Source organism: Amphibalanus amphitrite, unplaced genomic scaffold, assembly GCF_019059575.1.
Source record: "Amphibalanus amphitrite isolate SeventyFive unplaced genomic scaffold, NRLGWU_Aamphi_draft 000010F_arrow, whole genome shotgun sequence".
Classification (NCBI taxonomy): domain Eukaryota; kingdom Metazoa; phylum Arthropoda; class Thecostraca; order Balanomorpha; family Balanidae; genus Amphibalanus; species Amphibalanus amphitrite.
Window position 1 is genome coordinate 840,560 of NW_024881506.1, and position 288,358 is coordinate 1,128,917.

At 54.9% G+C, this 288,358-nt stretch overlaps 1 protein-coding gene across 6 annotated transcripts; it reads right to left on the reverse strand.

The window, feature by feature from the left end:
* Window positions 1–27,746: 27,746 nt before the first annotated feature.
* On the reverse strand, window positions 27,747–154,710 carry LOC122381200 (homeobox protein homothorax-like). 6 transcript variants are annotated; one of them, XR_006256488.1, is made up of 14 exons: window positions 154,389–154,681; window positions 154,004–154,251; window positions 151,299–151,440; window positions 143,444–143,494; window positions 141,999–142,049; window positions 134,251–134,457; window positions 114,384–114,519; window positions 91,733–91,780; window positions 75,022–75,167; window positions 67,792–67,868; window positions 36,868–36,926; window positions 31,756–31,925; window positions 28,787–29,292; window positions 27,747–28,754 (listed from the first exon to the last, which is right to left on the reverse strand). XR_006256488.1 is itself a non-coding variant. In XM_043365100.1 (13 exons), exons 1-12 carry the CDS (start codon window positions 154,404–154,406, stop codon window positions 31,765–31,767), a joined length of 1,344 nt encoding a protein of 447 aa, XP_043221035.1. In that variant the 5' UTR covers window positions 154,407–154,681; the 3' UTR covers window positions 27,747–29,292; window positions 31,756–31,764. The 6 variants fall into 6 exon arrangements, 2 of the variants coding, with proteins under 2 accessions (XP_043221035.1, XP_043221062.1); XR_006256489.1 differs by having other exon boundaries at window positions 27,747–28,411; window positions 28,447–29,292; XR_006256490.1 differs by lacking the exon at window positions 91,733–91,780 and having other exon boundaries at window positions 154,389–154,684.
* Between the last annotated feature and the right edge of the window lie 133,648 nt (window positions 154,711–288,358).

Genomic DNA, 288,358 nt, shown 5'->3' on the forward strand with positions numbered 1-288,358 from the left:
CGACACAAGCCAAGGCGACAGCCATTACGTGCCTGTCAGTACATTAAAATGTGACTCTACGGCCTACGCCACTTGTACCGGGAGCCCAATTGCAAATGCGACACAGTAAGGGGAAACTGTGGAAAGGAAGGCTCGCTTGCAGCGCGCGATACATGGCCGCCTCTTCTCTGGTGTCAGGTGAGTGCAAACAGCCATTGCTAGATTTTCTCCCAATGTTACCTGTAACGACTTGATTGTCTGATAATACCAGTCAAGCAAGAAGCTATCCCTGCTATTCTAATGTCCATTTTTAGGCAGACTGAACAGCGATACGCATCACGAGTACAAAAGACGTTTCTAATGTAATCTACAATCCCCTCTACCTCCCCCTCGAGAATCAAAAGCATGGTGGCACTAACTGTCTACAGTCTAAGACTACTGAAAAAAACAATGTTTAATAGAATTTAAAACTATAGCACTTCGTCACACAGCTTTACTCTGAAATATGATTGCCTGGTGCCTACAGCACATCACAAATTTTATTTTCCCTTTTCTATTTCGTAATGAAATACTCTAACACATTACAATGCATTGGAATAGAGGGTTCGACGGAATAACATCGTTTCGATATGTTCTATTCTATCGCAGTAAATTATTAACCAGATACACATCATTGACACCCCTTTATCCCGATTCCTTTCACACCCACTAGTTGCGGCGGATGAGACCACACTCTCGGAAACGGATGTCGGTAATGTCGCCGGCGGCGGCACCCATTCGGCGCCGTCTCCAGCCTCGACTTCGATGGGGGGGGGGGACGGAGGACCGGGCCGGCTCAGGACCACCAATTGATACGCGCGATGAACTAGATTCTAGCTTCGGCAGTATTCCTTTGATGTCGATTTCCAACGCCAGCCTAAGCATTCTCGAGGAAATCGACCCCAATTATCTGACGTTTCCTGTCGAGGGGGACTGGTCATCGGACATCAGACCGAGTACAGGAATACCGGCCTTGCAAACACCACTACCGCAACAGTCATGCTCTCCACCGGTTGTATCTCCCGGCAGACATCACAGCTACGGCCATGCACCGAGACTTGGTGGAAAAGAACGGGCCAATCAGCTTTGAAAGGTACCGAAAAGAAATTAAACGGATGAACATGAGCTTTACAAAACTTGGAAATGAAGAGTGCGAGACTTGCGAGCGACAGTTACAGCATGGAAGAGCAGCACACGGAGCGGCAGAACGAGCGCACCCCCCAGGGCGCGGTGACATCCCCGGCGCTGTTCAACATCTTTATCAACGACATCACCGACGACTTCCCACCGGGCGTGTCGGCGTCGCTGTACGCCGACGACCTAGCCATCTGGTGCAGCGACCGTGACGTCTCTGCCGCCGAGACCAAGGTGCAGCGCGCCCTGGACAGCCTGGAGCAGGGGGATGTCGTCCCGGTTCTCCCCATGTATTATTCGCCAATCAGCTTAACACTACCAGTGACGTCACTGGTGGACTGCCAATCGGGGCCGGCCGGCCGGCCGGCCGGGCCCGTGGAAGGCCAAACGCAGACGTTTTCAGAAAAGCGTAAGCCGTATAGATACAGTCGTGGATGGAGTTTTGCTGTAATTCGGCTATCCAAGAGTGCGTCAGGGTACCAGGACCCGGATAAAGGTCATAGTGAACCGGCATCTGATAAAACCCGCTCACGGCTTAGCAGCCGACTTCGACCCTTCGCCCTCGTAAAGCACAAAGGCTTGCCGGTCATCAATCCACCTGCATCTCCTCATCTGCTTACTGCCTATGTAACGCTGGCGCGCTACATTTTTAACGCGAAATTTCCAACATTCTCTCATGGTGACGACGGCGTGTGCACCGGGGTTTGGGCGCCGGCGCTGGCGTCACCGCACCGCCGCGCTGGCAAACAGCCCCCGGGCCACGCCGGACCAAAAGGGTACGGCCGGGGCGAGAGGGGACCCGGCCGTCAAAACAACCCGGGCGCAGAGGCGGAGAAAGGAGGAGAAGGAGGAGACCACGCGAAGACCAGGACGAACACCGGTACCTGAGGACGCCTCTGTCAGCCATGAGGCAGCTGCACTGGGGAGGCCAGGGGGAGAGAAGAGGACAGTCGGGAGTTGGAGTCTGGCTGGAGAGTTGACCATCGACGGCAGGAGGCCGGCCGGGCCGGACGGCCCGTGTGGCCGGACGGCCCTGCAATACAGGAGGAGAGAGAAGAGAACAGTCAGGGTTGAGGATTCAGCAGAGACGGGCCAAGGCGTCGGCTGGGCCCGGGCGGCCCTAACCGGCCGCACGGCCCGTCGGCCGGGCGGCGCTACAGCACAGTTCTTCCCGGGGACGAGTCAGAACAGCGGCTAGAGGAGGACCGAGCGGCGACAGCAGGACCCGATGGCCGGCAACCTTGAGTCACCAACAGCTTCAGCAGCCAACATCAGCCGGCTAGCTGCAACCTCACCATCAGATCAAGGTTTGGACAGGATCTGGTCGGGCGCTGGGCTGCTAACCTTTCTGTCCTTTTGCCCAGTTCCGACCCACTGATGTTTCTAAAAAAAAAGGTTCCTTCTAATAATTGGTCTGGGCACAGTTAGGGGATTTATTTAGGATGTTTAAAATGTTAAACAAAAAGGGGGGGTGTATTCAACGGAAGCTGCACTATCTGCTGTCTGATTCTGTAAATTGTCGACCACAATAATTTTCATAAATGCTTATAATTGGGTAGCCACTAGCCATGTTTGGATATTGTGAATCATGAAGGAAAGGTTGGTAATTTAATCGGCGAAACTGTCTGGCTTTTCGCGCTGAACATATCTTTTAACGACAAGCTGTCCTAGTTATCGCGTAGGGATCACATTTTCTTAACGTTGAATCTGTCTGGTTCCTTTAATTGTAAATACATAGCGTAGTAAAATGTAAACACATTTTGATGAGGATGTGTTGATGACGGATCGATATGACGGGAAACCCAGGAATGTCACGGGGAAGCCGCGAGTACGACAGCGAAACACGAATCTGACACTGCTTATTTAGGTGGTCTCTCTTTGCACTGTTTATTAAATGTTTTTTTTTTTATCCAGAATCATTTGTTAGGAAATAAGGTTTCCGCTATCTTTGGTATACATTGACGACGATATTCATTAGGAACTTTTAGCAGTTGATCGAGTTATTCTCGGCAAACATTTGAGAGCGAGACCAATTCATTACCTCTTTGTAGGCCTGAGCTATTTGTTCATTTCTTATCCTTAGCAACCGACTATAGAATTTGGCACGCAGGCTGATAAATTCATGATTTGGTCCTTGTTAATGAAGGAAAGCTGGTTAATTTAACGCATCCATTGTGATTATTATTCGCTTCCGAAAGCATAAATATGTTTTGTTGTTGTTGTTCTTCTTTGGCTTAACGTCAACTGCTATTGTCCATTTATGTAGAAATAACTAGAATTAAATGGAATGGAAACGACTCTTGTCTGTTACAATGATCATCGGTACTTTTCTCTCACAGGAGTATAAATGTTAAATTATTTACTTCGGCTAGCGTGCATCTAATATTCATTGTGTTGCTGTTCTTGCATACGATTTTAATTATCTTTTCATGCCACGAACGATTATGACGTATGACTTAATTAGGTAACTGATAGCAATTGCGATCACCAACAGCCGACAAAGGATAGTGCTCCTCACTGACAAGTAATGAGCTCCAGCGCCCCAGTGACCGTCTCTCGCTCGGCGGCCGCGCTGCCGGTCCCATGTTTTCACGGCCAGCCGCCGCGCCGATTCACCCCTCGGAATGCGTAGTGGGGGAAGGACACGCAGGGGGGAGGGGACGCTCCGGCCAGACGGCGGCGCACAGTCGCCGGCCGGCCCGCTCGGCGCGGGGGCGCCCGCAAATGGCGGCCGGCGCGGTGTGAAAGGAGTGCGGGCCGCTGGACACCGAGCCGGATTGATGACGTCACCACCCTGACTACGGGTGGATTCATGTGGGATACAGAGTAGCGAAACAGGTTCCGATGTAGCATTTAATGTACGATGAACATGTTGAAACAATATTATATTTGTGGTTAATTAGCTCCTCCTAGTATCGCAATAAACCAATTTTTGGCAATGTCATGGATAATTAGTAGGAACATGTTCGATCAAATTTAAAGTGAAATTATAAACTCGGTTGGAAATGTTAATAAATATCTAATCTCTTAAATTTGTTAGCAGTTAATCAGTGACATTTGGTCATGTTGCAAATAAACACGGCGATTTATAAACCGGTCCGTCGCGTCGGTCAATCGGTATGAAGCCCTATTGGTTTATGATCTGTTGAGTGCTGGTCTACTAGCTATAGTTTCTCTCTCTCTCTCTCTCTCTCTCTCTCTCTCTCTCTCTCTCTCTCTCTCTCTCTCTCTCTCTCTCTCTCTCTCTCTTTCTCTCTCTCTCTCTCTCTTCTCTCTCTCTCTCTTTCTCTCTCTCTCCCTCTCTTTCTCTCTCTCTCTCTCTCTCTCTCTCTCTCTCTCTCTCTCTCTCTCTCTCTCTCTCTCTCTCTCTCTTTCTCTCTCTCGCTCTTGGCTTCTCAGCACCGATAACAACGAGCGATCGGAGGAAGATATTTATAGCAACCAGGCGGAGGTGCGCCCATGAACTGGGGTCGGCGGACAGTCTCGCTGGCCGGTGAACAGTCTCGCGGACGGCCGGCAGCGGCCGAACCTGGCCCACTAATGATCCGCTGGTATCCCTCGCGCCGTCAACAAAAGGGGAGAGACGGGGTCGGGCTGATTCCGGCTCCGAGTGAGCGGCGGTAGGTTGGAATTGGATGATTATGAATACTGCGCATGATACACCGAACCCTACCGTGCGGTACCTTATGGTGGAAAGTGGGTGACGTCACGCGAGAAGGTGTTATCTAGATGGGAGAGAGCGACAGAGTAAATTGAAAGGCTAGTTTAAAATTAATAATTTAGCGTTAATATGTACAACGATACGTGTTCGATGGTGAATATTAAATGAAAATTAAAATTTTAACTATTAACCAATTCGCACCTATGCATTTTAAATCTTCATTATATTTCGTACTCGTGGTCAAATGCTAGCTTGATTTCAGTCTGTAAGCCGTAAGGATAATGGGACCTTACATTTTCCCAATGAGACTAGAATACCCGACTTTGACTCAGACAGCGAGGCCGTAAGTCTATGCATGTCGCTCCCCTGTGAGTGATATGCCTGCCAACGCGACTCTCGCACTTACTTTAGGTATTGGGAACAGGGCATGGGTTGCAGTTGCCTACTGATAATTTTTTTTTTATGGGAATGAAACATTGTTAACTAAAATATTTGCCTTATTTTGTTGGGTTACCTTATTTGAAGTCGGTCGTGCTAATTGTGGGTTTCTGATTGAATGACGGGCTGGTGAGATAATTGCCCTTATTATCAGTTTGTTCCTTGAAGGCGTACACGGTTCTAGCGAATGTCCAAGCAATAGGATTAAGGAAGGGATGAGAAGCCAATGAAAGGGGAGGGAAAATATGCAATAGAAAAATGGATTTCCTAAATGATGATCAATAGGGATCGACCCCACTAAATGTTAGGCCTCGATTGAGTTAGCCCTGGGTGGTGATAAGGTCACGCGAGCCGTCGCTTGGAATGTGTATCGGCGAGTTGGTCGCCGCGAGATGATGGTGTTTCGTCTCGGATTGACAGCCTCGGAGGCTGGGCAGATTTTAGGCCGCCGGGTTGGCCCGGAACCCCTGAGCTATGGCTGGAGCGAGATGCGGTCATTAGTATCACGGACGGACCTTAGTTACCCAGCCCGGTTTCAAAACGTTAGGTAGGTCCGCTATCGGTCCCTCAAGTGAGCGGCGCAGGACGTCATTTGAAGAGCGACGTAGATAGTTTCGGAGGTGGTTAGGACCCCAGGCGTTCTAGCGAGGGATCGTATGCCGCCGGATGAGTAATGCCCCGCGAAGAAACGTGTAATGCCGCAGGACGGGGGTAAACATTAGATACCGAGTATTCGAGTCGGGTGATCGCAGTCAGACGGTGCTGGCCACCCGCAGTCAGTCGAGTAGCTCCGGCCATGCTCTGGTCCTTTCGAATAGGTCTGTGACGACAGTTTAACTACCAGCCACGGATAGATAGGGCTCTGGGCACCTATGTGCTGGTAGTCGATGATGGATGCCGAGTGCAGGATGTCCCCGAGAGGACCTGCGTGCGTGGAAGACGAGTGTCGTCTTGATAGATAGCCGACGTAGGCTAACCCGTTTAGATCGCCGGTTTGGCCCGGAAACCCTGAACTATGGCTGGTGCGAGATGCGGTCATTAGTATCACGGACGGACCTTAGTAACCCAACCCGGTTTCAAAATTTAATGAGTCCCCCGTGGAAAGCCGGACTAAGGAGTCTCCTGCGAGCCCTGGTCTCGGGGCTGCGGGCCGGAGACGTTTTCCCTTTCTTTGTGTAGGCATTGGGCATGGTCAACTCAACTCGAGTGCCGAAGCATGAGGTGGTTCGTAATATTCTATTCGTGTGTTACGAGTATAACGAAGCGTTCGGCTGATTTACGGAGCAGAGTAAAGGAACAAACCTTACGAAATTAAAACAATGACCCATTTTGAAATCCATTGTATGCACTGATACGTAAACGGAAGTTCCTGTCTTCAAACTGTTTTTTTTTTGGGGGGGGATAGTTACGCGTATAGTGATTAGTCTGAACCTGGGTACCACTGGGGGATTGTAGGAAAACGGGGGAGGGACAGGTTTGCCACCTGAAATATTTTTACGATGCATGGAAGAATGAATGAGTGGCCGTGTGAATGGAGAATTAATGGTGAGAGCGTGAATGAGTTATATCCAGTGGGAGGAGGCACCCTCAACTCAGGGGATAACTTAAGAACAATAGACGCACAATTGTGAGATTTCGCTGGAACATTGATTGATAGACATTTTTGAGATTTCGTTAGAATATAACAGAAGGGAGCGTAGGCAGAGAGAAACATCAGGCAACCTTTTAATATCCCACCGTGAATACCCACCAACCCTGTGACCCATGCCGCTGTACTGTGTGTAGCAGTCTATGTGCCCGCCAGTGAATGACCAGCCTCGCACAAACACTGATCAGTAGCCCGAAACCCCGCTACACCTATATCGACCAGTTACTGCAGCCGTTTTGGAGCGGCTCACGACCGATAACACGCCGGGCGTGCGCTAGCCGCCGGTGCTACGCGCTAACCATTGAGTGCGCGTGGCCGACTGCCGCCCCGATGGTGCTGGCCCCCGGCACCGACACCGGCGCGGCGCCGCTGACCCATGGGGGGGGGGGGCTACTAATTACATAGTTGAGCCGGAATTGGGATAGAAGCCGGTATGGGATTGGGATAGCAACTCAGCGAGACTAAGGGATTGTGTTGTGCCTTCGGTAGGCTCCCAAAATCACCGGTGTAGTGCCCTCAGGGCCGCCGGTTATGAAGCCTTTGGAGGCACTGGTGTGGGCACTCACAGGTTGAGGTACCGGTGTGAGGCCCTCACAGGCATTGGTGCGGGGCCCCCGAGGTGCCGCTGTAGGCCCTCTGAGGTACTAGTGTGTGGCCCTCAGAGGCGCCGGTGAGGGTCCTCACAGTTGCCATTGTGGGCCCTCAGAGACACGGCAGTGTGGGGGCCCTCAAAAGTCACCGGTGAGTGGCCGTCCGATGCGAAGGTCCCGTCTGGGGCCGTCAGAGGCTCCGGCGTTGAGCCCTCAGCTTGCTCAGAGCCGCCGATATATGGCCTTAAGAAGCACTGGTTTGGGCCTTTGGGACTTCATTCAGGGGTGCCGGTTGAACTCAGAGGTGGCAGTGTGGGGCCCTCAGCTGGGCACCGGTTTGGGGCTTTCACAGCCGCCGGTGAGGGCCCTGGCAGGCGCCGTTGTGGGGCCTTCAACCATTGGTTTATGGGGTCATCACAGGCGTGTGTGGAACCCTTAGAGCAGCTGGTCCCTGATAGGCCGGTAAGGGCCCTCAGAGGTCGCCAATGGGCCCTGAGAGGCCGGCAAGGGGCCCTCAAATGCCGACAAGGGACAATAAAAAGCCGGTGTGTGATTCTTATGGAGAGAAGTGTGGCTATTCGGAGCACATAAGGTGTTCTTTCGAGCCCTGTGGGGCCCTTCTGAGTCGAAAATGCCAGCGTGGACCCTCAGCCGCCAATTGGCGTCGCAGGGCCTCTCGGGCCCGAGAGGCCCCCTGATCCGATGGGGGGGCACGTGCCCCCTGATCCCCCCTCCGGGTGCAGATAGAGAATGCAATCGGCGGTGCGGGACACAACAACTGCAATCGTTCCTTCTCCCGTCGCGCGGTCGCCCATCCGACCCATATCCCCAGATTGTCAACCCTGGGGCTCGGGTCGGCAATGTATCGGCAAGGAAATCAGCTTTAGGTGGGTTAAAAAGTTATTAAGAGTCATTAGTTGTCGTTACGTTCAAAAATAACAACGATAAAGTGCCAAATGTACCCGACATACGGCTTGGAGCCGGGCGCCGCGCGGTCTCCACCAGTGACGTCACGCTAATGCTTAGCGACCGGTCCATTGGAAATTGCGGGATGATTCTACCTCTCTTATACGGCCTTGGCCTGGAGGAGTGGGCCCGACGCTGGAAAATGGTGGTCAGCCTGGAGAAGACTACCTCCACTATCTTCACGCTCGACCCAGCTGAGGCTCGGCGAGAAGCGGCGCTCCACTTCCAGGGCCAACCAGTGAAGTTCTCCCCCACCACGACGTTCCTGGGCATCACCCTCGATAGGAGCCTCACCTTCACGGGACATGTGAAGTAGAGTTGCAAAGTTTTCCCCAGCTGCCGGGCATTGGTCACGTGGCCACATTTTCCGTTTGACCTTGAGTTGGCACCAGATTTTGTCGACAGATGTGGCGCAGCTTATTTTACTGCAATATTTTAGATACTAAACATTTAGACGTGTGGTAGCAAATGATAACGCGCAAATAATATTGAATCATCGGTGACATAGTTACCATTGAAACTCGAATAGCATCAATAAAATACAATTAAACTATTATTACTCTTCCATTGAGTTTATTGTGTTTGCAGGTATAGGTAGAAACTGAAGAGTTGAGCCTGCAGCTTACAGTTGTTCTAATTTCTATAACTCTTAATGCATAAATCAAGGCTACTGAGGGCTGCAAATTTGTTTCACTTATCTCTAATAGCTTTTACCCTACCTTCATCAACCAATATCTGTAAGAATCTTGCATCAATCATCCCCAGACTTATGAGTTTTTTTTACATGCCTACGCCCCGGCCGCGAGAGTGGGCGGGTACGACTCCCTCGCCCTAATTGAGCTAGCCTCGCGGGAAAAACAAACATGTGTGCCGTTACGGGACCGGGGACGCAGCGATTGATGCACGATTTAAAAGTCTCAGGTCAACTGGTGGCCTCTGAGGGTCAGGTCAAGTGCCCCGAGGGCCAAAATACGATTTCGGGTTTTTAGAAATAACTTTGCCAAAAAACGGCGCAGAGTTGCGATTTTAGTACCATCATGTTTGTCATGCTCCGGTGCGTCAAATGGTGCACTTTTGTTTGGGTGGGGTCAACATAAGGTGTTCACATCGGATCAAAGTCAGGTCAGAGGCACTCAGGTCACGAAGTTGGTCGGAGGAGGTTATATCGTATATCATTCGATTCGATAGGCTTCCCGAGTCCATTGGCGACTTTTCCGACTTACCAGTTCAAATTTATCAGGAGTTATTGACGAAAAAACTTGTGACCTATGACGTCACGCTAGGTTAAAGATGCAATAGTGAAGCATTGGGTATTGCAAGAAGTGCATGACATTGCGATTCCATGTGCTTGAGCTAGGTTTAGATCATTCTCGGCGTCAAAATTACAGTTTCCATATTTTCCCCATTGACTTGTAATGGTGACGTCACGCGATCGGCCTGACCTCATGTGAACTCTAGGAGAAATCCGAGATATACAAGTTTTGAGACTTCTAGAGGATACTAGGTCCTGTAAGTATCATCTCGCTGTGACAGCTCCTCTGGCACCGAAGGCATTGCGAAGTTTCGGTATTTTGGGACTATTGCAGAGGTTCACGTGTGACGTCATAAGTCAGTAATCTGACCTGAGGCGGAAATGCAATTGGTTTCCAAAGATGCGTATGGAAGCAAAGATAAGGTGTGCCAAATAGCAGCCCTCTAGCTGTAAGGTGTTTTGAGCTATCGCCAAAAGTCGTGAGTGGAGCGCTACTGACTCCTCCGGTCGGCCGCCGGGGGTTAGGAGGCGTGCAGCGTATCGGAAAACCACCTGGTATTTAGCGAATTTTGCCGATAAAAATACGTTTCTTATGCCGACTTATAGCCAAAAGACGACTGATTCTCAAACCAGTCGTATCCTTGCACTAAATGGCTTGGTTTAGACACGATAGGTCTGAAAAGAAAAGGCCCCATGTATTCTCTATGGGCGCCGCGAGGCCTTTGGCACCAGAGTTTCGGGAAGTGCCCTCGCCACAACCGCACGTGCAGATTTGGTCACGTGACCAAGCGCATTTGCCGCCACTGTATTTATATACACTGTGGTTTTCCCCAAAGGCTGCTACCGGCACCGCCCCGCCCCACAAAAATTTTCTGGGATACCGGCATGCTACCACGCCCCAAGCAAAAAAACCGCCAAATTACCGGCATCCTAAAAAACCTGCATTCTTGATTCTAGCTTACCCCTGCAAGAGATGCCACATTTTGGCAGTTTCAGTACCTGTCCCACCCAGCAGCCATCCATTGTCCAACCACAAATACCGCCAGGCTTACGAGGTGTGTCATTAAAGTTCCAGGACTGGTGTCCTAAAAGATGAATTTCAAACCCAAGCCAAAAACCACCATATTTCCCCTTCAAAGTAATCCTTCTGGAGTATACAACTGCGCTCCCAACCCTCTACAGTCACTAATCTTTTTCTTACGTGCTTTTAAAATCATGTCCTCTGGTGCAGGTCGTTTAACAATGAGCGCTGAACAGCGAACAAACTTGAAGTTTTTGGTGCAGTTGGGAAAAACGCCGTCAGAAGCACTGGGTATGCTGCAAAAAGTGTACGGGGATGAGACAATGTCACGCTCACGTGTTTTTGAGTGGTGCAAGAGGTTCAAAGAGGGCCGGGAGGACGTGGAAGATGACCCCAGGAGTGGAAGACCCTCAACGAACAGGAATGAGGCCAATGTTGAGCGCGTCAAGCCAGAGCCTATTTTAAGGGAATTTGACTGGGGGGGCAACCTGGAAAATTGTCTTTAATAATCCATTAACCCTCGCCCGTATTGGTGTTTCCAGTAGCGAGCGTATAGGGGGGGGGGGGGGTCCGTTGGACCCTCCCCCTTGCCGTTTCGCCCCTGATCGAGCTAGAGCTTCACGGAAAAAACGACCGTGTTGCCCGTGATAAAAGGAAGCCGATTATACCCAATTTTAAGGTCCTAGGTCATCGGTTGACCTTCCAGGTCAGGTCATTGACCCAAAAGTCGGGAAAATCGGGACCTGTTAGAGCGTCGTAAAGAGTGGCTGCTATGGTTTTTCGGGGTGCTGATCACGAATATCATGTTGTTATGATCATAGATGATGTCTTCATGCATTTAGGCCAGGTCAGGTCAGGTCAGGTCAACCAGTAAGGGTTTTGCCGGGTATTCGTAGTAGGTGGCAACCGCCTCTGACAGCTTCGTAACATGTTACGAAGGCACCAAAACTACTTCGTAAATGGTCAAATGGTTGCTTAATTCGAATTCAGCTCCAAAAACTAGCCTAGAAAGTAGAAACATATAAAACTCGAAAATGTGAACCGAGGTCATCAAAGGTAAATGATCTGACCTGACCTTCCGGTGATCTTGACACCCACCCTAATGCATGGGAGCTACATCATATCCCATGTTTGAACGTTTGAAACCACGAAAAGACTGCAAACGCGCGGCTAATGCGAGGCGACATACGCCCAATCGCGACCTCGGCCAAACATGGTGCCATGGTGCTAGGCCGCCGGTGCATCTGAAAGAACTGTGGTGCCCCTGACAAGCCTGAAGTTCCAACGACAGGCCCGTGGTGCCCCTGACAGGCCCATGATGCCTTTGCGAGGCCGGTGGTGTCCACGTGAGGCCGGTGGTGCCCCTGGGCCCTGACAGGACTGTGGTGCTCCTGACAAGCCTGGAGTGTCCCCGACAGGCACGTGGTGCCACTAACAGGCCCAAGGTGTCCCAGTCCCTGCGAGGCCGGTGGTGTCCCTGCCAGGCATGTGGTGTCCATACTAGGCCTCTGGTGCCCCTGACAGGTCCGTGGCGCCCTTGCTAGGCCTATGGTGCCTCTGGCAGGCCTATGGTGCCCCTGGCGGGCCTGTGGTGGTACCCCTGACAGGCCCAAGGTGGTGCCCCTGCGAGGCCGGTGGGGCCCCTGGCAGGTCTGTGGTGCCCCTGGCAGACCTATGGTGCTCTTGCTAGGTTGATGGTGCTCCCAACAAGCCTGTGGTGCCCCTGACAGGCCGGTGGTGCCCCTGGCAGGCCTGTGGTGTCCCCGGGCCCCAAGAGGGTGGGGGGTCATGACCCATATGACCCACCCTTAGATACACCACTGGTCATTACTTACAGACTGACTCATTTGACATCCATTGCAAAACAAGTCACAGTAGTTACGTAGTATGTTTGTCACCCTGTTCCTTTATGCCCATTTTTATAGTGGGCAAATCTCGACGACTAGGGGGGCAATTCTGTTGAGTGCGGGGGCATTTGCCCCCCCAGTTAACATGTTAAAATAGGCCCTGCGTCAAGCAGATGGTGCGTGACGATCGTCGGTTGACTGTTCGACAGATCGCAGATGAGCTTGGCATGAACCACAACAGCGTGTGGAAGATTATCACTGAAGATCTGAAGATGAAGATAGCGAGAAGAGGCGGGAGTTGTGGGAGGGCAACTCGTGGCTGCTTCACCACGACAATGCGCCTGCTCACAATGCCCTGAGCATCAGAGAGTTCTTGGCCAAGAAGAACATCGCCGTGCTGGAGCAACCGCCCTACTCACCTGACCTCGCTCCGTGCGACTTCTTCCTCTTCCCCAAGCTCAAGGAAGTCATGAAGGGGACCCGTTTGGCTGATGCGGACGACATCAAAAAGGCCGTGACGACGGAGCTGAGGAGCATCCCGCAAGAATCCTTCCAGCAGTGCATGCAAGCCTGGCAGAGAAGGATGGACAAGTGCATGCGGTGCCAGGGGGATTACTTCGAAGGGGCCAACCTATAGTTTGTAGCGTAGATGTGAAATAAAACTTGTGTGGCACCAGTCCTGGAACTTTAATGACACGCCTCGTATTTTGGCTGAGTTGGCCCCACAAATACCCAAAATTTTGAAACTCAATTCCAGTCTATACTGTTAAAATATCACCTGTAATCAAAGAGGTATTGCCTACAAAAAACTAACACATTCATCAAAAAGGCGAGGACAAAAAGAACTTGAATTACTGAAATGTGAACTTTCTAAAGCCTGGACAGTGAGCATTGAGCAGTAATCACATTTACATTTCACAGGTGTTCTACTTTTCCACATTCTCCTAAAATGTTGCAGGCACCAGTCAAATGTTTAAAATCTAGATGGTCAAAACATAAAAAGTACAGATTCGGCCATCTTCCTAACTGAGGAAGCGAGATCAACATCTACTGTTTCCTATCCACCATGGCTTGCTGGTTCGTGAATAAGATACGAATCATGTAAAAAAATGAGTTAATAACTCACTGGTCCTGAAAACAGTCACCAAATAATATGTACAAAAACGATATCTTCCATCCTCTCCAACCTCAAACGGGAAGAAACACAAGGTCTCAAGAGGGCCTGATTTCGAAACAAATGCGCCATAACAGAGGCTTTTAACCAGCTGAATAAAACGCTGCAAAAAAAGTTTTACGATTGCAAGACACTGCCTCGTGAATGATTATATTAATAAAAATTATCCAACACAATATTAAATTATAATGAAATCAACAATGTGAGTGTAATTCACTACAAGAAAATTCATTTCTCTTCAGTTTTTCAACCAAAAAAGGGTATATGAATGAACCTATTACGTCATCAGATTACCTACATCCATTCATTAGGGGAGAGAGCATCTTAAAAGTAAATCCTTGGTTGTATTATTTTGCGCCACTGTGTCAATTTTGCCTGCATGATGTGTTTCTTGTAAAGATACGACAAAATGTCAGTTCAAATCCATTTTCATTTAATTATGGGACCAAAGTCAGGCTCAGGGCTACCTAACGCCTGCCTTTTCAGCTGGATTTTCAGTGTCAACAAATTCTTTGTAGAGTTTCTCAGACCACATCTCATTATCTCAGGACTCAAGGCCAGTTTCCAAACAATGTGTTTTTTGGTGTTTTGATTCTGCCTTTTCCCCTAGGGAATGTTGTCATGAACATTTATTTATTTTTTTGTGTGTTATACCTATTACCTACCATTTGACTTACTAATTGATCGTGCTTTTGCAACATGAATGAGTACCATTACAATTACTCGTTTTATAGACCACAGTAGATTCTTAACAATTCTAATTATAACCAAGCCTGTGAAATGCTGAGGTCCATGTGTTACCCCTACCCTTAGCAATGGAACTTCTACCACAAAATGTATCTTGCAGTGGTTAATATTGCTGTTTTATTACAATTTGAGAGCCTCTTAGTGTCCAAAGTTTGAATCTTTTGCTGATATATTTTTTTTGCACAAAATCAAAAATACCGGCATGCTACCGGCAAGACATGCCATATACCACGAAAAAACCTGCGGTAGTGAAAAATTACCGGCATGCCGGTAGTGCGGTAGGGAAATTTTGCAACTCTAAATTGTGAAGACGATTAAGGCCAAGATGCTCCAAAGGAACAACGTCCTCCGGGCCATCAGCGGCACGACGTGGGGCTGCTCACCGTCTGATCTGCGCAGCACCTATCTCGCCTTCTCTCGCGCCTGCGCCGACTACGCCGCCGGTGCTTGGATGCCCGGCCTCAGCGAGTCTGGCCTGAGGGAGCTGGAAACGGTGCAAAGACAGGCGTGCAGGACAATCACCGGCTGTGTCAGATCCACACCAGTGGACGCCCTGGCCAGAGAGGCGGATCTCCTGCCTTTCTCGGCGCGGCGGAGGCAGTTGGCGGCTGTGGCGATGGAGCGCCACTCCCGGGACCTACCAGACGACCCTGTGCAGCGGATCCTCCTCCCTGAGAACCGCCCCCGGCAACGTCTGCGCTATGACAGAGGATGGGCACGGACGGGCCAAGAGATATCCAAAGACGCCGGTCTAGACGACTTCCCACGCGAACCGTTCCTGGTGGTTGCCAGCACCCCTCCCTGGGAGTCACCGCCACCTCCAACGGTTTTCTTCCACACTGGACTCGTGAGGCCGCTACCGCAAAACGCCCCCGCCGAAGAGCGACGGACTGCCGCCGAGGAGACGCTAGCCGGACTGCCGAACCCGGACGTCCAGGCTTTCACGGACGGCTTGGCCACAGCCGGCACAGAACGAGGCGGAGCAGGGGCAGTCGTCTATAGGAGCGGCAGGGAAGTGAAGAGGATCCGAGCGCCAGCGGGGCGCTTCACGTCGAGCTACACAGCGGAGCTCCTCGCTCTACGTGGGACACTCAAATACATCGAGTCCATCCTCACCGACCAAGACCCTGCACTCAATATCCAGCTGTGCACCGACTCCCTATCATCCCTCATGCGTCTGAGGGAGGGCCCGGCCAACCAGACTGAACGGGTCGCTGACCAAGTCTGGCTATCCCTCCGGCGACTAGGACGACGCCACTGCGTGGACCTTCAGTGGGTTCCCGGCCACGCGGGAGTCGCCGGCAACGAGATCGCCGATGCCGTGGCCAGGGAGGCCGCTGAGCTGCCGCAGGACGGGATACCCATCACCTTCGCGGCGGCCAACAGCCTGCTGAAGCGCCACGTAAGCAGAGTGGGTGGAGAGCACGCGCCACTCCCGACCGGCGCCCGCGACCCGCCCGCACCTAAGCCACGACTACCACGATGTCGTCGGCCCGGGCAGGGTCAGGCTGGCAGACAGGCTCGGCCTGTCTAGGGGAGAGGGCACCGCTCTGTCGCGCCTCCGGACCGGCCACTCTCCTGCCCTGCAAGCGTACCGTCATTTCATCGGGGTGGAGGAGGACGATGGGTGCCCGACCTGCGACGGCGGAGTCAGGGAGGACGCGGAACACTTCCTGACGTCGTGCCCCGCGACGGCCCGCGTCCGTCACGACGTTTTCGGGAGAGAGGACCCGACGCTGCGGGAGGTCTTCGCTGACCCATGCCGGGTTATCGAGTTCCTGCGGCGCCTGGGCCGACTATAGAGCGCCCACGGCGCTAGACACTCTGGCGGGGTGCTGGTTTCTCCGGCCCTACCCGGCGTCTTAGTTCGCCGGAACCCGCCCGGGGGCCTGCTGCCCTCCCTGCGCGGACGTCGCAAGTGTCGCCCCCGAGGGGGCTGGGGCCCTCCCGGGCCCCCCATGTGGGCCCACCGGGCCCGACGGCCGGAACGACGACAACAACAACAAGACGGTTTTGTCAACGTCGACGGATGTGACGAGTGTCATGAGCACAGCGAGCACCTGCTGAGAGCAGGCCAGGCCAGATCTGAGTACAGAAGAGAGGCCGACAGAAACTGGCCAGAAGATGAGATCGTCTGCAGTGCATATATGATGAAGGTGACCTTGATTCCGATCCTTCCACACAAGACCGTTTTCTTCACACCCCGCCTCGTAGTGTTTAATGAGACATTTGCGACACTGAAAGACAAGGGGACAAAGCGATCGATGAAGTCACTTGCGGTGCTCTGGCACGCCTTGCTCTGGCACGAGGCGATGACAGGGAGAGATGGCGACGAAGTGGCGGCAGCACTCTGGCGTTTCCTATCTGAACATCGAGACAAAAAAAAAAAAGAGATCACCATTTTCACCGACAACTGCCTGGCCCAAAACAAGTCATGGATTCTGGCGTCGGTGCTGATGAATTTCGTGCACCAGCCTACCAACACCGTCCAGAAGGTGACCCTGAAATATCCTGGAGAAAGGGCACACCTCGATGAGTGCGGACGCCTCGCACCAGCTGGTGCAAAGAAGGCTGGGAAAGTGTAAAGTGTCCGGCTTCCACGACTTTCGACAGGTGGTGGAGGAGACGGGAATAAAGACGCACACGATGTCCCACGAGGATTTCTTCGAGTTCCAGTCTCGAGTCTCGCAAAAGAAACTGGCCCTGCTAGGGAAGGAGGGCCTCCGTCCGTACCTAAAGGACGTGAGGTGCCTGCAAGTCCGCAGGCACAGTGGGGACATCTTGAAGAAGTCACACCTTGAGCGGCAGTGAAAGGCTTTCAGCCTCATGAGAGCCACGTTCGACCCCACGTGTGAGCCAGCGCGTCGCATCAGACCGCGTGGCATCAACAAGACGAAGATCGACACCATCGTAAACAACCTGCTTCCACTGATGCCGGGGCACAAGCACGGCTTCTGGCTAGAGCTGCAGAGCCGTGGCAGCGCTGGCGTACGGGACCTTACTGGCTGAGAGACCCTCTCATACCCAAGGTTCGCGACGAGGGTCTTCGGAAGAGATGGCATATATGCCATCTTAGCATATATGCTAAGGAGCACGTTGGCTCCCTAGCAAACTCCCTAGCAAAATTGTAAACCAATTTTTTAAACATTATTCATATCAATCGCTGAACGTTTCAAGGCGATCGTTCAGTCGGTGTAGCTATAGCCGAATATTTAAAGCTATTTTTTTCGAGGTGAGGTCAGTTGGACTGACCTGCAGGTGGCCTGACAATTTCAACTTCTAACCTCAACTGAGCCGGTCCCGAAGCTCAGTCGGTAGAGCGTTAGACTCAGCGAGGTGGGAGCTCGCGTCCCGTTCATAACATAACAGCCCGGGTTCGAAACGCGAGGGGCACTCGATGTTTATAAACCTCCTGACTGGTATGGTTGCGGTTGGTGGCAGGCCGTAGCCATTTTAAGCTGAGGGGACCGGCCGTGCGCGGCTATGTGCGTACGTTAAACTTCGGACTCTAAATTCTGTCATATATCAGGAATTGCGCGATCGGAGGATGGAGGACAGGGCCAATGCAACAAGCTCTGCTTAGCGGGGGCTCTGTCCTTATGAATCCTCCCATTGAAAAGGCCAGTTCGAACCAAATTCATTAAACAAACTTACACCTTTTCCGCACATGTTAAATTTCAGACCCAAGAAAGTTAAAAAGTAGCGGCGCGGAACGGTGCCGTATGATCGTATCTACTAACATCATGTTACGACCTTTCAGACACCTTGTAGAAAGACTCAGCGGGGAGAAGGTGTTGGGACACTCCCATATGCGGTTTTTCGCGGTTATCTTAAAAACGGCAGCGCCCCGCGCCGGTGTTCCACCCACCCCGCTCAGCAACCGGACTGCCGGGGATCGGGCCGGCCATGAGTTCCCCCACCCTCAAACCGAAAGTCTGGACCCACCCTGGTGCCCTAGCTAATCGCTAACTAGAATCAGCGCACACAGATGTCGCCAGGGTATATTGAGTGAAGGGTAGGACGAACTTTGGTAGGAATTTCTAGTATAACTACTAGAAAACCTACTATATGTGGTCGGGACTAGCAAAAAGTTAGTTGAAACTAGAATATGGTAGCGCTTATGGTTGGCAGTCGTGACGCGCACGTGACATTCATTTCTTAAATTTCTTAAATAGCAGGGTTTAGGGACCGATTAGTGCGCAGATACATTCAATTAGCTATTAATAATTGATTACGCAAACACTCAAGATTCTACATCATTCATTTCTAGCCGAAATCACACGGCGCTCCCAGGATTCGAACTCACGACCCTCGGATCCGTAGCCCGATACGCTACCGACTGCGCTACCGAGGACCGCGCGCCGAAGATCGGAGAGGCGGATCGCGGGTGCTGGCGTGCAGAGAAATCTTTACCCTGTACGCCGTAGAAGATCGGCTGGGTTTCGTGAAAAATGGTAGAGGAATTGTCGAAAGAAAATTCATCGATCTATCATTTGAGACTAAGAACCATTGATTCCTTCAAAGGTTGACCGAGATATCGGTCGCCGAAAACGGGTGCAGTTATTTTTTTACATCTTAGTTTTTGTTTACGCGTTGTTAGACGTTTTTCGGCGCACTGTTGTTGAAGTTATACAGGCCTATTTTACAGCTATTTTTTATTCACAAAACTGCTGCAATTTTTAGAACTTTTTCTGCATATTGACATTTTGATGGAATTGAAATGCATAAAAGATGTTTATTCTTAAATCTTGAATGCCAATATAATAACAATCTGAATCGAGCCACGCTGGTAGCGAAATATTACGAATCAATGATAATAACTTACAACAGTAACCGGCAGAAAATATGTAGTTACCGCGATCTCGTGAAATTGACAGGAGATACCGCAAGAATAATAGCCTAACTAAACAAATATTGAAATAACTGAAAACTCATAATACCCGCTTAGCACTACTAACGCTGACCATTTTCTTCGAACAGTAAATGCTTACCATACCATAACATCTGAAGATAATGAACTTGAACCTCGAAAAGCGAGTTGTCCAGTTTCAGTCTCAGTTTGTGCGGTACTAGGATACATTCATTATCAGTGAATCAAATAAAAATTGTCCGGGGCATCATGCTGTGATTATATGAACCAGTTAATATGTATAAAATCTAGTTATTGGCCAAACGCAACGGCCACGGACCGTAGGTTGACGACCCCGAAATTTAGCGAAATGAGGTATAGGTTCAAGCAGTTTAAATAATGCTGGTGCGTGGAGTTGAAGAGTGATGTAAATGTGGCCACAGTCTACAAACACGATAACAAATATCGATTGCGCTTCGCTCAACCAGAGCCATGCTCGTTCTTGCTCATGAAACAGTGCACCCCCATAAAATGAAAAGTCTGAACGAATGCATTCAGGTTCCTACCTCTGAATCACCTTATATTGAGATCCGTTTCTTAACAGGAACACAAACGCGGCCCATCAATTTGTCAGTACCTACTAAGGCAACATCGTCTGACAGTTCTTGTGACAACGCATCAAATGGCCAACTTTGACACTATCTACCAACACGGTAACGGCAATAAAATTGCATTGCAAAATGCAAATAAAATTGCACCATTTCCAAGCCCAGCTTGACACCAAGTGCGACCAGCTAGTGTCATTTTCACAACCAAGTGCGACCAGTTAGTGTCTCGGGACACATTCCATTTGCATAGGTACCGCAGTAACCCATTAGGGGCAAAAGGAAACACATGACTTGTGTACGACCAGCGTTCTGTCAGCGTACGACGCATAAAGCAAACTGCTCAAACAACTGCGATCCCGAACAACACAACACAGAGCTCCGAAACGAATGGTTTACAAAAGTCTACGACTGACGACATCGAAACAGTACGTTCATCGGGACTAGTCACATGACACGCTCAACCCAGCTGGGTTATGGGTACTAATTGCGCTTCAAATTGACCTCTGACAGCCATTTACTTACGCTAGTTTGATGCATAAAACTGTACATTGAAACTCAAGCGGCAGCACATAGGTCTCCATCAAGGTGGTTATATACAACAGAGCACCTCGCTAAAACGAGCGCGAGCCGCACTGTCACACTGACCGTTAACACTGAGCCGCGAGTCGTGACAGTCGCACTGCGTCATATGCACACAGATGTCGCACCCACAGCACCGTTGCTGGCACTGCGCTGCGGGTGGACACGCGCGGTGCAGTAGCTCTACGGTGTGCGGCTCACCGGAGGGATTACCAGTCTCCGACCGGACAGTCCAGGCGGGAAATGCGGTGTCTTCAATCATGACCGCCGTCCCCGTCTCCGCGGAGTACCGCACGGCGGCGACGCGGCGGCGTCGGATCTTGAGCTGGTGGACACTGGACTCCTGCCAGAGCTACCAGCTTCAGCCCTTCAGCATCCTGTCATCAGCAAACTCCAGCAGAGCTCCAATGCAACTGGGAAAATAAAATTTATGCTGTTAAGCTAAATCATGCAAAACATTTCCTTGCACAGGATTCTCTTGCGCAGTTCAGCAAAATCTTCTGTGATATCCATGGCCGTGACCGCCGTGACAAGAGGACTTGATGCCATTGTAAAAAATATAGGTTCATTGGTTCTCATTTACCCACATCGAGCCTCTATAGGTACCATTCATTTGTATATCATGAAGTATGTTGACTACACAATATTTATGCAATAGACTGACATGAAATATGAAGGAATGGCAGAGAGATGGGTAAATAAGCCAAATAGGTTGCAGGATTTATTGGCACCAAACAGGCCAGAAAGTAGAAGTTCAAACAATCTTACAAACTACACCAGAGAAAGCCTTTGAGTTAGGTACAAAAGCATGCCACAGAAATAAAAACAATGCAGTTTTGTAGAGCATTTCCCAAAAGATAATTGCGATTCAGCCTTGCTCCCATTCTGAGATTGAATAAATACAAATTATGAGGTGAAAGTTACTAAAAAGCAGTTTTTTACCCATTCAACTTAATTTTACTACATCACTAATTTGAATTATCAGTCATCACCAGACTTGCAAAAAAACTTTCTAGTTATTATGCCACAAAAAATAAACAAAATATCTGAAATTTCACAATATAAGCACCAGCCACTGGAGCGGTATGACAATGATGGGGTCTCGTAACTTGAACGTTCAGTGTGTAGGAGCATGCCTGGCTTGACTTAACGGCTTTGAGGCATCACCTTTGCAGCAGCTCCTCCTATTCTTTTTTAACATAAACTATCATTACCATGCTATGATGATGAGGTGGCTGGTTTCGGGCGCATGAAAAGTAGCAGCCCTTCTTTCATTCTATTTCCTTGTTTTCACATGCTGCACAAAATGTTTTTTCTTCCACGTTCCTTCTGTCATTGTAAAAGATAATAGGTATCATAATTGCTTCACTTCTTCTTTATATTCCAAGTATTGCTTCGGCAATTCATTACATCTCCCGTCAGTAAACCATTGCCCTATGGCCGCTAAAGTAAATAAGTTGGAATGCGCCAGAAATTGCCAAAATCGCGCCAAAATAGCAAACTAAGATGAGAAAAAATAACCGCACCCCCGAAAACAGGCCATTTAACATGTAAACCCTATGGGCTGGTAGGAAATGTACGCCGTGGAGCAGCAGTGCTACCAACTAACTTCGGCGGGGGCCGGATGTCGCGGTTTATATGCATATGCAAAATGTCGCAACTATAGCGGCACATGCAGTGCAAATGGTAGCAGACAGCAATAGTTTCCCCTACCAAAGTGGTGGTTTTCTACCACAGACGCTCGTCGAGGTCGGAATTTTCAAATACGCGTAGCGCCCGGTGGGGCAGGGTAACCTTTGACCGGTCGCGCGGCTGAACAGCTGTCGTTAGTACAGTCTCTGACAGTGAAACCTCGCTAACGTTCCCTGCGCGGGCATCACCCCACAACACAGTGACCCTGGCCTTTTGCATAGGAACATAACGGGACGAAAGGGAGGCCTCATCAGTCATCCTTCGCCCTTATGGGGCGTTTTCGGTTTGGACGAGTGTTTCATCTCGAATGTGGACTGGTTAGTCCACTTCAGATGACCTGATTGATGTTCTCAGCCCCCTAGTTTTTGAGCCTCAGGCATAACGAAACTCATGTTTGGCCATTTTAAGACATTTTCGACTGTTGTTTTGAGCCCTCCGTTAAGTAAAGCGCCTTAAGTCACCTTGAGTTATGTACCCCGAAAGGGTGCTCTAAAGGCCTGGGTACACTATGCGTTTTCTGCGTGCGTTTTTTGCGGGTTTGCGTTTTTTCGTAATATCGTTCTAGAAAGAAAGTTAAAAATAATTCAACTTTTACATTTGTAATTTACAAAAGTTAATATTACTCTGATATTAACTAAAATTTAAGATAAAAAACATCACAAAAACGTAATATTGTTTTTTTCTAGAGCGATATTAGGTACGCAAAACACGCAAACCCGCAAAAAAACGCACGCAAAAAACGCATAGTGTAGCCAGGCCTTTAGACAGCTAGTAATCCATCCTGTAGAGCCTGGTTTACAGCTTCCTAAAGCTTTGACCTTTTTTGGCGGCCGCTTTGGCGCCACATTCAGACTGGCTGGCTACAGACACCTTCTGAATCGTCCCGAATATCCTATCGTGCTGACTAAATACCAAGACTCGGAGTCCTCCATGTTGCGACGTCAGATCTACCTATCTACAGGAACTGGACTCTATAGCAAAAAACGTTTCGTGTGGAGAAAATGATCATTGTGGAGCATATTAGGTACCAGTTGATATCACAACCACATAAGCTGATTTAGGAATTAAAATCAGCGTGTTTTGAAACCAGAGAACGCATAAAAATAAAATTCAGGTGAGAACGAACTTATGGGACACCCTGTACATTGCCACTCGTTCATCTGATGCAATGCTGTTCATTCCTCGGCTCCTTCATTCCCCATGAGTACTTTTGGTTTTTCGAGTCGTTTGGTCGACCATTTTTTAGCTCGATCCTCCGTTGTGACAGTGGAATAGCGATTTATGATTCACTGTGGCTTATCCCTCGCCCTGGCAGGGCATTTTTCATAACACGGCCTGGCAGGTGGGGGGGGGGGGGGGTCGATGCGACCCCCCCTCGCGATTGGCTCCTATGGCACCTAGAAACACCAAATTTGGTAGGTAGGTGGGCCCTCTGGAGTTCTCGCCCCTGTGCAAATTTAGTTGCTCTAGGTCAATATTTAGGGGGGTTTTGGGGGGTATAAATTAAAAGATTCCGCTAAAAACAGGCCAAAAGTTTTTCGCTTATTACTTTTGATCTAATTAAGATAGAGGAAAAAGAAAAGCAGCAGTAACTCAGCACGTCAAGGCGCGTCGAATGATATACTTTTTAGCTTGTTTAAGTGTACTTAAAGTTTTTCTTAAATTTTAAGTAAACTTAAATTAATAAACTAAGTTCAAGTTAACCAAATTGCATCATATCACATATCATTCGATTCGGCTGATCACCAGGAACACAATGATACCATTTTTAAGCTCTAGCGTCATTATGTGCCAAGTTATTGGCAAAAACGTAATTTGACCTCAGTTGACCTCATTTGACCTGACACATGGATAAGTACACCAAACAAAGAAACACCAAGTGACCTGCTGTTAAGTACTGTGGTTTCAAAGCTCAAAAGTGATAGAACGAAGCGGATATCTCCAGTATTTTCCGAATTTAGCATTTTCCCATAGACTTAACATTACGACGTAATGACCTCTAACTGACCTCAGGTCAGTGACCTCAAAAAACCCGAACTATATGTTATACAACTCGGTGAACTCAGCACATCCTGAAAGTTTGAAGGAAATCAGTCCAAAACTGTGAGCTGGACAGGTGCAAAAAGAAAATTGAAATTTGACCATGACCTTGTACCGGTTTTTCTGACCTGGTGACCTGACCCAAGGTCACCCGGACCTGAAATTTTCAGGTCATATGTAAAAAGGTTGCCCCATAAGCTGTGCCAAATTTGGCGGCGCTGCGCGCCGCCGTTTTTACGCTATCTTCGAAAAACCTTAGGGGGGGGGTCGCATCGACCCCCCTGCCAGGGCGAGGGTTATGCAAGCATTAATTTATCCACCAATACCAATGGTAATTGGCAGTCAAGCCCGCACTTCCCAATTTCCTCAATCATGTTGCAATCATGTGGCAATCATGCTGACTTTATTGTGTCTAGGGCAAACAAAATGAACGGCATTCTTATGAGGGCGATGCAGTCTGAATCAAAAATTGGCATAGTAAACTGGAAGTCAATTTTGACCGCCTTCTATGGAAATGTTCGTGCGATATTAAAATACCTATTGTTGCGTCCTATGAGGTGGTGCGGCAAAATCGCACTTAGATAGAGTAGAAAAGATACAGTATCACTTTCTCGTCCCAGCCCGTCAGTCCCCCGTCCCGACCAGCCGGTCCCTCATCCCAGCCCGTCAGTCCCCCGTCCTAGCTAGCCGGTCCCTCGCCCCAGCCCGCCAGTCCCCCGTCCCGACCAGCAGCTGGTCTCCTGGTCCAGCTCGACGTGCGCCGAGGCGTATTCTGAGTTCTGACAGCTCACTTGAGAGCCAGATAAAGCCACCGCGCCAGGCTGTCCCCGTGGCGGTCTGCCGTCTCCATGGGCTTAGTTATCGGATCGCTGTCTTGGTGGGTTTAGTAAGCAAGTCGCTCTCCTGCTTGAATTATTACGAGCGAGCGAGCGCAGCGAGCGAAGTGAGTCTTTTCAATATAACGGAAAAATCTCAGTATGAGCGGCCCGGCCCGGCCCGGCCTGTAACGCTTTTGAGAGGCTTATATCTTAGCAACCGCTGGACCGATTGGCCTGCGGTCTTTTTTGTTGGGTAGCCCCATCCCTTCTACCCCGTAATTGACTACTTTTGATACATCTCCGTGACCGTCGTGGCACGTGCCACCGTCCACGTGAAAAGTCAAGGGTGTTCAAGCTGTTTTGCAAAAGTAGTGATTTTGAGAGGCTCATATATCAGCAGCCGCTTGGGCGATTGACTTGCGGTAATTTTTGTAGGGTAGCTGCATCCCTTCTACCAAAGGTCGGATACTCTTCATCTATGTGAGTGACCCCCACTGCACGTGCAAAATACAACAATAAGAGGTGCCAAATTTGTTCCCATTTCAGTAACTCGGTAATTACTGGGGCGATTTCGCCGAAACTTGGCATACAGGTAGGCACCCACCAGGCAATGCATTCCCATGTGTTGCGGTTAGGGTGCTACTGCACGTGCGCACGTGCAGGGGGCGTTTCCAGATCTCGAGAACGGCTGGGCCGATTACGCTCAAATTTGGTACACGGTTGGGGACCGGTTAGTAGGGTGCCGTGCAAAAGTCATTTTGGACCCCGTTTGCACGTGGGCACGTGCAGAATGCCGCTTCCAGATCTCAGGAACGGCTGGGCCGATTGCGTTCAAATTTGGTACACCGCTAGCGACCGGTTAGAAGGGTGCTTTGCACAAGCCCGTTGGAAGTACCCTCTCGCCCTTCTGCACGTGCAGGGCTCACTCTCGATCGCTCGTCCTTCGCCCAAAAGGCGTTTTACTGGTTACGAGCGAGCGAGCGCAGCGAGCGAACTGATTCTTTTCAATATAGCGGAAAAATCTCAGTATGAGCGGCCCGGCCCGGCCTGTAACGCTTTTGAGAGGCTTATTTCTCAGCAACCGCTGGACCGATTGGCCTGCGGTCTTTTTTGCTGGGTAGCCCCATCCCTTCTACCCCGTACCTAATTGACTACTTTTGATACATCTCAGTGACCGTCGTGGCACGTGCCACGTGAAAAGTCAAGGGTGTTCAAGCTGTTTTCCAAAAGTAGTAATTTTAAGAGGCCCATATCTCAGCAGCCGCTTGGGCGATTGTCTTGCGGTAATTTTTGTAGGGTAGCTGCATCCCTTCTACCAATAGTCGGACACTCTTGATCTATGTGAGTGACTCCCACTGCACGTGCAAAATGCAAAAAGAAGAGGTGCCAAATTTGTTCCCATTTTAATAACTCGGTAATTACTGGGGCGATTTCGCTGAAACTTAGCATACAGGTAGGCACCCACCAGGCAATGTATTCCCATGTGTTGCGGTTAGGGTGCTACTGCACGTGCGCACTTGCAGGGAGCGCTCCCAGATCTCGAGAACGGCTGGGCCGATTGCGCTCAAATTTGGTACACGGCTGGGGACCAGTTAGTAGGGTGTTGTGCAAAAGTCAGTTTAGACCCCGTTTGCACGTGCGCACGTGCAGAATGCCGCTTCCAGATCTCAGGAATGGCTGGGCCGATTGCGTTCAAATTTGGCACACCGCTAGCGACCGGTTAGAAGGGTGCTTTGCACAACCCCCGTTGGAAAGACCTTCTCGCCCTTTCGCACGTGCAGGGCTCACTATCTCGCTCGCTCGTTCTTCGCCCAAAAGGCGTTTTACTGGTGTAGCTATAAAGGGTACTGAACTGGCATTTATGTCGCTTGAAGTGTGGCAGCTTAGGTATGTACGAGGCTTGACAGTTGAAGCTGAGAGAACTAGTGGATAGTAAGAAGGTATTGATTTGGGTGTAACGCTACCCGTTTTAAATAATAAATTTCGTGTAACATTTCAGTAGGTCGCTTCAACTCAAATTTGTGGAAAATGTTCACTCTACCTGTAATGTTTGTGCTCATTGGGCTCGCCTCCCCAATCCGTTTTTATCTCTCAGTTGTTACTGTTACTCTGTTACTCTTCTGTTATATCTGTTACTCTTCCATCAATTGTTTAGGTTTGAAAAGCTTAAAGGAAATAGTTCACTGTTAACATGGGGTTTTGAACTGGAATGGAAGTTTTGTAGCTTGAGCTGAGGCCTGAGACTAGCACAAATCAGAAGCTTTTACGGCCCAACAATCACCCTATAGACCAAGATATTCCATTTCTCGTCCCGAAAAGAGTGTGCAGAGGAATGCGTGCCTTAACATTTTGAGCATAAAAATCATAAATCCATTGCAAAAAAACTTATTTCGGGAAGGTGAACTATTCCCCCCCCCCCCAAAAAAAAACGCTCTCAATGATCTTTCAGCCAACGAAAAGTGGACGGATGTCACTCCAAGCCAATGTGGTTGAGGACTTTGGTGTGCCACATGCTGTGTGTTGTCCTATGCTAAGTATGTGTCCGTGATACTAGTTTCTAAGCTGATAGCCCTACATCCCCAGCTTGACATCGCAAAATAGGTATGTATTGTACGCACAATACCACTTCGCCCGACCATTCCTCCGCAACTAAAAACACCAGTGTACATTTACACAATTCAGTAGCTGTAATGTTCTCATTCAAAAACCATATACAATGCATTCTAATCCAGACAACAGGTCGGTACAGACGCTAGTTTTGTACATGAAATACCACTGTCAATGAAGCTGTACATGAATCGTAAGATCAGGTCGCGCCGGGGGCGATATTTCCGTCACTGAATTCGTCAGGCTCTTGGGCGACGGAGAAAGTCACACAGCGCCTTCCATCAGTCGCAACCCAAACGTAAGCCCACATGTTAGCTAGCAAATAAATCACATTTCAGAAACGGTATAAACGCAGGAACTATTGAAACCGAAGCCTAGCTTGACGCACATCACGCGAGGACGCCGCCGAATACGTTAACAATGTACTCAAGTGCACCGTGAATTATGACATTGCCACAATGCGGCTCGTCCGATTCGGAGAGTCACCGAGAGGTCACAGCGCCACGGCGCTTCTGTACGGCTTCCTATAGTCGAAATAATATCTGAGAGTCGCCGCCGAACCGGTGCAGACGTGCTCGGGTCGCGGTCGCAGTAAAATGCCGGCCGTAGGTGGCACAGTCAGAGTCACAGGCGTAGAATTTCTGCGCGCGCGCACGTGCGCTGTTGTTCCAATTTGGGGGGTTGTTAGAAGTCGGCGGAGAGGAGCGCTCTGCTGGGGTAGCTCCGGCAACGGAGAGGAGCGCTCTGCTGGGGTAGCCGGCGGCGGAGAGGAGCGCTGGAGAGGCGGTGACGGGGAGATTTTGATCATATGCTACGAGACGCGCCCACCCAGCCAGTGGAGTCGGGCTGCGGGCCGGCGGCGGCGCCCGGCCGCCACCACGGCACGATATGAGGGCACACACTACGCACTAGAACCGACACACTGCACCGGGCGCTCCCTCTCTCACACCCGCTCCCTCTCTTTCCGCGTGTATGTGTGTGTGTGTGGGGTGCCCGCATGAACAGAAATGCCCGAACGCACAATGATATACCCTGTTGTTTCCATTATACAGTACGCGGCGGACGGAGGCACCTGCGGCGCTGGCGCCCCGGCCACGCGCCGCAGGGCGCGTCCGGCGTGACGTCAAACGGACCCCCTGCCCAGAGGCGTGCGCCCGGAACCCAACTGCCGCGCGGGGCACACACGCCAAACAAACGCTCCCGGCCACTGGCGACGGCACGCGGCGCCGCCGCCGCCGGCAGCAACAAATAAGGGTATCAGCACTACACGGGCCACACGGCCGGGCGGAGGCCGCTGGCAGCGAGCCGCGCGCTACCGTCCGCAGTAACAAATTATGTACAGTCGTCATCACATTGAACATACAGGAGCGGCGGCGCGGCGCACCGAGGGCGCCGCGAACGCCGCCTATTGCTGCCGCCCCACACTCCACCACACACAATCAGCACGGTGCACACCATTGCCGGCCCACCGAGCCACGCGGCCGATGAACACACAGTGAAGCAGTTGGTCGCCACGGCGGCGCGCCGCGCTCAGCACCATCTAGCGATGAGGCGGCGAAACACAGCTGTCCGGCGACACCGCTGCAGAGATCCGGGCGGCCACCTGGCGGCAAAGGTACACAACTGTTAGTACCAGGGTTTCGGCACCAGGGCGAGAGCGCCCTCTCTCGGGAGACCGGACGATCAGAGGGCGAAGAGGGTGCCTGGTCCGTGATTAAGGAATGGTGCGGCGGGGGTTACTGACGCCACGGTAAGGTACCGGCGCTACGGGGCTGGACGCCGTACTATCCCTGGCGCTTGTGCAGCAGCGCCGCGCCCTTTGGTACGGCGGCGCACCCTGCAGCCGGACCGCGCAGAGCGCGCCGCTGATTACCAATGCAAAAGGCCGGCTGTTTTGGCCGGGCACTCGGCGCTAATCTGGCGGCCCTAAAACTGCACGGCGCCGGGCCTCGAGCACGCCTGGACCGCCGCGCCAGCGCCAGCGTAATTACCGAATGCAAATCACAGTTGTATAATGGCTCGCCGAAATGCCGGTAGCGGGGCCGGTTACAGTCCAGGTCGGTCTGGGAAGGTCCGGGTCCAGGTCTGGATCTGGAGCTGAATCAGGGCTTGGGTCCATGTCGGGGTTTAGTCAGGTCTGAGATCTGAAGTCCGAATCAGATCCAGATTCGAGCCGAGACGGAGTGAGGTTAGGCCCCGGGTCCGATTTGAGGCCGGTCAGAGTCCGGTTTCAGGTGCGATCGGAAACGACTGAAGGGTGCCGATAAAGTCATGGATTCGGGAACGGATGCTCAGATTCAGGCTCCGCCGACTCAGACCTTGGTGCGTTCTGTGGTGTGTTGCCTTGCATTGACACAGAATAGAACAATTATCCTATTGTCCCTCTCCCTAGCGAACAAAACCTGAGAGTATCCTATCCAGGATGCCTGATCAACACGCACAATGTAACCACACAGGCGTAAGTTAAACACGCATTTATCAGCCTTGGACCACATTCAGATGTCGGCCAGATAATAGCGCGTGTCCCTGTCCAATATCCATGGTGCTACACCAGAGTGCGTTTTGTCGAGACTGCCGGGACTGGGCCCACCACCCGCCCCGGCTGACCCGGCCGCCGCCGCAGTAGGCACCAGGCACCTGCGGCTGCTACGGGTGGTGGTGGCCGCAGTACTGTCGCTGCCTGTATATACCTGCGGCTGCTACAGGTGGTGGCCGCAGTACTACCGCTGTGTATACCTGCGGCTGCTACGGGCGGTGGCCGCAGTACTGTCGCTGTACATATATACCTGCGGCTGCTACAGGACTACAGGTGGTGGCCGTAGTACTGTCGCTGTATATACCTGCGGCTGCTACGGGTGGTGGCCGCAGTACTGCTGCTGTATATACCTGCGGCTGCTACAGGTGGTGGCCGCAGTACTGCCGCGGTGTATATACCTGCGGCTGCTACAGGTGGTGGCCGCAGTACTGCCGCTGTATATACCTGCGGCTGCTACGGGTGGTGGCCGCAGTACTGTCGCTGTATATACCTGCGGCTGCTACAGGACTACAGGTAGTGGCCGCAGTACTGCCGCTGTATATACCTGCGGCTGCTACAGGTGGTGGCCGTAGTACTGCTGCTGTATATACCTGCGGCTGCTACAGTTGGTGGCCGCAGTACTGCTGCTGTATATACCTGCGGCTGCTACGGGTGGTGGCCGCAGTACTGTCGCTGTATATACCTGCGGCTGCTACAGGTGGTGGCCGCAGTACTGTCGCTGTATATACCTGCGGCTGCTACAGGTGGTGGCCGTAGTACTGCCGCTGTATATACCTGCGGCTGCTACAGGTGGTGGCCGCAGTACTGCCGCTGTATATACCTGCGGCTGCTACAGGTGGTGGCCGCAGTACTGTCGCTGTATATACCTGCGGCTGCTACGGGTGGTGGGCGCAGTAGTGTCGCTGTATATACCTGCGGCGGCTACGGGTGGTGGCCGCAGTACTGTCGCTGTATATAGGTACCTGCGGCTGCTACAGGTGGTGGCCGCAGTACTGTCGCTGTATATACCTGCGGCTGCTACGGGTGGTGGCCGCAGTACTGTCGCTGTATATAGGTACCTGCGGCTGCTACAGGTGGTGGCCGCAGTACTGCCGCTGTATATACCTGCGGCTGCTACGGGTGGTGGCCGCAGTACTGTCACTGTAGGTATATACCTGCGGCTGCTACAGGTGGTGGCCGCAGTACTGTCGCTGTATATACCTGCGGCTGCTACAGGACTACAGGTGGTGGCCGCAGTACTGCCGCTGTATATACCTGCGGCTGCTACAGGTGGTGGCCGCAGTACTGTCGCTGTATATACCTGCGGCTGCTACAGGTGGTGGCCGCAGTACTGTCGCTGTATATACCTGCGGCTGCTACAGGTGGTGGCCGCAGTACTGTCGCTGTATATACCTGCGGCTGCTACAGGTGGTGGCCGCAGTACTGTCGCTGTATATACCTGCGGCTGCTACAGGTGGTGGCCGTAGTACTGTCGCTGTATATACCTGCGGCTGCTACAGGTGGTGGCCGTAGTACTGTCGCTGTATATACCTGCGGCTGCTACAGGTGGTGGCCGTAGTACTGCTGCTGGTAGGCGGCCGCCGCCGCGTAGTCCTGGTACGGGTCGCCGGTCCGGTGCAGCATCTGCTGGTGCGTGTCCATCACGTAGCCCATGCTGGCCGCCTCTGGCGAGTAGGCCGCTGCCGGGCCCGGGAAGCCCACTGCCGACACACGGGCACGGGTGGGGGTCAGGCAGGGGCTCCGAGGGACACCAACACTGCGGTCACACGGGCAGCGTGCAGAGGTCAGACAGGGGCTCCTCCGAGGGACACCAACACTGCGGTGACACGGGCAGCGTGCAGAGGTCAAACAGGGGCGGGGGAGGTCAGGCAGGGGGCTCTGTTGGCGCTGGGCGGTAACACGAGGGTGCAGCTATAAACGGGGGACCCGTGACACACTCTTTGCCCGAGATAAGCACTCAAGACATGACAGTGACCGCAGGGCATCTGTTACACATGAAAGACTCGCCAAATGAAACAGCTTGGAAAGGAGTTCTCGAAATGTCGGGCCTGTACATAGAGTAAGCAATTTCTTTGACCGTTCGCTAGGCCCTCCAGCACACAGAAACACAATTCGACAGGCCCTTCAACGGCATGCAGAATCGACATCATAGATCTATATGGCACTCCCATACAAGTGCTTCCAGATCAGCATGGACGGACGCCCTTCCATGAATAACAGCTGAAGCTACCCTGCGCCCGTTTGAACACAGCCGACCCGCTCCAAGAACCGACAGAGACAGTCCGATCAAATGGCCAGGACTGGCGGCCACCGAACCCCTTTGAGTGCCGCATGGCGAGGGTCCCGTACCGGGTAACGCACCGCGGGGGGGGGGCTGGAACTGCACCGCAGGGGGGGGGGGAGGGTGGAACTGCAGCCGTGCGCGGGCGAAACGCCCCTCTGCACCGGGATCAGACGCGCCCTCTCCGCAGCCCGGGTTCGCGGAAGCGGCGGCGGCCCAGGGGTGCGGTGTTGGGCAGGAGACAGGGAGCCGTACCCTAGCGAAGGAGCGCGGAGCGTACCCATCAGGGCGGGCTGGAGGCAGACACCGGCCCTCCCCGGACCTACTACCCCCCAGTCCTGAATCAGGGCCTGGGCACTGGACAGAGGACAGTGTGCAGGTCCTTTACCACCGTCTGCTCAGCGTGTGCGTCCACGATTCAAGCCAATATCTATCCAATACTGGGTCCCCACTTTGTATCCCCTTCCACCGGTCACATCTCGAGCTACCCTATCCCTCCATTGAACAGTTCGAACCAGACTCTTCTTTTCCTCCCATTTCCAATACTTACTTATCATATTTTCTAGCTCTGAGGCCAGTTTTACCAACAGAAAAATAGCCGCCTGCCGGAATTTTTTGCCTAAAGACCGCTTCAACTATGTGCCGTAAAGGGTAAAGCCCTATCCGCTTACGTGCCCAGCACGTTTACGCTCCGTATGTGAAGCGGTCTTTAGGCGAAAAATTCCGGCAGGCGGCTATTTTCTGTTGGTAAAACTGGCCTCAGATCCCATTGCACCTGAGTGACGGCCTGTCTGATCCCGCGCCGGCATGGTCCTAGCTCCAGTCCTTCGCACCTCGGCGCCTGGCCCGCGGCGGCTCGCTCCCTCCCGGCGCCGCCGCGCCACCCCAGGCAGCGGCCCGCCGGCGCCGCTCTGTGACACGCCGCGCCTCCTCGGCCGTCATTGTGGCCGGCCGCGCCACGCTCGTCATGGCCGCGCCGCGATTGTCGCGTCTTTGTGCGCGTCTGCGCGCCGCCCACGACGCGACACCGAGCCCCGTCACGCGCGGCCGGACGCCGTCACGATCCAAACGACGCACGGAAATGGAGCTGGGGACGCGCACCGCGCCCGTGACGCGTCACGGATTGGTCGGCGTGACGGTAGGGTAGGCGGCTGGCGCTGGGCTCGGGACTGTCTCGGGAGGGAGGCGGTGGGACCGCCGCGCGGTGCCGAGTGACCCGCTGTGTGCGCGGTGCCGGGCAGAGCGGAGAGCACGGGTCACGCCGGGCCACCAGGGACCGCCGCCGGCTGAGAGCGGGCGCTCCGTGTCAGTCACGCCGCTGTGACGCCGCTGCTCGCTGTGACTGCGGCCCGGCCATCGATGACTTATTCATATGCCGGCCGCCGCCGCCGAGTCCGCCCGGCTCCCCGGCGGCGCGTCAAATTCCGCCCCGGCGACGGTCGCCAAATCCGAAATCGGCCATTATTGTAATTGGCTTCATTCTGGGCCGATCGGCCGGCGGCGGCGGCGGCGCACCGTTTAGCTAAGCCAATCGGGGCCGGCCGGCCGTGCCCCGCCGTGTTTTAACTCTGGCCAAAAACTGGCCAGGACGCGAAATATCGACTATTTTTAAACGTTTTCATTTGGCCACTATCGTGTTCAAAAATGATCAGAGCATCTTTAACGACGGAAGCTTTTATTCTCTTAACTTTTAAAAAGGTTGAAAATGTACAACAAAGTCAGACAACTCTCAAAAGCTAAACTTCGGCGAACAAACGCAGAAACAGTCGCCTTGCTTCACGTCAACATCTTCGAGCGTTGGATTAACAAAACTATATAATTTGGGTACCAAACGATAGCGCGAACTTTTGGCTTTGTAATGAGTCATAATTTATATAATTATAATGCATATAGGTGTTACATTTAATGATTTTCGTCAGCCCTTACATTGGCACACTTTTTTGAAAAATGTCAATGTTCTTTTAGAGCTACAAAAAATTGTACGCTAGTGTACGGTCTCAGACTACCACCACACTGTAGGTCAAGGAGTTGTCTACGTGTCCTCAAAATTTCAGCTGCGCCTGAGTGCGCCGGTGTTGGGGGTGAACACTTTTTTGAATGAGTCATGTCTGTTCCTGCTGAGCCATGGGACGGGCTCTAGCGTGCGTTAAGGGAAATGCTAGTACTCCTCGTTCATTCTCTCGTCTATTGTGACGAGTTGGTGGCCAATGGAAGGTCGCCGACCTGTGTGCGACTTGCCGTACCCTGGGGCGTAATCAGCTGACGGCACGACCCCCCACGACACGTGCCAGTTGCATTTTTATGTGTCGCGAGAAGAAAGCAAAGGGTCTCCGGAACACAATGTCGGTGAATGACAGTTGTTCATTCAAAAACTGCTAGCATTCCTATGAAATATACATTTCTTAAATATCAACAGCATTATCGGTATAATCTATTATGTATAGTACCTATAGGTCTATAACAGGAACTTTCCACTCCATGGCTATTGCAGGAAATTCATAGATGGGCTCTGGAGCTGTATGGTCGCTACACATGCTTGCTTCATGCTTGATAGTTTATAAACATATCTTAGTACCTGATGGAGCGCAATAAAATATTCATTGTGCCCAGTTTGCGATGGGACTGCGAACTGAAAAGTGACTGTATGAGACCGGCCACAGCACGCATCGCTGATCACGATGATCGGCAGGGTTACCATCAGCCAGTATTAATACGTTCGACGTAGGTGGAATGGTATCATTAGTGCTGTCCACCTTTATGAAAAAGTATCCATTTGCTGCAGTAAGCGTCAGTTAGTATGGTGCCATACTAATCATTCCACATTCATCGGAATGTGGAATACACATTCCGGATCTAGATCCCAATGAAGTGCTTTTACGTGCACGTTGCATGTTACATAACGCACCATACAATAGGAATTGGTAAGAAGTTTTGGGATACATTCTACCATTTCACGTCATGCAATGGCGGATCCAGTGAAGGGCATAGTGGGTATTTGCCCTCCCCATAGCTGAGTCGTGTGGGCAAGACTATCCTTTTCCGCTCCCAAAGCTTTTGATGATGATAAACATAATACGGCGTCGATGCCTATCTGGACGAAAAGCAGGTCTTTCCGTCACAACCATTCTGAGGGATGGAGCTGACCGCTCGCTGCTCATTACCTATTTAGGTCGGTATGCTGATAACAGATGGGACTCCCTGAACTGCACACATGCAGCTTGCAGGCGTAGCGAAGCGTTGTTAAGTCACCGGCGCGGCGGTGGGTCGGGGTCGCCGGATGGGTCGGAAACATTTGCCCTCTCCAAACGGATAAGCTGGATCCGCCCCTGACGTCATGTGACGTAAAACATACAAGACTCTGGACTTACTAAAGTGGAGACCGGGTTAACATCAAGTTGATATCAAAACATACGTTTAAAATGTTTTTGAAATAAATATAAAGATTGTAGGTCCTATATGAATAAGTCTTATAACTATAAGAGCATTCAAGGTCACCTGAGGTCATCAACGCTAATTAACAAGGTCATGTCCTCAAACTTGACTTGCCTCGTCGATGAGCCTTGCTAAGACTCGCGGTTATTCTAAATTTATACATACCTAAATGTTCGTGCATTCATAGCTAGAACATGACAATATTTGTATATGTTTCGTGACACGTGTGACGTCATTAACAAGTACATAAGCATCTGGTCCGACATATTTTGCACTTAAAATGATCGTAGTCTCCAACGTTTCGTTTGAGCCCAAAAACACGTATGTATCTCATATAGTTTCTTAGTTATGAGCCCTGGCCAGTTTTGGTCCCGAGTTAAAACATAGTGCGCCGCCCGACTCGGCTCTGGCAGCTGACTGACACCGGCCGCCGGCGACAAATCGAAATTAATCGCGCCTCTTGGAGCGGCGTCTGCAGCGCGGCCCGCAGACAAACACAGGGCTAACGGGCCCGGCCGCCGCCATTGCGCTGGCCGCCGTGACGTCACGCTTTTTGGGGCCGCCGGCCGGTGCCAAACAAAGCGGCTTGTCGCCGTCAGACAGCCGATAGCAATAAAATAAACACGGGCCGGCCGGCGCATCCCGTTTGGCGACAGAGACGGCGCCGCCGAACAGGGCCGTCCATCGGCCGGCCGGAGGATCGCTCACCGTTCGGCGGCCCGTGCAGTCCGTGTCGGCACCGAGACGGAGTCGGCACTCGGCTGCAGAGGTGCGCGGCCGGGCCGGCCGGCCGGGGCCCGCCGCACCGGGCACAGCGCCATTAGCATAAATTTCCATAGTTTGGAGTTGCATGCAGACCACTCATTACGCCACACTCATTACATGCACTTGCAATTAGACGCTAGGCGACGGCGGGCCACGTGACTTACCGGCGCGATTTGATTGGTCAATCATGGGCTGGACGATGCGCCGCCGAGCGTTGATGAACCTGCGGAGAGGGACAGTGGGTGAGCACCGTGCAACGGCCGCCGAACACGAACACACAGCGCGAATGGCCACACCGCGCCGACATTTTGGGCCGGCGACACGAAATGGCCGCACGGCCGGCACCCACAGCACATATGGACGTAATTCGCAATGAAATACCAACTACGTTACTGTATTTCAAGTGTTGAGAATACACATACTTAAAATCCGAATGCAAATATGAATGCTACCATCAGTTCTTTTAGCAATGAAACGCATTTTAAACTTCCAATCACAAACATTAAATAAAACCACCACACTCCCCTGGCTTTTTCCATCCACAGCGCACAGCGTAAATGGGACAATCTTTTTCGACGCATATTTTGCATAAAATTAATATCTCCCTGGAGGAAGATGCTGCGAAATGGAATTTTTCCGCGGCGGCTGGCTCGAGTGCGGCGGCGGCGGCGCGGGCTGTTGTTGTCGGGCGCGGCCCGGTCCCCGCCGTTCCGACACCGTCTCCCTGGTGAGCCCACGCCCGATCGCGCCGCGCCGTCACTTGCTCGGTAAATTACGATAAAAAACCACAGCGCATTATTAATTTGATCTCATCCGCTGGGACGGCGCAGACAAAAAACGTCCGCCGAAAGAAATGGCTAGCGCCGCGCGCGAGGGAGGAAAAAGAAATATTCATGCCGGATAAACAACAATAATGGCCCGGCGGAATTGGCTGAAAATGAGCTTCGCGGTGCCTCTCGCGGCGAGACCACCAGAACGAATGGCACAGAATTGCTGGCTGATCTGTGGCGGCCACATTGGAGGGCGCCGTGCATCTCTGTCTGGCGATATCGCCGTGCCGGCTGCCGGGCACCCTATTTCACATGGTTCACGATAGGACAGCGGGCGCGGCGCTCCAGAGAACACTGGTCTCGGGCCGCTATCTCGGCCGAGACACATACATCTCTCGGGCCGTCGGCTGTGGGGCGCGCTGATAAGGGCGCAGCGGCCGGCCCGTCCATCTCTGCTCCGGACCGGGCCGGACCCGTCTGCAGACCACCGCCGCCGGCGCGCCGACTCTCGCCGCCTCGTGATCTATGGACGCGCCATGAACGTCTGGCCGCCTCACGGCCGCCATCTTGTATCGGAGAGGACCGCGCGATCTGCGCGCCGGCGACGGACGACAGCGACCCGGAGCGGGCGTCGAGATCATTACCATCGCGCCCTCTGCCCACCGCCGCCGGCGCAAAAACGCTTAATCACGTCTGCCAACGGCTGCGACGCGCGACAAAAAGTCGAACGAGCGGCGCTTATTTAATTTGGCCGGCCACTCGTTGGGACGCTATCGCCGTCCGATCCCGTCCGTGGGGCGCGGACACTTTTTGGTCGGCGGTGGGCGTCGGAGCGTCGCGGACGGACGGGTGGCGCCGGACCGTCTAAGGCCGGCCTGTCTCCGCCGGCCGCCGCTCACCTCCGCTATCACCGCCGCTCATCGCCACTCGTTCGAGGCGATAATTTATCCGGCGCTTCCGTAATTTATTCGGCCATTGTGGCGGCGGATAATAATTGTTATCACTGTGCGGGGCGGCCGAGACGCGCGTCATCCAGCGATCCGGTCATTACTCAATCAAGCGGCGATCGGCGGACGGCGGACGGTGAGGAATGCCACCGCAGCATACCTGGAGAGCGGCCCACAATGCAGCATCCCCGAGTCACCGCGCACCCTGTGATTACTGCCGGCCGGGCAGCTGGCCGCCGCGCCGGCCACCATCTAATGGAATCCGGCGCGCGCTATGGCCGCTCTGCGCCGGCCGCCGGCTCCTCCGGCTGCTCTCGGCCCGTTGTCCGCGCACCGGCCGTAATTACAGGTCCGCGCCGGCCGCTTTACGAGCCTCGATACACGGCGCGCCCGGCCGGCATGACGCGGCGCTCGCCAGGAATGCCGCACTGCGCCGCGCTCGTCTCCGGAGGCGTGCCGGCCGCGACGCGCCACTCATCGTCGCGCCGGGCGGCGACACGGCTCCGATATCAGTGGCGCCGCGGCCGCGGCCATAATCCGTCCGGCCGAATTCAGCGCGCACAATGCGCACCCCGCTCACTTGTCATCAATAACACGGCCCTGCCCGGCGACGGGCCGGTGGCCGCCCAAAGGGGCCAAATTACCAACTGTTAAAACGGGGCGGGGCGCCGGCACCGGCCATACACTTATGTCACTTCTGAACCAAGGAACGCCGGCGGAACCGGCTATTTTCTTGTTTAACCCTATCCGGATATGATTGGATTTATATGGGAGCCGCGGGGTGCGGGCCTGTAATTGTGGGCGCTGCCGAATTCTAAGGCCGGCCAGGTGGTGTTCGGTGTTCGGTGCTCGGACCGGCTGGCTCTCCCGGCTCGGAGAGCGGCGCCCCTCTCGGTGCCGGTGTCCGGCCCTCCCGCGCCGGCGGCGTTCATGTCCAACACGGTAGGCACGTGCGGCCGCTCACCGCCATCCTTCACGCAGCCTCCACATGATAAGATAGCACGCAACGGCGGCGTCCAGACGGCCGGGCGCCGGCGCGGGCGCCGCAGCTCCGGCAGCCGAGCTGCGCAGCCCGCCTATTGACATATCGGCCGGCGAGGAGGGGCTTACTGAGAGCCGGCCGGCCGCTCGGCAAATGGCAGCTCGGCCAGAGCTGCGCTATCGATCGGCGCAGCTCGGCCGTCTCCGTCCGCCGACCGTCTCAGGCCGACGGACCGACCGTCCCTCTATCTCAGCGCCAAGACGGCCCGGAAACCCTCGACCCGACCCGTTCCAGCCGTAGCGCTACTCGTACATCCGCCTCGCTGCTTGTCCCGTGTCCCATCGAGGACCCCTTGGACGGTGATTCACAGGCAGTCGCTGCTCAGCCGGCCGGTCGTACCGGGCTCAGTTGTGATGATTTAGCACCTCTCACGACGGACGAGGCCAGGCTGTGTCGCTTCGAGAGCGGGCCTGCACGCGCGTCCACGAGCCATCAGAATATAAGCCCGGCCACAGAGCCGCAGCTGCAATACTGACACCGGGCTCACGCTAACGGATGACGTCATAAAATGGCGCGGACGTCACGGCAAGGCGTGGAGTGACGTCAAACTCAGGTGCTTCGCGTAAATCCTCGCGGATTTTGCATGAGCATTGAGCACGTGTCCGGAGTATAAAAGATCACAGCCTACAGACGAGCATGGAATGGCAGTTGAAAATGAAAACCATCGGGCTCAAGGTTCCTTGGCTGTCACTCACAGTGGTGCAAAATCCATGGATACGCCCCTGTGGTCACAGCCAGAAAGCTCACAGTGTGAGAGCCCACACGCCCCCTACCACAGTCTCCTGTGAGCCTGCACGGAGAGACGCATGGTTAGGACTGGGTCTCTCGGCAAACAAGAGCCCCTCACCAACGTATCCCTGACCAATCTCTCATGTTCCCAAACGTGATCAGTGCGGCGTGAGACTCTCGCGTTTCCAAACGTGAAGCTCGCGATCCGGGTATTATTTTTCACACGCAGCCGCAGCGGCCTGTCCCCCGAGCCGCAGACGGCACGGTCGTAAACCGGCCACCAGGAACGCCCGCCCGCCGCCAGATTTGCAGATCGTAACATCGTGATACCTCCCACTCGAGTGGCGCCCTATTGGCGACCGGGTGTTACCGCTTCAGCAGAATCGCCGCTTTATGCGCTTTCTATGGGCGTCGGCGGGGAGATGCGGGCTCGGCGTTCAGGTTAGTGCTGTGAGCTGTGTCGTAAAGGCGACGACGGGCGGCGAGGGACACCTATGCTGAGCGGTTGACTGGCGAACTCCCCCCACTGCGGCCGCCGCCCCGATCATAGCCGATAGCGGGCCCATCAGCGGGAGGGCAAACGACGAAACGACTGCAACTGACGCGCGGACGGCATCTCGGCCGCCGCCTCCGGCACTGCGGCGCTGCGGACGGGCGGGGAGCCGGAGCCAGACCGCCGCTCGGTCCGCCGACCCGCCGACCCGTGCCGACGACCCGGCGACTTTAATCGCGCCGCCGCAGCGGGCGGTCCCAGATCGAAAATGGCGAGCGCCCGCTCAGCCAGCCGTCAATCGTCTGCTGCCGCCGTAACTCGCGGCGGCGGAGCGGCGCCGCCGCGGCCGGCGCTCTGTTGCAGCGTGCGCCGCGCCACCCGCTGCCGCTCTCATAAATTTGTCAATAGGGGCAGGTAGCGGCGGCGGCGCCCCGTGGCGCGCGCTATTACTGCACCGGTAACGACGCAGGCCGCGTCGCTGCCGACGGGGGGCCGCTGTGCAGCGCTCCGCCGGCGGCATCGACCGCGGGTCGCGCCGGAAAGTCCCGAGCCGACCGGATACTGAGCGGGCGGCGGCACGGCGCGTGACCCGAGGTTGGTCGTCACGGGTCGGCCGGCGGTTCAGCGGGTCAGCACAGACGGCTGTCCACATATGGTGCGGACGGGGGTCGGCCGCCAGCGGATAGGGGTGTCTCCCGGTTCTAGGAGACGCGTCTGAGAGACAGCGGGAGACGAGACGACGAGATGGTGCAGGGGGCGGGACAGAGAATCTGGCCAGGTGTCGGCGCTGATTCTCGTGTTCTTACGACTGCCAGTGGTGGCTAGCCAAAGCCTCTATGATTGAGCAGGTGTGAGGTGGAACGAACACGACTTTTTGTTTTATTTAAAGATAAAGCCACAATATTCCGGTACGGTAACCACTCGCCCGCGAAATCGAAGCACGCTCCGAACATCACGAAGGAGGTGGTGGCAAACATCGGGAAAACCAGAATGAAATATCAGCAGCCCGCAGGATTTCAAACATCAGCAGCCCACAGGATTGCGGTGTGGTGGATTCGGGCCGACCGCGGCGCCGGCTCGTGATGAAGCTACCCGGCCGGCCGGCGGAGCTCTGTGGCATTTAGCGATGGCCAGACATTGACACAAGTAATCCTGATGAAGTGACGTCGGGCCGCGGGCCGCCGGTCGTCCGTCCACCGTGTGACAAACAGGATTACCGCGGGGCCACGTGGCCACTGCCAGAGACTGGCGGCAGATCAGGGCCGGAGCCGAGCTGCCGGCGCTGTCGGGCAGGTCAGGTCATCCGCGCAGGGCAGGTCACCACCGGGTCAGCACCGCCCACGGCCCGTCAATCACCAGCGAGCACTGGTGAATGGGCACAGGTCACCGGTATCTCAAAGCTTTGGCTGCGCAGCACTGCCGACCAAACGCAGCAGTCACCACTCACCACAGGCATCTCCGGTGCAGTATGGCACCAGCAGCTAACCAAGCAGCTCTTTAGAAGCGTCTACGAAAAACGTCAGTGGAAGTAACTTTGATTTTTTCACTCTGTTTTATTTTTACACCACCGGATAACAGGATTAGTAGTGTTGCCGCCCACCCTAATCCCCAATCCTGCGTCGGCCGGCGGTAGGGCGATCACAGCTCGGGCAGAGCCGGCCGCCGCTCGGGCGGAGCTCCGGGCCGGCCGCTGACCGGTCACCGTCGCGTGGTGACCGCGTCACGCGAGGTGTCACCGTACGGTGACGGTGTCACCACGGCCTGACACACCGCCGCCACCACCGCCGCACGCTAATGCTATTTGCATGCTAAAACGGGCAGCCACGCCGCCCCTCTATTGAATGCCATAAATATGCCTAATTAAAAATTGATCTGCGCGAGACAGCCATTAAGGAAATTACAGTATCGCTTTAATCCACCAGCCAGATAGAGTTGGAAGGCCGTTGTCACATTAATATGCCGTGCGCGGGATAGTCGGGTCGAACTTTGTTTAAAGTTTCGCGAGACGCTGCCTGCTGGGGTTGAAGTTTCGCCATTCTGGTCGCATTTAACGCATGGACGACCGCGCCTGGGCGGCTGATGATTTTACAGGGTATCACAGGACATTAAAACTAGAATGGACGCTGAAATAATTACTTTATGCTCGGTCGACTGTGCTGGCATGACATCTCGACATTTCGGAGAAAAATTCGCGCTGATGCTGCGGCAGCCTGGCCGGGCAATCAACTTAGGGCGTCTGTCGGACGGTCGATCGGACGGACACGATCCGGGAGGGCAGGGGAGGGCAGGCTCGGGACCAGAGTCGAACCGGAGAGTCGGTGGCGTGACGGTCAGCAGGCAGCAGTCGATGTAGTAGGGGAGAGTGGGGAAAGATGCCCAGGGTTTTACTATGTCATATATTATTCGAAAATGACGATAGGAAAGCAAAAACTTGGAGTTTCAACGGAAGCCGACATCATTTTTCTCCAAAAATATCACACTTTCGTGCCTGAAATATTATTACTTTTTTTGCTATTAAGGATTTTCCTGAAGAAGTGAAAGGGGGCATCTTACCCCACAGGGTGGGAAAGACGCCCCCTGACGTTGGGAAAGATGCCCCCTGCACTATAAGTGACATAAATGGGCATGTGAATCGTCTGAACGAATCAGTAGTCCCTTGGAGCCTGCAGTAGACACCAAACGTCATCATACGGGCCCTCAAAAGTAGTCGTAAGGGGCTTCAGAGGTCATCGTTAGGGCCATCATAGTCCAGCGCGGCCAAACAAGCCTCCGTGGTGGCGTTCGGAGACCAATGTGGGGCTCTTATAGGTCTTCATGATGCTTGAGGGCCCTCGAGCCCATCGTGGGGACCTCCGATGCCAGTGCGGCCCGTGGGGCCAACGTGGGAGCCCTCAAAGGATGTCGTGATGGGCCCTGGAGCCAATAATTGGGCCCACAGAGGCCGTCGTGAGGGCTCTCAGAGTCAGATGCCGCCCAAAAAGTCGCTATGTGGGCCGAGAGACCGGCATGGGGAGCTCCCGACCGTACTGGACTCTCAATAGTCCCAGATCGGCTTTTGTCTACATCACAAGTATGTAATAAATGATTTGACGGGCTGTTTGAAGGACAGCCTACGGATTTAGGGGGGCGTCTTTCCCCATCAGGACAGGGGGCATCTTACCCCAAGGTACCGAAGTAATATGAAATCAGTACAATTTGTTAGCCATAAAACTACACCATGAAACAAACTGTTTGGGACACAGTACACGCATGCTAATGTATCACGACTATAGCAAGGGACGCAAAAATTATTTACCTTCTTTGATATTTACAATGTTCTGACACCAAAATATTTTTTGAAAGCAGCAAATAAAAAACATGCAGTCATCAGCCAGCCGTTGCCCAACTGAGCTTCGCAATTTTTTGTGCCGTTAACAAGGCAGGCTTCCGCTTTACGCTAAGAACATTAATTTCCAGGTCCGATTCTTTGTTTCGTCGCTAGAGGGGGTGGGGCGTCTTTCCCACCCTGGGCATCTTACCCCACTCTCCCCTACAAAGCTCGACATCATACCCGGTTTCAAACATGGGCACTGACTACTGACTAGGAACAAAATAATTCACATAAAAAGTTACATCGTGTGCGCAGAATCATATAAAAAGTCACATCATTCACTTCATTTTTGGAGGTCAACCCCAAGGCCCTAAATACAGTCAACCCTTTCACAATATTTTTGCATATTGGGCGGTCGGGAGACAGATAGTTTGTTGCCTGCTCTGTCTCTTCTTCTGTTAACTCCTCTCTCGCCGCCTTTGTCTCGATTTCTTTAATCATAGATAACATGAATCATTTTATCTATGCCTTAATCAAACTGTCTGCCTTTTGCCAAACCTTAGTTTCATTTTCTGTTCATCTGTTTTTATCCCCGTGTCTGATGTCTTTGCTCCTGTATCTGGCCCCGTCTCTGATCTGCCTTTCTGCCTGTGTCTGCCACTGTCTCTGCCAATGTCTCTGTCTGTCCTCAGCCCTCTCTGTGTCTGAGCCGCGGCGCGGCGCTGGCCGCCGCTCCACCAGGTTCCGCCTGGGGCGCTCTCCATGGCGGCGCGCAGGGGAGGCCGGGTCATTAATCATTGTCCCCCGGGCCGGGTGACGGAAAGAGGAGTGCACGTCGATCGGCCGCCGTCGGCCCCGACGCCCAGCAGGCAGAACGACGACGAGATGAGACGAGACGGGACGGGACGGGACGGGACGGGGTGGGATGGGAAGGGATTCTTCGGGATGGGAAGGGATTCAGAGGTAGGATGGTGAGAAATGGGGAAAATTGCGCAATGACCTCAATGTTTAAACTGGGCGAATAGAATGGATCAGCTAGGATGAGATGAGAAAGAAAGGAAAAATGTAACGAAGACCTTCATGAGGACAAAGGACAGTGTTGGAAAATGAGCAGGTGCGGCAGCATTGGCGTTAGGAAGGAAAAGCGAAGAAATGAAAAAAAAAACGCACGAAAGAGAATAAAGCGAAGGCATAAATTTATCATTGGATACATTTATAATTGAATGTTGGCAAACTGTACGCATTATGTAAACAGCTGAATGCAGAATGCATGGTCCGCTGAATGCAGTTACATCTCGGAGTGAGCCGTTCGCCGTTACGTGCCGTACCGCGGGTGACCGTGAGCTGGTCACGGCAGCGGGCGGAGCTGGCTCCCGGCCCGGCTCCCCGGTTACACAGACGGGCTCAAACAGCGGCGAGCACACGCTGCCGGCGGCGCGGTCCGTGTCTGCGCCGACAGCCGGCAAACAGCCGCGGCTATCTGCCGGCCACGAGCGGCCCGCGACCACAGCGCGGCGCGCACCGCCGCCCGTTTGCGCTGCCAACAGGCGCGCCGTTTGCTGAGCGGCCGAGTCCGAGAGGCCGTCGGCGCCGCGCCCCGAGAGCGAGGGTCAGCCGCCAGCCGGCGCCCGGAGCGATCACGCGGCGGGGCCGGGGCCGGCCGGACCCCTGCCCCGGCGCTCGACCTCCGGCCGGAGACCAGCCAAATTACGGCCGGCCGCCGCGCCGGCTGGCGATAAGAGCTTCATAAGCGCGCTGCGCGTGAGCGCGCCGGCGCCGATCCATCAGAGCCGGCCGGGGTCAGGCCGGCTCCGTGTAAATCACCGCGCCGCCAATGAAGACACGGCCGCGAGGACCCACCAGCCGCCCCCCCCCCGCCCGCCGCCGCCGCCGGCCGGCCGGCAGCCCAAAGATAATCGAGCCAAATAAATTAGAGCCTTCGGTAACAATGAAATCGACGGACACTCGGCATCGGCCAAATTGGATAAGTAAATCACATCTGGGACGGCGGTACGCTATCGACCGAGGGCGGGGGCGGGGGCGGGGGCGGGGGCGGCAGCGGCGGGCGGCCAATGCGGCCGGGCCCCGGTGCCGTGCCGGGACGCCGTTTGAGAGCCGTCTCCAATCAGAGCCGGCCGGCCGGGCGGCGGCGACCGAGTGCCGCCTGACACGGCAGCCGGGCCAGCATGGCAGCCGCCGCCGCTCCCCGCGGCTGGTGCAGCTCCCCCGGCAGCCGCCGCAGCTCCCCGGCAGCCGCCGCAGCTCCCTGGCGGCTGCGGGAGAGCCCAGCGGCTGCCGCAGCTCCCCCGGCAGCCGCCGCAGCTCCCCGGCCCCCGGATCGGCCGTCCAGCGCGGCGCACTGCGGCCCGGCCCAGGAGCCCTCCTCTCCCCCGGCGTCCCAGTTAGCGGGACAGCGGCCGAGTTCGTGAAACAATCACATGTGGAATCCGACCAGGTGTGCGGCTAAGCATAGCGTGCCCGATGATCTTTAAAACTTAAGGAAAACAACCCTGAGCCAGAGCTAAAAATCAACTTATTATAACAGCGGCATAACACCGTCACGGCGCAAACTAGTTTCAAATAACGGACTTGTGTCGAAATTCGCTGCGAAATGCCGAGGCTGAACTTTCGGATATATGAGGCGAAGGTAAATGCCGAGAACCATCAAAAGACAGCTGCTAGCTCCAGGTAAATCTCGGCATTCAGTGACCGAGTTCGCCGCGCCGCAATCTTTCCTCTCAGCCAGCACATCACATAGCAGATCAATGCTGAAAGTCCTTGCGCGCACCGCTTTTTATTTGTCTTTTCCGCAACACATTTTAGTCTTCAGAAACAGGGTAAAGCCATCGCCAGCAGCGCAGCGTCAACTGGGAGGAGTTGCATTGTCCGATCGTCGGGGCGATCCGCGCCTCCAGATATCTGTCTCAACCATCTCTGATATGCTCCGTGTTCTGGTCCCCGGTCTTTTGTCTGATCCACACCAAATGGGTCTGGCGCGGCCGTGTCTCTCGCGAGCTGCTCTATCCAGCAGCTCTCGGCGGCGGCCCGTCCGATCCCGCGTCTCGGCGCCTCCCCGCTCCCTCGGCAGCCTCCCCGGGCCATTAGTTCCCCGCTCTCCCCCTGCCCTCGGGTGTCCACAGAGCGCCGAAGGGTTGCACATATTACTGTAATGATGTGTAATACTATCTCAAGATTAGGGCCGCAGGCAAACAATGGCCTTAGCAAATTTCGCCGTAATTGTTTTGGCAGAGTGCGCGCCGGCCCTAATGGGAGGCGCACGCGGAAGTCGCCGCAGAGGGTCCGGAAGACGGCGTTTGTAGCCGCCGGCATCGACGCGCGCTCCCCTTCCGGCGTCCAGCGGCGAACGTCGCAATCGACGCGGATGCCGTCGGAATATTCTCGCCGCTCGGCCGGCTCCGCTGCAGGGGCGCCCCGGCTGACCAGGGCGCTGATCAAAGCCGACGGCCACCGCCAGAAAATGGCAAATTTCACACGCTGCGATCAAGCGTCGGCCGGGGGGCGTGACGGCGCCGACGGTCTGAGAGGGCGGCCGACGGCGGCGACACCGAAACTGCATTAGCAATCTTCATCAATATACCATCAGCAGTGGACAGGAAACTTGATGAAATCTCCACGTCGTCACGCCGTCCACTGCCGCCGACGAAATGAGAAAACCCGAGTGGTCAGCGGCGAGGGACGTCTCAGCCGAGCGGGAACGAGTGCCGCGCTCATCTCTCGGCGCCGCGAGACGCCTGTCGGGAGGAGCTCTCGGGGACTCAGGGGTGACTGCAGCGGGCTGCTATCGGCTCCCGCAGGCGACCACCGAACTCCCGCCGATACACCGGGGCCCAGCTCGGGCTATTTTCCGCGGCGCGCGGCCAAATGAAAAACTGCGGTAACGGTCGCCTGGGGCGCCGTCCGTTGTGCCGACGGCAGCGGCGGCGGAAGGGTTGTGTGGCGCCGTAATCTCAGCGGACGAGCGCCGCGGCCACCGCGGGCCGCAGCGAAATACTGGCCGGCTACCGCGGGCAATACTGGACGGCCCAACGGTGACCGGGTAACGAACAGGCCAGGATGCCGATACGGTGCGGAACGTGCCCAGAAAGCCGAGCTCGGAGCTGAATTGAGGGGCACAGCGTCGAAAATAATGCGGGTTCAACATAAAAAGTACGTGAGCCGCCAACCGACTTAAATTATGTCCATGGTTCTTCCATATCAAATTATGAAGCAATTTCCGCTGCCCTATCAGTACATGAATTTATTATTTTGTACGATATAGAAGTATTAACAAAAAAGTCTAAAAGATATACCTAAAAGTTTGTAAAATAAATCCTATGCAACCCACCTCGAGCTCAGATCGCTCTGTGACGGATTCTCGATGGAAACGTCTTTTGCTGTGCCTTGCTGGCAACTTCTGTCGTATTCGGTTGTATTTTCTAAAAAAATTAGTTTCATTATGAACCGCTGAATTACGCAGTAGCGAGTGCCGAGTAGTAACATAGTGATTGATAAGTAAATTTGAAAAAAAACTTGTGTACTGGACTGGGCTGATTCTATCCCAGAAGATGCTGGGAGGGTGCGGGAGACGTTCTCCGTGGGTCAGCAGACCCCTGCAGAGTCCGTGCAGGCTCCGCTGCCCACACAGGCCCCGCCGCCCGGCCCGGGCCAGCCGCTGCAGACCTAGCCGGCCGCTGCTAGCCGGGGGCGCGGCCGCCACTCGGGCGCCAGTCGCTGCGCACACAGGCCACAATAGAGCACGAGAGGGGCGCATTGTTGACCCCGTCAGCCGGTGATCTATCGGGCCCGGGCGGCGGCCCTATTTTGACTCGGCCGCCGCTTCCCATTGTCGGCCAGATCTAAATATCCCGTGCACACACAGTACACACGGGAACACGGCACGGGATGAGGGGGAGGGGGGGGGGGGGGAGCGGGCGGGCCGCGCGCACTATGTCAAATGTCCAACGGGCCAGTGGTCACCGACAAGCTGTCCAATTTGCCGACTGTCACGCCGAGGGCGGGACGGACGACCATTAGTTTCAATCGCTGATTGGTTTTGGAATGAGCCAGCGCGCGGCGGCCCGCTCGCCAGACCGCGGCCCCTACACGGTCTGTGCTGTGATGGCCGCCGACCGGACCGCACCGGACGACCCGGTTCGTCACGGTGCGGCCCTGGCCGCCGAGAGCCCCCCCCCCCTCCCGGTCTGACCGGAACAGAGCCCTCGGCCCGACCCAGGGGCTGCTGTATCCCCCAGCCGGGCCCAGCGTCCAGCTCCCGTCCCCCAGTCGGGCCTGGGGCCAGCCGACCGGCCACCGTCCCCCGCCGGCCACTAAATGGGCCCACAAATCTCCGCCTGCATCAGTCGGCCGGAGATTCGACGGCCGCCGGCGGACATAGAGCCCGAGATTTGTGTCCGGAAGGCAGCCCCTATCCACGACATCAAATCATCCGAGCCGCGGCGGCGGACCGGCGCGGGGCGCGGCGGCCAGTCCAAGGGAGGCGTGCGACGGATCTGAGGGGCAGCGCAGCGCCGCAGCATTCGCCAAAACACCATCGCACCCTTCTCAACATCGTGATTCTTAATCAAAACTGAGTATTTTCCTGGCACGAATACACGCAAGCAAAAGAGATACACCAACTAACGGTGTCCCAGTCCATGTCCCACACTCCCCGCGACTGAGCTGGTGGGGGTGGGACGGGACGGACCCGCGGGCCGCGACCCGTTCCGTGGAGCGGGTCCATCGCACCCGCGGCGGCAGCGGAACGCCCTCTCTGCGCCGCCGCTCGCCGGCGACCATCAGCGCTTATTACTTCCTCCCAGGCCGGCGCATTATTTCATTTGTAGCCAATTAGGCGTCGCTGAGCCGTCGGCCGCTCCCAGCGCCTCCGAGTGCCTCCGAGCCGTCCAGGACGGGACTGGGGAGGTGGGGGGCCACGGGCGCACAGCCGCGACAACAGCGGCGGCGGGAGGCGCGTCTCAGCCGACCGCCGCGGAGGGCCCGAGAGCACCTCGTAAAAGCGTCATGCCGTGAACGTTTTATGACGTCCTGATTGAAACAGTTGGAGAAATGCTCGGCTCCCCGCCCGCGGCGCTCGTAAACAGCCGGCGGCGCCCGTGCTCGCCGTTTACGACGCGTAAGCGTGTGCCATACGCGCCGCCAAGTGCGTGTTTAACACCTCGGTGCGGCCGCCCGATGGCCGATTCTCAGGCAACTTTCTGCCGCGACGCTCGGGCGGGTTTGCGACATCCCGCCGGAGTCGGCAGTCGCCCTCAGAGACGGCGGCGCGATGAACAGCTCGGACCATTTCCAGGCGGGCGGCAATCTTGGCGGCGGAAAATAAGGCACGTCCCGCGGCGGGCGCGCGCCGTTTCGCCGTCGTCTCGGCAGCCGCCCCGGCCAGCGACGCGCGTAATTCTGGCCCAACGATGCTCTGGGGGCGGCGTGTGTTTCAATTTGATCAAGTGCGTCGGCCGGCCGGCGCTCCGTCCGCCGGCCACGACGCGCCGTCGCCCAGCAGACGGATGGGTCGGCAGCACGACGGCGACGTGCGGGCGACGCAGACGACGCCGGCCCGATGGACGGCATCCAGCCGCTCTCGGGAGATCAACGGCTGCAGCACGACAGATGACGGCAACAGAGGCACTGTGGTCGGGCGTGCTCGTCGTACATTTTAAAAGCTGAAGGAATTTTAAAATGAAATTTCAAGCAATAGATACACAAAAACATCAAATATATTTTGAAACAGCTGCAGTCTGTTGTTTGTAATTATCGGTCCGCTTTAATTACATCCAGCCGGTTCCAGCCGGCGCTGGAGAAGAGGGTCGTGTCGGCGGTGCTCCGTGCCTCTGCCCCCAGTCTCGCTCTCTCTCCATAGGGGAGAGTGGGGTGGGTTGTATCAGTTTTTACTCCGAGACCCATAACCTCGTAACTATCCGTGATAAACTCATTATTTCCATACTATCTCCTTCCTTGATTCTTCTGCTTTTTTGTGCAAGGTAACTTTTTCGTTACCTCTACTAGTTTTTCTTCTACGGTCTGCCGAAGAGAGCAATGTTTTTGATACAACTTGCCCCATGGCTTGGGTGAGTTGTATCACATGGTGGGGTAATTTGTATCACTATTTCACGTTTCAGGGAGTGTGTTTGCTACTGGTTTTGAACATAACAACAACATTAAATGGGGTTAATACAATGTATTTGCTCAAAGGCTTCACTTTTATTAGACCAAACTTGGTCAATCCGAACGAAACATCGAAACGAACGAAACATCAACAGACTAGACGCAAAAGTGACCCGTTAAGAGCAAAGCAGCCAACACATTGTGCCGAAAAGGAACGAGTATTGACTAGCTACCTACAAACGCGAGCCAGGGCTTAGCTTTCGCGATCAAAAGCAACATACCCATACATACATACATACATACATGTTACAACATACCCCACCCAGCTCTGATACAACATGTACCTCGCCGCCATCTTGGAAAAAAACATCTTCGTGCTCAAAAACAGCGGACAGCTGGAGAAATCCATTTTCACTCACGCAGCCTTAGAACCTACCCTCACCACCACTACGGAGATCTTTCAAATTCGTGCACATCTAAATGCCCAAAACACACATTTTCCTGCAACCTATTTTTTTAGAATGCCATTAAAAAAACATAAAATCGGCTCTCACCTCGAGACGCGTCCACCCAGCCACACGACAGAACAGGGAAAGATGGCGCCCGGAAAACCTCGTCGACTGGTCGTGTCACGAGCGCTATCTATTGGATAAGTTTGGCACAATTCACCCTGATACAACTTGGACATGATACAACTCACCCCGCTCTCCCCTACGGCCCGTCGCCGGCGGCAGCCGTACGGAGCGGCGGGCGCGGTGATGCCGGCGGCGCGCCGTTTACACGGGCCGTCCGCGGCCGACACGGCGCCGCTATGCAGGCCGCTCATCACCGGCCGCCGGCGCGCACAATATGCATTCGTTAATAATGGCCGCCGGCCGCGCGCCGATTGGATTTTTGGAACAAACAAGCGGCGCGCGCAGCGCTCGGCCGCCTAATTTGCATCGGGTGTCAATCACCGGCCGGCCCACCAACAACTGGTAATCAGAGCCGGCCGGTACCGGCTGACCACAACAGGGCTGCGCCGGCCGCCGCCGCGCCTCCGTCTGCCGCAGAGAGCGCCGTAATCGCCGCATCGGGCCGCGCCGCTAATGGCGCAGTGGCGCCGAAAACAGGCGCACTCGGGTCGGCCGCCACCGCCGCCACCGCCGCCAGCTCACAGTCCGTTAGCGCTATGAAGCCATTATTTTTGACATCATTTAAAATTCCAATTAGTCGAAGCCGGTCAGAATGCTGTTTACTAGTGGTTCGAGTTTTTCCTGCCTGGGACAAAAACTGCGCGCCATTACATTGTAACCGAGCTCGTCGAGCCGTACAGACATATACGTTGACCGGATCGGACCAGGAGCGGACCGGACCGGACCAGACCGGACCGGACCGGACCGGACCGGACCGGACCAGGAGCGGACCGGACCGGACCGGGGTGAGACCACGGACCGGACGGGACCTGGCGCCGGCCGCGGTCCGTCCCGGCCCGCTGACGGTGCGAGGACAGTCTGCAGTCTGTGGAGGGGTGGGGTCGGACAGACTGCAGTCTGTGGAGGGGTGGGGTCGGACAGACGGACAGTCTGCAGTCTGTGGAGGGTTGAGGTTGGACAGTCGGACAGCCAGCAGTCTGTGGAGGGGTGGGGTCGGACAGACGAACAGGACAGGCTGTCCCCGACCCGATCCGCGCCGGCCGTGGCGCCGCTCCAGCCCGGGCGGAGCGCTCCACACGCCAGCAATATCTCCTCGCTGCCTGAGATACGGTGACAGGGCTAGTTGGGCGAGCCGCCGCGCAACACTGGCAGACTTTTCGGAGAACGCCGGCCGGCCCCGCGCCGCGCGGCTGGAGCAGCGAGATTAGGGGGCAAATTTGATGGATCCAGTATGGAAATGACCCCGTATTTATCATCCGGTTGACAATGCAATTTCTTATCGCGCGGCGACGGCTTATGAGTTGAAAAGATCGAGTGACTTCCCGTTCGGACGAGACGCGCCCGGAGCCGGGGAGATCACCATCTAAATGTGCTCCGGGACCGGCAAAAAATCAACCCAAACGGCGTCGAACAATTCTGGGCAGAATGGAGGTTTTCTTCCATTTCGTCCGAAACAGCTATTCGCTTCAAAGCTAGGAGCCGGCTGGATGTTACACCCACTGAATAACGTGAGGAGTGCATTGTTGTTCGGTTACGTGTTGTGAGGCTGTAGGCCGGTGACATGCCACCGCCAGTAGTTCCGGCGGCTGCCGCTAGATGTCATGAGCGCGGCGTTCTGTCCGAGCTGCCATCTTCCCGTGGCGGGCTCGGAGGCACACCGCTCGTAAAAAGCCGCGCCGGCTGCAGCGGGCGGAGCGCGGGCTGCAGCCAATGGGGGCGCCGTGCCGCGTCCGGCCGTCCTGCCGGCTGCGGCGGCGTCACCGTCCCAGACGAGCCGCCGCCGCCGCCGCCGCCGCCACCGCCGCCACCGCCTCCTCCGACTAATAACCGGCCAATATCCGCGACCGACCTCAGACCCCACCCGATCATTACGAGTCATTATGGCGCGCTGCCGTGCGGCCAATTTACCTATCTGGCCGCCGCACAACAAACGGCCCCCGCCGCCGCCCCCGCCGCTCCGCCGCTCCTTTCTGCACCAGTGGCCGCCCAAAGGTTCACAGCGCGCGCGGCGCGGGGGTGCCGGTGTCGGTAGCGGCGGGGCGGTGAGCAGCCCCGCCGGCGGCGGCCCGGTACGGCACGCCCGGAAGGATTAGTAGCCGGCCGGGAGGGATTACCAGCGAGCTGCGCCGCCGCGCCGCCACAAGTGGTGCATTAGCGGCGCACCGGCGACTAATGCACCCGCCGGAGCCCGCGTCACCGGGTAAATGCTAATCGGAGCCGGCCGAGCCGAGCTGCGGCCGCGGCTGTTCGCCGTGCCTTCCTACAGGAGTGGCTGATGTTCGATCCTCCCCGTCCCTCCCTGCCTGCTCACTCGCTCCCTCCCCTCCCTCCCTCCCTCCCTCCACTATCCCACACACGGCTGTCGCCCCGCGGCAGGACCGCGCCACCCAGCCGCTCCCATGGACGACAAGCCAACTTAATAGGTTGTCGATAATCTATCATGTAGCATATCCCGTTTTCGCATGACCGCACATGCGTGACTGCGATACAAATAGCGTAAAAATAATGAGTGAAGCGCGCGGCCGGGCGGGTGGCGCGGTGCACCCGTACACGGCCCGTGTGACGTCATATCACGGAGCATCGCTGTCGCCGTGATGTCGGACACGAGGGCGGCACGCGAGCGGCCGTCACCGTAACGGAGAGTGACGTGACGCGCTGTGATGACGGCAGGCACGGCCGCGGCTCGGCGTCGGTCAGTGTGGACGCCACTGTAAGCTGGTGGTGGAAATATCTAACAGAGCCATGAGTACGAACTTCGAACCTACTGATGGGAGTCGCTTCAATAGAAGGCCAATGCCTCTGCACGATTGTGAGGCGTGCACAGCCGCTCTCATATCTCTCATGAACGCACATAGCTCTCCGGGTGCCCACAGCCCCTCCGCGGGCGCCCACAGCCCCTCCCGGGCGCCCACAGCCCCTCTCCGGTCGCGGGGCCGGCGGCGGCGGGGTCGTGGGACCAGCCGGTGCGGCGCGCTGGCACGCCGTAAACACGGCGCGCGGCGGCGTGAGCGGCGCGAGCGCGCGACACATGGCAGAGCGGCCGGCCACCGTCATTGGCAGTTTGCTCATGAGACCCCGAGTATCGCGATCGCCCCACAGATACACGCCAACAAAAAGAGCCATCCTTGAAAAAGTGGCCCGGACAAAAGAATGCGGCGATGAGGAGCGAGATAGCCGCTACGAGGGAACGGGCGAGATTGAAAGGCGCAGCGGGGGTCCGACGGCCCGGCCCGGCCGCCGGCCCAGGCCAGGTGCCGAGCAAAGTATCTGGCCCTCGCGGCCAGGCCGGGCCGGTCCCGCCGTGTGGCCGGGCGGACCAGAGGAGCACAGGGACGGTTTGGGACGGTTTGGGCCACGGCTGCGGAGGACAGTGGCGGGCCGGCCACAGTCGGGGGCACGGCTAGCTGAGCCGCCTCCCGGACCGTAAATTCGGGTCGGCCGGTGGCCCAGCGGGGGGCGCGCCGTTTGCCCCCTCGCAGCGGGCAGTCCCCGTAAAAAAGAGCATCGCTGTAAAAGGCAAATGATGTAATCGTGGGGCGATTCGGTTCGGGCGGCGGGCGGCGGGCGTATTCAGCGCGGATGACCGCCTCCGTCGGGTGTGGCCGCTCGTCTTTCTGCGGGGTTCACTGGCCAGCGCGAATACCTAATCCGGCCCGGTGTCTATACAGGCCGGCCGACGCCTCCCGGCCGCCGCCGGTAAAGCCCCACAAATAGAGAATAAATCCCCGGCCCGGGCAAATGGTGCGGCCATTGGGCGCCCATCTCGCCGCGCGGCGCCGGCCCCGGCGCGGCGGGGAGCGCGCCGGCCGTCACGGTTCGGCCGGTCGTGACGCCGCGCCGTCACGTTCGGCGTGTTGTGACCGACGTGATCCACTGGCAGCCAACAATGGAGCCATCGCGCCGGCCGCCGCGCGCGTGAGCCATTAACATTCGGCTCGACAGGCGAGCAAAGCCGTTTCTCTAGTCGACGCACTGTTTGCAAGGGTCTTCAACGTAATAGCATACAACTTTTTGTCCAACCAACAGGCTTTCGATTCATCCTTTTTGTCGTTACCTGTAAATGACCATTGACCACACTGTTCAACAAGGATCTGTTTTACATCAATGGACAGTTGTGGGCCGTTTCGTGAACAGATTTCCCGTAGTGTGAACCATTTCCAAGTGGATACTGTGGCCCGTTTCCAGGTAGTGCGGGGCCGTCGTGTGTCCGTATCACACGCTGGAGGCCATTAGCGCGCGCCGCGGAGCGTCCGTGGTCGGTGGGCGCTGTTCCGGACAGCCGCGCGCTCCAGTAGCCGCGCCGCCCGGTGGCATTACAGATTTCACGACCATTACGGCCGGCGCCCGTGGCCGGGACGTCGCTGGTCACGGAGTCGAGCTGTCCTCCGCGGCACACAGCTTTCTACTGGCGCCGCCACCCAGAGTCCCGTGTCCGACGGACAGCCCTCCGGCCAGCTCCGTGCGCCCAACCGCCCTCCAAACGAGACTCCCATTGACACCGACCTGACACGGCTGGCACAGCCGACACGACTGACACGGCCGCTCGGCCGCGGCGTGACAGCGTGCGGCCGTGTCGCGTTTATTGAGTGCTAAAGGCCGGCCAGACGGTGTTTGTTCGATGGTATCTGACTGACGACCGTCCCCCGATCAGACCATTTCATCTGGGAGGGCCGGATGCCGCGCATACCGGGCCGTCGGGCGTGCCTGCGCCACCGCCGAACCTCTATCTACCATCTCCTCCTCCTCCGTCCCTCTCTCTTCCCCTCTTTCCGACTCTCTCCCGCTCTCTCTCCACTCAGAGTTGGCAAAGTCCGTCGGATGTGCGCGACTCGTTAGGAGAGTGGATGCTCAAAGCGATCCTGTGAGCGCACGCGGCCTCTGTTGCATCCATTACGCTGGCGATGGTCGGCCAGTTGGGAGAGCAGTTTGTGCTCAGACGCCACGGGCGCCTGGCTGGCTGTGGCTCGGCTCGGGCAGGCCGTGTCCCGGGGACAGGTCAGCTGGTGACCCGGTCCGCCCGCGGCCCGCCGCTCGGAGCGCCGTCCTCTGCCGTCCTCTGGTGCGACGCGGCGGTGACACGGCCGAGCAGCTGCCTCCACCACAGACTCTAATGGAGCCAGAGGCACCTCAGTCGGTTTTTGTGCGTGTGTGGCGGCGGCCGATTGCGGTGGCGGCCCGTCCGCCGCCCCCCCCCCCCCGCCGCGCGCGCTGCAACTCACCGGCGCGGCGGCCGACGGAGACGTTTTTGCCCCACCGAAATACGCCAAGAAATGGGAAGGCAAGTACGGCCTCCATAAAAATCAATGAGTGTCGGTATAAAGCCATTACGGGCGGCATCATTCGCCGTGAACGGGCGCCCAGGGACGACGGCCGCCGGTCACGTCCAAAACCAATACCGATAAGGTACACCGGCGAGAGACCGGGAGTAGCGAGGAAGGAGAGTGGGGGAGAAGGGGAGACGAGGAAGGAGAGGTGGGGAGAAGGGGAGACGAGATGTGGCAGGCGAACAGAGGAGGGACACGACGGGAAGGTAAAGGCGGAAGTAGGAGACACGAAAGATGGAGATATTTGGGGAGATCGGAACAACTTGTGAAAGTGCTTGACACGAAAAGTCGTAGAGAATAAGCCACTGCTTGAGAATACATCAGACCGTTTGAATGGTGAAACATTGGCCGTTCCCTTACATTGAAACTAAGCAGTAGGTAGTTATTTCCTTTGATGTCGGGATTCCCTACTAGTGAATTTTGATAAGCTAAATAAAACTGTCTGAAGTTAGATAAGAGCAGTTCTTTCACCGTGCAACAAAAATGGAAGGCACAGTGCCAGCTGCTGGGATAATGGACGTGCGCTGCAGTGAATTAATGTGCAGATGCCGAGAGAGATGCCGTGTAATGATTTATGCTAAGTAGCCCACAAAGCCGTGTTATCTGAGGACGCGGCGCCGTGTGTCTGGCGGTCGTCTCGGTGTCGGGGGGCTCGTTAATAGTGCGCCCCACCTGGCGTGTCGCCGCCGCCGCCGCCGCCGCCGGTGGCTGGTGTGGCCGCCGAGACCGCCACCCGCCGCCCGATACTATCGCACCGGCCCCCGACACGAAACGGCAGCGCGGCCCGGCCCCGTGTCACCTCCCGACCTGCACACCCGGAGCCGCCGGACAGCCGCTCCGTCAGCGTCACGGCGCAGTAACGAAACGTGACGCTGCCCTGCACCGCGGCGCACTCGGCGCTAACGAGCCGCGCGGCCGCGGCGACCGCTGGGCCCGCGCGGAGTCCGCTCACTCCGCCCGGCAATGCGGACAAAAACAGTCGGCCGGCGGCACTCCCACTCGGCTCCATTCCGCTAATTAAGCTGTTGTACATTTTCATCACGGCCCGGCAAACATGTGCGCTGAAAAGTTCCTCCAAAGGAAATGCCTCCATTAGGCGCATTGCGAAATTGAATACCTCGCCTAATAGCGTCATAAGCCCAGATGACGCTGAAATAATCGGCAAGAGTTAAATAATTTGCGTCCTGTAATTTTTCAGTGAAATCATCATTCAATTTGCTGCAGGCCGGCATTATGTGCGTTAATTCGCGGCCTGTCACGCTGGGATCGCGCACGGCCCGCCGTGAAAAACGAGCTCAACACAGTGTTGTACATTCAGAGCCGCCGCGGGACGCGCCGCGCGTGGGACGCGCTCGGCACAGCGGCGACAGACCCGGCGCGGTACGCGGCCCCGTCCACCCCTGACCGGCCCGCTCCAACATAACGGCAACAGCGCGCGCGTCGGCGGTCCCCGATCAACGAGGCACGCGCACCATCCTCCGTCCAGCAATTAACTGTTATTTAGAGCCCATCGAAAGTGGGTCGAAAATTACCCGCAAAAACCGCACGTGCGCCGGCGAGCCAGCCAACGCAGTGGGCCTTCCAGCAGTGGCGGAGCGGCTGATGAACATATTACGGCACGATTACTCATAGTAAGGCAGCCGGGCCGGCGCGCCGCCGCGCCGGAGGACGCTGCGCGTGGCATCGGTTATCCGGCCTCAGCTCGGGCCATCGTCCCGCGCTCAGACAGCAGTGGGTCCCCATTTGTCACAGACACGGCCGGCGACAGCGAGAGGAGCTCGGGGCGCGCCGGTGGGTCTCCGCGAGAGGAGCTCGGGGCGCGCCGGTGGGTCTCCTCGGAGCTCCAGGGGTCCGTCCACCGCTGCCGTGTACGGGCACTGGTCACTGCTGGGCACTGGGCAGGGACGGTCACTGCTGGGCAGGGACGGTCACTGCTGGGCAGGGACGGTCACTGCTTAGTGCTCAGACAGGACCACGGCCGGTGGGCGGCGGGCTGCCGCGGACCCCACACGGCGCGGCCCGGGCGCTGATCGGGCAGATCGGCGGCGGCCCGCTCAGGTGCCGAGCAAACAGTCAATGAAACGCTGGGAGATGATCAAACTACCAGGCGAAAACAGAATTTTTGATTTATCTCCGCTCCCAACCTGCTGCGAGAACGCCGCATTTGCATACAGCGAATGGAAACGGTGATGAATTACGGCGGCGGCCGCGCGCGCCGGCCGTACCGCGGCGCGGCGCACCGGCGGCGGTCCTGGCGCGGCGCGACAGTTCAGCGCAGAGGAGACGCCCGTTCGGACAATCCGCGGGCGGCGGCGCGACCGGGGCCGGGGCGGCCAGGCCAGCTCGTTTTAAGCCCGTGATTAATGGTGACTCTTTATTCGTTTTCATCTGTCACGGCGCGGGCGGGGCCCGGATTATCGAAGGTGACAGAGAAACAATGGTTACTATGGTTACATGTGTCACGCCGCTGAGCGGCCGTCGCGGGGACAAATGGCTGCGCGGCGCCGACGTCTCTGGCGCGGCGATGTCTCAGATAGGATGCCGCCGTCGGGCCGGCGCGAGCGTATCGCACATAAGAATGAAGACCTCACGGGACATCGGTTTTTCTCCTACCGACAGGCCTGCGCCTCCAAACGCCAACTCAGACGGTTAAAAACGCGTGAAAATTTGTAATTTATAAACCGGCTCAGACAATGGGCGCGATGACAGGGCAAGATTAGCCGTCAGACAGGCATAGCACACTTTTGGCCATTTTTGCATCTGTTCGCCGGCGCCGCGGCGCGCCCACGTTACGCCGTCCAAGCCGTGAAATTGCGCCGTCCACGCCGCAGCGGGGTATCTGGCGCACGAAGCGCCCTGCGCCACCGCGCCTGTGCGCCATCGCGGGCACGACACATGCATTATAAATATCACCCCAGAAAAAAATCCCATTTCCGTCGGCAGTGGGCGATGGCGGCCGGCGGATTACTTCTTAGCGAGCGGCGATTACCGCAAACATGAAAACGGCCCTAATGGCCGGCCCATTGTCGGCCAATCGTTAGCTGCCGGTGGATGTGGCCTCCGCCAGTCCCGTTTTTGTGTGCCAGAGCCGCTGCTTTATTAGGTTAGGACGAGCGACAGGGAGCGACGGCCACTTACAGGCCGCGCTCGGCCACAGGGCGCCGCGGGTGTCGCAGCTCCGGCTGCCATATCCCACTGTCGGCTGCCATATCCCCTTCATTTGGCACCCGTCAGCCGCACCGGCAGTCGAATCAACAGCTGCTGCATTAATAAAAACCCGCTTCGGCCGCTGTCAGTTTTTATCCGCTTACGGAGCGCGGCTGGCCGGGCGGCGCCAGTGCGCGCGCGCGCGCAGTTCATTACGATTATTTGGAGCGAGTCGGTCGGGGCGGCATTGGTCGGTGATTAGGCGGGCCGACTCGCAGCCGCCATATGCTACCTGTAACTTATGTGTTGTTCCACCCCGTGCTGCCGGGCGGCCGCCGCCGGCCCACGTCTAATTACCACAGAAAATGATGAGAAATAATCAGAAAGGAAAGGGGACGGCGCACCCGCCGGTCGCTGCTTGCTTCCGGCAACAGGACGACTGAGTTCCCCCGCGGGTAAGAGGACCAAGCGGTCCGCAGAGCGGCGGTCCGGCGCCGACACGGCAGCGACACCGCCGACCGGGCGGTCGTTTGTCAGCGCGACACTCCAGCTGTCACCTGGCCCCGCCCCCGGTGTCAGGTGTGACGTCACCCGGCCGTGACGTCACCGGGACGGTCATTTGTAATGTGCGGTCCGGCCCGGTGTCGGTCGGTGGTGGCGATCCATCACGACCGGCCGACCAATAGTGCACGTGCCACGCGGCGCTCCGACCAGGCCAGCGGATACCGCGGGTCCGGCGGATACCGCGCGGGTCCGGTGGATATCGAGGTCGACGCTGTCCATACAGGATCCAGCGGACGCGCAGACACGAGCTCGGCGTTCCTGACGTGTGTTGTTGACGTGTGTTGCTCGGTGTGAACAGGCTCCGACACACCGGCACTCGGTGTCGGCTGCCGGGCCCGCGCGGCCCTACAGCGCGTCCATCGAGTGGTCCGCTGGGGGCGGCGGCCGGCCCTGTCACCGGACGTCACCGGACGCTGTCAGCCGGCCGGTGACGGGCCGTGTCAGCCGCGTTTACCGGCGCCCTGCCTACAGGCGGCCGCGGCTGACGGCGGTCATTACATACGGCGGTGACGGCGGCTGGCGGGGTCGCTGAGGGCGGCACCGACAGGCCCCAATCGGCGGCCCGGCCGGTGGACATGTCCGCCAGCGCCGCCGCCGCCGCCGCCGCCCACCCCGGTCATACCGCGCAGGTGGTCCTCGCAGGGTCGGAGGAAGCTGTGATAACTGGGGCGACCTGAGCGGACCAGCTGGACCACCGGACCAACGGACCATCACAGGACCGCAGCTGGACCAGCACCAGCGACTGGTGGGACAGCACCGGGGGCAGAACAGGTCACCTGGCCGGGTAACGCCCTCTGACAGAGGTCGGATAGAGCCATCGCCATCGAGAAGCCGATCTAAACCTGTCCCGTCCGGAGCGGCTCACACCGAGCCGGCATGACTTGCGTTAAGCCGTGTCGGATGAGTCAGCCGAGGTATGACGGGTGGTTGTGACAGCGGCCCTCGACACCGCGCCGAATGCTCGGTGACGGCTCAGCGCAGCACAGAGCGGCCCTTCAGGACCGCCCTCGGACCGCCGAACGGTATCACAGCGGGGTCACTGTGAGCGGGTCAGGGTGGACGGCACAACGTCAATCTCCCTGAGCCGCCGCCGGCTGCCGCGGTCCACTCTTATTTAGCTTCAAATTGTCCCTGAGCTGCTCCCTCGGTTCCTACTCCCTCGGTCTTTCCCGACTATCCCTGCCTTCCCGTCTCCCCAGTGTCTCCTATGGCCGTCCGCCGCGCCGCGACCCGCCCCTCTCTCTGCCCCAGAGGCGCCCCTCTCTCTGTTCCAGAGCCGCCGGCGCCGGTGACGGGCCGCCCGCGCCGGAACCGCCGCGCCCCCCGCGCCGCGCCGCGTCTGTCTCCGCCGTGATGACGGCTATCGACGCGGCGCGACGATGCCGCCGCGGCCCGGACCGCCCCGATGACAGTACTCGACGACAAATGCCCGTCATCCGACCGGCAATATGCTTATTTCAATTGTAATTTGGCCAAATCAGCGGCGACCCGGGCCGGCCGCGGGGACACCCGTCATTTCTGCGCGCCGCTAACAAGTGTGTGGGTGAGCGGCGGGGCGGTCGGCCGGCGGGGCCGCGCGTCAGCCCCCCCCCCCTACCATCCCTCCCCCACAGACCGCAGAGACCGGCCACGTCACTCAGCGCGTCATTGAGTGCCGCCGAAATTGTAGACAGCGCTGTTTGCGTGCGCTTCTGTCATCATTTCAGTTCAGTCAAAAGCGTGTAATTTAGACGTTGTTATATTAACGCGGACAAAAAGTGGCACTGGCCGGCCGCCGCGGCGGACCGGCGCCAGCAGACAGACAGACGCCGCCGATCGGCCCCTGACGCGACCCCGGCCCGCCTCAGGTGTGACACAGGATTAGCGCCACAATGGCACCGCAATGATTAACGTCCGCCGGCGGCGGGCCGAGAAGCGCCCCGGGCGACTGTCAATGCAGCCGGCCGCGTCAATTGGAGCTGCACGTGACAGCGCAGCGGCGGCGGCGGCGGCGGTGCCACGTCACGAGCCGCTCGGCGACAATTACCGCAAGTGCACCGGCTGAATACCGGATAAAAATGGCTTTGTCTCGGCGCCCGACGGCGTCATTTGCAGCTGGAGACTCGCAGACGCACCGCGTGTCGTCGCACGCGAGCGGCGCTGCCAAACGGCGACACCACAAAAACGTCGCGTCTCCGGCCGCGTCGCCGCCGTTGCGTCGCTGTCGCCGCGGCGGCCCGGAGGCCATTAGCGGCGCTCGGCGTCGTCCGGCGTTTAGAGCGTGTTCGGGGGCCTATTTGGCCGGCCATTAGAGTTCGGAAATGAGTCCGCCGGGTATCGGCCGCGGCGCAGCGCCGTCGGCCGGTAAATCAGACGGTCGCAACCGCCAGCCGCCATCGCTGCCATCGCAGACACCGCAAAAACACACGCACTGGCCGTGCGCGACCGCACAAAAAGTCAGACCGATAATGGAAGTAACAGACGAATTAAAAGCGGCGCGGCGGCGATGACTGCGCGGCCGGTGCGGCGGCGGGCAGCCGATTCGCCGCGCTCGGTCCCACTGATTGGGTAGTTCATTTCAGCCGCCTGTTTGTCGGCCACCTCATTTCGAGTCCAACAATGAGCTCACTTTCGGGCGTTTTTAATTGCAGTGACGGACGGAATCGAAAGCGCAATACTTCCACGTGAATTACCCAAATTACGGCCAATTGCCAGTGCATGTTATGGACTCTGTTGAAAACAATCGCCGGCGCCAGTGTGCATTCAGCTGGGCCGCGGCAGGGCGCCGCCGCGGGCCCGTGTCGATCGCACCACCTGCCGCGGGCAGGACACGCCCGGGACCGCCCGGCGCTGCGGAGGCGGCGAGGGCGAGTTCCCCGCACATGACGCATTAAAGTCGCCCGCCAAGGAGCTCTCCGGCACAGTCTACCCGGCATTATGCAGGCGGTGGTCGGATCACAGACTTCCTGCTGCAATAAATCGCATTTAAAATGCACTACTCGGTCCAAGAGGCTGATTTGAATAGCAAACACGGACGCGATATGGCCGGCAGCTGTGGACGATGGGACGATCGGGCTCGATACGATGCGCAATGCCTTACGCCCGATCGATTAAGAATACGATAAATATTTAAATAGCACTCTGCATGACATGCGTAGTTGAGGCAACGGAGGCACATTTGCAAATGCACTCGTGTATCCCGATCAAAAGCCATCAGAATCGCGGGCCGAATTCGGTATCTGACAGAGCCGAATTACCATGCGGTAGCCGCGTTGAACCGGCTACCGCTCTGACGAGCAAGTGTTCGCCGTCAAAACATATAATATAACACGGCGGCGCATCTCTGTCTGACATGTCACCTGTCACTCATCGGGGCAGCACTCGGACACGTACAAAAACAATCAGAGTCAAACCGGGCCCGCTCTGCATCATATTATCCATAACAAAATATCCGACGCGTTGCACTGCCAACCGTTTAATGATTAACCACCCGCTGGGGATGATAAATCGATAGTCGATATTCGCAGATGTTTGTAGCCGTTCGCTGCCAAACTGCAGCGGCCGCCGGTGCTCGATCAGCTCTGTCCGCGGCGTGTCCAGCCAGCCCCTGACGGCCGGCCGCTCCCCGCCCCGCCGCGGTCGATGGTGTTTGGGTGATCTGGCCTCGGTGGCCACAACAGCGGCGTCCATTTAACCCCTTATCTGGCCGCCTAATTTCCTCGGCGCCACTCATCGCGGTCCAATCTGGCACGCTAGCGTTCCATCGCGGTGCGCGTGCCGGCCCGAGTGGCCAGCGCGCCCCCGCCGCCGCCGACGATATCCTAATTTGCTGCCGAGATTACGCTGGGAGGCAATCGACGGGCCAGTGGCCGGGGTCTGCCGGCCCTCGGCGGGGCAGCAGTCCGACCGCTGGTGATGAGAAGAGGAGCACTCGGGACCCCAACCCGTCCCCGCCAGAGTCCCCACTCCCGGGAGCTGCAGTGGACAGGACCGACAGACGACACAGCGCGCTGGTCTGTACCGACCGCACAGAGCAGGGCACGCGGTCCTCGACATCCTTCAGTCCCGGACGGGCGCGCCGCGCAGATAAGCAGACCACAGTTCTTGGCGCGGGCTGGCGGCGGTGGCGGCGGTGACCGACGGTAGCGGAGGTGGCGGGTCGCGCGGCGCGTCAGCAATGCCACTGGGACGCCGGCCGAGGGATATTTGGCGATTTGTGCCGGCCGTCCGGCCGACTTTGGCGGATTCTGTGCATTCCGCCGTACGCGCCTGTCAGCCGGCGGCGCCAGCGACTGCCAGCGACTGCCGGCGTGGCGGTGGCCCGTGCCTTCAGAGGTCAGGGAGGGGTAGAGGGTGTCACGGAGGTGGCTGACAGATGACTAACAAGAGTGAAAAATTTCCCGAGGAGTGAAAAAGTGTCACAGAGAGTGAGCATATAAAGAGTGAAGCAAACAGAGCGTCAGATGGCGTGTATCAGAGTGCCTCTGCCGCGTGGTCTCCCAGGCAATGACGGGAGCTCGCGCCAGAGCGGGGAGCGGGCTGCAGAGAGCAGCGGCCGGCCGGCCGGGTTCCGTCCCCCGGTGGACCGGCAGGGTACAGTTTCAGTCCGGGTGGCCGGGGGTGCCAGGGGGACACGGCGAGGACCGGGTCCCCAGAGACCGTCTCCTGGCCGGCCGCTCCGAACACCCCTGCGGTGCAGCCAGCGCCCCAATCGACCCCCATCTGTCCACTGCAGCCGGCCGACGCCGCGGCGTCCACTCCATTAACTCTAAACAACGGCGGCAGCGCCGGCCGGCCGGCCGGACCGGCCAGACGTGACCGGCCACTGGCCGGCCGGCCGCGCGCGCTGCCGCTCCGCCGGCACCATTAAACCCATTGTCTCATTAGCCATTTCATCAGCGGTCGGTGCCCATTTTTGGAGCGCCACCCGGGGCGCGGCTTTATGCGAGAAGCGGTTTTGCCGCGGCGCGCGGCGGGCGGTCGCCTGTCGCGCGGCACATCATTACGGCCGCTTATCAAAGGCCGGCACCGGTAATGAGCCTTGCGCGCCCACTCGCCGCTCCGACGGCCGACTGAATAAAACGCCAAAATCAATACGTGAATCGGCATCTTTGGCTACGATGACAGGGCTGGCGGCGGCGACGGCGTATCATTAGCATCATCGACGAGAGGCGGCATCGCACCGCGCCGCGACCGCCTCCCCGCGCCGCTAGAGCGCCGCGACCGCCTTCCAGCGCCGCTAGAGCGCCGCGACCGCCTCCCAGCGCCAGGGGCGGATCCAGAAAATCTCCAAGGGAGGGGCCATCAGAAACCAGGAGGCCCCCCCCCCCATAATCCCACCTGTTGGAGGCCCCATCTTCCCACTTGTTGGGCCCCCCCCCAAAAAAAAAAACTGCGTCTATTGAGCTTATCTAGCTGTTCAGGCAACATCTCAACATCTGTGCAGGCTTGGAGGCCCTCTGTGCAGGTTAGGAGGCCCTGTAAAAGTGGTCATCTCTGTGAGTATAAGAGACCTCCAAGTTATGAAAAGCTTTACCAATCTTCTAACAAAGAAGTGTTCTCAGCTAGTCTTCTAAGAAATAACTAAGTGGGTAGGTTAAAAAAAAAACTCATCGGATTTCGGCCACTTTATTTTCAGGAGGCCCCCTTTTCAGCTTTTTAACTTTTTAACTTTTTATTTTATTTTTGAAAAAAATCGGCCAAGGGGGGGGGCATGGCCCCCATGGCCCCCCCTTGTATCCGCGCCTGCCCAGCGCCGCTGCAGCGCGCCACGACCGTCGCCGAGCGCCCGTCCGACAAACACGACTAGCCGCACGCTGAATGCTTCAACGAGCAATTGCAATAAATTATGTTTGTTTTCGGAGGATCTCGGCTCGCGGAGGAGGGGACAAAAAGCGAGCCGCCGCCGGCTGGGTGGCCGGACCGGGCCGGGCCGGGCCGGGCCGGCGGTGTGCGCTGCTGCCCAGGGACGGCCGCCGGGCGACCCTCGCCCGCCGGACATCTCAGCGAGGTGGCCAGCCGGCCGGACATAGTCCCGATCCCCGGCCATCAGCGCCGCATTAAAATGCATAGAGTCTATCACCGCCCGTTATCCCATAAGCGTCCAGTTCTGGCCGGCTTCACTGCTGATGGGGTGGCCGCCGCTCAAATTTGACGGACTCGCCGCGGCGCCGGCGGCTCTGACGCGGCTGGAACGATTGCGGCGCAGCGCGGCGAATCGAGAGCGCCGCGGGCGCCGCACGCTCGCCGCTAACGAAGCAAACCGATCCGAAAAACACAGCCGGCTAGGCGGGCGCTGCGGCCATTACTGCGCGCGGCGCGGCACGGCGCGGCGCACTGGCCGCGGCGCGCCGGTTCGGCCGCCATCCGATAGGATCGTGCGCCGCCGGCCGGCGGTCGTGGCGGCCGGCGGCGCCGTTTTAATGACCGCCGATATGCCGTGTAAGCTTATTAGCCGCGTGGCGGCAACCAATGCGGCGCCGGGCCGGCTGATTTGTGGCCGCGCGCCGCGCCGAATGCGCCGTGACCCGTGACCCGCGCGTGACCCGGCGGCGCGCGCAGCCAATCAGCGGCCGGCGCGGCGACCCGGCGCGACCCGCCGGCCGGCCGCGCGACACCATGAATAATGCATCGGCGCGGCCGGCGCAGCTCAGGGGGATGAGGGGCGGGCGGGATGGCATTCCCGGCGCCGCCCCCAGCATAGCTCCGGCCCTCCTCCTCCCGCTCTCTCTCCGCTCTGCCTGACCCCGGCTCCGTGACCGCGCGGCCGTCTCCGCGCGAGGTGCTCACCCGGCGCTAATAACCGCCGACCCGCCGGCAGTCGGCGCGGATCAGCCAGCAGGGGGCATATTGGATGTGGTTTTAACGCGCCCTTTGTTCTACTCCGACTCAACCCGTCCCGGTTTAATTGCGTGTGAAGCGCAGATTGGCGCGCTCATCGGTAAGATGCAAAAAGGCGCGGAGCTGAGCGTCGAACGGCCCGGCGCGGGGCACTGTGTGGGGGGGGGGGGGGCAGGGTTCAACACTCACCAATTGTTGACCTGCAGTATTGTCAGGCCCGTGTCCTGCGCCAGCTGCTTCTTTTGGTCTTCTGACGGGTACGGATGCTGAAACAGACAGACACATACGTCACACACAGTAGACACACAATGAGCCCGCCGGCGCTGGTGAACGGTGGACACAGGTGCGGCTCGGTGACATGTTTGGATCGCACTTCATTCGTGCCAGCCCCGCCCCGACTCCGGCGGCCCCGCCAACCGTCCCAAGGCCGAGCCATTTCCATGCCATAAAGTTCGGACACTAATCGTCGTCGGCATTCGCGGCGCACGTGACAGCTGGCGCACCCTGTCGACGTTTCCAGCGCGCCGTCTTCGCCGCACTCGCGCCGCCACTAATGCTTCTCTGCCACGCAACGTAGCGCCATTTTGAATTAAACCACCTGACACTTTTCCCATTTAGAAGTTTGCCGGGCAATCTGGCACTTTCGGCTCACTTACGAGCTCCTAAAGGAACTCGCAGATGAGTGCGGATCGCGCGCATTAAGGAAACGGACCGAGCAGAACACGACCTCTTAAATATGCATAACGCCCGGCGGTATGGGAGCAGAGATGACTTCCGTGGGCGTTAAAACAAACGCAGATGGCACCGAGACTTCAACGCCGCGCCGCTGCCCTTTTACGACGCAGTATCCAACTCAACGGCCCTCAGAGCTTCGCCTAACCGGGCAAATATCCAATAAAATTATTCTCCGTCGTGATCACATAGTTTCGGAGCGCGTTTCGGCGAATGCACACGCCGGCCTACCGTAGTGGTCCGCCCACATGCGAGGGCGGGTCGCCGAGCAATTAGACCGCGGGAGCAGCGACGGCACGCCAGCGACAAACGCGACAGCACGCCAGCGACAAACAGACGGCGTCCGGGGACGACGCGTCTCACTGTGACGAGCTGTCGCAGCTCCCCGGACCACTGCTCTCTCTCGCTCTCTCTCTGCTGCAGCTCCCCGGTTGTCGCAGCACCCCCGAGAGGCGCTGTCGCAGCTCCCAGACCGTCGCAGCTCCCCGGGAAGCACTGTCGCAGCTCCCCGGCTGTCGCAGCTCCCGGGAGGGTTGCAGCTCCCCGGCTGTCGCAGCTCCCCGGGAAGCACTGTTGCAGCTCCCCGGCTGTCGCAGCTCCCAGGAGGGCTGCAGCTTTCAGGACGGGTCGCAGCTCCCCGGCTGTTGCAGCTCCCCGGCTGTCGCAGCCCGGCCGTCGCCAGTCTATTTCAGCCACCTCTCCGGAATATAAAATAACATCGCCGCACCGCTTCTGAATAGCAATTGTTCCGCCAATGTCTCCCGCGGGGACTGAAATATTCAGCTGCGAACCGCCACACTATCGATGGCTTATTTATTGTTTGGTGATATAGAATATTTTCCGCCTCCCCGGGGCCCGTTTATGCCGACGGGCCGGCTCGCCATATAGGCGCCGCGCGGAAGTGTGTCCCGCCGCATATCAAGCACGGATCGTCTCCCGAAATGGGGAGGCCGGTGATGTCAGCAGCGGTCTGACCCGGCCGGGCGACACCCGGCCCGGGGGGGGGGGGACAGCCGGACAGGGGGCGCCGGACAGCCGGACAGCCGGACAGGTGGCGGCGTGCCAGACAGGTGACCCACGGGGTCGCACAGACGGGAGGGGTGATTACAAAACGACAGAACAGACAACTCTGTGTTGTGATTAAAAGATACAGGAATATGTAAATAACAACAATAAATCAAAAGTGAAACACGCCCCAGGCCAATAAGGCCGGATGCCTTTTGTAGAAACAGACGGCAAACGGAAAGTCGGACAACTACCCAGACGTGCAGCTGCCATTCGGCCAGCCCCTTCAGTTGCTGACTTCAAATATTAACGTGAAATGCTCGTATCCAATTACTGCAGGGATTCAGTAATTGGATTTCGTCTCTGGGACTCGGGAGTGCGCCGGCACGAGCGGGCGGGAATAATTTCTGAGCTGGAAATCCGGTTAGTGCCGAACGGTCCGGCCGGTGGGCGGTGCCGGACCGCGCCGCCCGGAGAGGCGGTACGGTCAGATACACTGTACCAGAGGGGCGCCGGAGAGGCGCCACGGTCAGATACACTGTACCGGAGTGGCGCCGGAGAGGCGGGACGGTCAGATACACTGTATACAGAAGGGGCGCCCACTGCGGCAGGCGGTGACCCAGCACAGTTCCGACCGAACTGCACTCGCTGGGACCAATACTCGGCCGCTGATCTATGGATAACGCTGGTCCTGTGACCGCACATGTAATGTGCTGAACAATTTATTTCGATTCCTGACACATGCGTGTCACATGAAATCCTTAACGCTCGTGGACATACACTTCAAGTGATAATTCAATGAGGTCCAATATATTTTCGCAGCCCTTGCATTGATGACAGGGTGATTTGAGTGTCACATTAAACCAAATCACACGACATGGTTGGCGATTGCCCCACGGAGTCCGCTCTAAACGGCACGTTTACAGCGCGTCTGGCAGCGCATGTCACTTCCATCGACCGATTCACTTTAAATCGCATTATTCAGCGCGGTTGTCCGCGGCTATAAAATCAGCCTCCATCAGTTGATCGGTGGCAATGCGTCACCAGCCTGACCCTATACCACCAGCATGGCCTGACGTGGCGCGGGGCGTCCGGCCGCCGCTCTCACACACACACACACACGCCGACCCCCGCCGACAATGGTAACTGACTGGACGGGCGTCGTCAGCGAGTACACAGTAGCCGGCGCGGCTGGTTGGCGGCTGGTCACCGACGACAGGTCATGTCTATCGGAGATCTCCGACACGCCGCGTCCTCCAGATACCCGGCCGATGGCGGTCGCCGCCTGCTAACCGCAGCACCCAGCACCATGCACGGGCGGTGCGCCGCACCATTGGTATTCCAGGCGAGCCGTCCCAGAATCGAGCTGTAGTGCACTTGATATGCCGAATCAATTGACTGGGGAGGACAAAACTTGTCCATGCAGATAGCCCGGCGATAGGAGGCTCATTATTTTCGCTGACATCACGGATGCTGGGCTGCCGATCTGGGAAGCGGCCCGCTCTCTGGCCAGGACTGAGTCCAGCAGCCCACTCTCTGAGTCCAGCGGCCCGCTCTCTGAGTCCAGCGGCCTGTTCTCTGGCCTGGACCGAGTCCACTGACTGGCAGTCCGGCCCGGGACTGAGTCCACTGGCCCGCCCATCGGTCCCGCCGCCGCGCCGTTTACACAGATGTCCGCCGCCCGCATCGCGTTTGCCGGCGACGAGACGAGCAAATAGTCCGCGGTAGTTCGCAGTGTCAGCTGTCCCAGCTGTCCCAGCTGTCCCAGTGCACCACTATCCGGCCTGTCCTGGCTGTCCCAGTGTCCGGCAGGTCGGTCCTGCCGGTCCTGCGGGACGGGCGCTGATTCTCCTCTGTCGGCCGTAATGGGCGGTGTGCTATGTCACGGCAGCACCGCGCCACGGCCCACCGGCGCCGGTCAGCCACGCACGCGACGCACTCGCTTGCATTAGGCTAATTTACATGTTAAAACAGCGCGCGGCGGCGGCCGGCCGGCCAGCGGCGACCGCGCGCTCGTGCGTGCGTGTGACGCCGCACGCACGTCGCGCGCCGGCCGAGCCGCGCGCACACAGCGCCGCGCGCGCCGCCGCCACCGGAGCCGCCGCCCGCCACCGCGGACCGGCTCAGCTGCCATGATCGCCGACTGGTGAACGGGCGTCCAGTGCGCGCCGGCCGTGTTGATATAGTGCGCAAAGTTTACCGCCGCGGCCGTGGTCAGACGGGACACTAACAAACAGACCGGGACAGCGCGCAAACATGTCACCGCCGCCGACCAGTGACGTCACCCGCCGCCGACTGGTGACGTCACCGACCGCGAGTGCCGCGGTGCAGAGGCGCCCAGTCGGTGCCACAATCAGCATAATTCCGTCATTTTTGCAGCTGGTGTCCACGTGTGTCTCGTGTCGCGTTGGCGGCGCGCCGCGCCGGCTCAGCTCCCTGCGGTCGGCGGCGGGTCGGCGGCGGGTCACCCGGCCGGCCGGGCCGACCCTGCTCAGCGGCCGATGGCGCCGTCACGACCGCCGAGCCTCAGTCGCCACCGCCGCGCCAAATTCGCCTATCGAGCGCCGCGTCGCCGGCCGGCCTGCGCAAAAGAACGGCTCGGCTTTTGACGGCGCGTCGGCTGCCGCGGCGGCGCGGTAAAACGAGCCCGCTCGCGATTCGATCTCGCGCGACATTTTTCGGCGCGCGTGAACCGGTTACGGCGAATGCGGCGCGTCTAATTGCCGGTCGCCGTCTTGTCGTCAGCGGCCGAATTGAATAATCACAGCGATGCCGATCGGCGCGCGATACGCCGCGTAATGGTCACGTCCGCGCCCCGCGATCGGCCCGGCCGCGCCGCTGCACGCCGCGTGGAATGCCGTACTGCGGCAATCGCGGCAGATCACTGCGCCGCAGACGCCGCAAAAAACGCCGCCCGTCGCTGGTGACGGCCGCTGAGGCCGGCGCGGCGCCACGGCCGGCCGCCGCTTCCCGGATCCGCATTCCTCATCCCGCCGCTGTGCGTAGGAACGGAGAGTGACGTGGTGGCACTGCCGGCGGGCGGTCACACGCCACGAGAGGAGCACGGCCCGTCCACCGACCGCCGTCCGACGCCCGGCCCGTCCTGATCACCGGCCGCCGGACACTGCAGACCGGCTGAGTCACCAGTCAGTCAGTCCTCTACCCCCGGCCGTACGGGCGGCCGTGCGTGGCAGATTAGGTGGGTGGTCGCCGCACCGTGCTGTCTCCGGAGCCAGCGCAGAAAGTCCGCAATGAGTCAGCGCAGTCGTGTGCTCTACTCGAGTATGAATCATCATACCTATCTGCACCAGGAAAGTAGCTTCGGAAATATCTCAGAGCCACAGAGCATCGAGGATTCAGTCCATTGAATGTCGACGCTACTGAAGCCAGCTCGTAAGCCACTGAGGTTCGCAGTGCGGCAAAGCCACCCATGTGACTTTGGTCTGTGCCAGACAAAGCCCCGTCTGGCTGCTGCTCTGTGAGCGCGGCTGTCTGGCCCTGTGAGCGGGTCTCTGCTCGCCCCTGCGGGCCAGCCGCCGCCGCCGCCGGGGCGCCCGCTCCCCACCACGGGCGTTAGTTCCAACCCATTAGGTGTCGACAGAGAGCCCGGAAGATTTCGGCCGGGGCAGGAAGTCGCCAAGAGAGTCGGCCGGACCGTCGACATGGCTGCCGTCATCCGGCCAGCCACGGGAGGGTGCCGTCAAGGGATGAGGAAATGGCCGGAGGGTAGTGGGACACGGGTATGGGGATTTCAGGGATGTGCTCGAGGAAGAAAAAAGGAATGGCGGTGTCAGATCTACCGAGTATCGCGTATAAATTAGTAGATATCGACTGTCTCGGAATCAGTAATTTTCTCCTCAGAGAGCATGCGAGAAGTGCTCTTTGTTCGCCATACCCACCCACCACGTCGTCGTTCGCTGCCTGCAGACCATACAATTCACGAAGCACACAGATCTGCAGGAGTCCCCAGTGGACCGGCACTCAGGACTAGGCAGCACCGGCCGCCTGGTCCGTCGGAGTGCCCACTGGACAGAACGGCAGACCACCGCGCCGGCCGGCGCCCGGGGCGCCGATTAGGTCGCGCCGTCGGCCGCTGCCGCCGCCGGCGTAATCGCGTTTCTGGGGGACCAATTAGATTGCAGTCGGCCCCCCGGGGAGACGCCGCCGTCCGGCTGATGCGAAATTAATGGGATAAACAGGTCCGCCGGATCAAACCGGCGCGCCCGCCGCTGATGAGCAGCTCTGCTATCGACTGGGAGCGCTGCTCCCGCCCGGACCTCAGCCCCGACGCTGTCCGGACCTCAGCCCCTAGCCTGTCCGAACCTCAGCCCCTAGCCTGTCCGGACCTCAGCCCCTAGCCTGTCCGAACCTCAGCCCCTAGCCTGTCCGGACCTCAGCCCCAACCCTGTCCGAGATTCAGTCCGGTATCAGCTCGGCCATCGAGTTCGCAAAGCACACTGTCTGTCCGTCACTCACATCATCATCACTGACCTCTTCTTTCAGCACCACTGAGGCTCCTGCCTCCCAATATTTTACATTCCAAAAGAGCATTTCCGAGCTCCCTGTACCCAATGAAGCTTCTCGCTCACTTTTCTTCCTAGGTGCATCCTCAGCTCATGCAGCTTGCAGCTTACACACTCACAACTTCTCTACCCAAAGCCTCGGAAATCACCTTTCCAGAGCTCACAACTCACTTTTCCAGGCTCACAATGCCCTCTCGAGAGTTCCCGACTCTCTCCGGAACTCACGTGGCCCCTCCCCAGCTCACGACTCCCTCCGCAGCTGCCTGCTCCCAAAACTCCCTGGGCTCCCCGCTCGGTCGTCCCGCTATCCGCGGCCATCTCTTTGTCCGCTATCTATCCATCTCCGTGCGCTTCACACGCTCTCCGGTCTTTGTTTTACCCCGTGTCATCCATCTTCCGCCGCTCCGCGCGAGGAGGCGCGCACGGCGGCCGCCCGCCGACCGGCGCGGCTCCGACCGCGCGTCTCCCCGCCGTCTCGTCGTCGCCGTCCGTCTCGGAACGGGTCGTGACACCGCCGGCCGCCCGCGGCGCGTGTTCGAGTGAGCCGTGTTCGACCGACTCGGCCCACCAAATGGCTCGCAGCGCGCAGTCGAGCGACTCAGCCGCCGCCGAGGGTGAGGCCAGTCGAGCGGACGAGCAATGGAGCGAGCACGCCAGATGGGGAGAGACGGGCGAGCCTTGGCGTATAGGGAACGGCGGCAGCGGCGGAGGCAACAGCATTGACGGTAGCAATACCGGCAGGCAAGCCGGCAGCACCGCAGAGGGTAGCACCAGCAACGAGGCAGTGGATGTAGATAACCCTCATTTCCGCCGCGATCCTACTCCATTAAAGTTGAGCAAACTTTCCGAGAGTCTTTCCAGTTTCTTAGTTGAGTAAGCTTCACGAAGACAGTCATGAACTATTCCACAAACTGACGGCCTGCCCTGGAGCTCGATCTCCGAAGTTATGAATATTCATCAGAAACCATTTAAGTCCATTAATACTTGACTGAAAGTCATCTCCGTTTTCAGGATTTATGCATACCGAGGCAGAGCGTTAACGCCAAACAAAGAGACCCGAACAATCTCAACATTAGCGCCGAGACGCAAGAAGGGCGCTCGGCGCCGGCACGGATGTCTGTCGGGATGTCTGTCGCATCCGGAGCGCGGAGGCACTCACCGTTAAGTGCTGGAACAGCCAGGCGCGTAGGATGTTGGTGGCGACCTTGGGGAAGATGCCCCTCTTTTTGTGGTTCTTCTTCCCCGAGTCGTCCTCCTCCTCTCCGGTGCCCTCTCCGCTGCCTATGCTGGCGTTGCTGGCGTCACCTGTGGGGCGCAGAGAGCGGAGATCAGGTCAACTGCTGCAATACCGGATACAGCATGAACACACGCACCGTGTGTAGAACACGGTCATCAACAGCCCTTTACCTGTTAGTGAGTGTCTGAGTGCGATTAGTGTGCCAGATAAGATCGCCGATGAGTTGTGTACATGGCATCAGCGTCGCACCGGAGCGACAGGTGCGGCGCAGTTGGAGATGAACCCAAAGTATCCAGTCACCGGCCGTGTCCCAGTGCCGGGCCTCAGACAGCTGTGGTGCTCAGCGCTCCAGCGAGTTTTACCAGTCTCTCTGACACATATTAATGTCGTACAGCGATTTTTCACCGGCCGACAGGCTGTTTTTAGCCTGATAGCCGTCTGCCAGCGAGATCATTAGCCACGTCCGAACCGGCCGGCCGGCGGCCACTCATGATAAGATCGCCAATCGGGTGTCCGATGGCGTCTGCAAGAGCGCCGGCCTAGCTCCGCGCGATCACAGCAAAACACGGAAAAGCGATCCCATCGCCGCTACAGACGTTACTGTCACATCAAAGACATGTTTTACAATTCAATCATATTAGCAGATTCGCTGCAATCGGCGCGGTGTCAGGGACACCTGGGGAGCGCTGGGAGGCCGCGTCGACTTCCCGGAACACTTTTTTTGTCCATCAGCTCGCGATCGCAGGACATCACGCTCGTAGGCTTAACTCGCGAGGTGAACGGTATTGCAGGGAATCGATGATGTCCCGCCGGTTTTTTGTTGGAATGCCTGAGCCCTTGGTCGCCTGAGCCCTTTATCGTCACATCACACGAACCGCTCGGCTAGAATTTCGGTACAGCAAAACTGAAATAAGTATCTGCTTAGGTGCAGCTCGAAGCCGAAAAATGATATCCACTGGCCTTGATGTCCATGCTGTTGTCCAGCTTCGCTCATAATAAAGGCCCACAATACGAGGACTAGCAATGGATTGTGGTCACACGCCGCGTGCCGCCCTGCCCAGAGTGTGTTCTGTCTCGCCGGCGACGTGCTGCGTTCGGTCTGGTCCCGGAGCTGTGCCGGCCCGGTGAGACAGTACCCGGCCCGGCCGGTCCGCGGGGAGTGATAGCACCGCCGGCGACGGGGAAGGGTTACCGGCGTCCGGCCGGGGACGCACAACGACGCCGCCGATGGGACAACGGGGACGGCGCGGCGCGTGGCGCCGGCCGCAAGTTAGTTACTCAGCCATTCGGGGTGTCGGCGGCGGGCCCGGTCGGCGATGGATCGGTCCCGGGGAGCCGCGCTGCGTCGATAGGATGGCGGCGCGCCGGCTTCTGGTGCTGACAGCCGCGCACGGGCCGCCTGCCATCGACAGGAGAGGAGAGGAGAGCCCGCCGGTGGGGGGCGAGTCCCGCAGACAACAGAGTCTGTGGCTGGGGCAGGCCAGACCGTGTGCGCGCGACACTCAGCGTCCCAATGCAGGTTTACAAGAGTAAGTGGCGAACCACCAGCCACTGTCAGGCACAGCCGCTGCCCGGGCGATCAGTCGTCAGCGGCCTCACGTCAGCCGTGGAGATTGTGTCTCTTGCTGACGGCTCCTGTGGCGACGGCGTCAGGCGCGCCGTCGCCACCGGCGCGCACCTGAGCGCCTGTCGCTGGCGACAAAACTGCCGTCCGCAGCGGCCATTGTGGCACCTATCGCGGCCAGATCGGCCGCAGCCAGCCGGCACCCGGACACGCCGCCACCAAATCGCCTCGGCAGCGGCGAAAAACGCGCTTCAAAGTCGGATCGCGCGATCGGCGGCGGCCGCGCGGCGTTGTCCCCGACTCGCCGGCCGGGCCTAATGAGTCAGGCGGCGGCGTGCACGCCAGTTTTACCGCGCGGGGCCGAGCGACGGCGGCTCAGCGCGGCCGCTGCGGCGATGGGCTGATCCCAGGCGACACGAACGACACATAACCGCACAGAAAGAATGGCCGCCGGGCCAGATCAAACGCGCGCTCCCGAGATCGCCGGCGGATTACCCGGAGACACTCAGGTGTTCGTTATTCCTGCACCCACTGCAGCCGAGGTGTTTTCCGAAAACTGGCTGGGCACTGCACGAATCGTGAATCAAAATGCTACCATGCTTTGCTGCTGAGTACCGCTAGACTTAAACAAAGCACGAGGTAAACTCTGGCTGAGGAATCTCTCTGCCGCCGGCCCATTTTACAAATTAGGTGTCGCCGTCGCGATGTCGTCGATAATGCTGCATTATGGCCCATCCAGCGACTTTGTCCCGCACTACCTCACGACCCGGCCTCGTCCAATGGATCGGCTCAATGCCCGCTGATGAGCCTAGATCGGTTTTTGGCCGGCGAAAAGCGTCGCGCCCGGCCGGCCATTACGTTCATAGGCGGTCGGTCGGCCGCGGGCCGCTTCGTTAGCGATCCGCCGTTACTCAGCCACTCAATGGGAGCGGAATGAGCGACGCCTCGTGTTTAGCCGGGCACTCGTCCCTTTGAGACGGCCTGTCGCCTGTTTTCACCGCCGATTTGGCCGATTAAAGGCGATTTTTCACCGCGACCAGCGCACAACAAGCCGGAGTATAATTATAAGTATTATGGATGCACGGTCCGGCGTGGGCCGGCCGCGCGGTGACGCTGCACTCCGCGCGCCCAATGGCCAGCATTACAAGGCGAATATGCAGCGACTGGCCTGCCGGCGCGCCACTCCTGACGGGAATAAACAACAGCTCAATACAGACATCAGCCGGCGCCGGGCGTCCGCCGCACAATGCAGCCGGTAACGAGAGGCCGCCGCCGCCGCCGCGAGTGGAGGAGGCCGGCGGCTGCGGTGGACGGACTGTGGACGGACGGTGGACGGACGGTGGACGGACGGTGGACGGACGGTGGACGGACGGTGGACAGCGGGGCAGGGCGGCCGGTCGGCAGGTCTGGTGTGCGGGTCGCAGCGCCTGACGCCGCTGACGGATGGCGGTCGGAGGCCGGTCGGCGCGCAGCCTCCCGGCAGGCCGTGATTTACGGCGGTCCGGTGATAACGATCTCAGCGCCGGTCCGCGCCCCGACACACGGACGGACGGACGGACGGACGGACGGACGGACGGCGCGCCAATAAGCGGCGTGACGACCGCCCGACGCCTGGGAACCGGACCGTCACCGGCGCGCCTTTTGTGACGCCGTCAGACGGCGATCTGTCACCGAGCGGCCAGCGTCATTACGGACAGAGTGGCCCCGGAACCCGGACACTCGGGGCCGGGCACCCGGACACTCGGGCCCGGGCACCCGGCCGACCCTCGGCCACTCCCCGGACCGCACACCGCCGCCGTGTTTCAGCGCCCGCCGAGCCCAGCCATCAATGCCCGCTCCCAATGCCATTCTACGCGGCCATAAACATTTGTAATATTTCAATAAACACCGTCGCATTTTTCACTTTTGATTATTATTTCTTCATTGCGTGGCAAAACAAACGGCCGGCCGGGTCGGAGCGATGGCGGCCCGCGCCGCGCCCGGCCCCCGCTGATCGCCCCCGCAGCGAAGACGGATTCTTCTTCATCAAGCCGTATCAAGCGGTATTATTCTATCATTTATATTCAACTGATTGACTTGCCGATTCAATTCGGTATTGGTACCGGCTGTGCGGAGGGAGGGTGCGTGTGTGTCTGTCTGTCTGTGCGCGAGCTGTGCGCCGGGGAACGGTGCGGGTGCGACCTCGTCTCTACGGGCGAGGTCACTCGGACACAACAGACTCCCCGCCGCCGCTACCCGGACCCAGCTTTGATCAACAACCGGTCGTGTACACCGCCTCAAAGGGAAATCCAGCTGATCTGCTGGAAATACGTGAGGGCGGCTATCTTTAGCGCAGCGAGTCGTGACGGCACCCAGTACGTCTGGGTCCACTCTGACCGGGGAGCACAGCTCGGGCGTGGTCACGGCGCCGGGGCGGGGCGGATGACGGATGAGGTGATGAGCCGCCATCCGATGACGGGCCGTCAGCGAGCCGTCAGCGACGCCGGCAGCGCGGCTGCGTGACAGCGGTGACAGCGCGGTGACAGCGCGGCGACAGTGCAGCGGCGGCCGGCGGCCTGCAGTCGGACAAAGAGCCAAGGCCGAGCGGCGGCTCCCCGGGGCGGCTCCGGACGGGCCCGGGTCCCCGCCGGGGAGCTCCCGGAACAATGAGCCGCCGGTGGACAGCGCCCCGCCGCCGCCGCCGCCGCCGCCGCCGCCCCCCGCCGCTCGCCGGAGAAGGGGTAACCTTGCCGAGCGGTGGACACCGGGGCACCCCGCTGTGACCGGTCGGACGCGCCGCGGGGACGACGGCCACCGGCACGGCGCCGCCGCCCCCTGCCAGGACACACGCTGCGACAGTTTTGATCGGCAATGTCCGGAGAGTATCGGCCGGGACCGACCGACCGCCGACCAATTGTCTCCGTAATGGCAAATAACGACGGGCTCATGGGCGGCGCGCGGGCAGACAGAGCCGTTCATTTTCGGCGGTGATATTTGTCCGTTTGTCGGACTGACTGTTGTCTATGACATGTCGGCGAGCTCCGAGCACCTGCTCACAGTGTGCGCTGGCCGGTCGCGTTCCGGGCGGCCGATCGTGTCCGGATTTCAGACCGGTCTCCGTCTGATTCTCCGTCCATGGTGTCCCCGATGATCGATGGGGTCCAATGATTGAACGGTAGACAACGACGGTGAGAATGGTAGAGCTACAGACGACACGGTCCGGCGAGCCTTCCAACCTACTTCAGACGGCAGAAGGTGGACGGTAGACGGCAGGCGAACGGCAGACGGATGGTAGACGGATGGTGGACGGACGGGAGACAGGACGGGAGACGGGAGACGGGAGACGAGGCTTGAGACGTGGTGCGGACCCAGCAGGCAGGAGGGGGCAGATGTGGGGACGAGAAACGGGGCGGGGACGGGGCGGCATTGGCGCAGAAAATTAAACGTCCCACATTTCTCGTCGGCCCAGCCGTCCGGAATTTATCGGCCATGGGCCACCGGCCGGCCCAAAGCGTCCTAAATGTACAATTACCGGGCCGGCCGATTACACGCATATTAATGAGAAATTATGGGACCGGGACGGAACGCAGTCGAGGATGACAGGAACAACCCTTCTAACCACTGTTTTCAGGCCTAAACGCAGCAAATTAGCGCCTTTCATATCCTGGCCGGGTACAAAGGTAGCCGGAGTGAGCGGGCCGATTCTCCCACACGGGGCCGAACCCGTAATTAATGGCTGGCCCGGACGTGTCAACAAGGAGCCGGGCCGCGCGCCGCCGGCGGCCTCTGGCCCAGCCCGCCCGCCCTCCGCCTCATTGTCTTGAAAGGATAATGTCCGTCTGGGTGACGGCGTTTGACAGCATATACAAGCATAATGAAATAATGGCGCGGCCGAGACGTCTGCGCCGCGGCGGCGACGGCGACGCAACGGCGGCGCGCTGCCATTGGCCGCCGCTGCGCCAAGATGGGAGCAGAACGCTGCGCGCCGACGACGGTGGGGAGCGGCGCAGAGACGGCGGCACCGGAGAACGTCGTGTTTGTCGAGAAACGTGGGAACGGCGGCGGCAAACAATGCACCGCGCCGGCGGCGTCGCACAACACCGCCCGCCGCCGGTACAACAGTCGGCACCGAGCACAGAGCGCGGCACAGCACACAACACCGCTCCGCCGCTGGTACAACAGTCCGCACCGAGCACAGATCGCGGCACAGCACACAACACCGCTCCGCCGCCGGTACAACAGTCGGCACCGAGCACCGGCGGCACAGCACACAACACCGCTCCGCCGCCGGTACAACAGTCGGCACCGAGCACAGGGCGCGGGCGCAGCGCCGCGACACAGCACACAACAGTGAGAGGCCGGTCACCACCGTCCACCGCCCGCCCCACCGTTCACCACCCTCCACTGACGTCCCGCAAAGTCCAACTGCTGGGGTGCTATCCGAGCTCGAACAGTGCCGATGTTAAATATGAAACCGATACCATGTATACGAGACTGCAGACGAGGTCACATGCCCTCAATACCGGACCGGTGCAGTGTCGAAATGAGTCGTGACCTGACACGGTGCAGGTCGTGACATGACACGGCGCGGGTCGTGACCTGACACGGTTCAGGTCGTGACATGACACGGCATGGGTCGTGACCTGACACGGCGCGGGTCGTGACAGGTCGACACCCCGCCGCCTCCCTGCCATGAGCAGTGGATCTCAGAGGTCCGCGGAGCGCGGAGAGCAACTGCTGGGGGTACAGCCCCACGCAGAGACCCGAGCCGGAGACGCCGCGCTAACGGCATCACAGGCGAGCGGCTTGGAAAAGCACGGGCCAGCGGGCCAGAGCTAACTGGAGTGTATGGCTTTCGTGATTTGTGACTTGGCATGATCGTTATCTAGTGACGGAGCTAGAACGATTGTAGAACATACATGCATGAGAGCGAAGTTGTTGATAATAAGCTATGGAAAACTTGCGTGTAAAACAAAGCCGAGCAGGATTCGTCAGCCGTGAAATGTGTCTGTGTGCTTCAGTGGTCTCCCGAGCGGGCCTTCCCAGAGTGGCTCATTTGGGGTACGGCTCTATTCATCAGCGCGGCACACTGACGATGCACACAGTGCACCAGTTCGCGTGTCAAACACATATACAACATCTACATTCATGCTTTATGGTAAACGTAAACGCTTAAGATAAATGTTAACGTTGATGATGATGACGCCGTTTCGGTCAGTGACCGTTGGTGGCATTGTGCGATGTGCAGTGTAATGCAGCCTTTATTCCTGCCGCCCGACAGCGCGTCTGACGCGGCCGACTCTCGGAGCGGGGACTACTGCGACCTGCTGCTGCTCCTCCGGCATGTGACCGGCCGGGACGGGCCTCTTGTGTCAGAGCAGGGGCCTTCCAGGACCATCCGTCGTCCGCTGCCGGCGCGTCAGCAAAAACGGGGCGAGCGGGCGCGATGGTCCGCCGGCCGGGCGACGTCTCCATCGAGCGCGAGGTCGGCCAGGGAGGAGGGAGGGCTGCGGCGTGACACGGCGAAACGGAGCCACCACTGAACAGCTCATCAGGGCCGATACAGGGTGAGTGGGAGGGCGGCACCGGAGGACGGCCCGGCGCGCCAGCAGGCCGGGGGTGCACGGCTGGGGGAGAGGGGAACAGGCAACGGGTCAGGTCACACCGAGCCAGAGTATCTGGAGGATGAAACACCATGTCTGATGCCAGCTTGTGGCCGACGATGACTGGACTTTGTGACTGAATTCCACCCGGTCACGGCCGGACCCTGTCTGGACTGGAACTGTTCCGTCCGTCCCCGTACTCAGTCGACCTGTCACTGTGCTCAGTTCGGCTGTGACCGGGTCGACTGAAGTGGCGCCAGCGGAGGACGCCCACCGGAGCTGGCCGGCCGCCACTGCGTCCGACAGCCGGCCACACGGGCTGACGCCATCCAGCCCCCGGCAGGGTATATATAACGCGCTGCACGATTGTCCTGGCGCCAGGTCACTCGGCTCGCCCTCAGACCAACAACAAACAGCCGTCACGGCGCCGCCCGCCCCGAACTGCTGATGGCCAGGCCGTGTCCCTGGTCCCGCTACAACGCGCAGCAACATACTCCGAAATCCACATTACAACCAACCAAGGCCGAAACGGGCGCTGTCGTATTATCAGTTTCATGTATCTGTCATGAAAGCAGTGTACACAGCGGTAGTCTAGGATTCTTTCAGAGCGCTATTTTGCAACAGATCCACGTCAAGATGACCGCGGCTGAGCGCCCGAATCGTACACAGATCTTCACTAAAAGGGAATGTCATCAAATCAAATCTTATCCGCAAAAGGGGCCTTCGCAAGACGAGGAACAGCCTCGCCGTGGCACAGCCTGTCCCAGACCTCGCTCAGCCCGCCCATTCGCTCGTCACCGGTTCACGGGCGGGGTCAGTCGTCATGCAGCCCGGTGACTGTGTCGTATCGATGAGCCGCGCGGACCCGCCGGCCGGCCGGCTGCAGGCCGCCGGCAGGTCGGCAGGTCGGCCGGCTGCAGGTCGGCAGGTAGGCCGGCTGACTCCTGTCGGCCGCCGGGACGCTCCGCGGCGCCCGGTCACTCCGGCTACGATCCGATCCCAATGGCATTTGTCAGCGCCGATTTACGGCGTAAGCGGCCGGCATTTGCGCTGGAGCGACGTCACTTCTGCTGCCTCCCATCGGCAATGTCATAAAATGTAAATGAATCTAGTAGCGGACTCAAGTTGCCGTTGGTTTACGGACCTTCGCGAGCCATAACAGTCGTCGTTAGTTTTGAAATGTGTCCGGGGTCGGGAGGCGGCGGCTGTTGGCCTGTCCGAGCGTCCCCGTGCACAGTGGACTGACCTCTGGCCAGCGGCCGGCGGGACGGTTAGCGAACGTCAGTTGGCGTCAAACTGCACCACAGCCATAGCCTTGGTTCATATTCTTTTTAGGAAGATACGCTGCGGAGGCTCTTACAAGTCAACGGGACCTGTGAATCCCTAAATCAGCAGTCCAGTGCAGTCCCAGGGGGTGCAGTGCGGCGTGATGGCATCAGCTGCGCCGGGAGCGTCGCTGCGTCGCTGTCGTCGTTTTCCGGCGGTCGGCGCCGAGCGTCGTCGAGCGGAGCGGACGACGTCGTCTCGTCGCCGCCGGTGGTCGAGACCCAACTGCCGACAGAGCGGCGACAAAGGGCCCATAACCGGGCGGCGCCGCCGGTACTCGGCCAAATGAATTCTGAAGCGCCTCACTGTAGCGTTCGAGCTCGTTACCGAGAAAAGCTCTCAGGAAGGCAGGCGCATTTGCAGATGCTAGCACTTGAGCAAATGGCCACTGTCGCCGCCGGGACGGCCGTCCGGCGGGCCGTAGCAGTTAATGAAACGGCCGCGACGGGCGCGTTAGGCGCCGGTACTGCAGTGTGGGGAGCCCGTGCCGGACTGATGGCCGGCTCAGACGGTGGCCAGGAAATGCCGAGTGTCACCGTCTCACTCATCTGCAGCGGGACCCGCTCTGGGACGGGACCCTGGGAACATGTAACAGCGGCGCGGGAGCACGGCCAGGGACCAGGAAATCGGCACGGCTCCGACCCGCCGCACACTGGTCGGAAACGCCCTCACGAGAGGCCACGGGCGATTCCGGAGTTTCGGATTATTTTTTATATAGATCGATTTGAAATTGATCAAATTATTATACTTAGGCCAAAAAAACTAATCCGGGTGACCAAAAATAACTGTAATCAGCCCCCGAAGATGGGGTATCCCAGAACTCGGAAACTAACGCGGAGCAAGAGGTTTCTTGAGTCGGATATTCAGAGTCTTATTGCTGATAGCCACCAAATTGAAATCACACATATTATGCATCAAAATGTTCGTTATGAAGTTGCCGACTGGTCAGTGCAAAATTTTTGGCATACTTTTTCCCTAACTAAGATGTACTATAGCTTTTTTATGAAGGCCCTCCTACAGTGATTCTGGAATATAACTGCAAAGTTTAGGTAAGGAAACAACAGGTAGTCCCATCTAGTACCACTCTGATTTTTTGTGAGATGAAGTAGGATTTAAATTTACACCAGGGCAACATAAAAGCTAACTGCGCATATTTGCGCAAAATTTGCAGGAGCCGCTCTTCCTACCCAACTACCGCCCGCCCCGCCCCAGTTTCGGCTCGGCCGCCGCGCCCGGCTTACGCTGACCTGTGTGGCCTGCACGCATCCATGCGTAGTTGACTGGTCATTAAAAACAGATGCGCTTGAGTTTATGAATTTTGTGAAAAGCGCGTATTATGTATGCATTTTTGTATGTATTGACATCAAAAGCCTTCCACATATTGCGTGGCGATTACGGCTTGCATTTAGAGATCCTTGCTATTGACAACCATCACTCGGCTGAAGAAAGTGGAAATTGAAACCTTCGTGAATATAAGACGCTGCAAATATAGGACACTTGTCACTGACGTCGGGTTACCTTGGGCCGTCTTTTTACATTAGATCACAATTCCGGTATTTAACCCTGGCCGGACCGATTGGTTTTCTATATTGACCGGGGAGGGTTGGTACAACTCCCTCGCCGTTTCGCCTCTAATTGATCTAGAGCCTCGCGGAAAAAACAAGCTTGTGTGCCGTTATAAGACGCAAAAATCAGGTACTACCCGATTTTAAGGTCTTAGGTCAGCCAGTGACCTCTTAGGTCAGGTAAGTGCCACAAGGCACGGGCTCGGTTTTAGGTTAATTACTTTGCCAAAAATGGTCGAGCTGCCGCGATTTTGGCATCATCGTGTTTGTCTAGCTCAGGCGCGTTGAATGCTATACTTGGTGTTCGGGTGAAGTCAACTTAAGGTGTTAACCTCGGGTCAAGGTCAGGTCGGAGCCCCTCAGGTCACGAAAATGGTTGAAGGAGGTCATATTGCATATCATTCGATTTGGCAGGTCTTCCTGAGTCCAATGGTGGCTTTCCCGACTCTCTAGCTCCATCTGATCAGGAGTTATTGACGAAAAACTTATATGGCCTTAGTGACGTCATAAATGACGTCACGCAAAGTCAACAATGCTAAAGTCAAGCACTGGACCTTGCAAGGAGTGCATGAAACCATTCCCGGTGCCCGAATAGCAGCTCCCAATTTCCCTTGTTGACTTAAAGTGGTGCTAGATCCTGTATTATACTCAATTATGACGTCATAACTTAATAGATTCACGTCATATATTTTGTGCTTGACATCCAAATGATAGCTTACATATGACAGAGAAAGTATGCAAAGTTTTATGAAGTTTGCTTCACTAGTTGTGGAATAACAAGCAAAAAACTTTTGCGGAAAGGCCGCTGGCCTCTCGCTGGAGCGTTTCCGACCAGTGTGCGCCGCTCCCAGAGGTCGGACCAATCAGCCGACCCATAGGTGGGCCACCAACGGCCGGCCAGAGCGCTCCCAACCGCCCAAACAAAACTCATTAAGACGCGCATTTAAATTCTATGAATAAAGATCACGCAGTTTAGGGCAAAATAATTAAAAGATAATGTAATCAAAATGCAAATGGAGGTGCGCGGTGAGCGGTGTTCGGTATGTCGGGCGCGCGGCCGGCCGGCGGCAGAGGCGCTCCCAACCTTCCCACCGGTCGGTCTGACCCCGGGCCGGCCCCTGAGCGGTCACCGCCTCAAACCGCCCCAACCGGCCGGTCACTGCGGACCCAGCCCAGCCCGCTGACCGGTCACGGGTCAGCGGACCCGACAGGCGCTGGCAAGAGTCAAAGCGACGTCACCAGTCACCAGTGACACCAGCGCCTGGTGACGGCAGTGACACCAGCGCCGGGTGACGGCAGAGACACCTACCCTGGAGACACCGGCCACACGCCACGGCGCCGCGCGCGATGACGCGGCGAAACGCCGGCGCCGACGCGGCCCGGAGGTCGTGACAGGTCGGACAGAGCGGCCGACGGGCGCGCTGACGGCTGACGGCCGACGCCAGTCCGCCACACGCGTCCACAAAGGCCGGCCGTCGATGGCGGCGGCCGAACGCGACCTAATCAGAGCGACGGCCACTTCCGGCGTCGACGGGGCCTAATCACCAGGTGTGAGAGAGCGGCGGCCAATGCCGCGGCCGTCGGGAGGGGCCAGCGGCCGGCGGCACACATGTGTCGCCGCCGGCAGCCATGGCGGCTCTCTGCTGGCACCGAGAGCGCCGCTGAGGCTCGGCGAGAATTGATGACTCGTCGGCCGTCAGCTCCCCTCCGAAAAATGCCGCCCGGCCAGAACGATGTGACAGCGAACACAGGGGATAATTAAACTCACACGGCGCCGCCAGCAGTCGGATGAATAAAATGGCACGGGCCCCGGACCGACGGCCGATATAAAAACGGTCCAGAGCCGCTGCTCCGTTGGCAGGCCTGCCATAACCGCGTGTTGAGCGGCGCCGGCCGCCGATTCGTCTTGCTGACATTTGACATTGCATTACTAAATCTGCAGCCTGCAAGTACGTGTTGGGGTATCTGCTAAAGCGAGTTTAACAAGGAGACAGGATGCCGCGACAGGGTATGCAGCGAAAGCTCTCCGTGTTTGCGGCTGTGGTCGGTAGTTGCCCGTGCTACGGACGGAGGGGCATCGGATGGTGACTGGTGACGTAAGGCGTAACGTTGGTGACTGCTGATAGGCAGGGTCGGCTGGTGACTCTGGTGATGGAGAGGGCCGACACAGAGCCATTTTGACGTCTCCGCCTGCTGTTGCCAATGGAGATGATGTCGACCAGTGACCTGTCCCCGGACCGGGCCGGGCCGGACCAGGGCGCGGCCGGACCGGACCGAGCCGGACCAGGGCGCGGCCGGCCGGCAGTTGCAGCGCCGTCCGCGGACCGATCGATGGGCGCCGGCCGGGAGCCGCTCTCCCGGCACACACACACACACACAGATATCGGCTCTGCCCTCCTCGGGAGATTTGGGCCGGCTTTGAGGACGGCGCGGCTCCCCCGCGCCGGCTGACAGTGACAAATCGCCTCCGCCAGTCGACGCATTAGCCGCCCCGACCGAGAAAGGGCAAATTTAATCAGCTATTCGCCGCTGTTTTCCTAATAACTCTGTCTCCGACCGGCGGCAAGCAACTGCTTCGACTTGCATAAGCTATGATAATTGTGACGACGTGCCGGCGGCGGCGGTCAGGTGGGGGAATTAAAAATGGCAGCGGGCGGCTGCAAGGCCGCCGCGGCCGCGCGGCTGCGCCTGTGGATCTCCCCTGCCGCGCGCCGTCCCATAAGTCACTGCAAGAGATATCATATGCAAAAATAAATGGCCGCCGCAGAATTACACCGTGCTGCATATGAAGCGGCCGAGTGGCGGCCGCCGCGGCCGCACCGCTATCGGCCGGTCGGCGATTTAGGGCTGCGCTGCGGCCGGCGCCATATGCGACGCGGCGGCGGCACTGGCGGCGCGAGGTCTGTCTGTGCGCGCCGGCGGCCGGCCGGCAGTGACAGCCGAGTATGGCCGGAATCCGCCGGCGGCTCCGGCCCGCGGCCCACCACAACGTTCCTGCGCGCATTCCGGCCGCTCATCAGCATACTGGACCGCCTAATAGAGTGTTTGCGGCAAATCCGACCTGCCGGCATCAAAACAATGACACGGCGCGGCCCCGGTGGCGCATGGCGCGCGCCGCACACGCCGACGGCGGCCAACGCGGCGCGCCGTCATCCATTATCGTCTCCGGAGCGCCGCTGACGTCTCCAACCGCGATCCGGACCTGATTTTGACAAATTCGACGGTTGACAAGTGTTCGCACCTGTTTAGGTCGCGACGGGGCGCCTTCGGCTTAGTAAGCCCGCAGCTCTAATCTGGTGGATAAATTACCGATTTTGCAATTAGCGCCCCACTATAAATAACCGGGCCGTGTGTTTCTGTACACAAAGGGATTTGGTCGGCTCCCGGCGGCGCGGCCCGGCGGCGGGACTTCTGCGTCAGAATGCTGAGGGCTGGCACGGACGGGGGATGGGGGCGGGACGAGAGCTGGCGTGTCGCGGCCGCCGCCACCCATCCCAGTGGTTTATGTCGACCGGTGTCACCGACACGCCGTATATTACGGCCTGCCAGAGCCCTCCGCAGAATTAATCACTTCACAGCTAACCGGCTGTACTTTGGCACCATGCCTCTCCGCCGCGGCCGCTGCTGCTGCCACTAATGCTGCTGCTGCGGCTGGTGCAAAAGTCCAGATGGAGCCCAGAGCCGAGTTCAAACAGACCATGATCTTTACAAATCCGACTGAAGTGGACGATCTAGTGCTATGATGGATTCACTCAAGCATCAAATGTGTGAATGTTGGGATGAGTTTGTGAAGATGGTTTGGTTTAACGGTTGTTACGAACTAACTTTGATTTATTGAGGTTTTTGTGGTGACTTACCGCAATATAGTATATTTTTTCGAGAAGCCTTCAGCGAGGTTGCTCCTCATCTTCTTAACTTTTAAAGGGCAGCTTAAATACAGATGTATGCTTTCCTTTTGACTGATAAAAAGCTTGAGTTATTTCATTGTTGTATTTCTTTCAAATAATTATTTTACTTTCAAATGCAAGTGATTTCGTATGGACTGTGCAACAGGCGATGATATCATTGTTCGTTATCTCCAATAAACCATTCATTTTGGCAATATCACCGTTATCTTCATCGCATGATGAACCTCAAGTAGGGGAGAGTGGGGTACGATGCCCAGGGTGGGAAAGACGCCCCACCCCCTCTAGCGGCGAAACAAAGAATCGAACCTGGAAATTAATGTTCTTAGCGTAAAGCGGAAGCCTGCCTTGTTAACTGCATAAAAATTTGCTAAGCTCAGTTGGGCAACGGCTGGCTGGTGATTGCATGTTTTTTATTTGCTGCTTTCAAAAAATATTTTGGTGTCAAAACATTGTAAATATCAAAGAAGGTAGATAATTTTTGCGTACCTTGCTATAGTCGTGATACATTAACATGCGTGTACTGTGTCCCAAACAGTTTATTTCAGGGTGTAGTTTTATGGCTAACAAATTGTACTGATTTAATGTTACTTCGGTACCTTGGGGCTTGGGGTAAGATGCCCCCTGTCCTGATGGGGAAAGACGCCCCCCTAAATTCGTAGGCTGTCCTTCAAGCATCCCGTCAAATCATTTATTACATACTTGTGATTAGAGACAAAAGCCGATCTGGGACTATTGAGAGTCCAGTACGGTCGGGTGCTCCCCATGCCGGTCTCTCGGCCCATACAACGCGACTTTTTGGGCGGCATCTGACTCTGAGAGCCCTCACGACGGCCTCTGTGGGCCCCTCACGACATTCTTTGAGGGCTCCCACGTTGGCTCCACGGGCCGCGCTGGCATCTGGGGTCCACACGATGGGCTCGAGGGCCCTCAAGCATCATGAAGACCTACAAGGGCCCCACAGTGGTCTCCGAATGCCACCACGGAGGCTTGTTTGGCCACGCTGGACTATGATGGCCCTAACGATGACCTCTGAAGCCCCTTACGACTACTTTTGAGGGCCCTTACGATGACGTTTGGTGTCTACTGCAGGCTCGAAGGGACTGCTGATTCGTTCAGGCGATTCACGTGCCCATTTATGTCACTTATAGTGCAGGGGGCATCTTACCCAACGCCAGGGGGCGTCTTTCCCACCCTGTGGGGTAAGATGCCCCCTTTCACTTCTTCGGGGAAATGCTTAATAGCAAAAACAGTTATCATATTTCAGGCACGAAAGTGTGATATTTTTGGAGAAAAATGATGTCGGCTTCCGTTGAAACTCAAGTTTTTGCTTTCCGATCGTCATTTTCGAATAAAATCTGACATAGTAAAACCCTGGGCATCTTTCCCCACTCTCCCCTACCTACATGCATGTTTAAAATAGATGCTAAATGAAAAGCCCATATGAGTCAAAGTAGTAATAGGAAAGCAGAAGTTTTAATCTGTTTCGCACAGCGATATAATTTATCCGAGTCCATTCGGATACTTAGGATTACATTTGAAAAATACTGACTTAAAACTAGGTAAACATTGTTGTTTCCCTGCTTCCCATGGCAAAATGAATTTCCTGTCACAAAACCTGACGACTGGGAGCCGTGTGATGTTGTCGGCAGGCGGCAGGGTGTGTGATGCTGGAAGAGGGGTGTGACCTCGGCCCCGGAGTGCGCCCTGCGGCCCCGTCCCGGGTCATCCAGTCCCAGCCGGCGGCAGCTGACCGCCCGCCGTTCCACCGGCTCCGTCCCACCGAGAGGGGCCACCGGTGGTCATCATTTTCTAATCAAATTACGTGTAATGGAGGCCGGCAGTGCGGCGGCGGGCGGCCGGCCGGCCGGCTGGTGCTGTCCGGACGGACGGACGGGGGCCGGCCGGCCGCCGATCGGCGCCGAGCCGCCCGCGGGCATAAAACAATCGGCCGGCCGCTGATGACCGGGTGGACGGCAGCCGCCATCACAGGTGACGGCCAAATTACCGGGACGGCCCACCGGACACGGCCGGCGCGCCGCCGGACACACCGCCAGGACATGGCAGGACATGGGCGCCGGCCCACAGGACGGGGAGGAGGGCGAGATATGGACACGGGTAGGAAATACATGGAATTGGACACGTCATGAATAGGACAGGCCTCTGGATAAAGCTGTTTGGGCAACACAGGGAGAATTGGACGGTACATGAATATTTTGACAAGACATGGGTATTTTGACAAACTATTTGGGCTATTTGGAAAAGGAATAAATACTTGAACAAGACATGGACAGGACATGGTTGTTGGACATGAGAGACAATATTGGCTCATGGATTCCAGGAAAAACAGCATGACAATTTTAGTAGCTCATAAAGAAATATAGGTTGTTGCGGACTAAAGTTTGAGCTGAACGCCGTTAGCAGTTTACCGTGCGCGTTCTCTGCCGTGAGTCGTGACTCATTAGTAGTCTCTGCCGCCACCAGCCCGGCCCGTGCGCCGCCCGTGCCGCCGTGTCGGTAATGTGTTTGGGCAGCGGCCGGACAGGGCTGTGTTTGTCCGCGCGCGCCTCTGTCCAGCTCTGACTGTCCCCGTGTCGCGTCCAGTTGGTCTGTTCCCACCGGCACACACCCCGGGGCGGGGGAGCGGGGAGCGGGGAGTGGGGAGCGGGCGTGACGCGGTACTCAGCCTACCCGGTGCGGTGACGTCCAGTCGACTCGGCTCTGGGCCGGCAGCCTCACCTGAAACAACCAGAGGCAGCGGTCAGAGGACAGCGGGCAGAGACACGGTCACAGCAGTCAGAGAATAGCGGGCACAGGGGTAAGAGACATAGCGATCAGAGACACAGCGGTCAGAGACAGCGGTCAGAGACAGCGGTCGCCGGCCACAGCGATCAAAGTAACTAGTCGGATGAAAGTCGAAAGGTTGTAGGAAAGAGAAGAGAACTGGGAGTACACAAATGACAGTGGCACGGAGGACCACGAGACAAAGAGCAAGTAGGACATCAAGGGACAGGGAACAGAGAAGTAGAGGATGGTGAGGGAAATGAAATGCAGGGGCACATCGGCACTTCATCAGCACAGGCCAGGGCCCACACTCACAGTCATCAGTGGTGCGATCAGCGCGCTACATCGCAAAACAGCTGGCCGGCTGGGGTTAGTGATGAAACGTGCGCCGTTCGGGTGCCCCGGGCGGCAGTGATCACCTCAATTCGTCCGACAACCTGGAGTACCGCAATTATCTACCATCGCGGCGAGGGAGCCCCACTGATGGGAAGAGGTTAGTTCGATGGCGGTGGGGGCACACACTCCACGTGAAATCGACCCACCGCCGGATCGGGTCTGGTCTGACACCGACCTCTGGCGGCTCGGAGAGGGCGCCTGGCCGCCGCCGCCGCCCGTTTGCGGCTGGTGAGGGAGGGAGAGCCGGCTGCGCGGTTTTCGAGCCCCGCTCGGCGGCCCGTGTGCTCGTGTGGTTTGGGCAGCTGGGGTCGGTCGTGTCAGTGGCGAGGGAGCACTGACTGCGGTCTGTGACAGGCGCCGGCAGACAGGTCGGACAGCCGTCGGGCGACAAAAACCGACCCGACACGGCCAGAGAACCAGCCGACGGTGAAACAGCGGCCGGCGCGACCGACACCCGGGCCGGGCGGGTCCGCGGGGCCGCGGCTCATGGACCCAATTACACGGCCCTGGGTGCCGGGACAGCGCGCCGGCCGGCCAGCTGCAATTAACCGGCACTCGTAGTTTCTCGCTGCTGAGGTAGCGGCGGCAGTGACAGGCGGCGCGGAAGGAGGCGGCCGCGCCGGGCGGGCCCCCATTACGACACGTCGTAAAGTCGACGGCGGCGGCGGCGGCGGCGGCGGAGCACGTCGCGGCGGCAGCGCGCGACGCGGCCGCGCACCATTCAGCGCGCCCGGCCGGCCCGTAATGACGCCTCATTAGACTGGCGCGGTTGTCATTGGCAAACGGCTGGCCGTTTCTCCACCTTCCCGCGCACAAATTTGCACTAATCACGCGAGCGGCGGCGCCATGTTGGCTGGCGGGCCGCGGCGCCGGACGGCGATGGACATTACCGGTCTCCGCGCCAGGGGCAGGAAATGGAACGCCTTCCCGATACAGCTCGCAACGGACGGCGCTAATGATTTTTAAATTGAACGCCGCTGGTAATGACGGAATGTGGCGTTTGAGGCGCGCTGCTGTCGCCGCCGCCGCCGTGATGAATGGGCCGAAATGGCAACTGCCGCGGCCGGCTGATCACCGTAATTTCACCTGCCACCGACCGGCCGGCCGACGAGCCGCGCGGAAAACGGCGAGATATTGATGGATGCCGCCGGCCCCACGGCGCTGGCCCGGCCTGGCGCGGTTCGGTGGGTACTTTGGGGAGGGTTTTCGAGCTGTTACCGCCGTGGGCAGGGTTTGAGTGTGACGGTGCTGGCTGTCAGGGTAAGAGTGTGACGCTACCGGTCGTTGGGATTCGAGCTGGGTCTGTCAGTACCGGTCGGCGGTGTGCGGGCTGGGTCTGCCGGACCGGTACTGGAAGGGTCTGTCCCAGCTGCCGGCCCCCGCTTTGGAGGCGCGCGGCGGCCGCCTGCACACGGACCAGGTCGGGCCGTCGGGCCAGTAATTGGCCGGCCGCGGCCATGCAGCCGCGAGGGGCGGCGCGGCCGATATAAATTATTGCAGCCCACTCCGTGAGAACACTGAGCGTCGGCCGGGGGCGCGGCGCCGGCCGGCCGCTCCGCCGGCGGCGCCGCCCGGACGCCGGCCGGACCCACCTCCAAACACGGTCCGCTCCGGCCCCAGGTAGCGGCCAAATACTGGCCGGAGCGGCCACGGGCGCCGCCCAACCCCGGGCCACACCAGACCAGCCATTACTGAATTTATTGTGCGGCCTGCGCAAAAGCAGAGCCTGCAAGATATTCACCCAGGCGTTTTTGAACCAAGCTGCATGTACATATAATGGCGGCAGCCAGCGCCAAAATAAAACAAAAATAGCAGCTGACATTGTACCGGCCGGTACACTATCAGCGGCCGGTACCGTCGCACAGCGTCCGTGCCGGTTCCGAGCAGTCGCTGCGGGTCGGGAAGGATGTCCCGCTGCCGTCGGGGGCTGGACGAGCTGAGGTCGCCGAGCGGGGGACAAATACCTACGGGCGGCGACACTGTCCTCGGACGGTCACCGTGTACCGAAAACAACAACACGTCTGAAGACAGCGCCGGCCGGTACTCGTGTCCGCTCGGTACTTTCCCAGTGTTCCTGAGTTCCTGGCCATTTCAGCTATGCCGGCTATGCAGCTGGCCGTGCCCGTTTACTGCGGCGCACCGCCGGCCGCAGCAGTCCTTACCCAAGCTTTTAGCGTCTCTAAATGAGCCGTGCGCCGACCGCTCGCACCGGCGCCGTCAATAAAAGCTGCAAGACTCGTCATACTGGCCGCCCGACCGCGGCTCATGGGCGCCAGTCACGCCGGGTGGCCGCTCCGGCCGCGGGCCGGGGCCGGGTCGGGTCGGGTTGGGTCGGGTCGGCGCCGGACAGCAGTCACAGCGCACTCTATACAGGGGGAGGGGCGTCCCGGCCCCCGCCTCTGCTGACCGCCCCACCGCCAGCCCCCGCCGGCCGTTCATGTTGACAAACAATCCATCAGGCTGCCGCGCCGAGCGGGCAGGTCATTACCGCGCCGCGCCGGCCGGCCGCACTCCGAATTAAGAGCATGCAAACATGGCCCCAGAGTGGCCAAAACCCACGCGGCTGCAGGCCGGTGCACGGAGCCATGGCGGCGCCGGCGGCGGCCGGCCTCGTTCCTGGGACCGGCGCTGCATTTCGGCGAAGCGGCGCGCTCAATGTGAGCTACTCACGCCTGCCGGCCGGACGCAGCGGCGCCACGGCGCCTGCAGGGCGCCGCCACCGCCACCGCCGGGGCGCCGTATAGTACACCGACGGTACTCGCGCAGCCGAGGGTCTATGGGTGACATTACAGTCACTGAGACCGCCGGAGGTCACTGGGGCTCACTAGTCGAGAACACTGGAGGTTACTGTAAACCATTTGAACCCACTGAAGACTACCGGGGGCATTGGGGAACATCCGGTAAGCACACTCAGTTACAATGACTCATCTGTAAGATGATTTTCACATGGGAGTCCCTGACGGCAGGCCGGCGCTCCAGAACCCCTGGCCGGCCGGTCGGTACCCACGGCCGGCCGGTCTGATCGCCGGGGCGGACCGTGTGCGCGCAGAGCGTGCCGTCGGCCCGTAAATAAATCAGCGCCGACACCTCGCGGTCAATGCTCGGCCCGGTCGGCTGACGGAGCTAATCGACGACGGCAGGCGCCGCCGCCAGCGACAGCTCCTTCTTAATGTGGCGCGACGGCCGACAGCGCGGCGACAAACAATGATTCTTTGATCGGCGCGGCGGGTCGCGCGGGCCGCGAGGTGCCGGGCCGGGGTGTGCGTGAGACCCCGCGCCGCCGACCGGGCACGGAGCTGCGATTGGCCGGCGCGGCGGTCAGAAAAACAGCCCAGCTCGACTCCGAACAGATGGCTGGACAAACAAAACGTACGCAGCCTGACGTGCCGGCCAGCCGGCGGCGAGCACGTCCGCGTCCACGGCGGTTACGGCGGCTACGGCAGGCTAAGACGCAGTACAGTCCGGCGCCATACAGCGCCGGAGCCGACACCGCTGATTATTCCGACCATTCTCTAATGAAGCAGTTGATAGTATCGCGCGTTTTGCGTGTTATCAAAATAATGAGACGTCATTTATTCATTGGACTGTCGGCGACGGCTGCTGTTGGCAGCCTGCTGACGGCTGGCGGTGGTAGTGATATGCGCAGCGGGGGGCGGCTGGCCGTGCACTGCCTGCCCGCCGGGCACAGAGGGGTCCTCACGCCCCCCGCCCCGGCCGGACTGGTGAGAGCCGGGCGGCGCTCACCGGAACTGCCGAGGGCGCCCGGCGGACTGGCCGCTCGGACCATTAGTGGGCGGTCTGCTGTGGGGCGCCGCGGCCGTTACCGGTGTTACAGCGCCGGAGCTGTAGGAACCCATGGTGTGTGTGGGGGGGGGGGAGGGGTGCGGACCGGGCCGAACACCGCTACACCGCCCGACCTGCGCGCCATCTGCAGACCAACCCACTCGTCACCTCGCAGCGATGATGAATGCCCGCTCTTGAATTTGTGGTCTGATATCTTTACGCAACGTAATACTACAGGTGGAACCGCTTAAAGGTTAGATGATATACCTGCGTCAGCAGCCCGTAAAAACGCCAACGTGAGCGCATCTATCAGCGCATCTCAGTGGGAGCCGGTCGGTAATTTCCGCTGCAGCCGTGTATCATTTGGCGATGGACGGCGACCACAAATCATGATGCCCCGATACGATCGAGCGACACATGACACCCGACATGGGCTCTCGGTGTCTCCGTGACGCCGCTGACAGCAGACCGCGCCACGCTCGTCGCGGCTGCGCCACGCTCGCCGTCCAGCGCCGGCGGTATGACAGACGACCGTTCGCGCGGCCCGCGACAGCCGCCGGCACCACTCCGCCAGTGACGTCACCAGCAGAGTGTGACGTCACCGGTGTCAATGGCTGGTAATGGCCGACGATTCGTTAGTGAGGCGGGCTGTTTCAGTGACGGCGGTGTGAAAGCCGCGCATTAGGGCGTGACGACGTGACTGTCGCCGTGACGGCGATGGCCGGACGGCCGCTCGGTACCGCCCCTCTCCCCGCCCCACCAGAAGCACCGGTCGTCTCTCTCCTTTCAGGCGCGTAACCACCACTGGGGACACTGGGGACCGGTCCCCAGTAACTTTTAGGTTACTGGGGACCGTCCCCAGTAAAACCGAAGACCTCCTTAATTTGCTGCCAACTATTGTCTCTAAATCGACGTGAAGAGTAATATGTAGGTAGAAAAAAAGACAAAACTATGGATATTTTGTTTAGCCAGCGCCCGGGTGGGCCTCTCGGCCAACTTCGCCATGATGGGGGGAGGGGGGGGGGGGGGGGCTTTTTGGCCGCACCAGATTATCTCGGAAAGTAAGCAAGCTAGAAAGACGCGGTAAAAAGCAACATATAGCTCGCTACAGTGTCTTTCAGAATTACTTCTGTCAATTTTAATCGGTTCAGCGATGAGGTCACTGGAGGTCACCAAAGGTAAAATTTTCACGAACGTTTGTTGCCAATTTTGACAACTTTTCACAAATCGGCGCATAAGTCAGGAACCGATAGAGCTGCATTGCTGCGGGAAAGCACATTCGATAGCTCTTTTGAATGCCTTTCTGATTAATGTTCTCAGATTTGACCTAAGGTCAACGGTTTAGCTTCCAGGTTGGCGTTTTTGCGGAAAAGGTTTTTGGATCATAACTTTTGACTCAAAACTTGTATGACGCTGATTTTACCGGCATCGCGTTTGTCTCGTCGAGACGCTTCGAATGAATTATAAATTTACCTGAAAAGGTCAACATGAAAATTTGACCCCTGGTCAAGGTCACGGAAAAGGTCATGTTGCATGTCATTCGATTGGTGTTGTTGAGCTGAACCCATTCATGGTGTTTTAAGGGCTCTAGCATGTTTCTACCTAAAGTTATAATTAAAAAACTGTTGCAGATCTTTCATGACCTGGAGATGACCTCAGGGGCATAGAAGGGGTCACAAGGGGCAATTTTCCGGTTCAGTGTTTACCTGTGTCACGGTGTTTGAATGTGTTTTCGGCCAAAAGAAGAGCATTTCAATTTTTCCCAATGACTTATAACGAAGAGGTCTCAAAATTGACCTGACATTAGGTCACCGATGTGAAATTTTTGAGACGATTGTTCATACTGATTTCCTCATGCAAAAGTTTGAGTTTCAAACTTCTGGGATGTAAACTGTAGGAATGACAGTCACAAAGTTTTCTAGAGGCATGGCTACTTTACTTGACCTGGTGACCTCACCTTATAGGTGACCGGCGGTCGAAATTTTCACACACGATGCGAAATTGAGGTATCATAGGCTATACCTACCAAGTTTCGCGACGGTGCGCGCCGCGGCTTTCCTTACACGCCCAACAACAAAAAAAAAAACTGGCAGGTGTGGCTAAAAACGCCCCCCCCACCCACCCTCTGCCCCCCCCCCCACCCCACTCGGACCAAGGCTGATCCTGAAATATAATATTTGGTCTTCGCGGCCCTCCATGTGGTCCCCAGTAACTTCAAACTCGTGGTTACGCGCCTGTCTCCTTTCCTGGTATTTCGACTCCCGGCTGTGGGACAGAGTGGCCAATGACGAAATGACGGCCCTCGTCGGCGGAGAATGACGGGAATTAGGGTGGACAGAGAGTTGACAGGGGAGGAGTTGACCTGTCAGCCGCTCGGGAACCGAGGATGATACGATATAAACGGTCCGCTCTACAACGTCTGCCACAAGGAACTGATGTCAGGTCCCCGCCGGAACACGGTGGCTCAATACTGCCTGATATCGATTAGGATCGAAGACAGGTTTAATTCATTACCCCAATGAATAATGACGCCACAAAACTTGCTGAGATGAAAGGGAAATGGACGTCCCCAATGGCATGAGCACGAGCATGGCCTTGCAGCAGGCTGCTCCTCTCTCTCCTATAAACGCGACTGGCCGACGAGGCGTGTCATTCGTTCGTGCAGGCGCCGGCGACGACAGCCGCGCCGGCGCTGACTCATGGACCTTGACATTGTTTATGGAGCTGTGCGACTGTGCATATAGCCCCAGAAGTGTGGTCTGATGGGTGTCCAAACTGTTTGAGCAGTCGCCCGGCCCCGACGCTCGGTCATCCACGGCCGGCCGCCGGGCCACATTGCGCGCGACCTCGCCGCTCGGGATGTGGCCGCCGCGCCGTGACCTCATCTCGTCCCGTGACGTGACGCGATGTGACGAGGCGTGACGGCGTCACGGCGTGACCTCATCAGCGGCCGTCTGGCGTCAGCCGGGGGGTGCGGGGAGCGGTGGAGGACCGGGCGGACGGCGCCGAGCCGCGGACGGCCGCCCGTCGACACCGACAGCGCGCCCACGGACAGAGAGGAGGCGCAGAAACGGTCCCCGGTCCGGCGCCCGTCGGCCGGCGCCCCGGGCGGCCCCTCGGAGACCCCTGGGGCACCGCGCCGGAGCTGGACACAGCTCTGACCCTAATACGGCGCGGCGGGAGGGCCGGCCCGGCCGCCGCCGCCGCCTAAACCCAGTTATTGGTTCCATTGTGGCATAATCTGCGCTTCATTTGCAATGCCGAAGCCGTAGTCGGCTCGTAATCCGGTCGGGAGGCGATGGGGGAGAAAATGGCATTACGGGGTCTCCGGCGGCCGGCCAGCGCTGGACGCCGCGATTACGAAGCCCTCCACGAGCCAGAGTCAAGCGGCGCTTCGCCAAATCCGCTTTGCCGTCGGCGACGCGTCGAAGGGCGGTCCGGGGCCGGGAGGGTCCTGCCGCCGGGGGGCGGGGGGGGGGCGTGCTCGGCCGGTACCAGCGGCGTGTCGTCGCCCTGCAAATCAGCGCTGCGCGGTCGGCGATACGCCGCCGACAGCGACACGACAAGGCACTCGCGCCGCGGCGCCGACACCGCTCGGCAATTACGCCCGATGCGGGCGGCTGATTGGTGTCGCGGCGGCCCGGCCGCTCTCCGCCGGCCGTGCTGGGACGTGCTGTGCCGTGGCGTGCCGTGCCGCCGTGTGTCCGGCCCCGACCGCAGTATTGACCACTCCCAATCACCTCCCCCTCCCCTCCCCTGAGGAGGCTCTCTGCGGCCCGCCACCGCACGGCGGTCAGCGGTCGGCAAACGAGGCCAATCGCTCTGCACCCGATCCATACCCACCATACCCCACCATACCCACCAACATACCCCACCCTCCGGCGCCGCTGTCGCCACCAGCCGAGAGGGCTCGTCTTTCGACTAATCCTTCTCTGTTCCCCCTAATAAAGCTGATCGCCAGCAGCCCAATGCGACTTTAATGGGCGCTGGGGGTCCCGCTGCTCCCGGACGGCATTAACCAAATCGCGTCGGTGGCGGCGGCGTTTGCATAGGATCGACGCGCCGCGCCATTAGCCGAGTCGGTGTCGACGGCGTGACAAAGGTGCCAAAGCGCCGGTAATTGCGGCCGACACGGCGCGCCGCTGAGCGATGGACGCCGCGCACCGGCGGCAATCACGGCGCATGTACTATTTGATCGACGGGCTGGGTGGGGGTGGGGGTGGGAGGCCCCCACACTGCTCCTGGGGACACCACCCCACACCTCAGTAGGACATACCGCAACGTCGGACCCTGTTGGTCCTCATCGGTCATCACATCAACCTGACCTGCGTAGGGATATTTTATTGGATCCACGAGTCCTCCTACGATGTTCCTACTAATGCCATGGGGCGTCTGTCGTCTGTCAAATAATTATCACCACACAATTCCCAAACCGATGTCATCCAGGACCGTTGGCGGCCCTATCGCGCCCCTGGCAGTCATCTCCGGGTGCCGTATAGCTGACGGGGCGCGGCTGGGCGCTCCTGACCGGGCTCAGTGATTTATCGACAGTACCGGTTCCTCATAATTACCGAAAATTACCCGGTTTATCTTGCGGGACAGTTTGACGACGCAGACCTAAGAACCGACGTAAATAATGGCGGCGGCCGCGACGCGTCGCGGCGAGAGGCAGCCACGCGGCGCCGACCGCTGGCACTCATCTATTTCTGTCCGCGCGCACCCCGCCACGGCGCGGGTGGCACAGGGGTTCCCGCGGCTCCCGGGCTCCCGGGCTCCCGGTCTCAGGGCGGCTCCTCTCCCCACCCGTCCGCCCTGCCGGTGGCGGAGCTGCTTCCTGCGCTCTGTCCTTGTCCGTCACTGTCTCTGTTTAGCTCCTGTCTCGCGCGACAAGATTTATGAGGTGCAAATTCTGCGCCAGCCCGGCCGTGCTGACACGGGAGATGAGCATGGCGGCGCGGCGCGTCACCGTTGCCATGGTAACGGGTCATGGCCGCCGGCGGCCGGTGATTATTGTCGGCAATTAGCGGCGGTAGCGACGCCTGCGCGAAACATGCCCCCACCGCCGCCAGCGTGCCCGCGGGCGCAGGGCATACGGTCAAATCGATCCCCGGCGGGGTTTGCCGGTGGCGCCACACGGCGTGCCCCGCCCCCGCCCCCGCCCCCGCCGCGGCCCTGCTCACCAACACCGTGAGTAATCGTGTACAACCGTCAATTTTCAAAATGGGTATCAGGCCAATGTTGTGAAACATGTGTATAATCCGGCTTGGATGCTGGAGCGAGCAAGGAGAACATGCGATCTGGCCGAGTCATGATAGCAGTGTTACACATTGCTAACACCGACATTTTTCGTAGTTTTCTTGTCATGACATACTATGATTCAGAGAAACTTCCAGTGCCGGAGAATCCAGTTAGCCTCTGCTCCAGGTGAGTGTGAACGTACGTGCCGGGATGGCGCTGCGGCTAACGGTTCGCGCGGCTTTGGTCAGTTCTCGGAACCCTCCCAGCGAGCGGCTGAGTCGCAGCACGACACCCGGTCCGCTAAGAAGCCGACGGTTAATTCCTCGATTGCGATCGCAAGGTATCTCACCCGGCCACAAAGCTGCGGAAAGCCCCGAGTCGGACGAAAGACGACTAAAACCGCCCACGACTCCGTGCCAGCTCGGTGTCAAGCTGTCCCCTCCCCTTCCCAGGCCCTTCTGCACTCCAGAGACGTAACTAGCGCTGCTGACAGCTGCTCGGAAGACTCTGCTCTCGCAGAAAAACGGCCGCCGGCTTGTGTGCACCATCCGCACCCTATCGCACTCTCCGAGACTGCAGAAAAAGCGCCCCCGGCCGGCCGCCAGGGAGTCCCAGTTCCGCCGCCGCCGCCGCCGTTCTTTGCGGGCCGCGAGCTAGCCGTGCAGCGCAAAGGAGCGGCCTGGGGCATTCCACGTCAAATCAAACACCGAAATCCGTCATCCCCTTCGATTTTTCTGAAAATTTGTAGGCAGACTGGGCATGGTTCAAAACTGAGTTACGTATATTATTTTCGAAATTTGATAAAGTATCGCTGAGATATAGGTCATCGAATACAGCCAAAAATGCCACACATCAATTTTTTAAATGTCTATAACTCTGGTTCCTTTTCTGGTATCAAAATGATATTAACAGGGTCTTGTAGGCAATTGATAAGGCTTTGATTTTTAATTACAAAATTAAATTGAAGTGACCTTGAAATGCATTTGACCTTGAATTAAAACAGAAAAATTTAAATAGCAAAAAACACGTCACCTTCGATTCGGGTAATTTTTACATATTATGTCCGTCACAATGTTCCTAACCATCTGTGAAAAAATTGGAGTGGGCCATTCATAACTCTCGCGGCAAACGCCGTTTTCATGCATCAACATCACGCAACCGCGCGTGACCTTGAAAGACAGAGTCAAGACATGCTTGCTTGTGTACACTTCCTGAAATGAATGATTGCTGATTAGTGATATCCCAAACTCTGCGAGAATGGAAATACATAGTCATCGTAGTCAAGCATTCAAGTTCCATAGTAAAAGTGTCTCAGGCAAACGGTATTTTGCGGTGAATTTTGAGCCGTGTGGAAATGCATCATGAAGCCAAAAATTCAACGAAAACATTATCACGCGACGATATCTTCACGTCTTTTTATCTTCACTATACCAAAGAATATACATTTTTGAGTATGTATGGGGAATTTCTAGTTAATCCAATAATAAATATGGCAGTTAGAGACCTGCTAAGAGTAACATGTCGCCGGCTGAGGCGGGATCGGCCGACGCGGGAAACGCAGCAATCACAATTTTGTGTTTACACGTTCATATTTCAATTGTTTCAACCGATTTTCAAAATTCTTACACCATAAGATTGCCTGTACATTTCTTAGTCTTCTCACAAAATTTGACGCGAATCGAACGTAATCAGCGGTAAGGAGCGCGATGTAAAGACGGAACCGTTCCGTTCCGTCCCGTCCCGGCACAGTCTACAATTCAGGCGGCGGCTAGCGGTCGGCGCCGGCTGTCGAGTCGCCGAGTCGCCGCGGCGACAGGATGTTCACTTTACACCGCTATTACTAGACCAGTTGTGAACCGATTTTCTTCTTGCTTGCACGATGAGATGTGCAATTCAATTTTTGACAGGTAGCTATAATTAATTTTGCATTAATACTATGAGATATTGGCGAAAAACAGGAGGGGTGGGGCGAAATTCACTCTTCCCCCTCCACTGCGCGTGCTAACATACGTTTGCATATGTGCCATTTTCTTCAAAACTTATGAATGGCCCACTCTAATTTTTTCACAGGCTGTTAAGAATATGGTAGGCAATAAAATATATGAAAATTAGCCAAATCGAAGGTGACGTGTTTTTTGCTATTTCAATTTTTGTGCTTAAGAACAGAGTTAAGCAAATTTCAAGGTCATATATTTAAGTAGGTGCAATTCTAAACAAATGCTTAAGAAATGATCTAAACAGTAAGGTTTATTTCATTCAAATCAAACAAGTACAACCAAAGTTATGGTCGTTCAAAAATATAAAGATGCAACATTTTGTAAAAATTCGATGCCCTATATTTAGAAGACCTGTGGTCAGAATGTGCAAAAAACATCAATGTAATGTTCGGGGGGACACAGGAACTCGCTCACAAATTTATAATGAAATCGCTGATGGTAAGGTGCAAAACAGCCGATTTTTGTTCGATTTGACGTGGAATGCCCCGCCTGTCCTCCCAGAGCCAAATGTGGTGCCCAGCTCCATCCCCACGGCCTGATGTAGTGTCCTCTGGTCCAGCGGAGGGGCGGAGCGCGTCTCGGCCCGATCTCTGCACACCCGTCTCCACCTGCGGGCCGCACCCACGCCGCAAAAAGCCTGATGGATGGCGGCTCCTCGGCGGCGGCCATTATCACCGCCGGCTGCACCGTCAGCCGCAATCGCCGCGCGACCGTCGCGAGCTGCGCGACAGACGCGGCCGCCGCCGGCGCCGGCTGCCGGCGGGTGTGGCTCGGTGTTTTGACGCGCGGGTGAGCCGGCGGCGCCGCTGCACGGCTGCCGGCGCGCCTGGGCCCTGTCATGGCCGGCCTCGCCCGGTGGGCCGGTGGCGCCGGCGACCGGCCGGCGCCGGCGGCGCTGACCGGCCTGCAGGCGCGGCCGTGTCACCCAGCGGCCACACAGGACGCCACAGCGGCGGCGCCGGCCGGCCAGCCAGCAGCGCAGAGGTCACAGGCCGCCCAGCGCGGCTGAGCCGGCTGCACATCGACCGGACTGCGTCACAGGGCCCCTCTGACCTGACCCGGTCAGCTCCCGAATCACCTCAAACACAAGAACATTTCCGTTGCGGTATCAAACAGTCATCTGTAGCTTGACATGCTACCACTCTGCCGGACAACTCCGCGGATCCGGTTTTCTGCGCCGATTTAGAGCTGGACCGGCTGTCAGGCAGTGTTGTTGCAGACACAGTGCCGTTGGGCAGGACTGCACGTCGGGCTGGACCGCCGGCTGTGGCGTTCTGTAAGACTGCGGGCTGTGCAATGTGTAGTGTGCAAGGAAGCACCACCTGGCGCCCATCTCTCGGCCCTGACGGCACCAAATCGCCGTGCCCAGTCAGAAGTCGGCAGCACAGCATTTGTGTTGGGACGGTCGGATGGGGCAGTTTCGCAACGGATGTCTCTTCTTATAAAAAGGCACGGCGGCGGCGGCGTGGTGCGCGCGCGGCCAGGCGCGGCTGATCCAGATGTGCGTGCACTGGTGGGGGGTCGCGGCAGGCCGACCGACGGGCGGGGCGGGGGCGGGGGCGGGGCGGGGCGGGCGGTGACACGGACTGGGCCGCTGTCGCCGCCGGTGCCAGCTTCATATAAATCCAGCACCCGGCCGCACTTGGAGCCCGCTCAGAATCAACATCAAATGAAAACAAGGACACCATTAGCGGCGGGACGGTATGCCGGCTGCCGGGCAGGAATCTGCGCCGCCGCGAAAAACGACCTGCTCCGCTCTGCCCCACTGACGTCACCGGCGCTGGTGACGAGCGCGGCGATAATGGCGCACGGCGACGATAGCGGCGCGGCGCTGATGTCACCGCGTGTGCGCCGCAGTCGCCGCCAGACGGTCACTATCAGCGCCAGGGGCCGGCCGGGCGGCTGCAGCGGCCGTGCAGGCGCGGTGGGCGGGCCGCCGGGACCGACCCCCGGGGGTGACCGAGTCCCGTCCGGCTCCGATGGCCACCGGGCCGGGACCCGGCGACCCACCGGTGACCCCCATCATCACCTGATCCCCACACACCTCAGCCAACTGTCCCCCGACGCTCGTGTGATTTGGATTATGTCCGCATCAAGTGCCACCTATTGTTAAGTCGTCCTTTCTTTTCTGGACAAGGGGCTGCCGCCTAACCAAGTAACCAAGTAAAATCCAGGAAATGACATTGTTACATACAATTGTCTCTTTAAAGCCTTCGGATACGGGAGCCGAGACAATCTGCTCTAGATAATCTGCCAATTAAAGCATAAGCACATTACAGGCCCTATTGTTCGCCACGTCTTTTCGCAATACGGAGCGTGGCACTCAAAACGGCTCTACAGTTAAGCCACAGAGTGAGAGGACACCCAGCAACATTTCACCGGCGCATCATAGAGCAAATGATGGTGTGGTATAATTATACGAAGACGATCGACTTTAATGACTGGTAGTGTTTTATTTTCTGCACAAGCCGCTTGTTTCGCTGCGCTGGGCGGAGCGACATGTCTGGACTGGGAGCATCAGGAACCGGTTCGGGCGCCGACGGCGCATCCTGCTTCGGGCGGCATGGCGTGCAATTTGGGCCGAGCGCGGGCGCGATTTGGGTCCATCAGCGGCGCTCCGCATATGCCCTATGATGCACGGTCTGGGCCGGGGCCGGGCCGGTACCTCGCAGCCCCCGACCAGGGTCGATGGGGGCCGGGCCGGTGCCTCACAGCCCCGCTCGGGGTCGATGGGGGCCGGGCCGGTGCCTCACAGCCCCGCTCGGGGTCGATGGGGGCCGGGTCGGTACCTCACAGCCCCGCTCGGGGTCGATGGGGGCCGGGCCGGCCAGCAGGGTGACTGAGTCAGCCATTCGAGCGGTGCTCGGTGCTCACCCCGACCGATTCGAGCCGGCCCGGTCATACGGTGCGGCGCCCCCGGCCACTGCCTGCTTCCTTGATCGTAAATTCACCCGTGCAATATGCAAGTTATGGCTTTCAAGACGACGCAGTCAACGATTTATACACAGCCGCCCTGCCACTCATGGCATTAATGTCAATCCTAACTTAATAGTACTTAATAAGGCATGGAGTTGAAATGTCAGTTTATTAAGCATGGTCCGATTAGGGAAGTCATGATAGGGTCAATACTGGAGCTTTAACTATGTTTCTGTGTGACGACAGCTGTCCAGCATAATAACAGAAGCCATAAGCCAACCAAAATACTGTCTGGGACATTTCATTCCATTGCCGTGCACGCTCCAATTCCAAAGTGCGCTGCGCCTCCTTCGGGCGTGGCTCAAGCGTGCCCCATAAAGCGGCACGGCTCGTTCTGGGCGCAGCATGAGCGCTTCCCGAGGAGCAGAGCAGCGCGCGCCGCGCCGAGGCGGCGTTAGGGGCGCACCCAGCGCGACGTTCGCGGCGCGCGCGGCGACAATGCGCCGCGGCGCCACCGGCTCTGTTTGGACAAGCAAGTGAAGCACGGAGAATGGCCGTCCGCGGCCGACCCAGAGACACAGAGATGGTATAAATAAACGAGTCGGGCGCCGCCGGCCGGCCGACGCCAGGCGCCGCGAGAGGCGGCCGGGGCACCGGCGACAGAGACGGCACTGCACGGACCGGGGAGCCCGGAGGGGACCACGGACCAGCGACAGAGTCGCCCACTGCACGGACCGGGGAGCCAGGAGGGGACCGGGACCACGGCCCAGGGCGCCTAGAAAGCCGCGGAGACCCGCCGGAGACACCGCACCACCTCCGGCGCAGAGACACTGACGCGGCGAAATCTGCCCTGATGGCCCACCCAGCGGCGGGCGTGCGATACACATCTGAGGCCGCCCCGCACCTGCCCTGGCGGCGGGCGGGGAGCGGTTCGGCGGCCCCACGGCTCTCCGTGAGGTGCGCTGATGAGGACGCTGATCGGCCGGCGCCCCGACGTCGACTGTGTGTACTCGGCACCTGCTGCTCAATCAGGACGCGCCGGTGGCCGATAGGCTGGTAGCCGCCGGCCCCTATCATTGGCCGCCGTTTTTGCGGCCATCAGGGGTGTGAGGTGGCCGGGCGCCTCCCGCCCGCAGCGACACCCTATCATTGCGCCGGCCGACCGCACCGCCCACCCACCGGCGCCGCACAGCTGATCGGGCGGACTGCTGTCGGCGCGACTGCCGCCGAGAACGGCCGCACCAGGGTAGCGGGTCAGAGGGCAGGGAACTGACAGGGCTGAGGTCAGGATAGGTCATCAGGACAGGACGTCCGGGCCAGAGGAATCGGGCGTCCTGAGAACGGAACCGATTGAAAGGAACATAACGGCTCATTTGGTACGGGATACAGCTCTGATAACAGTCATCCACCAACCCTTCCAACAAGCACCTACAGGAACCACGCTTCACCGTGCTTTGAAGCAATCAGAAGCCTTACATGCGGTCCGAATCCGATGTAGCTCTTCACGGCAAAGACCACGAAACGAATATCTTGCAGACGGGTTAAGGTGGCACCCATACAATTAGATACTAATCTCATTAGCACATGAGAATCAGCCACCGACTTCGGAAGCGGAAAGCTCGAAACCATGCAGCAAGAGGCACGCGAAATTTCGTAACAAGATGCCCAGGAATCCATCACGGCATGCCCGGGAACATGACACGGGATACCCGGGAGCATGACACGGGATACCCGGGAATCTGCCACAGGGTGCCCCGGAATCTGCCACAGGGTGCCCCGGAATCTGTCACAGCGGTGCCACGAAATCTGTCACAGGGTGCCCCGGAATCGGTGGTCTCGCGGTGACGTTCCGGCAGCTGGGGAGCAGTCAGTCACACAGCGAGCGGCGAGGCCCCGGTGCCCCGCTTTCCGTCCCGCTCCCGGCCCGCTCAGCGACCCTACAAACATGTTTGCCCGATCGACTTAATCCGCCCGATAGGCACCGTTCAAATCATGGGAATTCGGCGGGCGCACAAAACCCGATTATGCCCGCGCCAGCGCAGCGCGGCAGCGCACCTTGAAAGCCCATTGTGCGCCACATTGTAATGTGTTGACTATGTGACCGGCCTGGGGTCGGCGGCGCCATTGGCTGACTTCTGTCAATCGGCCGGCGACATCTGGCCCTCGGAGGGGAGGCCCGCGGAGCCAGGTAGCGCCCGTCCGCGATCAGTGACGGCATTGTGTGAGGGGCGCCGTCCGCTGCCGCTGCCGCTGCGGGGCTGGGACGCACTGGGCCCCAAAGGGTCAGACCAACCATGTCCGCAGCTGCGCACATGGCGCCTGACCGAGACATGCTACGGGCTTATCTCGGCCAACATCGTTTCTGGGGTAAGAGGTTCGGCCAGCAGCCACCATCCACTGAACATCCTCTCAGTCACCAGCGTCTGACGTCCTCATTGGACTACCGGTGACGCTCTTCTTCACCTTCGTCTTCCTTGTCGTTCCAAGGTTCTTCGCCACGATCTGGATCTCTAAGAGACCTTCTCCACTTTCTTAAGGAGCCGCTTGTAAAGCTCACTACAAATCTGACAAGAAGCTGCAGCCCCTGAGGTCCTTCTGTCAGAAAACTGGGTTCATTATCTCATCAGCCACAACACTTTTGTCGCCGTTCAACCGACATCGCAGCCTTCATCGAGAGCGCGCCTCGACCCTTTCCCAGACGTCTCAGCGCCGCAGCGTGACTCAACGGCACTTGCGGCGGTCGGCGACAATCGCGGCGCGGCGCTGCTGGTGCGCGGCGTTTTGTGCGCGGCTCGGAGCGGCGCACCCCGCGGTATAATGGAGATCGGTTTGGATCATTCACGGCGGCGCCGAAAACACGCTCTTCACGCTCTCCGCGGGACTGAAGCACCCTCCAGTTGTGAGCGAGCGCGCAAACTCAATGGCAATTACAGCTGAGCGCCGAAATCTGTACCAGTGCGGCCGGGGGGAGCGGCCGAGGGACGGGAGGGCGGCCGCCACTGATGAAGGGGTGGATAGACTGACAGCGACAGCGGTGCGGGGATAGCGCCACCTCGAGGCCGCGCTTTCAGTGGAGGGCCGCGGGGTTGCATAGAGTTCCGCTGCGGACACAAACACACCGGCAGGGCCGGGCTGGTCTCTCGGCTGGGGACATGCCGAGGGTCCCCTCGCGGGACAATGGGCCCGGCGAGATGATACCGACAAGGTTCCGCCGCCGGCGCCGCAGAGAACAGCCACTAATGAGTGATTGACGCCGGGACCGACAGGCGTCACTCCCAACGGGCGTCCGCTGCTCGCCCGCATTCAGACATCGCACAGGGCGGCGCCGCTCCGACAAGTTGCACGCGCCCCAAAAGGCGGTCGCATTCAGAGCCCCGCCAGCTAAATCGGGGTCGGTACGCCCTTTCCCATCGCGCTCGCATTCTTTCCAGAGCGACACAAGGGACGCTGCCCTCGACCGTAGCGGGCGCGCATTAAATGACAAAGCCAAAAAGTCAGCATCCGACACACGCGGGAGCCCGACACGGAAATTTGACCGACCCTGGTCCTTTAGAAATCAGATCGCGCCCTACAAAAACGACTGCACCCTTTCCCGTGACGGCGCCCGCCGCGACCGACCGGGCAGCGACCGGGCTGACGCGAAAAAAGCCGGCCCCCCGGCGTGCGTCGTCTTTACCGGCCAAATGAGATTAGGTTGAGCGGACAGAATGGACTAGTTAGTGCACAACAGGGCGCCGGTGGCGGCGGCCGTCCGGGCGGACCGTCTCGGCCCGCTCCGCCCGCTCCGCTGCACCGCAGACCACCTGGGTCGAGGCCGGTCCGGCTCCTCGGCAGGAATGCCCAAACGACCTGGGAGCGTCCCTGCGACCGGCGCGACGCGCCCGCGCACAATAGGCCACGGTGCTCGGCGCCGGCAGGGCGTCAACCGGCGGCGACTGCGGCCATTTCGCGGCGCGGTCGCGGCGGCGACCCGCGATAGCGCCGCGCGCGCATGACTTTCTGGTTCATCACGTCTCGGCCGGTCGGTGGCATTGCTGAGAGGAAATCGGCGGGAAAATGTAGCGCAGGGAAGGCGCCGCGCCGCCGTTTGAAAACAGAGCTCGCCATTCGGAGTCGCCCGCTCGGAAGCGCCGTTCGGCCTTCAGAGAGGATCAAAAGCGCCAGAGCTGCACAATGGAAAATATGGCCGAAACATTCCGAAATGGCGCGGCTGGCAAAAAGTCGGCGCATCTCCGAGAAAGCGGCGGCTGCAGGCGGCGGCCGGCCAGCCTTTCTCACGCAGCGCGCCGAGAGACGCGCCGCGCCGCGCCGGCAAAAAGCCTAATCCCCAGCGGGCGGCGCGACTGGTTTGCATCTGAAAAGGTCACCCGAGCTGTGACGAAACCGACGCATCTCGGCGACGAAAACACGCCGCCCAGACGCAGCCGCGGCGCGCTGGGACTGAGTTAGTGAGACGAGCAGCGGCGCACCGCCGCGCCGGCCGGCTCACTGCAGCCAATTCTGCCGCACTCAGCCAACTAATAAAATTAGGCGACGTTTTGTGCGCGAATCTGCATAATCCCGTGTTTGGGGTGGATCAGCACAGGGTAAAGCGTTATCAAATTACCGATAAGTAGCAGCATCAGTGAGGGGACAAAGAAAGAGTGTTGCTAGCAAGGGATATCGGCTTTCAGGCGGGCCTTTGTCACCGATTAAAACAATCAGCTGAGTGCTGGCAAAAAGAACCGTGGCAGTTGCACGAAGTCGCGGCCGTTTGGACGAAAACGCCGCATGCTTACCCGTATCAGCAACAAGAAACAAGGCGATTTTTTTCAGACATGCGACTATCCGACCTCATTGAATGCGCTACTTCAAACAAGGCAGCACTTGTTTGTGTGAGGATTTTGCGTGACAGATTCGCATCATGGCTATCGGAAACGTTATTTTAAAACACCCGAAAGACGGCAGAAGTTCCCCGAACAGAACCACCCCTTGCACACGCCTATACATTGCACGGCGACCAAAAAACCACTTGCGCAATGAAATACGGCATTGCACATTGCGCAAAGGCTGCTCAGTCTTGCAGTGCGGTCTTTTTCATATTGCACCGCGGAAAACAGCGTCTTCAGCCGACCGAGTGGAATATGGATTATGGAATCTGTATGTAAATCATTGCTCGCCGCTGGGCCGTGAGGAGCCCGGTCCCGATCGTCAGGCCGCATTCCGTGGACGTCCGGGCAGCTCGTAAATCGGCCCGGCCGCGCCCGTCTCCGGCCCAGCGCCTGTGTGACATATACGCGGCCACTGCCCTCATTAAAAGGGCAATTACAGGCGACATTAAGGCACCCATTAGCATTTTCTGGACGGCAAAAAGGTGGACGGCGCTGGGCGGACGACGCCCGGCTGATTTATCCATCAAATATTGGTAGCGATGGCTGCTCATTTCTCAGACACGGCTTCATCAGCAGGAGGGGGCCCGGGCCGCGGACTGCTGCGGTCACAGGATCAGCAGGATGAGGGTCCGGACCGGGCTGCTGCGGTCACAGGATCAGCAGGAGGGGGTGCGGGACGCGGGCTGCTGGTCACAGGATCAGCAGGAGGGGGTCCGGGCCGGGCCGCGGGGGCGACTGGTTCTGAGCCAGAAGGACACTGCTGCGTAAATAACTCCACAGCCGATACAGGCCGGGTACAGCCAGAGCGCAGACCAAACATTGCCGGTCGTACCGGCTGGCCCAGACAGGACGACACGCGGGACGGGACAGGGCTGGGCAGGACAGAGATACTACAGGGCTCGATGGGACGGAACAGAACAACGGCCAAAGACAGAGCAGAGCCGGATAAAATTGTGTGTACGTACAGGCGCCCACACGGCCGGACAAGACAGGGCGGGGCAGGACAGGCGTCCCGACACAAAACTATCGGCCGGATAGGGCAGGACAGGTCAAGCCACGATCTGACGGACAGCTCAGCACATTGACTGCCAGCCGGATGGACAGTCCAATTCATCTCCCATCGTGACGAGCGACCCAGAAAGGCCGGCTGAAGGGCGCTGCATGAGCCGTCACGAGATATCACGATCTGTCACGAACTGTCACGAGCTATCACCAGCTGCCAGCGAGCTGTCACGAGCTGTCACGGCGCGTCCGATGGCGGCACAAAGTGTCACTGAGTCACGTGCTGACACAGCCTGTTATTCGGTCCGGTATCTGCTATGCATCACCCTGTGTGTTTGTAAAACGGAGCTGTCCACCGACATATGCACATTACGTAATTCGGTGACGTCACCAGGACTCGCGCCGTGACGGGACTGGCGCGCCGCCGAACACCAGTGCCTGGTGCCACTGTCATCTGACAGCGACTGTCCGGTGACAGTGCCCCCCCCCCCCCCCCAGCGCCGTGCGGTGGCCGGCCGGCCGGCCGAGGTGCACAACAGGCCACCGCCTCCGGACAAACCGGTTACATGCATTAGATCCAGCTAAGAGGGCTTGAGCTGAGGAATTTCCGACCGCGCCGCGCGGCCGCCTCGGCTTTTGGTCGCCGCAAAAAACAACATATTTTGATCGTCTGCCTGCAGCGCCGCCCAGATAAGGCTTAAATTGAACGACGGTGGCGGCGCTGTGCGACGACGGCCGTCCGCGCGCCGGCCCTCTGGTACGGGGACGGGGGACGGGGGACGGGGTTAGAAAGGCTCTGGTGATGTTCGGTATTGTATTGTATTGACGTAGGCAGACACTCCACATACACTGTGGCTATTCCGTGTCTAAAGTCATTGCGAGTAAAAAAAAAAAAACATACGTCAGGGTAAAAGACAATAAAAAGTCAAATCACACACCTATACATATACCAGACACTCGCCACGCACACAGACACACACACTCCATATGCAACCACACTACCGTCAATCACAGCCACTCGTCAGTCCATCAGAAGAACGCCTTCACTGCTCTCTTGAAACTGCCGGGATCGAGGTCTAAAAGGGCAGCTGGCAGCTGGTTTAAAAGCGCGGTCGCTTGGTATGAAAAGGCACGCTGCCCAGCCACAGTGCGTGTAACCGGTGGCCGTAGGCGACGGTCATTCCGGGTGGTGCGGTCACCACTGGCCCGCGACCCCGCGTTCGTGGTGAACAGCGAGGCGAGGACGGTCGGCTCACCGCGCGCAATGGCACCGCGCGCGACGGTCACCGCCGCGACCCGGTACATGTCGGTGCACGCTGCACGAAGAATATGGACCCATACGGATGCGGAGGACCCATACGGATACGGGACCAGACGGATGCGGGACCAGACGGATACGAGACCAGACGGATACGGGACCAGGCGGATACGGGACCGGAGCGGCGGCGTGCGGACATCTGTCGTCTGGCGGAGCAGGCTGTGCCGCTCTCATGTATTATGCGCCGATGATGATGTTGTTTGCATCACATATGAAAGGCGCCCTCAGAAGAGGCGCCTCTATCGGCCGCCGTCAGCCTGTTGAATGTTGCACGGCCAACGGTCCCAGCTGGAGGTGCAACATGACCTGAGGAGACAAATGGCACGCGCCGACCATTATGCAGCTCAGCCCGGCTCGGCCGCTGCTGGCCCGGGGCTCAGGCGGCCGCCATCGGCCGCGGCGACACCCATTAACGCGTGATCCGCCATTACGCAAATGTCGGCCGATTAGCCAGAACGCTATCTGACAATTTCGCCGGAGCGGACAAAGCCTGCAGCGCTATCGGGCGCGCGTCAGTCCGGGGGAGGGAGGCGGGAGCGGCTCCGGCTCCGGCTCCGGCCGCCGCTGCCGCTGCTGCTGCCGTCACCGGCGCCGCCGATACCTGCCACCGGTGACGTCACCGATACAACCCGAGCCGGCCGTGACGTCATCGGGCGCCATGTTGCGGTGACAGTGGGGAGGGGACGCGGCCACCCCCACGGCGGATGGGACGGCCATTGAGACCCCTTGTCAGTCAGTCGACTGCTGAGTGCTCGGCGCGCTTCGGTGCACGGCCAGGCAGCAAGTGCAAGTGATCTTTCACCTATCTGACACGCCTGTATTGTCGAGAGAATGATGGACAGAAATCTCAGCTACTATATAAAGTCACCAAAGTAAGTAGTTCCAACTCCAACTATATGCCGCTAGTTTGTATCACGTAGCCGAGCCCTGCGAACCCAGCTCCAGAGTATGCGTTATGTATGTGCGCGCGCGGCAGGCGCTCAGCTGGGTCAGGTGGGAGGTGTGGGAGGTGTGGCAGCTCGCGGCGCCGCTCGTACCTGCTTCGCTGCCGTTGTCGGCGCTCTGGGTGGACGCCGGAGGGTGGCTGAGCGGGCCGGGCGTGCCGCCGGAGCCCGGCGAGCGCACGTCCTCGGCACCCTGACCGCTGAACGACAGCGACGACGAGGGCGGCCGCTGCAACACACGGCGATCGAGAGAGGGTCAGTGACAACGGAGACTGGCGCAGTGACACATTGACACACACTGACACATCAACACACGGACGTAGATCACACAGTGCCACCGATTTCGGTGCAATTGACTGCTGCGGGATAGATATTAAAATCCTGGTCACCAAACACCCACTAGTAAATCTCCATCAAACATCACTCTCAATAAGGAGCGTCACGGACTCACGAAGATCAAAACATCCCGATAGCACACAGTAGTTCAGGCATTTCTGGACGACACATACATTCATGCATTGAGGGCTGTAGCAGCTAAGCGAGCAACTAAGCACCACGTCTCTGCTGTTTCCCTATCCCTGGCTGACGCGCCGCTGCCCCATGTCCGTGAAGTTAGCGTCAGCAACAGCAACGAATACAGCGTCGCCCCTCTCAGCACCACGCGCCAGCCGCCGTGAAGACACATGCGCTCGTCTTGGCACGGTCACTCTTGTCATTTGGACAGGGCCTATCACTATCGAGTCACACTGAGACTGGTTCTGTCGGGCCAACAGGAAAGCTGGGACTGTTTCTGACGTGTCAACGTGTCACAACCATCAGCCCTGCACCACCCTGTTACTCCCGGGAGCGGCCCAGAGCTCAGTCTGCGCCCGCCAGAGCTCCCGCTTGTGATTACGTTAGGGAATCATCCGTCAAAAGTCGTGTCGGTGGCGTACCACGCCGTGTCATAACGCCGCTGACGGGAGATGAACGGCCATTCCGCCGAGTCGAGGGCTGCCGGGTCAGACGGCCTCCGCGCAGATCGGAGGTCACCACCGGCACCTCGGGGAAATCACAGGTCACGGGCCGAAGCAAAGAGCGCATCAGCGAACTCGTCACAGCCGTAACGGGTTCAGGAGCCCGGCAAGTCAAAGTGAGGGACACCCACCACTCTATGTAAAATGGGAGAGGCTCCGGGAGTTTATTTGGCTTCACGCTGCCCTTTGGCCTGCAGGTTGTGTTTGCTCACGTCCAGGCCGGTATGCAGCGGAGGACCGCGGGTGGGTCGGTCGGTCCCAGAAGAAGGGTGTGTCCAGGCGCCGCCGGCCGCCGTCACCGGGGTCGCCGTTCGTCTGGGTATCTCGGGATCGCCGGGGGCGCCGGGGACAGCGGCTGGGACACCTGGGACGGCGCCCACCTGGCACCGGTGGCCGCGTCTGACGCCGGAAGCCGGCCAAAGAACGGGTGACACTAATCAGAGCCGTGAGTTATACTGCCGGCTCCACCGCGCCGCGCCGGGCCAAAATAATTGGTGATAACAGAGGTGCCACATTAATGTCCCCGGTTTTTGCAGCAGCCGTTCCGCCGGGGCGGCTGGGCGGCGGAGGAGGTGGCCGGCTGCTGCCCACAGACCCCATAGGCTCAACGTCTGGAGTCTGGATTGTGACAGCCACTGAGCAGAGATCGCGCCTCCTCACTGCGCCGGAGCACGGTGCACTCACGGGGGCGTGGGAAGCGCGGCGGCGCGCTGCAGACCTCCCACCCCCGGCGTCCCGGCGGCGTGTCGATGCACGGATACCGTCTCCGCCGGGTTCGCCGTGTCGATGTGCGGATACCGTCTCCACCGGGTTCGCCGTTTTGTCTGCGTGTGTCGCGCCGCGGCCGGCCGCTGTCGACGCTATGTAAATCCGAGCGGCACACAATGCCGCATACATCAGCCGGGTCGCGCCGGCGCGACGGACGGTGGACAGTCGGCACAGGGCCGTGGGAAGGCGAGAGGACGCCGCACAGGTATGTCAGGTCAGCGGGATCGGGTCAGCGCTCGGCACGGGAGGGGTAGACCAGTGACGGCCGTGCGCGGTAAGACGTGCAGCCGAACAGGTGACCGGCGTGCGGAGGTGCTCGGCGTGCTGCGGGCGATACGCCTGGGTTGCGCTGCAGCCGGCAGCTGGCCGCGGCGCCGGTCGAGGAGACCAGTTCAGCTGTATTCAGCAGCGGAGCTGCCTGACGGTGACCAGCCATCTGCGGCTCCGCGGGCGTCAGCTGCCGATCCGCGGAGGCAGCCCGGCCCAGATGGCCCGCGCCGGCCGCCCGACACTGAGAGCCGCGAGCGGCAGCGACCGGCCGCCGCCGCACCCAACACAAAAGGCACCGTTCCAGCCATCCACTCCTCAAAGGATACCATCGGAATTCAGACTAATGGCTGGGCGAGCGTCAGCCGACAGATACGCGACTCGGAGTCGCCTCTTATCGAGCGCCGTCCCGGCGACACCGGTTCGTCCCGTGAGGAGGTGACCGGAGCGGCGTGAGACAGCGGCTGACCAGCTGGCCGGCGGCGGCCCACAGCTCGGCTCATCAGCCGGCAGCGCCAGATACGGTCAGCGGACCGGCGGTCCTCCGCCGGTGGTCCCGGACGGCGGCCCGGACCACCGGCCGTCCGACGGGCCGCTCACGCGCGCCCTCGTTCCGATTTCGACTGACAGATGGCAGTGAGGCGAACCGGCCACGACCGGGCCCGACAAAAACGTGTCCCGTCCGCTGTCGGGCCGACACCGGCCGGCGAGCGGGTCACGCGCGCACGCACCGACCGCCGCAACCGGTCCGACGCCGCAGCCACGGCTAATTTCACTTTCGGATGTCTGACATGGAATTAGTCATGGCGGCGCGCGCCCGGCGGCGTTCTGAATACTTCATCGGTCTTCCAGCTCGGCTGGCGGCTCTCTCCACATTCCAGGCGCGCGCGGCGGCGAGAGGCGGCGGCACCATGAGACGCGCGGCCACCGAGCGCCAGCTCTGACTTGCAGCTAATAGATTGCCCGCGATTCCAAAACAACTGTGCACGATTTAAATGGCAGCGATTTGCGCTGCAGCGCAGCGCTGCCCTTCAGCCGTAAATAATCGCGCTCAGATATGGAGATGAGCGCGCCGCCGATACGAGCTGCATTCCTCCTCCCGCCGACGCCGCAGCGCCTTTCACGTTACGCTCGGCCGTGATATAATTTAGTGGCGCTTTCCGGACGGCGATATATCGCGGCGAACCGGGCGAGAGCGGCGCGTCGTGCGCGCCGCGCCGTCCCCCGTCGCGTTAATGGCGATCCCCTTTGGTGCAAAACAAGGCCGCCTGGGCGCGACTATTGCGCAACGCGGCCCGTCTCGGCGGCGTGGGAGAGGCGCGCGGCGCGCCGCGGTGCGCCGCCTCTGCCGCGCAGACGTGCTCCGGATCGCGGCCCGATACCAGTGACAAGCGGCCGCGCTCGGCCAGGTTTTGCACAGTTATCATGTGAATCAAAACGCCACTCCGCTACCGAAGCGCTGTATGCACGCCCGCTACCACACCGGCTACATAAAAAATCGATCCGCGGCCTGACAGCTAACAGCTACTGGATTCGCAGCCACCGAGACGGCCGCCTGCCGCCTGATTAGCAGCATATTATTCCGCATGCAAACGGGTGATAGCCAAACATGTCGATGGTTCCAGATCCATCAGTGGCCGGCATGCAGCCGCGCAGATCCTATCTGCGAATAAAACGTCCCGGCTCGATATGCATTCGGTGAGTGCGGTCGGCGCGGCGGCGGCGGCGGCCGGCGCGACTGACAGACAGCTTCTATGAAGACGTCGGGCGCGGCCGAACCGGCGAGGGCGTCGGCCGGACCACGGACCACGGACCACCGGACCACGGACCACCAGACTGGCGGTCGACGCGTCGCGTAATCCGCGCCTAAACGCGTCCCGCTACACGGCAAGGCGCCGCAAAAACCGGCGCCCCTGCGGCGACAAAAACGACGCACACGGCGCAGTTGGAATGCGCGCCGAGTGCGGCCGAGTGGCGGCGTCTGGCGGCGCGGCGCGGCGAGCCTGGCCCGTGACCTCTGACCGGCCGCGGGGTCAGCCGGTGACCCGAGCGCAGGGCAGTGGCCGTCCGCCGGCGGCGGCGAGCACAGAGGACCCCGTCCGCGGCCGGGCCATCGTCAGTCCGCGGTCACGGCAGGGGTGCGAATCGGCGACCTCCGTAATCGTCCATTTATCACAGCATGTGCAGGGGTCATCCACCGCGACCTGTGCAGGGGTCATACGAGCGAGCCAGTCTGCACGGCGAGCGTCAGTTCGGAGCCGGTCCCGCCGGCGGCGCGCGGCAGAATTCGCCGAGAACGCCGCTCCGCTCGGCGAACGTCATTACCCTATAACGTAATAAGGCCCGGCGGGCGGCGATTACGGCCAGCGCACGGCCGGCCGGCCGGCCGCGGCGCCGCCGTGCATGGGAGGCGCGCCGCGCGCCCTGAGAACCAGGCTAAAACAATCGCCGATCGGGCCGCCGCTAATCGTATTGGAGTTACGGAGCGCGCGGGCCGGACGGGAGGTCGTGCACCCCCTGCGGGCAGCGCTCTGCGACTGCGGGTCGGCCGTGGGACATCAGACGGTCGGTCACCGCCTCACAGCCGCCGAGCGGCGCCCAACTTCGGAGTCGGGCTCGGGCGGTGCGCTCAGGTGGGATTCTTCTGGTGCTGAAGTCACAGCAGGGCAACACCCACGGCACAAAGTTCGGACAGGAGTTTCTGTCGACATTCCAGCTTTGCAAGAGTTGCTCTTTCGGCTCCCGTAGCCGTGTTTCTCCACAACGTCTGAAGCAAGTACAATGTATACGGGCAGGAAATCGAAGTTTGTTTGAGTGTGTGTTATAGTTTCCCTTTCGTATTAATGTTTCCGCCACTATAAAACTACGAACACATTTCTCCGTGCGAACAGCCCCGTCCATCTGGCAGGCAACTGGCAGTCTACACATTCTGCCCCGGCTCCGCGGTCATCCCAATTCCCTACTTCTCACGCGCCAGGACGCTGGCCGCTCTGCCGTTCAGAGCGCGATTGGTTCACCTGTCGACAGTCATTCATCTGGGCACGGGTGCCGGCCGGTCAGCTCATAGCTCACCGCGCCGACCAATGACATACAATTACACCGCCCCGTGGGCCGGTCACCGGCCGCCCAGCCCCGCCCGTCTCATCGGCCGTCGAGCACGAATTATACGCCGCCTAATGACCCGGCCGGCAGCCATTACAATGCAAACAGCCACCCCCATTCTTCGGGCGGCTGACCCGCATTGTAAATTATTCCGAGGGGGCACGCCACAGAATTAAACCGCTCGTTACGGCTCAACTCTTCCGAAGTTTTTACGCGCCCTCACTCAGGCTCGAGACAGCGAGAGGTGTGCTAACTATTATGCTCCAAATTGACGCAAAAACGCCAAAAATGTCTGGACGGCGATATAAGATCGGCCGGCTGCGACGACGATAAATTTGCCCGACAAATCGAGTAACGATTTATGACCTGTCCGCTCAGCTGATGAGCCGCTGATGACGTCACACGCCGCTGTGGTGTGACGTCACTCACTGCCGTCATCACATGGCTGGCTGTGAATGGAGCGGGCCGGAGCAGTAAAATAGAGCCCGGGGTGGGTCGACGCACGCTGTCGGCGCCGGGGGGTGTTTGGACACGGCTGGGCCCGATCTCTGCGCGAATCTTCCCACGGAGCGGAACGGGACACGCATGACGAGCGGCGCCAGCCGGCGCGGCGAGCAGCGCCCGCGGCTGCCGGGTCTTCAGAGGGGAGGACAGTGAGGGCTGCACGGCGAGCTGCCACCTCAGCATAGGTCACACTCGGCGACCGGTGACCACTGCTGCCACCCGGCGACCGGTGACCCGTGCAAGGTCACACTAGGCGACCGGTGACCCCTGCAAGGTCACAGGAGCTTTGCAGCCAGCCACCGGTGACCGTTCCACCGGTCACACAATGTCCGGGATTTGTCCCAGAGAGCAGAACACTCGGAAGTGCCTGTGTAACAGTGCACCGTGGTCTCCCCGACCCTCCTCCGTCTCGCACCCCTGGTAACAAGGCGCGGCGCTCGCCCGCGTATGTTTCGCCGCCGCTGACACGCCGGCCGGCCAGCCAGCTCTTCCGAGAGTGTTTCCGGCGTCGGTGGTCTCTCACAATGGGCCACTGTGCGCCCCCGAGCGAGCCGAGAGCGTCCCGCCCCGACCATGTGGTTCTGTGCTCTGCTCCGGGGAGGGAGGGGGCTAATGACACCCTCACTTCCGCGCCGCTGGCCGCCGGCCGGGCCGGGGCGCCTTCCTCTCTGCTGCTGCTCCTCCGCTCTGGGGCGGGACAGTTTACCCCGGCGGTAAACACCAACCACCAGAAATAAATGGACTGGGATAACTTCAAAATATTGGCGCTGTTTGGAGGAGGCGGTGAGGTCGCGGCAGCTGCAGCAGAGACAAAGGCGGCGCGGGAGAGCCGAGACCCGGCGCTGGGTCCCGGGGGTCACCGGGCCGGTCTCCGGAGGGCCCGCGGGTCCGCCGGGGCCCGCAGCTCGGTCGGCCGGCCCTCAGAGGTGGGCCCGTCCCGCCTACTGCCGACGGCCGAAGACTGACAGAGATCAAATAAACAGAGCGCGCTGAGGGCCGTAAATAGTGGCGAGTGGAGCGGCTGGCGGCACTCGGCGGTTCGGGGTACGAGCGCGGCGCGCCCGGTGGGCCCGGGGCCGGCAGAGCTGGAGCGGGCCGCGCCGCACCGGCTCAGTGCGGCTCCAGTTACCCACTCGGACCGTTCGCCGGTCCACGCTCCAGCGCCTGATCCGACCGGCGCCGTCACCTGCTGCTAATCCGCGGGCTGCTGTCCTCCCGTTACGGTCCCACCCTCCGACCCCGCCCCCGCACTGCTCTCCGGGCGCCGTCCTCACGCCCCTCCCCGCCCGGCGGGGACCGTCTTTGTGGCCAGTGTTGCGCGGCGGGGCGCTTGTTGCGCATTGTCGCCGTCATATTTCGACTTCCGGAGCGGATCCTGAGCGGCCGCGCGCGCCCCGGTCACCGCCGCGCCGCGCCGGGCCCTAATGCCATTGGTGACCAATCGGACGTGAGACTGGCCGCCGGCAGACACAGACGCGCCCTGATCTCGTTGGGATGGGAGCGCCCCGCCCGGACAGAGTGGCAGCAGCGTGACGACTGGAGCAGACGGCAGCCACGAACGGCTGCGAGCGGTTTTCCCTTGCACAAAAACCGTGACATTTGTATTCTTTTGTTGCATTTGATTTCGACTAATCTACATAAACAACAGTAGATGCTCACGGATTAGCTGATGAAGGTCCGTTTAAAATTGGATCACTGTTGGAAGGCAAATTCATGGGCTATTTATAGTGGACTAGGCAAAGCTAACGGGACGCTTGAGAAGGAATGCAAAACAAGAATAAAAGTAATCCTAATGAGCCCCATCTGTATCTTTGCTAATCCTTGTCTGAATTTTGACTTTTGAATGTTTAATTAATACCATACTTGGCGCCAGCAGTAGCGGGAGACCGGAAAAGCATCAGGATCAGCGACACTGGGGATCAGCGGCACGGGATCAGCGGCCCTGGGGATCAGCGGATCAGCAGCAGTCGGCCGCCCAGAGGAGCCTCATAAATCGGGCCGGCGTAAGGCGCCGTTCTGAGCGCGCTGAGATATCGGGGGAGCTGCACGGTGGGGAAACACGGCGTGTCAAACACTGCGGGCCGCCGGCCGTCCGACTGAGATGAGCCGGACACAGCCGGACTGTGCGCAGAGCGAGCGCCGGCTGCCTCTTCACAGTGACCACTGCTGAGGGCGCCCAGTCCGCCCAGCGCTGAGCGCCCCCGGCTGACCGGAAGGTCCGCTCAGCGGTGCCGCTGTGCCAGTGGCGCCGAGTGCCTCCTGAGTGCCTACCGAGTTCCTGCTGAGTGCCTCCGGACGCCGTCCCATCAGCGGTCTAATCACCACCAGGCTACAATCAAAATCATGTTTATCTGATAGTAGGTGTTTTGAAACCGTCCTCATACATACCGACGCGGGCGCCGGCGGCGAGGATCGCATTGGCGGCGGCCTCGGGCGGCGGCGGCGGCGGCGGCGCGCGAGGTGCGACCGGCCGGCCGCCGCCGCCGCCGCCGCGGTCCCACACTCGCCACCGCACCGCTGATGCACGTGGGAACGGTACACGGCAGACGGCCTGGCGTCGCTGACAGAGCGCTCCAGCCGGCACCGGCCAGCCCTCACCTGCCAGTCGCTACCAACCACTTATAACCAGTGTCAAGCCGGGTCAAACCAGCGGCCTCTTTTGACACAGGTCATAAAATCAAATACATCACGCTTCAGCAATTTATCGATATTTTACAAATCGACTACAATATAGCCGGTTGGTACGGATGACCCTGCCTGCGGGGCGCGTTATTCAGTGTTTGTAAAACATGACGCCCTGGCGCGCTGAGCTGGCCGCGGGAGGCGGCCTTGACCGCCGCCGAGGGCTCCGTTTACGTTAATGCCGCGATGGATGCCGGCCGGGCGGTCCCGAAATCAGGGCGTCCAGATGAGATCGGGGCCGGGCGGGCGCGGTGGCGCGCTTGGGACCGATACCATCGCGTTCCCACCTGGCGCGGCCCCGCTCCCCTCCCCTCCCCTCCCCTCCCTGCGCCCGTCCGTCCGTCCGTCCGTCCGTCTGCCGCCTGTTATTGTTTGTTGCCCGAGGGCGCACGGTTCCGGTGGCTGAGGAATGCTCGGGTCCCCGCCCCGGGGCCGGGTGAGGTCACCAGAGGTCACCAGGGGTCAGGCAGCGACTGAGGGCAGGCCGGGACTACGCTAACCCGGCCCTGCGTCCGCCAGGTCCAGTACTGGAGGTCGGTCCCGCTGTCTGGCTGGGTCAGTTCTGGTCCCCGCATTCCCAGGCCGTGTCACACATCCAGTGCGCTGGGTGTCCTCTGGACCCCGCGACAGCCGCCGGCGTGACTGAGGGTCGGTGATTTACGGCTGTGTCCAGAGCCGGGCGCATTTCCACCTTTACTGCGGCACCATAGTGCCGCCGTCCGGTTACGAGCCGGACGGCCGGGCGGGCCCTCGTGCAAAAATGCCCGCCCGCCGGAGGCGACCAAATGGGACGCATCGATTCGACGACGTGTTCCAATTTAATGGACAGTGGGGTGCATCAAATAACGACTACTGCGACATTGGCAATTAACGTTACTCCAAGTGTCGATTTTATGGAGCTGGGAACCTAAGTCGCTCCGCACACACGTTCAATGCACGCAACGGAGCGGCTCAATTTTTCATAGCGTCCGCTTTGACGCGAGGATCGACCGTGATGAGGTGCTGCTGGGAACACATCGGCCCGCCCCCGCCCCCGCCCCTGCCCGCCGCGGGCGGCACCAATCTCACGCGCACACCGACACCACGCGGCGGCAGCGGCGGGGAGGCAAACAATCGAGTCAACTTTATCCATCGAGATTTGAATATCATTTCTGATTTTCGGCGTGACTGGCGTCGGCGGGCGGCCTGTCTATCCCGGCCATTTCTCTGATTAGTTTCGGGCCGGTGTGTGCGCCCGGCGAGCGGCCGGCGCCAGCCGCCAGTGCGCGCCTCCAAATTGAATTTGGCCGCGCTCCCCGGCCCCAGTCGAAATGGGCCGCAGATTAGTTGCCGCCGTGTAAGCCCGTCAGCCGGATTCCTCGCGAATGGGAATGGTCTCATTTCGCGTCGCCGAAGCTAAATTACAGGAAACACATTCGCTTGACGAACGAAGCCGCAGCGGGCCGCGGTGGCGTCCGAGGCCGGGACGGGCCGCCTCACTTAGCGCCTCTGTAAATTAATCCAGCGCGGCGTCACTGCGGCCAGGTGTAATGGCTATTTCGCGGCCGTTAATTGTTGCGCTCGCCAGGCAAACAGACCGTGCAGCGCTCGTTTCGCAGGCGTAAATAAACAACGGGTGGCGAGCGTCCGGCGCTGGCCGCCGGAGTCATGACGTGCTCTGCCGCCTGCGCCGGCCGTCACAGCAGCGGAGGGCGCCGGCCGCGCCCGGACCCGTCTGCAGACCCGGTCTGTCCGCTGGTCTGTCCGCTGGTCTGTCCGCTGGTCTGTCCTGGTCTGTCCTGGTCTAGCTCCGGTCAGAAACGTTCCTGGGAGAACCCCTAGATCCCGCCGACTGGCGCTCTGAAGTCCGTCCATCGAAATATGAATAGACAAAACTCGGGATTTCCTCACGCACCTTCTTCAGCGGCTGTTGTAGCCCAAAACACTTGCCAGGTTGTGTCAATTGAGTGGAACATTCGCTCTCCGGCGGCTCTTCCCCCGACTCCACAGCCACTGCCGTCGTCTGGCGTCGGTGCCGACAGTGTCGCTGCACGAGCCGCCGCGTCTCCGAGGACCCATCGCTCTTCGGCGCCGATCCCTGCGGACGATCGCCTTTTTCATCGGCCGCGCACCGAACCCACTGTTTGAAATCAATTCCGGGCGAGACGCTGAATAATTTACACCCGACAGCGTCCCGGCCGCCGCTTCATTTTTCAGCCGGCCCTTTGAGAGGCTGCCAGTCTTCATTTCGCGTCAGTAATGCGTATTTGTTTAGATCTGCTCGTGGGCTGGCGCGCGAGCGGCTCTCTCCAGCCGGCGCCGGCCACTGTTTTTGACTGACCCGTATTTATTTGATACTACTTGGCGTCGGGCGGCCGACTAACTGGCACTGGACGCCGTTGTGTTTGGCAGCGCCGGCCCTCTGCGGCTGACCACATCGCGCGCGTCGCGACCGCAGCGCCGCGTCGCGCACCGCCTGCTCCAAGGTACACAGCTGTCGGACCGAGGCGGCGCGCCCGTATCGCAGCTCGGACCACAATGGCCGTCCGCCGTCCGCCGTCAGCCGTCTCTGGCCAGCTTCCTCTCGCCGGAAAGCGTCCGCCGCACCTCTATAGCTTTGCAGCCGGGGGAAAATTAAATCTAGCGGCCATCGCAGCCGGCCCGTACATCGCGGCCGGGGCATGAGGCCAATCTCTGGGCCGCGCTAAATCATTTTTATGGCCGCCGCCCTAATAGAACGGCGGCCAAGTTTGCCGCAGATCGGGTAAAGGAGCTCCGGGCGCCGGCGCGTCCCCGCAGCTCGCGACAGCCGCCCCCGCCCCCGCCCCCGCCCCCGCCCGGACGACTCTCCAGCACAGGCCGGCCGAGCGAGCGCCCGACAGTCGCAACAGGCCGGCGCGAAAGCCGACACCGCGCGCCGGCCGCGCTGCCAGCCCGCTGCACCGATTCACTCACACAGCCGGTATGAATGAGGATGAGCTGCCCCGGCGGCGGCGGCGGCAGCTGGGCCGGCGCCGTATTTTGGGCGTGCGCCACACTCGCCGCCGCTGCGCCGCCTCAGCCGCACCTAATTAACGCAAATCTCGCGGCAGAAGAACACGGTCTCGCCTATTTCTGGCCGCTAGCAGGCAGACAGGAGAGAGAGCGCCGGGGGACGGCAGAGAGAGCGGCGGAGCGCGGGCCGGCTGCAGTAAACAGGCAGAGAGGCGGCTCAGGTGCCCCCCTCCCCTCCGGCCGGTGGGGGGGGGGAGGGCTGCAGACGGACGTCAGCCGTGATGAGCGCGGACCGAGGACAGATTTACACCGGCGGCCGCCGACGGACGGCCCACCATCACAGCCAGCCGTTTGTTATTTTTCCAAATTTCTGTGTAAATCGGCCCGATATGAGGCGGCTGAACACGGTTGGCCAGAGCGCCCACTAGACATCTGCGGCGCGGCGGCGTAGTTTGGCGCGGCGGCGGCAGGAGCGGCGAGCGTGGCGCGGGCTGTCGGTCTGCTGCGGTCGTCGGTCGAGCCAGGAGCGGCGCTGGTTCTGACGGACAGCCGAGCTGGCTGACAGCGGGACACATATGTACTGTCCGTCGGACGCTGTCTGCCAGACACTGACCGTACCGGACAGTAGTGTCCGCCGGACACCACTGTCCGCCGGACAGACACTGTCCGTCAGTCGGACACTACTTTCCGCCGGACACTACTGTCCGCCGGACACTACTGTCCGCCGGACACCACTGTCTGCCGGACACCACTGTCCGTCGGACGCTGTCTGCCAGACACTGACCGTACCGGACAGACACTGTCCACCGGACACTACTGTCCACCGGACACCACTGTCCGTCAGACACCACTGTCCAACGGACACCACTGTCCGCCGGACAGCGGTCATCGATTCGAGCGACGAGTTACGATCAGTCGGACCGGATGCCTCGAGCTGGCGGGGACGTCGCGTACCTTTCGACCTCGACACTCAGCTGATTTAAAAACGCCCACCGAAATGCGAGCAAGATCGTATCTCGTCCGGTGGTGGAGACTTTCCGTTATAATCTCTCCGAACGTCACAGCGCCGGGATTTATCATGGTTTGATTTTAATTTATTGTTTCACCAATTGCAATTTCCCGACCAAAAAGGTATTGTGCGGCCTCGGCCAATGGGCGGAGACGTCGGACGCTTGCCGCGCCGCCATTGGCTGTCGGCGTATTGGCTGGTCGGCCGCGAGAAGAAGCCCGGGACATTTGTATTGATCGCCGCCGCCGCCGCCGTCGTCGTCGACGCCGTCCGAGAAGACGGGCTGCGTCGGAGACGACGCCGGCAGCCGGGCGGGAGAGGGCGGTGGCCGGCGGGCCGCCGCCGACTCTGGGCCACGGCAGAGCAGTTCATGGTTTACCGCTGCAGCCGCACACACACACATACACACTGACGTCTCATTCTGACACCCAGCGGGACAACTAGTGGACGAGGGGGGCGTGCAGAGCAGCGACACACGAGCGGCACGGAACAACACCGAGGGCCGGCGGCCTGACACACCGCGGCGGCCTGACACACCGGAGACACAGGCAGATGCGGCGGCCTGACACAACAACGCCTCGAGAGAAACAACACAGCCAGCAGCGTCACACCCTCCAGTGTCCTGCCATAGGCGCCCTCAGCCAGTAACCGAACTGTGTGCTCCACATGGGAATTAGCTGGATCGAGATAGCCCCAACTTAGACCGAAACTTTACAAATGCGTGGCGATCGAGGAAAACGGCCACTATAAATATTTACAAAGGACGGACCCAGCCAATCGTCATATATGAATGTAAATGCAGTTTGATGCAACGATCATGCATGGGAAAAATTTAGCTACGCTGCCTAGCCGCTGGGACTTGCATGTAAAACAGTTGTTTTCCGTTAATCATGACTATGCATTGAGGAGTTCGTGACACTGGCACCGGCCCCGGCGACCACTGCATGCAGAGCTGGTCGCCGCCGAACAGGTATCCATGCGACAAACAGACACACAAACAGAGGGCCAAGGAGCGACCGCAGTGGCGCCACCCTTCCTACCAGCATCCATTTTCCGGCCGCCTTCGACAGACAGGTGGAAGACAGAGTCAGACACAGACAGAGTCAGAGGCGCCGGCCGGTGTCGCCGCCCATGGGGAGGGGGCGGGTCGGGTCGGGTCGGGTGGGGGGGGGGGGGGGGTCGGACGGGACGGCCCGCTCGCGCACCCATCGCTCGCCGCCGCTATCTGATGGGCCTTGAATAGCTGGCCGGGCCGGGACGGTGCCTCTCGGGAGGCAGGGAGGAAGTGTGCCGCGCGGGACGTCTCTGCTGGGCTGGGCGTCATTAGCGGCATATGGCAGCGCGGCGGGCGCGGCGCACTGATACAATCACGCCGCAACTGTGTATGGTCCGCGGGGCACACGATCAGCGAGCCGTGTCAGGGACGCCGCCGGAGGCAGGTAGGTCCTATCAGCGGCGTCACCGGTAGAGTGCCAGGACCGGCTGGGAAGGACCGAGTGGGATTGCCGGGACTCAGAGGAAGGCGGGGAGGGAGGGCGGTCACCACCCATCCCGACTGGAACCCGCCACCCATCACCTGCCTCTCAGCTAGGTGCACGGCGAACAGTAACAGTAATAAAACGATGGCTTTCCCAGTTCTGTGGCTTCTCAGTAGTCTATTTAAAGTCGGCATATCGCTGCCATTTTCCCGCATGAATACTCGCCATGCCATGTTCTGAGTGTGTCTGCAGTGTCCTGTCGTGTACACTCGCGTTGCAGGGTATATGTACTTCCTGGACAGTGTAGCTGCTACCCACGCCAATGCAAATGGCTCCAGCGCGGATCCAGTTCGCCGCGGAGCTATGTAAATTTCGTATGCACCTGGTACCTAGCTGATCTAGCGATAGGTGTAGTAAGCGGTACTCCGAGGAGCAGCGACCCGTGCGAAAACATCACTCATTAGCGACTGGTGCAGTGCTGCGCTGGGCCGACCTGACCTGACCTGACCTCAGAGCCTCTGCCGCCGGGTTGTCCTGGACGGCCCAGCGCGCCTGGACCCCGTCGCTGCGCGGTGCTAATCCCGGTGTAGCAGAGGCCGTTACGGTTTGGGGACATGCCGTCGACTGGCGCCGGCCGTGGCTCCGAATTAATCAGTCGACTTACTCCCCCGTCCCTGTGTCTGCTGCGCGGGATCTACACAGCGCCAGTTCCCTGTCCTCGCCGCCCGGCGACTGGTGACTGTGGTGTGCCTACTGCCGCAGCTCTGACAGCTTCTGGCGCCGTGCGGCCGTGTCCTGGTCCTCTACGACTGTGTCCTGTGCGACCTGCGACTGTGTCCTGTGCGGTCTGCGCCTTGTGCAGCCTGCGACTGGGTCCTGTGCGTCCTGCGACTGTCCTGTGCGACCTGAGACTGTCCTGTGCGACCTGCGAATATGTCGTGTGCGACCTGCGACTGTGTCCTGTGCGCCCTGCGACTGTGTCCTGTGCGACCTGCGACTGTCCTGTGCGACCTGCGACTATGTCCTGTGCGATCTGCGCCTTGTGCAGCCTGCGACTGGGTCCTGTGCGTCCTGCAACTGCCTGTGCGTTCTGGAGTGTGGTGTGCGGCCTGCGAATGTGTCCCTGTTTAGCTTGCGAATTCGTCCTGTAGCCCTGACATAAGTCATGAGCGCCCTCAGCCCTGGACCGTGTCCTGTGCCTCCTGACCTTTACCTGTGCCCCCTGACCTGTACCTGTGCCCCTTGACGCTGCATACTGTGCACCCCGGTGGCACTGTGTCCTGTGCGCCCCGGTGGCACTGTGTCCTGTACGCACCGGTGGCACTGTGTCCTGCCCGCACACACCCCGGCTTCCCTGTCTCTGGTCCGCTCTGGCCGCGCCGCTGCTGCTTTCCTCTCTCAGTCTCTGGCGCCCAGCCGACTAATGGATAAAACGCATTATGGCCACCCTGGCAAATACACGCCAGAGACGCACACAAATAAACAGAGCGGAAACATGTGTAATGACTGAAAAAACGATGGCACGCCTGCGCCACCCCGGCAAAAAGCTGAGAGCCCTGGCGGCCGAGAGCCGAGCTGAGAGGAGAGGCCGGGCCGGGCGCCCGCTCCGCGCCGCGCCCGGCTCTCGGGGCGCGCCAGATGTGCGCCGCCGCGCCGGGCTCGTCTCGTCCTATTTTGGCGACGAGCAGCGGCGCGGCAGTGGGCCGCGTTTGGCAGCCGCTCAGTGGCGGCGTCCGTCTCCCCTCCGAGAGCAGATGTCTGTGATAAACTGGCGGCCGCTGCCGCCAGACACTTAGCGCCCGTTATTTCCACTTTTAATTGTCGTAAATCATTCAAGGCAAACAGTAAACTGTGCTCGCGCGACCTCAAGAGATCGTAAATCCATCCGTCCTTCCGCAAACCAAGACATGGAGTGGTGTTATGATCTTGTTTATATCGTCGACGCTCTACGTTGAAATCGTATACAAACGGTAAACCAATTATTTTGGCACATAATTAACAATAATACACACCATCACAAACGGTTACGTATGTGGGACAATGCGCAGCATGGAACTTACGCCAGCCTCAGAATACCTCGGCATTAAAGTCATCAAATAAAACTAATCGAATCACAGTATTTCGTCCTAGAAATAGCACTTGCTACCAGAGTCATAAAGCTCCCTACAAATACCCTAGAGTGCGGAAACCAGTCAGATGAAATATCATCGCGTAATACTGACAGTCTGAGCCGCAGACGCGGCAAACTGAAGCACGTCCTCCAGGCAACGCGCCCGCGCCGGACCACTTACGTATATCCATAGTTTGTACAAATGCACGAGTATTCTCACAGATGACACGCGCGCACGTGCGCGCGAGCTAGGGCGCATGGCACGCTTCGTCACCGACCTAACAGCTCAACATAAACGCACTCCCAGTCCCTGAATGTACTGGCTAAGCCCAACAGGAGATGGCCGGGCGGCAGCCAGCGATGCACCGCCCTGACCTCAGATCGGTCCGTGACCCAGCCGCCCTGAGCCGGGTCAGCCCGTGACCCAGCTCATCATGTTCAGCGGAGCCTCAGAAAGAAAACGGGCCGCGAGCGCGCTGCTCGGGCCGTGGATCCGTGCGGCTGGCCCGTGACACGGCGCCAGTCCGTGCGGTGGACGCGGCGGTGGCCGTCCACCCCGAGCTCTCGTCTGCCGCCGGCCGGCCGCCCCCGCCCCCGCCGCCGCCGCCGCCGCCGCCGTGCAGAGGTGCGCCCGTCGCCGTCCGCCATCCGAGCGCTTGCTGTTGTCTCCGCTGTCGACAGAATTCGACTAAGTCCGCATCTGCAACAGCGGAGACAACTGCGCGTCAGATGGCGGCTGGCTGCGCGGGCACACGCTGCACAGAGCGGCCGCCGTGGTGTCTGCCGTCCCAGGCGCGCGCGTCTATCTTCTCGATTTTGACCGCACTCGGGCGGACGCTCAATTCGAGCGTTTGAGAGAGAAATCGAGACTGGCGCAAACCTGGAACAGCAGAACCAGTGCGGAGCACAGCAGGCACACAGGGCACAGGGCAGGGCGGGCCGGCAGGAGGGTCCCGGTCCCCGTCTCAGTCTGGCAGTGAGACGGAGCCCACCCGTGGAGAACTATTCACCCGCTGCTGATTCCCAGCCAAGTGAGCATCCCGGTACAGCTTTCTGGACCCGTTTCCCGGCCGTTACGGTCCCGTCGCGGTGTCCCTGGCCGGCCGGGAGGGAGGACAATGCGCCCGCTCGGCCGGCCGCTCCCCGCTGAGCCGAGCACGGTCCGGCCCCTGGGCCTTGGTCCGTCGTGTTCAGCCCGCACCGCGCCGCGCGCCGACCAAGCAAAAGTTATTCGTCCGACAAAGGTCGCCCACGGACGGCTATTTCAGGAGCGGGAGGTGAGCCGGCTGTGCTCAGTTGGACGGCGCGCTGACCTCGAAAAGCGCGTGTGACGGCCCGACCGGCCACCCAGGCGCGGAGCCCACGGCCCGACGGGGGACTGAGGAATGCGGCCCACTGAGCGCAGGAGTAGCGGCATTTCCGATCAGCGGCACCCATGCGTGCATTAGGTAACACGGTCTCTGTTAACCAATGCGCCCCGATTTCCATTCCTTCCGATCGATGATCATGAGTGGGATCTTTATCGGCGATGAGTTCAGCGCCATTTGGCCGCCGACCGCGGCCGAGCCGGCCTGGCTGACCGACCGTCCCGCAGTCCCGACGCGCTTTGCGGGCGTTCCCCGATGCTCAAGTCACTGCACTCGGGTTTATCCTGGGCTTTCCAGCGTTCCACCACATCCTTCTCTCCGTGACCTCACTGACGGTGTTTTGTCGTCGGCGACCTCTGCCTACTGCGTGACCCGTGACCCAGCCGTGACCTCGGCCCGACCTCGCCGGGGCGCGATCCTATCGCGTGGCCTCGCCACCGCCGCGGGACGCCTCTCGCCACGGTGCGCCAGTTCTGTCGCCAGCGCACGTATCGCGCCGCGAATCACCGTCGTGCTCCGGAGAAACCGGTGGGCCGCACCCGACTGCGCCCTTTTCCCTGTCCATCGGTCAAAAACGCTGCTAGCCCTCCTAATTGCGCCGCGCGCGCACAGAGTCGGCAGCAGCTGCGGCCGGTGGCGACTGCGGCGCGCAGCGGCGATCCCGGAACAGATAGTCGACACGACAGCCGTCCAGCCGCCGCGGCCCGTGTGGCCGTCCAGCCACCGGCACCGCCACCGCCGTCCCACAGCGCGCACCTGCCGGCCGACCCCACTGCGGACCCAGAGGCCGGTACATCCCCGACCGGCCACCGGACCCGGTCCGATCACGGTGCCGTGAGTCACGGTACCCGGTCCGGGTCCAGCCGTGACGGAGATCTCGGCCACTCGGTCACCAGCCCGGCCACTCAGAGAGGGCGCCTGCCGAGTCACTCGTCCACCCGGCGCGGCCACAACAGGTTCCCAGTGGCGGCGCGCGGCTCCCGCGCAGCGATCGCCGCGATAGGCGCGGCCGCGCCGCCGCTCGCCGCTTGTCAGTGGGGTCACGTTGTATTTTATCGGCAGCACCGGACGGGACGGGGCGCGGGAATAATTCCTAAATAAACGATCCGGGCCCAGATAGCTGGGAAATTCGAACGCTCAGATGGTCGAAATCATAATAAACTTGTGGTAGGAAATCGCCCTTCGACGCTCGATTTATGGATAGGCCGAGCGGACGGTCAAACCCATTCTTTGGATGTGGAGCCGGTGGCGGCCGGCGGGCGAGGCAGCCGCGGCGGCTGGCCGGACTGCGACCATCATTCCATCTGTGATTGGAAACGAGTGGCTCTCGCGGTCCAAACCTGGGGTTCAGCCGCCACCTTTCCCGACTGCTGAGACAGAATTGACTGTGACCGCCCTCCCCCTCCCCGTCAGCTCGCTAAGGCGGCTCGGGTCGGTTAGATCCAGCTCTGAAGCACGACAATTCCGCCTGTCCCCGAGGGGTGAGGCCCTCCAGCCGGCGATATTGTCTGCCGCCAGTCGGAGACAAATTCCTATCGGCCTGTTTACATTGGAGACCAAGTTAGCCAAAGTTCAGGCCGGCCACAGCCTGATGATTTATCCGCGCCGTCATAAACATGTCAAGGCGACTTGTGCAAACACAAACGGGCGACGAGAGCGCTGCGCGGAGCGGGTGCGGGCGGCTTCGGCAGCCGGGCGGCCCGACACGGCGGCGGGCAGCCCGACCCCAGCCGCACAGCCGGCTTAAAATATCGCCCCGGCCTGACGGTATCAAGAAACTGGAATGCATTCCGACCTAGGTGCACATCAATGCACCGCAGTTGCTGCAGCTACAATCATTAACGACCTGGGTATTTATGTAGTTTTACCTCGTGTCCCAAGAAAAATAGACAGGCACCAGTCGTGCGGCCACGGACACCCTCATTAAACGAACGATTAATCATATCAAAATACCAGATATCCATCAATGCGGAGTGTTCCGTGCTGAGTCGTGTCATGTACGCGTGTTTTACTGTCGCGCGCGCTGATATTGATGAATACTATCACATTTCCCGGGCGGCTGGGGCGGCCGGGTTTCCTGCACCTGTGCCCATGTCCAGAGGTGTGAACCCACCGAACCAACCAGGTGTGACATAGCTTCCAGCCAGGAAGGAGCGCGGAAAACGGTGCAGGGAGGTAGCCCAAGGAGTGCACGAGGCAGCGTGACAGGCGACAGCGACCACCGTGCACGGCCGGTGTGGGAATGGGCGAATTATAAGAATACGTGCTGAGGAATTCATTAAAATGGTGTATTCGGCACGACTTCAGAAAAGTTTTAATTATGTTGTCTGGCAAAATGTGAAGGACAGAGAAGGGGGATTCCTTCACAGTCTTTTTTTTACTAATTTCGTGGAAGAAACTATTCCCCAGAAGTAAAGAAAAGGCAAAGCGAAGACTTTCGGTGAAAATACACGTCTTCGCTCTCAAGCTGAGTAATTAGAAATAGAGACCGGCTCAATGAAGTGACCTAAATGATAATTTGCTGGTTGACCGGTAGGTACTCCATTTCGTCTGTCATCGACCGTCGACTGCCCACCGGCTGCGGCTCTGGGCGGCGGCGGCCGTAGCCAGGGGTACGCGGCGGGGGGCGGGTGCGGGCGGGCGGGGTGCGGGTGCGGGTGCGTCCCCTCGCGCCGGGTACTCACAATGTCGGGCGTGCTGGTGCCGTCTTGGCTAGCCTCTGCCGAGGCGCGCGAGTTGCCACTGTTGTTGTTGGTGTCACCGTGGCCGTGCTCGCTGGGCTTGGCGGCCGCGCCGCCGCTGTCCCGCTCATCAATCACTAGGTCTATGGGCATCTTGCCCTTCAAACAGCTGATGTAGCGGTGGCAGAAGTTGTCGCACAGCTCGTGAACCTGCAACAGAGGGGAGAGGGACGTCAGTCAGGTGGGGAAGCACCACGGTCACCGCGCCGCACAGCCACCGGAGCTGCCCAGCGCGGCTCACAGTGCAGCAGGACCTCACGGCCGTGCACGGCAGTGGAAGGGAGTCCCAGTTTCCAGCGGGCCGCTTGGAACAGATCCCAATGTCCGGTGATGGTGCCATGTCGGACTGACACGGTGTCGGGCTGACACTATGCCCGGCTGACACGGTGTCGGGTGTCCTAGTGACAGGTGACAGCAGGTCAGCGGATACTGAGCCACTGTCACAGCCCCCCCCCCCCCCCACTTTCTGCAGCGTCGCCCCGGCGACAGGGATTTTTGTCAGCGACCCTGGCGCGCGATACGATCTGCCTCCGGACAATGGGCCCGGCTCCTAATCGTCTGACACCTGCAGGCCAGTCGGCCGGAGATGATTTTACCCTGTCCTGACCGCGGCGCCAGGGGTGCAGCTCAGGGTCAGCACGGGTGTATGAAGACGGTGAATGAAGACAGGACGGTGGACAGAGAGATAATCATAGGACGAGTTACTTTCCTCCGCTTTCTTTCCTGCCTCTAATCCACCCCTTCCCCACCTCCCAAACAGAGCGGCGATCCCCTGCTGCCGGCTCCGGCTCCGGCCCGCTCCGCCTCGGCGACCACAAACAGAGACGCACTGCACGCAGCTATTTAGGCGATTCGGCCGCAATCCGGCCCAGCTGATAACACTAAAGCCCTTTGTTTGTTGCTCGGCAGCATTTTGCGGGTCTGGATCAGCCGCGGCGGTCGGTTTATCTGCGCACTCTCCCCGCGCCCCGGGCACTCTGCCCGCGGTGGGAGGGAGCAACACAGACACACGTGCAGGCTGAAACTGAGCGCGGCCCACAGACGGCTTTGGCGACCGGTTACCGCTTAGATACGTAAGCTTCTTAAAAAGTCATCGCAGATAGAATCGGAGCTTTTTGCTATAAAGAATGTTAAATACCCGTTTCGCGGAGTGGGTGCATTACCGGACGACTGTGGTCGGCGACACGCCACTTTTACGGCGGAGCACATGCAAAACCAGCGCCATTTGTCCTCGGCTGCAGGTATTTGGCCGAAAAATCGCTCCCTACATGGCCGTGGACAGGGCCCGTCGCGAGTGACGGGCGCTTTCCTATAGCGGCGCGGCAAGTGTCGCCGTCTGTGGCCGGGTTAGGTGCACCCCGGCCCGTCCCAGTTCGTCCCGTATCGGCCCGGCCCGGCCCACCGCCCTGTTTTCAGACCAACTCTCCGAAAACGAGCCGTCTACGTGCAATAACACCCACTAATGTGTGTTATGACTGAGCATAAACACGGCGGCCGATCCTGCAACAAACACTGAACGCAAAAGAAAACAGGAGAAAGATCAATTAAATGACCGGATCACGGGCCGCTCGGAAGTCGTCGGTTTGGTGTGTGGCGAGGAGCGGCGTCTCGGGCCGCCGGGCCGCCGCGGGCCCGGATGGCAGCGGGCCATTCTGAGGCGACCGCAGCATCCCGAGCGGTGCAATGGGGGCCGTGGGGCGGCCATTAGCCAACACCCAGACGGGCAGACGGCCTGGCAGCCAGCCCGGCGCACACCGCAGCGGGCCACCGCAGGAACGAGCTGTCACCGGGTCACAGTCCGACCCGTCAGAGCGCGCCCGGACACCGGGGCGCTACCAGGAGCTCCATCAGAACACCGGGGCGCTACCAGGAGCTCCACTAGGCCATCAGGACAATACCAGGAACGAGCCAGGACACTAGGGCGCTACCAGGAACTCTACTAGGACATCCGTGTGCCGCGCAGTTTGCACTGATTGGCACACATTCTTGCGGGCGCGCAAAAACGGCTGCGCGGGGCCGACAGCGCGGAGCTGTGAAATATCGCCCTGCCGAGAGTGGCAGTGGGCGGAACAAACCACAAAAAGGCGACCTTCGCCGCGCCCCGCGCCGCCTCCGGCCGCCGCCGGCGCGCGCGGCAGAGACGCTGTCATTCAAATGGTGGCGTTCTGATGTTTGGGAAATGGTGGTCACACGCTGTGCACGGCTGATAAACGCCGCGGCCAGGCATTGCGTGACTCAATCTCCGCCCGGGGCTGATCGGCCGCGAGGAGATGGGAGAGGCAGAGGGAAGGGAGAGGAGAGGAGAGGGAGGGAGAGGGATAGGGAGAGTGGGGAGAGAGGTGATAGGAAGATGGGACTGGAAATCGAACAATGGGAGAGATGTGAGAAAACAGTCAAAAGCTCATATTTAGCAAATATTTCGGACGGTTGACAAAACATCGGGTTTAAATTTTACAGCTTCTCCGGAGGTTAAAATATTGCTGAATTTTGAGACGGCAGTTAGCCAGCTACAGTCCGTCAGAGACCGGGCCAGTACAGCGGGATCCATCCGGTGTGCCGCTGCCGGGGACAGTCGGCTGTGCACAGCCGTGTGCACTAACGCCGTGTACACTAACGCCGCGTGCACTGTGCACAGTGGCGTGAAGAGCGGCGCATCGGGAGCAGGGTAGAGCGCCGGAGCGGGCAGAGCGCTCGGAGCAGGAGATGGTCTGCGGCGTGGGCGGAAGCGACCGGTCGCAGCGACCACCACAACAAAGGCCACTGCAGGCCTGCACGGCCGCCGTTACGAGCCATAAACATTGAATAACGCCCGGACGGACGGACGGACGGACGGACGGACCGACCGACCGACGGCGGCCGCGGCCCGGCTCTGGTCCGGCTCCAAGCTGGGTCCAGTCTGGTCTGAATCTGGTCTGGGCCTGGGCATGAGTCTTGTCTGGTCAGGCCCCGTCTACTCGTACATTCAACATTCCCCGATGCCCGGAAGTGCAGGTAGGACCACCGGTGTGGTATTTCGGCCAGCTGTTAGGAGCTGCCATGTCCAGCCCTGTCCTGTCCGCCCCTATCCTGTCCGGCGCCGTCCAGCCCGCCTCTGTCTTGTCCGAGGCTCTCCGGTGGTGGTGATGTCATGTCACCAGGTATTCCCACGCGGCAGTGGGCCGGGCGGTCGGCGTCACCGCTGACCCGGCCCGGTCAGCGCTGGTCAGCGCGCCGGCCCCACAGCGCAGCGGTCCGACGCTCACACCCAGCCGGACGCCGCCAGTGCAGCGGCCGGCCAGCCGGCGCGGCGCCGTAAATTTGGTGAATCGCCGCCGCCACAATTACTGAATTCTTCCGGCGGGCCGCACCAGCAGCGGGTCATTAGCTGGAGCCGCCGCGCCGGCTCTGTGTGCATCTCTGCAGCCGGCGCGAGCAGACCGTCACGAGGCGTCACGAGGCGCGCCGGCCGTCACGGCCGCGCCCGGGCGCCGCTGACCGTCCCCTGACCCGCCGGGGGCGTGCCGGACGCGCTGTGAGCCGTGGCCGGCCGTAGTGCGGCGCCGCGACGGTCATTTCGCGGGCCGTGCTCGGTCCGCCTGCAGCAAACGGCGCGACCCGGAGCGTGGCCGGAGTGGGCCGGAGTCAGCCGGGCGGGCGGCGGGCGGCGGCCGCTGCAGCAGCGCGCGGCCCAGCGACAGCTGCTGCTGCGGGCCGGGGCGCCGGGCCGGGGCGCCCAATATCGCGCCCGTCAGCCGCGCTGCGTCAATATTGAGAATGCTCGGAATTCCGCTATCTTTATTGCATTGTTGGGACGTAATTCTGCTACATTCTCTATCCATTTCGGGCTCGGTCGGCTGGCGCTGGGTGCGTTTATTGGCGGTGCGCTGACGTACGACATGGCGGAACGGCCCGGGAGGTCGGCGCAGGGCACCGCGGGCAGTGGGGGCTGGAGAGGCCACGCAAGCATAGAAAGCTGGGACGTTCAAGCCAGTAAAATGCCAAAAGGACAACGGCCGTGGCGTCTCATAAAAGATCCCGTGACCCGCCGTTGATCGGTGGATGCTAAAACTGAGCAGACGATAGGCGAGGGAGGCACGGACATCGGGCATGGTATTTTGCATGCAATGAAGGACTATGACCTCTATCCAGAAAATATTGCAGCCGCTGGAGCGCTCATCACGGCGCCGGCGTCATTAATAGCGGCAGCAGCGGCGCCATTAATAGCGGCGGCCGGCAATCGCGGCCGACAAAGGCTGGGGACACGTGCCGGCGTCAGCTGGCGGGCTGCGCGGCGCGCTGCAGCGGCGCACCGGCGGCACTGCCGGCGGCGGCCGGTCACCTGCAGCTGACAGGCCACAGAGCCGGGCCGGCGCCGCCCCTCGCGGCACGTGGCCGCCGGCACGGACAGCCGCCGCCGCCCCTGGCCGTGTCACTTGCAGGGCCGGCCTGCTGTCGGCGCCGCGCCGCCCCCACAGACAGATTTAGGCGCGCGGCGCGCAGCGCGCAGAGTGCGGCGCTGCTGGCGCGCCGGTGACAGTGGCGGCGCGCGTCCACCGCCGACAATGGCTGTCGCCGCTCACAGGACCATCTGGTGGGTGCTGCGGCCAGCCGTCGCTGTCGATGACCGCGCGTCGTTCGCGGCTGTCGTCACCGTCAGCGGGCGCGGCTCAGCGCCGGCCGTCCGTCTCCGTGGGAGCACCCGGCCCAGCAGCAGCCGCCGCCGGCCGGCTCCAGCAGCCGCACCGTTCAAACAGCCAGGACAAACAGCGGCCCGGCTGTGTGTGTCTGTGTGCGCCGGGATGGTCGCCGGTGGCCGGCGTCCCGCAAACACGGCACGATCTGATGACGGTGATGATTGTCGGCGCGGCAGCACACACGGCGCTCCGCCGGAATCCGCCCCGTCACCGCCGGCCGCTCCGCGCGCCCGCCGCACCAACCGGCATGCAGGCCAGGTGCGGAGGCGACGCGCCGAGCGCGCCCGCAGCGCCCCGAGACGTCGCCGGCGACAGGGGCCCACAGCCCTCGCAGCCGCCGGCCCTAATGTGGCGACCATCTGGTCCGGGTCTGGTCCGAGTCTGGTCCCGGTCCGGACCGCCGGCCGCCGCCCGAACCAGATCACACGTGTTCGCCGTCCCATGGGCGCCAGGCCGAGTCCATCACCGAGAGGCGCGCTGTCAGACGGACCGAGCCCCTGATCGCCGCCTCATGCCCTGATCACCGACCCGTCAGATATCGGGGGCAGTTTGGGGCGCAGCATATCACCTACACGGCCCATTAAAATACCGTCCATTAGGCACGGGTGAGCCGGGCGGCGGCGCTCGACGGCTCGGCGCCCGGTCGGTCGCGGGTCGCGCTGTGTCAGGCCGGCCGTTACCGACTGTGCAGTGTGCAGTGGCCTGCAGGTGCAACACGGCACAGCGGGCAGCTGGGCACCGCCGCCGCGGGGCGCGATTGATCGGCGGGGACACCGCCCGAGGGGCCGCGGCAAGGCGGGGTGGGGGCCCATGGAGCCGCACCACTGAATGGGCACCGGGCGGCCGGCCGTCCAACGGGCAGTAAGTGGGGTCCAGTGTTCGCGGGGCGCCCCAGGTCACCGAGGTCAGTAGCCGCGGGGCGCCCCGGGTCACCGAGGTCAGTAGCCGCCGGCTGACACAGGTCACTGAGGTCCAGTGCCCGCGGGATATCCCAGGTCACCGAGGTCAGTAGCCGCGGGGTATCGCAGGTCACTGAGGTCAGCGGCCGCGGGGTATCGCAGGTCACTGAGGTCAGTAGCCGCGGGGCGCCTCAGGTCACGAGGTCAGCGGCCGCCGGGCGCCTCAGGTCACGAGGTCAGGCATGTAAGGCGATCGCCTGCTGTCAGCGACAATCCCAATTTTGGCCGGTGAATCTTGGGACCACCACTGCCCGGAGCTTAGCGGCACATTCCGGGCATGACCTGTGGCGTCAAAACTGCGCCGTCATCGTGCTCACGGACACGGGGCGGCGTGTCCGCAAACACCGAGCGCCAGGAGGGGATCTAGCCAACCGGCGGCCGGCCCTGTCCTGTCCTGTCCAGTGCGCGGCTACCCGAGCCCCTGCCGACCGTCACGAACCGGCCGGCTCCCCGTGACGGCTGGCTCCCCGTGACGACTGTTTCCCCGTGACGACTGGATCCCCCCGTGATGGCTGGCTCCCCGTGACGGATGGTTTCCCGTGACGGCTGGATCCCCGTGACGACTGGCTCCCCGTGACGGCTGGTAGCCCGTGCTCACGGCGTCACGGTCCGGGCAGACAGAGCGCCGCCGCCGCCGCCGCCGCCACCGCCCACCGCCCACCGGGCGCCCTTGCATGCCCAGCAGTCACAAAGCAGCGGGCTGATGTATTTTCCTGGAACCGGGCGTCCAATGCCGTGGAATCGTGAGTGTGGAGTGGCCATCGAGCGGCCAGTGGACCGGCAATGGGCCGCCGCCGCGGTGACTCAGCCCACGGTGGACGGCGAACGGCGCGTAACGGCCGGGGTACGGGCGGGGTACCCGGGGTACAGCCGGGATACGGGCACCCACCACGGGCACCCAGGGTACCCGGGGCACAGCCGGGGTACACACGGCGGGGTACCCGGGGTACAGCCGGGTACAGCCGGGGTACGGGCGGGTACACACCGCGGAGTACCCGGGGTACAGCCGGGGTACGGCAGGGTACGGACGGGTACACACGGCGGGGTACCCGGGGTACGGCCGGGTACGGACCGGTGGAGGGCGCGGGCGATGGTAAGGCCAGGTGTGCACTATACGGTACATAATGCATGGGATGCGGCAGTTGCACGGGCCACGACCGTGACCGGAGGGGAGCGACCGGTGACAATTAGGTACTGGTATGTGTTCTGGTCGAGGCAGAACGGTTCAGTGTGGGCAGAACCAGATAATCAGCCAAAGAGGCGAGAGAGTGACGGAGTCAAAGCGCTCATAGAATCTGCTGATCGAGCTCAAACTATACGACAAACATGACATGAATGAGTCATGAAACGGAACAGGATTCTACGGTCTAAATAAACATCTTGGATGTAAATTGCATCAAAAGCCACTTAGCTGGCCCTTTGCGAGTCCTCACAGGTATCTATGGACCTTATTATGATAGTTGCTCATTTGTTTTGCTGCCGCTAAGACCCATTCCCTTCAATATCAGAGCGAGCAGCGCTATCAATACGGTCCCAAGTACCGTTTATGCGCCTGTCTTCAGGGACAAGTCGGCACAGAGACCGAGCAAAGCCAGCAGCGGGTGACAATCCCAATGTCAACAGAGCCGCAGCGTCCCCTCCCTCCCCTCCCTGCCCTCCCCGGGGCCGGGCCGGGCCGGACGTGTGGCGATACCGCCTCTGCAACGGGGGAATAATAGGGGTGCACGGGGGAATTTATTCGCCAGGCCCCGGATCAGAGGGAGATAAGGCTAATGAATAAAAATGAGGGTCCACGGCGGAGATTAGGCATTAGTGCGCCCGGTGGTGCGGCTGGTGCCGACGACGACGAGAAAAACTCATTTTGTTCGGCCTTATCCCGCAGAAGTTGCGTGTAATCAATCAAGACAGAGCGCCAGATAGCAGCGGCGGCGGGAGGGAGCTGGCGGGGAGAGCGGGCAGGGCAGAGGGGGGAGAGGGGCGGTCCAAAACGGACGGTGCAGGCCCGCGTGTTGTGGGACGGCGCGCTGCCACGCCCGGCGCTGCAGCGCTCACGACTTACCTTTTCTAATTCGAGCAGATGAAACCGCAGAACCTGGATGGCCTGCACCATCTGAAACAGAGCGGGTGCGGCGGTCAGCGGCGGTGTGACGTCATCAGCCGGTCAGCGGGGGTGTGACGTCACCGGCGGCCACAGCCGTATCGGGCCGCCATAAATCAGCTGGCCGGTGACAGGCCCCGATCCTACAAGATATCGTCTCAACTTGTGGGCTAAACGCTTCAAGTGAGTTCAATTGAGCGCCGGCGGCAGCGGCGTCTGCCGGTCGGCCGGCTCAACAATGGCTGCCAGCGGGAGGTGACAGCGGCTGCCGACAGCGGCCGACAGCCGCCGACAGCCGCCGCCGCGCTGTCGCGTGCTGCCGACATTGTCCGCTGACCGCCGTTCTGCAGCGACGCCACTCAGCCGTGACCGACGCCACATTCCTGCGTGGGCTTAATGAAATAGCGAGCGGACCGCATCTGGCGCCGGCCGCTAAAACGCCGCCCACCAGGAATGCACTGTCAGTCAGGCGCTGCAGCAGCCGGCCGCACTCCCTATGAATTTCTGATGTTTCTACTTGCCCGCCCGCGCTCACAATAGGCAATATCCACGGCGGCCGGGCCAAACCCCTAGCACCACAGTCCATGGGACGCCATTTCCGAATTACCCATGCTTGATCGATACGTGAATTCGGCCGCCTGAATCATCTTTTGATCGGTGGAGCCGCGGGCTACTCAATACGAACCGCTCGGGGTGGCGGTCTGCAGCCGGGTTAGTCAGCGCGCCGCTGCTCGCCGCACTGAGTGACAGCGGCAGATGCGGCGCAGGTGAGACGAGCGCGCCGAGAGCGAGCACCGGAAGGCAGAGCAGCCCTCCTGAGCCCCTCTCCGGCCCTCTACATCCCTCCCTGCCTGGATTACAGCCCGTCCCTAGTCTGACAGCTCAACCTCGCCCAGTGCCGGCGGCCGCTGGCAATGGTGCATTGGTGCAGTCACGGATACCGTTAACACACCCCAACCCCGTGACCGGACGCTATATCTACACCACCCCTCACATCTGACCTATCCCCACAGCGGGTCGGCGGTGACCACCCGGCTCCCTGAGGGTTCGGCGGCGCCCCGGCTGGCCGGCTGACACCCGGTATGTCCGGCGGCGGCGGGCGCCCGCTGCCAGCCGCCTGACCGAGCGGCGGTCAGTCGGCGCGACGCCCTCTGTTTTTCCGTCTCCGCCGGCGCCCACAATCGTCGCTCCTATCTGTCTGGCAGCGCCGCGCTGGCCAGGCCGTCTGCCAGCCCCTCGTCAGTCCTCGACAAAAATACACACCTTCCGACGGCCGACGGTACACGCTCAAAACGACGCGACGCTCCGACAAAGCTGACGCCCGCCCCCGCCCCTCCCCCCCGCCCCACCCCCATGCGCACGCGCCAAGGTGTCGCGAGGGGCCGCCGGCGGCCGATGGTACTTACTAGACTATCTAACTCCGGGTTAGGATTGTAGTATGGCTTTTCTGCTCGAATCTGAAACAGACACGCAAGAGTCAGAGCCGTCAAAGGCGGGAGGGCTGCCGCACCGGGTTAATGTCACGGGCACACGCAACCTCCCGGATGGGTCAGAGTTTGGCCACGGCCTCCGCGGGCACACACACAGCCACACGGGCACACCACATGACACGGTCCTCCAGAGACGCACAAAAACAGACAAATATTTACAGCGCGGCCGGCAGGCGCCGCCACAATGCGCCCGGCCGGCCGGCCGGGGAAGGGTTATCCAAACACTCGTCTACAGGACCACGGGGAAATAATCCGGCGCGTATGCAAATAGTGCGGCGGCGGCGGCGCGCCGATTAACCAGTCAGCGCGCTCACAGCGGCGAGCTAATCACAGCGGCGGCACACTCGGTGTTGACCCGCACATTGTGCGCCGGCCGACAGTGCAGCAATCATGACAGGGGTGCACGGCACTCGGGACAGGACACGTGCCAGGGCACTCCGGCCTCGTCAGACAGAGGAATCAGCTACAAATGACATAAGAAAACTGATGCCTAAACTCACAACAAAAGACGGACGGACACAGAACGGAGCAGCAGTTTAAATGACTGACAGCCGCAGCAGCAGGCAGTGATAATTTTGCTGGCATTGGCACGGCAGCTCAAGTACAGCAGGCAGGATGAATATGATGAATGTGTTTGGCGGTGATTGATTGACACATGGTTTGGATGGGGACCGATGGAGCCGGGAATATCGGCCTCAGCACAGATTCACTGATGTATAACAAGCACACAAACACGGCTGTGAATGATAAAGGGCTGATGGTTGACAGCCGGTTGTGACCTGCTGTGACACGGGGCGACAGCCGGCGGCTGACGACTCCCACTGCCGTCCGGCGGCCCAGCCATCGCACAGTGGCCCTTTTTCGGAATTAGCACGCATAAATTCAAAATATTTTTTCTCTTCTTTTGAGTAAAAAGCAGTCTAATCGTGTGCAAAACATTCCAAACTATCCGATGGTGCCATTTTTACCTCCTAAAAAATAACTATCTTTGGTAAAACTGACCGCAAAATCGAAGTTTGTTGAGAAGCGCGCGGACACCACCGGCGGACCCTAAAAAGTGGAGTAGAATGAACATCAATTTGTAAGACTTTCGATGCGAAAATATTAAAAATTAGTGGCATGGATGTGAAGCTGAGTTTACGTAGAAGCCCTAGAAACCACTATTTTCATTATATAAGCTTAGATAGACTACTTCTGCCGAATATTGTGGACACAATAACAGGACAATTATTAACTGGAGATGGCGGCATACATATGAAGCTTTATGTTAAGTAGCACACTCCAGCACATGTCGTATTATACATCGTTCGAATCGCCGATCTCTTCTGACCATGTCCACCAAAGGGCATCGCGCCATTTTGCGCCATTTTGCTTTTACGGTGGATAACGTGAGCCAGTTCAGTCCGCGAGCGGCTGTGGCTCCTGAGTCGATACGACTAAGCTCATTGACCTGGCTCGAAACTGGTGTCACCTGGTGTGCGCCTAAATGTGGCTTGACTTTTGCCATAAGATGTGCTAATTGAAATTATACTAACGGTGGCTGGCAACAGCTGTAGATGCGGTCACGTGACGCCCTGGGGCGTCCTGGCGGTCAGTGCAGCGCGGTCGGCTGGCGGGCTCGCCACACTTGCGCTCGGAGCGGCCTGGCCGGCGGGCGAGCCGTGCGAACGTGCGCCAAAGCTTGGGCCGAGCGGCCTGTCGCTGTTGGGCCGAATCTCCTTGGGCAGTTCGTTTCTTTTCCTCTCTTTGCATTGGCAGGGAATACGTCCTTGATCACGTGGTGATGTCTTGCACCACTTTTAGGTAATGTGGGTATTAATGCGTGCTAATTCTGAAAAAGGGCCACTGTGCATCGGTCACAGCGGACCGCCGCGGGCTGCCCCCCCCCCCCCGCCCCCCGCCGTACACCGGTCTGTCGTACACGACTACAGCTGCTCACCAGCCGGTAACGGTAGAACACCGACACACATACCCAATCGACTCTCCGGTCGGTAAATATTGTCTGAGTCGAGAAGTTGTGCGGACACCCGAATGCCCTCCGCAGCGGCCGGTCCCTATCCTTGTTTTGGTATTCGACATCGAACTAAAGCCATTGACTTATTCACACTGAAGACATACACATCACATTTTAGCTAACTTCAATTCACTCCCATCCCCCCACGTGACTATCCTAAACCGTACACATTATTCAACCCTTACCCTAATTCTGATCCACTCGGATCCCAAGGCTGAACCCTAATTCTAACCGCTCAACCGACCAACTCACAATAGACTGGCGAATTTCGACGGGCCCGCAGATGCCCCCGCATCGCACCCGACGCTGCAAACAAAGCGTCGAAAGCGACGCAACACGCCGCGACAGGCGACAACCGGCTGCCGATCACAGCACATATGAATACAAAGGAGGGACGGGTGCACAGCACGTGTTTAAAACATGGGCGCTGCCGGGGCGCCGCGACAGGGCAGCGACACTCAACAGAGGGGACTGGGGAGTCAGAGCAGAGCAGGGAGGGGAGTCCGAGCCAAGCGAGGGGAGCAAACGGATCGGTTTTTCTCGTTATGTTTTAACGATTTCCCAGCGGTATCGGGTGTCGCGCGGTGTGGCGAGCACCGCGCCGGTCGAGCGCCGGTCGCGGCAGGGGGGACGCCCGCGGACCGAGCGAGGTCACCAGAGGAACGCGCCTCCCCCCCCCCCCCGGCCGGGAGACGGGCGAGAACACAGCCGCCGGGATCCATCTTGTGGCGCGCTTGTCTGGCGTCAATCTGGGACCGGGGCCGTAACAAATCGCGGCGCACTCGGCTGCTAGGAATGTCCGCCCTGCCGGCGAGACAAATGGGCCGCTGAGCAGTCCTTTTGGCCGCGCCACACGGTCCTCGGAGGGGCTCCGGTCTGGCACGGTCCAACCGGAGGGTCCGACCGACCCCTGGCCGGCGCCAGGGAGAAGGACCGCCTCCCGGAAACGGTTTACAGCCGACCCCCGTCTCCGGGAGACGTTTACTGGCTGCCCCGATCAGTGGCTTATTGATTACTGGCGACCCACCACCGACACTTACGGTGCCGGACAAAAAATACGGGGAGAAACTGGGTTACGGCCGCTTTTTCTCGTCGTCTTCATGATGAGCACAGCGCAGGGGCGGCCGGCCGGCTCATCGGGCCACGGCGTGCCAGGAATTCCCCGGGCCGAATATACACCTGTTCTACACGGCGCGGCGCCGATAAATCAGACAAAGTGCAGCCTTCTTATCCTTCTCACAATTTCTGGCATCCCGCTGCCGGCCGGCGCCCCGCAAAAACGCCCGCTCTAATACCCTGCCTTTTTGTGCGCCGCTCCCCAGTGTATCCGTTGCCTCGTTTGGGGGTAATCGCACTCCCTCGGGGCAGATCACATTCCATTTGGCATAACAAAAGAAAACAGAGCAGCAGTGTCACCGGGACGCCGGCGCCCTCCCCTCCCCTCGCCCCCAGGCCCCGAGCTGGCGCGTCGCGCGCGACGAAAACGGCGCACAATGCCGCGCCGCCGGCTAATGGATCAAACTGAATTGTTCCAGACCAGCGATTTTACACATTTGCAAATTCTATTGGTCGCCAGCCGGTGGAGTGATAGGTATTGTCTGTGTGCGAGTGGTATGAAGTGGAATGAATGCGAGTCAAAACAGCCGCAGAGCGGCCGCGTGAGAGAGGCGGGGCCCGCTGTGGGGTCCGGGAGGGGACGGGGGGGGGACGCGGACAAAGCTTTGGACTGTCGCCACCCACAGTGTCAAACCGTGACACAGGCGTCCGAGGTCAGCAGCGGTGCCGAGTTTACTCAATGTCACCGGTTTAGGCGTATGGAACTCAGCCCCAGCCACCCAGTGTCACCGGTTTAGGTGGCTGAAAATTAGCCGCGCGCCGAGGGCCCTCGTGCCGAGTGTTTGCCCGGCGCCGTCTCCTGCGCCTCTGATGTGAGAGCCGCGCCGCGGCGGGTGTGAGTTACAGCGCGGAAAGGGGCGGCGGCGCGCGTGACGCCCCTCCATCTCGGCGTTATAGGCGATCACGAATACATCTGGCCAGTGGACGGCGCCCAGACATGCGCCTCCGCCGCGGCCCGGCTGGATCTGAGAGGGATCCCCCTACCCGTGGGATCTGTCACAGGTCTACTGCGTGCGACCGGCCTGACATCGCTGTATCGTTGTCCGAACATTATCCGTGCTGTGCCCGTGTAGTGGGTCCGTGTAGCGCTGTTGTTATTTGTTGTGTCCCTGATGTTTGTCCGTCTCTACGATACCACCGCCTCCAGTCTGCACTGACGGCTGCGTCCCAGCCGATACCGATCGTGGGGCCGACTTTACCAACTCACGCAGCACGGTAGCTGATTTGGGATTTAAAGAGTGCGCGGTCCGTCATCAGCGGCACGCACCGGCCGGCGGCGGGCGGCGGGGCTGTCCCTGTACTCTGACACAGAGCCGGTCCCCCCGCCACTGCAGCGCGGCGTCTCTGTGACGGTCCACTGTGACAGCGCCGTGTGACAGCTCCGTGTGACAGCCCCGTGTGACAGCTCCGTGACAGACTGTCAGCGCCACACACGTGACGTACCATCGGCCCGGCCAGTCATGTGAAAGGAACAAGACCTCCCGGCTACCGGTCTGCAGACCAGAGCAAATTGAACAAGCAGGAAAACCACAGCGCTACATAAATTTGGACAGAAAATAAGCGGCGTTTGTCATATTTTCCTGCCAGTAACGACACGGGACCTTCGCCCGGTGTCTGCCGCACTGCGTCCGGACGGCATTCACGAGCTACAACTCTTGTGTGCACTGTGGCGACCAGATTTCTGCTGGTACCAGTACCGGGCAGGTGCTGTCGGCATGGCCACTGGGCCGTCCCACAGTCGCATATGATAAGTTCGGCAAGGGATAGGCTGTAACACCACACTGTAGCCCGCAGTCAGCGGGTCCGTGAGCTCGCAGCTCGGGCTCGGTTTGAGCCATCGGCCCCTGTGACTGCCCGAGACGCCCGTTCGGCCGCGACAAATCGCGTCTCGGGCTGACCCAGAGTTTCAGCCCCCTGGTCCCTCCCATAGCTCCCCAAGGACTCCTGTCGCACCTTCAGAGGAGAACGGAGTGCTATTCTGGCGCAGCTGTGGCGGTTTTGGCGCACCACCTCTGATGGCCGGTGCGTCACATTTGTCGCGGCCACTCGACAACTGTCGACCGCGCCGGGCACCCCAATTGGAGACGGCGGGGCACGCGCGGCCCGGCCCCGCCTGATTTACCGTCATCCCCGGTGATTTAGCTGTGTGGCTCGGTGTGATTTAACGCGGCCCGTGTGAGCGGCGGCAGTCCGGTGAGATTTAGAGCTGCTCGGATGGGATGCAGGACAGGGGCGACACGAGTACCCACGACCCACAACTCGCGAGCGGGAGACAGCTGGGGCCACCGCGAGGGTACAGTAAACAGCAGGAAGAGACCACGACATAGCTACCTGAACACAACGCTCAGTTCACACAGTGCAGTCGACGGCACGGACACCTGATCACAGCAGGAGCAGCACACGGCTCGGCCACTGAATACAGTCACAGCGTACAGGACAGACCACCCGAAAATACAGCGCCACTGCAACTGCACTGCTGACAAAATACAGACACTCACCGGGCACACTGAAACCAGCACTCGGACATATGAACACTTGATATGACTCGAGGCAACACTATGTCTGATTCACGGAGTGCATAATATCGTTAAAGTTATACAATATATAGCCTCAACAGCCAACAATGTCATATAGGTAGCAGAACACAAATTAGAAGTGGACCCCGACCCGAATTGTAATGAAAAATTATATAATAGTGGCATATCAGCTGCTTTCAAGAAAATGCATGTTTTAAAGGTTAAAGTGTTTGTGAAGTCTGCAAACATTAGCAACTTACAGTAATATACCTACGTTACAATAGAGTATAATTACTAGAAGGAATGTGAGCTACCCGCCCATAGAAGTGCTTCAAATACCACCGATTTTTCATTTTTAAATCTTTCGTCAGATTAAATCATCATCTTTCTGTGACGGTGAGTATGGAATAAAAAATAGCCTCCGCCGGCTCCAGCCACCATAGCTGACCACATTCCCGCATTCCGTACATACAGCCGGGCAGACCGACACACACGCGGCCAGAGTCGGCCGCGCCGCCACAGCCTATCGGCTATCAGATATTTAACATAAATTGGACATTAGCGGCACAACGGTCCCAAAAACCCCAGTGGCGGCCCTGGTGCCGGTGGGAACAGCAGAGCGGCCGGCCCGGCCCGGCCCGGCCCGGTATGTGGGGCTATACCGGGGATCGGCGGCCCGGCCGGCAGAGACGGCAGGTGCCCGGACTGAGGGCCGGGGCTGCGGGCCGGGGCTGCCGGGGCTGCAGGGGCTGCCGGCCGGGGCTGCCGGTGCTGCCGGGGCTGAGGGTTAGGGTTCCCGGTCCCCAGCCGCTGAATCACATAGTATTGAGTAAAGATGTCACTCGGATACCGACTTTTTGGTATACCGATACCAACTCGGTATTTGGTAACCGAAGGTTTGTTGTCAATAATTAAAACACTATTCTTTAGAATTGTGTTTTTCTATTGAAAAACAAATCTGAGTTCCCTGACAATTTGGCAAAAGCTGCCTGTATTTCAAACCTTATGTTTTTTGGTCTTTTGTTGGTAGGTATTATGAATTTTCACTAATGTGTAAGAGGCTGTAAATTTGGTCAAAAGTTGGTGTTTCCCTGGCATTCTCAAGTTGGTTTGGTTTCGGAATTTTTCCATGGTTTTGGTTGGTATTTGGTTTGGTGTCGGTATCCTGATTTTCTGTAACTGACATCACTAGGATTGAGGTACACAGCCCGTGCTACTATCTGCTCAGACCATACTCAAACCACAGTGATGGGGATGTTCTGACGTTTGAAGTGATGTAGTGATGTATGATAGACGTACTCTGCCTGATAAAATGAACCATGGATCCGTGCAAACGGTATACAGAGGTCTGTGAATGAACAAACATCTTTTGGAGTGCAATCGCTGGTGATGCAATGATGTTAGATAACAAACTGAATGCTGATGTATAACAGACTATAGTGCTCCCGGTGCTGATAGCGCCCATGTGATGTGGTGTGTGATGCGACCCTAGCCAACACTGATGTGCCTCGGAGGTCATTCAGCACAGGGGCCGGTTTCCCCGACTGATTCTAAAACTGTGTCCTGATTCTGAGCCCACCCCGGTCCCCGACTGAGACTGGCGCTATATGACTGACTGAGGACTGAGCTGGTGTGTATAGACTCGGCTTCCCCGGCCCCTCCCGGCCAGTCTCAGTCACTCAGTCACTCAGTCCGTCCGTCAGTCAGTCAGTAACCCAGTTCGTCAGAGCGGGTCGGACCGGTCCGCTCCCCTCATTATTGCTGTTTACCGCGCGCCGGCCACGCACGCGGCACAAACAGCGCGCCGGTGACGGTCGCGGCGCAGTGGCGCGCCGTGATCGCCGCCAGCCGGCTATCGCGGCGCGCATCGGCGCCCCCCGCGCGCCGCTTTTCATCTTTTGAGCGGCCCGGCCGAGCCGGCCCGGGCCGGGCGCAGAAATTCGGCGCACAAAGGCGAGGGCGCCGCCGGCCACAATGGGCCACAATGGGGGCCAAGTGAGCAGCGCGGCCCGGCCCGGCCCGGCCCGGTCCGGGGAGCATGGGCCGCCGGGACACCGCGCCCGACCAGAGTCTGAGCCAGAGTCTGAGCCGGAGCCGGAGCCGGAGTCGGAGTCGCGAGTCCCACCTGTTTGCTGAAGACGCCGATGTCCTCGTTGAACGACTCGGAGCTGCACACGTCACCGCCGGCCACGCCCGGGTCGCGGGGCGTGCAGGTCGCCAGCTCGCACTTCTCGAAAATGAGGGCCAGCAACGGGAACAGCGGGTGCCTGAAACGGGGGAGTCACCGTCAGATGAGTGTGACACTCACACAAGGCCGGGTGACACTCACACACGGGCGGGTGACACACACGGGCGGGTGACACTCACACACGGCCGGGTGACACTCATACGCGGCCGGGTGACACTCACACGCGGTCGGGTGACACACACGACCGGGTGACACTCACACGGGCGGGGGACAGCTACATGAACTGGTGACAGTCTGTCACAACCAGCACAGAAAGGTCGGAGCGTTTTGCAGCAAACTGTGGTATTGTGATTTCCTGTCTCGGCCCCTGACCATGAGCGGAGGCCTCTGGCCGCCGTCACAGGGCGGCGGCGGCCCGATTTAGAGCTGCTGACCGGGCCGCCGACACGTCAGCGGTTCCCGTCAGCGGCTGCATGTAATATCTCAATATTTTGAGTCGGACTGATTAGGGCGTGTGGGTCCGATCAATCACGCCTATCTGCATATGACGGCGCCACTGACGGTTGAGCTCTAAACACGCGTCGAACAAACACGCCGTGAGCCGGCGGCGGCCCGCCAGCATGGCACACTCTGCGGCGACACCGGACGTCACTGGACGCCACTGACGGCGGCTGGACGTCACTGACGGCACGGATCGACCGCAGCGGCGCGCGGCGCGATGCCGGCCCTAATTAAATGAGTTTGGAGTGGTGTTATCGGGACGGACGACACGCCGCGCCGGGGGTAATGACAGGGGTGCGTGCTCTACGCGGCATACCTGTCCGCCGCCGCGGTGGGCGGGGGCCGACGGCGCGGGCATCCCGGCCCGGCCCGGCGCGGCGCGGCTGCCGGCGGCCCCTGGTTAATCAGATCCGCGCGCTGTGGCGGCGCCCACGGGGCGCGGGCGCCGGCCCGGCCGCGGCCAGCTATGCGGCCGGCGCACAGTGACTCCGGGGAGTCGGCGCCGCCGCCGCCGCCACGCAGGGGGCAAGGACCCAGCGGTGCGACCCACCGAAAATAGCGCCCGCTGAGGGGAGGCGGCGGCGGCGGCGGCGGCCGGGTACCCACGGGGTGCGGGCCGGCCGCGGACCTCTGTTTGCTGAGGATTATCGGCATTTACGGCCCTGGTCGGCGTCCGCGGCGCGGCGGTCCGCGGCTGACGGCCGCCGCCGGACCGCTCCCACACGCCACTCGCGGCACTCCGTAGCACTCCGCGGCACCCGCGGGCACTCACACCCCGTGTCAGGCCGGTGACAGCTGACATGTGCCAGCAGCGGCGGCGGCCAGCCGGCCGGCTCGGCCCGATCAGCGACCAGCACAGCGAGCGGCGGCACCAGCTGAATGAAACCGGCCCGACAATTACACCATTGTGACGCGCCTTACCGGCGTCATTTCAAACGGGCGCAAATCAACGGGAGTGATTCTGGCCACAGCAGGGCGTGCTGCTGCTGATATTTCGCAGTGGACTTTTACGCCCGAGCCGAGTGTTTTACGGCCCCGGCCGCCAAATCTAAATTGCCCCGTGACGCTATGCACACAGGGCTCTATATTAGGCGGTCTATAGATAAGCGGCGCACCAATAACACGAAAATTACTCCAGCCGGCAAAGTCGGCCGGGGCCGGGCGCTGTGCCGGGACAGTCTCAGCTCACAGGAGGACGGGACTGGCGAGAGGAGGTCTCGGGTCGGTGTCAGGTCGCCGGGTCAGGTCACCACGCCGCTGCAGCCCACTCGGAACGGCCCAGCTAATGGACCATAAAACTCGGACGCGCCGTGAATGTGCCATGAGCTCGGCCGAGTGGCGAGCGGCGAGCGATGCCGGTCGACCACCACGCCGGCTGCGCGTCTCATTGGAAACAATCGCGCCAGTTAGACGGCCAGCCGGCCGGCCCAGGGCGCCGCGTTCGCCGAGTTCGGCCTTGGCGCAGCGGCGGCGGAGGCGGCCGGCCGGAAACGTCGAAGACGACGCGGCCGACGCCTGGTCGACGAGGGGAGGAGGGGAGGAACTGAGAGGAGACGAGGGGAGAGCAGGGGAGCGCGGGCAGCTGGCGGCCACATGGCCCGCCTGCCAGGAGACGGCCGGGCACCCGAGCCGGCCTCAGACAGTACAGAGACGGCCGGAGATGTACTGAGGCAGGGCCGGGATGTCCGGAGACATACTGAGGCAGACCCGGGATGTCCGGAGACATACTGAGACAGGCCCGGGATGTCCGGGGGCATACTGGATCAGGCCCGAGATGTCCGAAAAAATATTCCCTACATTTTTAGACATAGATATTTATGATGTGTGAAACTACTCATGCTTACTGTAGATGTAAATATGTTTTTTAGCTTTTGAGTGGTGCCCTGGTGTTCTAACAATCCCTGACGCGCTTTGGGGCTCTCAGAGGTTCTGAGGGAAATTTTCCAGACATCTCACGACGCCGTGTGGCGTCTTGAGACAGCCACAGACATCCCTGAGTCACTCTGAGACACCCCTGAGAGACGCCAGGGTGCCGCGGTCCCCGTGCTCGCTCCCGGAGCCCGTGCCGGCCCCCTCAGTGACCCCAGCTGACCGGTCAGCCCGGACAGGCCGGCCGGCCGCGGCGGCGGCGCTATACTCACGCGTATATGGCGTCCTTGTCGCGTTTCTGGGCGTCCGGCACGGCGTTGGCGGCGCCCATGACGTGGTGGGACGGCGGTGAGACGTGGTTGGCCGCCGCCGCCGCCTGGTAGGCGTGCATGCCGTGCGCCATGTGTGCCGGCGAGTGGCTCATGCCCAGCGAGTGCAGCGATCGCTGGCCGTGCGGGTCGTACATGGCGCCGGCCATGCCGTCCATGGCGCCGCCGAAATGGCCCAGCCCGTACTCCTCCTGTGGGCACAGAGTGCCGGCGTCAGCGTCAGCGGGGCGCGCCGCAACAGGTCAGACGCCAGGTGACGCCAGATGACGGCAGGACACACACACACAGACACCTACACTCAGACGCCGCCGCCGACATCAACACCTACCGGTCGAGTGCCGGCCATGCTGGCAGCTGTCTCAGTGTCCGTGGCTCGCGCTCAGTCCGCGACCGGTCAGAATCACGTGTCGCGCGCCGCTCGCTCTCTCCCCCTCTATCTCACACCGCGCGCCTCGCCATGTCCGGGAATCGCGCGCGCTTCACTGGTGTCAGCACCGCGTGCCGAGCCCCGCCGCGCGCCGCCGCCTGTCCACCGCGCTCGCCCGCTCGCCCGCGCCGGTCGACACACACTCCCCGTCCAGCGCCGGCCACCGACTGTCAATCAGGCCGGCCGACCGCTGCGAATGGATAGGCTGTCGGCCGGCGCCGGCGGCGGCCGGTGCGCCGAGCGCCGCGCGCAGCCACCAGTGGGCGGGGCCAGCGGCCAGGCTCCGCCCTCCGCTAACATGGACACTGCCGCGTGGCCTCGGCCGGCCGCCGAGCGCGCGCCACACATCGGGAATTCGAAATAAAAGCGGAGCTGGGCCGGCTCGTGCGCGCGGCGCCGTCTGCCGCCGCTGGTAATTGGACGGGGTCGGGCTGTCGATAGTGACGGCGGTGGCCCGCACCCCCTCCCCCGCCCCCGGCCCCGGCCCCGGCCCCGCGGCCCGCTCGGGCGGGCCGCTGCCCGGTCCCCTCCGCTCCGGCCCGGAGGCGATAAATCACCAGGATTGGACTGTCGGACGCAGAAAAAGGCCGGCCGAATTTAACGGTACCTTGCTACACACTCAATATAATGCCAGAGAAAAGCTGGAAATGGTAGATCCAATTCAGAACGACACAAGCTAAAAGCCTCCACTGTCTATTTCCAAAAACGAGATAACGAATGAATTAAACATCTGGAAAAAGAGAGCCGCCGTAATCATCAATAGACTGCCGATAATGGCGGAATGGTGCGTTTCCAGCGCAGTGTGCGCCCACACTGCGCCGTTGACCCCAGCAGCTCTCGTCGCAAATCGTCGTCGATTTCGGCCGCCCTCAGTCGTTCTCCAAACGACAGTGTAACGGCGGCTCCGATGGGCGCTGATCGGTCGGCGAGCGGTGTGTCGTCGGCGCCCTCCGACACTGCTCAGCCATCAGACGTCGCCAGAGTCGTTACCGACTCGACATCGTCGCAAACGACGGCGGCACCGAGGCCGACGTCTCCGGATCGTCGACCGGCTGCGCCACGCGCCCATCGACCGCCGCCGCCGACGGAGAGAGCGGGCAGAGCGCCGGAGCGCCGCCGAGAAGGACGGAGGAGCTGATACTCCGGAAGCGGCACAACCGGCTGCCGTCGACTGGCGCCGCCGTAAAAACTGCCGTCGACCGGAGCGGCGCCGAGACCGACGAACGGGTGTGAATGGCCGGGTCGTGCCGTCGTCCGGAAACAGGCAGTGACGCAGCCGTCGGCGCGCCGTGTGGGGCGGCCCATCCATCTCACCGCCGCCGCCGCCGGATCGCCGCGACACGACGCATACTTGTTTGTTGGCCTAACGCTGTTAAATGGTTTGATAACGGCGCCCCGCTGGCTGGGCGCGCGGTGGGATGAATGATGCCATTCGGGGCTCGGGACCGGCCCAGGAGTGCTCCCACAAGAGACAGCATCTCCGCGACCGAGCTGATCTGGGCTGGCCAGGACTGGACTCGGCTGGTCAGACTGTGCTGGTCATCAGTCGCGGCCCTGCAGCTCGTGGTGGCAGATATGGGCGCCGCCGCGGCCTTTGGATGGAGGGCAGTTAAACCTGGGCCGGGGCGGGAACCGATTATCCGGGGGACAGATACGGCGCTCACCCATCAGGGGAGGGCTGCATCTCGCCGCAGCCTGGGGAGCACGCTGTGGGGCAGCTAAAGTGACCAGTTACGGGGGAAGATTACCTAGTTGAGATGGTAAGCAGCCGTGAAAACATCATCAGTATTCTTATGAAAAACGCTTATATATTACAGCGTTGGCGTGATATTTGTAGTCAATGTAGAAAAATGTGTACTTTAAAGATGTGAATATGTCGATGAGTAGGCACACTTTAAAAAGCAACGATTTTTACCGTAAAGCTTGACATGTGAATTGCTCGTTGAGGTCAGGTGTGTGTGTGTGTTTTTTTTTTGTAATTGAAAAACGTTTTCGTTTGTAAAAATACCTTATGCTACTTCATCGACAAGTAATCAATAAACCTCGACAGATAACAAGTACATTTCATTTCTGTCTCTGGATTATTATTTTCTTCACCCCAATGTCTAACTGCATTTTGCCTGTCTGGTTTGCGCAGTCTACTACAAAAAAGCATACTGTTGTCCCTGCCTATTGTATGCCTTTCCTGCAACACCAACTAAAGGTCCACATCTCATTAGTGCTTCGGGCTTCCAAACAATCAATCGCAATAGTCGACATGTTTCAACTCTGTTCGGTATAGAGAACGCTGTTTGTTGGCATTTTGGCATAGTGTTAGGCTGTGGCACTCGTAGTTTACAAATTCGACTGCGTATGTTCAGGAAAGCCCAATGTCAAACTCCATAAGAATTTACCATGGTATTTGGTGGCCGTTGAGTTTGCTTTACTGAAAAAATGATAACTGGTTGCAGAAAACATCAAATTTTTAGAACTGAGGACATTAGATAACCCATTTATAATTCAATCAATGATTTAATCAGTAAATTGAAAACAAAGTGTCATTCCCAGGTATATGACACCGACTCAGAAAAACTGAAATTTTCAAAAATGGAAGGGGCATATTTTCTTAACCTGACGGTTCCCACACCACACCTAAGGTTTCGCCGTAAAATAAGACAATGGTTATCGTCTTTGCAATTATCAAAAGCAAATGTTTCGTATTATACAAGCCTAAAAGTGATGTCCTTTTGCATGGTTTCCAACCTTGTAAATGCATTTTGAGGATTAAGGCACGATGCGCTAATCCATTTATCTGCTCGACCAAAAGCAGAAATAAAACAAAATAGGTTCAATTTTGCGTTAACACTTTCTTCACTTTTTCACACGATTGACGAACATTGAATCACTTGTCAGCTAAATCTGCATGGGCTAAGCTATAAGACAAGCATTGAATACAAGCTTTGTGATAACTTTAAGACAACTGTTCGAGAACATTTCTGATATAATGTAAGCATGGTTCAAGTGCTTTCTAACCACGGTGCATCACTTTTATGCCAATTCATTAACTTTTTGGAAGGTGGAAGGGTCCCTTTGATGTCTGATTTTACTTATTTTACCATACATTTATCAACGTCATAAAAAAGAAAGCAATTAAAATATTGCAACAAAAGGCTGCGACTTGCGAGCATAAGTAATGTTTGTTAAACAATGGCAAACTAAATGGGCTGCAATGACTGGTCGGGATAATACTCATCCGCCTTTTTCACGACGGGCTATCCGGCGAATGCACCTAATTTGACCAAACCTGCACCTTATCTCTTTTACAGCAAATATCTTCATTTTTTGATTTATTTGAGCGTTTTAATCGATGGTATTGTCTGATAATATGACGAAGCAGGTATATAAGCAATTAGTGCAACCCTAGCTGATAGCTACTAAGAGACACACTTAACCGAATTTGACCAAATGTGCACCTAATCTGCACCAAATGTGCACCAAATGTGTACCACATTGCCGTAGTGAAAACGGCTATCATCTTCTACAACACCTGGACTTTTAATCGTCCCAACTTCATTTCAAATGAACACCTACAGCACATCTTATGTCATTACTCATTCGTGGCTCATTTAATCACAAAACATTCGTAAATTGTTATTTAACATTCTATAAAAAGAAATCCAGCCCTAAAGAAGTAGATTCAAGAAAAAGAAACAGAACTAAGCTGAAAGTAAATAATGAGCAAACCGAAGAAGATAATGTAGCTCTTATCACTGGGCACACATGGGGACATGGCCCGCTCAAACATAAAACCTTCATGTCAAAACGCTAAGATAACAAGAGCGAATGATTTACGTAAATTTACGAGTGACAAATGTCAATGTTATTCATTCTTACATAAGCCACTGGGCGCAAATAAAATTGCATGCTGCTTTTTTGTTATAATTAGTGCCCAGGTCTTTTTGGAGTGATAATAGCCGTTTTCACGACGGTCATCTGGTACACATTTGGTGCACATCTGGTGCAGATCAGGTGCAGATTTGGTCAAATCAGGTTCAGTGTGTCTCTTAGTAGCTATCAGCTAGGGTTACACTTATTGCTTATATGCCTGCTTTGTCGTATTATCAGAGAGCATCATCGATTTAAACATTGAAATAAATTCATAAAATGAAGATATTTGCTGTAAAAGAGATGGTGCAGATTTGGTCAAATTAGATGCACTCGCCGGATAGACCGTCGTGAAAACGGCTAATATTTCTCGTGTCGCAAACCCCACGCTATGTACCTATAGCAGTAAGGATCAGGGTTGTGCTCGACTCAAAAAAATTTGCCGACTCGACTCATCATTCAACTTCAGAATGCCCTGACTCAACTCTGACTCAAACAAGGAGCTGATTTTTTTCGCTTGACTCGACTCATGACTCAAGCGGCTCAATGAAAATATGAGTTGACTCAAACTTGACTCAAATTTTTTTGTTGAGTCAAGTGTGTTGATTCAAAATTGACTCAGATAAAAAAGTTGTTGAGTGGGGGGGGGGGAAATCCGGCAGCAGGGCCAGGCCTAAGTTGTTAAGCGGGGGGAGAATGAAAAACTTATACTATATACCTATTGTTTCTAGAAAGTTGAGTCAGCTGACTCATGTTCCTAAATGTTTTTGACTCAACTCAATGTCAAAAGTTATTTTACTGACTCAACTCTGACTCAACTCAACACCTTAATATTTTTGTCCGACTCAACTCTGACTCAACTCAACAGCTCAACACTTTATCCGACTCGACTCATATCTGACTCATTTGAGTCAGAGTTGAGTCAAATTTCTGACTCGACTCATGAGTCAAGCACAACCCTGGTAAGGATGACCTACATGAATCGAATAACTATGATGTGGTCCTTTGAATGAGTGTCCTTAGTAAATTATACCAAAAAGTTTAAATACCGTCACTAAAATCTGCAAGTTCTACTAAAAAAAATCAGCGCATTTATTCTTTTATTAGCACACGCTCCATGCATTAACGCGCAATCTGTTTCCGATCCTGCTAACCAGTAATGATTACACTGATTTACTTGCTCATCCGAAGCGCCTGGTGAGCGACCAGAACACAACAGGGATTATAAAATGCATGTTATGCATCCCTTCACTTATTCATGAACCATTTGTTTATGAGCTGTGTTCAGCTTACGACACCGGGACGGATGGACGGGTACAGCTGTAACTGTGCAGTGCATATCTAGTAACTTGCACATGCAGTCTTGGTGAGCCTCATGCGATAAGGTATCGTTGTGAAATTACATGAGCCGGGTTTCAAAGATTGTTTGGGTAGGGTGGGGTAATTTGAACATGTGGGGCAATTTGAACATAGTGTGAAAAACACAAACTTACGGAAAATCCATAAGTGGCATGACAATAAGACCAATGAGGGAAATTATCGTAACTAAAAGGGCTATCATATGAACGTGGTTTAAAGTTTCAGGGAATGAAGGTGTTGACGCACACTGTAAAAAATCAATTTCGCAAGTAAAAACGCCTAAAAACACGTCATTGCAACTTCATTGCAGCGCAAAATGTTGCATTGCTAGCGCCTAATACGCAACGGCTTTTGTTGTACAATGACCTAATCAGTGCCTTAAATCCAAGAAATTGCCTTTTGAAACCTGTTTTTAAATATGGCAAAATAACTTTTAGCGTGGGGTAATTTGAACATAGTGTGAGAATTTCAATAAAGACATGGATAGCTCCGAAAAAAACAACGCTCCCAGTTTTTTTTTTTGCCAATATTATCGACCCAAAGCAGTAACAGATATTAGTGATGCCAGTTCTATAAAATTTACGTCTAATATCCGTCTAATGTCCGGCATTATCGTTGATTTCCGTTCAAAAATGTTAAAGTCAGCCATTTGTCCAAATATGTCCGAAAATTACGCATTAATCAACACTCAAAACTGTCATTTAAATTGCTTTTAATGTAACTTTACCAGCCGAAAAGTGTTCATTATATTGAGAGCTTAACAAGCTTTCCATTCGCCAATCAATGCTATGCAAGATTGCTTTATAAAAAGCGCTGAAGTGTAGCAAGCCATCGTCCAATGTTGTCCAGTCTGCTACCTTTGTCCAACCAATTCCGAATTGGACATTGTACAAAATCAGAACTCCAAATGTCCAGGGTTCGATTGGCACCACTATAACAGATGCCGAAAGGTTGGGAGAGTTTTTATCGAACAAAAATGATAGACGTTCTGTTTATTGAAGAGAGGCGAATTCTGTCAACTGACCGGTGTGCAGCGTGCAGATATTGACACTCTGCAAGTGTTATTTTTGTTGTTGTGTTGATTTTTCAAGTGAAGGTATGTTTAGAAATGTTCTGCCTATTTGTTTATGTGTCAAGCAACATCGGTGCTGGCGAGACTATCGTTTTTATGGCAGGTAAAGGCAGTATGTTCAAATCACCCCACGGTGGGGCAATTTGAACACACCGTGACTTGGTGGAGAAGTGAGGCTATGCTATTCAAGGTATGCTCGGCTCGTCCAAAAATGAGGCTTGCATGGTGAAAGCAAGTGACACTTGCGCTACTGAAGCAGTTTTTCTTCATCCGGGGTTGAGCTGGAATTTGGTAACAACGGAGGAGACGTAAAGATATGTTCAAATTACCCCACACTACCCTATATGCTGGATGCTGTATGGGAATCAATTTTCGGCCATTGTAGCTCATGTTATAATTGCTGTTGATCAGATACATGACATGGTACACTTGAGAGCGCTTCGAGCAGTTGAATGAAACCCCGCCGATGTATTTGACTGCATGCAATGAACGACGAGGCATGCAACAAGGTTCAACAAATCGAAGAGGAAGTCCCAAAAATGACAGGTATCGTCACAGCTCAAAAGAGAAGGTAAGATTGCCTACTGAATACTTTTGCCAAATTGTCAGGGAACTTATATTTGTTTTTCAATAGAAAACACAATTCTAACGAATAGTGTTTAAAGTACTTTTGACAACAAACCTTCGGTTATTTCTTTAACATTAAGACGTACTGGGTTAAGATTTGGTATTTGTTTGCCGATATTTTTTTCGTAGCATCTCAGACCACCGTCAGTGATTTCAGACCAGTAAGGAAAGTGCTTTGAATTTGGCTCACAACTTGGCGGATCGCCTCAGGTCTTAAAAATGTCGTAAGTTTTTTTTACACTCGAAACAGTAGCAGCAGCGGCGAGTATTGCGGTGGACGACAGACCACCTGGCCATTGGCATTTCAAAGAAATATCAGCATAATGTAGTACCTATAGCGCACATCACACAATGCGCATTGCGCAATTCACATGCGTTTATCTTCCTGATGTGGTAACTAAAGCACTGTAAAATAATGTCATTTTGTTAGGTTTGTTTTCAGCTCTAACATCATTTTTGCTTCTGTGATTCAACATCAGAATACAGCCCATCTGAAAACAGCGTTCTGCAGCTTTTTTCACGTTCTGCAACAGCGTTTGGCAGTTCTGCAACTTTTATGCACCCATAACGCCACTGGCGGAAGGCCACACATCATTGGGTAACACCACTCCGTTTGGGCGCTATTCGACGCTCACCAGACATCTCTTTCCATCTGCCCCCTCTAATCTGTGCTGCCCAGCCGAAGATTTATCTAACCCGGCCAGATCGGGCGACAAGCGGCCGGGTAAAAACATCCCGGCCGCCATTTAGCCGTGACAGATACCTATCGCCGGTAACTGGCCGGCGGTCGAGTTTCCACACTTCCGGCTGCCACTCCTGTGTAACTCGCGTCACTACCGTCACCCGTCACGTCTGCGCCGCTCTCGCCGCGCTGCGGCCCATACGTCACCGGAGCGGCGGCGGCGGCGGCGGCCGAACGGCAGCCTGACGGCCGCCACAAATCAAACTCAGCCGGGTGACAGCCGCCGCGCCGACCGACGCCGGTCCGCCGGGACCCGCTGTCGGTCAGCGCCGATTGAGATGTGCCCCGCGGACCAGATCGGACCGGACCGGGACCACGCCGCTCCCCGGATATGGACCGGATTCCGATCACACCGCGCCGCGAATGGGGCCGACAATCCCCAGGGTCCAGTGATGATGGACACACCACTAACAACATCGCGGGAGGGACCGAGAAAAGCATAAATCAAACCATCACAATATCGCCCACCGTAAAAATATCGCTCCTACAGAATTCACACCATGCGTGCAGGGAATCTATAGGATCAAACAGCTGCTGATCATCCCGGTGATCAATAAAAATCGAAATTGCAAATGAATCGACAATCCCTATAGCATCAGACGGATAAGTGTAGCGATCCGGGGCAATAGGATTATTTTACGACCATCACTCGAATGCATGTTTTTCTTCAAAATGCGGCTTGTTTGGGACACATGCAGCTACATGTTGAAAAGGTATACATATTATAAATTATAAGCAAGCGACAACTTATGAAACCTCAGTTAAAACCAGATTCAGTATAACCTCATCACATGCATGTGATCTCATCACCTCGTCCATAGACCGCGATATCATAGTGGCCTTTGCCTCATGCCATCTTAATGATAGGTAAACGCATTACGCAAATAAACTGAATATTCATATTTCATTATATTTTCAAAAGCATGATTACCTATGCATACTTATGATGGCTTATACCCGCAGTTCTAGGATAAAAAAAAAAATCCCAAAAAGGTAAAGGACAAACATACGCTTTTCTTCCTTTTTTCCCCGTTTTATATTGTCATATGCACTACCCAAAATGCATAGCCTGTCTACTGTTCTATCAAGAAAATGAACGATATCGAAGTTTTTTATGACCCCTGGAATTTTTTGGTTGAATCAAACGTGAACCATTCCCTTTTTTATTTTGTGAATCAAAAGGAATCGATCACCAAATTTTTTGAAGATGCATTGTGAAGCTAAGATGCATTGTAACAGTAATTAAGTATCGCCGAGGCGTCCAGTTGCCGCCTCGGCAGCTGTCCGCACAAACTGGCCACCGGTACAGCCCCGATACCCAGTTGTCGGAGCCACGACAGACAGACAGACGGACATACAGACGGCTGCCGGCTGCCAGACCGGCCCGCCAGCTGCGCCCCTCCAGTGCCGTCACGGCAGCCGTGACAGGTCAGCTCTGCCGAGTCACGGCGTGACGCCAGAGTGACGGAGGGTCGGACGCCGCCCGTCACACGCCGGCGTCACGGCGCACCTGTGGGGTGGCGCAGAGACAGCGCCGGATGTGCAGAGGTGTCACGGGGCGTGCAGTGACGTCACGGACTGTGCAGAGGTGTCACCCACTGAATCAAGACGTCGAACCTACCGGCATTGGCACGTCACCGAGCTATACAAAGACGTCAGTGGGAGACAGACTTTTCATGTTAATGTCTCATACTGATACTTAACCCATGCTTACTAGTGACGTCAATTACGGAAAATCGGAATACCGATACCAAACCAAATACCAACCAAAACCACGGGAAAATACCGAAACCAAACCAACTTGGGAAAATGAGGGAAATACCAACTTTTTACCGATTTCTTAGCCTCTTATACAATAGTGAGGGTTTATGATACCAACAAAGTGCCAAACACATTACGATTGAAATACCAAATACCAAGTTGGTATCGGTTTGATGATATCGGTATACCAAAAAGTTGGTATCCGATTGACATCTCTAATGCTTACTAATTTGATATTTCGGCTTTCTTTTACAAAATCATGTAACTAATACCTATCTTCAGTTCAATTGTTTGTTCTTTTGCATTTCCCTTACGGTTTGACTGCTCTTTGGTCTAGAAGTCTGGCTAGATTTCCCACTGATGCCGATGCCCCGCCCCGCCCGCCCAAATAACCACACTGGGGAAGTGGGGGGAGGGGGCAGTGACTGTGCACTGCTGCCAGGGACCGTCCCACGTCGGTCCGACGCAGGTGTGCGCCGTCGGGCGGCCATGATGGCTGCGGCGGCCGACGGCAGGAATGGCGACCGGCGCCGAAACTAGCGACACGGCATGGGTCGGGGAAAATCACTCAGAGCACTCGGCATTGATACATCAGCCATCAGCCGCTATCCGGCTGACTGATTGCATGAATCTAATTCACGGTTTGGTCATAGAAGGTCATTCTTATGTTAAAAACAAAAACAATTTAATACTTATAGAGAAACCAATAGAAAAGGCAGTCCGCAGTGCCAACTGCCACTTTTTCACGGGTACCTGTATTAAATGTTCGGCTATGGCCGCGCCGTGACGGTGGGCGCGGCGGCAGACTGAGAACGGGCCGCGCTCTGAGAGACCGCGCTCTGAGAGACCGCCCTCTGAGGGACCGCGCTCTGAGAGACCGCGCTGTGAGAGACAGCGCTGTGAGAGACCGAGCTGTGAGAGACCGTGCTGTGAGAGACCGTGCTGTGAGAGACCGTGCTCTGAGAGACCGCGCTCTGAGAGACCGCGCTCTGAGACCGTGCTGTGAGAGACCGCGCTCTGAGAGACCGCGCTCTGAGAGGCCGCGCTGTGAGAGGCCGCGCTGTGAGAGACCGCGCTGTGAGAGACCGAGCTGTGAGAGACCGCGCTGTGAGAGACGGCGCTGTGAGAGTCCGCGCTGTGAGAGACCGTGCTGTGAGAGACCGTGCTGTGAGAGACCAAGCTGGATGGCTGTCCTCTCAATGAGTAAAAAAAAGATAATACGATGGAAAGATCTTGTTTGGGTTCACCGTTCAAGATACTGGATTTTAACTCCGAATAAAAGTGTTCCGCGGCGATTTGTCGTTCGCAGATTCTGTTTTCCTTGGTTTTGATTTGGACGTCCGTCTGTCCGTCTGTCCGTCTGTCCGTCTGCCGTCTGTCCGTCTGTCCGTCTGTCGGTTGTCCGTCTGTCCGTCTGTCCGTCTGTCCGTCTGTCGGTTGTCCGTCTGTCCGTCTGTCCGTCTGTCCGTCTGTCCGGACCGGTGGAAAAGTCGACAGATGGAACGGAAGTCGGCGCCGTGGAAATGGTACCGGCGCCATTACACACAGACACTCAATGAGACATCCCGCTGGGGGCGGATGTCGAGCCACTCCGGAATATCACTCACCTATTAATTGCTGCAATTAATGAGCAGTGATAAATCCGGAGTCGAGAACAGCGTAATGCGAGTCGTAAACTTCGTGCGGTTCGCAACAGCGGTCGTGCGTGAGACAGTGCAACGCACGTGTATCAAATGACAGGATGTTGCCGGGTATACCTGTCATCCATGTCGGGAGCCAGACTGACAGCCAACAACGGTTACCGTGGAGTATGGGACAGTGACAGCTTATTTGGAAACGAAGACCTCCCACCGTGCGAATCGTAGCTGAGCTATGCTTTATTTGGCGAACGTGTGTACAGTTGACAGACAACAGAAATAGCTTCATCGTCATTTTAAGCTTTTTTTTAAATTCTGGATTATTTGAACCTCTTGCTTAATTAACCCTCGCCCGTATAGTGGGGGGGGGGGGTCGAACGGACCCCCCTCGGTTTATCGCGAATAACTCGCGTAAAAAGCGGCCGATTGCGACGAAACTTTCAGTACCCTCGCGTTAATCAATTTTACACCTACCCTGAAAATTTCATGACCCTGGCCTCAATGACCTTTGACCTGTGACCTACTTTTCGAGACCATGTTTGGCCGGAATCGCGATTCGGCGTATGTCGGCTCGCATTAGCCGCGCGTTTGCAGTCTTTTCGTGGTTTTAAGCGTTCAAACATGGGATATGATGTTGCTCCCATTCATTAGGGTGGGTGTCAAGGTCACCGGAAGGTCAGGTCAGGTCATTGACCTTTGATGACCTCGGTTCACTTTTTTTACATGTTTTTAGGTCAGTTTTATGAGCTGAATTCGAATTTAGCAACCATATGAACATTTACGAAGTAGTTTTGGCACCTTCGTAACATGTTACGAAGCTGTCAGAGGTGGTTTCCACCTACTACGAATACCCTTACTGGTTGACCTGACCTGACCTGACCCGACCTGGCCTAAATGCATGAAGACATCATCTGTGATCAAAACTAAGATGATATTCGTGATCAGCACCCCGAAAAACCCCATAGCAGCCACGCTTTACGACTTTCTAACAAGTCCCGATTTTCCCGACTTTTGGGTCATTGGCCTGACCTGAAAGGTCAACCGATGACCTAGGACCTTAAAATTGGGTATCATCGGCTTCCTCTCGTCACGGGCAACACGCTCGTTTTTTCCGCGAAGCTCTAGCTCGATTAGGGGCGAAACGGCAAGGGGAGGTCCAAAGGACCCCCCCCCCCCTTATACGTTCGTGGCTGGAAAAACACCAATACGGGCGAGGGTTAATTGAGGCATTAAATAGGTATCTGATATTCAGCAACGAGCCTGAACTCCTACCATATGAATTGAATGGACGCTGTGCGCCATTCAACGTCTATAATCTAAACGAATTCACCCAACGCAGTCGTAGAGAATGTCAAACATAACAGCGCATGACTTCAATCACCTAAGAACGCACAACACCTGGGAAGTCTTTTAAAAAGCAGCTACGACAAATTCTTTGTGACGTGTGTAGCTAATTATTACGTGAATTTAGCAGCTTGACTAATGCACATATTTATAACAGCTAGATGGGGGCGGGCCGGATGAAGGGCAGGATGCTTTACGTTGTTTACTCGAAACCATATAATTTCAGCTCATTCAAATAAAAGGAACAATACATCTAGCCCATGAAGTTGCATTAAATTATGCAGGCTGAAGGATAGCGCTCTGCTCGTCGTGACATTGCAAACACGAGTTAAAAACGAGTGGGGGCACCGCACGCCCTCTAAATGATGGCGCGGCAGTCATGAGGTGAAGCATATGCGGGCTGCCTGCCCCGCTGGCCGCGCTCGCCAGATGTTAGCGATGAGACTGCCTCGGATAGTCGCCCATTAATGCTGGTATAGCCTATGCAGAGCGGCCACATCAGCACCGATGGCTCTCCTCTCACCCCAACCTGCCGCACAGGTGCGTGACATGGTGCACACGCGCAGTGCAGCACTACACGGCGAGCAGCTCGGTGCGCGAAAATATCTAGGAACAAACATTCTCATATTAAATCTGTTTGCAGGGATAATTGTTTGTCTGGTATTTCCATTTATTTGTATCGTACCTATGGTACATGCACATGACTTACGAGTATGTACCGTTTAACAAAATCTCGGCTTGCTCTAGCCTGACATTCAGGGCACTCCCAGCTACGATCTTCGTGGTATTTGAACCCCGATTAACCTTTGTATAAGTACGATTCACCTTATATTTTAATGTAAAGTCGGTTTATGTTTCTATAACAAAATATAACCAGTGCTGGAACGAGACTAGCCGGGCTAAATGGTAGTCACTGGTGATTAGAAATGAGCCATTGAGCTCAAAGTTTTTCCCTTCTTCATGCAACCCGTACTAGCGGTCGCCTTTAAAATTCGCATTTATATGCACTTAATTCGCACATATACACAAGCACCTTAATTTTGGCACGTGCATTTTTATACATCATTTACCATCATCAATCCACTGCTAAAAGCGACCGATCTGCACCACCAGCCTGATCCATTAGATATCATCGTCATCTTTGTTTTCTGAGAATAATTTGTCCCTACCTAACTGAAATGGAGAGTGGCTGGCCTGCCACATTCCATAACCCCTCCCTCATCGCTCTGCCGCCTCCGTCCCTCTGCCATCGCTCCCTCCACCATCTCCGTCCCTCTGCCATCGCTCCCTCCACCATCTCCGTGCCTCTACCATCGCTCCCTCCACCATCTCCGTCCCTCTGCCATCGCTCCCTCCACCATCTCCGTGCCTCTGCCATCACTCTTCCATCTCCGTCCCTCTACCATCGCTCCCTCCACCATCTCCGACCCTCTACCATCGCTCCCTCCACCATCTCCGTCCCTCTACCATCGCTCCCTCCACCATCTCCGTCCCTCTGCCATCGCTCCCTCCACCATCTCCGTGCCTCTGCCATCACTCTTCCATCTCCGTCCCTCTACCATCGCTCCCTCCACCATCTCCGACCCTCTACCATCGCTCCCTCCACCATCTCCGTCCCTCTACCATCGCTCCCTCCACCATCTCCGTCCCTCTACCATCGCTCCCTCCACCATCTCCGTCCCTCTACCATCGCTCCCTCCACCATCTCCGTCCCTCTACCATCGCTCCCTCCACCATCTCCGTCCCTCTACCATCGCTCCCTCCACCATCTCCGTCCCTCTACCATCGCTCCCTCCACCATCTCCGTCCCTCTACCATCGCTCCCTCCACCATCTCCGTCCCTCTACCATCGCTCCCTCCACCATCTCCGACCCTCTACCATCGCTCCCTCCACCATCTCCGTCCCTCTACCATCGCTCCCTCCACCATCTCCGACCCTCTACCATCGCTCCCTCCACCATCTCCGACCCTCTACCATCGCTCCCTCCACCATCTCCGTCCCTCTACCATCGCTCCCTCCACCATCTCCGTCCCTCTACCATCGCTCCCTCCACCATCTTCGTCCCTCTACCATCGCTCCCTCCACCATCTCCGTCCCTCTACCATCGCTCCCTCCACCATCTCCGACCCTCTACCATCGCTCCCTCCACCATCTCCGACCCTCTACCATCGCTCCCTCCACCATCTCCGTCCCTCTACCATCGCTCCCTCCACCATCTCCGTCCCTCTACCATCGCTCCCTCCACCATCTCCGCCCCTCTACCATCGCTCCCTCCACCATCTCCGTCCCTCTACCATCGCTCCCTCCACCATCTCCGTCCCTCTACCATCGCTCCCTCCACCATCTCCGACCCTCTACCATCGCTCCCTCCACCATCTCCGACCCTCTACCATCGCTCCCTCCACCATCTCCGACCCTCTTCCATCACTCTTCCATCTCCGTCCCTCTACCATCGCTCCCCCACCATCTCCGTCCCTCTACCATCGCTCCCTCCACCCGGCCCACAGGTCACAATCTGCTGCGCTGCGGCGCGGCTCCCCAGCTCCCGGCAGCGCCACCCACACCACCCCGGCATCAGCCCTGGCGCGACTCGTGCGGACCTCCACCGTCCAGCAAATGGTGTCACTCTGTTCCTGTCATGTACGCCGTCACGTTCTCCGTCACATCGCATCACGGAGCGTCACAGCCGGCGTGACGCCGCGGCGCGGTGCCACCCAGGGAGCGACACGCACCCATTGTCACCGGCCCGGCCCGGCGGCGGTTACCTGCGTGCGTGTGTGTTGGTGTGGGTATGGGGAGGGGCAGTGGGGATCCCGCAGTGTGTGCTTATTGATATCATCCGACCGGTGTCCGGGCTTTAATACCGCGCCGCCGCCGTCGGCCGGTGCTGCGGTGGCTTTGATGTGACACGCATATCGTGCTGAGTGGTGTCAGTTCCGGTTATATCTCCCCCCGCCGCTGGCCCAGTCCCGGTTATATCTCCCCCCGCCGCCGATCCAGTCCCGCCTTGATGTCCCTCTACTCCCTGACCCACCTTACGCGCAGCTCGCAGGAAACGGTGGTCGCCTACGTCACCAGAAATATTGTGTAGCTGATGAACACACATTTTTAAATACTTGGATGGGATCACATTTTAACCTAGCGCTGATTTTGATTTTTTTCATCCAAACTTTCTCATGTTTAAAACATTCTTAGCCTCTTACTGTCTGTGTGTATACCTTTTTTGTGGATACATTTTATGTGTATACCTGTAAAGGTAGGTACAATGTTCCACAAAAAAATGTCAATTAACTACTTAACTCGTTTTTTTTTCTTCAAAAAGCGAAGCCTTGCATCACAAGTGACCAGGGGCGGATCCAGGAAAACTCCAAGGGGAGGGTCATGAATCGAAGTGGTGCCCCTACCTATACCCAAAATTAAAAACTCAACGGATTTCGTCCACTTCATTTTGGTGGTGCCCCCATTTTCAGTTTTTTTTTCTTTTTATTTTTTATTTTTAGTCAGTATCTTAACTCTTAGCCACAACCACATTTACCAATTGTAAGCAAGTATATATGAATGTGCTATGTGTATATATGTTGTGGACGCTGAGTAGTGAGTACTTACCAGGAACGTTATCAGGTAAGCAAATCGTTGTCAGTCCGACGAACTTGACCCTGGCGTCTAAAGGGTCTGTCCTTGACACTTCAGGCTTGTCAGGGGCACCAAAGTCCTTCCAGGAACACCACAAACCTGTCAGGGGCACCTACGGCCTTGTATGTAGGGGCGCCACAGGCCCGCCAGGGGCACCACAGGCCTGCCAGGAAGCAGGGGCACCACAGGTCTAGCAAGTATACACGACAGGCCTGTCAGGGGCACAGCGGGCCTGTTGGGCCCATGAGCACCCCTAGGGGCAGGGGCACCACAGTCCTTCCAGGGGCACCGCAGGCCTGTGAGGGGCACCAGCGGCCTAGCAGGGGCACCAGTCAACACAGGCCTGCCAGGGGCACCACAGACCTGCCAGGGGCACCAGAGGCCTGCCAGGAGCCCACCGACCTCGCAGGGGTAACCTGGGCCTGTCAGGGCCCAGGGGCACCATGGGCCTGTCGAGAGGCACTTCAGGCTTTTCAGGGGCACCATAGTCCTCTCCGGGCGCAGGGGTAGCAGGGGCACCAGAGGCCTGCCAGGGGCACTACAGTCCTAGCAAGGGCACCACTGGTCTATCAGGGGTACCACGAGCCTGTCATAGCCAGGCATCTCAGGCTTGTCAAGGCCCAGGGGCACCACAGGTCTGTGAGGGGCACCAGCGACCTAGCAGGGGCACCAGTCAACACAGGTCTGCCAGGGGCGCCACAGACCTGCCAGGGGCACCACAGACCTGCCAGAGGCACCAGAGGTCTGCCAGGGGCACCACCGGCCTCGCAGGGGCACCTTGGGCCTGTCAGGGGCACCACGGGCCTGCCGAGGGGCACTTCAGACTTTTCAGGGGCACCAGTCCTCTCCGGGCGCAGGGGTACCAGCGGCCTAGCAAGGGCACCAGAGGCCTGCCAGGGGCACCACAGGCCTAACAAGGGCACCACGGGCCTGTCAGGGGCACCTCAGGCTTGTCAGGGCCCAGGGACACCACAGTCCTTCCAAGGGCACCGCAAGCCTGTCAGGGGCACCAGAGGCCTGCCAGGGGCACCACAGGCCTAGCAAGGGCACCACTGGCCTGTCAGGGGCACCTCAGGCTTGTCAGGGCCCAGGGGCACCACAGTCCTTCCAGGGGCATTACAAGCCTGCCAGGGGCACCAGAGGCCTAGCAATGGCACCACAGGCCTACCATGGACACCACAGGCCTGCCAGGGGCACCACCGGCCTTGCAGGGGCGCCTCAGGCCTGTCAGGGGCACCACGTGCCTGCCGGGGACACTTCAGGCTTGTCAGGGGCGTTACAGTCCTGTCAGGGCCCAGGGGCACCAGGCCCGTGGTGTCCCTGCTAGGCCTGTGGTGCCCCTGTCAGGACTGTGATTCCCCTGATAGGCCGGTGGTGCCCCTGGCAGGTCTTTGGGCCCCCGGGCCTCAAGGGGGGGCATGACCCATGTGACCCCCCCCCCCTTGGATCCGCCCCTGCAAGTGACTGAGTGTGTTTCTCAGTTACTTGACTTGCTGAGGTCAGTCGGAGGAGGTGCAGGTCGGGCCAGTCACCTATTTAAACGTTCAAAATAAAGTAACTAACGCCTGTGAACTGTCAAATCTTTTCCTCGTCATTCTAGCATGGATAACCTTTATGAGATGTTAGTTGGATGGCCGGTATGTCTCCGATGTCGTTACACTGCAGAGTGAAAAAGCACGCCCTTGATAAAACAAACAAATAACGTATGAATTCATTTTCAGTAACAGTTTTAACTTAGATGCCTGACAAATCGTACCTACTTGGTTATTTGGAATTTGTATGGAGAACGCTAAGCATGAGTATGGAAGCTGTCACAGGCAAAAATGTTTTCCAAGCCATCGGGAAAGTTCTACCAAGGCTGACATGTAAGAACATATCTTTTTCTTTGTTTTTTGATCGTCCAAGAGACTGCTCGTCATTTGCCGTTGTATTTTTCTTTGTGGAAAAACTGAATTGCTCTTATAATATATTTGTATTTTGTTTATTGCCATGTATATCTTTGAATTGAATTTTCCAACGAGTCAGAAGTCACGTCAATGAAGTTACTTTTTGCACTTGAGTTTCACAAGATGTCATGCAGACATGTTGTAAGTTGTAACCCATGTCAATCCTATCTTACCGTAAAATGGCGTCTTCCCCAGGTAATTTACTCTGGTATATTTATTTTTACAGTTATTCTTATCGTGTTTTCAGTCACGTATATCGCATTAGTCATAATCCGGTCAGAAAATTGCCGGGCGATATTAAACTAAAGGTCACGAGGCTCTCTCTGACTGGGGTGGACACCGTTACTAATATACGGGGTCCGTTAGACTCCGAGCGCGGGTGTCGGCGTGACAAACGGGTCCGTTAGATACCGCAGAGTACAGGGCAGATACCTACGGATGCTTCTGATAGAGACGTCCGAGCCTCCAGCGCTGTCCGATCAACATAACGAGCACATCCGAGCGCCGCTCTACTGTCCGTAGTAGTAACGTTTTATACTATTTTATATAATATAGCAATATTTTATCTTACTTACTTACTTACTTAGAGTAACGATTAAAGCTTGCCTATATGGATGTCTAGAGTTTTAGGATGTTTAGACTAAGAGTAACTATTGTAATAGGCGAAGAACATCCTTGGAAAAAAAGATTTCATGACTTAGAAGAAAAAATGGTTAATGTTATTTGAATCCCATGCCGTCTGATCTGTTCTCCTCCCGTCTCCTGGCCCCCTCAGCGTCCACCTGTCTGCCGCTAACACCCACCTGTCTCGGTCGGTAATCCGTCCTGGTGCCCTCCGCCGAAACTGGTGCTCAGAGCGCCGGCCGACTTTCCGCCCGTCTCTAATGGCCGCTCTATTGTAATGGTAAGCGGCGCCCACCAAATCCCGCTCTCGGCGCGGCTCTCCCGGTCACTAATGGCCAGCCTGACAGCGGCGGCGGCGGATCGTCCAACTGACGCCCCTGCCCGCTGCAGCCCAGCCCGACTCGCCACGCGGCCGGGCAGCGGTCGCCGCCGCCAGCGACGCTCCAAAACAATGACACGCTCGACACGAGGCGACGCGCCGGGCCGGTGAGAGCGCCGATCAGCCCGGCGGCCCGACGGACGGTGCCGGTGGGGCTGCCGATCCAGAGGTCAATCCTGGGACGGACGATGCCGGTGGTGGTGCCGATCCTTGTCGGCCAGCTCTGGGACAGACGGTACCGGTAGTGGTGCCGATCCAGAGGTCAGCTCTGGGACGGACGGTACGGGCGAGGCCGCCGATCTCGAGGTCTGGGACGGACGGTAACGGTGAGGCCGCCGATCCAGTGGTCAACTCTGGGAAGGACGGTGCCGATGCTACAGTCGGTCGGTACTGTCGGCCCCAGCAGAGAGCCGCAACGGTCCTGCCGAGTGCCGATCCTCGCTGACCGTTCGGCCGGCGGCGCCGCCCCTAGCGTCGGTCCAGGCTGACAGCTCGGCTGGCCCACATCAGTTCAAACAGTTCAGCCAGCTCGAGCTCAGAAATCGGCCTGGCTCTGCTGGTGTTGGCTGGGAACCCTGTTCAGGCCCTCCTGAGCCTCATCTTACACCGACCGACCGCGGTGGGCTGGCGGCGCCACCACGGTGGTCCGGTCCCTCTGGTCGCACCTACCCGGCCCCAGCTACCGCGCCGGGTAGAACGGAGCTGTCACGAGGCACGAACGTGACCCACACTGTGGCGAAGCGTGACACTGGCTCTCCCCATACACACACATACACACACAGCCCCCCTCCCCCACACACACACACCCAGCACACGGTCAGTGGCACGTGCCGCGGCCGGACCCCACAGGGCGGGGCGGGGCGGTCCAATCGGTCCGATCGGTCCGATCTGGTCCACCACCGGCAGGCAGTGCGGCCCAGTGAGCCCGTGACGGCCATCAGCGATAACTGCCCCCGACTCGTCTGGGAACGAACCGATTGGCCCATAGACGCCAGACCGATAACCAACACAAACTGGGCTAAACCCAGCGGCTACACCGAGTCAACTCAACTGAGTTCACGACTCGGTGTATCTTGGCAGTTTTATGTCGCTCCGCATTTATCTTGTTTGCGCTGTCGTAAGAAGAGTCTGTATGCAGTGTATTTACGATCAGCGAGCTCACCCAGTTTGTGTTTAGCGGGCCAGTACGATCACTGAGTGACCAGTGCAAAGTGCCGTAACGCAGGGGCCGCTCATCTGCTAGAAAGAGCTGCTTTGAGTGCTCAGGTCATGTCAGGAATAGTTCGAGACAGTAAGGTAAGGCTTAGGCAAAGGTCAGGTTAAGGTCTGGGATAAGGTGTGTCAATGTCCGGAGTTACATAGGGAGAGGTCATTCTGTGGCCATGCCGAGGTCAGGGCCTAGAGCATGGGCCGGTCGGAGTCAGGGGCGGGTCAGATGAGTCGGAGTCAGGAGCGGGCTAGATGAGTCGGAGTCAGGGATATGCCAGGTCAGAGACAACGTTAGGTCAGCCAAGTGTCAGCCAGTTCGTTGTTAGTGCGTGGTCGGTCAGGTCAGGTCACTAGTCAGCCAAGTAAGGTCATTGGTCGGTCAGGTCAGTGTCACTGGTCGGTCAGGCCAGTGTCGGTGTTCGGTCAGCTCAGGTCACTGGTCAGCCAGGTCAGGTCAGTGCCGGCGCCGCTCGCACTGGGGCCAGTGCAGTGCGGCGGTCTGCGGCGGTGTTTCCAGGGACCGGCCGGGTCGGGTCGAGCCGCTGCCATGGAAATGGGCGCCAGTCAGCAGACCGGCCACCGACAGCGATCTTTATTGCTGTACGCAGCCGCTCGACCACCAGTGCACAGGCCGTCCCCCACCAGCGGCTCATCGTCATAGCAACCGGATCAACAAATTTACGCGCCTTCAAATGGACGACAGAAAGCATTAGCAGGGCAGCCAGCTGAGGGCAGAGTGTTCTTTTTAACACAGTTATTTAAGTTGAGCTCGGCTACCTCAGGTATTCATAAAAAGAAATGACGTATGAACGCCATATTCAGCACCTCGCGCATACATTTCCCTGGTACAGTTTACGAGCGTACAGTTCACAAGCCATTGTGTTGCTCTATGTAATATTTGATCATATTACACGTGATGGACAAATCGCAGCCATTGCTTTTCAGTGAGTGAATCAGCGCGACATCCATTCATGAACAGTTATTTGCAATAACTCTGTGGGCGCAGTTTTACTGCTTGCGTGTCATCGTCAGTCGTAAATATTACATGAAAATAAACTGAATAAAATGCGTTATTTATAACCCGCTCGGATATTTATCAGCGGCAGTAAATGAGCCCCTTTGACCCCTCACTGGATGATGTCGTCATCTCTCATGCGACTCAATGCGACAGTTTATACAGCAGAGCGCTCCCATTCATTGGCCAGCCCGCAGCCTGTCCGGTTCGCCGCTACAGCCGATCCCGGAGCCTCTCCTAGAGCAGAGAGCAGAACAGCCCCTCCCAGAGCGCGGGAGAACTGTCCCCGGAGCCGAGCGATCCCCCTCCTTCCTTGAAGCACGGCAGCAGTATCTCCCGAAACACGGGTCCACCAGGGATCAATAGGACTGCTCCGTCGCAAAAAGCGTGTGTGGCGCCGCCGGCTCTCGGCAGCCCCGCCGCGCGCCTCTAGGGCCACACACCAACCTCCAACGTCTTCTGACAGCAGCGCCGTCCGGCCTTTGACGACCTGACGTGGCCGGCATCGTACCACGAACTCCGGTACAGCCGGTGCCTCCTAACGGACAAACGTGATATCGCCATCAATTTAACTGGCTTCGGCTAGGCCGCAGGATCATTGCGGCGGCCGTTAAAAGGCCGTTCGAGGAAGCCGGCCATCAGCAGCGGAGAGCGCTGACTGCGAGAGGAATCAGACGGTCCTCGCCTTCAGCCGGGCAGGGGGAGCGCTGGCTTGGGAGAGGAGTCAGACGGTCCTCCCCGCCGGCCTGGTAGCGGGCTAAGCAGTATATGGAGAGGAATCAGACGGTCCTCCCAGAGAGAAATCAGCCGGGCAGCGGGAGCGCCATGGCTCGGGAGAGAAGCCCGGCAGTCCTCCCTGCCTGTCGGTCCTGGTACCTATAGGCGGTACAGACAGGTAACGCTGAGCGTAGATCACACCAGCTATATGCCCGGTACATCCAGTCTGCTAACCGCGACAAGTGCTGCAGAGTTAGCGACGAGTGTGTCCATTTTCATATCTTGTTACCAACACTCGATAAATAATGTAAAGAAAGAAGAATGACGCACAGATCTTGAGGAGCTGTCACCCGAGGTCCCAAATACAAACACCGCACCTTGACCGGAGCCAGTGGCATTTGGGCGCTATCCATTTCTGGTATACCAATATATGCGAGTGGGTGTATTGGGTACGCGGGGTGCATGGTGACTTATTGTGCAGAGGAGTGCCAGCCGCTTGATTGGCTAATTAATGATAGAAAGGCACGTGCATTCAGCATCGCTCACTGCCCTCTGCGCCAGGCCTGTGCCTGTCGGCGGTGCTGGGAACGATAGGCCATTGAAGTCCGCGCCGGCCTGCCTATTAATGAATGTCTCACCGGCAGGATAAGTCGAATGCCACTGACTTCTGAGAGCAGCATGGACAGGGCATTGTTTGCATGTCAACTTAACTCGAAAATCCCAGACATGCGCCATTTGGGATGGTTGTAGAATCACAATAGCGCGGTCTGAATTCAGTATTGAGCTGTTTCCGACCAGTTGCCGCGGGGAGCGGTGGGAGGCCGTCCAGTGCCCACTGCATACATAGTTGCAGGGTACAGTATGCACTGTGCAGCACCGAACCATACCCCGCTCCGCTACCAGCCGCCGTAGCACGAAGCAGCGCATTGGCCCAAACAATGGCGGTCCACGCCGCCACACGCCCCGGAATGGACGATGCATTTGAACCGTCACGCCGTCCGTCACGTGGACGGACGGCGCCATTGTGACGACTAATGTGACACCGCGGCGACAATCCGCCGCCCGGTGTGACGCTGCACTGGGTGTGAGTTGTGTGACGGTGCTGGTGACAACTGGACCACGGGCGCCGACATGGGGCGGCAGGCAGTCCCATGCTGATATACAATAAATACACCTTTTTGCACTCAAAATAGGCATCTTTTCATTCAATTTCGGCGAATTGCATTCAATTTTAGCGATCTCTCATTTGCTTTGAATAGAGAGATCGCTAAAATTGAATGCAATTCGCCGAAATTGAATGAAAAGATGCCTATTTTGAGTGCAAAAAGGTGTACATATGTAGGGATAGGACAGGGCCTTCGAACTAACGTAGGGAGCTGGGGCAACACGGGCCACACACCGCGCCGTGTTGGGGACGCATGCCGTGGCGTATAGGTAAAACTGTTCAGGAGACGCCGTCAAAAGATTATATTTCACACATAGACAGACCGATGACGTCAAAACATCGGTATTCTCATTGGAAATCAGGAAACGGTTAGGGAATGAATGCTTTCTGTGGGGTTTACTGTGCTCTTCGTGACGCTTTTTGGACACCACGCTGTCGCCCTGCACATTGTGTCCTGGCTCTCAGGGGCAGCCTGTGCTGTGGCTGCGGCGGGCAGCGCTCGCCGGCGGGCTGTGGCGAGTCGGTCGGTCTCAGCCGCCGCCGGGATAAATGGGGCCCCGGACAGCCAACAGCGGGGTCCGGCCGGGGTCACATATTTCAGGAGAGCGGCTCCCGACCACAGCCGCCGGCAGCTGCCCAGCGCCGGGTGGATCGATCACCGTGTCAGCCCCGAGCTCCCTCACGTGTGCTCCCGCACCGGTATACAGGGGCAGGACAGCGCGTGCCTGCTCCTCCGCGTGTGCTCGTAGATAAGGGGAAAGGTGTCATACTAAAGCGCACACATATGTGAAGGCGCAAATAAAGCGGCAAGAAAAAGCGTTGCTTACATTTTCAGCATGAAGCTGATACATGAACCTGCTACAGTCGTTTCTTGCATAACATTTTATATCCAGACGCAGTCAGATGTTTTCTGGAAATGAGACGGACTCGATTGAGTTTTATTTTCGCCGGGCTCCATCCATCGCCGCGACAGGCCTGTCAGTGTGATCGGCCGGCGTCCAAAAGATACCGTCAGCTCGCTGCAAATTACTCCCGGCAAAGAACCAGCGATGGTCAACACCACCAAAATATTATTAATCGTCCCCCGATAATCTTGGCTGCTCTTTCCTGCGATTTTTGCCCTAATGATACACGAAATTCTCTGATAAATGATGTCAAATTAACTTAATGACAGGACGTTAATTTATCAGAGCTGGGTAAATGCCGCGGCGGCCATCGTCACCGGAGCATTACTCCACCAGTGACGTCACTGGTCGTCCGCGCAGCCGAACGCCGCCAGATGAGGAGCTGCAGTAGACGACGTAGAGACGGACAGACGGACAGACGGACAGACGGATAGACGGACAGGCCGACAGACTGACAGGCGGACAGACTGACAGACGGACAGGCGGACAGACAAACGGACGGATTGATGGATGAACGGACAGACGGATAGACGACAGGGTAGACGGATTGACGGACAGAAATCGAGACGCATTTGTCAAAATTGATCAAAAATGTTGAAAGCGTTCGGTAGAATTACATAATGTGTATATTTCGACGCTACCTGCAAGCTGCTGACTCTTCTGAACCATATTTCACAAGCAACAATTTACCAATTGCTGGAGTCGAAATTCAATCAGAGGTCTGTTTCACTAACAAAGTTAGTAATTAGGTACAAAGGAAAACCGGAGTTTACAAGAAAAAAGATACCAATATACCAATATTTAAAAACTGGATTAAACAAAAATCCCCTAGCATGAATCTTGAGTTTACCTACAAGTTTTGCACTCTTTTTTGGTATGAAGAGTTTTTTTTTTGTTCGGAAGAGTTTGCAAAAAAAATGTTGAAATCGCAAACTTTCTGTTTCACAAAGACCAGGTAGGTACTTGAAAGAAAATATCGTAATTACAAGCTTGAAATTCCACTGGTCCTGGTGTTCACATCGGAATTTAGTTACTTTTTGCAATACCTAAGGGAAATCAGCCAAACGCATAAACCAAATATGTTATGCTGGGACGGGTCATTTTACGCTCCTTTTTCAACTTTCCCATTTCCCAAAAAGCAAGATATTCGATATTTAAACATGTTCATGCTTTGTCATTCAGGCGCCACAATTGATTTCAATCCATTTCTGCTGTTGCATGCTTTGCGTTCTATTTTCTTTCTATATCAAAACATTGTGAACTATTAATTTATTTTTTTTTTGCAAAATAATCATGATTTATAAATACACCAAGTAATTTTCTGAAATAAAACGTAGATATAACTTGATAAAAATGCAATATCGGTAAGTTCTTGATCGCAAACATTTTTGTTTCTGTTTTCAAGTTTATTTAAAACATTTTACAGCAAAGGTGCCGCTGGCGGTGAAGTTTCGTAAAATCGGTTTTGTACATAATTTGCAAAAAATACTTATGAATGGTAAACCTCAAACACTTGTACTTACAAGTTTTTAGTGAAACAGGCCTCAGGTTGAACATCTAGCATTGATCCGGTTGTTGCTGGCTGACGTGTCCTGTACGGCCTGTCGCCGCCGCCCTCTGTACCTGTTTGGCGGTCCTGACAGCCGTCCTCGCCCCCCAGGAGGTGGGTAGGTATGTGTACCGACGGCCACCCAGCCGCCCGGTGACGTGCTCATATTAATGGCGGCCGCTCCGAGCAATGCCTTTTTACCCGACAACAATGCCGACAGCGCCAAAAATGCCGTGGCGACGACGACTTACGTCATTCGGTCGCCTTTGGCGGCGGGCGCGGTTGGTGGGCTGGGTGCCACTGGACAGGAGGGTGCCACCGGACAGGGGGGTGCCGCTGGACAGGGGGGTGCCACCGGACAGGAGGGTGCCACCGGACAGGAGGGTGCCACTGGACAGGAGGATACCACCGGACAGGAGGGTGCCACCGGACAGGAGGGTGCCGGGTGCCACCGGACAGGAGGGCGCAATTGGACAGGAGGGTGCCGCTGGACAGGAGGGTGCCACTGGACAGGAGGGTGCCACTGGACGGGAGGGTGCCACTGGACAGGAGGGTGCCAACTGCCACTGGACGGGAGGGTGCCACCGGACAGGGGGGTGCCACCGGACAGGAGGATACCACCGGACAGGAGGGTGCCACCGGACAGGAGGGTGCCGCTGGACAGGAGGGTGCCACTGGACGGGAGGGTGCCACTGGACAGGAGGGTGCCAACTGCCACTGGACGGGAGGGTGCCACCGGACAGGGGGGTGCCACCGGACAGGGGGGTGCCACCGGACAGGGGGGTGCCACCGGACAGGAGGATACCACCGGACAGGAGGGTGCCACCGGACAGGAGGGTGCCGCTGGACAGGAGGGTGCCACTGGACGGGAGGGTGCCACCGGACGGGAGGGTGCCACCGGACGGGAGGGTGCCACTGGACAGGAGGGTGCCGCTGGGCAGGAGGGTGCCGCTGGACAGGAGGGTGCCGCTGGACAGGAGGATACCGCTGGACAGGAGGATACCGCTGGACAGGAGGGTGCCACCGGACAGGAGGGTGCCACCGGACAGGAGGGTGCCGCCGGACAGGATGTGCCACTGGGCAGGAGGGTGCCGCTGGACAGAGGGTGCCACTGGGAAGGAGGGTGCCACCGGAAGGAGGGTGCCACTGGACGAGGTACACGGTACATTGGACAAGGTCCGGGTCGGACTGCGTCCCTGGACTGGACAGGAGGGTTTCACTAGACAGGAGGGTGCCGCTGGACAGGATGCCTATGCTGGACACTGGACACTTGTCAGGTCCAGGTTGAGCTGTGTCACTGGACTGGACAGCAGGTGCCGCTGAGTGTTGGACTATGTAGTGTGCAATTAGTATTGGTAACGTCTACCGCTGATCGGGTTGGTATCGGGTTGAACCACTGCTGGACTGCAGGCGCCCCACCACTGAATGGCGGCGGTCTGTGCCGGTAGCAGCGGCGGCCTGTGACGCGCCGCTCTGACCGCGACCCGTGCCGCTGCCAGAGCCGCTGTTGACCCGGCCGGGCCGTGTTCGATGTACCTGTCCGGCGCGGTGGACAGGCGCCGGCGGAGGCAGCGCGCCGCGTCCGTCACAGCCGCGTCTGATCGGAACCGACGCGGCACCAGGATAAACCCGCCGCATCATCTCAGCCAGCCGCGCTGCCATTTTAGAAAGCGTCCGAGCGGCCAGGAATCCGCGAAAGAAAAAGGTCGCTATTTGCTTGCAGACATGCCAGGGCCAATTCGACGTTCGCCTGGACACGCTCCGTCGAAGCGTCGGGTTTTTGCGCAGATAATCGCATGTTCGCGACAGCCGGGCCGAGCGCAGCGGTCCGTTTTTATCCGATACGCCGCGGCCTGATCTGCATAATACCGCCCAGAGTGTGTCGCCGATCCCCAATTATTTGTGATCTGTTGACAGTCCCGTTCAGACGGGTGCCGGGGATATTGCCTTAGTTACTCCGGAGTCGAGCCAGCGGAACAGGTCGGCTTTTATCCCCTCTCCCGAGCCGACGGCCCAGCTCGCCATTGCTCCGTGAGGCAGATGACAGGCCACCTCCCCCCCCCCCCCCCCCTGTAGCGACGGGCCAGGTCGATATATTCCCGTGACGACAGACCAGCTCGCCCCCTGCGCCGACAGGCCAGGTCAACATACCCCCCCCCCCCCCCCCGTAGCCGACACGTCCGGAGCGCCGACTGACCTCGTGTTCCGACATCACCGCCTGTCGGTCCGACAAGCCAAGACACCGCTCACAGCATCCCAGAGCAACTTTTTCCCCGCCGGCTCAGAGAGCTGGAAGAGCGGGCCGATATCGAAATCTCAGCCATTTTTGTCTCACTTACATGATTGAAGAAGGTAATAGGGGATTAGCGACAAAGACAATTGTGTATTGTGACTCAGCTCGAAATGTTCAATTGTACACCAGGACAAGCAAGGTAATTGCGATTTACGTTCTTGTTGCAACATATTTTTGCCGATCATACATGGAAACATTAATCGAACTACAATGTCAAACCAATAAAATATCAACCAAAGCATCGTTCGATAAGTACCTACAAGCTGGCGTCAAGACCTTTTTACCAATTACATACTTACGCTATCTTTTCCATGAAAAAGGAATCGAGCTAGCAATACGATCATTTATTGATATGTTAACCAACAAAACGTCTCCGGCCATGCATTCCACATGATTTTTGCAATGCCTTTATAAGTGAATGAACATTGGACAGAGTTATAACGTTTCTTCCAGATTATGCTGCATCACCTGGTGCTGTCCATGAAATAGGTTTAGGTATATACATCTGACCAAAAGCATAGCATTCATAAATATAAAAGAAATAGGGGGAGAGAGAGAGAGACAGAGAGAGAGAAAGCGAGAGAGAGAGAGAAAAGAGAAAGAGAAAGAGAAAGAGAGAGAGAAAGAGAGAGAGAGAGAGAGAGAGAGAGAGAGAGAGAGAGAGAGAGAGAGAGAGAGAGAGAGAGAGAGAGAGAGAGAGAGAGAGAGAGAGAGAGAGAGAGAGAGAGAGTCTTTTATTAGGCATGCGGTTATGTGTAAATAATTTCAGGATCGAATTTTGAAGACTTGCCTTGCCTTGAACGTTCGCATTAGCAGGCATTGGTAAAACAAGTTGAAAATGCCGGAAAAGAGCTGCGAGGAAAGGCTTTCCGTGTCGTTTTGACTGTTATAAGTAATCCCAATCTACAAGTGTTCCTTATCAAGATCGTGTCACGGTCGTTGCACAAGTAGAGGAACTGACCAAAGTATTGTAATGAATTGATCACGCCTCCCATGTAAACGTCGTCCGATCTTTGGAAATGACGTGTCACCTTTCCGCGAGGTGTCAGATCCCTTTGATCTAGAACAGGAAACTGACTCACTGTGAGGTCAGCCATGCGGTGTGGCTCGGTTCAATCGGTGTTGAAGATAGATCCACATGATATGTCGAGGCACCCTCATACTTGTTCCTTTTTTAAACGACAAATCTTCTGTGCTGATGTTTTTGGTGATCTAGCATAACGATACAAGACATTTGGAATTAATATGCATCAAGATGAAATGCATTTGACTCGGTTTGAGTATATTTGGGGCAGTTCATAGACCACTGTAGATGTATGAACAGTTGGTTCCAACTGCAGCAAATTTGGCCAAAAATCAAAAGATGAGGCACCAGTCTTGCACGGCGCAACTGTATATATTTGTTGTATGCTGGGCAATCCGGTCACACCGTCAGCCCGATGTCGTGATTGGGAACGTGACAGGGTCCCTACCACACACACACACACACGTGGCCGTCAAACCTCACGCCGGAGTGTGCGTGTCCCGCCGCTCCCGGTCTCCGCTCTGTACCAGGTGCAGGTCGTCTCCCACCGGCGGCGACTGCGGCGCGACGCGGGGACAAACGACAGACGGCAGCGGCGGGCCGCGGACCGCGCCCCCAGGCCTGTCCCGGGTCACAGGACAAAAGGAGAGCGGCGTGCAGGTGTGGCCCGCACGCCCGGCGGCACGCGGCCGTGTATGTGCCGTGCGTGCGGCGCCCGTGCCGTGCCGTGTCTCCAGTCGGCGCCGGACGTGGCGGCACGTGCGCGGCCCGGCTGCCGCTGACAGGACCGACGACACGTGCTGACAGCGGCGTGTCGTCGCCGGGCAGCGCCGGAGGAGCGGCCTGCCGACGGCGCCGACCCGGCCTGCCGACGGCCGTCGAGCCGGCCTCAGTCGAGCGGCTCAGCGACACAGAGAGGCGACACAGCGGCCGTCCCCCATATGCCTATTCGCAGTCCCGCGAAGTAGGGAGGCAAGCTTTTGGATATTCTTTTTTTTTTTACCCGTTTATTCCGCCTTTCCGCGGTGGCAATCCTACCATCTGGCCCTGGGGAGAGCGTCGCGCCTGCTCATGCAAATTATAATGCCTCCATTACCAAAGTAAAGAGGCCTGCATGCAACTTGCGTAAGTATCATAGGTACATAGGTACATAGGTACCTATTGCTTGGCAAAGCGGACATGGCTCCTGAGACTTCATCTTGAGATTGGACGTCACCATATAACTTGCTTATCATTTCTCATCCACCTTTTACTCGTAAGTGAACGCCATCATATGGTTTCGTGACAGAATTGCATTGTTTCAAAATCATTTGTTGCTCCTCTTTTGGCTGATTCATTTACCAGCAACATTGTAAGCACCGTCTTGCCACCAGCAAGGCGGTGCTTGGCTTGAAAATTGCTTACTTCCCAAATAATATATGAGCGAACAAAGCATGCAACTGAGCCTGCACATATTCTTCGATCGGTACTGGTTAGCGGTTAGTTCTTGCACGTCTAGAGTCAACTGCAGACGTGTTGATACAATTCCCCGATGCGTTCTACAAACGTCATCATGATCAGTTTGCATTTTGCAGCCTATAAAAAGCTAATAGTCTGAAACTAGTTTGATATCGGAATATTGTGTCACAAGGGCGTGTAACAGGGCGGTTCTACAGCTGTTCTGTGTGATAACATCGCCCCAAACGGCAAACAATTTGCTCGCCGACCGCGCGGGCCGCCGGGGCCGCCTGTTGTGCTCGCCGCTTTACGAGTGGTGCCACTGTCGGGCAGAGCTGACGCCGCTGCCGCCGCACTGTGGGTCCGACATCTTACCAGACATCCCCTTGTACTGAGGGAGTGACGTCAGCGGGATTGGTAATTTAATGTGTGCCGTTCCCTTCGGATAGTTCCTTATTTGGCTTATATTTAATAGCATTTAAATTTTCGTTCATAGCAGCAGTTTTTGCTTTTGTTAGGTACAAATGATCCTATCGGCACATACATAGTTCCTTATTTGGCTTATATTTAATAGCATTTAAATTTTCGTTCATAGCAGCAGTTTTTGCTTTTGTTAGGTACAAATGATCCTATCGGCACATACATATGTATTTCGGAAGAAAATACACATGCACTTGTATCTGCTCTACTTAGGTAAGTATATAAGTACAGCGTCGACCACTCAACGTGCAATTATAAACTCGATAAAGATTATTTATGGAATTACAGTTACCTGTTCTGACCCCCTTCCTTCCAATCATCTATAATCCTTTTTTATATCGGACCCAGAGTAGCAGTTTGTGCGCCAGTTCAGTGCTCCACTCCTGTGTGCGGGATTTTCCCACGGCAGCGACTGCGGCGCTCACCTGGCTCTGAATATCTGCGGGGGCCGCTGGTGGGTCCAATGGGCGCCCCGATCACCGACCACCCTGCCGTCCAGACCGCGTGCAGGCCGCTCCTCCGCGCCCAACAGTCATCACATTCCTGCACCTCAAACGGCGACCATCCTTCAGAACAGCAACAGCGCCCATCCGCTTCTTAAAATGCACTCCATCTTTTATTACGGCTGGAAAACAATAAACCGCTGAAGGCAGCTCGCCAACGATCCTGTAAACGGGTGCGCCGCGGCGCGGGCCGGCCGGGCACACTGCGGAGAGCGGTCCGGCCGCGGCCGCGGGCGAGCCTCGTGCCGACTCAGTTTACAGCGCCACACCACCTCTAACGAATTCATTGGCCCTGTTTTGTTGTATTTACCAGAAATCTAAATTTTACGGTCACGGTAAATAGGTAACAGTATCTATTAATTTCCTTGATTTGGCATGTTTATGGCAGAAATTATCCCAATACAATTAGGAGCGCGCGGCCCGGCTGACCACTGGTATGGCCGGCCCGGCCCGGCCCGGCCCGCTGACCGGCGCCCCGGACACCTTCTCGGACAAATGATCTATACAGCCCGTCGTATAAGTGTATCATTCGGCTATTTCTCTTTTCAGCCCTGTGTGGTCTTGCGAGACGGAATGTTAACGGCTACCCAGTAAATTTTATGACACGATTTCTAGCGCTTTATGGTGAGCCAATATAGGTGAAAACGGTCCTGCTTCTCTGGTCCCAGTGGCCACCCGAGTGGAGCGACGGGACATCGAGGGGGACTGGGGACTGTCGAAGGCCCCTCCAGAGTTGAACGAACGAATACCGGGGAGGAGAGGTTGCTCAAGCCCACCTACCATCGACAGTCTGTCACGGTTGTGTCAGGACTGTGAGGTGTGGGGTCTGTGGAGTCTGTGGAGTCTGTGGAGCATGACTGTGAACTGTGGAGTCTGTGGACTAGGGGCGGAACTGTGAACTGTGGAGTCTGTGGACTATGGGACAGGTCTGTGAACTGTGGAGTCTGTGGAGCAGACCTGTGCAGTCTGCGGAGTCTGTGGAGCCTGTGCAGGACTGTGGCGTCCACAGCCCCGTGTCGCCGCTGGTTTCGCACGCGCCGCTCGGCACCGATGCGCCGGGCCGGGCCGGGGCAGGCGACCGGGCCGGATTGGCCATTGTTTGAGGGCACGCCAGTGGCACCAGCTCATAGCCATTTCCTGTCAGAGACAGAGTGTGCCAGCGGCTCCTGGGGCTCCCACGGCCAGCGCAGGCGTCTGTGGGCCGCTCACCAAGGGCCGCGGGTAAGGACTGAGAGCTAACCAGTGCAGTGGCAGTCGGACCTGTCAGCCCGAAACTGACCTCAATGAAACGGTGGACGGTAAGACTGAGCCGCTCACTGAGGTCCGAGGGAGGGACAGAGTCGCCTCTCGGTACTGAGTTTTGATCCGATTCAGGAAGTGAGCTTCTATAGTGGCAATGGAGTGAGGCTCTGCAGGCAATAGGCGTGCATCTCCCGTAATTTGATTTTTTTTCCGTAACTTATATTTTATCTGACGCACGATTTGATCCAAGACACCACTATTCGTAGATCTGCCGATACCTCTGGTATGTGGTTCTGGACCGGCTGACCGCGCTGTGCTACCACCTCCCAGAGCCGGGGGCGGCGAAACACGCGGCGCATTGCGCCAGATTGGGCGCCGCTGTTTCACGGACAATGACTCTGTCACATTACACCATTAGAGGGCAGCGAGACGGCGCGCCCGTGGCCGCCAGACAGAGCGCGCCGCCAGCAAAACTATGCAATTTGTGACGGCCCCCTACACATTCCGGCGATCCCGCGCGAGCATAATTGGAGAGCAGCTTAATTAGCTTTGTCAGGAGATTAGACAAGCCGCGCGAGAGGGCGGGTGGCGCCGGCCTGGCCGGAGCTGGAGAGCGCCGGACTCCGGCCGGACTCCGGCCGGATTCCGGACCGGGCCGTCGCCAACTCAGGGCCGCCGCTCCGGCCGTGACAGTCGCTCAGGTAATACATGTGAGCTGCGCGGCGACAGTGCACCGCCGCGCCGGTAAAAAGGGTGCCGTCTGAGCGAGCGGCGGCGGCGGGCGGCGGGCGGACCGGCCGCGCCGGTGGTCCGCCACCGGGAAAGGAGTGACGCCGGCACCGCAGGACAGCACGACCGTCACCGCAGGACAGCACGGCCGTCACCGCAGGACAGCACGGCCGTCACCCGCGGCCCGACAGCGAGCCGGCGCCGCCTGCAGCCGCTCACCCCCTCCCCCCTCCCCCGCCCCCAGCGGCGACCTCCGGCGGCCGAGGTCAGCGGCCCGACCTGAGGTCCCACAGTCCCACACCGGGTCGCTGGGAACTGCACACATTTACAACGGGACCATAGATCTGGACCGGGGCATATGTCCCGGACCAACTTCAAACTGGTTCTCAGAAGTCAGTTTGATTACTCAACGCTTGGCGATGAGATCAAGTCAGTCATGGAATCTTTTCAAATTACCAGTGAAAAACTTATTGCTTTCGAGATCCGGGGCTTCTTCACTGTCATTCTTATTATTTCGTGTCTGATTTCTTTGATAATTTCTTTGATATTTGTTCTGAAAGCGAACCGTTAAGAGTTCACTTCACTTAGCTAACTGGCTAGTACCAGCAAGCAATGATGGCCGTCGACATAGGTATGTATGTATATTGTATACCTATACTATATTCAAGGATATTGATTTATTCGACGTACAGCCTTTTGATAGTTGTAGCTGTTTTCGTAACTGATAATTTGTGTTTTAAAGATGGTTTTCCCTTAATAATTTCAACGATGTGCATCACTTTTGCTATGAACTACTGGCTGAAATTTTCGTGCTCCATAATTTTACCCTGATAGGAATTCTAACAACCAGTGTTAAAGAACCAACTTTGTCAGCATGAACAACTTTGCTTTGTCAGAACAACACAAACCCGTCAAGTTTTGACAACATTGCACACATTGAATCGAGCGAAACAGTATAGCACGTACCTTTAAGTAACATGCAACTATACATATGCGTGTAACCTGGGTTTCGGCTCACACAAAGAAACAGAAAATTCCTGTACTTACTACATTCCTTCCCATACAAAGAAAATTCCTACATACATGTATACATACATGTATACAAAGAAAGAATTACTAAAGGTGCACTTCTATCTTTTAAAGGACGTCGACTGTTGGTGACACTAGCCATGATTTCATAATTTTTTTTAAGCCCTGTGATAAATACGAGGTAGGCTCATTAGGCGAACACAAAAGCATTAGTACAATGATTGCACACATTTCAGTCCTAAAACACATTATTATTGTACGGTACCAGCTTTATTACCTACGCATTAAATGCTACGAAAATTGGTCGCTAGTGTATAGGAAACACTAGTTTATGACCATATTGCTCAATTTCACATGTCATGAAGCCTACTTTTTATCATGTGGATGACCCCTTTCGTCATTGAAATGCACAAAAGCACAAATTATAAGCACGAATGTAAATGAACCATGTCGGCATTTGAATAATTACACAACCCGTGTTGCAACCCTTATATTACATCTCTGATTACGTTCATCTATCACGTGTGCGAAATCATATGCAGAAGTATGCCGGTCGGGCGGGCGGGCGACGGGCCGGGGCAGGTCGTTTGTGGGCCGGCGGAGCGGGCGGGCGGGCGACCACCGAAACTGGCGGCCGCCCGCCCCAGACCGGCGACCAATGGCACGGCTCCGACCGGCCGCAGGCACCGCTCATGGCGGCACTGCGGGCTGTGCCCCCCGCCCCGCCCCCGCCCCCGCCCGTGAGCGGGGGTCGATTGGGGGCCGATTCAGCCGGCATCGATCGATGGGACACAGAGCGCCGACTAACCCCGGGTGCATGCATGGCGCAGAGCGCCGACTAGCCCCGGGTACATGTATGGGTCGGTCCGCTATAACCCCGGGTGTATGTATGGGTCGGTCCGCCGATTAACCCCGGGTGTATGTATGGCACAGAGGGCAGACTACCCCGGTGGATGCATGGATCGATCCGCTATACATAATCCCCGAATGCATGGGAGCATGTATGTAGGTATGATACTGAGCGCCGTGTGTATGAATTGCTCGCACCACTGCACTTTCGCTGCAAACGCATACGTGCATCAGGATCCACACGGACTTACACAGGCAGGCTAGACAGTCTACAGACACATACATGCAGGCACACACCGACAAGCAAAACACACGGGCACACCCAGACACTCAGACACACAGACACAGACACACACACACACACACACACACACACACTGTTCGTCCGTGGCCGTGTATCGTTTGTCGCTGGCCGGAGCAGCTGCAGAAGCCAGCGGTGGACAGACCCTAATATCTTGATTCCAAATAATTTACGGCCCCCAATAAAGACGTAAATCTCGCCAGCCGATAAGATAAACTGTAAAACTACCTGGGTCCGGCGGGGCCGGGGCCGGCGGCGGCCGACGGGGCCGGGTCCCGCGGGAGGCGGCCGGGAGCGGCTGGCGATGACACTGCGCGAAACCGGACCGGCCGCGTGCAGTGTCAACAGGCGGGCCGGGCTGACACTGGCGGGCCGGGCTGACACTGGCGGGCCGGGCTGACACACAGCCGTCAGCGGCCGGCTGGTTCAGAGGGCCGCGCCGGGCTCCACACATACAGAGACACACACAGAGTTCTGGGCGCGGCGCGAGCACCGTCCCGCCGGTACCGGCCATCTCAGGACCGGCACCAACTCAAGGGGTAACAACAACCGAACGGCCAAATGTGCAACGAGCACATCAACAGTGGCGGGAATGAGCTCGCCTTCTGTCCAGCCAGGGTGGCTGACGCGGGCTCCTGATCGGTTAGAAGGCGAGGTTGTAGGGGAGCCAGTGTGGCCGACAGCACCGGAAGTGAGCCGCTTCCGGCGGCGCTCGGTGGCGGCCTCTGCTCCGTCCGTGGACACTGGACAGCCGCCGTCCGGAGCCGGCCGCTGCAGCCATCTCAGCGATAAATTCCGATCGCCAGCGCCACTCGTAAACCGGGGACCACGCCGAAATCTCATTAACTCTGCGGAGGAACGGAGCAGCTCTGGCCACCGCCGCTGCAGGTCAGCTGGCCGACGGACCAGTGACCGGTGGTCCGGTGAGCACTGATCAGTGGCCCGGTGGGCAGTGGTCCAGTGCGCACTGATCGGTGGCCCAGTAGGCGGTGGTCCGTGATCAGTGGTCCAACCATGCAGTGGTGGTTTAGTGAACCGGTTCAGGTTGGTAGTGGTCCGGTGAACAGTGGACCGGACATCAGTGGTGCTATCATCTGTGGTCCAGTCAGTATTGGTCCGAATTAGTCTAGTGTTCTGGTCAGCCGATTATTCACAGTGTTCCGGTCGCGCCCGTCTATTCCGCAGTGATTTTTCGTCAGCGGTCCAGTGTAAATATTCGCAATTGGTATAGACCTGTCTTTGATATCAGGTAGGTAACGAGAGGAAGGGTACTGGATGGGTGCGCTAGAAGAGAAGGCCTGAGTCTCCGGCTAGAACTAGCGAGTTGGCCAAAAGCGCAGTGAGCTGCGAGGAAGAGAAGCTGACGAGGAGTGGCGTTTTCTAAAAGATCGTTTTTCATTTTCCGAAATTCCATTTTGTTGTCACTTATTCCGAACCTGTACAATATATTCCTTTCTAATAAGCCGATAGTACTGCATCGTCATAGTCCAACGACGCTTGCGGCACAGCATACCTCCAGGCGTTTGATTTTAACGCCATCTATGGACAAAAATGCGCACTGCTTGTTTAATTTGGAATGCCGCTGGGGGAAACAATTCATCTCATGATGATACGGGCGACAGGCGTCATGCTTTCCGAAAGTAATTGATATGGCCCTAATGCTTAATTTTAGGATAGAAAAGCCATTCTTACCAAGTGCCACCATAGCGGTAATGTTAAAATTCCGAAATTATTTGTAGGGCTCGGCTCAGGCCCTACCAAGCCTATACAAAACGACAACCATGCATGTTGATTTTTGTACGCAATGGAACGAGATACCAACAGAAAGTTAATGCCAAAACTGCGTAAGCTAAATTTCAGCTCTCATGCTTACACTTATAGTGAATAAGTTTCTAGTAGTCGATGTAAGTTTGTGAGGCTACAACACAACTCTTTAACCTTCCCTCCCCGGCTTTAGCTTGTCTGCCACTGCCAGTCACCCACCCCATCGTTTCGTTCAGCTAAGCCCCTTGGTCTGACAATTTTCCTATCTAAATTCGGCCTATTCAGGGGTTCAAACACACCACTTTTAAATCCGCCAGCGGCACTGGAGTGCCAATGGCGGTGACAGTGACGGTGACGGTAGTGGTGGTGTTTGTGGCTGTGTGTTAGTGGCGGCGGCAGTGACAGTGATGGTGACGGTGACTGAAGGTGGCGGTGGCCGAGTCGGTGACGATTCTTCAGACGGTGACGGTGACGGTGGCGGTGACTGAAGGTGGCGGTGACTGAAGGTGGCGGTGGCCCTGACTCGTCACCCCGACCAGCCGCGACCTGGCTCGAGCCCCGCCCGACGGGCCTCAGTCCGTCAGAGACTGGCCGATTTGTGTCCGTCCGTTCTGCGGTCGACCTGACGTCCTCCAGCACCGGCTGAATCACCGGCGGAACAGCCGACCCGCAGACGAGTGCAGCCGAACGCACGCGGCGGGGTCGGGGTGATGTCAGCGACATTTAGTTCTCTGACTGGTGATGAGCGAGCACCCAACGCCACCGTCACCGTCACCGTCTGCAGAATCGTCACCCGAGTCAGGTCACATTGGCTCGGATTGATTCGGCTTAGGTCGGAAGAGGTCAGGTAGGATCAGAGGCTAGTTTTACCAACATAAAAATAGCCGCCTGCCGGAATTATATGACTAAAGGACGCTTCACATACGGAGCGTAAACGCGATGGGAACGAAAGCGGATAGGGCTTTCGTGTAGGATCGCGTGTGTGAAACAGCCTATAGTAAAAAAAAAAAAACGGCAGGCGGTTATTTTTCTGTTGGTAAAACTGGCCTCAGGTCGAGTCTAATGGGCTAGAAAACGTCCCGTTGGTTCTGGTTATATTGGGCCAGTGCAGTGGTCAGGGTCAGTTTGGTTCGTTTTGGCTCACACGGATCGGCTCGATTCAGTTCAGGTCAGGTTGTATTGGCCAGGCTGTACCGGCCGGGTCGGGTCAGGTTGGGCCAGGTCAGGTCGGGTCGGTCAGGTCGGTCGCTTCAGCAGTCAGGAATCAGTTGTTAATACCGAGAGTATGGAGGAGCGAGGTGAATCAGTGCGCGGCTTCAGGAAACATGCAGTTGTTGTTATACGTGTGGCACCCCCATCTAGTCAGTTTGTAGAAATGCAAATTTATGTTGAAGCCAAACATTATTGGAAGCAAAATGTTTGAGCTTTGCGTAGTTATTTGTGCGAACTGCGAGGGACTGTGAGTTGTGACAGTTAAGCAAAGAAAAAAAAAAACAAATGACTTGACTCCACTTGATTTAGGGACTAGGGTGTACGAGTATCTGACTTGAGCCAGACGGAGCTGCGGGTCTGGATCAAAGTCTGCCTGTAACCCCGGAGAACATAGGGACTGGGCCGCAGCTGTCTGTAACTCCAGCGGGCAGCGGCGGCGCCCGGAGGAGGGATGGGTGGGGACTGGGGACTGGACCGCAGCTGTCTGTAACTCCAGCGGGCAGGGGCGGCACCCAGAGGAGGGATGGGTGGGGACTGGACCGCAGCTGTCTGTAACTCCAGCGGGCAGGGGCGGCGCCCGGAGGAGGGACGTGTGCCGTGCTGTAGCCGACACGCCGCTCGACAGGAGAACGCTGCCCCGTCCGTCTGTTCGGGACTCGGTACAGCGAACTGGCACCGCTCTCTGCCGCTGTCAGCTGCCAACCACCAGATGTCGAGTCGCACAGCGTAGGAGCTTCGGGATTGCAAACAACAGGGAGAACAATGTCAGGCGATGAATACATCTCGATGTTGGGTAAAGAAGTCACCAACGAGCTCGCGCCCGCCGACCCCGTCTGCTGTGTGGGGATCACGGGTGGCTCAGAGGGGTGACCGCGCCGTGTGGCGACGGCTCAGACAGCTCAGACGGTGTCATCATGGTGTCGGGAACGACATGGGTGAGCCACCTGTGCGACATCGTAAGGCTTCACATACGTCGCCGGACGTCCCACAAGTCAGCTGCGCGACAGGAGCCAGCCCCGGCCAGGTGGCGCGTCAGCCAGCCGGGCTGGCAGCAGCGAGACCCCGGGCCTGCGGGGCGGTGTCCCACCCACACGGGCTCTGGCGGCCTCCCACCGGGGTCCGCGGCTGGTAGACAGTCCGTGGGAGGACGGAGACCTCACACCTCCGTCAGTGCGCCGGGGACAGGTGACTGCGCCCAGAGACGAGTCCCCAGTCGCCCTGCCACCCTGCCGCCGCACCCCGGCGCCCCTCCAGAGGCACCGAGCCGGGCTCCGCGCCGCGCTGCCATCCTCCGCATCGCATACATAATGAAATCAAACATTGTCCGGACCGGCGACGGCGCTGTCCCGCGCCCTAATAGAAACGCGCCATTCTTCGTGTCGTCCGCCGGTGCGCTTTCGCGATCAAAATATAATACATATGCAGATTACGTGTATCGATTATAGCACGGCGTTCAGCTCCCCAGCGATAGTGATCTTCAAATGCCTCTGACATGGAGTCTTCTTTGTACGGTCGTTTTTTGATGGGTAAAAAGCGACGGACGCCTGGCTTCCTGACACATACGAAGATGCATCGGTGGCCGAGCGGTCTCCGCGCCGCGACAGTCGCAGGCGCGCCGCTTTTGTGTGCAACTGCGCTCGGCCGCGCCCGCGACAGCTGAATGCCCCTCTTGCGCAACTTTTTCAGCGACGCCGGCGGCCTGTCGGGCCGTCCGGCCGGCTCTGGAGGGGACTCTCACGGTCCTCGGAGACCACGGGTCCCGCCCGACCCCGCTGCCGGGCTCACGGATGCACGGACCCAGTCTGCAATAACCGACCAGAGGACGGTCTGTTTTAGTGTGACTGACTATGGCGACTGCGCTGTCTCGTCCCGGGGCGGCTGCCGTCTGTTGCTAACTTCGCTGCAGCAGACGGACTGAAGCAGCAGCCCCATCAAGAACCATCAATAGACAATTGGCTGATTCCACGAACTGAGTTATTTGCAAAACAAACAGACCGTTTCTCGGCTGTGTGGAGGAGAGTGGCTCGTGCACAGTCATCATAAACAGTGGAGCGCCGGGCGGACAGAGCGCCACTGTGCGGTGGGCGGCCGGCGGGGCCCTGTTCGCGCCCGCGCCACCACACTGCTTTACGGGCGCCGCTCATGAACCGGTGACTGATGGGGTGCACCGAGGAGAGGGCCGGGATGCCGCTCCAGCTCCACTCCGGCAGCGAGTACTACAAACGGAACGACAGGAAAACGAAAAAAAACGACTGGGAGTTCCCTGCAGATTCAACATCGTACATTTTACAGTAATATTTCGTAGTAATCGCAAGAGCATCAATCAATGGTATCAATCAATCTGTGGCCATTGTCTTGTTCGACGTTAACCAATGCAATAATGCGATATGCCTGCTGTTATCACGCCATCTGAATGCCCTGTAATGCAGGCGAAGTATCTATAAAATCTGGCAAACAAACAAACGAACAAACAAAACAACTGGTTGGAGCTGGGCACCAGTTCGGGTCACCGCTTGCTGGTGTCGCGGCCGTCGCGTCCACAGGGCCGTCTTGTCGCCGCTGTCGCCACCGTTCATCAGCCCCAGTAGCCCTGTCATAATGTTTGGTAAACGGCAGTGCACTCGGCGCTGCGGGCGGGTAGGAGGGGCTGCAGTCGAGGGACGAGCTGCAGTCAGAGTCGAGGGAGGGCCCGGCGTTGCACGTAACGACTTGAAACGTGACGGAACCCAGAGAGAGGGCTCAGAGATACGGTTGGTCTCGACGCGACGTTGCAGCGACGGATGGAAGGACACGCAATTAGCCATCAGTCATTCGAGCCGTTGTCCACGCAGTGAAGTGGAGAAATTATAAGCCGGTTGGTGGTGCACATGATCAGTTAATGCACAATTAGTAGGACCACACGTTGAACGCACCGGGTGGCAAGACCATCTGATTATTAGCCATCCAGTCAGCACTCAGCAGTAAGCACTAAACAGTCACCCGACTAGCCGTCAGGACTGTCCGATCAGCATGGTCAGGACAGTCAGGACAGCCTGGTCAGCTGTCGGCAGTCCGCAGTCCGCAGCCAGCAGTCAGGACAGTCAGGACAGTCTGGTCAGCTGTCGGCAGCCAGCAGTCAGGACAGTCAGGAGTAGTCTGGTCAGTATGGCGGCCATTCTGTCTGCCAGCCACATCCAGTCTGAGGCCTGAGGGACGATCCATCAGCCTGGTGGCAGGACGGTCCGGCGCGGCGGACGGCAGGTCGGTATAGGCCGGTCGGTCGGTCGGACCGCAGGACGGTCCAGCGGCCGACAGGACGATGCCGGCCCGACGGTCGACAACGTCGCCCCGCGGGAGAGGCGAACGGTGCCACTGTCTCGATCGCTAGTGTGCAACACGAAGCGAAGCTGCTTGGAGTTGACAACAATTCCATTGCATAGACATAAAATGTTGCTTTTCATTCATCAGTTTTCATTCCGAAAGACTGGAGCTGTGGTAGCAATTAGCAAAGTACCTAGCGATAGGATCCGTAAGCATCGGTTTGGCAGTTTATAGCGTGTAATGGCGATACAGAATACACTGGTGTGGCCCGATCATGCCAAGCTCGAAGCCATCATTTAAAGGGACCCTCCCACCTTCAAAAAAGTTAATGAATTGGCATGAAAGTGATGTCCCTTGGTTCAGAAAGAGCGAAAACGAATATCTACCAAATTTCACCGAAAAATATTCACTGGTTTTCAAGATACTGGTTTTCAAGTATCTTGAAGTATCTTGGTTTCAAGTATCTTGGTTTTCAAGGCTTTTACTTTTGTTTACTTTTTGGGATCTCCCCTGTTACTAGCGACTTTATTTGGAAGCAATAATTTGGCAGCCTTAAAGTGCGGCAGACGTTGCGCGCAAAGCAGCGTATACCACCACGTGTTAACGATGGTTTTAGTGTAAGATTTAAAAATCGTTAGATCTCCGCTGACGTCACAAATTCTAAGGGGGCATTCCAATGCATTAGCCCCTTAGAATCCGAAAACTGCAAGTTTGAAATTCCATATCTTTGAATTAAAGCATTTTTCGATGTTGTGAGTGCCCAAACTGGTATTTGCAGGCCATGGCCACCAATTTGGCTATCTCAACTCAAAACTAATGTTAAGGTGGGAGTGTCCCTTTAAGCGTTGAACCTTGGACGTTGAACACTGGGCGGTTATATGAGGCCACTTCTCACTGTAAGATGCGTATTGCAAACATGCCCAACTTTCCCACTGCGGATGTGCATAGTGCAAGAGCCTCGCACCGTAGCCTCGCAACAATCGCCATCCTGTCGGAGGATTTCGCCTGGCGGCAGAGTTGCAGTGGCTTTCAAAGCCCGGCAAACTCCCATACACAGTCGGAGCGGTATCGGCGTTTCGCCACTACCAACTCGACTGTGGCGCGTCCCATCTCGCTGCCCAGCCCGCCCGGTACCAGGGGAGCCGCACGGCATGGAGCCGATCAAGTTCGCCGCTAAATCGCCAACGCCACAGCGCGCCGGCCGTATCGAACTATACGACCTGGTGCCGCGGCAACTCTCGACCCGCCCTGGCCGCGTAACCTGTGAACACGTAGACACGTGGGCAGGCTGTTCGGATACCTCCAGGAGTCCTCTGGCAGCAGAGGTTCCCACTTCCCAGGACGAGTTCGATGTGGTCTGAAGCCGCACAGCGATTACCGCTCTGACCGAGAGCTCTGACCCGAATCATAGTTCCAGCTGAGCCCAGAGTTCCGAGCGGGACCGGCGCTGAGCTTCACTGCATACAACAAGGTGTCGCGCTGTCCGTGACGTGCCCTGCCTTAGCGCCGTGACGTGCCGTTCCGCAGGGGGCACGTCACTCCGCTCCGATATAGGGTCGAGGTAGAGGCCCGCGCCGTGGCGAGGCGCCGCGGCTCGCGGACGGCCGCGGTACACCTGCGGGTGGCCGCGGTACACCCGCGGGTGGCCGCCGTACACCCGCGGGTGGAGGTCCAGCAGCAGCTGTGGGAGGTTGAACCAGCGGGTGGGCCGCCGACCGGCCGCCCGGTCGGTCACCTGGCTGGCCGGCCCGTGACGCTCCCAGCACCTGACCTGCTAATGGCTGCTCCGAACATAACTCTGCCGCCCGGCGGCGCTCACGGACGCCAAACTGGACTGTCATTTCCGTCCGCACCGGCCGCCGGTAATTAAGCCTAAAATATAATCAAGAATTATGTGGCCATTTCATTGTGAATTAGTGGCGGCTTTCCTTCACCCTGCACTGCTCCGGCGACGGCCGCCAAAGGCCAAACGGGTCGTGACTCGTGAGCGCTCGTGATCGGGCCAAGCAGCTTGGGGATATCGGGAGGCGCTCACGGAGCAGCGAGGCTGCTGGCGCGCTGAGATGCCATCCCGTGGTAGCTGAGGGCTGCGTTCGGGCTGCGTTCGGGCTGCGTTCGGGCCCCGTGTGCCCCACCACCCTCACCCATGGATGCCGGCCTGCGGACAGTCTCAGCAGCTGCACTGCACTCTGTCTGTTTGCACAGGACCGGGTGAGCGCAGATTTAATTAATACTTTAGTATGCATACAAGCCATCTGGCATGTTTATGGTCTTCACTGATAACCAGCTCTCTCTCTTTCTCCCTCTCTCTCTCTCTCTCTCCTCTCTCTCTCTCTTACCAGTCATGTGCTTTCTCGGTTGCGTTTAATCCCTGCACCTCGGCAAATGAGCTCCCTTACCAGGTGCGTTTTTTATCGCCAGGGCCCGCTGTAGACAGTGAGTGCCCCCCCCCCCCCTCCACACACACATATCGGTCTGCAATTAGCTTAACCACCAATGTTTCATCGCCACTGAGGAACGGAATCACTGGGCGGTAGATCAGATAGATCAGATCACCATCAGATCCTGAACACCTGCTGGGCTTTGCTTGCTTTAACCAAACGACAAACTCTACTATTGAATAGAAAGAGCTACTTTATATCCTGGTTCGTCAACGGACGACAGATCATTATCAAAATAGTAATGCAGTGTCGATGCGCAGAGTAAGATTCCCATCAGCACGCCAATGTAGCCTACAGTTTTGGTTCATCGGAGATAGCAGCAGCTGTCGCACCATTGTTAGCCAAAGTACAACCGATCTCATAATTTCACTCGGGTCAGAGCTCAAATGTTTCTGGATAAATGAAGGGGTTTGTGGAGAAGGTTAGTTAATCGGGTGATTTTGGTACTTCGTACCAACACTTGAGCAAGCATAAGGTAAGTATAATAGTAGCTCTCCTCTTAATCAGCACGTAAAATATTTAACGTGTGTCGCGTGTTGAATATTCGTTTTATGTCAGATGTGTTAAGGCACGACATGCAGTATTACTCCGTTATTGTGACGTGTATTACGTACAAACTCACTCAGTCCCCACCCGACGCTACTACGAGGGTTCCTTACACAAAATTTATTCCCTTCCAAAGCCCGTGCATCACAGCCGTCGCTCGCCCCCTGCAATTAAACGCCACCCGCTAAACAAGCCAGTTAGTTCCATGGGAGGCCGCGGGAGGCACGCCAGCCGGCGTCCGCTGCCCGTCCACCATGTCCCCCATGTCCACTGCGTCCACAATGGCAGCGGCGGTGGACAGCGGACGCAACGCGACGGCCGTCTTCGGTTCCCACCGACCGGCCCGCTTTGGACAAAAACTGGAATCGGTGTCATTTTTCATGTGTTTGTGTCGGCACGGCCGGCGGCGTTCGGCGGCCATATTTCAGCGCCGACTGTCTCCAGCTCTATCATTAGAGCCAGCTAACGACGCCAGCGCATGAACTCAGCGGTCCGCGGCGGCGCTGCCGCTCCGGACACACCGACAGACAGGACAGGACAGGACAAACAGCACAGGGCGACAGAGAGACAGAACGTACGAACAGGAAGAACAATACAGGTTAAACTGAAATTTGTAAATTTGAAAATTGTAAGTTCTGTCCACAGCCGCGCGCTGCCGGTCTGGACAGACCGTCAGACCGGTAGGACGGGACAGGACAGTAGGACTGACCAAATATACGGGACCGGCAGGACAGGACAGGATAGACCGAACAGACAGGACCGACATGACGGGACAGAGCAAACAGACAAAACCGGCAAACCGACTAAACAAACTAAGCGACGGACAGGACAGGACAAGAAACGAACTAGACCGACAAACGGAGGACACAGAACAAGCTGAAGGTCATATGCACGGAAAAGCCTGACAGTCGGATGGACAGACCGAGATCGGAGGAGTCAGGCAGTCGGACAGGACAGACCAACAGACGGACAGGACAGGTCGAACGGTCAGAGAGGACTATATGTACAGCTCCAGAGATGCAGACTGACCCTAGGATAGTTGACGGTCGAGAATAGGACAGGCGGATAGGTTAGTCGGTCAGGCGCACACACCAGGTAAGTACCTACCAGAGAAACGAGACACAGCCTGTGGGATCTATGTATATAGTAAAGAGTGTCTGTAAATCAGATTATGTGCAGAGACATAGCGATTAGCGGTACCTATTTTAATTGATTGCAACATATTGTGGTAAGTCAAGCAATATTTACCCTTCCATTATATTCGAATGCGACTAAAAATGAGTAAGTCATTCACTTTTTTGGCGGCGAGCTTAGCGTCTATTTTCGCGATTTCCACCTGTCTGTCACCACACCTATTTCAAAGTTTACATACCAGAGCAGGGCTGAATCCAACTAACATCATCGCCAGCGTAGCCAAGAATGCGAGAAGGCAAAACAAAGGGAGACAGTTGAGGCGTCGGTTACTCGCAGCGATGTCACTTTTGTGTATTGTAGTTCTGTAGCCGTCAGCGGGTCCGTTTTCATGTGAAGGGCGCACCACACAGCCCGTCCTGCCTACACTGACGGCCGTGTTCAGCGAGCATACAGACCAGCCGGGCACCAGCCAAAAATATACACATTAGATAGCTGCTTGCAGGTGGCAGCCGAGGATCATTCAAGCGATGTATGTATAGATGCACACTAGCTGCCGCTGGTGGGTACACGGAACAGCGTACAATGGTACACGGAACAGCCTACACTGGCAGTGGCGGATCCAGGGGGGGGGGCAAAATGGGCATTTGCCCCCCCCCCCCAAACGGCATGATTTTAACATTACGCCTATGGACGATGCATGGAAAGAATCGATAAATTGTTATGGTTTGCCCTCCCCCCCCCCAAAAAAAAAACTCTGAGCTGGATCCGCCTCTGTACACTGGTACACGGACTAGCGTAATAACTAATTGTGTATGGTACAAGGACCAGCGTAAGGAGTGGTACACGGACCAGTACACGCATTGGTTCAAAAACCAGCGTGATAATTGGTACACGTATACCAGCATAAGGACTGGTAGGTATATGGAAGGGCGCAGCAGCTGATACTCGTGTTTGCATAATAACAATAATATAGGGGTAACTATAGTTATTATATAGTTATTGTAAGTGCCTTGCGGGCGCTTGAGTTTTTATTTGCCTTTATTTTAGTGTTTTTATGTTTTGCGCCTTTTCGTTTCCTTGTCAATATTTCTTTGTATACACTTCGTTTAGCGGGCGGGCGCTGCCGCAGCGGCGGCTGCGGCCAGGGAGCCGCCTCGTGATTGGTTGTGGATGCGGGCGCCACGTGATCCACGTGATGACCCCGGGCGGTATCACGTGACCGGGCCGACCCCGGGCGCGCAGCTGACTGCAGCGCGCAGTCTGCATAGATGTCTTTGTACGAGCGTTGCGCTGTCGTCGCGGGACGTGGAAGGAAGATAACCTCGGTAAGAAAAGATATGTTGTCATGTTGCTGACATTTTGTAGCGTTCGCCTCCCTGAATTTATGTTTATGCACATTTGTATTTGTTTGTCTTTAACTTGTTTCCTCAGTTTGCTTTGGATGTTAACGTGTTGTTTGTTATTTTTCTTCCAGAAACCGTTTCGTTTGCCTCTAATAAACAAAAAGAGCAACGAGCGCGTTCCCGAAATAAATTTCGGACCTGCGGCGGCAACAGTTATATAATAGTTACTATATAGTTATAATGTAGCTATAAATATTATAATAAATACACGGACTGGCTTTGTAACTAGAATACCGAGCACCGGAAGACCTGTCAAAGCTTGCCGCCTGCGTTCGATTCCTCCCCCCCCTTACCGACGTCATCTCGGCGGCGACAGTGTCGCCATCGGCGGGCTTTGATTGTCCCCGGTACACTATCACCCCATCGCCTGGGAGAGCACTGGTGCCGCCCGTGTTCGTACACGCCTCGTGTGACTGCAAACACCGCCGTATCGACTCGAACGGCGACACTTTTTGCTCGCCGCCTTGTCACGAACGCTTGTAAGTGCGTACACACATTTGATCTGTCAAGTGTAGATCGGTTCGGGTATCATGCCAATCTGTATGATCAAAGAACTTGTTAGTTAACGGGATTAACTGTAACGCGGTTCCTAAGCAGCAATCGCTGCATGAGAAAGAGATTTCGTAACGAGGTTTGAAAATAAAATGCGAATGAAATTTGGTCTGAGTCATTTGCATTGTTGAGTCATTTGTATTACTTGAATTTAGCGCATTTATTACAGTTCGCATTTTATTACGCTGCAATGATTAACCCTAGAACGCCTAGGGGGGGGGGGTTGTATCAACCCCCCCCCCCCTGAGGTTTTTTCGAAGTGCACGCTAAACGGCTTGTCGTAGCGGGCTGAAATTTTCAATACCCTCTGGGGCAACCTTTGCGCATCTTTTGCCGAAAAAAATTGATCGGGTCATGTCAGGTCACGGAGTTATGACGTCATAAGCCTCCGGCCGACAGTTACCAAACGTGTGCGCCGAATCCCTAGGTTTTCTGCCGGTGATACCCACATTGTTTGATGGATCATGATGAAACTTCCCATGCATGTTGGGGCAAGCATTGGCTATCGTGTGGTGCAAAAAAATTGACCGGGTCAGGTCAGGTCACGGAGCTATGACGTCACAAGAGGAACAGCGTCCGGTACTATTTTTGAAAAGCGCCCGAACCACTATTTTGCTAATTCTTGTCACCTCAATGGGAATATGCAGCAATATTAGCTTCTATAGGGAGCAAATGGACCTCCCAAATCCAAAAATACAATCAGATTTCAAAAATTTAAATTTTGATTTTTCGAATTTCTGCCGCCGACTGTGACCTTGCCGACTTCCGGCGCTCCCAACGCGCCATTTTTAGAGCTAGGGAAACGAAATACATACCAAACGATAGAGAATTGATCAAGGAACACGATAATGAAGGTTTCAAGTCGATATCTCCCACTGTTTTGCCGCAATCGCCGCGGAAAGTTAAAAAAGTTTGATTTTTTTCGGAAGATTTGACCTTTGACCGGTCATAAGTAGGTCAAATGTTGACCTAGGACCAAAAAATATACCACCAATCGCGAGATCTTGTTGAGAGCAATCCGTTGGTTTTTTCCGCTAAGCTCTACGACCTTCCGTTTCGAAACGCCAGGGGGGGGTCGTAACAACCCCCCCCCCCCTGGTCGTTCGTGTTATGAGAAATGGCCTGGTCGTGCGAGGGTTAACAACTGACTGCTCATTAAAGGGACCCTCCCACCTTCAAAAAAGTTAATGAATTGGCATGAAAGTGATGTCGCTCGGTTCAGAAAGAGCAAAAATGAATATCTACCAAATTTCATCGAAAAATATTCACCGGTATTCAAGATATTAGACTTTTACTTTTGTTTACTTTTTGGGATCTCCGCTGTTCCTAGCGACTTTATTTGAAAGTGCGGCATTTGTTGCGCGCAAAGCAGCATATACCACCGCGTGCTGCCAAACGTTTTAGTAAAAGATTTAAAAATCGTTAGATCTCCGCTGACGTCACAAATTCTAAGGGGGCATACCAATGCATTAGCCCCTTAGAATCCGAAAACTGCAAGTTTGAAATTCCATATCTCCGAATTAAAGCATTTTTCGATGTTGTGAATGCCCAAACCGGTATTTTCAGGCCATGGCCACCAATTTGGCTATCTCAACTCAAAACTAATGTTAAGGTGGGAGGGTCCCTTTAAATTATTTTTATTCTGCCTACCCCGGCTAGTGCATATCTAAGTCAGCAGTGTCAGTCAGCTTTATTGAAATTTGAAAATATATAAAACGTGCAGCAAAGAGATAGTGAAGAGGAAGTCCAGGGCTGCGGGTCGGAGTAGGAACCAACATTGCATGGCTCAGTCATGCCGTACACCTGTTTGCTTGAAAATGTTACACTCGTTGCCCTGTCCAAAACAGGTTTTGTGAGAGCTAAGGCCGTACTTCTTATTTGGGGGAGCGTTTCCAGCGAAAAAAGCAGAAGACGCATGGTGCGTCAGAGCCAGCTTTTAATTCTGCATGTTATTTATAAGTTATATTTGCAATGTAAGGCCTTGGACACCATTAAGCAGATTCATTCAGGCAAGATAAAAAAGACCTGATATGGACTGAGAAATGTTCGGAGTCGGAGCCAGGGTGAGTTTATGAGGTCGAAGTCGGATTCGAGGTCGGAGCCACAAAAAAACTCCATCGGCTCCGTAGTCCTCCAAGGAACTACGTGTCTTGCTCATTTTAAGACTGGAACAAAGCACTTGCATCTCGTCTCGTCACATCTCGAGTCGTCTCGTCACATTTCGAGCCACTTGCCTTTGAATCATGATACATGGGCACTCCAACCAATCTTGACCTTCATCGCATAGGATTTGGTGATCACTGTCACTATTCCTGGTTTAAGTAGGCATTTGGCGTTGAAACAACGACTATCAGGAGCAGTATACGGCGTCCGATCCTCAATTGAACATGTATCAACTATTCCTGTCGCTGATTTCGAGCCGCCCATTTTGTGGACGGAGGACTTTCTCTGAGGACTTGGTCTGAGCACGTCTGACCTTCAATACGCGCGGAGGCGGGGGTGCAATGATCGGTTCAGTCACACCGGGCGGAAGGGGCCAGTGACACGGTCAATTGTCATCACTAACAGCTGAGCCACCCTGGTCACCGGCTCAGCGACCAGCGATCTGCGTCAGCTCTCAGTTGGGGCCCTGCTCGTCTCAGGTGGCACCCTGGTTCCTGTGAACCCTGTTCGGCTCAGTTGGGACCCTGGTCCCTTCTACTCTCAGGTGAGACCCAGATCACCGGCTCAGTAATGTGTCTTAAGATGGACCCGGATCAAATCATACACCAGACGTCATGGCGTCCGTCGCACGGCTCAGCCAAGCGGTCCCGGTCGGCCGCAGGGCACGCATCTTCTGCCCACTGCAGCACTGCCAGGACTGGGGAAACTGTGACTGATTCCAGCAGACGGAGTGTGACTGTGAGTGTCGGACGGTGGCGGCACTCGGGTCGGCGGTGGGGTCGGTTCCTCCGGGTGACCGCGGCCGTGGCCTGATATCAGCTGCACCCCGCACCGACACCCCGGTATTTAGATCGCCGATCACCACAAACACTACGCAACGACACCACGGTGGTACGCACGACCATGGACCGAGCCTGTCACGGGAAACTGGCAGTTTTGGGGAGCACTGTGGTCTGCCATCGATATAATATCTGCGTCAGTCGAGTATGTGAGCGGCAGAGTCGCACTGGGGCGGTAGATTCCTCAGAGTTAACCGTTTGTCGAATCGCTTGATGGTTCTGCGGGCATTATTTCAAGGCATGTCACATGCGGTGCCCCTATGACAGAGGGTTATCTCGCCGTTACCCGTCCGCCGCTCCGGTACGATTGAGGCCGTGTTCAGAGATACGATCAGGTTATTGGCTGCCGCACACGGAAGTTGCATGGCTGGTTCACAGCTGAACAGAACAGTCTAGAATCGGACAACTGAGAGGCCGGAGAAGGGGGACGTGGCAGCCCAGACGCCACGGGCGGACCGTGCCGGACAAGGCGGCGCTCGACTCCGCGCCTGTACCCACGCAGTTTAGCTAGGTGTTAATTAGGCCGCACACGGGGCGGGCCCGTGAGGTGCGCAGCCGACAGCCGGGACACGCCCCCGACCGCCGCCGGCCGGCGCACGGCACGGAAACACGGACACGGACACACGGACACACGGACACGGACACATGCATGGGTACTCGGGTACACTGACACGGACGTGCCCCCGGCCGTGCCGGCCGCCGCACGGCACGGACACGGACACATGCATGGGTACACAGATACACTGACACGGACACAGCCCACAGCCGCCACACGGCACGGACACACGGACACGGAAATGGACGCACGCGGACGTGGGCACCAAAACGGACACAGTGACACAGTCACGGATACCGATACGGACACAGATAAGGAGACGAGTTCCAACACAGATACAGACACTGACACGGAAACGGACACCACGACGGAAACCGACAAGGACACAAACTCCACATTTTCTTAATGTAAAGGTGGAGAGCAGCCGTGCCGTCGTAAAATGGCATTGAATCCTTTTCGTATCGCAGGATTAACAAAACGCTAATGGCTGGTACCTTGATACAATCAGACGGATTTTACTGTAGGTACTAAGCCTAAAACCACATGCTTCATTTCAGCAGCAACTCTGATTCAATTTATGTTGCAAAATACAAACATCATAAGGTGCATAACGCTGACATTATAAAACTATCAATCAAGTAGCGCTGCGACGCTTTTTTCTTATCCTGCATACTAGGAGTAATTTACGATCCTGAATTCCCCAAGTCATAGCCGCCTACATGAGCACGTTTTATGGCTTTACATTTGCAACGTTTTAATCCGGACACTCATTGATTTATATGATTGCGGTGTCTCAGTCGGCTGGCTTGGATCGGCCGCTCGACGACCGGTGACTTAGCGCCGACAGCTGGGGACTGTGTAGGGGGGGGGGAGGGCTGGCGGCCCCCGGCCCCCGCACTCCGCCCGGCCAACTCGGGCGTGTGGCACGGCCACTCTGCGCGGCCAACTCGGGAGTGTGGGACGATTACTCCGCGCGGCCAACTCAGGAGTGTGAGAGGAGTGGCCGTCCCCGTATAATCTGCACGGCCAACTCGGGAGTATGGTCGGAGTGGCTATGTCTCATCCACCTGCACCCATGGTTGCACTGCGTGGGTAACTACTAACTCCAATGGAACGTTCTCAGTTCAGAGCGAAGGATAAGTCTACGCCAAGATTTTCTTTTGTCGCAGATCATGGAAAAACTTAGAGCTTCCTGCATCGTTGTCGTTTTGAGGTCCCATCACGGAAAACCCACAGGTCGGTCATGTCTGTGACGGACGGCCCCGTGTCACAGTGGTGTACCACAGCGGTTTGCCAATTCCGCTGCACAGCGGCGCACCTGCGTCACACCGTGCAGGGCTGCAGCCGTGTGGATGGCTGCAGCCGTGTGGATGGCTGCAGCAGCTTGTGGATGGCTGCAGCAGTTGTGTGGATGACTGCAGCAGTGTGGATGCCTCAGTGCCTGCAACAGCTGTGTGGATGACTGCAGCAGCTGTGTGGATGGCTGCAGCGCGCCGCGGCCGTCAGGGATGGAGGCTCTGTGAGCTGCTCCCAGAGCATGCTCTGGTCCGACACATGTCGGAGGCTCTCGGAGCACACTGGTCCGACACATGTCGTCTGACGCACAGCTGTGTGACGGCCCACCTCAGACTGTGACAGATTGAGTTGGCTCTGCACGCAACCCCCACCCCTGACCCCTACCTTCACCCCTCTTGCACAGCCGGAAATGCACCAGATGGATTCAAGCAGTCCGACAGAGCCAGGCATGGCCGCATGGTCGAACACACAAATCCAACCAAAACCCAGCCAATGCAAACAGCTGATTACAGATTAGAGCCACGAACAGAGTCGAACAAAGTCGAAAAGGATCACGGCAGAATCGTTCAGATGTCAACAAACCTCAATCCATTACACACAAGAATAAATACTGCTCCCTGATGAAGCATCATGAGTCCTCCTCAGGTCATTAGCAGCGCCCGGAACTCCTTGCAATGTGTATGCAATGCATCACAGTACGCACGTGAAGTGGGTACGTCGTGTATCGCGGACCGGGGTTCCCGCTTTCGGCACCGTCCAGCCGGGCGCTTTGTTTGAGTGGCGTCCGCCGTGCAAATTACGACCCGGGACACATCAGATAGACACTGCAGGGGTGGCGGTCAGGGGGCCAAATATGAACGACACCACTTGCCCAGATCAGACCAGCTGAGACAAGCGTCCGATAAATGAAGGGATCCATTGGTAGCGTAGTCACTTCATAACAGTTTCATATAAAGGGCTCGGCACCTCTTTCAGGGTCTACCGTTTAGGGCCCGCCGTTTCTCTTTGTAGACTGGCGGCATGAAACAAATATATTTTTTCGGGAGCTGACGTTTTCTTGTATAAGGCTCATCGACACTGACCGGTTGTCTTAATTAAAAAGGCATCTTAATTACGACCGTCACCCTCATAACAGTGAATGGTTAGATATGACGAGCAGGGACAGAAACTGTTCCGTACAACCAGTAGTGCTAGTTGCTATATGGCTGATTCAATATGACCAGCACAATATTGAGCGTTGTGATTAGCCCACGGCCAACTCAGATGTACGAGAGGTCAGCTGATCTAAGCGACCGAACCTTCAAGTCGCCTCAAATAAAACGATAACGAACACAGTATCGGCCAATGAGTTTCCAGTTGGGTGGCAGACCCCGGCAGCAGTCGGTCCGTGAGCCCCCCCCCCCCCCCCCCGGTCGTTACGGGACCATCGCTGCGGTGATATCATCGACGTGATTTATTGGCAGTTCTTTTCAGCGCGACGCCAAGTTTGTCAACGTTCTCTTTGTATCAGTGCATGATGAGTGACTGTAAGAAAATTTTGTTGCAATAGTCTTTTGTCAGGATTCCAGAGCAGAACAAATGTAAACTGGATATTTTTCAATAGTATGGCATATATGACAAAAACTTTCAACAGCATGATAAGATTGACATCAGTTTCACGACGTCAGATCTTGCCTTTGCTCATCTTCTTTTTCCAATATTCATAACAAAGCCCAATTATCCCAAAACCGAGGTTTCGCTTTAGTTGTTTTTAGACGTACCGGACTCAATGGGACTTTCCTAGTAATTATTAACAATGCACTGTATTCTGAGCACTAAATAGTCCATTTGTTGGGATATTGTGACCGCGCACCGGCCGTGTGGGGCCGTGGAACAGGATGGGTCGGCGGCCCGGCCGTCCGGCCGGCGAGCCGCCTGACCGCCGCGCGGTCACCGCGCATGCGCTCTGTGCCGTGGTTATATAAGGGCGCGACCGTGACCGGACTGGGTCAGTCGGCGGGTCGCCGTGTCCGTGCTTGGTCTTCGGTCGCTGGAAGCACAATACACCGTGTCGTGGTATATGCAGCTTTACTTGGCCCTAACATATTTTGGCGCGGTCGGTAGGACCAATAACGTAAATGGGCTGCATATGAGTTTTTAAGAAAGAAGATTGCGATGAGAGTTCTGTGACGGCCTACGCAAGCTCACGGTGGAAAAGGTGGACGGAGCCGGTGAGTAGAGACTTTGGGTGGTGAGAGGCTCTCTCCAGTAGAGTTCAGTATAACAAACTATGGATTTATCTACCATTTTCCTTTCAAGAGCTTCGAAATTTAGTGGAGAGTCGGGGGAAGTGTGGCAGAAATGGTTCTGCCGATTCGAAGCTCAGACGGCGAGCATGAAAGCCGGGGACCGGCTGGCGGCTATGGTGGGTCTTTTGGACGGAGTCGCACTGGACACATTCGCGTCACTCACCGAAGAGTCACGGAAGGACTACGGCAGGGTGGTTGAAGCACTGAAAAGTCGATTCGGTCGGCAAATAAGCACGTTACAGGCTCATGCCGAACTCAACCGAGTTTGCCAATCACCTTCGGAGTCTGTTGAAGACTTCTCAGCCAGGATCAGAGAGCTGAGTGGGCTAGCCCAGCCGGCTCTGCCCAGCGACCACAGCGCTATGGAGGGATTCCTGTGCGGCCGATTCATCTGTGGCCTCCGTGACACGCAATTGCAAGAGAGGTTAATCAGCCAAAACGTATCCACACTGACTGACGCGGTACGCGTTAGTAAAGAATTCGAGGAGATGAGGAAGACGATCAAGGCAGTGCGAAATCATGAGATCGACGTCATCGGGGCGGTCCGCCCGGTCGGGGGTGAAGCAACCGCGGGTCAAGCAGAAAAGACTGTGACGGACAACAACCGGCTCACAGCCATCGAAGATCATATTCGCGGGCTACACGAGTCGATATCGGCCATCACAATGGCGCCGAAGACGACAACTGATGCGAGTAAGTCTCGCCGACTTCCCCGGTGCTACCGCTGCGAGCAGCCGGGTCATTTTCAGCGAGACTGCCCCGAGCGTAGCCGTGGTTCACCTAGCGTCAGATGCTTCGGCTGTGGAGAATTGGGTCACCTCAAGCGACACTGCCCCATTTCATTGCCGTCGACAAGGGATGGGCGCGCGCTGCCGCTCTGCTTATGTTGCGGGCAGCAGGGCCACTGGATGGCGGGGTGCCAATACTTCCAGGGTGGCAGCACTGGCGGAGGCCACTCCGAGACAAGAGCTGCTGATCCCCGGCGGGGCGCCGGTGCGCATCAGGAAAACTGAACCGGACTGGAGCCGTGGGACAGGTCCCAGTCCTCTCGAAAGCGTCCCCACTCACGGCGTCGGCCGTTCGGGTCGTCATTCACGGCGCTCCGACATGGGCGCTGGTGGACACTGGTGCCGACTTCACCATGATGCGAAGAGGATTTTATGAGGGGAACCCAGCACTCAGAGCAATCCGGCTCAGCCCGAGCGCGCGCAATGCTATCGGAGCGGGAGGTACCTCCCTCCAGGTAGTTGGTGAGTTGGAAAACCTCTTATTATGCATTGATGGAGTCAGCTTCCGATGCCCGGTAGTGACCGTGGCAGACGACCTCGTGTACGACGTGATACTAGGTCGCGACTTCACGTGCATGCATCGCACGGTCATCGACGACGACGCTGGCTCATTCAAGATTGGAACCATGAGCGTTCCCCTGCCGAGCCGGGAGCAGGTTCGACCAAGACGTGCGCGAGTGCGATTACTGTCGAACGTCGTCATTCCAGCACGGTCAGAGAGCGTGGTAGCCGGTAAGCTGGAGAGAGTGGACGGCGTGCAGAGTGATGAAATGGGTGCAGCCGGGATATTCGAGCCATCAACCGTAGCGGAGCGGGAGGGACTCCTGACTCCAAGGGCTCTGGTCGTTGCAGACGACGACGGGTGGGTCTCGATCATTTTGACAAATGTTGGGTCTGAAGAAGTCCGTGTTCTCAGAGGCAGTGACCTAGGGACATTTTATGATGCTACAAACGAGAAGGACTGCGAGTACAAGTTGTGCCTGGCTGCAGACGGAGGCGTCGAGGACAGTGATGATGATGACGTTGATGATGTGAGCTGCAGAACAGAAAGGCGTCAGAATACGACGGTGACAGAAGTACTTGATGTGGACGGATCTGACTTCTCAGCGGAAGGAAAGGAGAAGCTCAGAACCATTCTCAGCGAATATGCAGACATCTTCAGTCAGTATGCGGGTGATATCGGCAAGACAGATTTGCTCGAACACCACATCGACACAGGGGAGGAGGCTCCCGTGAAGCAGAGACCACGGCGGGTACCAGTTAAACTCCGCGAGCAAGTCGAGATGCAGAAGACGCAGATGATGAAAGATGGAATAATTGAAGAGAGTACAAGTCCTTGGTGCTCCCCAGTCGTCCTGGCCAGAAAGAAAGATGGAAGTTTCCGCTTCTGCGTCGATCTCCGCGCGATCAACAGCCGAACTCGCGGATGTGCGCATCCTCTGCCGAGGGTCGACGAGGCGTTGGATACCCTTGCGGGGGCAACGTGGTACACGACGCTCGACATGGCGACCGGTTACTGGCAGGTCCCGCTGGCCACAGAGGACCGGGAAAAGACGGCGTTCTCCACGGGCAAAGGACTCCATCAGTTCAGGGTGATGGCCATGGGTCTCAAAAATGCTGGAGCCACATTCCAGCGACTCATGGAACTGGTGCTTGCGGGTCTGGACTCGAAACGCTGTTTAGTCTACCTTGATGACATCATCATATCAAGCAGATCCGAGGACGAGCACATCGCAACGCTCCGTGATGTCTTCAAGCGAGTGAGGTCGGCGAAGCTGAAGCTCAAACCAGAAAAGTGCCGCCTCGCAAAGCGCGAAGTTACGTTCCTCGGTCACCGGGTCGCAAAGGAGGGACTCCTACCGGACCCACATAACATCCAGAAGATACTCGACTGGGCTCCACCGAAGACGGAAGATGGCATGAAAAGCTTCCTCGGATTGTGCGGATATTACAGCCGTTTTGTCCCACAATACATAGATCTCACGAAGCCGCTGAGGGAAGCCAAGGTGGTGGGTGACCACCTGACGTGGACGCCGGAAGCTGAAGCAGCTTTTGAGAGTCTGAAGCAGGCGCTGACTGCACCTCCGGTGTTAGCCCTCCCTACGTTCCGTGGTACATTCGTCTTGTACACGGATGCATCCGACTCTGCAGTCGGTTCAGTGCTCGCGGAGCGGGTGGGTGACACGGAGAGAGTCATCGCCTACGACAGTAAGGTGCTGACAAAGCAACAGCGCAGATGGCCAACATATGATAAAGAACTCTGGGCCATCGTTCACGCCATCCGGCGATTCAACCAGTACACAGTTGGAGCAGAATTCGAAGTCGTGACCGATCACAAACCACTCACGGGTGTACCGGAGTCCATCAATGTGGAACGTGACGGGACGGGAAGACGTGGCCGGTGGGCCATCGAGCTGAGCTCTTACCAGTTCCGGGTGGTTGTCCGGCCGGGCCGTGATCACGGCAATGCCGATGCGATGTCCCGGCAGCGACCAGTCAACGGCAATATCTGGACGGGTGAGCGCAGCAAGTCTTGTCCCGCCGAAACCGGTCAAGCACCCGTGCATACCGCAGCTACAAGAGCCCAAGAACCTGCTTCTGGTGAAGAGGAAGAATGCGGGGTGAAGACTCGAGGCGCAGCAGAACTTGACCAAGTCTGCGCACTGCCTACTGCGCCACCTAGTGCGAAGGGTGACCAGGCGGGACGCCTAATCACTGAAGCACCAGGACAATCGGAGTTGCAGACGGCGCAACAAGAGGACGAGGTCCTCAGTGTCATGCGGGACGCCTGTCTGGGCAGTCGGGAACCACCGCCCGATCACCCTCTCGCCGAGTGGGAGCTACTGCGTGGAAGCCGGACGCAGCTCGAAGTGCGGGAGGGCGTCCTCGGCATGAGGACGAAGTGGGGCTTCCGGGCCCTGGTCCCCGATTCGATGCGATCAAAGATCATGACGCTCGCCCATGACCATCCAACGTCCGCACACTTGGGACGGAGTCGAACAACGGAAAGAGTGCGACAGCGCTTCCTCTGGCCCGGCATGTTCGCGGACATCCGTCGGTACTGCAGCACGTGTGACCTTTGCCAACGGCGCCATCGCCCTGCACCGAAGAAACGGGCTCCTCTGGTGACGGAGGTCACGAGTCAGCCATTCCGCAGAATTGCGATTGACATCACTGAGATGCCGGTGTCGGAGAATGGCAACCGATATGCAGTAGTCATCATGGACTACTTTTCTAAATACGTCCGAGTGTACCCAGTCAGACGGCAGGATGCCGAAACCGTAACCACGGTGCTGTTGGATTGGGTTTACGACATGGGGGTGCCAGACAGGATTCACTCGGACCAAGGAGGCCAATTTGAGTCTGCGTTGTTCCAGTGCATGTGCAAGCGACTGGGCATCCAGAAAACGCGTACAACGCCCTATCACCCCGAGAGTGATGGTATGGTAGAGCGTTTTATGAGAACACTCAAGGACATGGTCGCCAAATACGTTGACCCTCAAGGAACGAACTGGGACGCTGACATCAAGGCGTACTGCATGGCTTACAACACCTCTGTGCACAGCGTCACCGGATATTCCCCGTTCTTTCTGCTGCACGGATTCCACCCGAAAACGCCACTCGATGCGGTCATCAACCCTCCGGATCGGGCGGTAAATATCCGGTGCTACCTTGAAGACCGTCTAAAGGCCATTTCAGAGGCTTATCAGACGACTATCAGGAAAACCCGGGCCAGTGCTACGGAGGCTGCGACCCGATTCAACCAGCGCGCGAGCGGAAAAGGGTTCGAGGCTGGTGACCGGGTATGGATTCGGGATAATAGGGTCTCGGTCGGCGGGAAGCCGAAGCTGGGACTGTACTACAAAGGCCCGGGCACCATCATCGGCCGCCTCGGAGGAGAGAGAGGAGTAACGTACCTCGTCCGTGACGACAAGGGCAAGGAAAAGGCTCTGCACTTCAACCAGCTAAAGCCAGCTGTGGAACGGGAGTCCCACAAACAGGAAACGTCTGGAAGCACCCGGAAGGACGACGCATCGGACACAGCCACAGAAACGCGTCCCAGGAAGAGAGAGGAGTAACGTACCTCGTCCGTGACGACAAGGGCAAGGAAAAGGCTCTGCACTTCAACCAGCTAAAGCCAGCTGTGGAACGGGAGTCCCACAAACAGGAAACGTCTGGAAGCACCCGGAAGGACGACGCATCGGACACAGCCACAGAAACGCGTCCCAGGAAGCAGACGGGGTCCGAGGAGACTGGATCGGATCCACTGGCGTTGTACTACCTCTGCCGGCGGGCCCGAGATCAGGTGGGGAATGGGGGCACATCTGTGCGGGGCGCGTATGTGACCAGGTCTGGCAGAGTGTCGCTCCCCCCAGATCGCTTTCAATCCTAGGCCTCGGATGCTCTCGATGTGCATCACCAGTGTCTGAATCAGTTTGTATTTCCGGTCGCGTTCCGGTCGCGTAGTGTGTCGCGTTTCGTTGTTACTTGACCAAGTGGAAACGTTTCTTTTATGGGGGGAGGAGTGTTGGGATATTGTGACCGCGCACCGGCCGTGTGGGGCCGTGGAACAGGATGGGTCGGCGGCCCGGCCGTCCGGCCGGCGAGCCGCCTGACCGCCGCGCGGTCACCGCGCATGCGCTCTGTGCCGTGGTTATATAAGGGCGCGACCGTGACCGGACTGGGTCAGTCGGCGGGTCGCCGTGTCCGTGCTTGGTCTTCGGTCGCTGGAAGCACAATACACCGTGTCGTGGTATATGCAGCTTTACTTGGCCCTAACACATTCAGATGATCAGACGGCTGTGCAGTGTGCTGTGCGTGCACACGCAACGGTGATGATGGAGAGTTTGAGAAATTGATGTAGCTGCACCCCCTGCTGCCGAAGTATAGCACCGCGGACCCCTCTCCGACCCGGTACCCCCCCCCCCCTGCTTCGGGCGTTGCGGACCACCCGCGCGGCCACCCCAGAAGGAGAAGGAGCTGTCTGCGCGCCCGGGGACGGGGACGGGACAGAGTTTACCGGCCACAAATCGGCCAGCGCAGACGTCGGACGGCCGTCAGCTGTGACATCCCGGCCCGGAATAGCGCCGCCAACAGAGCCGGTGCCGTCCAGCAGTCCGGCGCGACGCTCCCGACTGCCAGAACACCAGCTCGGCAGGTCAACGGACGCCTTCATCAACGTGCCGCGTCGCTGTTTCTGGCTTATTTACTGAATTATTCACTGAATGTTGAAAATTGACAATTTTAATAGAACTATCAGCAAAAAATAATCGATAGTAAGATTAAAGGGACCCTCCCACCTTCAAAAAAGTTTATGAATTGGCATGAAAGTGATGTCGCTCGGTTCAGAAAGAGCAAAAACGAATATCTACCAAATTTCATCGAAAAATATTCACCGGTTTTCAAGATATTAGACTTTTACATTTGTTTACTTTTTGGGATCTCCGCTGTTCCTAGCGACTTTATTTGAAAGTGCGGCATTTGTTGCGCGCAAAGCAGCATATACCACCGCGTGCTACAAAACGTTTTAGTCAAACATTTAACGGACGTTCGAAAGCCTGATGACGTCATCAGATTCCCGTAATGGTTAAGAGATAGGGACCACGCTGGTCCCACCCTGCAAGTAAAGGGAAGAAATTTCTTGAACACCATAAAGCTGCGGGGGTTGCGACCAGGATAAATGGTGGTTTCTGAGCCTGGCCGCAAACTTGGCTATCTCAACTCAAAACTAATGTTAAGGTGGGAGGGTCCCTTTAAGTAAGCAAATAGCGTTAGAAAATTAACCTTAGCCCTTAAAGTTATCATCTTCACATTTAAAACTTACTGAAGTTTTCTAAAAAATATAATTCGGGAATATGTTTTTCCAACAGGTCCAGCAAGAATGTCTTTCCTGACTCCTTAAAGCGTTGGAAAATGATGATGAAAAATCTCCCTTTATTTTCGTCCAAACACATCAGTTGGGGAAAATACGAGGAGCCAAACAAAAATTGGATTAGCCAATCAACGGCTGGAGTGGGCGGAGCGATGACCATATATGGTCATAAAATCAGACAACTTCATCTTTTCAATGCATCCTAGCATTCAAATGAAAAAATAAGGCATAAGAATGTTTTTTAACCACACACGGCCCACACTCACTCGGTGCACAATTAACTGGCGGCTCTAAATTGCAGAGTTACAACACAAGGTCAATCAATGATTGGCAAATATGGCGGATTGAAACAGTTGCGCCAAAAAATGTAAGCAGTACCGTAGTTAAAAATATCATTATTTTTATTATTTTGTGTATTGTTTTTCTAATTGTGGTTAAGTTATTATTTTAAAATTAAATATCTTTGTTTATTGTGATTGAATTAAATCTTTTAACAATTTTCTTTCAAAACACCAGTCCATTTATTGAATTGGTCAGCTGATGGTGACGCCCAGAATCTGCAGAAAAGCCGTTTTCCTATCGCCATTTTCGAGTCAATTCGCCGAATTTAATCAAATCACGCTAATTCCTAGTGGAAAATGGAAGCCTTTTCTCTCCGATAAGTGGACGCGATACCGCAAGTACCGGCTTGTTATACCGTTTTTTCACCCTTAGTAGCGGGGGCTGCATTTATGCCCATATATGGTCATCAAAAGTCCATTTATTGACCAATCAATTTTTTATTTTCGCCTCGTAGTTTCCCCAACTGACATTCAATGGTGTCACTTTGCCTGTTGTCCATTATTCAAAGAATATATTTTCCTATTGTACGATTACCTCTTACATCTCAATTTGAAGTTTGTATTACATTCCTATCACAAGTGGCGATCGGAATTCAGATCTCAGGAATTCCGATGTTGTCCAATGTCCAAATCGGAATTCGGTTGGACAAAACAAAATCAGACAATCACGTATCACGCTAAAACACATTTATTAAAGGAACCCTTCCACCTTCAAAAAGTCAATGAATTGGCGTGAAAATGATGTCCCATGGTTCAGAAAGAGCACAAATGAATATCTACCGAATTTCGCTGAAAAATATTCACCGGTTTTTGAGATATTAGACTTTTACTTTTTTACTTTTTGGGGCCTATGCTGTTCCATATGACACCATTTGGAAGCAATAATTTGGCATCTTAAAAGTGCAGCAGATGTTGAGCACAAAGCCACAGCAACCGTTTTCTTTAAGTATCTTTAAAAATCGCTAGACCTGCGCTGACGTCACAAATACTAGGGGTGATACGCATAAGCCCCTTAGAATCTGAAAACTGCAACTTTGAACTTAACTATCTCCGAATTTTAATGCGTACCTATTGGAAGTTACCTGAGTCACGTGCATCACTATAACTGTTGCATTTTCAATCCGTTCTTTCTTAGCTTTGTCAGACCAACTTAGCTTAGCTTTGTTCTTAGCTTCTTGTCTCACCAACGTCCACCAGTTTCAAATGATAAATATCCGATAACAACTATTTTATTGTAGTTATCTGTGATAATACTTGATTGCTTACGACGTATTTCATTTTTTTTCAGCGCCCGGCCCCTGACCCAGTCATGGCGGAGTTCCTGTAAGCAGAAAAAAAATCACCTCTAATTTTGCGCGTGGCACGTACCGTGTCCGTGACGGTCATCCACACGCATCATAAGTAGTTAAATTAGGTAATGTTTAAAGGGATATTGGATGTAAAACTAAAATTATGGTAGAATATCGAGTTGATTGTTCCTTAAAAGAAAGAGAATCAAGACATTCCTAGGGAACGGGGAACAGCCCCGAGGCTAGCCGGCTTGAGAGACATCTAAAAATAATTGGAAAATTAATGAGCTGATTCGCTTCTCAGATAATGCTTCTCAAAGCTCTGTACAGGTCAGGGTTGCAAGATCAGATTCCATTTGGCTGTTGCATTCTGTCTCAGTTTCGGCTATCGGCTTGCAATTTGAGATACATATCAGACAGATGATCAGATTTAGTTCATGAATTCGGTGTACCTTGTCAACCTTGTTGTCCTTACAGGACAGCAGTAACTTTACACCGAAAGATCTGCCAAGTTTCCCATAGCTCTGCGGCCGGTCTACTTGTATGTGCCAATCGGGAAAACCAGCAACTATCGCAGCCCAGCACAGCATCGGTTCACTGGCCAAACCTGAACAGTGAACAGCCTCATGATCACTGGCTGATTAGTGAAAACGAGCGATACATGCGCTGCAGACAGCATTCTAGCGTTCAATATTAAAAACTAAATGCTTGTAAGATCGTGAAATTTAATGCGAAATGATGTAAATACATCATAGATAACACCGTTCAATGCCACATTTCTCAACTCAGGTCTCAAATATATATATATGAACCTGTGTGATTTACACAACTTTATTATCTGAATCTTGTACAACATACGACGAGTGATTTGGAAGCGAAGAGCAGTTTAATAAGAAGTGGGGTTTGGTCTTGGCTTGATTCCTTAATCTTGCGATATAAATATCTTTTTTTTTCTAACCTAGCATGATTGCATTGACGGCAAAAATGATTTACACCTAAGCCAGCCGTGACACAAGACTCTGTGTCAATGGCCGTTGCCATGAAGCCGCTGATTGCATCACCCAATTATTACTAGATAAAATAATCCAGGATAAATTATAACCATTTATGATATTCGCAAAAATATGACAGGTTTTCTGGTTTTCTGGTTTCTGGTTTTTGCTGGTTTATTCCAGGATATCGCGCACCATGATCGCGTTCGCAACGCATTCGCATTTGTAATGCGATCAAGGGGGCGTGCTGACAGGGACGGTATTGATCACCCAGCCACATCAGAGTTTTTCGCGAGTGCACTGTGAGCTGTTTGCTATTTTACATTTTGTGTTTTATGCCTTATGTTCATTATAATCCATTCACACAACGGTAAAGTTGACAGCTAGGTTTGTGATCTTTGCTGCTGTCGCAAAATCAATATCCAGTGCTTTCATAGGTGGTAGTTTTTCTTAGGGGCAATTTTGTAGTTATGTGCGCGTTCCAGGAAGTGCGCACCAGGAACCTAGCTTGGGAACTGCAGGAACTGCGTGGGGAAACTGCGACATAAGCATTAGGCATATTCGGGTACGTCACGATCGCGTAACATTCATTTGCTCTAAGCGCGTGAGTGTATAACTGAAGCACTGAGCGGAGAAAACCACTCCCATTATGTGTGTCGGTTCATCCGTGTTGGGCGCGTGTAACCGATAGGCCGGGCCCGCGACCGGCGCTGTGCGGCTGAGCCTCCGCGGCGCCGCTCCGGCCGCACGCGGCGCGTGGCCGGCCGGCGCCGCTTTTGTCCGGCCGTCCCCGCCAGGCCGCCGGACCCATCGCACAAACAAAGACAGAAACCAGATTAAGCCCAATAAAAGCCATGCCGTCAATCAATAGCGGCGGTGCGGCGGCGGCGTACCTGGTCGGTCGGGTGGCACTGGCCGCCACTCACAGGGCGCCGCGCCGCCGGCCGACCGGCCCCCGGCCGCCGCACCGGCAGCTCCTGCCATCTATCGGCCGGAGCCGGAACTGACGCCGCTGCGGGCCGATTCCGTATGCAGCGTGCGGTCGGAGCGCGGCAGATCGCATCAGCGAGAGCCGGAATCTGACTGCGGCGCCGTCACTATTTTACCGTCCGCTGTCGGGGCTCCATAAACTGACCGGAGACGCCTCACGTTACCGGCCGGTGTCACCCGACTTCGCCGCACATTTGCATTCTAATTCATGGGCCCGGCGAGTTCATAAGGCAGACGCTAAGAACAATACCCGCATACGAACAGGGCGCCGCCGCCGCTGTGACGGCCGCCGTTCGGAGAAGCCGGCCCGAAGGACGGATGGCGGTGCCAATAAACCACTCGGTGCAATCTCGCTGCTAATCCGCCGGGACGGATCATCCGGCCGTCAGGGTGGGCCGGGACAGAGCGGAGACAATGCCGAGACACGACGGAGACATGGCGGCGAGGCACCGCCTGGGACCGACCATCAGATACAGACCGAAAATAAAACAAGATTAACGTTCTAGCTGCAGTGCAATGTTCGTCATGCAGAGAAGATTCAATCGGCACTGAGACCACGGCCTTCCTGGGTCGAGTGATGGCATATCAGACAGAAGTGTTTGGTAATGGAGCGTCCCAGCCTGTAAATCACTGCGGGCGATCATGCTAACATACTAAATCATTTCGACCTCTGATAGTATCCATCGAATACCACGACGGCATCTCATGCCTATAGTCGCCAGAAAACGTCCTTTGCCATTTTTGGAAAGGACATTACAGAGACTGGTTTTCAGGTTTTCATTTTTGATCGTTAGACTCGGTCGCAGTGTGACTAGTCAGAAGGACACCAGATTTTGTCCGGCAGTCAGACCCGAGAGCAGCAGACCATGTTTGTTTGGTTATCGGAGGAGCACATAGGGCCAGTAGTCACACCCAGGCCTGGGTATGGCCAGTAGTCATACCGGGGTCTGTTAGTAGTCACACCCGGGTCTGGGTCTGGCCAGTAGTCACACCCGGGTCTGGGTCTGGCCAGTAGTCACACCCGGGTCTGGGTCTGGCCAGTAGTCACACCCGGGCCCGGGTCTGGCCGGCAGTCACACGGGGGTCTGGGTCTGACCAATAGTCACACCGGGGTCTGGGTCTGGCCAGTAGTCATACCGGGTCTGTTAGTAGTCACACCCGGGTCTGGGTCTGTCCAGTAATCACACCCGGGTCTGGGTCTGGCCAGTAGTCACACCGGGGTCTGCGTCTAGCCGGCAGTCACACCCGGGTCTGTCAGTCAGCAGTCAGAGCACCAGTATACCAGGCTGTCCGAGGCTGTCCGAGCGTGGATCTCCCTTTGATTACCTAACAAAGACGATGGACCACTGAACCAGGACACATAGCACGGATCATGGTTCACTCCACGGACTACGTGCCAAGATCATAGACCAAGGGCGCGAACCTTGGACACACGGACCACGGTCAATGGTCCCGGACCAAGGACCACGGACTTTGACTACTAACTCCTCGATGTTGCAGCGAACAGCTCTCAGTCATCATTGGCATTGTATCCTTTACTGCAACTTTGAATATGAAAGTGTTAACGATTAAATAATTTAACTAGATAAACATAATACGGTACCGATACGAGACGCCATGTAATACAACCCTCCAGTAATTGTCGAGATGCAGATACTGTGCAAAATGACCTTTAGGCCATTACGGATGACACTGAGGTAGCAATGTGCAGCAACTATCACAATGCACTGCAGCTCGCAAAGAGCACTTCACGTCAGTCACTATGCTATGTATCAACTGTCGACCACGATAAATAGAGCAGAGGTTGACCGATAGAGTGTCGTAAAGTGTAGCTGCTATAAGATTTTTCGGGGTGTCGATCACGAATATCATTAAGTTTTGATCACAGATGATGTCTTCCTGCATTTAGGCCAGGTCGGGTCAGGCCAGTTCAGGTTAACCAGAGGGCCCCCCCCCCCCCCGGGTATTCATAGAAGGTGTCAACCGCCTCTAGTTTTGGTGCCTTCGTAACCTATTACGAAGGCACCAAAACTACTTCGTAAATTTCAAAATAATTGCTAAATTCGAATTCAGCTAAAAAACTAGCCTAGAAACATGTAGAACTCAAAAAGGGGACCGAGGTCATCAAAGGTCAATGACCTGACCTGACCTTCAGGTGACCTTGACACCCAACCTAATGCATGGGACCAACATCAAATCATATGTTTGAACGCTTGAAACCACGAAAAGACTGCAAAACGAGCGGCTAATGCGAGCCGACATGGCTGAATCGCGATTCCGGCTAAACATGGTCTCAAAAAGTAGGTCACAGGTCAAAGGTCATTTGGGTTAGGGTCATGGAATTTTCAGGGTAGGTGTAAAATTGATGAACGCGAGGGTATTGAAAGGTTCGTCGTGATCGGCCGCTTTTTACGCGAGTTATTTGCGAAAAACCTAAGGGGGGTTCGTTCACCCCCCCCCCCCATAGGGCACTACCTAAATCTAACCAAAACCAAGGCACTTGAAGTGTACCAAAATCAGAAAAACGCCGCTTGGTTCCGCTCGCAGAGGCGCCGCTTGGTTCCACCGACCGAGTCGGAAGGAACCACAATTTAGATGGCATTTAGCAACGCTGACTGCTGATGAAGAATGGGCGGCAGACGGGCAAACGCACTGGGACTATCTGAGTCGAGCCCTAACCACCCCCGGTTTGCACCACAATCCACACTTCTTTCAGCTCGGTCTATTTCGCAATGGGTTGAACACGACCGGTAGGCCAGCTCTACTGACTTGGGTTGAGGGACTACTGACCCATTGTAACTCACCTCTTGGTAATTATTACTCTCAAGGCGGTCTTCGCCACGTTTGGGGAAGAAGTATCTCTCACTAGGGCCGGCGTTGGAAGTCAAAAAGCCCAGCACCATTGGGTGACTGCGGTGAAGGTTTCGTGCCACACCCGCCGGTGTTACGGGTGAATTGTCCGCTGAAACACCGTCCGACACGGGCACAAAGCCACACCAATGCCGGGCAGCAGACTCCCTGGGCGACTGCTATAGGTGAGTACTTGTTATGGCAGCCGGCCTCTGAGCGTCTGCTTTACGCTGCCGTGCGCCCCTTCCGGGATATGGGTCTGCGCGGCGGGGCTTTCCACGCCAAACACTGTCTGAGCCACGTGCACCGTACCAGCGCGGCATGAATGGCTCGTGAGCGTAACGGTCCGGCCAGGAAAGCCAGATTAGCATGGTCCGAAAACAGAAACGGCGATACCATCTAGCCATCGCCTTACATCCACTGCAAGCACGCGAGGAATGGCAGCTTCGACCTAAACTCGCAAATAAGAACGTCTTAAAGCTAGTTAGAGTCAAGACCAGGGAAGCTTCTTTCTCGGATGAACTGTTAGGAAGACACGATTTGGAACATTCTCAGACATTGTTTTCAGGATGGCACCCAGCCAGGCACAACTACACACGTGTAGAACAGTTATAAACCGTTAGAGGTTGCGACTCCGCGGCACCACAACATCCGCGCTGCAGTGGTAACCGTTTTATCGTTAATAACCGCTGTTCTTGCAGCGTCGCGATTTGCCCACACTTATCTATGGCCATCTGTCCCCTGCACCTGCCCTCGCGATCTTCCGTCGCCCTGGCCCTCGCGATCTCCCCCGCTCGACCGCCGCCCTGCAGGCAGTGCAGGCCGCCTCGTTAGCGGCAGTGTCCGAGTGGACCGCGGTGTGTGCAGCAGGCTCACCACTCGTCCGGCCGGCGTCTCAATACGCTGCTCTCTTCAGGTGACGCGCGGCGCCGCCCACCGCGCGCCGATGACGGCCCGCCGAGAGGTCAACAATGCGCGCCCGGCACGCAGCGCTCCTCCCAGCTGATCAGCACCCGCTCCTCCCACCTGATCAGCACCGCCGGCCGGCCACCCGAACAATGCCGCGCCGGATCAGACCTGGCCGACAAATAGTGGCGCCGCTGGCGCGTCATCCCAGTGGGGCACTCGACAGGAAAACTCCGCCGAGGCACTCCGTCGAGGTACTCAGTAAGGGCATTGTTCGCCGGGGCACTCGGCAGGCAAACTCACCAGGCTCACTCCTGAGTACTCCGGTGCGGCACTCAGCCGAAGCACTCCGTTGACGCACCCGGTAGGGACCCTTCGAGGTCAGCAGATAGACTGGACCGGGGGGCGGGGGACAGGTGAATTTCCGATACTGGAAATTGATCAAGGTGCTATGGAATACGAAACGGGCCGTACAGGAGGGGCGATATGGAATAAATCTATAACTATACCAAATAGGGTTCCAGCCGCGTTCTGCACTCGTCTTGCAGCGGCCGCTGTGCAAATGCAATTAGGCGGCGCGCGGGGCGGGAGCCGTATTTCAGCGGCGGACTGACGGACTGGCTTCGTTACAGGTGTGGCCGCCGCCGGAATGCAGCGGGAGCGGCGGTGGACGCCGCACGGCGCCGGTCACACGGAGGCCGCTGATCGGTCCGATACAGGCGCCCGCCGGGGGCACCGGCTGACCGAGACCAGCGCGTCGGCTGCAGCGGTCCACCAGACAGAGGAGCCAGTGAGCCGGCCAGCTGCAGCTGTCCAGGACAGCCAGTGAGCCGGCCAGCTGCAGCTATCCAGGACAGCCAGTGAGCCGGCCAGCTGCAGCTGTCCAGGACAGCCAGTGAGCCGGCCAGCTGCAGCTGACAGGACACCAGTTCTTGCATTTGGAATCCCTAATGCTCTCTGAATGATAAATGCGGTATCGCCACATAGCCGTGAGTATTTGGCCGGCGTACCGGCGCCGTGGCATGCCATTGGCTCTGCTCAGCCACGGAATATCCAGCACAGCGGCGAGGCAATATTGGCGAATGACGTGGGCTGTGCGGTCAGGGGCGCACGATCATACTGCCGACCGAAACCACAGAAATGCTAATCCAGGGATATGATGCGATTGGGATCAGTGCTGCATGATTTGGCCAATCACGGGCGCGTGCCACGTTGTGAAAATATATCCGGCAAAAATGAGCCCCGGTTCAACGGAGCCCTGGTTGAACCAGGCCACTTTGGAATAGAAAGTTAAATTAGCGGAATTCAGCTGAAGTAAGCTGATCTAGCGACGCACAGTTCGAGTCCTGTTCTACTCCAAGCAGCCGGTTCGTGTAGACTCCTCCGTTGCGTGTCGTTTCCCAGATGACCGCCTATCTGGTACACCACTACACTGAGGTGACGGGCAGTGCTATTGTGTCCAAGGGCGGATCCAGCCGGCCGTCTTGGGGGGGGGGGGGCAACCCGTTGGGACTAGCCAAACCTAGGGTACCCCCAAATCTAGTTTTCTCACCGGTTTTAGGCCACTTATTTTTCACACTTCGCCTTTTCATCGAAAAAAAAAACGAAACGAAAACATTTGCAAAAAGTGAGATATTTTGTCTCAGCTGAGTCAAGGAACTACCTTTTTGGTAACGTAGAATAAAGGCTTAAATCTTCCACATGAGCTGTCAAGCCAGGTAAAGAGGGAGATTTTTTCTTAAATGTTTTCTTCCCTTTAGTTTTCCTTTGTGACCCACAACCGCTAATTCAGGGAGGGCAAGCTGCCCCGACGGTTCCTAGCCCTATGAAAAGTTGTAGGGCAGCGCCCCCACGGCCCCAGAGTTATGGGGGCAGGCTGCCCCCACTGACCCCCAGCTCCCGCGCCCATGACCACAAAGTTCAGGCCCATGGCCCGGCGTCGAGCTCAAATTCAGACTCGGCAATGTTGATGGTGTGTCCGAGTTCAGACAAGCTGAGCTTATGCTGGGTTCAGGCTTCAGCAGTCAGCTAGGACGGTTGAAGAGGTATCCTGTTGGGCTAAATGCCGGACAATCTCAAGCTCTAATTTTGCATTTAATGCTTAATTATCCTACTATGTTGAGTGAAAACTACCCATGTGTCAGTTTTCGAGTATAACTTCAAATAGTGGGTTTAGTTAGTGACATATGGTGGAGCATTAGGGGTTTTAGGGGTGCACATGCACCCCCTAACTGAATAAAGCACCTTCTCAAAATGACGCTTGAAACACTTCAAAAACAAGTACAGGTAAGGGGAAATTGTGTCTTCCTCTGTTCACCCTCCCCCGTATAGGGGGAGGGGTCGAACAGACCCCACCCCCTCGGTTTTTCGCGAATAACTAGCGTAAAAACGGCTAATCGCAACGGAACTTTCAGTACCCTCGAGTTAATCAATTTTGCATCTACCCTGAAATTTTAATTACCCTGACCCAAGTGACCTTTGACCTGTGACCTATTTCTCGCGACCATGTTTGGCCGGGATCGCGATTCGGCGTATGTTGGCTCGCATTAGCCGCGCGTTTGCAGTCTTTTCGTGGTTTCAAGCGTTCAAACATGTGATATGATGTTGGTCCCATGCATTTGGATGGGTGTGAAGGTCACCTGAAGGTGAGGTCAGGTCATTGACCTTTGATGACCTCAGTTCACTTTTTCGAGTTTTACATGTTTCTAGGCTAGTTTTTGGAACTGAACTCGAATTCAGCAACCACTTGAACATTTACGAAGTACTTTTGGTGCCTTCGTAACATGTTACGAAGCTGTTAGAGGCGGTTGACACGTACTACGAATACCCGGCAGGACCACTACTGGTTGACCTGACCCGACCTGGCCTAAATGCATGAAGACATCTTCTGGGATCAACACTAACACGATATTCGTGATCAGCACCCCGGAAAAGCTCAGCCACACTTACGACGCTCTAACAGGTCCCAATTTTCCCGACTTTTGGGTCATTGCCCTGACCTGGAAGGTCAACCATGAACCAATGACCTAAGACCTTAAATTGGGTATCATCGTCTTACTCTCGTCACGGGCATCACGCTCGTTTTTTTTTTCGCGAAGCTCTAGCTCGATCAGCGGCCAAACGGCAATGGGGGCAACGCCCCCCCCCCCCCTATACGTTCGCGGCTGACAAAACGCCAATACGGGCGAGGTTTAAATCCATATACATTCAGGCATGAGACAAGAAAGCTCCTGTTTAATAGTGTTAATGAACTATGAAGAAGCTTCAGCTATTAAGAAGCTTCTGAAATCTCTCAAGCTGAAGTTGATTATACTCAGTGTTTTTATGATCATTCCTCAGTTTTCTGACAAGAATCACACATTTGGCCATGGCAAACGTTGAAAATACCTTTTTCTTTAAAAAAGTGCCCAATGACAATCTTATTTTCCAACAAATTTGCAATTAAAACCAACCAGTACACAATACAGAACACGTGCCTATGAATGCGAATAACAATGTGATATCATGTCAATTTCTCCTACATGTTAACCTTCGCCGGCACAGGCCATTTTGACTCTGGTTGGCAGAGTTTTTCACGTTTGCCCCAAGGTCACTCAATCATCAAAGCAATATTTCACTTTCAGCATAGGAACTTTGAGAATGTTTATTTTTTAGTTTTCTTGACTTATGTCTTGGGGGGGGGGGCAAAAGATAGTATGGCCCCCCTTTGACCGTCTTGGGGGGGCATGGCCCCGTTGGCCCCCCCCCCTTGGATCCGCCCTTGGTTATCACATTTCCACAGCCAGTCCGTGTGCCAGTGCGCAGTCGCGCCCGCGTGCTTGCTAGTGACCCCGCGACGTTAATCCCATCAAACTCCTAAGCTGTGCTCCCGGCTGTTGTCTGGTATTAAGTCTCCTGGGCCCAATCTTATAAAGGTTGTGCTACCAAATGGCGTACTATCATTCCACCCCACTCTATTTACGGCACCCTATTCACGCAATCTTATAAAGAGAATAGCATGGTAATTCTATTCACGCCATTTTGCCCACAGTACAAATCAACGCCAGCAGGAAACACGCAACGTGATTGGTCAATGTCTTGTCGCCGTCGCTATTGGAAATTATGCGTACTGTTTGCGAACAGCAAAAGTTATGTGTTTTAATTTTTATTGGGCATTTATTTCTTTTAGAGACACACACATGTGTAATAAACAAATTATTTATGGAAAACGTGATAGCAAAGTATGGAAAACACCAACATGCTTGAAGAATTCTCCTGAAAAGTGGATTGCCGACCAAATAAATTTCAGCGAGGGCATTCTCGCGCTCAGAAAATCGAGTGAATAAAGTGTTTCTTCAACTTATCATTTGCATTTATTTGCTGTTAAGGCATTGCAATAGATTTGTTAAAGAATTATTTAAATAATCATTTAATCATAGCTCGGCTACTCTTTCAGTAATTGAAGTAACGCCGTTGACAATGAAGCTCCTACAATTTGAGCATCAGGATACGTACATTAGCTGGATCAATTCAAAATATAGCTTATTTTCCTTCTTGTCTTCATGAAGATAAAGCTACTAAAATTCGAAGATTACGTACATGAACTGAATTAGGTCAAGTTACAGCTTATTTTCCTTCCTATTCAAGCATAGGTACCTATTACCTAGCCTAAAGCTAAAGAGCAATTCCTCAAAAGATTTAAGTAACCAGTCTACATATCAAAGCTATATCAAGAAAAATACTTGGTTCAGAAGTCAGATCGAGATGCAGGAAGAGAAACAACAGATTGATCACTGATCAGTGACTGTGCCAAACAGAAAGTGAGGAAATACGAATAGTGAGGAGGCATTTATAATTTTTTGACAAACTAAGATATATCATCATTAATTTAAATATCTAATCAGAAGCCATGAAGTGCCCGTTATTTGTGTCATACGTGAGACGTGAGAATAGGCTAAAGACCCATACCGATTCTATAATGCAGTGGCTGCCAAAAATCTAAGACGGTTACTAATGCTAAAATCCTCTTAAAAATCCCCTTTTTATTTGAAAAATAAAGCCATATAACGATGAACACTCGTTTTTATGTGTTTTAGTGTGCATTTAGTTCCTGGAAATACATATTTTGAAATTGATCGTTGTCTGTATAATTAAGCATCATTATAGTAAATTATGAGTTAATATGTGGAGGATGTTTTAATCTTAGAAATATCATAATGTAAAATATTGCATACTTATATCATAAAAACATGGAATTTATCTTAAATCAATTAAACTGTCTGAGAAGCTCGTCAAAGTACGCCACAAATTCTGGCGTGAAATGGACGCCGCTGAAACCGCAAACAGCTGATGATTGTCGGTGTTTTGAGATGTGCACAGCTGCTCACGGTTAAAATCAGTTTACGGAATCCTCAAAACCAGCGGCTACCAATACCGTAAAGAGCGTGCCGTGTTTTCGATTTCACAGAGTTTTATACAGTTTAATTGATTTAAGATAAATTCCATGTTTTTATGATATAAGTATGCAATATTTTACATTATGATATTTCTAAGAAACATGCTCCACATATTAACTCATGATTTATTATAATGATGCTTAAATTATACAGACAACGATCAATTTCAAAATATGTATTTCCAGGAACTAAATGCACACTAAAACACATAAAAACGAGTGTTCATCGTTATATGGCTTTATTTTTCAAATTAAAAGGGATTTTTAAGAGGATTTTAGCACCAGTAACCGTTCTTAGATTTTCGGCAGCCACTGCATTATAGAATCGGTATGGGTCTTTAGCCTATTCTCACGTCTCACGTATGACACAAATAACGGGCACTTCATTGCTTCTGATTAGATATTTAAATTAATGATGATAAACCTTAGTTTGTCAAAAATTTATAAATGCCTACTCACTATTCGTATTTCCTCACTTTCTGTTTGGCACAGTTACTGATCAGTGATCAATCTGTTGTTTCTCCTCCTGCATCTCGATCTGACTTCTGAACCAAGTATTTTTCTTGATATAGCTTTGATATGTAGACTGGGTACTTCAATCTTTTGAGGAATTGCTTTTTAGCTTTAGGCTAGGTAATAGGTACCTATGCTTGAATAAGAAGGAAAATAAGCTGTAACTTGACCTAATTCAGTTCATGTACGTAGTCTTCGAATTTTAGTAGCTTTATCTTCAAGAAGGAAAATTTTAAGAGCTTATGACAAGAAGGAAAATAAGCTATATCTTGAATTGATTCAGTTAATGTACGTATCCTGATGCTCAAATTGTAGGAGCTTCATTGTCAACGGCATTACTTCAATTACTGAAAGAGTAGCCGAGCTATAATTAAATGATTATTTAAATAATTCTTTAACAAATTTATTGCAATGCCTTAACAGCAAATAAATGCAAATGATAAGTTGAAGAAACACTTTATTCACTCGATTTTCTGAGCGCGAGAATGCCCTCGCTGAAATTTATTTGGTCGGCAATCCACTTTTCAGGAGAATTCTTCAAGCATGTTTGTGTTTTCCATAGTTTGCTATCACGTTTTCCATAAATAACTTATTCATTACACATATGTGTGTCTCTAAAAGAAATAAATGCCCCATAAAAATCAAAACACATAACTTTTGCTGTTCGCAAACAGTACGCATAATTTCCAATAGCGACGGCGACAAGACATTGACCAATCACGTTGCGTGTTTCCTGCTGGCGTTGATTTGTACTGTGGGCAAAATGGCGTGAATAGAATCTATATTACTATTTGAGGAGGGTGCGTCTGTCCGTTACCGAGGTCCCGACTTGGTGGTGCTTTGCGTGGACTACAGGCCAGGCCGTTGCACCTAGCCCGGTGAAATTTGCACAACTTATAGATCAAGGATGCGCGACGTGCCTTTGAGGGGTCTCAGCTCGATCGGATTGATAGGGAGCGCGTGGCGCGTGCTCAAAAAGTGCAAATTCGCGTCATAGACTTTACATGTATAAATCGGCGTGCGAAATCGGGCGAAAACGGCTAATTTTGGCCGACACGGGTCCAGTTCCCGTGCAATATCTTGGTGACCAGGGGTCCGACCGGCACGGGGAAAACAGCATCGTGTACAGAATTGAACGGGCTATTAAATGGTGTGCAATGCAGAGGATAGCACGCGCCACGTGCACCGGAGAGGGCACTTTTATTTGAAAAATTGCGGTTTTTGAGGGATTTTGGAATTAATTTTATTTTTAGGTGACCGTTAAATGGAGCGAGTTGAATCAACGCCTATTTGCAAGAGAAAGGTACCGCCTCTCATATAAAAATTGTGAAAAGCTGATTGATCCAAATCAAGGTGGTGCAAATCACAGGAGAAAATGGTGTTTGTCAATTTTGTGCCACTTTATTAATCACACGGGGTTTGCTGCATAACCTGATGCCTTTGGCAATTGAATATGGTACCATTGGATAGAGCATTCAATTCTGTCCAATATTCACTCTTCATTTTTGTATGATGAGCAACAGTATTCTTAAAAATGTAAATGTTCCAAACCATTACATTGTCATTTTTAGCGAAATTCATCGATGGCCCCCAAAAGATTTCACGCCAGTTTTCGAATCATTCTAAAGTAGAACGCATGATAATACGACACGGGCACCTCGATACGATGTATCCTTTTGTTTTCTTACAAAATGCTTGGCCGTCAAAAAGCAATCGAACGAAATGGATATCTACCAACCAAATCGACACAGACCAACCCAATACCCACGGGTCAAAAAATCCCCCCTTCGCGTTGCGGAGCACGCGGGTAACCCTAGTTACCATACTATTCTCTTTAAGATTGCGTGAATAGGGTGCCGTAAATAGAGTGGGGTGGAATGATAGTACGCCATTTGGTAGCACAACCTTTATAAGATTGGGCCCTGGTGTCCCACGGCAGTCATTCTAACCAAACATTAGCCAAACATTGTCATTTGTCTAACATTCTTACTTAACATTATTGCTCTCGGATACTTAATGAAATAATTTTTATATATTTTTGTCCAGCTGATCAAGACAAAGCAATATTTGTCGAAATATATGGACTTGTATGCTATTAATTTTCATCCCAGTGAATTCCGATAAATACTTATCATCTACTATCGCATACTTGTCCTGGGAGCAGGTATTCGTTAACACATACAGTGCTCATCTTTATGCAGTTTATTTTCCAACGACTTTGGAAAAACGCTGTGTGAACGCGAACGATCGCGAGTTCACTCAACAGAACGATTGCCACACGACTGTCGCAGCAGAACTATGAAAACACGCTGTGAACGGTTGCCGATTGCGGGGACAAGGTACAGTCCACAGCAGAAGTAATGTGTGGTTTCAGTCATGGGTATGTTCTGCTTCTGAAGCTTAGGAACGATTAGCCAGACTACAATGGAACTTTTAATGTAGCTTATATGTATCGTCACCCTTGCAGCTGCAACTTTAGCTATTGACATCAATTCTTTTCGATCACTCCGCATTAAACAATCGCCAGTCAAAGCCAACTGTTGAGATCGGTAAAACCCTACATTACTTTAGCGGTGGGCTGTACACCTCATAACTGACAGAACGATTGCCATACGACTGTCGCAGCAGAACTTGAAAAAAAACGCTGTGAACGGTTGACAATTGCGGGGGCACCCCTCACAACAGAGCGATTACCACACGGCTGTCCGTGAAACTACCGCCTGCGCGACCGTCCTCCCCTCTCATCAGCATACCGGTCCCACCGCCCCTTCTCACGAGCACTCTGTAGCATTGCCCTAAGTTTGTTCTCGACGCACTTAAGTGATCGTAAGTCAAACAAAGGGCTGTTCCTTGACATCATAGTAAGTGCCAGCCTGCTAGACACAAACGTACCATCACTGATCATCTTGCGCACTTGCTTCTCCAAGACTGCCACTTCTTCTGAGCTGAAGGCCACAGCAGCTGGACGAGGCTCAGATTCTTCGGTGTCTGTCGTCTCATCACAGCCATACAGCACCTGCTTCATCTTTTGCACCGTTTTGGTCGCCTCCGCCCGCCTGTTTTTTGCTGAATAGGCGCGGAACTGCGTAGCCGACCTGTGTGTCATGTGGTCCGCCAGTTTACGGCGCTCGCTGTCCGTCAGGTCGTCATACGCGGCGGTGGAGGCAGCCTTCCTGATCATCGTAGGCGTCAGCTTAAAGTCTACCTGGAATCCACGGCAGACTTCGGCGATGTCGTCCGCCGGGTCCGATGAGGGGAACAGCAGGTCCACCTTATCTTCTGTTACCAGGAACGACCTGAAGTGTTCGACGTACACCTCGAGATGTTTCACCAGACCGCGAACGACCAAGTTCGCGGATCCGTACGTTGCGTTACTCTTGTGGTCCTTCACTCGCAGAACTTCGTTCTTCATTTTAGCATACTCGTCCAGTCTTGCATTTTTGATAACCCCAGACCTCTGGAAGTTCTGAAGGAGGATCGCAGAAGTTAGAAGCCGTCTCATCTTTACGGCGTCCGTCCGCCGAATGTCGGAAGCCACCGCGCACATCTTTGGGAGCTCGGCTTCAACTAGTTTCCGTAGCTCATTCAGCTGTTCTCGGGTGGGCAGGTAACCGTCTTCTCCGAGTTTATCTTGGAGTTGCGCCTCTCTATGTAGGTCCAGAGACGATGCATCGCGCTTCCAAGTCTGTAAGCGCCGTCGGGCGGCATCCCACTGCACAGCGTGCTCTGGCTCACGTACGCTGGCGAACCTTTCGAATTCCAAAAGGGCGATAACTGCCGATTTCACCGAAGCAGTTTGTGTGGCCCTCTGACCGACCAGGGCCTTCTGACCGACCAGGACCCTCTGATCGACCGGGTTCGGGGCCCTCTGGCGGACCAGGGCCCTCTGACCGACCAGGGCCCTCTGACGGACAAGGGCCAGGGCCATCTGGCCGACCAGGACCCTCTGGCCGACCAAGGCCTTCTGAGCTCTGACCGACCAGGGTCCTCTGTGCTTTGGCCGACCAGGACCCTCTGACATAGCAGGGCACTCTGATTGACCAGGGCCATCTGGTCAACCAGGGCCCTCTGACTAACCAGGGCCCTCTGGCCGACCAAGGCCCTCTGACTGAAAAGGGCCCTCTAGCCGACCAGGGCCCTCTAGCTGAGCACTGATCAGGGCCCTCCGACCGAGAAGTGGTCTCCGATCGAATTCAGGTGCATAAATTGGCCATTAGGTACCTCTTGCCTCCAAATGCACGTTCCTGCATTTTTTTAAAGGGCCCGGCTGGCAGCTGGGGGGGGGGGCAGCTGCCCCCCCCCTGTGGCGCCGGCCCTGCCCCTGTTCCGGGCCTATTCCTGCCATGGAGGGAACTCTTGCCAGAGGTGCTGCTAGGCCATGAGCACAGATGGCCTGGCCTTGGAGTTCTTGAGGCCGGCTACATGTCTGTCTCTGCATGACACACAACCGTACGCAGAAAACTTTTCCCAGAGTCTATGCACAGTGTTCTGCATTCCCTCATAAGTGTATGTACAGGCATATCTTTCTAGTTGAGGTTTATTTGCCATTGGGTCTACAGTGCAGGGAGGCTGGCGCCGCAACCAGTTCTTGCATTTGGAATCCCTAATGCTCTCTGAATGATAAATGCGGTATCGCCACATAGCCGTGAGTATTTGGCCGGCGTACCGGCGCCGTGGCATGCCATTGGCTCTGCTCAGCCACGGAATATCCAGCACAGCGGCGAGGCAATATTGGCGAATGACGTGGGCTGTGCGGTCAGGGGCGCACGATCATACTGCCGACCGAAACCACAGAAATGCTAATCCAGGGATATGATGCGATTGGGATCAGTGCTGCATGATTTGGCCAATCACGGGCGCGTGCCACGTTGTGAAAATATATCCGGCAAAAATGAGCCCCGGTTCAACGGAGCCCTGGTTGAACCAGGCCACTTTGGAATAGAAAGTTAAATTAGCGGAATTCAGCTGAAGTAAGCTGATCTAGCGACGCACAGTTCGAGTCCTGTTCTACTCCAAGCAGCCGGTTCGTGTAGACTCCTCCGTTGCGTGTCGTTTCCCAGATGACCGCCTATCTGGTACACCACTACACTGAGGTGACGGGCAGTGCTATTGTGTCGGCGATGACCAGCCGCTCTTCCCGAGATGACTGGTGCGAGCGCGTCGGGTAGCTGTTTTCTGGCCATTAACACATAACCGGCATACCACACGGCGGTAGATGATGGGGCTAGCGGAAAATCCAGCGCGCGGCACGGGTCCACAGCACGATGGGTGGGACGGGGTGGGGCAGGTCGGGACAGCATTGTTTTGGGTAGACTGCGACTGGACGCATTTACCCGCGCCCAGGTGGGGGGGGGGGATTTTTTGCCCCCCCCCTCTAGACTTTTCGATATATCTCCAGAACCGCTGCGCCGATCGTCACCAAACTTTCAGTACCCTCCCGGGCATCAATTTTACACATTGTGACCAATTTTTTTCCAACGGCCATGATAGGTTATCCGCAAATGACGTCAGAGTGACGTCATGTTCTGCCGTTTTCGCCCCCCCCCCCCAAAAAAAAAGGTTTCGCGGGAAGAGCTTTCAGGCCTATAGCTTTGAAGATACAGAAAAACGTTCTCGACATAAAAAATGTAGAATTATTAGGGCTACAAAACTGCTATCTCGCAATTTTGAATTTTGAAAGAAAGCGCGGTTTTAAGGCTCATGATTAATGATTATATAGATAAATGCAATGAAAACCCTAAGCCTCATGCTAATAATTGTATTCAAAATAGGGCCAAGAAAATGAGATTTCTTTTCTCAAATCTCATTTTCTTGGCCCTATTTTGAATACAATTATTAGCATGAGGCTTAGGGTTTTCATTGAATTTTGAATTTGTCGAATTTTGACCCCCCCCCCTAAAAAAATGAATATAATTGCCGACAAATCCAAAAAGTTTTTCGATTTTCGAAAACCGAATATATGTGATAGTCCCTACCAATTTCTATTCACATATCAAATTTTAGATCGATAACTCTTTTTTTGCCAAGTTATAGCGAAAAATCTGTTCAAAATCAATGACGTTTAATTTTTAAACTCAATTTTTAGCGATTCTAGACCACGTAGCGCAAAACAAAGGCCACCATTAGACTCGCCGTGACGAGCTGCATCGATTTGATACCCATTTTATGCAAAAATATCAACTTTAAAATTTGACCTTTTTTGACCTGACATTGACCTGACCTCCACCAGGAAGTGACCTAAACCGTTCCTGATGTTCTTATAACCAACACCATTGAGTTTGAAATGAAAAATTGGCCATAAAACATGCATCACACAGCCCTAGTGAAATTGGGTTAATGTGCTGACCCTTCAGGTGACCTGACCTGTGACCTGACCTGGTATTATCAGTGACCTCTAATAGCGACGTATGTACTAAGCAACTGACACCCTATCGCTGATTTTCGATAAAATGCGCTTTACTCGATGTTGTAGGCTGTAGCGCATTCCCTAGAAGACCCGTGAACGGCAAAACATTTTATCTTTGACCTGACCTGTGACGTCATCGGTGACCCTGAGGTCAATGAAATTGAAGTTCCTCCGACAAATTTGACAGGGCTTCCGAACGCCGTTTGAATTTTTCGGACCCGTTCAGTAGTTTCGGAGATACGGGGGGGGCAAAAATAGCCCCCCCCCCCCCACCAGGTCGCGGCCCGGACGGGGGATTCCGGTTGAAGCGCAGTCACGTGACCTGCGATATCTCGGTGCGCTCTAAGCGGAAGGGGTGTGCCCTTATAGGTTCGCGTATTTTCCAGTCAAAATATACATATTCGTAATGCTTTTTCAATTCTCTGTCCATCGACGATTGAAATTATTTGCAATCGTTACGACACAAATAAATAGGCTCAAAAGTTAACGAACCTATAAGGGCACACCCCTTCCGCTTAGAGCGCACCGAGATATCGCAGGTCACGTGACTGCGCTTCAACCGGAATCCCCCGTCCGGGCCGCGACCTGGTGGGGGGGGGGGGGCTATTTTTGCCCCCCCCCCCCCGTATCTCCGAAACTACTGAACGGGTCCGAAAAATTCAAACGGCGTTCGGAAGCCCTGTCAAATTTGTCGGAGGAACTTCAATTTCATTGACCTCAGGGTCACCGATGACGTCACAGGTCAGGTCAAAGATAAAATGTTTTGCCGTTCACGGGTCTTCTAGGGAATGCGCTACAGCCTACAACATCGAGTAAAGCGCATTTTATCGAAAATCAGCGATAGGGCGTCAGTTGCTTAGTACATACGTCGCTATTAGAGGTCACTGATAATACCAGGTCAGGTCACAGGTCAGGTCACCTGAAGGGTCAGCACATTAACCCAATTTCACTAGGGCTGTGTGATGCATGTTTTATGGCCAATTTTTCATTTCAAACTCAATGGTGTTGGTTATAAGAACATCAGGAACGGTTTAGGTCACTTCCTGGTGGAGGTCAGGTCAATGTCAGGTCAAAAAAGGTCAAATTTTAAAGTTGATATTTTTGCATAAAATGGGTATCAAATCGATGCAGCTCGTCACGGCGAGTCTAATGGTGGCCTTTGTTTTGCGCTACGTGGTCTAGAATCGCTAAAAATTGAGTTTAAAAATTAAACGTCATTGATTTTGAACAGATTTTTCGCTATAACTTGGCAAAAAAAGAGTTATCGATCTAAAATTTGATATGTGAATAGAAATTGGTAGGGACTATCACATATATTCGGTTTTCGAAAATCGAAAAACTTTTTGGATTTGTCGGCAATTATATTCATTTTTTTAGGGGGGGGGGGTCAAAATTCGACAAATTCAAAATTCAATGAAAACCCTAAGCCTCATGCTAATAATTGTATTCAAAATAGGGCCAAGAAAATGAGATTTGAGAAAAGAAATCTCATTTTCTTGGCCCTATTTTGAATACAATTATTAGCATGAGGCTTAGGGTTTTCATTGCATTTATCTATATAATCATTAATCATGAGCCTTAAAACCGCGCTTTCTTTCAAAATTCAAAATTGCGAGATAGCAGTTTTGTAGCCCTAATAATTCTACATTTTTTATGTCGAGAACGTTTTTCTGTATCTTCAAAGCTATAGGCCTGAAAGCTCTTCCCGCGAAACCTTTTTTTTTGGGGGGGGGCGAAAACGGCAGAACATGACGTCACTCTGACGTCATTTGCGGATAACCTATCATGGCCGTTGGAAAAAAATTGGTCACAATGTGTAAAATTGATGCCCGGGAGGGTACTGAAAGTTTGGTGACGATCGGCGCAGCGGTTCTGGAGATATATCGAAAAGTCTAGAGGGGGGGGGGGGGGCAAAAAATCCCCCCCCACCTGGGCGCGGGTAAATGCGTCCAGTCGCAGTCTACCCAAAACAATGCTGTCCCGACCTGCCCCACCCCGTCCCACCCATCGTGCTGTGGACCCGTGCCGCGCGCTGGATTTTCCGCTAGCCCCATCATCTACCGCCGTGTGGTATGCCGGTTATGTGTTAATGGCCAGAAAACAGCTACCCGACGCGCTCGCACCAGTCATCTCGGGAAGAGCGGCTGGTCATCGCCGACACAATCAGTGGCGGATCCTGGGGGGGGTCCACGGGGTCATGACCCCCCCCAAAAGGTCTGAGAGGGTCATTTGACCCCCCCCAAAAGCCGAAGACCTAAATGCGCTATAGACGCCGTCTTGCATGCTCAAAATCACATGTCAAACACTTCTGAGCTAATACCTTTGTTTTTCTGGATCGTGTTGCGTGAAAAGGCGTATTGAAGGCCAGAATCTTACTCATTTTTGTCTCAACCGTGCGAGCACCAGGGGATGATCCAGGAAAACTCCAAGGGGATGGTCATGAATTTAATTCGTGGTGCCCCTACCTATACGCAAAATTAAAAACTCAACGGATTTCGGCCACTTAATTTTGGTGATGTCCTATTTCCATTTTTTTATTTTGTTTGTTTTATTTTTAGTGCCCCTGGGCCCTGGCAGGTCAAAATCACGTCGGAGGCGAAAGAAATTCACGGGAATCCCAAAAATCACGTCAGGACATTCAGGGCACTCTGACCAGCCTGACAGCTAGGGCCCTTCTTACTTCCTGGGGCCTCCAGTGAATAACCGCTAGTGTCTGTGTCGGCCCCTCTGACTCCTCAGTAGGTAGGAGGCCCTCTGTAGAGGAGACCCTCTGTGGAAAGGAGACCGCCTGAATGCAGAAGGCCCTCTGAAGAGAGGAGACCCGCTGTAGAGAGAAGGCCCTCTGAAGAAAGGAGGCTCTCTGTAGAGAAGAGGCCCTCTGAAGAGAGGAAGCCCTTTGCAGAGATGAGGTCCTCTGGCTCTTTGAAGAGAGGAGGTCCTCTGTAAAGGAGGCCCTCTGAAAGGGAGAGACCCTCAGTAGAGAGGAAGCCCTCTGTAGAGAGGAAGCCTTCTGTAGTTAAGAGGCCCTGTGAAAAGAGGAGGCCCGCAGTAGAGATCGGTGGTCCTCTGTAGAGAGGAGACCCCCTCTGTGTTTTGACAAATGTTTTTGCAAATTTTTCGCGGCGCTTCGCGCCGCCGATTCATGTACATACGTACAGGTCAATATGAAATCGTGACTGTAATTACATAAACCAACCGTGTCAAATTGAATCAGAATTCATATGTGTACTGTGAAGAAACTCCGGCTTGTACTGCCATGCTAAAAGGGTGGTAAAATTTGTGTTTTGGAGCGGAGCTGTGTTTTGACACATTCTTTTGCAAATGTTCTCGGCGCTTCGCGCCGCCGATTTATACACCAATCAATAAGAGAGATCGTGACTGTAATAACACCAACCGTGTCAAATTGAATCGGAATTCATATGTGCACTGTGAAGGAACTCCGGCTTGTACTAGCATGCTAAAAGGGTTGTAATATTTGTGTTTTAGAGCTGTGTTTTGACAACTTTTTTCAAATTTTTGCGGCGCTTCGCGCCGCCGATTCATACACAGGTCAATAAGAGAGATCGTGACTGTATGCTACTAATGCATTGGGCATTAGACTAATGCATAAGTGAGGTAACTATATCTACTACTTCTGGGTTTTTAAGTCGGTCGATCCGCCCCCCCCCCCCCAGTAAAAAAATCCGTGGCGACGCTCCTCTATAGGTGGGTTTCACTAACTAAAACTACTGAGCCGAGTGACTTACGATAAAACTTCAACTCAGAAACGACGAAGATCAAATGTCATTGGATCTCGACATACTCGCTCCCTACCCCCCCCCCCCCCCCGGTCGTCAGAATTCATTCATCAGACCTGGCATGTCGGCCGACTGGTGACCCCCCCCAAAACGTTCCCCTAGATCCGCCCTTGAACATATGTACACTACGCGATCGGGCACAGCTCGTCACTACAGGCCGCTCGACGGCCGGTGACTTAGCGCCGACAGCTGGGGACTGTGTGTGGGGGGGGGGCGGCCCCCGGCCCCCGCACTCCGCCCGGCCAACTCGGGAGTGTGGGACGGCCACTCTGCGCGGCCAACTCGGGAGTGTGGCACGGCCACTCTGCGCGGCCAACTCGGGAGTGTGGCACGGCCACTCTGCGCGGCCACAACTCGGGAGTGTGGGACGATTACTCCGCGCGGCCAACTTAGGAGTGTGGGACGGCCACTCTGCGCGGCCAACTCGGGAATGTGGGACGGCCATATGCGCGGCCAACTCGGGAGTGTGGGACGGCCACTCTGCGCGGCAAACTCAGGAGTGTGAGAGGAGTGGCCGTCCCCGCACTCCGCCCGGCAAACTCGGGAGAGTTCACACTTCACACTCCACCCAGCTAACTCGAGAGCTCACACTCCGCCCGGCCAACTCGGGAGTGTGGTCGGAGTGGCTAGTCTCATCCACCTGCACCTGGTCGCACTGCGTGGGTAACTACTAACTCCAACGGACCGTTCTCAGTTCAGAGCGAAGGATAAGTCTACGCCAATATTTTCTTTTGTCGTAGATCATAGAAAAACTTAGGGCTTCCTGCATGTCCAGGACAGCCAGTCAGCCGGCCAGCTGCAGCTGTCCAGGACAGCCGGTGAGCCGGCCAGCTGCAGCTGTCCAGGACAGCCGGTGAGCCGGCCAGCTGCAGCTGTCCAGGACAGCCAGTGAGCCGGCCAGCTGCAGCTGTCCAGGACAGCCGGTCAGCGGGCCAGCTGCAGCTGTCCAGCACAGCCCCAGCCAGTTCTTGAGGCCGGCTACATGTCTGTCTCTGCATGACACACAACCGTACGCAGAAAACTTTTCCCAGAGTCTATGCACAGTGTTCTGCATTCCCTCATAAGTGTATGTACAGGCATATCTTTCTAGTTGAGGTTTATTTGCCATTGGGTCTACAGTGCAGGGAGGCTGGCGCCGCAACCAGTTCTTGCATTTGGAATCCCTAATGCTCTCTGAATGATAAATGCGGTATCGCCACATAGCCGTGAGTATTTGGCCGGCGTACCGGCGCCGTGGCATGCCATTGGCTCTGCTCAGCCACGGAATATCCAGCACAGCGGCGAGGCAATATTGGCGAATGACGTGGGCTGTGCGGTCAGGGGCGCACGATCATACTGCCGACCGAAACCACAGAAATGCTAATCCAGGGATATGATGCGATTGGGATCAGTGCTGCATGATTTGGCCAATCACGGGCGCGTGCCACGTTGTGAAAATATATCCGGCAAAAATGAGCCCCGGTTCAACGGAGCCCTGGTTGAACCAGGCCACTTTGGAATAGAAAGTTAAATTAGTGGAATTCAGCTGAAGTAAGCTGATCTAGCGACGCACAGTTCGAGTCCTGTTCTACTCCAAGCAGCCGGTTCGTGTAGACTCCTCCGTTGCGTGTCGTTTCCCAGATGACCGCCTATCTGGTACACCACTACACTGAGGTGACGGGCAGTGCTATTGTGTCGGCGATGACCAGCCGCTCTTCCCGAGATGACTGGTGCGAGCGCGTCGGGTAGCTGTTTTCTGGCCATTAACACATAACCGGCATACCACACGGCGGTAGATGATGGGGCTAGCGGAAAATCCAGCGCGCGGCACGGGTCCACAGCACGATGGGTGGGACGGGGTGGGGCAGGTCGGGACAGCATTGTTTTGGGTAGACTGCGACTGGACGCATTTACCCGCGCCCAGGTGGGGGGGGGGATTTTTTGCCCCCCCCTCTAGACTTTTCGATATATCTCCAGAACCGCTGCGCCGATCGTCACCAAACTTTCAGTACCCTCCCGGGCATCAATTTTACACATTGTGACCAATTTTTTTCCAACGGCCATGATAGGTTATCCGCAAATGACGTCAGAGTGACGTCATGTTCTGCCGTTTTCGCCCCCCCCCCAAAAAAAAAAGGTTTCGCGGGAAGAGCTTTCAGGCCTATAGCTTTGAAGATACAGAAAAACGTTCTCGACATAAAAAATGTAGAATTATTAGGGCTACAAAACTGCTATCTCGCAATTTTGAATTTTGAAAGAAAGCGCGGTTTTAAGGCTCATGATTAATGATTATATAGATAAATGCAATGAAAACCCTAAGCCTCATGCTAATAATTGTATTCAAAATAGGGCCAAGAAAATGAGATTTCTTTTCTCAAATCTCATTTTCTTGACCCTATTTTGAATACAATTATTAGCATGAGGCTTAGGGTTTTCATTGAATTTTGAATTTGTCGAATTTTGACCCCCCCCCCCTAAAAAAATGAATATAATTGCCGACAAATCCAAAAAGTTTTTCGATTTTCGAAAACCGAATATATGTGATAGTCCCTACCAATTTCTATTCACATATCAAATTTTAGATCGATAACTCTTTTTTTGCCAAGTTATAGCGAAAAATCTGTTCAAAATCAATGACGTTTAATTTTTAAACTCAATTTTTAGCGATTCTAGACCACGTAGCGCAAAACAAAGGCCACCATTAGACTCGCCGTGACGAGCTGCATCGATTTGATACCCATTTTATGCAAAAATATCAACTTTAAAATTTGACCTTTTTTGACCTGACATTGACCTGACCTCCACCAGGAAGTGACCTAAACCGTTCCTGATGTTCTTATAACCAACACCATTGAGTTTGAAATGAAAAATTGGCCATAAAACATGCATCACACAGCCCTAGTGAAATTGGGTTAATGTGCTGACCCTTCAGGTGACCTGACCTGTGACCTGACCTGGTATTATCAGTGACCTCTAATAGCGACGTATGTACACTCGGGGGCAGATTGATGTTCCACAACTCTTTATCCACCGGGTTCCTATGGCTCAGCATTGGCAGCAGCCGCCTGGTACCGGTAGACTGTGCCGCTTCACTTACTTGTCAAGCGGCACAGCCTACCCACACCGTATGCCACCGGTCTGGGTCGGTGGCTGGAAGGCGATGTGGGCCGCCTGTGACGTCAGCGCAGCGGCGAGGGCCGAGCCCGGAGGCATGGCTCGGGTCGGCGCGGCGCGGCGGCTGGCGAGGGCTGGGGAGTGAGGTGGGGTGGGAGCACGGACCATCGCGCGGCTGAGCGAGTGTAGTTAGCTTTCGCGTCTCAAGGCGCCAATTATTCTACCCAACAATTGTGCTAAAGCAGAACTTAAAATGTCCTATCCCCAAGACAGCGCCTATCATCATACTTGCCATGCACATTACGGCACACTTAAACGTGGCATTGGGACAGCCGATAGAATTTATATCACACGTGCATCGAGGTGCGGAGCTACATTTTTTTTTTTTTTAACAGATGAGTATTAAGGCCTTGATTGAGCTCATTGATGTCTATTATTTCGCACAGCTATCGTCCAGAGACGTGGGAACTGGGGTTTTTGGATAGCGCGGCGTCCCAACTTTAAGCAACTCTTACTGTTCCTCTAATGTGTGGTCGCAGCCACCAATAGCAAACCGTTCCATCTAGGAACAAATAAGTCACGCACCCGGGACGGTTCGAACCGGGTTTCTCCAACCGGTCACCCTACGACGTTAGCGTGTATCCACTGAGCTGCCGAAACCAGCGACCACCCGCCGCGGTCAAACGCGATCAAATGTCACAATACTGTCGTTGGCGGTCAGCGGGTGAATGTAGTTTTGTTTTGTGCAGACGAGGACCATTCTCGGTAGCTCAGTGGATGAACGCTCGTGTCGTGAATTGGCCGGTGGGAGAAGCCCGGTTCGAACCCCCCTGAGTGGCCGACTTTTTGGCTCCTAGTTGCAACGGTTTGCTATTGGGGGCTGCGACCACATATTAGAGCAACAGTAATAATCGCTTTAAATTGGGGCGTTGGCTGCGGCACTACTCATAACCCCCAGTTCCCACGTCTCTGGATGATTGCCGTGCGAAACAATAGACACCAATCTGCTCAATCAAGGCCTTAATACTGATATGTTATACAAAATATAGCTCCGCAGCTCGATGCACGAGTGACATAAGTTCTATCGGCTGTCCCATTGCCACGCGTGCATTGCAAGTATGATGATAGGCGCTGTCTTGGGGATAGGACATTTTAACAACTGCTTTAGCACAATTATTAGGTAGAATAATTGGCGCCTTGAGACGCGAAAGTTAGCTACACTCGCGTCAGCAGCGCGATGTCCGTGCTCCCACCCCACCTCACTCTCCAGCCCTCGCCAGCCGCCGCGCCGCGACGACCCGAGCCATGCCTCCGGGCTCGGCACTCACCGCTGCGCTGACGTCACAGGCGGCCCACATCGCCTTCCAGCCACCGACCCAGACCGGTGGCATACGGTGTGGGTAGGCTGTGCCGCTTGACAAGTAAGTGAAGCGGCACAGTCTACCGGTACCAGGCGGCTGCTGCCAATGCTGAGCCATAGGAACCCGGTGGATAAAGAGTTGTAGAACATCAATCTGCCCCCGAGTGTACTAAGCAACTGACGCCCTATCGCTGATTTTCGATAAAATGCGCTTTACTCGATGTTGTAGGCTGTAGCGCATTCCCTAGAAGACCCGTGAACGGCAAAACATTTTATCTTTGACCTGACCTGTGACGTCATCGGTGACCCTGAGGTCAATGAAATTGAAGTTCCTCCGACAAATTTGACAGGGCTTCCGAACGCCGTTTGAATTTTTCGGACCCGTTCAGTAGTTTCGGAGATACGGGGGGGGGGCAAAAATAGCCCCCCCCCCCCCACCAGGTCGCGGCCCGGACGGGGGATTCCGGTTGAAGCGCAGTCACGTGACCTGCGATATCTCGGTGCGCTCTAAGCGGAAGGGGTGTGCCCTTATAGGTTCGTTAACTTTTGAGCCTATTTATTTGTGTCGTAACGATTGCAAATAATTTCAATCGTCGATGGACAGAGAATTGAAAAAGCATTACGAATATGTATATTTTGACTGGAAAATACGCGAACCTATAAGGGCACACCCCTTCCGCTTAGAGCGCACCGAGATATCGCAGGTCACGTGACTGCGCTTCAACCGGAATCCCCCGTCCGGGCCGCGACCTGGTGGGGGGGGGGGGCTATTTTTGCCCCCCCCCCGTATCTCCGAAACTACTGAACGGGTCCGAAAAATTCAAACGGCGTTCGGAAGCCCTGTCAAATTTGTCGGAGGAACTTCAATTTCATTGACCTCAGGGTCACCGATGACGTCACAGGTCAGGTCAAAGATAAAATGTTTTGCCGTTCACGGGTCTTCTAGGGAATGCGCTACAGCCTACAACATCGAGTAAAGCGCATTTTATCGAAAATCAGCGATAGGGCGTCAGTTGCTTAGTACATACGTCGCTATTAGAGGTCACTGATAATACCAGGTCAGGTCACAGGTCAGGTCACCTGAAGGGTCAGCACATTAACCCAATTTCACTAGGGCTGTGTGATGCATGTTTTATGGCCAATTTTTCATTTCAAACTCAATGGTGTTGGTTATAAGAACATCAGGAACGGTTTAGGTCACTTCCTGGTGGAGGTCAGGTCAATGTCAGGTCAAAAAAGGTCAAATTTTAAAGTTGATATTTTTGCATAAAATGGGTATCAAATCGATGCAGCTCGTCACGGCGAGTCTAATGGTGGCCTTTGTTTTGCGCTACGTGGTCTAGAATCGCTAAAAATTGAGTTTAAAAATTAAACGTCATTGATTTTGAACAGATTTTTCGCTATAACTTGGCAAAAAAAGAGTTATCGATCTAAAATTTGATATGTGAATAGAAATTGGTAGGGACTATCACATATATTCGGTTTTCGAAAATCGAAAAACTTTTTGGATTTGTCGGCAATTATATTCATTTTTTTAGGGGGGGGGGGGTCAAAATTCGACAAATTCAAAATTCAATGAAAACCCTAAGCCTCATGCTAATAATTGTATTCAAAATAGGGCCAAGAAAATGAGATTTGAGAAAAGAAATCTCATTTTCTTGGCCCTATTTTGAATACAATTATTAGCATGAGGCTTAGGGTTTTCATTGCATTTATCTATATAATCATTAATCATGAGCCTTAAAACCGCGCTTTCTTTCAAAATTCAAAATTGCGAGATAGCAGTTTTGTAGCCCTAATAATTCTACATTTTTTATGTCGAGAACGTTTTTCTGTATCTTCAAAGCTATAGGCCTGAAAGCTCTTCCCGCGAAACCTTTTTTTGGGGGGGGCGAAAACGGCAGAACATGACGTCACTCTGACGTCATTTGCGGATAACCTATCATGGCCGTTGGAAAAAAATTGGTCACAATGTGTAAAATTGATGCCCGGGAGGGTACTGAAAGTTTGGTGACGATCGGCGCAGCGGTTCTGGAGATATATCGAAAAGTCTAGAGGGGGGGGGCAAAAAATCCCCCCCCCCCCACCTGGGCGCGGGTAAATGCGTCCAGTCGCAGTCTACCCAAAACAATGCTGTCCCGACCTGCCCCACCCCGTCCCACCCATCGTGCTGTGGACCCGTGCCGCGCGCTGGATTTTCCGCTAGCCCCATCATCTACCGCCGTGTGGGATGCCGGTTATGTGTTAATGGCCAGAAAACAGCTACCCGACGCGCTCGCACCAGTCATCTCGGGAAGAGCGGCTGGTCATCGCCGACACAATAGCACTGCCCGTCACCTCAGTGTAGTGGTGTACCAGATAGGCGGTCATCTGGGAAACGACACGCAACGGAGGAGTCTACACGAACCGGCTGCTTGGAGTAGAACAGGACTCGAACTGTGCGTCGCTAGATCAGCTTACTTCAGCTGAATTCCGCTAATTTAACTTTCTATTCCAAAGTGGCCTGGTTCAACCAGGGCTCCGTTGAACCGGGGCTCATTTTTGCCGGATATATTTTCACAACGTGGCACGCGCCCGTGATTGGCCAAATCATGCAGCACTGATCCCAATCGCATCATATCCCTGGATTAGCATTTCTGTGGTTTCGGTCGGCAGTATGATCGTGCGCCCCTGACCGCACAGCCCACGTCATTCGCCAATATTGCCTCGCCGCTGTGCTGGATATTCCGTGGCTGAGCAGAGCCAATGGCATGCCACGGCGCCGGTACGCCGACCAAATACTCACGGCTATGTGGCGATACCGCATTTATCATTCAGAGAGCATTAGGGATTCCAAATGCAAGAACTGGTTGCGGCGCCAGCCTCCCTGCACTGTAGACCCAATGGCAAATAAACCTCAACTAGAAAGATATGCCTGTACATACACTTATGAGGGAATGCAGAACACTGTGCATAGACTCTGGGAAAAGTTTTCTGCGTACGGTTGTGTGTCATGCAGAGACAGACATGTAGCCGGCCTCAAGAACTCCAAGGCCAGGCCATCTGTGCTCATGGCCTAGCAGCACCTCTGGCAAGAGTTCCCTCCATGGCAGGAATAGGCCCGGAACAGGGGCAGGGCCGGCGCCACAGGGGGGGGGGGCAGCTGCCCCCCCCCCCCCAGCTGCCAGCCGGGCCCTTTAAAAAAATGCAGGAACGTGCATTTGGAGGCAAGAGGTACCTAATGGCCAATTTATGCACCTGAATTCGATCGGAGACCACTTCTCGGTCGGAGGGCCCTGATCAGTGCTCAGCTAGAGGGCCCTGGTCGGCTAGAGGGCCCTTTTCAGTCAGAGGGCCTTGGTCGGCCAGAGGGCCCTGGTTAGTCAGAGGGCCCTGGTTGACCAGATGGCCCTGGTCAATCAGAGTGCCCTGCTATGTCAGAGGGTCCTGGTCGGCCAAAGCACAGAGGACCCTGGTCGGTCAGAGCTCAGAAGGCCTTGGTCGGCCAGAGGGTCCTGGTCGGCCAGATGGCCCTGGCCCTTGTCCGTCAGAGGGCCCTGGTCGGTCAGAGGGCCCTGGTCCGCCAGAGGGCCCCGAACCCGGTCGATCAGAGGGTCCTGGTCGGTCAGAGGGCCACACAAACTGCTTCGGTGAAATCGGCAGTTATCGCCCTTTTGGAATTCGAAAGGTTCGCCAGCGTACGTGAGCCAGAGCACGCTGTGCAGTGGGATGCCGCCCGACGGCGCTTACAGACTTGGAAGCGCGATGCATCGTCTCTGGACCTACATAGAGAGGCGCAACTCCAAGATAAACTCGGAGAAGACGGTTACCTGCCCACCCGAGAACAGCTGAATGAGCTACGGAAACTAGTTGAAGCCGAGCTCCCAAAGATGTGCGCGGTGGCTTCCGACATTCGGCGGACGGACGCCGTAAAGATGAGACGGCTTCTAACTTCTGCGATCCTCCTTCAGAACTTCCAGAGGTCTGGGGTTATCAAAAATGCAAGACTGGACGAGTATGCTAAAATGAAGAACGAAGTTCTGCGAGTGAAGGACCACAAGAGTAACGCAACGTACGGATCCGCGAACTTGGTCGTTCGCGGTCTGGTGAAACATCTCGAGGTGTACGTCGAACACTTCAGGTCGTTCCTGGTAACAGAAGATAAGGTGGACCTGCTGTTCCCCTCATCGGACCCGGCGGACGACATCGCCGAAGTCTGCCGTGGATTCCAGGTAGACTTTAAGCTGACGCCTACGATGATCAGGAAGGCTGCCTCCACCGCCGCGTATGACGACCTGACGGACAGCGAGCGCCGTAAACTGGCGGACCACATGACACACAGGTCGGCTACGCAGTTCCGCGCCTATTCAGCAAAAAACAGGCGGGCGGAGGCGACCAAAACGGTGCAAAAGATGAAGCAGGTGCTGTATGGCTGTGATGAGACGACAGACACCGAAGAATCTGAGCCTCGTCCAGCTGCTGTGGCCTTCAGCTCAGAAGAAGTGGCAGTCTTGGAGAAGCACGTGCGCAAGATGATCAGTGATGGTACGTTTGTGTCTAGCAGGCTGGCACTTACTATGATGTCAAGGAACAGCCCTTTGTTTGACTTACGATCACCTAAGTGCGTCGAGAACAAACTTAGGGCAATGCTACAGAGTGCTCGTGAGAAGGGGCGGTGGGACCGGTATGCTGATGAGAGGGGAGGACGGTCGCGCAGGCGGTAGTTTCACGGACAGCCGTGTGGTAATCGCTCTGTTGTGAGGGGTGCCCCCGCAATTGTCAACCGTTCACAGCGTTTTTTTTTTTCAAGTTCTGCTGCGACAGTCGTATGGCAATCGTTCTGTCAGTTATGAGGTGTACAGCCCACCGCTAAAGTAATGTAGGGTTTTACCGATCTCAACAGTTGGCTTTGACTGGCGATTGTTTAATGCGGAGTGATCGAAAAGAATTGATGTCAATAGCTAAAGTTGCAGCTGCAAGGGTGACGATACATATAAGCTACATTAAAAGTTCCATTGTAGTCTGGCTAATCGTTCCTAAGCTTCAGAAGCAGAACATACCCATGACTGAAACCACACATTACTTCTGCTGTGGACTGTACCTTGTCCCCGCAATCGGCAACCGTTCACAGCGTGTTTTCATAGTTCTGCTGCGACAGTCGTGTGGCAATCGTTCTGTTGAGTGAACTCGCGATCGTTCGCGTTCACACAGCGTTTTTCCAAAGTCGTTGGAAAATACACTGCATAAAGATGAGCACTGTATGTGTTAACGAATACCTGCTCCCAGGACAAGTATGCGATAGTAGATGATAAGTATTTATCGGAATTCACTGGGATGAAAATTAATAGCATACAAGTCCATATATTTCGACAAATATTGCTTTGTCTTGATCAGCTGGACAAAAATATATAAAAATTATTTCATTAAGTATCCGAGAGCAATAATGTTAAGTAAGAATGTTAGACAAATGACAATGTTTGGCTAATGTTTGGTTAGAATGACTGCCGTGGGACACCAGGGCCCAATCTTATAAAGGTTGTGCTACCAAATGGCGTACTATCATTCCACCCCACTCTATTTACGGCACCCTATTCACGCAATCTTAAAGAGAATAGTATGGTAATTCTATTCACGCCATTTTGCCCACAGTACAAATCAACGCCAGCAGGAAACACGCAACGTGATTGGTCAATGTCTTGTCGCCGTCGCTATTGGAAATTATGCGTACTGTTTGCGAACAGCAAAAGTTATGTGTTTTGATTTTTATGGGGCATTTATTTCTTTTAGAGACACACATATGTGTAATGAATAAGTTATTTATGGAAAACGTGATAGCAAACTATGGAAAACACAAACATGCTTGAAGAATTCTCCTGAAAAGTGGATTGCCGACCAAATAAATTTCAGCGAGGGCATTCTCGCGCTCAGAAAATCGAGTGAATAAAGTGTTTCTTCAACTTATCATTTGCATTTATTTGCTGTTAAGGCATTGCAATAAATTTGCTAAAGAATTATTTAAATAATCATTTAATTATAGCTCGGCTACTCTTTCAGTAATTGAAGTAATGCCGTTGACAATGAAGCTCCTACAATTTGAGCATCAGGATACGTACATTAACTGAATCAATTCAAGATATAGCTTATTTTCCTTCTTGTCATAAGCTCTTAAAATTTTCCTTCTTGAAGATAAAGCTACTAAAATTCGAAGACTACGTACATGAACTGAATTAGGTCAAGTTACAGCTTATTTTCCTTCTTATTCAAGCATAGGTACCTATTACCTAGCCTAAAGCTAAAAAGCAATTCCTCAAAAGATTGAAGTACCCAGTCTACATATCAAAGCTATATCAAGAAAAATACTTGGTTCAGAAGTCAGATCGAGATGCAGGAGGAGAAACAACAGATTGATCACTGATCAGTAACTGTGCCAAACAGAAAGTGAGGAAATACGAATAGTGAGTAGGCATTTATAAATTTTTGACAAACTAAGGTTTATCATCATTAATTTAAATATCTAATCAGAAGCAATGAAGTGCCCGTTATTTGTGTTATACGTGAGACGTGAGAATAGGCTAAAGACCCATACCGATTCTATAATGCAGTGGCTGCCGAAAATCTAAGAACGGTTACTGGTGCTAAAATCCTCTTAAAAATCCCTTTTAATTTGAAAAATAAAGCCATATAACGATGAACACTCGTTTTTATGTGTTTTAGTGTGCATTTAGTTCCTGGAAATACATATTTTGAAATTGATCGTTGTCTGTATAATTTAAGCATCATTATAATAAATCATGAGTTAATATGTGGAGCATGTTTCTTAGAAATATCATAATGTAAAATATTGCATACTTATATCATAAAAACATGGAATTTATCTTAAATCAATTAAACTGTATAAAACTCTGTGAAATCGAAAACACGGCACGCTCTTTACGGTATTGGTAGCCGCTGGTTTTGAGGATTCCGTAAACTGATTTTAACCGTGAGCAGCTGTGCACATCTCAAAACACCGACAATCATCAGCTGTTTGCGGTTTCAGCGGCGTCCATTTCACGCCAGAATTTGTGGCGTACTTTGACGAGCTTCTCAGACAGTTTAATTGATTTAAGATAAATTCCATGTTTTTATGATATAAGTATGCAATATTTTACATTATGATATTTCTAAGATTAAAACATCCTCCACATATTAACTCATAATTTACTATAATGATGCTTAATTATACAGACAACGATCAATTTCAAAATATGTATTTCCAGGAACTAAATGCACACTTAAGCTCAGGCTACACTATCAGCGTTTTTTCGGTTTCTGCGTGATTTCGGTTTCCACGTTTTTACGGTTTCTGCGTTTTTTCGTTCCGGGCGGCCGCCGCGTGGACGGTGTTGTTTATAGCATAGTGATGGATAAGTGATCAAATTAATTAATTATTCATGTTAAATGTTATCGTGTTTTGACAAAATCATAATTAAATAATTGTTTTAAAGATTTTACAACTAACAAGAATATATTTTCGATCATAATCATTTGTAAGCTTAATTACAATTATCATAATTGTAAGTAGAATGATGAGTTTTGAAACACATCTTGTCTTCTTTAATCATGAGTTACACCATTTTCATTATTTACACTTGAAACTGTTCCATCGTCACACTATTATTAGCAACAATCACTTCTAATCATTCATCACTAAAACGAAATCCCGCAGAAACCGAAAAAAAGTTCACAGCTCTGAACTTTTTTTCGGTTCCGACTCGTCGGTTTTTGCGGGTTTTCGTTCCACGGGACGCCAGACTGGCAGTGTAGCTTGCGCAATGCATTCGCTATGAGGCGAACTTGACGACGCGAACCGAAATCGCGCAGAAACCGAAAAAACGTCGGAATTCATGCTAGTGTAGCTTAGGCTTTAAACACATAAAAACGAGTGTTCATCGTTATATGGCTTTATTTTTCAAATAAAAAGGGGATTTTTAAGAGGATTTTAGCATTAGTAACCGTCTTAGATTTTTGGCAGCCACTGCATTATAGAATCGGTATGGGTCTTTAGCCTATTCTCACGTCTCACGTATGACACAAATAACGGGCACTTCATGGCTTCTGATTAGATATTTAAATTAATGATGATATATCTTAGTTTGTCAAAAAATTATAAATGCCTCCTCACTATTCGTATTTCCTCACTTTCTGTTTGGCACAGTCACTGATCAGTGATCAATCTGTTGTTTCTCTTCCTGCATCTCGATCTGACTTCTGAACCAAGTATTTTTCTTGATATAGCTTTGATATGTAGACTGGTTACTTAAATCTTTTGAGGAATTGCTTTTTAGCTTTAGGCTAGGTAATAGGTACCTATGCTTGAATAGGAAGGAAAATAAGCTGTAACTTGACCTAATTCAGTTCATGTACGTAATCTTCGAATTTTAGTAGCTTTATCTTCATGAAGACAAGAAGGAAAATAAGCTATATTTTGAATTGATCCAGCTAATGTACGTATCCTGATGCTCAAATTGTAGGAGCTTCATTGTCAACGGCGTTACTTCAATTACTGAAAGAGTAGCCGAGCTATGATTAAATGATTATTTAAATAATTCTTTAACAAATCTATTGCAATGCCTTAACAGCAAATAAATGCAAATGATAAGTTGAAGAAACACTTTATTCACTCGATTTTCTGAGCGCGAGAATGCCCTCGCTGAAATTTATTTGGTCGGCAATCCACTTTTCAGGAGAATTCTTCAAGCATGTTGGTGTTTTCCATACTTTGCTATCACGTTTTCCATAAATAATTTGTTTATTACACATGTGTGTGTCTCTAAAAGAAATAAATGCCCAATAAAAATTAAAACACATAACTTTTGCTGTTCGCAAACAGTACGCATAATTTCCAATAGCGACGGCGACAAGACATTGACCAATCACGTTGCGTGTTTCCTGCTGGCGTTGATTTGTACTGTGGGCAAAATGGCGTGAATAGAATTACCATGCTATTCTCTTTATAAGATTGCGTGAATAGGGTGCCGTAAATAGAGTGGGGTGGAATGATAGTACGCCATTTGGTAGCACAACCTTTATAAGATTGGGCCCAGGAGACTTAATACCAGACAACAGCCGGGAGCACAGCTTAGGAGTTTGATGGGATTAACGTCGCGGGGTCACTAGCAAGCACGCGGGCGCGACTGCGCACTGGCACACGGACTGGCTGTGGAAATGTGATAACCAAGGGCGGATCCAAGGGGGGGGGGCCAACGGGGCCATGCCCCCCCAAGACGGTCAAAGGGGGGCCATACTATCTTTTGCCCCCCCAAGACATAAGTCAAGAAAACTAAAAAATAAACATTCTCAAAGTTCCTATGCTGAAAGTGAAATATTGCTTTGATGATTGAGTGACCTTGGGGCAAACGTGAAAAACTCTGCCAACCAGAGTCAAAATGGCCTGTGCCGGCGAAGGTTAACATGTAGGAGAAATTGACATGATATCACATTGTTATTCGCATTCATAGGCACGTGTTCTGTATTGTGTACTGGTTGGTTTTAATTGCAAATTTGTTGGAAAATAAGATTGTCATTGGGCACTTTTTTAAAGAAAAAGGTATTTTCAACGTTTGCCATGGCCAAATGTGTGATTCTTGTCAGAAAACTGAGGAATGATCATAAAAACACTGAGTATAATCAACTTCAGCTTGAGAGATTTCAGAAGCTTCTTAATAGCTGAAGCTTCTTCATAGTTCATTAACACTATTAAACAGGAGCTTTCTTGTCTCATGCCTGAATGTATATGGATTTAAACCTCGCCCGTATTGGCGTTTTGTCAGCCGCGAACGTATAGGGGGGGGGGGGGGCGTTGCCCCCATTGCCGTTTGGCCGCTGATCGAGCTAGAGCTTCGCGAAAAAAAAACGAGCGTGATGCCCGTGACGAGAGTAAGACGATGATACCCAATTTAAGGTCTTAGGTCATTGGTTCATGGTTGACCTTCCAGGTCAGGGCAATGACCCAAAAGTCGGGAAAATTGGGACCTGTTAGAGCGTCGTAAGTGTGGCTGAGCTTTTCCGGGGTGCTGATCACGAATATCGTGTTAGTGTTGATCCCAGAAGATGTCTTCATGCATTTAGGCCAGGTCGGGTCAGGTCAACCAGTAGTGGTCCTGCCGGGTATTCGTAGTACGTGTCAACCGCCTCTAACAGCTTCGTAACATGTTACGAAGGCACCAAAAGTACTTCGTAAATGTTCAAGTGGTTGCTGAATTCGAGTTCAGTTCCAAAAACTAGCCTAGAAACATGTAAAACTCGAAAAAGTGAACTGAGGTCATCAAAGGTCAATGACCTGACCTCACCTTCAGGTGACCTTCACACCCATCCAAATGCATGGGACCAACATCATATCACATGTTTGAACGCTTGAAACCACGAAAAGACTGCAAACGCGCGGCTAATGCGAGCCAACATACGCCGAATCGCGATCCCGGCCAAACATGGTCGCGAGAAATAGGTCACAGGTCAAAGGTCACTTGGGTCAGGGTAATTAAAATTTCAGGGTAGATGCAAAATTGATTAACTCGAGGGTACTGAAAGTTCCGTTGCGATTAGCCGTTTTTACGCTAGTTATTCGCGAAAAACCGAGGGGGTGGGGTCTGTTCGACCCCTCCCCCTATACGGGGGAGGGTGAACAGAGGAAGACACAATTTCCCCTTACCTGTACTTGTTTTTGAAGTGTTTCAAGCGTCATTTTGAGAAGGTGCTTTATTCAGTTAGGGGGTGCATGTGCACCCCTAAAACCCCTAATGCTCCACCATATGTCACTAACTAAACCCACTATTTGAAGTTATACTCGAAAACTGACACATGGGTAGTTTTCACTCAACATAGTAGGATAATTAAGCATTAAATGCAAAATTAGAGCTTGAGATTGTCCGGCATTTAGCCCAACAGGATACCTCTTCAACCGTCCTAGCTGACTGCTGAAGCCTGAACCCAGCATAAGCTCAGCTTGTCTGAACTCGGACACACCATCAACATTGCCGAGTCTGAATTTGAGCTCGACGCCGGGCCATGGGCCTGAACTTTGTGGTCATGGGCGCGGGAGCTGGGGGTCAGTGGGGGCAGCCTGCCCCCACAACTCTGGGGCCGTGGGGGCGCTGCCCTACAACTTTTCATAGGGCTAGGAACCGTCGGGGCAGCTTGCCCTCCCTGAATTAGCGGTTGTGGGTCACAAAGGAAAACTAAAGGGAAGAAAACATTTAAGAAAAAATCTCCCTCTTTACCTGGCTTGACAGCTCATGTGGAAGATTTAAGCCTTTATTCTACGTTACCAAAAAGGTAGTTCCTTGACTCAGCTGAGACAAAATATCTCACTTTTTGCAAATGTTTTCGTTTCGTTTTTTTTTCGATGAAAAGGCGAAGTGTGAAAAATAAGTGGCCTAAAACCGGTGAGAAAACTAGATTTGGGGGTACCCTAGGTTTGGCTAGTCCCAACGGGTTGCCCCCCCCCCCCCAAGACGGCCGGCTGGATCCGCCCTTGGTGATAACAGCTACAAACGTAAGTTACACAGGAAATGTCGAATTTCACTGCGGTTTTGATGTCACCAGTCAACTATTCGCCGGACGCTGTATCTGTTATCACGTCATCACTCCGCCACCTAGCATGACCCGGTTAAATTTATTTTACCAAACGATGGACAATGATGCCCCAACATGTGTGAGAAGTTTCATTATGATCCTTGGACTGTGGATCCTTTGATCCTTAAGACTTTGGGTACCAGCGTAAGAAAACCTCTAGACTTTGGCACACACCCCGGAAGAACCGGTCAGAGGCTGTACCTCTTTGGCATCAAGAACTCATTGACCTGACATTTAGCGTCCGTCTAGGATAAAACTTGGAAGGGTCGATACGACCCACCTGCCTGTGCGAGGGTTAATTCACCATACTTGACCCGTTTTCGAAATGTATTCCGCTAGCCGCTTGTGGTCAGTAGTGGGAAACGTCCCCCCCCCCCCCCACACACACACACACATGCAATTATAAACACCGACAGTACAGGGTGGATTAAGACTCGTAATACGTCACAAATCCATACACCCCTTAAGACCCTTAATTACACTTAAATAGCTGAGTAGCTGAATCAAGACCAGTGTGAAACATTAGGACATGATGTGAATATCACATTTCAGGAAGTGTTATATGCTATGTAATGCTAAAGATCAATCAAATATACAGAATAAACAACGCAACATATAAATCATTAATAAAGTTTTTTTCCTGAAATGCGCTTAAATCGTCATTTTTTCCTTCATGCGCTTAAACACGCAATTTATTTGTCATTTTTCGGCGCACTGCGCCGACAAGGGACAAATTTCTGGGACTTAAAAGCGCACATAGGCAAAAGTGCGCCAGAACTGAACCAGCCCAAAATATAAAACTTATTTTTTAGGAAAAGTATGACGAAGTTCTTATTTATTGAAGTGTTTTATGATGTTTTAAGATGAGACGAGTAATATCCAAACACTCGTTCTTCAATTTAACCGTTTTTTTTTTGTTAAAACACTTTTCACAAATTCAGCTTAAAAATCGAGTGGGGCTGCATGAGTTTAACATTGTCCATACAGCCAGATGGGGTGCAATTTTCCTGAAGTGCGAATAGCTGCTAGCCGAGACCAAAATCTTGATCCGCGCATAAAACACTGGTAAATATGATGAAAAGCATCATATTGTGTACAGTAACGGGTAATTTATCAGCTATATATTAAGGAAATTCATATTTTTAAAATGTCCACTAGTATTGAGGGAAATTGCTGATTTTCCACTCACGGCGCATTTTGGTCAGTATAAGCGCACTTAAAAACATGAGCGAATTTCGACGCTGTGTTTGCTCAAATTTAATGCATTTAAGTCATATTACCTATTACTTTGCCATGTTCCTGAGCATAATACATGCATATTTCATTCAGTGGCATCGAGCGTTTGAAGATTATGCGGCATTTTACTTTCTTTCCAGTCCAGGCGCATTTTCCTGTGCAAAAACGCAGGAAAAGCGCAGTCCAATCTAAGCGCACCGTGTACCTACATCGGCGGCGCACTCGTTTCCTCGTAAAGCGCAATCCGATTCCCGTTATAAACCGACCCCACCAGGGCGCGGGTTAAATGGGGCGGGTTGTCTGGAAAGTCGTGGGGCAGACCTGCAGGGAACTGCAGTGTGAGACACGGGCCGAATGGCGAGGGGCCAACAGTCCTTTGGTTAACAACGCCCCACAGCCCCGTATGTCTGTCATTAATACATACTTTACTTACGGTGTGTTCAGTGGACAAAAACCATGCGTTATTTCAAAGGAATCCGTCAAGTGTCAACAAACCTTAATTGGTGCATGTGCGTAACAGGATATTTTTTTTTACTGTTTTTCCTTTGTAAGAGTCATTAATTCGATTGATTCACAGCTTGTTATGGTTCTGCGAAACCTGAGCAAGCTTCATTTGAGCGGACAACATTTGAGCGGAAACTTTTCAGAGATTGTCAATTTAAGCAATTGACTTTTTGACTGATTGATTTGGACTTTTTAGACTTTTTGATTCAGCGAATTACTATGTGAATAATCATTTTACTGTGAATGATGTTAGAAGTTAGTGCGAATGCCACCTCGACCTTATCCGTATTCCGATTTGCGTAGCCGTCATAGATATCCCGCGGCCCACTGGGATCTGCGTAAAACACGCCCTACTGGGGGGGGGGGGCTAACCCGGAAACTACTGGGCCGATTGTCAAAATTCAAACGGCTTCTGATAGCCCCGGAAAAAAATGTCGAGCGAAACCTAATTTCATTGACCTTGAGGTCACCGATGACGTCCCAGGTCAGGTCAAAGTAAAAATTATCGATGTTTGCCTTGTTCACATTGTGGGCTCTGGCCGCTGGCTTACAAGTAAGATCAGGCTCATTTTTTGTTTACACACTCGTGAATAGATACTTATGATAGCCTGAGGGTACCAAACGTGTACATGGCAGACTAAACTTGGTATGCAATCATGACGCGGTAGTGACGATCGGCAACGCATTTTCAATGCTGTTTACACGGAAACATGTATGGTGCGGTGCCGTTTTCCACTCAATTTTACCTCTATTGAAGATTCCCAACCCTCCTAAGATTCCTAAGCCCCATCAAGTGGATATCATGAAAAATTACCTTTTATTTTTTTACAGCACAACCATCTTTATGTTGTAGGAAATCTCAAATGGCATTCTTCGTTTCAAGAAAATGTGTTCAGCTGCAATGATTCAGTTATTTTCAGGCTCTACTAGGTCACTGTTTGAGATGTGTCGCTCAAGCCTGATAATGATGATGATTCATGTTTTTAGATGACACTGACGGTTAAAGGAATGCATGTGATGAAAGATAGATGAGTGCTTACTTTATAAACGGGGGTGCATGTTTAACATTTTATTGATATTTCTATGTTTAGAAAGCATCGCCACCGAGTTATAATCTCCGACGACGAAGAAGACGAGAGAGAGAGAGAGAGAGAGAGAGAGAGAGAGAGAGAGAGAGAGAGAGAGAGAGAGAGAGAGAGAGAGAGGGAGAGAGAGAGAGGAGAGAGAGAGAGAGAGAGAGAGAGAGAGAGAGAGAGAGAGAGAGAGAGAGAGAGAGAGAGAGAGAGAGAGCTGTTCCTCGTCCCGTGGTCACGTGCTCGTGTCCGTGCCCACTGCCCATGTGGGCCTCGAGCTCGACCCCCTGTAGGGATTGGTGAGGTCCCGCCACCTGCTCCGCGGAGCCTTGCTCGCGATTCTTCCTCTATGGGTAAGTAAGATAAATCGGGACTTTCTGATTAGTTATTGTGCAGGCGATTTTAATGGCATAATACGTTATAAAAAAGAAACCACTCGTGATGAGTATCGAACCACCGTCTTTTCAGACACTGGACCGAGACTCTAACCACACTGCTACGACTTGCTTAGCATAATACGTTACGTGTTTGTGCTTGTTCCGCCATCGAATATTTGGATTGAAATCATGATCAATTACAGAGTGTGCGTATCTTGCCATAAAGCAGTCATTAATAATGATAATCGTCCCTAAAATTCACTACTCAACACACAGCAGGTTGCGTAATAAGCGCTCTGAATTGTAAACAGCTAAATGCGACATTTTGCGGACCGTTGCAGCGTAATATTTAACGCAGGTTTTTGGGAGCTTTGTAGAAGTTAAGTCTAAGCTGTGCATTTCTCTTTAAGGTGAAGACACTCGCCCGGTTGGTACGCGCTCCAGCGTCAAACGCGACCCAGCCGGCCACAGCCTGCGCCACACCATAAGTGCCGACGGATCTTGGTAAGCGTGGTTGATGATAACAGCTATGTGTACCTAATCTAGCGCATGAATAATTTCTTGGCCGCTTACATTGTTTACTGTTGCTTTCTTTTTGCAAAAAGGAGTATTCAATTTAATTTTATGAAATTTAATAAATTCGGTATTCTAACTTAAGCTGCTCTTGCTAATATTAGGGTTTAGAGAATACAGTACTTTCTCAGCTCATGCTTCTTCTCAGTCTAACACAAGTTCACCAGGGGCAAAATGGGCAAACGGGACATAGAATAATTACTACCTGATAAAGACCGGTCTTACGCGAAATTAGGCCAATGCAATCATCTCGCATTGGGATGCTTGGTTTAACATAGATGCCTCTAGTTGAAAATAATATTTAACTACTGTTTCAGGTGTCACGTCACGCTGAAGGCGCTTGAACAAGTGCTGTCCTCACCTTGGTCCTCACTAGGAGAAATCAAGGAAACACAGAGGGTTCACGGGAGGATGCTCCAATCGATCCTCCGCGGCCCAACGGCCAAGTTGTGAGACTGACGGCTTCCAGCGGGAGCCACTTTCCCATTGAAGACAACTGCAGACTTTCAATCCATGGGAGTCAATCTGACTGATCAGGCGTTTCCCGAAGGAGTTGTAAGTTAGCATTTTGAAGTGATATTTGTTGAATGTGAAACGACACTTACAGGCCAAGTGATCCAGGTGAACAGTGTTGTTAGTTTTTTATGAGACTGGAGATTTGCGCCACGCACCAGTATATTAGCATGTGACAGGAAACATATAGTTACATGTGTATTGTGTATAGCGTCTGCAGTTTCTAACCACCTCGTAGACAACCAGAACTACATTTCCTAAGCAAGCGGGACAAGGAAGCTCAAACAGTACAATGCTGATGGTGCAGGATGATCATCAACTTATATATTTTTAAACTGAAAATGGCTGCTTTTGTTCCTCCTAGGTTCTGCAGCTCGGCGACGTTGGAGGCACCACCCTGGGCCACGTCGTCCGGAGGACTATGAACAAGCTATGCTACTGGCGACGGACCTCGCACGGGTGGTCAACGTCCAGGGCAGGCTCGGCAAACATCCCTTCGCCGGGACGGAGCTGATGGACGTCGTACAACGTAAGGAAAACCTCTTCTTCATTGATGTTTCCGCTAACATCGATCATTTACATGTTTTCTCTTTATGGAGGTTGCCGTTTGCTTGAACTCAACACTAAGAGATGGTAGTATTATTAACCCTCGCCCGTATTGGTGTTTTTCCAGCCGCGAACGTATAAGGGGGGGGGGGGTTCCGTTGGACCCCCCCCCCTCTTGCCGTTTCGCCCCTGATCGAGCTAGAGCTTCGCGGAAAAAAAAAACGAGCGTGTTGCCCGTGACGAGAGGAAGTCGATGATACCCAATTTTAAGGTCCTAGGTCATTGGTTGACCTTGCAGGTCAGGTCAATGACCCAAAAGTCGGGAAAATCGGGACCTGTTAGAACGTCGTAAAGTGTGGCTGCTATGGGGTTTTTCGGGGTGCTGATCACGAATATCATGTTAGTTTTGATCACAGATGATGTCTTCATGCATTTAGGCCAGGTCGGGTCAGGTCAGGTCAGGTCAACCAGTAAGGGTATTCGTAGTAGGTGGCAACCGCCTCTGACAGCTTCGTAACATGTTACGAAGGCACCAAAACTACTTCATTAATGTTCATATGGTTGCTAAATTCGAATTCAGCTCCAAAAACTGGCATAGAAACATGTAAAACTCGAAAAAGTGAACCGAGGCCATCAAAGGTCAATGACCTGACCTGACCTTCAGGTGACCTTGACATTCACCCTAATGCATGGGGGCAACATCATATGATATGTTTGAACGCTTGAAACCACGAAAAGACTGCAAACTAATAATGCGATGTCGGCTAATGCGAGCCGACATACGCCGAATCGCGATTCCGGCCAAACATGGTCTCGAAAAGTAGGTCACAGTTCAAAGGTCATTTGGGTCAGGGTCATGAAATTTTCAGGGTAGGTGTAAAATTGATAAACGCGAGGGTACTGAAAGTTTCGTCGCGATCGGCCGCTTTTTACGCGAGTTATTCGCGAAAAAACATGGGGGGGTCCGTTCGACCCCCCCCCCCTATACGGGCGAGGGTTAAAGTTGCCAGTATTTTTAACATGTAATTGCATGTTGACGGGTGTAAGGTTTCCGTATAATGTTATTTTGCCAACCAATTTTTTCCCGTGAATAGGAAGTCTAATATTAACCCTCGCCGGCACAGGGATGTTGATGCACCCCCAAGGCTTTTCGAAGGTAGCGCAAAAACGCGCTGGCCGAGCTGGCTGAAAGTTGGCAGAGCTTTGCATCCATTATTTGTACACCTCAAGGCCATATATAGAAGGTACAGTCACTCCCCCGCCGACCAATCAGAGACAGATCCTGGGTGACGTCACCCCTGATGCTCGCAAGGGGTACTCCATTCCTTTGCAACGTAAAAATGACTAACTTAATTTGAAGATTATTGACACTTTACACATACAGCTCAACCGTTGATGTCAATGGAAAGCCCAACTAATTTTCTAGCGACAAAAAAGAGCAGCAATATGCTAAGAAATGGCCTGTTTTGAAGATATAGACGATTTAAAAACCCTCTGCAGCAGCAGGAAAGCAACGTAAAAACGCATCGAGCTTAAATTTTTACAATGAATAAATCATTTTTCAATAAGTTTTTAGATATGGTATGGTTTTAAGTTACAACTTTATTACAACATTTTCATTATTTGAAACTTTATTTCAAAATAATATTTTCAAAAATGGCAGCTGTTGGCAAGAAGCTTGGGAGCGATTATGGCGCACCGCGCCATTATTGTCCTGAGGCCCCCTTATGATGTCATGAAAAGTGGAGTGACATGGGCCTGGTACACCTACCCTTAAACCAGAACACAGCATAAGGTCAAGGCATCTGTCGGGCCATTGAAGAATAAACATGGGGAGCTTACCAAGACGGACCAGGAAGTGGCTGATACATTTCAGGAGTTTTTCACGATGGTGTACGCAGAGGAAGGGAGTGCAGAGATGCCCACGTTCCCTGAGCAATTGGATCCAACAATGGCTCTGTCAGACATTCAAGTCACAGAAGAACAAGTTCTGAAAGAGTTGGAAGGTCTGAAAGCAGAGAAGGCACCGGGACCTGACAGCTTGGCCTCAGCTGTAATGAAGGGTTGTGCTGAGCAACCAGCCAGACCTTTCTGCTGTCTCTTGAGCAAGACTTTGACCTCAGGCCAGATGCCCCAAGACTGGAAGAAAGCAACCATAACACCTATCTACAAGAAAGGCGCTAGGAGTGAGGCATGCAACTACAGGCCAGTGAGCCTCACTTCCCAGGCCTGTAAGGTCATGGAGAGAATCGTTAAGAAACAGATTGTACAACACCTAGAAGTGCATAGATTGGTAAGCAAGCATCAACATGGATTTGTCAAGATGAAGTCATGCCAAACAATCCTATTGGAAGCCCTAGAGGACTGACTGGACAAGGATTTTGGATGAAAGGAGGGTTGGACATCATATACTTGGACTATCAAAAAACATTTGATAAAGTTCCTCACAGAAGACTATTAAGCAAGATGAGTGCATATGGAATAAAAGGGAACTTACTCAGATGGCTTAAATAATTTCTCGTTGAAAGACAGCAACAAGTCGGAGTCTGTGATAGCCGGTCAAAGTGGGTGAAAGTTATAAGTGGGGTGCCTCAGGGCTCGGTTTTGGGACCCATTCTGTTTTTGATTTATGTGAACGAGATTCCCACACCGGGGCAAAGTCAAGTCAAGATGTTTGCAGATGACTTGAAAGTATACCGGGATATCACCTCCGAACAAGACATGCAAGAACTTCAGCGAGACTTAGACATATTGGCTGGATGGTCAAGCACTTGGTTGTTAGGCTTCAATATCTCGAAATGCATGGTTATGCATTGTGGTGAAAACAATCCAAAAGGGAAATACTACATGAAACAAGGTCAGGATTACAATGCACTACAGGAAACAAACCAAGAAAAGGACCTAGGAGTAGTGAATGACACCACTTTGAAGCCAACTACCCAGTGTGCAAGGGCTGCAAGTAAGGGAACTTTTGCTCTGAAGCAGCTCAAAATGGCATTTGGGGCCATAAGCAGACAGAATTTCAATGTACTTTACAAAACCTATATCAGGCCACACCTTGAGTACTGTATTCAAGCAGTGGGTCCCTATATGGTGCAAAACTTTCAGACTTTGGAAGAAGTTCAACGTAAGGCCACCAAGATGGTTCACGGTATGAAGAATATTCCGTATCAAGAACGGCCCAACAGGCTCGGGCTTACAAGCATGAAACAATCCTGAGAGGAGACATTATCATGACATATAAGGTGTGGTAACTCTACTCAAGGCCATTATGGGGGTGGGGAGCCGCCGCTGGCACAACACCCTGTCGGTGGAGAAGATGCGGCCAGGGCAGCTCACGTATCCTGAGTTTGAAAACCTCTGCAGCCTCCGCCGCCACTCGGCCCCGACCGCTCAGCGGGATTATAGCATGGAGTCCCGCCGCGAGCGGGACATCGAGGGCGTGAAGCAGTAGTTCGTGGCCATGGCAGGCGTCGACCGTGACCCCCGCTCCAGCGTGGAGCCATTTGTCTTGGCGGAAGAACCAGTCCCCCACGACTCACCCGAAGACGCCTCTCGCCAAGAAGACGACTCTCCAGGAGCTGAATCCTCGCCTCCCCCACCGAGCCTCGCACCTCCGGCTGCAGACGTGGTCCCGCCAAACCCCGCTCCTCCGGCTACGGACGTGGCCCCACCGAGGGAGCATTTTGAAGTCATACACGCCCGGCTGACCACGGCGCCCGCTATGCCCTCCAGGGGCAGGGGGCGCAGCTCCAACCGCCCGTGGAGCCTTTCTGAGCTCGCATATGCTAAAATGCTACTTGAGAGGGGAGTTCCGTCAACGACAACGGCTATTACTCACTGGATGCAAGAAAACGACTTCCAATGGAGCGAGGTCAGTGGGCGACAATCACTGCCCTCTGCCTCAAGCTCAAGGACCTACAGAAAAAGTGATGAGTGTAGAGCAGTGGTCGGCAGGTCATTCGGGGTCGTGCCCCCTTTTTGGGCGCCAGGCAGGGCCATTACCCCCACCAACCAGACCCCATTGCTGACACAACTAAGTTTACTGAAATTCCATACCGTCCTGGAACTCTTTGGGTATTTGTGCATTTCCAATGCATCAAATTTAAAACATGACACTTCCTCCACAAAACATTTAATGCCTATATCCCAGTAGCGGCGGAACACCTTCAATTAAGGGGGAGGGGGGGGGAGCACTGCCGACTTTTGGTCCCATTCTTTCCATGCAACGCCCATAGGGCTAATGTTAAAATGCAAAAATCAAAGGGTGCACGGTGCCCCGGTGCCCTCCCCGTTCTGCCGCCTATGGTATATCCCATTTAACCCTTGTACGTATAGGGGCGGCGGGTGGTTTTTCGTTAAAAGCTCACGTAAAAGGCATTGGATCACGACCAAATTGTACCCTCGAACCCATCATTTTTTTCACCAGCCCGGAAAATATCATGCCCTGAGACCAGTTTTACCAACAGAAAAATAACCGCCTGCCGGAATTTTTGCCTCAAGACCGCTTCACATACGGAGCGTAAACGCGATGGGCTTAAGCGGATAGGGCTTTACCGTTTACGCTCCATATGTGAAACGATCTTTAGACAAAAATTCCGGCAGGCGGCTATTTTTCTGTTGGTAAAACTGGCCTCTGGACCCATAATGACCGTTGGCTTATGAGCTTTTTCTGGAGATCATCTTGAGCCATAAAATCTCACTTCAAGAAGTTATAGCGGGTCTCGATTTTCTCGACACTTATCATTGCCCTCTTGAATGAGACGGAATGACCAAGGACCTTAAAAATGGGCAGCAGCGGCTTCCTATGGTCACGGGTAGCACGCTCGTCTTTTTTATGCACAGCTCTATATCAGAGTCCGAGAGGCCGCGGGGGTCCGATCGACTCCTCCCCCTTACGTTAGCGGCTGTTGAAACGCCAACAGACGGGCGACGGTTAAAAGTTGCAGCTGCTTTTGAACGATTGTACGGAGGGGTGAGATGGTGAGGCGAGCAGGTACGTGAAAATTGGTATCTAATCAATGTGTGCTGTGCCTTTGGCCTGGGCTAATCTTTGAACCCTGGGATGCAACAGTCACGATGGCTTCATCACTGGAGCTACAAACTCTAAAAAGATAGGCTTTCTCAGAATCCCTCATTACCCCCACCGAAAGGGCTCCATTACCCCCAAAGGGGGCATGCCCCACCATTTGCCGACCCCTGGTGTAGAGGACTGATCAGTGTAGCACTGTAGAGGACTGATGTCCCGTCCTGGGCGCCCTGCCGCAGGTGCCCGGGAACCGGGCCCATGTTTGTCGGGCCTGGTGGGCCTACCCTGGCCCACCAGGCCACCTGGGTGTGTATCTGGGTTGGTGTTTGTGTGCATTTCGGAGGCTCCGAAATGAACGTTGCCTCGCGACGGCGCTCCGACACCAAAAGACCTCAAGAATCCGCAAGGCTGCACTTACGGGGGAGTCTCCTGAGGTTGACAGAGGAACAGGTTGTGCAAAACGAGGCTCCCTTTCTGATGAGCAGGTGGCGATGGTTGATGGCTCGTCATCGGAGGTGGTAGCGGAGTGCGCGGGCTGGTACGATGGTGCAGGAACTGGAAAGTGGAACGGACCGCTCCTGGTTCAGGTTGGCAAGGTAACGTGTGCCAATGGCACTGCTGTCACTGACAACTGCAGCACTTGTGGTGCAGGTATCACACCACCCCGAGCAGCGTCTGGCGCGGCTCTGTGCCACCTGTCCCGTCACTCGGCAGACGCTCATGGTCCGACCACAGCTCACTGCGCTATAAACCATCGAGTCAGCGTGAGTCGAGCAGATGCAAATAGTTCCCAGCCCAGAGAAATATTCCCTCTGTCACAAATAGCTCAGCGGGAAAACGTCGGTTTATGGATAGTAAGTTAACGCGCTGTACCCAGATAATAAATGATGTTAATTGTTTTTTCAGCTGCCCATTGCTCAGATCAATTGCATAATTACAGACTCCTGCACGTTACAGACTAATTACAGTACTTAATTATCCATAAAGACACTTTCTCACAATAATCACGCAATTGCAAAACAAATCAAAGCTGGGGATTGTTAATAGACCGAGAATAATTTAGATATCGTCATAAAATCATGCACATTACCTGCTTTTCATGACTACGGGCGAATGTGTAACTACAGCTCGGCTATACCTGATTGACCTCTATACCGCAGCGTTTAGCGAAACTTTTCAAATATCTTCATAATATTTCACAAATATTTAAATGGTATTTCATATCGCTGGCGTTATGAAAGTTAGGTTACTACACACAACTTCGCCCTAGTGGAGGGGGGGGGGGATATGTTACCACCCACCTCTAACTAAAATACTAAGAGGGCTAGAAAGACGCGGTAAAAAGCAGTCGATAGCTCTCAATGCGTAAGTTAAAAAGTATTCCAGCCATTTTTCATCTTAGAGCAATATTTGGGTCAGCAGAGGTCATCAAAGGTCAAAATTTGCGAATGTCATATTTTCAGAAAACGTGCCATTATCTCAGGCACTATGATAGCTAAAAAAAAAACGCCTGGAAACGCAATCGATAGCTTTTGAACTCCTCTTTTGATAAGGTCATCATGAAAAATGACCTCAGGTCAACGGTTTAGCCTCCAGAGGGCAAAAACTCCAAAAATGGCTTTTTACGAAAAGTGTCTTTCGACAATAACTTTTGACTAAAAAAAAGCCACGACATTTCTATTGCCAGAATCGTGTTCCTCTCGCCGAAACGCGTCGAATAAACTATAATTTGACCTTGAAAGGTCAACTTGAAAATTTGACCTCAGGTCATGACCTGACTGGAAGAGGTCATATTGCTTATCAGTCGATGCGTCTCAAAAAGACAAACACAATGAGGCCATCCCCAGCGTTCTATCTCTTTTCAATCGAGAGTTATTGGCAAAAATATGTTTGTAGCCTCAAATGACCTCGGATGACCTTTCTAGAGGCTATCAGCAAACACGACACCTTGGTCGTCACGGGTGGTTCAAAGCATTGTGATTCTGAAATATTTGGACTGTTCTTATGCGTACACACGGATCTAGAGGCATTTTCGTTTTTCTCCATTGACTTATAAAGGAAAGGTCACGCCACAGGCCACACTTATCTTAGATCTTATCATTTATCTTAGATCACAGATAAAAAATTAAGAGATTTACAAATTATAAGGCGCCCATAACATCATGCAATCCACCAAGCTTGAAACCTGACGAAACACTGCAGGCTGGACATGATTGCAAACTTTTTTAGGCTTGGTCAGTTAACTTGACCTGGTGACCTGACCTGACATGATCAGGGGTAAAAAATTTCACACATTGTCCAAAATTGATGTTTCGCCGCGGTTTTTTATTCACACGCAAAAAACGCGACAGGGTGGTAACATATGCCCCCCCCCCCCACTAGGGCGAAAGTTAATATCAAGATTGATGCAGCAGGCAAGTTGACGCAACAGTTGACAGGCAGCTGAGAAGGAAAATCTTTTTTGGGAGTGGAACACCATAAGACTATGCGCTTCATAAACAACGCTTCGTATCACAGGCTAAGTTTTTTATCTATTTCCGACTGGGAAGAACATTTTGATCTTCCCTGGCATATACTTTCGGATATAGCTGTCACAACAGACGGATCCTTTGATCCCTTCGTCGGATAGCGAGTGAAGCGAGTAATACATCTAACCATGAAATTTTCGAAAATGGATTAAGAACAACTGATGCGCTTAGAACAAGGCACCGCGACAGCCGAGAAGTGGGCAACGCAAAACCAAACTAGATAAGAAAAGACGACTTCAATGTAAGTAGGCTTGGCAACCGTTGAAAAGGCGTTGTGGAGAAAATATTGAATATGAGCTATTTTAATTTAAAAAATATAAATACTCTAATAAGAATTCATAAAATTAAAATAAATACTTTCAAAGAATTTATGCTTATTATCTGAATTTTTAAAGATATATTTCTAATATAACTTCTTATTCCTTGACCCCCTAGATATTCAAGTCAGCCTATATCTCCAAATTGGCTATGAGATGGCTAGAGAAACAAACTACACTCATGGATCCCAATTCCATGCACTTGTAACCGCGTAAGAACAGAGATACGAGGCACAGGACAGCTGAGAATAGATGTACACATGGTGAACGATAACAAGAGTTCACACGCGTGAGCAAGCTTCTGAACTCAGCACTTGGAGTGTCGGCATGCCAGCAAAGTAACTGACGGGGCGAAACGACGAGACAGCGGAACTGTTAGTGCCGCAAGATGAAGAACCACAATTGCGTTAAGTCCAGTATCCAGCGGCTTTGCAGCAATAACCCCTCGTGAAAATGTAAATGTCGAGCTAAACGAATTCCGTGAGAATTCAGAGACAAGAAAGTATAGAAGAAAATTTTGAAATGGTTTGAACTAGGGTGACCCGCGTGCTCCGCAACGGGAGAAGGGATATTTTCGATCGGCGGGTGTTCGGATGTTCTTGTGTCGGTTGGGTTATCTATCCATTTTGGTCGATTGTTTTTTGACGGCTAAACGTTTTGGTTTGTGGAAAAAATATCCACCGCATCGAGGTGCCTGTGTCTGATAAGCATGCTTTCCACTTCAGAATCTGTCAAATGTGCTTTATAATTTAGGCGCGTAGTTTTATGACAAATTAAAGGCGTAGATAATTTGCACTAAAAATCGTTTTGCAGAGGTTTGAAACATTTATATTTTTTAAGAATACTGTTGCTTTTCATGCAAACGTAATGATTCGATCTTGGAGAGAATTGAATGCTCTTTCCAATGATAGCATTTTCAATTGTCAAAGTATCAGGTTAAGCAGCAAAATCCGTGTAATTATTTAGTGGCACATTTTGGACAAATACCATTTAATTCAGCGATTTTTTTCCACATTGTTTTTGATCAATTAGCTTTTCACAATTTTTCCATGAGAGACGGTACATTTTATTGCTAATAGGCGCTGTTTCAACTCATTCCGTCTGACGATCACCTGAAATTAATATAAATTCCAAAATCCGTCCAAAACGTCCATTTTTCAAAAGAAAGTGTCCTCCCCAGTGCACGTGGCGCGTGCCAACCCCTGCACCGCACACCATTCGATAGCCCGTTCGATTCTCTACACGATGCTGTTTTCCCCGTACCGGTCGGGCCCACGGTTACCGAGATATTGCACCGGGACCGGACCCGTGTCGGGCAAATTTGGCTGTTTTCGCCCGTTTTTGCCAGCCGATTAATACATGTAAAGTCTATGACGCGAATTTGCACTTTTTGGGCACGCGCCACGCGGTCGCTATCGATCCGATCGAGCTGAGACCCATCAAAGGCACGTTGTCTATCCTTGTTCTATGAGTTGCGCAAACTTCAGCGCGGTAGGTGCAACGGTGTGACCTGTAACCCGCGCTACGTACCACCATGTCGCGACCTTCGTAATAGACAGAAACTACGTCACCACAAATAGTAATATAGATGGTAAACCTTGAAACGATAAATATAATATAGGAAAACGAAACAAACCAGAGCAACACTAAAAATTGTGAAGTAAAACGAAGAAATAAGAAACGAAAAGAATGAAACAAAACGAAAGAAATAACGAAACGAAATGAAAGTGATAACTAAACCAGCGTATCGGCATGTGCCATGTAAATCTCATCTCATCTCATCTCATCTGTATTTCACATACATACAACATATATAGACATGACAAACGCCCTGGGATTGGCGCACAGCCCTTGCGCCAATCCCATAAGCCCTAAATCACTTGCGATGTTAAATATAAGTGAAAATACTATTAAGTTGATATCGTATCGAACTACTGGCTATTTGATGCCAACGGCACTAACAATAACCAGACCTACAGAAAACAGCAGTTTACTCATCTCAAGAGCGGATTAGCACGCCATTTGATCACCCAGGGTTGAAAGATCCAAGCCGTCTAGTTTGACCTTTTCCACAATTCGCGGAAGGGATGCGCCGGCAGTTTCAGAAGAAGGGTACTTGCCTCCCATATGACCATGTCGGCAAGAAGCATTTTACCCAGCGTTACCGCTGCTAGGGAAATTTCCCTTTTCTATGGAAATCAGCGAAGATCTAGGGATCTATGGATTTCACACGAAATCTAGGGAAATGCCACAAACCCCCAAAAAGTTTTTTTTTCAACAACAAAAATAAATATTGTCATAAAATATTCTTCAGTATGTCATATCAAATAAATATGAGAACAATTTTCAGAAAATTCAGGTTTGATGCTTTCGTTTTAAAGATATTAAATAAAGGCAATTGCATATGTATGTATTTATATATAATTCTTGATATCATTTCAAAACAAACTGCTTCTGCTTCTCTCCTAATAGGTATACGGCCTTGATCGGACTGGGGCGTCCGCGTAAGCGTAACTTGGAAGTTGGATACCCTTGTCTCAGGGTATATTGATTGAGTGGACCCTTGCCTTGCCCTTGTCCCTTGCAGTAGTTGGTGCGTATGTTGTGCATTTACTATTATAATTATTCGTTTATTTGTGAGAGGTATACCTAGTATGTGGATTAGTTTGATACAACTCTGGTGATGAGTGATGATTGATAACAATACAAATAGCCAAATAGGTGATGGAGTAAAATTAAGTTGAATTAGTGCGTGTTTTTTTTTCTGTGGAAGAAATCTGTGAATTTATTTTCTTCAACTTGAACTTCCTTTACAATCTGTGATTGCCTATCAGTATTGCCTCTTTAAGGCATTTATTTCATTGTGTGTTCAAGCGAGCTTTAAGTCATAGCTGAAAAGTACTCAATTAATTTGAGCATTTAGGCTGCACATGGCTGTGGTCGAGCTTGTCAAATACGTACCTAAATGTCTCGCTAGGAAATTGTTTGATTTATCGATTCCTTGAGTTTCACTGCACCTCAACCTTAGAAAGATTCAAGGTTGTCTTCTTTGGCGTTACTAATCCATGTTTTAAACCTCAATATGGTTTCATATGGAATGTCATGCTGAAAAATCAAAACTATGAAATGTTGCCAGCAGTTGAATTGACTTTGGAATCAGAAACAGGCATACATGGATTGTTGCTTTTTTTGCAAATTGCTTTATTCTTCGCTGTCATTTCATAATTTGTATTTACCTATTCAATCTTGATATAGGAACAGGTTAAATTAAAATGATCTTTTGATCAATGCTTTGCAAAACTGCATTAAAAATGTAAGATAATTTTGCAATTTTAAAGGCCTTGTCTGGCGTACACTGTAAGATTGTGTGAAATTCTACTTTCTGGCTTGTCTGCCTGGTGTCAGTATATCGTAATAACGAATCTTACCACATAAAACGTAAGGGGCAGCTTTATGACCATCCCCCTCACCTCCCAGCGGTTCGTGGGTTAAAACGGCGGTATCCTGCATATTTAAGGTTTAATTTAGAATGCACGGTCATATGCCCGGTCACATTCTGCCCAGTCACATCTTCTGCATGTGACGTTGCATATTTAGTTGTGTGATAGTGAAGGCCAAATAAGACGAAATCAGTCCAAAAGATCTGAGCTCGCTTATTTTTAACATACATATTGCAATTGAACGTACTACGGGAGCTATAGGTACACTAATTGGTGCTAACATTAATCATTATTTATAAAAATGATAATTCGCGAATATAGAAAACAATTGCAAGTCAGGCAAGTCAGGCAGTTAATCCAAGTCAATTGCCCTGGTCCTAGCCTAATAGTAATATTTTTTCTCTCAGGTCATGGCATCACACTCCCCTTCCTCATCCGGATGTGAGACGCCACCTAAGAAGAAGCCGAAAAGCTACCCACAATCCTTTCGAGCAGAATGGCTGAAGGATCCAGAATTTAAGGACTGGCTCATACAGGACACTGAGGACTGCTCCAAATGCCTCTGCCAACCCTGTCGCTTCCTCTTTAAGGACCCCAACAAAACCGCCCTCAAACGACATATGCTAAGCAGGGGACACAATGCAGCTATATCTTCCTCTGCTGGAACGAAGCTGACTCAATTTTTTGCTCCGAAAGAAGAACCAGTCACTGCAAAAGACACCAAGGTGGCCCGCTGCGAGACCATAGTCGCTGCGTTCTTCGCCGAGCACGACCTGCCATTCATCCTGGGGGACCACTTCTGGGATATGATAAGACACGCGGCCCCTGATTCAGAAATTCTTAAGACTGCATCGGCAAAAAGAACAAAGATGTCCTACCTAACAGTCCATGGGCTCGGTGAACACGAGGCCCGTCGTGTGGCAGAACTGTGCAAAAACCGAAAGTACAGCATCATGATTGATGAGTCGACTGATGTTTCCGTCCGTCAGGTCATGGCACTGGTTGTCAGGCTGTACGTGAAAGATGATATGGCCACAAGAGACTTCATGCTAGACCTTGTGGAGCCGTTCGATGGAACCGCTCGAGGACTTTTTGACGCCGTGATGAAGTCACTTGAAGCTGCAGGCATGGACAAGAACAGCATCATTGGCTTTGGTGCAGATAACTGCTCTACAATGATGGGAGGAAATGCTGGATTCCAAAAGCTTTTGAAAGATGTCGTGCCGGATGTCTTCGTTATGGGCTGCAGTTGCCATTCATTAGCACTCTGTGCTGGGCACGCGGCAAGATGCCTGCCCGACTGGCTGGAAACGCTCATCAAAGATATCGCAAGCTACCTCTCCCGAAGCCCCAAAAGACAAGAAACGCTCTCGCTGCTTCAAGAGGCTGTCAAAGCGCCATGCCACAGCATTCCGAAGGTGGCCATGACACGCTGGCTGTCGCGAGGCGCTGTCATCCACAGGATCCTCGAGCAGTGGGAGCCTCTGCTGCTCTTCTTCTCCGCCGAAGCCCAGACAAGGGAAGGGAAGGTAGACCGAGCAACGGAGATCGCGAAAAGGATGAAGGAGCCTGGCACCAAGCACATGCTGCTCTTCGTAAGCTTTGTGCTCAAGAAGGTCGACCAACTAAATTTGATCTTCCAGTCTGAAGACTTCCAGTTGCATCGTCTGTATCAGGACATGAGTGACGGATACCGCTTACTGCTCGCCATGTACGTGAAGCCCGCGGTGCTGTCATCGGTTCCGCTTCACGAGATCAACCCGACGGAAGCTGATATCGCGATGAGCCTGGACCGCATCAACCTCGGCGGTCGCTGCGAAACCCACCTGATGGTGGAGCCGCTGGGCTCCGGCGAAAAAGTGCTTCGAACGGACGCGCAATCCTTCCTAAAGGACCTATGCAGTCAGATTCGGAAGCGGTTTGACCTAGACCGCAACAGCATTTTGGCAGAGCTGAAAGTGCTCTCGCCGCGGGTCGCCATGCTACCGGCAGAGGACGAGGAGCGTCCTCGCACACTGGCACCGCTCCTAGCCAGATTCAAACACCTGGTAAAGGATGCTGACAGAGATGATGTCTGTGATGAGTGGCGTGACCTCCCAGCAGCGCTGGCGACTGCGCCCGTGGCGGTGAAGGAGGAAACACCGCCAGTGTTCTGGGCCAAAGTGGCTGAACTGAAGAACGCTGTGGGACAGCCTAGATTTCAACATCTGTGTGAGCTGATGGGGAATATGATGTCTCTGCCTCACTCGACGGCCTCTGTGGAACGCACGTTCTCGCAAATGAACAGGGTTAAAACCAACCAAACGAATCGCCTGCTGGTGGCAACAACAAAAGGACGCATGCTCGCCTCTCAGGCGATTAAAGAGAGTGGCAACGCTGGCTGCACTATGTTCGAGCCGTCCGCTTCCCTGCTGCAGGACGTGATGAAAAATGGCCCACGCCACCGCAGCCAGTCGAAGGAAGTGGCCGGTGTGACTCTCGGTGTGGTCGACTGAACGGTGTGGGTGAGTAGCGGTGGCTAGCGAAGCCAGGCCAGGCCGGGCCACGAAGGCAATACCTATGTATGTCTCAGACTCTCAACTCTTGTTTTCGTTTCATGAGACGCATATGTGTGTCAACTGTCACATGTATTTCAAAATGCATATCCTGGATATACTTGTCTGTTTTGTGTCAAAACCCAGTCACAAATAACAATATTGCGTTACTGGGAGACTGCAATGGCGTTGCAACGATAATGTTAAAACGAGCGAGCGAGATAGTGAGCCCTGCACGTGTGGAAAGGCGAGAGGGTACCTCCAACGGGCTTGTCCAAAGCACCCTTCTAACCGGTCGCTAGCGGTGTGCCAAATTTGAACGCAATCGGCCCAGCCGTTCCTGAGATCTGGAATCGGCATTCTGCACGTGCGCACGTGCAAACGGGGTCCAAACTGACTTTTGCACGGCACCCTACTAACCGGTCCCCAGCCGTGTACCAAATTTGAGCACAATCGGCCCAGCCGTTCTCGAGATCTGGAAACGCCCCCTGCACGTGCGCACGTGCAGTAGCACCCTAACCGCAACACATGGGAATGCATTGCCTGGTGGGTGCCTACCTGTATGCCAATTTTCAGCGAAATCGCCCCAGTAATTACCGAGTTATTAAAATGGGAACACATTTGACACCTCTTATTGTTGTATTTTGCACGTGCACTGGGAGTGACCCACATGCATAGAGAGTATCCTATTTTTGGTAGAAGGGATGCAGCTACCCTACAAAAATTACCGCAAGACAATCGCCCAAGCCGCTGCTGAGATATGGGCCTCTCAAAATCATTACTTTTGCAAAACTGCTTGAACACCCTTGACTTTTCACGTGGCACGTGCCACAACGGTCACTGAGATGTATCAAAAGTAGTCAATTACGGGGTAGAAGGGATGGGGCTACCCAGCAAAAAAGACCGCAGGCCAATCGGTCCAGCAGTTGCTGAGATATAAGCCTCTCAAAAGCGTTACAGGCCGGGCCGGGCCGGGCCGGGCTGGGCCGGGCCGGGCCGGGCCGCTCATACTGAGATTTTTCCGTTATATTGAAAAGACTCACTTCGCTCGCTGCGCTCGCTCGCTCGTAATAATGCATCGACTCGTCTCTTACGCCAGCACTACTACTACTCATACGGAAGTTTCCCGCGTCCCGCAGCGGCAGCACACCACAATTTGCGATATACCACGCAATTATATTATACCTACCACACGATGGTACGGTGATTTGCGATATACCACGCATTTTCATGAGAATCCCCTACATTAACGTTACAGAATGTAGTTTGTTGCTGTTTTTGGACGCAGCGGCTATAAACGCGAAGGGTTAAAATGAAGAGAGTACGGCAAATTCCATGAAAAACCGCATCTAGGGAAATGGTTTTTGAAATAGGGAAATTTTCGTGAGAATCTGGGGAAACCAGCGAGACGCCAGCGGTAACGCTGATTTTACCAGACCATGGCGTCGAGAGAAATCACCCTAGTGGGCTGACGAAATTGAACGATCCATGCGCTTGGTTCTTTGAACGGCAGAAGTCCCGAATGAGGTCCGATGGTTCGAAATCAAGTTCAGCAGTTAGCAAATTTGCACACAACTGCCCAGAAAGGCCTTTGTTAGTACACCATTCCATGCATGATGAGCGGATTTTTCTGCATACGATAATTATTGAATACTTAGCCAGCACACTTTGCAAGTCTTAAATTAAATTAAGGGAGAACACCATGAAACCGCTCAAAACCACACGCCGCCTTGTGAATGAATATTAAGCGCAAGGTATTGAAACGCGAGCGCCGGCTGCGCCATTGAAACGCGTGCGCCGCGTTAGAGCGCAGCCATATCCTAGGATAATTTTAAGTATACAGTAAGCTCTCAGGTTTAGTTGTTTTTCTAGATGATAAAGTTTAATCCTAGAATATACTAGGAACAAGGAACTTGACTTTCTAGTGTGGTAAAATAACTAGCGTAGCGGCGTAAGGTACTAATAATGAGTAGAATGTACCTATGGAGCAATTTCTAGTATCTATATTACTATTTGAGGAGGGTGCGTCTGTCCGTTACCGAGGTCCCGACTTGGTGGTGCTTTGCGTGGACTACAGGCCAGACCGTTGCACCTAGCCCGGTGAAATTTGCACAACTCATAGATCAAGGATGCGCGACGTGCCTTTGAGGGGTCTCAGATCGATCGGATTGATAGGGAGCGCGTAGCGCGTGCCCAAAAAGTGCAAAATCGCGTCATAGACTTTACATGTATAAATCGGCGTGCGAAATCGGGCGAAAACGGCTAATTTTGGCCGACACGGGTCCGGTCCAGGTGCGATATCTTGGTGACCAGGGGTCCGATCGGCACGGGGAAAACAGCATCGTGTACAGAATTGAACGGGCTATTGAATGGTGTGCAATGCAGAGGATAGCACGCGCCACGTGCACCGGAGAGGGCACTTTTATTTGAAAAATTGCGGTTTTTGAGGGATTTTGGAATTAATTTTATTTTTAGGTGACCGTTAAATGGAGCGAGTTGAGTCAACGCCTATTTGCAAGAGAAATGTACCGCCTCTCATATAAAAATTGTGAAAAGCTGATTGATTCAAATCAAGGTGGTGCAAATCACGGGAGAAAATGGTGTTTGTCAATTTTGTGCCACTTTATTAATCACACGGGGTTTGCTGCATAACCTGATACCTTTGGCAATTGAATATGGTACCATTGGATAGAGCATTCAATTCTGTCCAATATACACTCTTCATTTTTGCATGGTGAGCAACAGTATCCTTAAAAATGTAAATGTTCCAAACCATTACATTGTCATTTTTAGCGAAATTCATCGATGGCCCTCAAAAGACTTCACGCCAGTTTTCGAATCATTCTAAAGTAGAACGCATGATAATACGACACGGGCACCTCGATGCGATGTATCTTTTTGTTTTCTTACAAAATGCTTGGCCGTCAAAAAGCAATCGAACGAAATGGATATCTACCAACCAAATCGACACAGACCAACCCAATACCCACGGGTCAAAAAATCCCCCCTTCGCGTTGCGGAGCACGCGGGTAACCCTAGTAGCTGCTATAAACCCTACCTATATTATTGCAATGACCCTATATATATGGTCGGGAACGGGGAAAGGTTCTTTTCAAAACTAGGATATGGCAGCAGATACGTTAGACGTCCGGCGAGGACGTTACCCAGTTTATTATTTTGCCGAGTGCTTTATTCGTCATGCCCCCTACTCCGATACCTATAGATGTCGCTGACCACGCCGTCCTTGGCGTGGCCGTGACCACCGGACGCATACAGGTTGCGCGGCAATACAGGGTGCGCGGCCCCCGAACATCTCCCCTTCGAAAGAAATGGCGACACTAATAGCGTCGTCCACATCGGGTCATCTTGATTTCGGCTGCAGGAACCGGTGCATCCTGGGGCACCGCACCAGGCGATGTACAGGGTGGACCAAAAAGGATGGAAAGACTCGTATAGAGTCTTTCCAGACTCGTACGAGTCATGTAAGACTCGTATACGAGTCTTACATGTTTTAGACTCGTATAAAACATGTATCATTGCATGCACGTGGCTGGGAATGATAAACAAGAGTACATTTCGTGGAAATTGATAATGGCATCACTCTCATATGCTTTCTCTCGTTTTCAGTCTCTCACAGCAGATGTTCGAACTGCCACCTTCGCGAGACAGGCACAGAGCGACCAGCCCGGCTGCTGACACGATAGCCCGCTTGTATGGCTCACACAGCCTTGCTGATCGCTCTCTTCAGTTCAGAGGCTTTCTAAACCTTCCTTGTAGACCTGGCCATTGAGATGACCCCACAGTAAAACATCCATAGGGTTCAGGTCCGATGAGCAGGTAGGCCAGTTCCGACTGGCACCGTGGGATATCTTTTTTTTTTCGAGTTACGCTTGTATTTAAAGCACACATACATGGCTTGACACAACGCATATGTCCTTGCAGCAGGACAGCGCCACCTATATGGACAGTGGGTACAGGTGGCAGCACTGGCAATCTCGTTGCTACGGGGCCTCGTCTATGGACTGAACTACTTCCATAGAGCACGATCCGCGCGTGTTACAGGCAACACGACCTACATTAACATTTTCTTCAAAACTTAGCAAACTATACATACATATTATATCTAACATTGTGCCATCGGACCGCCGCGCCGTCCCGGCCGAGCGGGGCCAGGCCCGGCTGCGGCGCGGGCAGCAGCGCCAGCGGGCACGCCACTACGGGCGGGCCGGACGAAAGGGCCGCCTGGCGACGGGTGCGGCACCGTGCCGGCCGCCGGACCCCCGACGACAAACACCAGCGACGGAGGTATCTCGCCCGCGTGGGTTAATTGGATGTGGGGAGGGCTGAGGAGGGATGGGATGAGGAGTTGGTTGGGTGTCAGACAAGATTTTCGATACACTGCCCCATTTTTCTAAAAATTGCAAATTCTTGTTATTTCTAATAGAACTTATCTGTTCCTTTTCAGCTTCTATTTTCAGTAACGCAATGAACTGATTGATATTCGGTGTGTTGTTCTTATGTTTTGCTTGAAAGACTACTTGTTTGGCTATTGTAATTATTATTATACTGAGTTTACTCTCTTCCCCGATCCTCGGAAAGAACCAGGACTGTGCTGTAAGGCGTATTATTATGTTATAATTGTCTTTTATATATCCCTTTTATGAAGTTTTTTACTTTTTCACACTCCCACAGTATATGATATAATGTTTCATTCTCCTCCTTGCAAAAAGTACATAACGGACTTTCGGATTTACCAATCTTGAATAGGAATGTATTTGTTGATATAATTCTGTTTATAATGCGGTAATGCAAAGTTTGCAGGTGTGTATTCTTTGTGGATTTCTGCACATCGTATAACGTACCTTCGTGCATACACCCAATATCTCTGTTCCATTTACGTTTGATATGTGTTGGCAGAGTGTTTTCTTCGTTATATATCGAGACGATAAATGTTTTATATGCTAATCGCGAAGTATTTACATTTTTAGAGAGCAGTGTTACTTTGTATGGTATATTAGGGTACGCAATTTCAGAAACAGCATTGGATAACTCAGTTTGACGTGGTAGACTTCGATAATGATAGATAACACAAGAAAGTCATGTTTATATTAAATGTTTGATTCCAAGTTTCTCTATCCAACAGTGTTCCACTACTTTTGCAGTATAGATCTGCGATAAATCGCAACCCTTTTGTATTCCATTCGTGAATGATGCTTGTTTTAAATTTAGTATGGTCTGAAAACCATATTTTGTCAGTTAATATCTGTTCTGGTGAAACAGGAAAATCTGCACATAAATCTGCCCAACTGTTAACAACATCCTTCCAAAATGTGTTCTGAACAATATTATTTGCAATGTGTCTTAATTTTTTCGCCCCATAACAAACTAACTCACAGATAGGTGGAACACTTTCTTTAAAATGATTTGCCCACATAGATCGCTCATTAGACAAGAATAATCTTTTCATCCAACTTATTTTAAGGCTTTTAATAAATGATCTTATATCAATCATTTTCAATCCATCCTTTTCATATTCTTGAACAACTTTTTTCCTTTTTATTTTGTCTGGAGCATTACTCCAAATATATTTAAACAGTATATTGTTTATGTATTTTATTTCGTCGTTGCTCGGGTTTGGCAACGATGATAAAATATGTACTAATTTTGAAATGACCATCGCTTTAATAACCGTTATTTTCCCGATTAGCGTAAGATGTCTTCTATTCCATTGTGCAATTTCCTGTTTGACTTTGGGTAGCGCTTCTTGTAAGTTTCGTGTAACAATGTTTTTATTAGTATCGCTATACATTATTCCCAACACTTTCAGCTCACTTACTTTCTGTACTCCTGAACTACTCAAAAAAGAACTATCAACTTGTTGTCCTATCTGCAAACATTTTGTTTTCTCTCTATTAATGCGTAATCCTGTTGCCGAGTGAAAATTATCGAGCTCAGTTAATACAGCTTCTACAGAGCTCTGCTCTGCGCGTGAGAATATTATGAGATCGTCAGCATATTGCGACAGCTTTGCCTCTGAATTGATTCCGATTTGTATGCCTTTTATACTTCTGGACCGTAATATTTGGTTTGTAAGCGGTTCCATTACCAAATTGAACAAATATCCGGAGACCGGATCCCCCTGTCTGATCCCTCTTTCCATAGTTATTTTTGGACCAAGATATCCATCTAAGAGAATTCGAGCGAAGTTATTGGAATTAAGATAAAACAATTTAATCATGTCAATGCAATATGGTCCAAAATTATAGCAGTGAAGCAGTGACAGTGACTAATCTGTCAAAAAGTCCCACGAGACCGTATCGAAGGCCGACTCGAAATCAACTGCCATTATCAATCCAGAAGATGATGTGTTGCGAACATGCTCTATGATGTCGTACATCAAACGCGTGTTCTCCCCAATAAAGCGTCCCTTAATGTATGCTGTCTGCGTGGGCGATATTAACTCCTCCATTACCGTTTTTAAAGGGATTATCAGGGTTTAAAAATTGAAAGGAATCGGAATGTATTGCCTATCAGTTAAGTCTCCAGACTCTGCCGATTTCAACGATATACATAAAATGCCTATTGATGCTATACTTTGCAAGTTATAGCCGTTTGAAAAAACGACAAAAATGTACTTACTCCCGCAAAACAAGTACTTGAGCGGTCAGATTGGCCCATCACTATAATGTAAACAAAGAGCGGCCTTGCGAAATTTTGCGGGATTGAGGATTTCTACAAGATTTCGGTGATAGGCATTGGTTGTCGATATACGATGGATTTTTGGTGAAGAACTCGACTGAAATTGAAACAAATTGAAGATTTGCTTGTCTAAGGCAGCAAGATTTATAAACATCGCCAAATTTATCATATGCAATTGGAGCTTGTTTCAGTTTTTTATAGCAGGGTCATGATACAATTTTCTTTCAATGGTAGATTCGTCATGGTACAGTACAATTTAAATGGTAATTTCGAGTAATTTATGTCATTGAATTGAAACTGCAAGTACATCCCACAAAAGAGCTTATCCTCTTCAATTTTCAGTCTTGATCTGACTGATTAGTGATTTGTCAAGAGTGCGAAAAGTGAGGTGACAAGAGAGCTACAGGTTTTTCAAGATTTAAGTGTTCTTGAATAGCAGGTTGTACAACATTGTGCTGTGACATAACCATTGGGCCTTGTGCCCCCTGTGACAGAGCCCCTGCATCAGCTGGTCTGACACGGCTGGGCTCGCAAGTCGCAAAGAACGTCTTGGTGCTCTTAATTATGATTGATGATTGTGATGTGAAAGGAGGGTACCTACATGGCAAAATACATTTGTATGTAATTTCTTGCCACAGTACCCACCTGCATGTACATTTTTGTTGTCTCCGTGTGAAAAATGAATATATTTTAAGGAAAATTAAGGCATTTCTGTTTGAAGCATGCAGAAATTCATGTGTGATGCTGTCCCGGCAACTCATGTGGAACAGAACAGGCTGCAGAGTGCCAGATCGTGCCTGAACAGAGAGAATCATCAGCTATCTACATATGCGCATGCTTTGAAGTTCCCTGCCTTTTCCCACATTCTACTTGCTAGTTGTGAAAAGGATCGGACAAGGCGAGGTACTCATGCTCATGGTGCCACCATGTGCAATTACTGACTGGTGAATTCGGTGGCTAAAATCCTTAACGCTCTATGGATAATTATTCTGCTCTTATGTTCAGTATGTTGATATCAGAAACTCACCAAGGTAACCTGCCCTGTGGCATTTCTTAGTTCAAAAATGTAAGCATTACACTCATCAGTCATGTAACTTGTATTTACATCCATGAACAAACAATGTGCAAAGGGGCTACCCAACAAGCATTACTGTCTACAGCGTAGCGCGTACCGCCTCCGCAAGGGGCGCGCCCCTCTACAATGGGCATGCGCGAACCCCTTCTCTGCAATGGGCGCGCCGGCGAACGTACGCGAGCGATCACGGGTCGCCACCACCAGCTGGCGACTGACGGCGCAAGGCCATAAAACTACGACGGCGGGCCCGGCAGCAGCGCGCGGTGTGGGGGGGGGGGGGGGGCGTTGGACACGGGATGGACGCACAGTCGCGCACCACGACCGACGGCGACATCACCTGCTGCGTCTGGCTCGGCGAGCGCAGCTGGGAGCCGGCTGGAACAGACAGAGCGGAGTCAGCCGGCGGAGAGACCCGGGGGACGGGAGAGAGACACGGGCCAACAAACTGGGAGAGATTCGAATGCCCGCACGACAGCAAGGAGCAAACATGCCCGTTATATTCACGTGTCGATTGTCATGACGTCAGTCTTGAGCACAAGCTGACTTCATCCCTACATCCCGTTTTACTTATAATCATAATTGAGGTCCTGGATCGGTACACCGGCTCAGTCACCTGTTGACGGCGGCGCACAGCGTGACCTACCCGCCCTACAGCCGGCCCCAGCAGGGTGAGTAGTGAGTACCAATACCCGCCCCCATCACCATGCCAATGCCAAAATCACTAGTTTATGGAAAAGCCCTCCTCAGTGGCCGGTATGAGCTGGCCGTGCGGCGGCCGCGACTGACCTGCGGCCGCTGAAGGTCTGGTGAGTCGGACGGGCACCTCCGGCACTGTCGGCAGGGCGGCCGATTTGAGCGCAGCGCTGTCCAGTCGGACTGACGGCAGCACAGAGACCAGCTGTCCGTGCAGGCAGCACCGGTGGCCCGAGTCGCTGCTGCTGCGGACCCGGCCCGGTACCGGCGCCGGGTGGTGGCCGGCCGCGGGTCCGCCGTCCGCTCCGCGTCCCCGGCCGCCCCGCCGCCGCTCTCTGGACCGGCCGGAACGGTGACGGTGACCGCGCTGATCTGAAGGCGCACCTCCAGACGCTCCAGGGCCGGCAGCCAGGCCAAAGTCGGAGCGGCGGGCGGCGCCGGCGGAGTGGGGGAGACGGCCGCCGCAGCGGAGGTGTTGGGTGACACTGCGGGTAGGTTCCTCTCCGTGGTGTGGCTCCGTGCCGATCGCGAGGTACCCGAGTGTCCTTGCGGCCGGGGCACATCCATGGCGGCGGCGGCGGCGGCTCGGGCGGCTGGGGTAGTGGCGGCGGCGCCGGGCCACTCAGCTGCTGGCCAGCTGAGTGGCCAGGGATAGCCAGAGCAGCAGTGCCGGCTGCCAGCAGAGCAGGGCCGGCTCGGAGACGACCACCAGCAGCGGGCAGCTGTCCGCGGCGGCGGCAGCTGTCGGCAGCTGCAGCAGCGCCCGTACCGCCCGCTCGCCGCCGCCGCCGGGAGCCGGCGCGTCGGCCGCCTGGGGCGCGGCCAGCACGGGCCGGCCGTCCAGCTGACAGCGCACCGGGCGGCGCCGGCCCAGCACCAGCCGGTCTGACACAGCCGCACGTCCAGGTCGCACAGGTCCGTCTCTAGTGGCAGGTCCAGCTGCGAGCCGGCCGGCTCAGCGCCGGCGGTCCCCCGGTCGTCGGCGCAGTGCAGCCAGTCGGCGTGGCACACCTGCTCTGTGAGCGGGTGCTGGGAGCCGGCCCACAGGGCCGGCGCCAGCAGCGCCTTCCAGTAGACCGAGGCTGAGGAGAGCGAGGCGAGGGGGGCCAACAGGGTCAATCACATCACCTCTCTCTGCAATGGGCGCGCGCGTGCGCACCGGCGATGGGCGCGCGCCGGCCGCCGCTGCCGATGGACGCGCGCCCGCCGCCGGTGCCCGATGGGCACGCGCTGGCCGCCGGTGCCGATGTGCGCGCGCCCGCCGCCGGTGCCGATGGGATGGGCACGCACCGGCCGCCGGTGCCGATGGGCGCGCGCCCGCCGCCGGTGCCGATGGGATGGGCGCGCGCTCGCCGCCGGTGCCGATGGGATGGTCGCGCGCCGGCCGCCGGTGCCGATGGGCGCGCGCCCGCCGCCGGTGCTGATGGGATGGGCGCGCTGGCCGCCGGTGCCGATGGACGCGCGCCCGCCGACGGTGCCCGATGGGCGCGCGCTGGCCGCCGGTGCCGATGGGATGGGCGCGCGCTCGCCGCCGGTGCTGATGGGATGGGCGCGCTGGCCGCCGGTGCCGATGGACGCGCGCCCGCCGACGGTGCCCGATGTGCGCGCGCCCGCCGCCGGTGCCGGTGCCGATGGGATGGGCGCGCGCTCGCCGCCGGTGCCGATGGGATGGTCGCGCGCCGGCCGCCGGTGCCGATGGGCGCGCGCCCGCCGCCGGTGCTGATGGGATGGGCGCGCTGGCCGCCGGTGCCGATGGACGCGCGCCCGCCGACGGTGCCCGATGGGCGCGCGCTGGCCGCCGGTGCCGATGGGATGGGCGCGCGCTCGCCGCCGGTGCCGATGGGATGGTCGCGCGCCGGCCGCCGGTGCCGATGGGATGGGCGCGCACCGGCCGCCGGTGCCGATGGGCGCGCGCCCGCCGCCGGTGCCGATGGGATGGTCGCGCGCCGGCCGCCGGTGCCGATGGGCGCGTGCCGGCCGCCTATCAAGTTTACCTGTCCAGATGTACAGAAAGAATGTTTAGTCTGTCAAATACATGTACAGCTGGTATACCTACCCTGTAGCTGCAACTGTTTTGACCATGTGGCCCAGCAAAGTTATCTGGCCTAGGTAATGATTGTGATTCAGGGATGAATCCCTGGGAAGAAAATATAGATGATGGTGCTTCAGGAGACTGGAGATTGTCGTGAAGAAGCATTCCTTAATTAGTGTTAGTCACCATCCAAGCCATATGACCAAAACACACCACATCAATATTATCCCAAAATTATATTTAAAAACTTTATGGTCGGTTACACACAAGTTTTTTAGGTGACCACACTCAAACACGAGACTACTAGGGTGCCAACGTCACTTGTCAGGCTCAATGCACCAGCTGCTGTTCATACAATTTGGAAGACTCAACATCAGCTATCAGGTTCTACATCACATCAAGTGTTCAATGTAACAATGTTCGTGCCACTTTTACAAGTTGTGCTAAAAACCAGTTCAATTACAAAGGAAATGCCAAACCCACCTTCCACGACTGCTATTGACGGTATGGCATGTGGTGACGTTCTAGCCCTTTCTCCAAGCAAAAGATCTTGAGGGTTGAAGTGGCAGCTACACACAAGTGCTTCGTCAACCTGCTTGTCCGCCAAGCCATCTTCTAGGACAGCCACCCAACCAAGTCTCCTAAAAACAGCATGACTTTGTGATCAAAGGTCTGGGAAAATTGCAAGGCCTGCCATTCCAGTACAAGTAACAGATAACAAGTAACCACAGATAGTACATTGAGTACTTTAGTTATATGTGTAGATGAACTCCGAGTTGTAGGTTGTAGGTTGTAAGCTGAAGCATGTAGGTTGTAGGTTCGTGGGAGGCTGTAGTTTAGTAGGTTATTAGGTAATAGGTAATATTAGGACTTAGGTCAAGTTCGCTTGTTTTTTTTTTTTCCTCGGACCACTCAGACTTCATCCACACAATTTACTCGTACGCCTTACTGTTTGATGTATGAGTAACACTTCAAACATTTGTGTGTTCAAACACTTCAAACACTTCAAACATTTGATCATTACATTTGTGCATGTTTGACATAAAAACATATATTAATACAATTTCGTAAAATATGCAACTGTTTTTCACTTAGTGCCTGCCCCGCAATCTCCAGCATTTCAAATTGGACTTACTTGACACGGTTTTCGGAACATGGAAGAAGTTCAGACCGGGACAAATGACAATCAGCCTTTGTTTTTCCACAACCCTTCACACTACACCGCCGATTTCGCACTTGGCGGGATGGCGCCATTCCGTCCAACTCATACAGCCTCAGAAATTACAACAACTCACTCAACTAACGGAATATCCGTCAAACAAATCTTATTTACGACGACACGAGCCAATGCTAACAACGCTTGCCAGTTGCGGAGTGGAGACGTCAGAGAGAAAAAAGTCTTTAGATTTCTCCAATTTCCCCACGTAACGTTGAACGGCCATTGCGGCCTTATCTGGTATGCGACGGCCTTATCTGGCATACAAAATATCTCTAGAAGTCTCTAGCTAGTGTTAAGCCTATGGACTTATAGGGAAATGTATCCGAGTACTTGGTACTGCCTCCTCCAGGTACTGGCTGGCAGACGGATCAACTTTGGAGGCCCACCATTTGGAAATTAGGCAATTTTGAGACGAATGACTTCGGATCGGGGCCTCAGCCACCTTCATCTACACGTTTCACTGAGTAACTCCGAAATTTCGGAAAAAACCCTGATAATACCTTTAACCTATTCGCGATCGCTGTAGAAATAATCTTAAAATCAACATTGAGCAAAGAAATTGGCCTCCATCCCTTGATAGAGTCTTTTTGCTTTCCTTGTTTAGGTATTAGTGTGACCACACTTTCTTTGTGTGATTAAATTGAGATTTTGTTTGCTAGACTTTCTTCAAAGGCACGAAATAGAAATATTCCAATCAGTTCCCAAAAATGTTTAAAGAAATCCGATGTAAAGCCGTTAGATCCGGGTGACCTACCTTTCTTCATTCCCTTCAAAGCATCATGCAACTCTCTTAAACTTAATGGTGTATCCAAGTCGCTTCTTTGTTGATCAGATAGTTTATTTCCGATGTTTTCTAGATAGGAGATATTTCTACTGTGTGAAGAATTATTTCTATACTTAGTTTGTAGATGTTGTGAAAATCGTTGCAGTATTTCTTCCTTGTTACTTATCACTTTCTCTCCATCCCTAATAACCTGAATCGACTTTCGCATAGCATTTCTCTTTTCTAATGACAAAAAATATTTCGAGCATTTTTCTCCGTCCTCGAACCAATCTACTCTGGACCTTGTTATTAAACCTTGTATTTGGGGCTTTCTCATCTCTTCTAGTTTTCGTTTAGCATCGTCTAATCGCTTTAAATCCTCTTGTGTTTTGCTTCTGTTAAATATGTCATTTAGGTTGTTTATTTCCGTTAACAACTTATTTTCTTTTTCTCTCTTTGTCTTTGCTTTTTGCTTTGAAAACCGCACCGTTTCTCCTCTGATCATCATCAGTAATGTTTCGTAAAATAAACTAGAACTGATAGTCATCTGGATATGTTTGAAATTACTTGGATTTGAAATAAATTCCTCGTCATAAATAGGAATTGCGTATTGTCTTACTGTATTAATTGTGATCTCTGTAACAATTTTTTGTAAGCAGTGTCCTCCAGTAATGCCGAATTAAACTTCCATAGCCCAGGGCCTCTTTTCAACTGTGGCTCTTTGATACTGAGAGTTACCATATTATGGTCTGACTGGTATCCAGGACATACTTTACTTGATATTATGTGAGTAATTAGGTGATCTGAAATATATATTCGATCAAGTCGACCGAATTTGACCGGATTTGGTCTTGTCCAAGTGTAACCATCGCCATCAGGATGCAATTCTCTCCAAGTATCGATCAAATTATACCGTTCTATAATTTCAGAAAACGCTAGAATATAAAATAAGAAAGGCTAGAAAATAAGAAACGAAAAGAATGAAACAAAACGAAAGAAATAACGAAACGAAATGAAAGTGATAACTAAACCAGCGTATCGGCATGTGCCATGTAAATCTCATCTCATCTCATCTCATCTGTATTTCACATACATACAACATATATAGACATGACAAACGCCCTGGGATTGGCGCACAGCCCTTGCGCCAATCCCATAAGCCCTAAATCACTTGCGATGTTAAATATAAGTGAAAATACTATTAAGTTGATATCGTATCGAACTACTGGCTATTTGATGCCAACGGCACTAACAATAACCAGACCTACAGAAAACAGCAGTTTACTCATCTCAAGAGCGGATTAGCACGCCATTTGATCACCCAGGGTTGAAAGATCCAAGCCGTCTAGTTTGACCTTTTCCACAATTCGCGGAAGGGATGCGCCGGCAGTTTCAGAAGAAGGGTACTTGCCTCCCATATGACCATGTCGGCAAGAAGCATTTTACCAGACCATGGCGTCGAGAGAAATCACCCTAGTGGGCTGACGAAATTGAACGATCCATGCGCTTGGTTCTTTGAACGGCAGAAGTCCCGAATGAGGTCCGATGGTTCGAAATCAAGTTCAGC

Bases quoted from the DNA above. Each gene is read 5' to 3' on its own strand.
- LOC122381200 (XM_043365100.1), bottom strand. The intron at 151,441-154,003 runs GTGAGTATAGCG...CCCCCGTTTCAG, and splicing joins GACAAGGACGCCATATACGC to GCACCCGCTGTTCCCGTTGC. The intron at 75,168-91,732 runs GTAGGCTGAGTA...TGCGCCCCACAG, and splicing joins ACTGGACGTCACCGCACCGG to GTGACGCCAGCAACGCCAGC.